A 288358-nucleotide genomic window follows, 5' to 3' on the forward strand; every position below is an offset into this window, starting at 1 on the left:
AATTCAGCATTTGCCTATGAGTATGTGAATATATAGTCTTCTCTCTATATATTTTTTTACCTGAAAGAATGGATTTGGCCGCAGCTTCTTCAGGAGTGCTGGTATAGTGTTGATCTTTGAAAAGCACTTCTACTGAGTCACAATCAGAAACTATATATCTGCATACAACACATCCATATTACTATACAGAAAACATCTACAACAAACATGAACTGCTAAACATAATTAGACGTGAGTTTGGAGAAACTAAAAGATACCCGTTTAATTTCCATTCCCCTCGGATAATCCCCTTAAGAAGGTCTGGATCTGCACAGGTTGGTTTTCCATTAACCTGGTTGTAGGAACACATGACACTGGCAACATTCCCTTCAATCACACAACTCTTAAATGGTGGTTGGAATGTGTCATCCATATCTTGCTTTGTCACCTAATAAAAGTTAACAAGAAAAAGCATACGAGAGAGTGATTTTCGAAGTCCAAATCGAATTATCACACTCCTAAAAAATTTCATACAAAATACTAGACATCTTAGTTCTTACCACGGCATTGAAAGTGTAACGCTGAACACCTTTCCAGTTATCAAGATCATAAGCTGTATAGTGTTTGCAACAAGCAGCAACCTTGAGCTTGTTAAAGTCGGCATCATCAGTTTGTTGTAGACCTTTGACATATTGTATTGCATATTGGCTAGCTAGTAAAGGATCTTCCCCTGGTGTTTCTTGTCCTCTTCCCCATCTAGGGTCTCTAAATATGTTGATGTTTGGTGACCAATATGTTAAACCAGCCAATCCTACATTGTACATTGCTCTAGCTTCTGTTGAAACAACCTGCAAAGAAATCAACCAAAATTGGCCATGCCATAAGCACCATTTGAATCAAACTTCTATTAGAATAGTGCTTAAGTGTAACTCTATGTTAAATTGTTAATTACAAGAATCATAATTCTGAAGTGCTAAAATATAATGAAATCTGTATTTTTATTATTTAAAACAATTTTGTAATTCATTATGGTGAATTAATATATCTTCTTAGTTCATTAACCATATAGTTTAAGCATCAGTCCATCACTTACCAAAATAGAAGTTTATTTTTTATTTATTTCTTGGAGATCAAAACCTATCAAATAAAAAACTGCATTTTGATTCATGAATCTAATTGTATAAAGGGTACCTTTAACAGTTTAAGGATTTAAAATATAGAAAGTTTGTCTTGAAAATCTTAAAAGAGTGTGTTTATTTCTAATGCAAAATTTCTATCTTTATTTCCTTAATAAAGAGTGTCTCCTTAACAACATCACTTGAATAAATTCACATTGAAAATCTCACTGTACCCATATTTTCATTTTTTTTTAAAAACTACCAACTTCAATAACTTCCTATCTTCTGTTTATAAATTATGCTCTCCTTGAATATAAATCATATTCATGTAATATTATTATAACATATATCAAATATATCTCATTATAGTTACACTTTATATTTATTATATTACTTCCTACTCATTACAATAAATCTTTCACTTATGAGTGGGTTGGGAAGGGAAAAAACAAACAAAAAGGTAAAAACTTAAAGACATTGAGAACATAAAATGATGAAAAAACTCACCTTTCCAATGGCTTCAAAGAGAGTAGTGTTGAAAGAAGCTGCAGTGAGAATTGGCATAGGGAAACTTGTAGCACCAGGAACCAAACTAGAAAAATGTGTGCCAGGACCAACATTTGATACACCATGAAGTGCCTCAGACCACCACTTATATTTTGGAATCCCAAGTCTACTAATCTCAGCAACAGAATCACCCAAGTTCCCTATTTTCTCTTGCAATGTAAGCCTCTTCACAAGGTCTGAAACTCTATCTTCCACTGACAATGAAATATCACAGAATCCATATCCACCCAAAGCAGGGTTCTTTGCAACATCACAGGCAAAAACAATACTTGATGTTTGCCCATTAACCTTCTCATATGTTAACAAACCAGTGGCTATGAAAAATGAGAAACAAATGAAAATGGAGGAGATAGGTTCTCTGTTTTGAATGTAGGCCATTATATTACAACCTTTGAAAACTCAAAACAGAAAACAAGTGAGATATAAAAGAAAAACAGACAAAAGGGTATGCTTATGATCTATGAAAGTTTACTTTTTGAAGGTGAATGAAGGAGAAAATGGAAAATAAACAAAAGGGTATGGTATGGTTGTTATTATGTATGAAAAAACGATTTTTGAGTGCAGAGGAAGGAAAAATGGGAAAGTTTGAGATTGTTTTATAGTAACCCGTGATAGATTAGAGAAGGTGGAAGGAATGTTTATATAATGAGTGAATACAGCTGTTGTTTTTGGCGTAGAGGCAATTTGAAGAACTGAAAGAATCTGTGTACAATTTTTGATCACTGAGTACTTGTGTGTGTGTGTATATACACAATAATGCTGGGTGGGCTATTTGCCTAATAATGCAAATAATACAAGTTTAGGTGTTTTTGTTTCTCAGAAAAAGATGTTTACACCGACAAGAGTTTTTTATACTATCATTTCTCACTTCCGTATTCTTTGGTACTACTTGAGTATGTGGTTGTCCCTCAACATATATGGTTGTCCCTGAGCATATGTGGTATTAGGAAAACTAATCCTTCAGCATACGTGGTTGTCGTTCTTAGAAATCAAACTTTTGACATTTTGGTCATCCTAAGATTTAGCAAGGTATTACACTACTTGACCAACACGTTATTGGTCTACTTTCCTTATTTTGCTTTTTATTAATGAAGGTTGTAATATGCATTGTATTTATAATATATTATTATGAATATTATTCATCATTTATTTATATTACTTGTTTTAAAAATATCAATGATAAATAATATAGTAACACGGTACAAAATTCATCCAGTACCATTCACATTTTTTCCTGAAAAGATAATAGTTATTATTGTGTTTAAATTTAAATGGAGATGAAGGGTGATTATTCTTTAATGTTTAAAATATAAAAATAGTAAAAACTTTACCATGAGGATAGCGGAGATTGAAAGATTGTGTAAAAGCAAATAGAGCAAGTCACACGGGACACTGAAAAAACTCAAATGTGATGAGAAATATTAGCATCTCAACAATCACACAATTATTTTTATGTCAATTTAATGTGAGGTCTATTAAAATTAATGATTTTACTTCTTCTTTTAATGGATAATCCCACACAATAATAATAATAATATCTTAAAAATATCTTACTCATAAATGTTGAATAAGAAAGGGTTCTCTTCATAGTGGGAAAATGAATCTTGTGAAACTTAGTTGGAGGTTCTCAATCAAAAGAACTATAAAATCTATTTATTACTTTTCTACAATTGTATCATTAAAATCAAATTTTAAAGTTAAAAGGCAAATAAAAATAACTAGGATTATTTTAAAACAAAATAATTTAAAAGATGGATTTGAAAATAAAAATAATTATAATACACCTATATGAAAAAATTATGACAACAACTTAAAACAATAAAAGACTATAGTAGTTTTGTAAGGAAAAAAATTATTAGCACTTGGATGAAGAATTTGTGATTGAGTGAGTAGATGTTGGCTAAAGTGGGTGGAGCTGACTAAAATGTCAGAGCTGTGGAGAATATGATGAAAAGTAAGTCGGTGATTGGTGGACTACTGTCCCTACGGTGGACATGAGTATAAAGGGGAACACCTATGTTCTTTCACTTTTTGTATCACTTCATATACTATCGTTTTTTGATTGATTAAAAAAGATTATTTAAGTGTAATTTGTAAATATTAAATATTTTTTGGTCAATTATATTTCCTAACAACATATATAGACACAGTACATGGACCAGTGTGGTGAGGTCCAATTTGATTCATTAACCACTACCATCTGCAAAGGTAGATCCTCACTCTTAACCTTAAAATAAATAAATGGTGTTGTTCTACAAGTTGTATCATTACATGTGTTATTAGTCTGTTATTAGTTGAAAAATCTATTTAAGTTAAAAAATTAATAATTAATTATTTTCTAGACAATCACAGTTGATGGCACATGCAGTTGCACAACTTGTGAGACAGTAAATGTATACTCTAAAAAAATACACCCCCTCTTTTATAATTTGTTATGCTTCTATTCTTATTTGTGTTATATGGTATCTACCAAATACTATACATGATAAGAGCTTATAATAATGATATCACATTTTATTCTTATGATATTTTCACCATCAAATGTGTCTAATGGACTATGAACTTTTATATTACTCAAGCAAGAATAAATACCAAAAATAATAGAAGTCATAGGCTATGTTTGGTTGGGGTGAAAAGGGGAGGAATGAAAGAAAAAAGAAAAGAGTTTTTCCATTGTTTAGTTGCATTGAAAAGAATGGAGGAAAGAAAAAAATTGGTGAGGTCGACGTATTATGTTTTCTCTCCATTATTGAGAGGAAAACATGTAAAAAAAATAGTACCAGAACCGATTGTCACAAAGTATGTCTTAAACTATGTTCCAAACTAATGACGATGAAATAAAAACAGAAAAAAATAAGAAATATTTAATTTTTTAATTCACATTGCATATTTTCATTGTTTTAAAACATGATTTGGGACATAGTTTGAGATATCATCTCTTTGATATTACAAAAAAAATCATTATTAATAATAATATTCACTTTCTTTTCATGCCAATCTCGCATGTGGTGTAATATTTTCCAATAATAGTATATGATTTGTGATGGCATCTAGCCATAGTTCTTATTCCCTCTACCTTGTGCTATTGACAAAGACAACCTTCAAAGAGTATTCCTATATATGTTTAAGGTGGTTATCAAGATTGAAAGGTTGAAACACATGATTGTTAAACATTATGTATTTTTAACATTGAGTGCATGTAACTAAGTACCCTGCTGAATATTCTATTATATTCCTAGCTTTACAAAAGTTGGGTTAGGTAGCTTACTATGAAGGGCATGATTGAAGTTCTAAGCCTAGTGCAGTTTGGGGCACAAAGAATGGGAGCACATTTATCACACTTTTTGTATCACTTTATATATCATCATATCTTATTGGTCGAAAAAAATATTTAAATTAAAATTGTAATTACTAAATATTTTTTTGACTAATCATATCTATTCGCACATGGAGTGACACAAAATAGTAATATATCAGATTTGGTCCGAGAAAGAATAGAGCGGACCAATAAGGTTTGATGGATTGAAGATTACTAGTTACTTGGCATTGAAGCCATTTGGACAGCCTTCACTATCCCACCTCCTACTTGTTGTTTCTTCACTTACATCATTGTGAAAGTGAGATACTCTCATAATTTCCACAATGTTTTGGACCTTTTAGGATGGAAAAGTTTAGTTAGTTAGCTAGAAGCATTAAATTGACAATCAAAATTGAAAGAATAAGATTGTTTTGATTTGATCTCTCTTTAAGGATACTTAAGTGGTTGGTTAAGGTAACATTTAGGTATTATGTTGGGTATTGAAGTGGTTGAGTAACACTTGTACTCACTTAAAAAAAATTATTCACTGGGTTTAATGATAGTGATATATTTATCTATTAACAAGAACTTTCAATTCAACAAGGAAATTCAATGTCTTATAATAACAAAACTTAGTATGGATTAAATGGATCCTAAAACTTAGTCTGTTTGCTAAGTTTATCAAAATTGAACCTTCATAGTTTTTTGGTTTCCCACATGTATCCTCGTACTTGAAGCATTCTTATCCGAGTCGGGAACATTCACAGATATGTGAGGCTAACTCTCCTAACGGATATTTTTTTCATCCACATGACTTGATCCTGAGACTTTACTTAAAGAAAATCAAGTATGTACCACTTGAACTAGTGAAACCTATTAAGTTTGCATAAATGAGTAGAAATATTATTTGATGCACCTACCATATTTTACATCATGTTTATACATTTAAAAAAATAATACAATAATTTACAACTAGTTATGATTGGGCTTTCATTTGTTAATGACCCGAAATGAAGAAAATGGGCTTCAAGGTTATAAATGAAGTGGGGCACAATCAGTGTCTATCTCTTGAGTCTTGAACATGTTTCGTTTATAATTACATTAAAAAAATGAGAGTGTGACTATAATAAATGTATTGCTTATAGAGAAAGATACTATAAAAACATTAAAGTATATCGAAAGAGAGTGGTTGGTTTTGGTTTCTATTTTCTTACCAATTCTCTCGGTCAACAATGTATTCAGCATGTCCCATAACTTTGGATCATTCTATGTGTCAGGATATATAATTGATCATAAAAATATTTAATAATTATAATTTTAATTTTAGTAATTTTTTTCAAACAATCAGAGTTTATGGTACATAGAGTGAACAAAAAGTAAGACAATAAATGTTGTTGTCGCTGTACCATTAGACATGACTCGGTCAATATAATAAACCCTTAAAATATCAAGCATATTAGATATGAGTAAGGATCTTCTCCATTAATGGAGAGACAAGTGCTACATAATAACATATAAAAAGTGACATGTGATAACACTTTTATCATTTTATTTACTATGAAATCACATTTTTGCCATAAAAAATATGAGTAAAAATAATCACTTACCTCTTTATTAATGGAAAGAATCCTTGTTCATTAAATACTAGTCCTTAGTCTAAGGGTTACTTCCATTTGGACCGGAGTTTGGTCCATTACTTAACACATTATTATGCATAATAAATAGTAATACTATGACATAACATTTTCCTTTTTATTAATGGATTAGTGTTTTAATTTTTTGTGTGGCTGAAATTCGTGTGTATACTAAGACTTTTTTTCTTAAACTTCAAGTATGCATTTTTCTAAGTATTTGGTAAATAAGGGTTGAAATTGTTAAGATGTTTGTTAGGCACCTATCATTTGGTCTATGATATGTCATGGTTTACTAGATTTTTTATTAACAGATTCTTTTTAAAAACATATTTAAATTATTTGGAAAGTTTATTAAATTAATATGTCATATTATATAATTATATTATATATTTGTGTTTGTATTACTATTTTAAAATGATTAAAATATTATATGTAAAATTTCAATATAAAAATATATTTTAATATGCATTTAAAAGTGAACATTTATTAAAATATATTAAAATTCTTATATTAAAATAAACTATTAAATAGGCTTATAGAACGAATTTTTAGATCAATCATAGACTTTATTTTTTAAAATAGGTAACAAGTCAAGCCGAAATTACTACATATTATATAAGCTGGACCTATTTTACACAAATTCCAACATGTTTTTAATATTTTTATTAAATAAATGATTGTTTTGTAAAAAATCGCATCATCGAATATAATAATTATGTATTGTTACTTTATGAATATGGCTGCATACTCTAGTTATAATGAATAAATATACATCCTATTGCATATGAGTCAAACTTTATTGTAAAAAAAGTTCAGACTTAAGAAGCACTAACACAACATTTAGTAAATATGATTTATTTATTTTTTGGTACAAATGATTTGCTATAAAATTCATATCATTTTGTACAATTGATTTTGAGACAAAAGAAAGAAAAAATAGTTGTTCAATTTATCAAATTTAGCAAGTAGTTGTCATGACTTTTAAATTCATATCCTTTAGTGTTTTTTTTTTGTTAGTTTCCAATAATGTGAAAACTTTTACACTTTTTATTATAACTTATTTTGCCAATGATACCATAATCCACGAATTGAACCAGCGTTTGTAAGTTGTAAAAGTTATAGTATAAACTATAACGTTTAGAAGAACTTATTGATAATTCATTAAATGTTCTTAAAAAATGATTTGCATGACCACAATTATATCAGTGAATATACCATTAGAATAAATTATCATATGTATATGCTGCTTGTTATTGATCATGGGCTTCGGTTGGCTTAGGATTAGGGTCATCGAGCTGTAATCTTGGAGAGTGACTGTCTTGAGGTTATTCACATAATCACTAATAAGCTGCAGGTTCAACTTCAGCATCTGGATCCAGTTATTCATAACATCACTGATTTAGTAAACAAAAATTGACAGGTTCGTATTCAACATATTTTTCGGGAAGGAAACATGATGGTTGACTTCCTGGCCAAGCTTAGTTTGAGTCTCCATGTCTCTTGGATGTTCTTGGATACACTACCTGTAAGAGCTTCATCTATTCTACATATAGATTTGTACCTATATTTTAGTTTTGTTGTATTTTTACATTTCCGTTGTAACAAAAAAAAAACAAGACGAATATACTAACTTTTTCATAACTTGAATATTATAGCTATTTAATTTGTTTGGTAATGTTGGCCATGAAAGTACCAATTTCTCTTACTAGTAATAAGTCTAAGAATTGTAATATTAAAGCTCTCAATGTCAGTTTACTACTTGTTAACTTGATTAATAATACCTTATATAAACAATATATTACCCTATCTATCATCAAGAAAATATATACTATATATATATATATTATCTTACCTAATAGTGAATCATATTGATATCATATTCCTTTCATAGAAAATTACAAGAGATCTATATATCAATTGACGTATGCAAGTTATTTAAGGTATCCAATACCATCAACTATTAAATACAAATTTACAATCCAATAAAAAAAAGCTCAATATCAAACAAAAACTCCACATTTCTTGGTACTAACAAAAATATCTCATCATTATATGGGTAAAGAATTAACTCATTTTAGATATGTGGTTGTTCTTCCAATAAGTATCACTCACATAAATTGAATTATTGATTTATTGATCATTCTAAAGATCTAGTAAGATCTTACATCAATTCCGGTAACAAAAACTCCACATTTATAGGCCAATAATGGGTAAAACAATTATAAAAAAGTGTAGAAATGATTTATAATAGAGGTGATATTTAAATAACCGAGTAAAATTAATGGTTGAAGTTTGAATTTGGCACCACAAACACAAAGGTTATTCTTCATAAATGGTGGCCATGGTGGGCACAGTCACACGCGTGCAAGCGTGCATCTTTGACCCAAACTCTCTTCTATACTTCTTTCTCTCTTTCTCCATTTAAATTTCATTTCACTCGTTATCCAAATATTAAAGATTTATACACATATATTTCATCATATATCATTTATTTGAGTTTTTTTGTTTTGAAAAGTCAACAACAATTAAATCTCAAGAATGGATAATACAATGATAATGTATAAAATTCATACATTTTTTTGGTTTCCCACATATATCCTTACATTAGAGGTAATCTTATTGAAGTCAGCAACATTCATATGTATGTGAACCTAACTCTCTCAACAAGTATTCTCGAACCCGAAACATTGCTTAAAAAAAATCAAATATATACAATCTGAACAAAACTATAAGTGCATGTATCTTTTTTTTTTCTAAAACAAAACAAAAACTAGTAGTGATAATTATTATTAAAATAGATTAATTAAGTTAGAGTATTAACAATAACTACTAACTAGAACAGAAAAAGAGAAACAAATCTTCTAACAAAGTATGCTGCAACATTCATTGACTTGCTTCCTCTCTCTTCTGTTCCTCGACCAGTCAACCCTCTTCCCTGCATTTTCATCCACACCCATCTCAGATTTTAACTTTCAGATTCCATAGCAACAACATAAACAGTAAAAAAAAGCGAACTTGGAGCTACCCATAATCCAATTTCACCTTATCATCAAACTTCACTGTGATTTTTGGTTGGTCAACGAGTTCAAGATGCTATTTTGCTTGATGGGTATCGTGTAGATCGAGTAATATCAAAAGGGGTATTTGGATTAGAGAATAAAGTCAATTGCTTTATGAATGGTTATGAAGGTTGTGGTGTTTGAATAGTGTGAGGGAAACATGGAGAAAGTGGCTTTATCTATTATAGTTTCCTTTCTTATTTGTGCAATTTTGGTGCTTAAGGTTTCTGCCAATGCTGAAGGTTGTAGTGGTGACCCTTTTGTCTTTACTCTTAGTTTTTAATTGTTCCATAAATGTTTGTAATGTTCTCATTAAACAAAGTGCTTTAAATGACCAGGATTGGTAAAACTCACCCTATTATGCTTTTACTCTTTTTATCCTTCTTTGATCTACTTGCTTGTCCTTTAGTTTCTAACATTTCTGGTTGGTCATGTGTTTGATTGACAAATAGGAAAGGGGTAGCTTTTGTAATATTTCAACCCAGTGTAGAAATGAAGGGTTTTAATGATTTTCATAGTAGGATGGTGCTGTGTTATTATTAGCTTGGGTTGTTTGTTAATTGTAAGCTTATTATTAACTTACATCCCTTCAGTTTTATTGTTACTTGGTCACGAATTGGATCGACTAATAGAACTCGAGAAGTTAATAATATATTTGGAATAGCTTTTGTAATATTTCAATTCAATGCTTATAAGTTAATCTTAGCAAATAGTTCTGATTCAGTAAGCTAACTTTCAGCTTTCAGCTCTCTAGCTTGTGAATTTCGAGCTAGATTATGAGCTAGTTATGCCGAACAAAGTCTAAATGGTCATACTTGTTTGATCCGCTACCCTGTATGATATAATATTGAGGATGTTTGCATCTGAATATTGCTTCTCTCTCTCTCTAATACAGGTGATGCCCTAAATACATTGAAAAGCAACTTGGCTGATCCTAACAATGTTCTTCAAAGTTGGGATGCTACCCTTGTCAATCCCTGCACTTGGTTTCATGTTACTTGCAATGGTGATAATAGTGTGACCCGTGTGTAAGTTATTATGTTATTTTTACTAGTAGTTTTTGTTAGAAATGTTTGATGGTTGTTTGTCATCACAGTGACATATTTATTTGTGTTTCGTCAGCGATCTTGGAAATGCAGACCTTACGGGTCAACTGGTTCCCCAACTTGGTCTGCTCAGAGAATTGCAGTACTTGTAAGTTATAATACTGTTGAGTGAATTTGACTCTTGTATTTTGGTTTTATTGCTTTCTTTGAAGTAAATTATGTTCCTTCACCTTTTAATTATTTCTTGCACTTTTTTTCTTGTACAAATCTAGATATTTTTTCTTTTCGATGTCAGGGAACTTTATAGCAATAATATAACTGGAAAAATCCCAGATGAGATTGGAAATTTGACAAACTTGGTGAGCTTGGATCTTTACTTGAACAAGTTAACTGGTCCTATACCGAATACACTGGGCAAACTTGCAAATCTGCGGTTCTTGTATGACATGCTTCCCTTATTCTCATATCTCTGATGTGCAAAATTTATTTAACTCTGTCTCAACTCGTTTCTTTCTCTACCATTTCAGCAATTCAACATCCATAGTTTTTCATCTGCAACATGATGACTACATTTCCAATAGTGCCTGCAATATACATGAATGCGTACAATACCTATAGAAAAATATCATTACTATTTTTTACCAATTCGCGTTGTGAATTACATCTTTTGTTATCCATGCTAACTTTCGAGGATAAGGATAAAGTAGAATGTTTTTATTACATCAGAAATACAAAAGTTTAGTAAATACTTTCAAAACTTTTCACTTTTGTATACTTATCCCCAGCCCTATGAGGTAAGAGCCAACGTTAACAAAACCCTTGTTATAATAATAAACTCACCATTTGATAATGTTTTCTCATCATGCCTTATTACTCTACTCTATCTATAGCTTATTATCTGCAAACTAATTCACTTCCCTCCCTAAAATAGGCGTCTCAATAACAATAGTTTGTCAGGAGGCATTCCGATGTCTTTGACAGCCGTTACTTCCCTGCAAGTTCTGTGAGTGCTTCTGCTACTATATCTAGATTTCCCATGAGTTAATGTAAATGAACATTCCTATTTATAGCAGTGTCATATTTTTACGGTTGTAACCTAACATCGTGGTCATTGTGGAGTCTAGTGATCTCTCAAACAACCAGCTTAAAGGAGTAGTACCAGTGAACGGTTCATTTTCACTATTTACTCCCATCAGGTTGGTGCAGATAACTTTGTTCATATGTATGGCTGTTGTTGAGGGATGATATTAAAATTTTGTTAACCCTTTTGTTTCATTTTACAGTTATTCAAATAATTCTGGATTGATACAACCAAAAAACACTCCGTCTGCACCACTTTCTCCACCAGCCGCAACATCTTCAGGTTCGTTTATTTGTTTTATTGTTGGTGACGATTTTAAAATTATTACTACCAGAAAACCTTACACCACTACGGAAAGTGGGAAACTAGTTTTTAATACCATGTTACATAACCATTTGATCTAAAAATTTGAGCTGATAATGAAAGGTCCAAGAATGGTTTATAACATAAAGTTGTACTATTCTTTTAGTGAATACATAAAGTTGTACTATTTTTTTAGTGCATATGCCTCCTAGTTAAATCGAAGAGAGGAAGAAATTTGAACCTTGATGTTTTTATTGTATTCAATGACAATTAAATTCTTAGAATAGAGTATAACTTCTTATTTAAGCTGTTAATCCTTTTTTGCAGGTAATAGTGCCACTGGAGCTATTGCTGGAGGAGTTGCTGCTGGTGCTGCCTTGTTGTTTGCAGCCCCTGCAATCGCACTTGCATATTGGCGTAGAAGGAAACCTCAGGACCATTTCTTTGATGTTCCTGGTTAGTTGAGTAAAAAGAACAACCGATATACATACCGATAAATGCTGTATACTATATACCCCATTACTTATTCTTTTATCTGTTTTGCTGGCAGCTGAGGAGGATCCAGAAGTTCACCTCGGTCAGCTCAAAAGGTTTTCTCTGCGTGAGCTGCAAGTTGCTACAGATAACTTCAGTAACAAACACATTCTTGGTAGAGGTGGATTTGGAAAGGTTTATAAAGGACGCTTAGCTGATGGCTCTCTTGTAGCAGTAAAAAGACTTAAGGAGGAACGCACGCAGGGTGGGGAGCTGCAGTTTCAAACAGAAGTCGAAATGATCAGCATGGCAGTGCATCGTAATTTGCTTCGCCTCCGTGGTTTTTGCATGACACCTACTGAAAGGTTGCTTGTGTATCCTTACATGGCTAATGGAAGTGTAGCATCATGTTTACGAGGTACCCTTTTTCGTTTACTCTGCATTTGAACTGCTTTGTCATACTTTACTTGACGTTCTCGTGTATAAAACTTCTCTGATAGAAATGTTTAGTGTTAGTTTTAATGTCAAAATTGTTTCTTGTTTATCATGATTTATTATTCAAGAGATAACAGTTATCTATCTCATAGATGTTATCCAGCACCCGTACAAAAATGTAGAAATTTATAAATAGATCAAACGCAAATGAATGTTCTCACTTTTGAACTTCACTATTGAAAATGTGTTTATGCATATTGATTGTGTTGTTGTAGAACGTCACGATGGTGATCCGCCACTGGATTGGCCAATAAGGAAGTGTATTGCACTGGGTTCTGCTAGGGGGCTTGCTTATTTACATGATCACTGTGACCCTAAGATTATTCATCGTGATGTCAAAGCTGCAAATATATTGTTGGATGAGGAATTTGAAGCAGTTGTTGGAGATTTCGGTTTAGCAAAACTTATGGATTACAAGGATACCCATGTTACTACTGCGGTACGTGGTACAATTGGGCATATAGCACCGGAGTACCTCTCGACTGGAAAGTCTTCGGAGAAGACTGATGTTTTTGGATATGGTGTGATGCTTCTTGAACTAATAACTGGACAGAGGGCTTTCGATCTAGCTCGACTCGCAAATGATGATGATGTCATGTTGCTTGACTGGGTAGGTATTCCATTTCTGTAACCTCATGTTGTATATTTTATTTGTCGGGGATAGTACACTTGTACTTTTGTACCACTCCATCCGATTGGTCAAACAAATAAAATTTAAAATTACTAGACCAATCAGAGGAATGGTACATCGATGCTTAGTCCTATTATCATGTTGCATAAAATTGTCAAAATCCGAGTGACATGGTTATGAATCCAGGTTAAAGGACTACTGAAAGACAAGAAATTGGAAGTACTAGTGGATGCAGATTTACAGGGAAATTATGATGATGATGAGGTAGAGCAGTTAATCCAAGTGGCCTTACTATGCACACAAGGCTCACCTGTAGAAAGACCAAAGATGTCCGAGGTTGTCAGAATGCTAGAAGGCGATGGTTTAGCCGAAAAATGGGAGCAATGGCAGAAAGAGGAGACATTCCGGCAAGATTTTAATCACATTCATCACCCTAATGCAAATTGGATAGTAGACTCAACTTCACATATTCAACCAGATGAACTATCAGGTCCTAGATGATAAGTGAAGAACACAGAAACAAAATCATGCCCCTTATTTGTGCATATAATATGATTCTATTATCCCTTTTTTGAAATTATCTTAATGTTCAAATTACATGTCTCATTCATCATGTTGTGATTATTAAAAGAAAGAAGAATTTGGAAGTTTCTGTTGGATTATGAAGTTGCAGGTTAAAAGTTTGCATGTATGAAAAATTAGTATAGAGATCTTTATGGAAATAAATGTTATTCTAGTATCATATTTATATCATAGTTAACACCAATAATCATTTTATGGTTAACACCAATAATTTAAATAACTTTTTAAAAATCAAATGCATTTACTTTTTAAAAATAATACTTTATAATAATTGCTCATTTTATTATTATTACTTCTTAAATTAATTTTATATGAGACTGAATTTAGATGACATAAAATGTTAATAAGGTAATAAATTGTAGGTAGCAAAAATAAAAATGTTACTTTAAATGAATAGAAAAGAAATAAATATAAGGTTTGGTTGTTGTACCATTATTGGTATTATTTCTTTTATGGGGTTTTGATATTTTGGAATGTTGTGTTTTGTTCATTTTCTGGTTGCTCTCCATGATGTTTTGTCTTGTGGTGCATGGAATCTTTGATGTATAATTTATTAGTCTTTCAAAACCAACTAGTATTGGTTCAAGTGGTACATGTTTGATTCCCCTTACGCGAAGTCTTGTGGATGGAAAAAATATTGCTGGAAGAGTTAGCCCCACACATCTATAGTTGTTTTCAGCTCGAATAAGATTGTCTCCAATGCAAGGATACATGAGAACCAAAACAAAATAGCCTCTAAAAAAAAATAATGTCAAAATTAACTTCTAAATTTTTTATTTGTAATACGTGCTCCAATGCTTTTGAAGTCAAGGTTTGTGGTTGTTGGTGTGGAGAAAACTATTATAGTTGGACTACAAATTTTATTATAGTTTTTTGTTGCTTATCTTAATTATGTTTATGAATATAAATTTTGATATTAAGTTATGTTAGAGAATTGTGTGCTAAAGCAGAAAATAAGAGAGGAGTATTCAATTCACCAAAGATTCATTTATATTCAGAGTTTTACAAAACCTTCCTCTTATAGCAAGTGCCATAACAGAATTAACAGAAATTCAAACTAACAAACCAGAAATAGAAAGTATTGCTAAACTACCAAACCAGAAACCAAAGAGCTTGGGGCTTGGATTATTGGGCTTTCTTCAACAAGTTAGAGTATTATATAATGATATCAATCGTGTAGATGAACCAACAAAAGTTGTTATAATTTAATCAAAGGTCTCTAGTGAAATATTGAAATTACAGTAGCATAATGGAGAGGACATTGATGCCCATAGTTCTATATTTTTTTGGTTAGTTGGGCCCCATAGTTTAGGACATGTCTCTTGACTATATTGTTTGCATATATACAACCGACAGCGTAACTTCAGTAAATTATTCACTATTGATTTATTAACCATCGTTAATTTTTAAACAAAAGTAATTCAAATTAATGGTAGATGATGTGTTGACGGTGTAAAAAAAATTTCACAATATTTTAAACACATACACTTATTATATTTGAGTTTGCCAATTGGAATCATGTAAACACAATAAATGTATTCGTGGTAAATGTAAAAATTTATAGATAGTCATTCTTCATCATTCATATTACTTATATTTGAAAATTAATTATGGTTAATTATAAATGATATATTGATAGTGTAAAAATAATTATATTTCGAGTTTGATGTAATGTAATAGATTTTAAAATATGTAACTAATTATCATTTGCTAAAACTCTGGGGATTCAATTTCTCTCAAACTTAGAAACTAACCAATTGAGACCATGTGACTTTAATCACTGATTTGAATCTAAAGAAGGACTTCACCACTTCTATATATTCTAGATTACAAACATTGAAGAATTTTTTTTTGGTTTCCCACATGTATCCTCGTACTGGAGGCAATCCTGTCCGAGTCGGGAACATCTACAGGTACATGAGGCTAATTCTCCTAGCGGACATTTTTTCCATCCACAAGACTCAAACCCGAGACCTTACTTAAGGGGAATCAAGCATGTACCACTTGAATCAGCGTTCGTTAGTTCACACATTGAAGAATATGAAGAAAGAAAAGATTGATTGATAAGTTGATGCATTGTATTTATGCTCATTTTTAGTTCACAATAATGTTTTGGGCTGCTTTTGTTTAATAGACTGTTTTGTCTTTAGATTGAAACAATTAAAGAATGTGAACTAGGAATGACAAGGACTCATTATGTGGCTTTACTCACATTGACTTTTATTATTCCACCCTTTTTATTTATTTGATTTCCAGAATTTCCGAGATCACCTATTCTTATTCCTGTCCTATTTCTTATCTTGATCCAATAAAAAATTAACATTTAATTAGAAAGAAAATTTTAAAAACGTATTTATATTATTTGAAGGAAAATTCATTGGCTGGAAACATGAATATACACTCATTTCGAAACAGATGATCCAATTATGAAATTCATGGCTTCTAGTGGCTGCCCAACAACCAATGGTATAGGTTTTATTTCAAGCTATGTAGCAAGTTCAAATTTTATAATAATGTGTTCTTTTATCTTCTATTCACATTTGTTCTTTTAATAGAAGTTGTGTTTTATTAGCTAATAAATTGAAGATAGTGTTGTAACATCCTTTTTATGAAAAGATGTCATTTTCTATATAGTTTCTTGTAACCCAAGCACGCAGGGTGGGGAGCTGCAGTTTCAAACAGAAGTCGAAATGATCAGCATGGCAGTGCATCGTAATTTGCTTCGCCTCCGTGGTTTTTGCATGACACCTACTGAAAGGTTGCTTGTGTATCCTTACATGGCTAATGGAAGTGTAGCATCATGTTTACGAGGTACCCTTTTTCGTTTACTCTGCATTTGAACTGCTTTGTCATACTTTACTTGACGTTCTCGTGTATAAAACTTCTCTGATAGAAATGTTTAGTGTTAGTTTTAATGTCAAAATTGTTTCTTGTTTATCATGATTTATTATTCAAGAGATAACAGTTATCTATCTCATAGATGTTATCCAGCACCCGTACAAAAATGTAGAAATTTATAAATAGATCAAACGCAAATGAATGTTCTCACTTTTGAACTTCACTATTGAAAATGTGTTTATGCATATTGATTGTGTTGTTGTAGAACGTCACGATGGTGATCCGCCACTGGATTGGCCAATAAGGAAGTGTATTGCACTGGGTTCTGCTAGGGGGCTTGCTTATTTACATGATCACTGTGACCCTAAGATTATTCATCGTGATGTCAAAGCTGCAAATATATTGTTGGATGAGGAATTTGAAGCAGTTGTTGGAGATTTCGGTTTAGCAAAACTTATGGATTACAAGGATACCCATGTTACTACTGCGGTACGTGGTACAATTGGGCATATAGCACCGGAGTACCTCTCGACTGGAAAGTCTTCGGAGAAGACTGATGTTTTTGGATATGGTGTGATGCTTCTTGAACTAATAACTGGACAGAGGGCTTTCGATCTAGCTCGACTCGCAAATGATGATGATGTCATGTTGCTTGACTGGGTAGGTATTCCATTTCTGTAACCTCATGTTGTATATTTTATTTGTCGGGGATAGTACACTTGTACTTTTGTACCACTCCATCCGATTGGTCAAACAAATAAAATTTAAAATTACTAGACCAATCAGAGGAATGGTACATCGATGCTTAGTCCTATTATCATGTTGCATAAAATTGTCAAAATCCGAGTGACATGGTTATGAATCCAGGTTAAAGGACTACTGAAAGACAAGAAATTGGAAGTACTAGTGGATGCAGATTTACAGGGAAATTATGATGATGATGAGGTAGAGCAGTTAATCCAAGTGGCCTTACTATGCACACAAGGCTCACCTGTAGAAAGACCAAAGATGTCCGAGGTTGTCAGAATGCTAGAAGGCGATGGTTTAGCCGAAAAATGGGAGCAATGGCAGAAAGAGGAGACATTCCGGCAAGATTTTAATCACATTCATCACCCTAATGCAAATTGGATAGTAGACTCAACTTCACATATTCAACCAGATGAACTATCAGGTCCTAGATGATAAGTGAAGAACACAGAAACAAAATCATGCCCCTTATTTGTGCATATAATATGATTCTATTATCCCTTTTTTGAAATTATCTTAATGTTCAAATTACATGTCTCATTCATCATGTTGTGATTATTAAAAGAAAGAAGAATTTGGAAGTTTCTGTTGGATTATGAAGTTGCAGGTTAAAAGTTTGCATGTATGAAAAATTAGTATAGAGATCTTTATGGAAATAAATGTTATTCTAGTATCATATTTATATCATAGTTAACACCAATAATCATTTTATGGTTAACACCAATAATTTAAATAACTTTTTAAAAATCAAATGCATTTACTTTTTAAAAATAATACTTTATAATAATTGCTCATTTTATTATTATTACTTCTTAAATTAATTTTATATGAGACTGAATTTAGATGACATAAAATGTTAATAAGGTAATAAATTGTAGGTAGCAAAAATAAAAATGTTACTTTAAATGAATAGAAAAGAAATAAATATAAGGTTTGGTTGTTGTACCATTATTGGTATTATTTCTTTTATGGGGTTTTGATATTTTGGAATGTTGTGTTTTGTTCATTTTCTGGTTGCTCTCCATGATGTTTTGTCTTGTGGTGCATGGAATCTTTGATGTATAATTTATTAGTCTTTCAAAACCAACTAGTATTGGTTCAAGTGGTACATGTTTGATTCCCCTTACGCGAAGTCTTGTGGATGGAAAAAATATTGCTGGAAGAGTTAGCCCCACACATCTATAGTTGTTTTCAGCTCGAATAAGATTGTCTCCAATGCAAGGATACATGAGAACCAAAACAAAATAGCCTCTAAAAAAAAATAATGTCAAAATTAACTTCTAAATTTTTTATTTGTAATACGTGCTCCAATGCTTTTGAAGTCAAGGTTTGTGGTTGTTGGTGTGGAGAAAACTATTATAGTTGGACTACAAATTTTATTATAGTTTTTTGTTGCTTATCTTAATTATGTTTATGAATATAAATTTTGATATTAAGTTATGTTAGAGAATTGTGTGCTAAAGCAGAAAATAAGAGAGGAGTATTCAATTCACCAAAGATTCATTTATATTCAGAGTTTTACAAAACCTTCCTCTTATAGCAAGTGCCATAACAGAATTAACAGAAATTCAAACTAACAAACCAGAAATAGAAAGTATTGCTAAACTACCAAACCAGAAACCAAAGAGCTTGGGGCTTGGATTATTGGGCTTTCTTCAACAAGTTAGAGTATTATATAATGATATCAATCGTGTAGATGAACCAACAAAAGTTGTTATAATTTAATCAAAGGTCTCTAGTGAAATATTGAAATTACAGTAGCATAATGGAGAGGACATTGATGCCCATAGTTCTATATTTTTTTGGTTAGTTGGGCCCCATAGTTTAGGACATGTCTCTTGACTATATTGTTTGCATATATACAACCGACAGCGTAACTTCAGTAAATTATTCACTATTGATTTATTAACCATCGTTAATTTTTAAACAAAAGTAATTCAAATTAATGGTAGATGATGTGTTGACGGTGTAAAAAAAATTTCACAATATTTTAAACACATACACTTATTATATTTGAGTTTGCCAATTGGAATCATGTAAACACAATAAATGTATTCGTGGTAAATGTAAAAATTTATAGATAGTCATTCTTCATCATTCATATTACTTATATTTGAAAATTAATTATCCTTTCCACTAAATCTCCACCATAGTCAGCATCAGCAAACCCAATTACCTCTAATTCAGTTTTCTGTCTTCCAGCTGGGAACAAGATTCCATAATCAGATGTGCCTTGTACATATCTCAACACCCTTTTGACTGCTTGCATATGTGACTCTTTAGGACTACACATGAATCTACTTACAAGTCCAACACTATAGGATAAATCAGGTCTGCTATTGCATAGGAACCTTAATGACCCTATGATCTGTTTGTACAAAGTTTCATCGCTGTCTTACCTCCTTCATCTGCTGTTAATTTTGCATTGGCTTCTACTGGTGTGGTTACTGAGTTGCAAGAGGTCATGTTGAATCTCTGCAGCAATTTCCTAGCATACTTTTTTTGGTGCATTAACAGGCCATCAGTGGTTTGAGTGAATTCCATGCCAAGAAAGTAGCTAAGTTTGCCCAAGTCTGTCATCTCAAATTCTGCCTCCATCATTTTCTTGAATTCATCAATTTCTTTGGAGTTTGATCCAGTGATGAGTAGATCATCCACATAGAGGCAAATTATCATTAGATCTCCATTTCTCCCCTTCTTTACATACACTCCATGTTCTGCTGCACATTTTGTAAAGCTGAGTTTGAAAAGAAAGGAATCTATCCTCTTGTTCCAAGCTCTTGGAGCTTGCTTCAACCCATACAAGGCCTTTCTTAGTTTGTATACCTGGTGCTCCTTTCCCTTTGTTATGAACCCAGGTGGTTGTTGGACATAGACTTCTTCTAGCAAGGGGCCATGAAGGAAAGCTGACTTCACATCAAGTTGAGACAATTCCCAACCTTTTGCACATGCTATTCCTACTACCATCCTTATAGTTTCAATTCGTGCCACTGGTGCAAATACCTCTGAGTAGTCCACTCCTTCTCTTTGTAGGAATCCTTTGGCTACCAATCTAGCTTTATGTTTAGAGATGGAGCCATCAGGATTGAATTTTTGCTTGAAAACCCATTTTACTCCTATTTTATGCTTTCCTTCTGGAAGATCCACAAAGTTCCAGGTTTGATTTTTCTCAATGGATTTGAGTTCTTCAGCCATTGCTTTCTTCCAAACTGAGTCTTGCAGGGCTTCTTCTTCACTTATTGGTTCTGCCTCGGCCATTAGAGCTAGATGAATTAAGTCACCCTCCTCATCAATCTGACTATCATGAAGTAACTCATAATCACTGAATCTGTTAGGTAGTGTTCTTACCCTTTGAGATCTCTGGATGATGTTTGCACCACTGTCACAGGTCATCACACTTTCCCTTTCTGAGACAATATCTTCATCACTCATCTCAGGAATGAGTCTTCTCAAGCTAGTTGTCATTTCTTTCCAGTTCCAGCTTTCTTTTTCCAAGACAATTACATCCCTACTTATCTGTACCCTGTCTTCAATAGGATCATATAGTTTGTATGCACCAGTTGGATGATATCCAATGAGCACCATTGCTGTTGACTTGTCTTGGAGCTTTGTTCTCCTTTGATCAGGAATATGTTTGTATGCTAGTGACCCAAACACTTTGAAGTGGCTTACTCTAGGCTTCTGACCAGTCCAAATTTCAATTGGAACTTTGTCTTCTAGCCTTTTAGTTGGACTTCTGTTGAGTATGTATACTGAGGTTGATGCAGCTTCACCCCAGAATTTTTGTGGTAAGCCTTTCTCCTTGATCAAGCTTCTAGTCATGTCCAAGATTGTCCTGTTTCTCCTCTCTGCTAAACCATTATGTTGTGGAGTATATGGAGCAGTAATTTCATGCCTGATGCCATTCTTGATGCAGTATGATTCAAGTGTATTAGAAGTGTACTCACCTCCACCATCAGTTCTAAGTATCTTGAGCAATTTTCCACTTTCCCTCTCAGCTGCAGCCTTGAATCTTAGGAAGACTTCAAATGCTTCACTCTTCAATTTGAGCACATACAACCATATCATTCTGCTGAATTCATCAACAAATGTAATGAAGTATCTGTTTCCTCCTAATGATGGTTCTTCAAAAGGACCACAAATGTCTGAATGCACCACACCTAGAACTTCTTTGGCTCTCATACTTAACTCAGTTTTGAAAGGTCTCCTTGATGAATGAGGAACAATGCCTTGTTGTCTTTCTTCTTGGCTTCTTTAAGCATGGCCCTTTGAACCTCGGTTGCTTCTGGACCAGGTACAAGAACCCCATTCTCTACAGCATCACTCACTTCCTGGAATTTGAAGAGTACCTTCATTTGTATGCTCCACCTAATCCAGTTCTTCTCTGTCAAAATTGGGAGACTCATTGAGGGAATGTTGCTTCCATTTCCAGCCATGTCTTCTTTTCTGCACAGGTTCCTCCTTGTCACTCCTTTGATTCACACAGTGAGCCACTACACGCAGCAGAGCTTTAAGGCAGAGAGAGGAAGAGAATCGTAGATCCCTTGGATAGAAAACGTGCTCTGGATACCAATTGTTAGAGAATTGTGTGCTAAAGCAGAAAATAAGAGAGGAGTATTCAATTCACCAAAGATTCATTTATATTCAGAGTTTTACAAAACCTTCCTCTTATAGCAAGTGCCATAACAGAATTAACAGAAATTCAAACTAACAAACCAGAAATAGAAAGTATTGCTAAACTACCAAACCAGAAACCAAAGAGCTTGGGGCTTGGATTATTGGGCTTTCTTCAACAAGTTAGAGTATTATATAATGATATCAATCGTGTAGATGAACCAACAAAAGTTGTTATAATTTAATCAAAGGTCTCTAGTGAAATATTGAAATTACAGTAGCATAATGGAGAGGACATTGATGCCCATAGTTCTATATTTTTTTGGTTAGTTGGGCCCCATAGTTTAGGACATGTCTCTTGACTATATTGTTTGCATATATACAACCGACAGCGTAACTTCAGTAAATTATTCACTATTGATTTATTAACCATCGTTAATTTTTAAACAAAAGTAATTCAAATTAATGGTAGATGATGTGTTGACGGTGTAAAAAAAATTTCACAATATTTTAAACACATACACTTATTATATTTGAGTTTGCCAATTGGAATCATGTAAACACAATAAATGTATTCGTGGTAAATGTAAAAATTTATAGATAGTCATTCTTCATCATTCATATTACTTATATTTGAAAATTAATTATGGTTAATTATAAATGATATATTGATAGTGTAAAAATAATTATATTTCGAGTTTGATGTAATGTAATAGATTTTAAAATATGTAACTAATTATCATTTGCTAAAACTCTGGGGATTCAATTTCTCTCAAACTTAGAAACTAACCAATTGAGACCATGTGACTTTAATCACTGATTTGAATCTAAAGAAGGACTTCACCACTTCTATATATTCTAGATTACAAACATTGAAGAATTTTTTTTTGGTTTCCCACATGTATCCTCGTACTGGAGGCAATCCTGTCCGAGTCGGGAACATCTACAGGTACATGAGGCTAATTCTCCTAGCGGACATTTTTTCCATCCACAAGACTCAAACCCGAGACCTTACTTAAGGGGAATCAAGCATGTACCACTTGAATCAGCGTTCGTTAGTTCACACATTGAAGAATATGAAGAAAGAAAAGATTGATTGATAAGTTGATGCATTGTATTTATGCTCATTTTTAGTTCACAATAATGTTTTGGGCTGCTTTTGTTTAATAGACTGTTTTGTCTTTAGATTGAAACAATTAAAGAATGTGAACTAGGAATGACAAGGACTCATTATGTGGCTTTACTCACATTGACTTTTATTATTCCACCCTTTTTATTTATTTGATTTCCAGAATTTCCGAGATCACCTATTCTTATTCCTGTCCTATTTCTTATCTTGATCCAATAAAAAATTAACATTTAATTAGAAAGAAAATTTTAAAAACGTATTTATATTATTTGAAGGAAAATTCATTGGCTGGAAACATGAATATACACTCATTTCGAAACAGATGATCCAATTATGAAATTCATGGCTTCTAGTGGCTGCCCAACAACCAATGGTATAGGTTTTATTTCAAGCTATGTAGCAAGTTCAAATTTTATAATAATGTGTTCTTTTATCTTCTATTCACATTTGTTCTTTTAATAGAAGTTGTGTTTTATTAGCTAATAAATTGAAGATAGTGTTGTAACATCCTTTTTATGAAAAGATGTCATTTTCTATATAGTTTCTTGTAACCCAAGTTTGTCTATTTTTTGGGGGGTAATGTATCTATTTAATGGTCAAAATTGGGTTGAGATTTTCCACTGAAATTTGGAACTAAAATGTCATGATACAATGTTCTAGGAAGATCACTAATTGACATATTATAATGCTTCTTTGTGTTCATTTTTTCTAGTTTTCACAATGAGATAATATACTCAACTCAAGGAATATAATAAAATCGCCATGAATTGAAATGACAAATTGCAACCTATTCACCATCGTTAGTCTAATAGTGTAAGACTTTATTAGATTCCGAATAGAATAAATATTTTACCACTACACAAAGGAGAGAGAATTTTAAGGGAATTATAAAAAAAATAGTTAATTAAACTACAGAGAAAATTAATCAAATTCGTAAACTTTTGAATGAGGATAATTTATGAAAATTATTTTTAAAAAACTACAAATTTATTGCTATTAACCAATTTTTAACTACTTTTTTTAATCTTAGAGAATTAAGTAAAATCAACTTATGTTAGGGGACAAAATAGAGTAGATTTCATGATTGTATACATTTTCCAATAGATGGTTGTGTGCATTTTTCTTGTACTTACACTTTTTAGATATTCTTAACACATGATTTAGTAGATTTCATTTCGGAATAATGGATCAAAGCATATGAGTTTTACAATATTATTACATCATTCACTATTATATCTAATAATCATCAACTCTTCAAAAAAAATTAATACAAAATGAATAGTGAATAATGTAATGATTGTATATAATTTTTTACACCGATAATGCATAGGATAACACATTGTGGGATGGTACATTGTTTAAGAGAGTATTGCATGGCATGGTACATTGTGGGATGAATTGTTAGATAGCAATACCATCTTAGAACAAATTATTGGATGTTAATGCTTTGTGGAATTTGCATGTAATGTAGTAGTTACCTAACATATCATTCAAAGTAATTTCTGATAAAAGACAAGGTCCCATAGCACCACTTGTCTAATTTCTGCCAAAATGCATTATTGTACTCATTTCAGATAGTGATGTATGTAACTCTTGTTTATGGAAATATTCAACAATACAATTGTTGTTATGTTGTTTAACATTGCCTAGACTAGCAATATAGTCGTCCCGAGATAAAATAACTCAGTTCTTAGTAATACGATGTTTCGCGATGGAAATCGTGAAACTACACTCTCACAGTTCATTCCTTCTTTTGTTCCACTCAAATATGCCACATATATGCAAACTTAGCACATTTGTAGAAGGTTTAAGATAAACAAATATAGCAAAAGATGGCTATTCTGATTGATAAATTTATTATAATTCAAAGGACACTGTGCAAGTAACTTAAAGAGGTGTAAAACATAATGGAAATGGGTAACATTAGGTACAGTGGAAAATGGAATTGTTGAAGTTGACATTTGGAACTTATTTCTCCTTGTTTGCTTGTGAGACTTAGTAATAAATATGTATACACGAAACACGAAAGATATTAGTTCCTTACCCGAAAAGGTAAGAGATACCCTTGGTAGTACCAAAAAAATATGTATACTTGTGTCTATATATATATATATATTTGTCATTTTGAATAACAAGCACAGTTGGTACCAATCATCTGAAATAAGAACTAAGAGCCTTAGTAAAGTAAGAGTTTCTGGTTGGAGAACATAAATCAGGCTTAACATGTACAATATGTCAATCTGCACTATTAAGTTTAGTACAAATATTTTGCAGCCTAGAATGGTAGTGGCAAGGTATATAAAAAAACAATTCAACATTGTCAACTTATACTTTTGATTCTATTCTGCTTCCTAATTGACTTATGTATCTAATGATGATTTTAAAGATTGTCATGCAGGTTGAAGAATGGAAGTGTTGGAATTGGTATACAGATAATTCATACTTGTTTGATACAATTTGTTTTTTATATTCTATGGATTACTTTTCATTGTTGCCTTTATCCTTAAACTTATGATTATGTGATTATGTCTGTTACATGCAGGACACTGCACAAAGGTACCCCGAAATGCAAACATGGAGAAACTGCAACATGGCTATTTGTTTCCTGAGGTGTTCTTCAATAATATACCCTTTCCTTGATTATTTATGAAGTGGCTGATATGAGTAAAATGATATAATCTTGTAGCTTATTGAAATAAGTCTTTTTACCAAACATCATCAAATAGCTTATTTTGTGTCAAACAAGCTAGTTGACTAGCTTATATGATACTTGGTTGTGTTTACCAAACATGTTCTATATATTGCTTTCAAAGATCTTTGTCATATGACAAATCTTAGAATTTTATGTAAAAGCTGATCATTGTCATGATTGATTCAGATTGAAAGGCATGAGGTTATGCACTTAGAGAAGTATCCACATGCAAACATAATAGACCTTGGAATTGGTGATACTACAGAACCTTTACCAACAATTGTGACAACAAGCATGGTTGATGTAAGTTATGAATGTTCTTTCTGTTGAAGTAGCAGAAAAGAAGATAGTGCATATAAAATAAATGAATTTGAGAATTCATGTGCTTTCTACATGGAGCAAGCACCAAGAAACCTTTGCATGTTTTAAAATATGGGCTCATATGGTCTTTGGTCTTTTGCAGTTTGTGCATGGCCTTTCAACAAGAAAAGGTTACAAAGGATATGGACCTGAGCAAGGTGAAAAGGTACCTTGGAGCAAATTTGAGCAATTTATACATGTCTAGTCATTTAGATCCAATAAGGAAAACCATTTTTCTGCTATAAAAAAATAAGGAACCTTTTTTTTTCTTATATTGCTTCTGCATTGATGGTTGATGACATGATATTAGAATCTCTAGGGGAGATGTTAAATATATCAACTATTCACATGCATTCATCTAATTACTTAAGATTTTATGAGTATAGTTCATGAAAAAGTGCTTACTATCAACCCTGAGTCTATAGGGAATTTATCTTGATCCACTTATTTGAACTTCCATTTGTCACATAGTAGATCATTATAATGATCTTTCATTTTCAGGCCTTGAGGAAGGAAATTACTGATGTATTCTACAAAGATCTAGGAATAAAACCCACAGAGGTTTTTGTTTCAGATGGTGCACAGTGTGATATTACTCGTCTTCAGGTATACCATCAATTCTAACTTCATATTTATTTGTTATACTCTACATTTCTTCCTCTTCCCTTCTAATATATTTGTAACTTTAAACCCTCCTGCTACACTAACTAGGCATTGAGATCAGAAATGTCTCATCCTCATTGTAAAGTAACATTAAACTTCGATTTGTCTCAATTTGCAGCTGCTCATGGGTCCTAATCTGAAGATAGCAGTACAGGATCCATCGTTTCCGGTATCGTAATTACTCAGTAATCAATCTACATAATTAATGTGGTCTATTGTCTAGAAAATGTTAGCAACTACTGTGGATTCAAGTATTCTAAACTAACAAAAGATGGATAACATGCACTTATGAGAGTTTTTGTTCCATTTCCATAGAGTTAGATTTTGCTTACAAGCACTTTGAGGATTATGAAGAACTGGATACTGCTATAGGCCAAGAAAAAGTATCTATCAAGATTTTTGAACTTACTTACCTTATATTAAAGTTTGGTTATAGGACTTACATATAAAATATTACTCATTCCTTGCAGAAATATTGGCTGCATTACTGTATTTATCACTTGTCAGAAATATTTTCCTAACTGCATGATTGCATTTAAATTGGACAATGTTTTCCAACTTGTTTCTCCTATCTTTTTGTAATAGCATGCAAATTATTTGAATCTCTTCTCAGATTGAATCCATGCTTAGATAGAGTTACCATAATGAAGTGTTTTAATCATAACAAGTTTTTATGAGGCAGGCCTACATAGATTCAAGTGTTATAATTGGTCGAGCTGGAGAATTTGTAGATAAAGCTGGCAAGTATAAAAACATAGAATACATGAAATGTGGACCTCAAACAAACTTTTTCCCAGATCTTTCTACAACTTCAAGGCCAGATATCATTTTCTTCTGTTCTCCAAACAATCCCACTGGTCATGCAGCAACAAGGAAGCAATTAGAGCAACTTGTAGATTTTGCCAAAGTGAATGGATCAATCATTATCTTTGACTCTGCATATTCAGCTTATATTACTGATGATAGTCCTAAATCAATCTTTGAAATTCCTGGAGCCAGAGAGGTAAGTGGTTAGTCTTGCTTGTTTATCTAGCAAACTCTCTGTTTTATATTGTTTACAGAGTGTTGGTGAGCCAAAATATTATGTGAACTAGTTTCAGGGCTCTATAGTTCAAGCATCTAGAATATAAACCATAAATCACTTCTGGCAAATTATCAAGTATTTTCCTAGTGACAGGCAAAAGTAATATTGCATGGTATTTAGTTTTTTGAGTTTCTAGATTCTGCACTCTTGTTCTCAATGGTAACTTTAACTTCTTTCATACCTCATTATGCTTCAGGTTGCAATTGAAGTTTCATCCTTCTCAAAATTTGCTGGGTTCACTGGCGTCCGCCTTGGTTGGACTGTGATCCCTGAAGAACTCTTATATTCAAATGGCTTCCCTGTTGTACATGATTTCAATCGCATCGTGTGCACTTGCTTTAATGGAGCATCTAACATAGCTCAGGCCGGTGGACTTGCATGTCTCTCTTCAAAAGGTTTCAGAGTAGGTTCTAGTTCCTTAAGAAACTGTACAAACTTGTCAAAATTCCTGTGTTTCATTTCAACTATAGTTCCATGTATAACGCAGAAGATTGCATCTTTAATATCATCAATCTTACCCAACTTTCTGATATTGAATCCTACAAAACTGTTTGGGGAATTTTTCTCAGGCTGTGAAGTCTCTTGCTGCATACTACATGGAGAATGCAAGAATACTGGTCAATGCTTTGGGATCTCTTGGTCTGACAGTTTATGGTGGTAAAAATGCACCCTATGTTTGGGTCCATTTTCCAGGCTCAAAATCTTGGAATGTCTTTGCTGAGATTCTTGAGAAGACTCACATGATTACTGTCCCAGGCAGTGGTTTTGGTCCAGGGGGTGAAGAGTACATAAGAATTAGTGCTTTTGGCCCAAGACAGTCCATCATTGAAGCCTCTCAGAGACTCAAACACCTTCTCTATCAGGAGGATAACTAATGCTATGTTTCTGGTTGTTACATACAATACAATAAAGCTATATGGCAAATCTAGACCTTCACTAATTCTCCTTGTAAGAGGATTCCCATATGAACTTGTTACCTTCTACTTATAATATATATTACGCCATGAATATATTGAACTCAATCTTTCACTTTGAAGATAAACTTTTTTGGACAAAACATGTAGTATTAGTAAGAAAATAGAGTTTACACTTTACAACAAGGAACCCCAACAAAGTAAGGATTCCCTCAGGTAGCAAATAAAGCACCCACAGCAAACACAAAACTAAAGCAAAATGTTAAAGTTGCTGATGTTATTTGAGAAAAGGAGCCTTCCTCTTTTCTATTCACTTACATTCTTCTTCTCTCCCCCTTAACTTACTAATGTTAGTATGCTACCAAAAATGAATTTAATAATGGTGTGACATTTCTGTGGAGGAATATAAGTAACACTACTAGAGGGATGATCCTAGCTTATTGTAAAATGTCAAATTGCATGACATGCTGATGTTTACGTGATGCTTGATAGAAAAATAAGATCACTGGTAACTTATGGACCATGGTCTCTAACATCAAAAGTAATTATCAAACACGACGATGGCTCACAAGAGTTTTGAGAAGGTTTGTTTCGGTGAGGATTCACCAAGAAACTACAAACAGGAATAAACATAGTATTGGGGAAGAAATTGAGAGGTAAACAGTGTATAAGGCAGTAAATGAACAATATGCCATAATAAATAGAACATTCATTCATTGAAGACAATACCAGCCACATTGGTACAAGACCAAATGTATATTGCAGAGGAGGTAATCCAAAGAACCTTAATGGTTTGATGTGCTATGTTTTAATATTCTTGGTGTAACTTAAATTTGTCTGTGTATGAGCATAACATGGATTACATTGTATGGATCAATCAAACAGTATAGTGGACCATTTACAATTCTGAAATCTTCATAATCATTGTGGCTTATCAGTCACACCAGCCAACACAGACATAATGATCTGAAATCAGAGGACCCAAACTCTAAACAATCAAACTTTAAGTGATTGGCAGCTAACTAGTTCAGCAGATCTACCACTCCTAGAAGCAAATACCCTCCAAACTTCCCCCTCTGATCCCGATGATGATTCAGTAAGTTCTGATGATGATGACAAGGGCTGGGAGGAAGATAAACCATTTTGCATGTCAGCTTGCAAAACTGTAATGTTGTGATTGGCATCTTTAGTAATTACATGAAGTTTTCCAAGTAAACTAGCTAAGAGATAAGGTGATTCTGAATCGGTGAAATCATGAATTGGAACATCTCCTGGAACAACTTTCCAAGTATCACCTTCGTAGTCATATATCTTGATCTTCGCAGAATCAAGAGAACTTGAAGGATCAAGAGCATATAGATTATCATTGACAGTAGCACTCAATTTTGTTCCAGCTTGCCTTGTGGGCCAACCTTCACCCATGCCAATTGGCATTTCAATCCAAGAATTTACATTTGGATCATAAACTTCTCCCCCGACATCAACAAAAAATGGCCAACAATACAGACTCTGAGGAACAAATAGCCTTCCCCTGTATGAAGTCATTCCCGTGGCAATAGGCTTGAGAAAGTCGGCCAGAAAAGCTGTTGGTAGCACCTGAGCTTTTGCAAAAGGCATGCTTGGTAATTGGGACCACATGTCTGTATGGGGATCATATACTTCTGCAGATTGAAGGGGGTTTAGTCCTCCACGACCCCTAGTAACACCTCCAACAACATAAAGCTTGTCATTTAGTATACCCGTCTTGCAATAGGCTCTACCAACTGACATTGGACTAGCCTCAGTCCAGCAGTTTTTAACAGGATCATACCGCCAAACAGATTTCATTGCTGAAGCTCTAGAAAATCCACCTAAAGCATATATGCAACCATCAATGACCCCAATAGAGCAACCACAAAACGGCATCCGATCCAGGGCATCCCTCCTCCCAAGCCAGCTCATTATGACATCAGCAATTCGAATACTCGAACCCACCATGCTCCACATCCGAAGAGGAAGGGCAGCCAAACCCTTCTTCACCACTTCATCTTCGGACGAAACATTCGGCATTGGTGGCAACTTTTGCCATCTTCTGGAAAGAGGGTCCAAGGCATACCATAAAAGCTTATCATCATTAACCTTAGTTAATACATAGAGCCACTCCTCCATTGTCCCGAGTTCTTTTCTCACACAAAATAGTTCAGGACTCAAAATGGCTTCTTTCCAAGCACGAGAAACTGACTTGAGAATTAAGTAACTAATTCGAGGAACTCTAGCTAGAATCTGATAGGAAATCTCATCGGGAAGGGAGGGAATCAGTCTCAAATTATCCTCATAAGAGGTTGACAGCAACCTTTGTCTCTTGCAAGCTTCACCTTGGAAAACCTCACAGGGACCACTCCATCTATTTCTAGTGTTGGAACTGTTCAAGCTTATTATATTCCCCATTAGAACCACTTCTGTTGAAAAAACATTATTCTAGGTCATTTTCTAAACATAAATGCAGTGATGAATTGGAACAGAAATAGGTTAAATCAATTGATCAAATAAAGCATCGATTAGCATAAAACTATTTCCAAGTAATCAGACCCAACAATTAGAAATTTAGAATCAAATAACGACATAGAGAATCTTGTAAGAGAATCAAATAAAGCAGAGTGGAAAATTTCATGAATTTTAAAGAGAAACCTAATTGAAAAACAGAGCCAACAATTCAAATTGGAAAATTGATGGTTGAAAAGAAAAACAGATAGAAGGGAATGACGTACCTGAGAATGAAAAGGGGAAATGAATGGAAAAACATTTTTAAGAATTATAACAGAAATGATGGTTAAAACGCAGCCGTATTGATGATTGTATTCTCTGGGCATCACATCACACTCACTTGGATCCACATTCATCCATTTGTTGTCTCACTCTGTGTTACTTCACACGAGATATAATTAGTTAAAAAATGTTTAATAATTATAATAATTTTTTTCAAGCAATCAGAAATAATGGTATATAGAATGGTACAAAAAGTGAGACAACCCACTAAGGGTTTGTTTGGAAATTGGATTTTGGAACGGAAGGAAGGGAAAAGGAAGGCTTGAGAGTCATTTCACAAGTGTATTTCATGGCTCTCAAGCCTTCCATTTTCATTCCTTCCCCTCCAAAATCCAACTCTCAAACAAACTCTAAGAGATTCAGACTATCTCATCCATACATATATGTGTCATTCCATTTTATTCCGACCACTCACATCTAGATGGACTCGATTTATATAATTAAGGAAATCTTCTAACAAATGTCCCGCTTTTGAAAAATTTGAGATTCAATAAAATCTTACATTATTATGATTATATAATTTATTATTTCCATAGTGTCTAGCATTTTAGAGTACTTATATTTTTATTTGTTTAGAGTATGAATAAGATAGAAACTCATTTATTCTTGGAGTTAAGTTTTTTTATACAACATACATACTCGATTGATATGGAACTAATTATTTTTGGGTGTATGATTATCCCTTTTAACAAGTGTTATATCCAAGAATTAAATCGTTAAAATTTTGATCATCATAAGAATCTAACAGAAGAACCTTACATCATTATATCATCACTATACCATATAATTTTCTTTAAAACCCAATATCTATTTGACCCAATTAAATCTAGGCCGAAAAAACAATGTCCTAGGCCAACTAGGTCGGATCATTGAATTGATGATTGTGTCTTGTTTCTACCACTCCATCTCTTAATCAAGCTTCAAGCAGCAATATTATATCATTTCATACCAACCAATTATTGTTTCAAGTGCTCCATATTTGTTTGCAATTCGTTTTGGATCGATTTTGATAAAAGAAAAATGTCACCTAATCTAACCATGAAAATTAGTTGTTGTTCAATTTAACTTGTTTGAATTAAGGTATCAAATCTAATACTTTAATTATTTATGGATAGGTTTGGTATGGTTTAATGTTTTAATTTATTATTTATTATTTAAAATACAAAATTATTAGTGTGATCTACCTAAATTTGAGGACCCATAAATTAAATGCAATTGGAGGAGATGGATGGTTAGTATGAAATTATACATTGATAAGGGCATAATTGAAAAACTAACTAAATAAGTAGAAATAATTGTTGTAGGAGATGGAAAATAGGGAATGAGTAAATTAAATAAACAAGATTACCAATGGGTGTTGGTTCAAGTGGTATATGTTTGATTCCCCTTAAGCAAGAACCCGGGTTCGAGTCTTGTGGATGGAAAAAATGTCTCTTGGGAGAGTTAGCCACTTACCTGTGGATGTTTTATTTCGTTTACAACCACCATTATCTTTATTTTAAGTTCCATTAATTTCTTTTGGTTTTTTCCCCACATGTATCCTCGCACTAGAGGCAATCATGTTTGAGTCGGGAACATGCACAGGTACGTGGGGCTAACTCTTCCAGCGAACATTTTTTCATCCACAAAACTCGAACCCAAAACATTGTTTAAAGGGAATCAACCATGTATTACCTGAACCAATAATTTCTTTTGGTTTGCTACCATCCATTGTTTCCTTTTTCTTACAATCAAATAAGCACACTTTTCCTTTCTTTTTAAGAACATTGTGGGACAACCTTTTCAATTGCTAATAATGAGGATTCACATAGGAACTTGTTGTATCCACAAAAATGTTGAAAATAATAAAATATAAAATCTAAAGTGAAAGGATTAAGAGGATCATGGTCTAGAGAGTTCAAGATTCTCCAACACTTTGGTTGAGAGAAGTTCATTGACTATGCAACTATGAAGGGTAAACATTAAAAGTATTATAGATCATCAAAATCTATAATAGTAATTATTATGAGCAAATAAAATAGTAATAAATGTTACGTATAAATATGAAGTGCATCAAAATCTTCTCCACGTAGAAAATAAGTTAAACTTCTTTATTAACAAAACTCAAAAAATAAAAAACTATTCATTCATGAAGTTGAGGAGTCAACCCAATTATATCGTAATTAGGTAACCCTTTTATTAATTATTTGAAGGGATAATATGATTATTAAAAAATTACATGATAATTGAGTTCTAATGAAGTAACCAAAATAGTTGATTTTCACAAAAGAATCTGTATCAAATATTGGAAATCATAAACATTACTATAAACTTTAAACAGTTAATAAAAACTTAAACATTCATTAAAAATTATGAACGAGAAAACATATTCTCTTCCATTTTATTTATTTTGATGTTTAAGAGAGGGATAAAAAGTAAAAATATATTTATAAAATAAAACATAAATAAATTGGATTTTTAATGAGATTTGAAAAATATATATAAAACAACTAAAACATAGCCCCAAAAAATTGGATGGAAACATGGAGTATTTAAAAACTTGATTTGAGTGCAACAAGGTAGCACAAATTCACATTTTTAGGGTTATACTCAACCAAGTGGCTCCCTTATTCGGGTGGATATCTGCTATCCCAAAATAATGTGGGGCTTGTGATTCGTTATAATTAATTATTAAACTTTTAATTTAAATATATTTTTTCAATCAATCATAAATAGTAATACATGAAGTTGCACACTTTGTGGTACAACAAATATGCTCTCACCTTATTCATAGTCAAATACTCAACTCTACTCATTCTTTGTAAGGAAAAAAGAGAGAGATAGAGAGAAAGTGATAGGTGTATAACAAGTTACGTAAAAATATAGGAGTTCAATAATTTATTAGGATTTAAGTGTTTTTATATTGCAACAAATCATCTATTATTCATATGTTAATTATTATTGACTGTCAAGTCAAAATAATACAAATTAATAATAAATAGTATATCAACAGTATAAAAAACTTTACACTGAAAATGCGTAATTATATTATTATTATTATTATTATTATTGAGTATCTACTACGCTCAACAATGGTGGCCTAGTAGCACATCACGTGTTTGTACTTCTGTCCATGTTGCTCTTTACACGTTACAACCAAAATTACGACTTTTGTATTTATATAATCCAACTTTGTACTTCTGACAGCTATCTATAACTTCCTCATTCAATTAATATTTTCATATCTTATTCTTTTTTTTTTGCACGAACAATGGTATCTTCTCATCCTTTCTGGGTAAATTCTTTCGTGTTTTATGGCTCTCCCAACCAGTGTCACTCACATGAATCGAACTCTGAAGCTTTTGATTATCGTAAATATCTAGTGAAATATTACATTACTGGACCAATACCTTCTAGAACCAAAGTGTTACTTTAGCTGTTCTTGATCTAGAGTATACGTGCACATTTGTATATATAAATATCTTGGTTTAAATTTGTATGTTCTTATAGAACATAGAACTAGCATCATATTTACAAGGATGAATTCCATACAACTCTAAGAATTGTAAATACATACACATTATGGGAGAGCACAATGAGAGCCACTACGTATCAACTACAATACTGTCAGCGCATCATCTACTATTGATTTGTATTACTTTTGTCTGAGAGTCAATAGTGATTAACAAATCAACGATGAATAATTTACTGACCATGTAAAAACACTTACACTGTCAGTGTATACATATTAAACTCATATTCATATTATGAGAACCGAAAAGAGGGAAAATGATGGTATGTGTTATAAAAAATAGTGTTGTATTATTGGTATCACCCTAGTCACTTTTCTCAACCTGTTAGAAAGTAAGTCTCACATCGCCTACCTCATTGTCTCGGTAATAGTTTAAATACCTGTTGGACTACTCCTCTCATTGTCAATCGGTTTTGAGACGAAACCTTAACGCTATCTCAATTCAACATTGAATGAAAGACTAACCAAAATAACATTGAATGGGAAAACAAACAACATAAGACAGCCCAGAAAACTCTGTGTGTACTATAGTGAATTCTTAATTTTAGTCAACTGTATTTATTAAACTTATCCAGGTATCAATTGTCTGCAAACTCTGTATTTCACATGATATATAAATCACTATTTCTCACTTCTTCCCATACTACTTGTCCCTTCAACAATGAAGAGTCATTTGTGTAGGAAATATTTAATATCAATTTGATATGGTTGACTTGGATTAATAATAGATTTACAATGTGTTAAAATAAAGTCAAACCTTATATATCACATCAAGCATAGTCGATTTTTCTCTATATAAGCATTATATTTCCTTCCAATAACAGCAAGTTCAGGGGCTCTAAATTCACATAACATATTTTTGGTACTTACTTTCAATGTGTCTTTTTTGCACTCAATTAATATTCATTGTTCAATTGAACTATGATAGATACTGCTATGATGATTTCTTTTAAGAAACTTAGCTAAACATGATAAAATGTTACGACTGCAGCTTTTTAAGTAGTGGACTTTAAAATAGATTGTTGCACTAATGCAATTATGCAGCATACTATTTTCTGCATAACTAATTACTGTGTGGTGGTTTAGCAGGTTATTTAAGTGTTTCTGGAGCCGAAATGAGTCAGCGTGTCAGCGACGAGGTTGTGGCGATGGCTATGGGGGAACTAAGAAGTGTTCATTCTTCAGGTCGACATGGCGAAACATTGCCATATGTTCATAAGGTTGGATCTCCTCCTAAGCAAAGTCTTTTCCAAGAGATCAAACATTCTGTGAATGAAACTTTCTTCTCAGACAACCCTTTAAAGGAGTTTAAGGACCAAACCATACAAAGAAAGTTTGTTCTAGGCCTACGAGCCGTATTCCCGATTTTCGATTGGGCTAGAGGTTACAACCTTAAAGCATTCAGAAGTGATTTCATTTCTGGACTTACCATTGCAAGTCTTTGTATTCCTCAGGTGAGTACTAACTTCTGAATGATATTATTATTGAGTAACCTTCTGAATCATATTTTACTAACCGAGATAAGTTAAAATGGTTAATCATGACTTAGTTCAACCATTGTTTTTTCTGTATAGCATTATTTTCATTATTATCCCATCATATTGGCATGTGTTCTTGGATTATCACTCTAACATATGAGTACATGCATAATAGGACATTGCATATGCAAAGCTCGCAAATTTGGATCCCCAATATGGACTATGTGAGTATTTTGAATTCTTTTAAGAAACATAAACATGTTAGTTCTATCTTCTATTCAGTTACATGACTTGGTTTTGTGTCACTATGTGCAGATACTAGCTTTGTGGCTCCTCTTGTGTATGCTTTCATGGGAAGCTCACGAGATATTGCGATAGGACCAGTAGCAGTGGTGTCCCTCTTGCTTGGAACTATGCTTTCCGACGAGATTAAGGACTACCATAGCCATGAATATCTACGTCTCGCATTTACCGCTACCTTCTTTGCAGGAATTACTCAAATGGCACTTGGAGTTTTAAGGTACAAAACTACAAATTTAATACTATTGACTTAGTAAATGATCCTTATCCACTGTTACTTCTTGACTTGCCTAAATTCTTCATGTGTTACATACCATCTATGAATATTGCAGGCTTGGTTTCTTGATTGATTTCCTATCTCATGCTGCCATCGTCGGATTCATGGCTGGCGCAGCCATTACTATTGCGCTGCAACAGCTGAAAGGTCTGCTTGGCATAAAAAACTTCACTAAGAAAACCGACATTGTTTCTGTCATGGACTCAGTTTGGAGTTCAGTGCACCATGGGGTAAAGCTTCATTTTTGTATTAAAATTCTAGTTGAGTAATCATTATAGATGAAAAAGTGAAACTGCAAAAGTATAAGCATGCTAAAACATACTTGCTTTGATATTTTGTTGCAGTGGAATTGGCAGACAATAGTGATAGGAGTATCATTCTTGGCCTTCCTTCTTATAACCAAGTATATTGTAAGAATACCAACTATTTCAATCTCCATTATTTCCTTCTTCCTTTCTATTTGAACTTTCATAACTATTTTGTTGTGATTGATAGGCTAAAAGGAAAAAGAAGCTCTTTTGGGTGGCTGCAATTGCTCCTATGACCTGTGTCATACTGTCGACCCTTTTTGTTTACATTACCCGGGCTGACAAGAAAGGCGTATCGATAGTAAGTGGAGGGATAACATCCACTGTACCTCTATCTGTGTCGACTTCGTATGCCAATCAAAGTAAGTGGCATAGGAAGTTGGCACAGATAGTGATACATGCAGGTCGTGTTATTCTTTAAGTATCATAAAGTTGATCGAATGATTTGAAGTTTAAAAAAATAAAGCACAGGAAAACTCAAAGTACATTATTTCAGGTGAAACATATTAAAAAAGGTGTGAATCCAGCATCTGCTAGTGAAATATTTTTCAGTGGAAAATATTTGAGCGCAGGTGCTCGAATTGGTGTGGTAGCTGGCATGGTTGCACTCACGGTATGATTCTGTTTCCTCATCCTTTTGTTCCATTTCTGGAAACTTCTTTAGAGACTTATACCAAATTTGTTAAACTTCAGGAAGCTGTAGCAATTGGGAGAACATTTGCTGCCATGAAAGACTATTCACTTGATGGTAACAAAGAAATGGTGGCTCTAGGAACAATGAACATCATTGGTTCATTAACATCATGTTATGTAGCTACAGGTACAAAAGAAGAAGCAAATTCTCAATCTTGTTTTAGCCTATACTAGAAACCTTGTGCATTTTTTATGCCATCTTACTAAGTGTTGTTGATCTTTATGCAGGATCATTTTCTCGCTCCGCAGTGAACTATATGGCCGGTTGTAAAACCGCTGTATCAAACATCGTTATGGCCCTTGTTGTACTGTTAACTCTCTTAGTCATTACACCATTGTTTAAGTACACACCAAATGCAGTGCTAGCTTCTATTATAATAGCGGCTGTATTAGGCCTTATCGACATTCAAGCTGTTATTCTGCTATGGAAGATAGATAAATTTGACTTCTTAGCTTGCATGGGAGCTTTCTTTGGTGTGATCTTCAAAAGTGTTGAGATTGGCCTTCTAATTGCGGTAACGGATAATTCTTAAGAAATTTATTGCTTATTCGGATCTTCAATTTCCCCCTACCATAGTGTTTTACATAACTTTTTAAATGCAGGTTGCAATATCTTTTGCTAAAATCCTTTTACAAGTGACAAGACCAAGGACTGCAGTACTCGGGAAGCTTCCGGGGACTAGTGTTTACAGGAACATCCAGCAATATCCAAATGCAACTCAGGTTCCTGGCATGCTTATTATAAGAGTTGACTCTGCAATCTACTTCTCAAACTCGAACTACATCAAGGAAAGGTAATTGTTATTCCTATCATATTTAACATGGTAACCATAAGTTACTATAATGAAAATTTGATGATAGTGAGCCTAATGAATGATTCAATCATAATTTTTAGAATTTTGAGATGGCTGACTGATGAAGATACTCGAAGGACCGGAAGTGAATTACCCGAAATACATTATCTTGTGGTTGAAATGTCGCGTAAGGCTTTCGATGAAATCAACTCCTACTTTTTTTCATGATGAATTTTGGTCAATGAACTTATTTGTGGAACCATATATTCTTGCAGCTGTTACTGATATTGACACTAGTGGCATCCATTCCTTGGAAGAGTTATATAAGAGCCTTCACAAAAGGGATGTAATGGTAATACACAATCACAGAAATACAACATTTTCTGCATCCTTAGTAACTAACATTACTTATAAAGAAAAATGAGTTGTATAATGATATTGTTATGTACAAATAAGAGAAAAACTTGTAATTATATAGTTGTGATGGCATTCATCTTTGCATGGTTTTTTTCACAGCTTGTGTTGGCAAACCCTGGACCAATTGTGATGGAGAAGCTCCATGCATCCAACTTAACTGACTTAGTTGGAGAACATAAAATCTTTCTATCAGTGGCTGATGCTGTTGCAACTTTTGGTACAAAGGGTGCAGAATCATGAATTTTTTTTGCTATTTCAGTTGAAGTGTTGAAGCATAAATAAAAGCAGAAAGATGTTCAGGTAGCTTATAGGAACATGGAAAGCTAATGAGCAAAAGGGTCATGTGAATTTGTCTTTTTGTAGTTTGTGTGATTTTCTTGGTTTTTTCTACTTCAGATCCATGTATAAAAACCAAAGTGAAAGAATGATGTGTTCTTTTTTTATTATACCTTGTCTTTATTTTATTTTGTGTAAGGTGGTATTTTCTTCATGATGTACATATGTTAAACCAAATAAATGTTGACTTCATACTCATATTTAAGGAGTACAATTATTTATGTACTATGTTGTACCTTGTGGAAAACTATAATGAGTTTCTCAATGATGCTTACTTGAATAGAAAAATAGATGTATATATATATATATATATATATATATATTATACATCTATACTAATATAAATAAACAAGTTGTTGATAGTTAAATGGTACATTTTCAACAGGTAGAAAATGTTCATTGTACTTGATAATGACCCTACACATAAACATAACAGACTGCAATCACAATCAAGATTGTTGGGTCAATTGTTTTTATTTCTTCCTCTGAGCCTATCAGATTTGAACACAATTATATTAGTAAAAACAAAAGTATAGCAGAACATTCAATAGTTATTTGATATTCTGTGTGTTTAGACTTCAAATGAGGTTCTAAAGAGGGATCAAATTTAGGCCTTAATGTTTAGAGTATATAAGTAAGCATAAACTGCTTCTTATCCTATATATAAAAGTGAACAAAATTGGTTGATGTAGATGTTGAGATATTTTGGTTGCAAGAGCAATGAAACAATAGAAATAGGGGTAATGGTGAGAGATGAGTCTGCTTTTAAATATTTAGATTCTATTTGAGAGCTTTTCGAACTAGATGGAATGGAAAAATGGAAGATTTGGGAGCCGTAAACCTTAGATACTAAATTCGTTATTAGTATAATAAAAAATGACCTAATGTATGAGGCTTCTATTGATTACTCGTCTGACTTTAGGAGAAGTATATGTACACAATCTTATCCTATACGAATTTTAACACGCAAATTTACCATTACTAAGAACAAAATTACTGATGCACCAAACTATTCAAATAATACTTATTAAAAAACCCATAAAAATCAAAACAAATATCTTCGATTGTATGAGAGAATGAGAAGTATTGTATGAATAGCAAGATATATTTTATTGTGGGTTCAATAAAAAAAGCATGTATATGATAAAAATGACTATCAAGTATTATTCATAAGAATTGAATCATTGACTTTTTGATCATCTTGAAGATCTAGTGAGACCTTACATCACTAAATCAACACATTGTTGGCGGTCTGTGTAGAAATAAAGTGATAGTTGTTTGATTAAATTTGTAAAATTGTGATCATCCAATAAAAATAAGTTCCACAACAAAAACCTATAATCTTCAGTCAAAATTAGCTTACAAGGTATATTTTGTAACAACAAAAACCAAGCTTTGCTATATCAGAAAAAGTGTTTGAAAAGGTAAATGATATATAGTTAGTTAGCTAAAGAACTTTAAGATTCTGAATTATAATAGCAATGCAAAAAAATCATACTCATATTGTATATAAAAGGAGGGTACTAGTAAAACAAGTACAACACTCATTATGAATTTAATCTCTTTCAGTCACACATAAAATTAGAACAGGTACAATAATAATAATAATAATAATAAAACTAAGTAAAACATCAAAATATTCCATCATATTCTACTCTCAAAAGCCTGAGAATACAGCTACTAATAAGCAAAGAAGAATGGATGCAGCTGAAATAGGGAATAATGCTGATGCTGAGTTCCCTCCAGAATGTGGTGGAGAATGCTCCTCGTGATCCGAACTCGGCGGAGGAGTAGCCGGTGTCGATGGAGATGGTGGTGGAGAGTGGATTGCACCTATTTATAGTCATTCAAATTAGGAACATCAATGAAGTTAGAAACTAACTCCAAAGATCAAAATGTTTGAGATTTTGTACAATGAAATAAACTTAACTATGCATGAATAGCAAGTGTGAAAAATGAAAAATCACATGGTACATAAGGAATATATCGAGATTTTTTATTTTTAGTGATCAAATGTCTCTACTCGAAACATTCGATTCTCGAGTAAGGCCCATACTTCACTAGGTGATAACTTCGGGGTAAGGCCCATATTTTATTAGGTAAGAATCTCGTGCAATAGATCACATTTGTTACCCTTTAGATTGTTTAATCTTATCTAAACTAAATTCTGTTACATATAAAGACTTCAAAAGTCAAAACATTCTGTATTGACCGTAGAGCACATGAGGAAAGAGAGTTGTAAGGTCCACAACTATATTTATAAAAGAGTAGAATATAGATATATCGCATAGTCGTTATATCATTTATTTAGATTTTTTAAAGAGTCGATGATTAAATATGAGTGGTGAATAAAACTTAGATTGTTAGACATCAGATACATTATTTTCTCTTTATAATATGATAATGATGTTTAATTAATATAAAAATTGTAACATAAAGGAATATCTAGAAGATCAACAGCCAGAAACAAAAGAATGAAAACAACAAACAGGATATATTATTAACATATTGATACTATCCTGGTTAAGGATATGACCCCACCATTAACATGAAACAAAATTCAACATAAAAACTACAAAACAAAGATTTGAACATTGCATAAAGTATTAAAATTCAAATGCACCCTTCACAAAAAGTTTCAAATGCAAAAAGCAAAAGATTATAATTTGATACATAAAACTAGGTAGAGGACACATACCAGGAGCAGGAGCATGAGCAGGAGCTACAGACACTGAAAAACAACAGAGACAAATTACCAATATGAATCTACAAAGAAATTAACTTTTTTTCTCCACAATGTCATCAATAAAAAAACAACTTTAATAGAGAACATAGAGAGAAAAATAAAGGGTTTTCAATTACGTGTCACACACAATAGAAAATCCAAAAAAAAACAAGTTTTTTTATCATTGTACACAATAGAAAACCCAAAAAATTAATGTGAGAAAACCCAAAAATAAAAAACCAAACTTTAATATGAATGATGCAAGAAGCTATTGATATGAAAGTTGTGGGTTGATTTCTTACATCCACAGCTAGAAACAGAAGGAGCAGTGACTTTGCAAGCTTCAGGAAGTGATGCAGCCTTAGTGAGATTCAAGGCAACACCTAACTTAGCACTGGTTTTGAAAACCTCACATAAACATGCTGGAAAAGTTTTAACAACATGTTCCAAACCAGAACAACATGTCTTTTTTGGTTCAGTGACAGTGCTTCCATTTGTTACAAATGACAAACAATCAGACATGGATATGATAACAGATGAACAATCCACTGATGGTGCTGGAGCATGGTCAGCACCATTAACAACCCAGATGGAAAAAATGCATAGAATCATTGAAAATGATAACTTTGAAGCCATTGTTGGAAAAAATGAGAAGATGTGAGAATTTTGGAGAATGGGTATTGGAGTTAAATAAGGGTGTTCGATTCAGTTTCGCCATATTTTTATTTTATTATATTATAAATTAATTTTTTTATTTTTTAAAATTAAGTAATTTTGATTTTATGCATAATAATTAATAAAAGTCTCCTAATGTTTTATTGAAAATAGGACATTTGAATATGTGCATATGTGCCTCTAGAGAGAAAGACTTAATGTATGGACAAAATTATGTAAAGACAACCAATAATATTTTAATTTTAATTAAATTTAATCTTAAATGATATCATTAAAAATCATAAAATATACTTGTTTCCAAATGTGATGTGTTATAGAAGTTTGTAGTTTTGTAAATAGATTATTGAATTAGAATAAATTATCTTTTGGTATAAGCATATATATTATCTCTTCAAGCCTCTAAAATCTTAACATATGTCTTATTTAATCATTTTCTATAAAAATATTTCTAAAACTAAACAAAATAGTACACATGTCATATTTTGGACTAAAAGAGATAAATTTTCTCCTGATATAAGGAGATAATTTATTACCTTATTGAATTATAATTAACTAATTTGAATTTGCTAATGACCGAAAAGAGTGTATATTGTTTTTTATTATTTGTTTAGTTTTTATTAATTAAATTATAATTATTAATTGAGGTAATTAAATATGTATATACTAATAGTGTACCTATTTTTTACACTGTTGATATATCATTTATCTTTCATATATTGATTATTATGGATTCTCAAATTAAAGTAATACAAATCAATGGTGAACGATGTGTTGTGAGTATAAAATACTTTGTGTTGACAGTAAATAAATTTTCAACTCTTAATAAATTTATAATTAAGTAAATATTATAAATTTATTAAATTGGTAATTTATATTTATTTACCTACCTAATTTATAATTATTTCTATTAATTATCTATATATTTAATTATTTATAATTGTTAGTAGATATTTTAGTGTAGTACAATTAATGTAATTTGATAAATTTTAAAATGATAAAATTGATTAATGAATTACTGAAATTTTTTATGGTATTTAAAATACTATTTGGAGTAGCCTTTAAAGATTAGCTTTTAAACGTCACAAACTCTATTTTTAAAAGTTATAAATTCCTTCCAATTTTCGTTCATCCAACTATTCTATTAGTTTATTCATCGGATAGAAAAACTATAAATTATTTGAAAAATTATAAATTCTCTTAGATAATTAGTGGCAATGTGAGTGTGAATATTAAAGTATTTTTGCTTTCAATTTTAAGTCAAACTGGTATTTATGGAGATGACTTGAAAACAATTATGTTTTTGAAGTTTTTTCCATATATCGATACAAGTAACCTGTAACCAACAAGAACATGAACGTATTTTTCCAAATTACAAGAAATTTGCCAACCATCAAACATGGATAGTTACCAACAACAACCATTGGGGGCTAGTGTATTTACATGTGTGAGCGGTTCCGGTGTAAATTGTAAGACTGATAGAATTGAACTATACTAGAATATGTAATTCGATTTAGTTTTGTGGTTCGGTTCAATTATTATTTTTAATGAACAATTTATGTTTAGTTCATGGTTTTAGATATTTAGGGACCGTTGGAATCACATATTAAAGAAATAAATACTAGAGAATAATGTTGTATTGTTGCTTAATTTCTTCATCAATTTTGTGGTTTAAATAAGTGTTATGTACTTACTAAATTGTTTCTGAATGTCTTGATGATTTGAAACATATCTTTATGACTTTTATGGTACTCGATTTGAAATTAACATATACCACAAATTGTTATACATGTATTATTATATATATTACTAATTGTGAATTGAAATGTTATATATTACTAAATTGTTATGTAGATTACTGATCGTAAATTGTATTGTTATATATGTTATTAATATATATGTATATATATTACTAATTGTGAATTGTATTATTATTATTATTAATATATATATATATATGATTATTCGTTTTTTTTTCCTAAATTACATAATTCTTATATATTAATTTCCCTTTATATACAAATAATGTATCTTATAATAAAATTTTAACTGGATGCAATATTTTAATATATATATATATATATATATAGCAAAACTGTAGAACCAAATTGAACTATTTATGAGCGATTCATTTTGATTTAGTTCTTATTTAAAATTTGTAATTAATTGAGACAAAGTGAACCATATGTTTATGTTCGATTGGTCTCTAAAATGAATAGAAAACAAAACCGAACTTTTATACACCTATATATTCTATTCGTATGTAAAAATGAGGTTAAGTGTACAATATACCTATTTAGGACCAATCCTAAAAAAGGTATTATTTGATTATTCTAAAAATATATTAAGTTCGTTTAAGTTTGTGAAAGTATAGATGATTGAAAGTTGATTTTGTAAATCTCAAAAAAAATTGAAAAAATTATATTGGTTACAAAGAGTTATTTATTGATTTAAATGAGTAAGTCTCCATGGTCATTAAGAGTTATCTGTTTTAAATCCTACTTGCTATTAAGAATTATTTGTTGATTTTAAAATGAATAAATCAAAACCAATTGTTAAAAGTTATCTATTGATTTAAAAACCAATGAATTCTATCAATTTTTTAAATAAGGGATAGATATCTTACCAACTTTCACCCAAAAATATAATTACCACTAGTTTTTTACCTACACATTTATTAAGGTCAACCTAATTCTTTCTTTAAAAAGTTGTGAGATCTCTCCTATCCAAAAAAAATAAAAAATAGAATATTTGGTTACCTTTTGAAATTATCTTTCTATATCTTTTTCTATAAATATTTTACTCATACTAAAAAAATTGGATTATTGATCCTATTCCAAAAACTTAATGATATACGACAATCCATATTCTATGCTCATTTGAGGCGCATTTCTTACCTTTCTTTTTGACATGTTTTAAACATAACAATTCTTTTCATTTTTTCTTATTTCATTCAATATTATATTTATTTTATATTCTAGGTATACATATGATTAATTTTTTTGGTACTATCAATGATATTTTTTCAATTTTTTTGGTACTATCAATGATATTTTTTCACTAAAGTCTTACACCACTAGATCAATATCCAGTTGATTATACATGATCAATTTGTTAATACTTGTTTTATTTTTCATTTATTTAATAATAAAATATTATGAATATAAAAGTAATAAATAATAATAATAAAATAATAAGTATATATTTATTAAAAAATATTATTAATAAATGATAATCCTTTTTAAAAATATTTTTTAACAATAAATAATAAAAAAATTAAAATAACATCATTATCACAGTTCATGATCAATCTCTTGATATAATGTATATGAAGATTGAGTTAAAATAATTATGTCAATTTTTTTCCTCATATTATCTTTGAATAATAATAATATGTCACTTGTATGCATTAAATTTCAATTTATAATAATAATAAAATAATAAATGAAAACATTTTACATGATTAATAATCAAGGATGAAAGAATAATTGTGAATATTCGCTTCTTTTCATCAACTCATATCTTCAACCAATAAGTTGTTTGCGTTTCTAAAAACAATTAAAATGCTCAATCAATTATACATTTTCTACCAAAAGTTATACAAGTCTTGATTCTGATTGCACTTTGAGATTTATAGTAGTAGATGAGTCCCAGACATAAATATAAAAAAATATTTTATCATTTATAAACAAATTAATTAATAATTAACAAAAATAAACAAACAAAACTACAATGTAGTCCTTGCAATTGGGGATAGTATTATCTTAATATAGATGAAGGAGACGTTAACAAATTCTGTAATCCATAATTAACTTCCGAATGTAGATCTCTAATTTTAAGACCAACATATTATGAAATTGGACATAAAAAGGGTTTTATAAACTTTGTCCCATAAAATGTGGCGACGTCTCCAAATAATTTCAAAGAGAGTGAAATACTTGAAGTCTTATCTCATTCATTAGTAATACCAATATAAAATTTATACGATATATAAAAGTACTCTAAGTGCTTTCAAAATCACCATTCCTTATCTTTGAATTAAGCAACTAGAACATGCTTTGAAAAGTTCATTTTGAGGGAAAAAGGAGAAAGTTGTAAACAATAGGAATGTATTTAGTTAATCATGTATATTACTTTACATAGCATGAAAATAATGAGTAAATATGATTTAAATACATACAAGATAGAAGATAGTTGGAATATTTATGATTAGCTTTTTCAACTAAATGTATCTCTGGTTGCAATAGGATGTGATAGGTTTTCATAATCACTTCTTTGAGTAAATAGGTTTTCATGATTAGTTGTTTCATTAACATTGGATACCTAAATGCAATAAAAGAAAACCATACACAAAATAAATTTTAGTCGGCCTTTATAAGGTCATTTGATTCATATCGACCTCACCTAATAGGATTAAGAATTGAGAGAAAAGATAAACCACTGCGTGTAAACGAACTAATTTGACTTGCATCATTTGACTCATACACATTGGGGTGAGATATTTCTTCATCATTTGTAACTTCTTCAGACTCTAAGGAAGTCGATACTAGCATCAACACTCGCCATATTTGTTGCTCTATCTACACCTTGTCCTTTGTTAGTTCTATAGAACATATTTTACTATAGAGCTTCTTATTTATCAACTTTGGAATCGTCATTAGACATAGTCGAAACATCATTATATTTGGTAGCAACATTTTCACTAAAATACCATATTGGTGAATACAACTTCAAATGTCTATCAATTTCTTATGAATCTTTACTCATTAATCTCAATAACACAAAATATAAAATTAAATATTGATATGTCCATCCCCACATATAATCTCACATTAAACAACTAAAAATAGCCATAGAGAATAAGATATTTAGAAATTACATACTTATGAAATCTCATTTTATCTTGTAATGTGATCGTAGTATTGTGGTTGTGGTGACTGTCACAATCACATCACATCGCAATTGTCGTGTGATATTGAGTCATAATGATATGCTCGTATTGGTTCATAAAGCAACTATATCAGACAACATAAACTCATATTGTATTCAAAATTATTTTTTAGTCGCAAAATAATTCATATCACAACAGTGTAATCTACATCACAACGACTGCAATCACAATAACTATAATCATGATCGAAATTGAAATAAAATATTATGATGATAACTGCAATATTAAAATATAGTACTTTATGAATGTCCAATTGTGAGGCATCGTTGTGTTATAGCACATCCTTCACTTCTCACAAGGAACTGTAGAAAGGTGTTTGTACTTTGTACAACAAGCAGGTTCTGGGCTACTTTAGAAAGTTGCAAACACTAGTTGTTTTTCTCAACCCCATAAGGCCTATCATAATTTGGAACCTAAGAAAGTGTGAACTGAATATCAGAGATTTACCATGTATTAAGAAATTGAAAGGTTAAAAACAACAAAAACCTGGTCAGGATATAACATTAAAGAAGGAAACTGGATCAGTGTTTTATTGAAAACATCTCATTATGATATCAGTATCAGATAATGATTTACACAAAAGTATAGTGCCTGAAACAAACTCTTTTTGTATTCCACATTTATCCTTCGAGTGGGAACATCCACATATATGTGTGACTAACTCTTATAGCAGATATTTTTTCTATCACGAGACTCGAACATGATACTACTTGAACTGACACCCTGAAACAAACTGATATGAAAGGCTAATATCGAATTTGATTAAAGCTAATAAAATTCTTACCAAAGTTCATAAAATTATGTCAATCCCAATAAAAAAAGATAAAAAACATGAGAAGGGTATTGAATTTGAAGAACTAAGTCATTGATTTAGTCCAATAAGAACATTGTATGGTATCAAAATGGAATCTTTTTTCTCACAATAGAGTAATAAATTTGTAACATCTTTACCCATTGATAAAAGCACACACCTTTGTTCTTTTTTTTTCTCTCTCTCTCTTTCATGGATTTAGATATTCAGAATTCTTCTTCTTCTTCTTCTTCCACAATGCATAGTTGGTGGGAACAAATCTCAAAAGCACGTTCTCGCATTCACTCTCTCATCAATCTTCTCCCTTCTTCTTCTTCTTCTGAATCCCTTCTCTCTCTTGCTGATTCTGATCGACCCGCTCTCTCTCTCCTATCTTCCCCCACCGCATACTCCTCCATCTCCTCCGCCCTCTCCGCCCCTTCCTCCGGCTCCGGTTCTGACCCTCTCTGCCACTGGCTTTACGATACTTTTCTCTCCGATGACCCACACCTCCGTCTTCTCCTCCTCTCTTATCTTCCTCTCATTTCTGGCTTATACCTTTCTCGTGTTCATCATAGTTCCATTTCTATAACTCCACCTTCACTTGCTGGTTTTGAAGCTGTTCTTCTCGCTCTATATTCTTCTGAAGTCAAATCTCGTTCTGGGAAACCTTTACTTTTTACTCTACCTGATCTATCACAACCTTCTATTTATCATGCTCCTATTAACAAACCCTTTTCTTCAAAACCCTCTGTTTCTATTGTGTCTCCTTCACTGGAGCCACAAGTTGCTGTGAAATCAACTAAGCGTGCTTCAATTGTTGGTGTTGCTTTTGATTTGTTCTATAAGCATATTTCCCAGATGCCAAGTTGGTCAAAGATTGAATTTTGTCAATTTGCAAGTGGTTGGGCTGGTCAGGATTGTTCCTGTAATGATCAATTTGATGAAATTCATGTCAATGGTTTCGGGGTTGGGGCTTCGGAGTCGAATGAGATTCAGGATTTTGTTCAAGATATGGGGAATTTGGAGATTGAGGAATTTGATAAGGTTAAGGTTGAGGTTGAGGTTTCCAAAGGGGGTAGGATTCCTTTGCCATGGGAGATTCTTCAGCCTGTGTTGAGAATCCTAGGGCACTGTTTGTTGGGTCCTTTGAATTCGCAGGATGTGAAGGACGCTGCTTCTGTCGCGGTTAGGCGTTTGTATGCGAGGGCGTCTCATGATTTGGTGCCACAGGGGATTCTTGCCACCAGGAGTCTCATTCAGCTTGATAGGAGGGCGCGACAGGCTGTTAAGTCGGCGGCGGCTGCTGTGAATGCTTCATCCAATGTCAATACTCCTACTAAAGTCAAGAAGCCTGAGGTTCTTTTGGTTTCCAAGTGATTGCTGAAGAGATGATTCAGATTTGCCTGTGAGTGTCAAGATATATCGGTACTAGTTCATGAGTAATATGTGTAGTTTAATACAGTAAGCAGGATTCGGTTTGTATCATAGAGTCTTCTAAATCTCATATTTTCCCCTACTGGTTTAGTAGTTTATATAGTTAGCTAGCTATATTTGAGCTTTGTTCTTGCTACAATGTGCTTTGCTTGTGTGTGCGCGTGACCCCTTTGCTTGGTTGTAATGCTTTGTGCAATTTCTATGTGGTGCATTGCTTTTGTTTTGAGTTATTGTTTTACTCTCTAAAGATTGAAGGAATTGACTAAGGTGTTCTTTTGATTCATAACTTGTTTGCAGTCCATTTGCACTAGCTTTTATGTGTTCTGCTCTCTTTTTTGTGTGATGTTAATAACCTGTTCACAACTCAGAATTTTCATTTTTGAGTATGCCGAATATTCAGCGAATGCTATATTTATTATTATTGCATATCCATGCTGAAAATGTTTGCAGCAAATCTATTTATAGTATAGTTTGTATTGAAGGGAAGGGTGGGATTGCTCCTCTACTAAAAAATCCAATGCAATAGTGTGCTTAGGAGATTATGTATGAACCACTTATCCAATGCAATAGTGTGCTTAGGAGATTATGTATGAACCACTTATCCAATGCAATAGTGTGCTTAGGAGATTATGTATGAACCACTTATCCAATGCAATAGTGTGCTTAGGAGATTATGTATGAACCACTTATCTAGAATCTCAATTCTGCTGCAGTTTTTCATTTTTAGTGTGAATGATCGGTCCCTTTAGAATCCTTCTTATTTTAGATTCTGAGGATGCATAGAGAACTTCAATGGTTTGCTTGATGCTTGCCACTAGATTAAAGTGGACAGAATATTAATATGTTATTCATAACTAGGCTTTCTTTACAGCAATAACCACTGCAAGTAATGAAAGAAGAACATGTCATAAAGAATAATAATACTGTATAGGCTAACTGAACTCCATATAGCTATTTAGTTCTTCAAGTGTAAAGGAGTAATGTGCCCAACAACAAATTGTATATTCTGAAAGTAGAAACTTCAAGTTGCACAATTTAGCTGCTACTTTGTGACCTGTATGCTGTAGGTGTGACCTACCCTGTTACACTGTTGTTATTTTATATCTCTTAATTGAGTTCATTGAGAAGAATTGTTATCATTGAGAACATTATCTAGGATTGCCATAGTCATGTTATCCCAATCATCTAGTAACATTGTAACAAGATGCAGCTTTGTTATGGTGTGTTGTCTAGTATTCTAGTCTGGTTCTATATCTGCCTCTTAGGTGCTTCTGGTAAATATGGCAGCAAGCTAAGAAATCTGACTATGACTATCTTGGATGAGATCATATCGTTTGTTGTAAAAAATGTGTCACTCCATGTGCCATTTGCTGTGGTTGATCAGAAAAACACTTGATTATTAAACTTTTAACTTAAATATTATTTTTTTCAACCAATCACAACAAGTGACACATGGAGTGACACACTTTTTGGGACAACAGATGTGCTCCCGTCTTGGACTTTGGAGGATTTTACAGTGTAGTTGATTACTTGGCTTGTAAGGTCTACTGGGAAAAATATCTTAGTAGAAGTCTTGTTTTGGTCACTTGGAGGGTTTCCTCTGCCCCTTTTGTATCAGATTTTTCTTGTGTATGAAGGTAAGTGGTTTTTCGGTTTTCCTGTCTAAGTTTCCCCCCCTCCATTCCTAACTGGATCTTCCATGGCTCTTGTTGTGAGATGTTTCCAGCTTCTTATTGCACTTCTGGCTTTCATGAGAAAAGAAAGGATCTGTATATGCTTCCTGATTTTACCTTATGGATGTTTCTGTATGTATGTGTTTGACTTTATAGTGCATGTGCCTAAGTGATAGAGATATTATCTATTTATAATCCTATGGACAATGGTCTCAAATTGATGGATCAAACTATAGGGAACTGATGCAGTTGTATGATATTTCTTTATCTCCCTTATAAGAAATCATTTACACTAAAATAGCATGCTTTATAATCCTCTTGCTTCCTGTATGTTTCAGGACATGTTTATGAAAATGTTATATTTGATTCTGCTGTTTACATTATGTGCAATATCACATTGATAATTAATTTAACTATTTTGTGGTATAGTCCATACCAAACTAATGGGTTGGTCAGTGCAAAATTTTGATGTTGGGTGTGAGTGAAGAATCAGTAGAACATTAAACAAAAATGGTGAAATATGAGAGATTAAACAAATTAAAGGAACACATACATGTATATCAAGAGTGGTTACTCAAGACCACAATAAATTAAACTTATAGAATGTTAATCATTTGGTAGTGGGGATCCATTACATGTTTGACCTGTGAGCCATATGCAATTTTGCCATCAAATTAATGCCTAGTGCCATGTAGCCAGGGACATGAATCTACTGTCACAGATCAATTATATTATGTCATGTCAGTCAAAAAAATTAAATATTTATGACTTTATCAACTTTTGCTTCATTGTGAATTTGTGATTGGTTAGGGACGGGGTTGGGGAGAGCAGATCCCCATCGCTAGACTCATTTTTTTCACATTATGATAAACGTTTAGTATGATACTAGTGATGACAATTTTTACATTCAATCTAAAGTGGTTTAGCCTTGGAAAACTTGAATGAGTTATTAACATGTAAGGTTACAAAGATGTTCACTAAACTTGAATGAGTTGTGTATACTTTAATAGTGTACCATTTTTAGATCGACATGACTATAATCAACATCTTGAAGCAACCAGTTATCAGTGAAAATTAACATCACAAGAAGCACTGTATATCATGATTGTCATAGACACAAAACAAAACCAAGTTCAAGAAATAAAGAGACCATATAATTTTCTTGATAACTAAATGATTTGCTAGTTAAGATGAGTAAATTGTACAGCATGCAAGGTCACCTGAGAAAATAGATAGGTAGATGATAACTAAACGATTGCTGGTTGTATAGAATCTCAATTCTGCTGCAGTTTTTCATTTTTAGTGTGAATGATCGGTCCCTTTAGAATCCTTCTTATTTTAGATTCTGAGGATGCATAGAGAACTTCAATGGTTTGCTTGATGCTTGCCACTAGATTAAAGTGGACAGAATATTAATATGTTATTCATAACTAGGCTTTCTTTACAGCAATAACCACTGCAAGTAATGAAAGAAGAACATGTCATAAAGAATAATAATACTGTATAGGCTAACTGAACTCCATATAGCTATTTAGTTCTTCAAGTGTAAAGGAGTAATGTGCCCAACAACAAATTGTATATTCTGAAAGTAGAAACTTCAAGTTGCACAATTTAGCTGCTACTTTGTGACCTGTATGCTGTAGGTGTGACCTACCCTGTTACACTGTTGTTATTTTATATCTCTTAATTGAGTTCATTGAGAAGAATTGTTATCATTGAGAACATTATCTAGGATTGCCATAGTCATGTTATCCCAATCATCTAGTAACATTGTAACAAGATGCAGCTTTGTTATGGTGTGTTGTCTAGTATTCTAGTCTGGTTCTATATCTGCCTCTTAGGTGCTTCTGGTAAATATGGCAGCAAGCTAAGAAATCTGACTATGACTATCTTGGATGAGATCATATCGTTTGTTGTAAAAAATGTGTCACTCCATGTGCCATTTGCTGTGGTTGATCAGAAAAACACTTGATTATTAAACTTTTAACTTAAATATTATTTTTTTCAACCAATCACAACAAGTGACACATGGAGTGACACACTTTTTGGGACAACAGATGTGCTCCCGTCTTGGACTTTGGAGGATTTTACAGTGTAGTTGATTACTTGGCTTGTAAGGTCTACTGGGAAAAATATCTTAGTAGAAGTCTTGTTTTGGTCACTTGGAGGGTTTCCTCTGCCCCTTTTGTATCAGATTTTTCTTGTGTATGAAGGTAAGTGGTTTTTCGGTTTTCCTGTCTAAGTTTCCCCCCCTCCATTCCTAACTGGATCTTCCATGGCTCTTGTTGTGAGATGTTTCCAGCTTCTTATTGCACTTCTGGCTTTCATGAGAAAAGAAAGGATCTGTATATGCTTCCTGATTTTACCTTATGGATGTTTCTGTATGTATGTGTTTGACTTTATAGTGCATGTGCCTAAGTGATAGAGATATTATCTATTTATAATCCTATGGACAATGGTCTCAAATTGATGGATCAAACTATAGGGAACTGATGCAGTTGTATGATATTTCTTTATCTCCCTTATAAGAAATCATTTACACTAAAATAGCATGCTTTATAATCCTCTTGCTTCCTGTATGTTTCAGGACATGTTTATGAAAATGTTATATTTGATTCTGCTGTTTACATTATGTGCAATATCACATTGATAATTAATTTAACTATTTTGTGGTATAGTCCATACCAAACTAATGGGTTGGTCAGTGCAAAATTTTGATGTTGGGTGTGAGTGAAGAATCAGTAGAACATTAAACAAAAATGGTGAAATATGAGAGATTAAACAAATTAAAGGAACACATACATGTATATCAAGAGTGGTTACTCAAGACCACAATAAATTAAACTTATAGAATGTTAATCATTTGGTAGTGGGGATCCATTACATGTTTGACCTGTGAGCCATATGCAATTTTGCCATCAAATTAATGCCTAGTGCCATGTAGCCAGGGACATGAATCTACTGTCACAGATCAATTATATTATGTCATGTCAGTCAAAAAAATTAAATATTTATGACTTTATCAACTTTTGCTTCATTGTGAATTTGTGATTGGTTAGGGACGGGGTTGGGGAGAGCAGATCCCCATCGCTAGACTCATTTTTTTCACATTATGATAAACGTTTAGTATGATACTAGTGATGACAATTTTTACATTCAATCTAAAGTGGTTTAGCCTTGGAAAACTTGAATGAGTTATTAACATGTAAGGTTACAAAGATGTTCACTAAACTTGAATGAGTTGTGTATACTTTAATAGTGTACCATTTTTAGATCGACATGACTATAATCAACATCTTGAAGCAACCAGTTATCAGTGAAAATTAACATCACAAGAAGCACTGTATATCATGATTGTCATAGACACAAAACAAAACCAAGTTCAAGAAATAAAGAGACCATATAATTTTCTTGATAACTAAATGATTTGCTAGTTAAGATGAGTAAATTGTACAGCATGCAAGGTCACCTGAGAAAATAGATAGGTAGATGATAACTAAACGATTGCTGGTTGTAGATTGAACATGAGTAAATTGTATCATTAAATAAAATGAAGCAACAAACATGAGTAAATTGTACAACATGCAGGGCCACCTGAGCAAAGACACTGCATCCAATAGCCACCATAGTCCACAAGTGCAACCTACTGGTGAAAAGAGAGATTACAACATCAATTTGAAGTCATAGATATATACACTCACATGGGCCACACTCAAATGTAGTCAAATGAGGACCTATCTAGCATTGACTCCAAGCAAGGAAATCTTTGCTATGGATATAAATGCTGGAACAATAACTCCTTCATTCTGCATCTTCCTGACCTGCCAGTTAACCCACCAAATGAACTTTACAAAACAACATGTGGTAACATTTGATCTGGTTTAGAAATAATGAGAGATAAGTGAACAACAAACAAAGTAAATATGCCCATCATTGTATCATAACCATAACTGCGGTGTATTTGAATATCGAATTGAAAGAGTATAATAGGTATATATGTATACCTGGAGATGGAAAGGTAGAAGTGAAACCAGAGGTACTTAAATGATGTGCGAGTGCCTCCCCTAATTCTTCTTTTTCAGATTCGATAGCAGGTATAACTGTTGCTGTTTGGGATGCTAGATTTACAGTAGCAGATGACACTTGTGGCTGTTCATAATGGAATTAATTATGGAAGTGAAGTGAAGTATATGTTGGAAAACAGAAAATTAACCTCTCATGTGTTTGAGGGTTAGGGAAACAAATTTTCACTAGGATCCACTAGCCAACAAACTTATTTGACCAACAATAATTCAAACACATTCATCATTCTAATTATAATGAAATTACATTTTTGTCATTGAAAACAAAGGTAAATACATGCACTCACCTCTCCGTTAACGGAGAGGATCCTGGTTCCTGAACTTCGGCGTGAGATAGAAAATAACATGTGAACATGACATGATAGGGTAGCTAGCTCACCAAACTCTAGATTTCAGCGTGATAGAACATATAACACTTATAAGTTATACGATACAACAAACAAGCCCTTAACATCAATAATTGAACACTTATAAGTTAATTATGATAAACAAGATAATATTCAAACCCTATAATATATATATATATATACATATATTTCCTTACTTGAGTTTCAAGAATTCTTTTGACGGTAGATGCACAACCCTCACACATCATTCCCTGACACACATAGAGATAGTAAATAAGTAATTAGGGTTTCAAAATTGAAAAGGATGAAAGTGATATACCCCAACATGGAGAGTAATAGGAACACCAGCACCGGCACCAGAAGAAGCTGAGCACCGCAAAGAGAAGAGATTAACGGCGGAAGATTTGAAGAATAATTGATTTGGGAATTGAGTTTGAATTATGTTGTTGGGCTTTATAAACAGAGCGTGAGGTTTCATCGTCGTAGTCATCGCTAATTCCATTCAATTTCCCTTCTTCTACTCTCACCCCCCAATCCTTTCTTTGGTTCAGAGCGAGTGTGAGACACTATGCTTTTGTATTGTCTCAAACGATAAAAGATAAAACAAGAGAATGTTGATTCAAGTGGTATATGTTTAATACTTTTGTATACTTCCGACTTGGTCAGAATTGTAGAATTGTATCAGGTGTGAGACAATCCAATTGAGAGATGATTTGCTGACAATATAAACATTCTTGCATATATACATAAATAGCTAGATATAACTTTTTAATTACAAAATATTCATACTACAATTAAATATATAAAAAAGTAGAGAGATGTTTAATTTATAATTAAAAAGTAAGGATTATAATGTAAAAGAAAATAAAATGTGAAAAATATTGTAGTTATTAAAAGACCACTTCACATGATTAATTGAAATAAAAGTTTAAACCTAAAGACTAGGAGGAATATGTACTATCATATACTCCCTAATCCTATAATTGTGATTAAAAAATGTTTTCCATTTAGTGAACGTTTAAAGCAATATTAATTACTTAATCATTTAAGTATAGTCTTACCGTAGATATTGTGAAAAATACAAATAAATTGAAAAATTATGATATTGAAAAAATCATAATTAAATTATACTAGAATAAATTGTTTTTATATGCTACAAGGCAAAAGTTATTCGTGATTAATCTTGATAGTTTTATTATATTGTGTGCTAGCTTCTATCTTATATCTGACCTTTTTGATTTATTGGCGATGGTTTTGTTCTTTGTTTATTAGATTTTCTTATTAAATATTTTGTGAAATAATATGATAAGATAAATAAGTTGATGAAATTGTTGGTATCATTGTTTATGGAATTTTAGTTCTCACACCATTATTCTTTTAACTCTTGTGATATATATTATTCTTATTATTCTTGTTTCAACCTCTCTATACGAGTATTGCTCGATTTGGTAGAAGAGTGTTACTGAGAATTGTTTGCTAACTGAGGTTATTGGTATGTTTGATGATGGTGGTTCTACCTTCAACTCTCAATGGTGCTGGTTAATGTTTGATGATGGTGGTCGTACCTCTAACTCTCAATGGAGTTGGTTACAAGAACTAAAAATATTGGAGAAAGTTAAGCTCACGCGTCGACTCTCTATTCATAATACTTTACCTACTAACTCTCTCGTATATTATACGTGTTGGACAACCTTTCCTCTCTACCTTTGATGTACAAATGATATTGAAGACATGCTTCATACCTTTTGTGATTGTTAGAATTATGTTATTCTTTGGCGTTGCTTGAGTTTTTCCAACTTCACCTTTTGAGATAGTGATTCATTATTATCCTCGTGGGTGGATGATTCTCATTCTTCTCATGGTTTTCTATTTCTTGCAGGTATTTGGTGGATATGGAGATAGAGAAATAATTCTATATTTGGTGTGAACTTTTGAGATGTTAACTTTGTGATTAAAAATATTCACCAAACTTCAATTATTGGTATAACTTGGACATCCACTTCGTTGTTATTTCATGCTCAAGTTATTACTGGTGCAAACCAGAGTTTGGGCTCTTGAAATTAAATGTTGATGGTAGCTGCAAAATGGATGATAGTTTGATGTATGGAGGCGAGGTCAGTCGTAATCATGAAGGTAATTTGATTTATGGGTTCATAATTAACTTTGGTTTCATTTCTTCTAATCTTTCTGAAATCAAAGCTATGAAACATGGCTTGAGATTGGGTTGACACTTGAGCCATTACTCCATTATCTTGAAAAATGATTGTCTTTAGGCAATTCATATGATCACTAAGGATTTGCAAATTCGTTCTCATCCATTTGCTCAGATTATTAGTACCATTCGTCGTTTGCATGTGAAAGATTAAGTTGTTCAAGTTAACCATGATCTTCGTGAGGATAACAAGCTTGTAGATTTTATGACCAAGGTTATGCCTTCAATTCGTGATTGTCTTCAAATTTCGGACACGATGCCCCCGTAGGCAACTCATTTCATAGATTTGGATCTCTTTATGTTCTTGTTTCCTTTTATTTCTAAATGTAGCAAAAATAAGACAAAAATGTGACTGGTGGTTAATGGTGATAATTTTAGTATAATATTTTATCTCAATTCATAAATTACTTTAAGGTGATCCACTTATTCCAATAGTACATTTAAAAAACTAATTTCATATCTTAATCATCCATTTTAGGGAATTTAATGATTGAGACATACTCATTATTTTTAACTATTAGATTTCTCTAGAATTGATGAATATGATGCGAAGTAGAGTTTTTAAACTTACTCATCGAGTAAATGAATCATCTCACCCTTAATTATTATATAATATTTTTATACAGTAGATAGTTATTCTTTTAGATAATTAAATTGAAAATTTCTTCATAAAGATAAATAATTATGAATGTTTACATAACCCCTTTTCTTTTCTGAAAGATGTTGTGTAATGATTGAATATCCTTATCTTAATATATTGTAAATAAAAATCATATTAATTATACATATAGAAGCATCTTAATTATTCTCTATTCAAGAATTTAATGGTGATATGATTTATGAAGGAAAATTTGACCACAATTAATTAAATTAAAACTGTATTTAATTTGTTCTTCTCAAGGGAAAACTGGGTTTACAATTGAAAAACAAAACTCATCTTCAACAAATAAAAGTATCATGGAGATAATAAATAGAATAACAAAATCACCACTAAAAGAGTAAAAATTGAAAGGAAAATGTTATCTCTTATAAAAAACTGATTAAGGTAATGAAAAAAGTTATATTTGAAAAAGTGGTAAATTTAATACTGAGAAAACCTTGAACATAATTTTAAAATATAAACTTTACACTTAACAAAAACAAAATAAATGATTCATTAATTTGAAAGTGCAAAAGGGGAGAGAGATTGAGGTTGATTCCAAGATAGGGACATTCGTTAAAACCGGATACGGTCACTAAATTATTAGACATAAATCTCTTTCTTGCAATTAACAATACATGTTTTAATTTAATTTCCCCAAAAACTTTATATCGGCAAAAGAGAAAAAAATATATACTACGCTCCTTCGAAATGTCAACTTTATTTTCTAGGTTCATGGATATTGAATCAATGGAACACACTTTTAATACTTGTTTCACTTTTGGAAGACCTTGGGTTATATCACTTGATCTCAATTTTTTATATATAAATGTAACTAATATATCTCCTTTATAAAGAATTTCTCCATAATGACCATGAACAGTTGCTCTCGGAGTCGTCAAATAAGGGTTAGCCGATCTTATTACTAAAGAATCAATTTGAACGTTGTAAAAATTATTTATTGTATTATTTACGGTTCATTTTTCATTTTTACTGTCCCTTCGTACAAAAAATTTCAAAATGAAATACGAATGATACACTGATTATATATACATTTTTATATTATTAGTACAAAATTAAATATATATTAACTTTATATTCTCGGAACATAAAATGTGAATGATACAAATTTTGGGACGGAAGATGAGGTCCCGAATTACAGCGTTAGCTTTTCACTTTCTGACGTCACTTTGTCTGAGACTTACAAAACACGACAACAACAATACTCTTTCCTCGTTCTTTCTTGGCTCTATTTGGTTCATATTGAAATTCATTTCTCTCTCTCTGATTTAGTCTTCGACATGGCGGAAGGTGTTTCTTATGGATTAGGTCCTCGATTAGGTAATTATTTTCTATTTCACTTTATTTATTCAGTTTTTTTATTTCTTGTAAATTGCTTGGATCATGTAATTGAATGATTTCTTATTATGGAGCTTTGTGGAATTTCATTTTGCAGTTATTTAATTATGTTTCCTTTTCTAAAGCGTGTTAGTCAATGAAAATGGTTTTTTCTTTGATAATGGACATAAGGTTTGGGATTTCTTTGGTGGCTCAAAACTGAGCTCAATCAATTTAGGGTTTTGAATTCTTTTCAGCTAATAATTTTGGGTTGTTGTCAAAAAAGAGATTTTGATGACCCTTTTAGTACAACTAGGCTTTGTAGGTTGTGGAAAACTGTGTTTGATGGCATTTAGAAAATTGTGTCTAGGCTCATCTTTCTTTCTTGTTAGTAATTATTTTACTGATGCATATATCTTTGTGGCTATAGTTTGATTCTTTAAGCTTTTGCAATTCATTGCATTAGTTTATTTGGTTCAATGCTTAATTCAAATATTTGATTTAATTATGAATGTGCAGATATTCAGCAATTACAATTTGAAGCCCAGCATCGGTGGTTGCGGCCTTCAGAAATTTGTGAAATTCTCCGTAATTATCGGATGTTTCACATCACACCAGAACCTCATAACAGGCCACCAAGTAAACAATTTTTCTTGAAATTTGTTAGAAGAAGAGCATCACATACTCATGCTACAAGCTCAGTAGTTTTTAGGATATGAATAGTGTTAATTTGCTGTTCATAGTAAAATATTGGCTCGTTAATTTTAGCCCATCTTTTAGCTCATATTATTAGTAATACTCATGAAGATGTTACTTTGCAACTTAAATTTCATGATTGCAGGTGGTTCACTTTTTCTTTTTGATCGTAAGATTTTGAGATACTTTAGGAAGGATGGGCATAATTGGAGAAAGAAAAAAGATGGAAAAACTGTGAAAGAAGCCCATGAAAAGTTGAAGGTTAGACAAAATTTGCGTGATTTTTGAGTTTGTAGTTAATCAAAGCCCTATAAGATGACTTCAAAAAATTTCAACTAGTCTTGTGTAATTGGAAAACAAGTCTGTATACCCTTTAATAGTTGTTTTCTGGGATTGTGACATCCTTTATGCAAATTTAGGTGGGAAGTGTTGATGTGTTACACTGCTACTATGCCCATGGAGAAGGTAATGAAAATTTCCAAAGGCGAAGCTACTGGATGCTTGAACCGTGAGTATGACCTGATTTACTTTAAGATTTGTGCAATAATATGTCTTGAAAATGAAAGTACAGTCCTATACCACATGCTTGTTGCTTTGTATTATATAAAGCACTACATTACTGCATTTGTGATCATATGTCAACTCTCAACTCCAAGTCAATATGTTCATAAAACCTTTTAAGGGTATTTGTTTGCCCACAAACATTGCAGTTCTAAATTTTTGGCTTTTTTTTGGTGTTTGCTCATGGATGCTTCAAAGGATTTGTTAGCTTAGGTATATTGATTGGGCAGGTTTATTGCATTCTTAGCTTTCTATTGCTTATAATATTTTCTGGTTTGGAAGGTTTCTACTCCTCCCTGTTTGTAATCCACATACTTTCTCGCCAGTAATTTTTTTCCACTGAAAAGAATATAGATGTTTTTAATGCTATTCAATTTATGTCTATTCGGTTGTGTCTTTAACTAGTTAAGTTTTCAATGTACATATACTGAAATAATTTTGTTTTTTATAATTAATCGGAATATGGTTTTCTTGTGATTTTGTTTTACTGCAGAGATATGATGCACATAGTTTTTGTTCACTACTTGGAAGTTAAGGTATTTTGTCCATTTCCTTTTATTTTTTTGCCTTTGTTTATGTTATCGTTGAAGAAAAAGGCCCATGTGTTAAAAACTTCTATTTCATGATGCCTGATAAGATGCATAATAGTTTTTGAAATGATCCTGAAATCTGTATCTGTTATTCTTGAAGTCAGGAAACAAGCTTTTGAAGATGTTCAATGTAAAAGGATCCTTGTTTTATAGTCATGGCCTTGTTTGACTTGCTTATTTGATGACTTATCGTGAGTTCTTTATCTTTCAGGGTAACAAGACAACTATTGGAGGAATTACAGAAAGTGACGACGTTACATCAGATTCCCAAAAGGCCACCTCTCCATCATCTGGCTTTCCATCAAATTATAGTACTGGACCTTCACTGAGTACAGATTCAATGAGCCCAACTAGCAGCCTGGCATCTTTACGTGAAGATGCTGATTCTGGTAATATACCTATATTTATTTCATGGGGGTTTATAATTTTATGTAATACTTGTGAACTGAATTAATATGCTAAGGCTTTAAATATCATGGTGTATTGTCACACCACATATTTACTTGAGAGTTTGTCTCCTCTCGTCACACACAAATGGTTTGATTGAATTTCTTCCTAGAGGATATTCACCAAGCAAGTTCTGGATTACACACGTTACGTGAGTCACAACATATGGGGAGTGTTCTTCCGATGGACAAGCATGGTGCTGGTTTGAACAGTAATTATCTTCTTCATCCCATTTCAGGTTATCTTGCTTTTCTCTCTCTCTTCTTTTTTGCTGTCTGATATGATTGTTTGAATAGTAAGTCCCACATTGCCTTCTCGTCGTTAGTTTAAATATTTGTTGGACTATTCTCTCATTACCAATTGGTTTTGAGATAAGACCTTAACATGGTATTAGAAGCAGAACTCAACCTCTCTCTTGTTGCCATAAGCCAAAAGGTACCCTTTCGTCATGGGTCAAAGGTAACCCATTGCCTTGTCCAACAGACTTCTTTGGAGGGGCATGATGGGAAGTAAATTCCTCATTGTGTGCCTCATTGTATCAGGAATGGTTTAAATACTTGTTGGGCTACTCCTCTCATATCTAATTGGTTTTGAGATAGAACCTTAATAACTCTTAGCATGCAACCTCTCAGTTCATAACTTCAATTTGACAAGTAGGTTTTCTTTTGAATTTATTAAAATATTTTCAGGTGATCATGGGCAGTCATCACCTTCTGGAACAGATTATATCCCACTTCTTCCAGGGGATAAATTTGGAGGAAATGATAGTACCTACATTGATGGCCAGAAAGTACATGGCATGGCATCCTGGGACAATGTCTTGGAGCAATGCACTATGGAATTGCATACTGATCCTTCTGTTATATCATTTCCTTCCATCCCATCTAGTTTGGTGGGAAACATTCTTGAACAAGAACATACCATTTTTGGTGACCTTTTAGTGGGTAGAAGTGGCTTCACGGAGGAGGCAAGGAGCTCACAGTCTCTCCAATCAAATTGGCAGGTACTTACTGTTATTGCATGGCTGCATACTTATCTGTCCCTAGCATCATCTGGGACTAACATTTGTTAGGATGGGAACATCATCATCTGAGAGTCTTCGAGACTGAGACTGATGTGAATTCCACTTGAACTAAAATATTTATTAACAATTTAAATTAAACTTACTGATGAACTATATGGCATTGATCTCCTTGTTGCACTAACTGGTTGAAATTTTATAAATACTAGAATACATTTGAGGGGCTCTCTTCTTTATTACGTTTTTTGGTGTGACTCGAACCTTCTCAAGATGTATCTTTATTCAACTTCCTCCTTAGATGAGTATTTACTAGTATGAACTCTTCCTAAATACCTTAGTTTGTACCCATGATAGCATATTGACTTGGCTTGGTGTCAATAATTTTAGATTTTGATTGCTATATTTGAATCTTATGTTTTAAACTGGGATTTATTTGGTTTCTCATGTATCAAAGTTTCAATCCACACCTATTATAAAAAAAATTCAAAGCACACCAGCTCATAAGATTTCGCAAAAAATGTGTAACTATTTCCATCTTGTTATTTGACTTGATCCAGATTCCTTTTGAAGACAATTCAGGACACTTTCCATCCTTAACCCAACCACTGAGTTTGGATTTGGGATCAGAATATAGCACTGGCTTACTAGGGAATGAAACTCATAATATAAGTTCTGATATTGCTCCCAACCTGTTTAATTTTCATGGTAAGCCAAAAGAGCAGCCTGTGCAGCAATACTATCCAGAGCATAATTCAGACGGAGAACCTCAACTAGAACTAAAATCCAATTATGCGAGTGAAGTTCCTGGTGAAGAAAGCGTCAACTATGCCGTAAGCGCGAAGCGCACATTTTTGGATATAGACAAAAGCCTGAAGAAGGTTGATAGCTTCTCTCAGTGGGTTAATAAAGAACTTGGAGATGTTGATGATTTGAATATGCAGTCCTCACCCGGTATTTCATGGAGCACAGATGAAAGTGGGCATGTGATAGATGATGCCTCATTGAGCCCATCCCTCTCCCAGGACCAGCTGTTTAGCATAAATGATTTTTCACCTAAATGGGCATATGCTGAATCAGAAGCTGAGGTACTGATCACACTGTTAGTAATTTCAATAAAAAAGATAATCAAAGGTGGAAAAATATAGAATAAACATCAACTTGTATATTGATGTTGGATTCCATTACAGTTGAGGATTAGTTTTTCTTCAGCCAAATATTTAATAGCTATGTAGTTTCCTTCCTTTTCGCTCAACTTTGTACTGGGAATGAGTATTTTTCATTGAGGACAAGAGCTTTTTATTTTTTGCCTTTGGTATCAGCCATCTTGTCCTGGTCTGATGTATGCAGTTTCCTCGTTCGTTTTTTTAAATTTAAATGTTTTCCACTTGTATTTATTTCGGTGTTACTCCTTACATTTGTGGTGCTTCAAATTACTCCACAACAGTTTTTCCCTTTCCTGCTTGGTATGTTATATATGATTATTGCTTTTACTCTTATATTTAGGTCTATGTTGCTAACATGCAATGAGAAAGAACCCAGTGTAGTTTGACTGACATATATCCTATTTAAAACCATACAGGTGTTGATTATTGGAGCATTTTTGAAGAGCCAACCTGAGGGGACAACCTGTAACTGGTCCTGTATGTTTGGGGAAGTTGAGGTTCCTGCTGAGGTTTTAGCTAATGGAATTCTGTGCTGTCAAGCTCCACCTCTTAAGATTGGACGGGTCCCCTTCTATGTAACATGTTCGAATAGGTTAGCTTGTAGTGAGGTGCGGGAGTTTGATTACAGAGTTGGCTTTTCTGGAAATGTAGATTTTGCAGATATCTATGGTAGTTCATTTGAAATGCCACTTCATCTGCAACTGGAGGAGTTGCTTTCTTTAAAACCAGTGCACCCTTCAAATCTAACTTTTGAGGGTTATTCAGAGCAAAGAAACATAATTTTTAAGCTTATTTCGCAGAGGGAGGAAGAGGAGTATTCAAGTAGGGAAGAGTGCACTGTGAAGAAGGATATATCACAAGAAAAGGTTAAGGAGCATCTTCACAGGCAGGTTAAAGAGAAGCTGTATTCATGGCTTCTTTGCATAGTAACTGATAGTGGTAAAGGGCCAAATATCTTAGATAAAAACGGGCAGGGGGTGTTACATTTAGCTGCTGCTCTCGGTTATGATTGGGGCATAAAACCAATTTTAATTGCTGGAGTTAATATCAATTTCCGTGATGTGAATGGTTGGACGGCTCTACATTGGGCTGCATTCTGTGGCAGGTTAGGGTCCTTGAGATTTTTTTAACCCTTAAATCTGTTTATTCGATTGTCCGTAAGTTATATTTACCAGTCCGGGTGAACCTTCCTCTTCTACCTTGATATTCATTATATTTTCAGACTTTTAGAAATTGTTTACATATTTTGTTTGTACTAGCATATGAAGCTATAAATTTCAATATTGTCCTGCAAAGGGTTCTGGCGTTTTGCATGATCAAATTTCCTTTCCATTTTATATTTGAACTTCCTTTGCGCTAAACTTCGCAGCGGTATTCCCTACACATGTAAATTGACCCACTTAGAGTTATCCCAGAAATTGCCTCTGTCAGTTAAAGTCAGATTGCATAAGTCTCTCTAGGATTTATAATGCTTACGTCATTTCATCAGAAGATTTACTGTTTTTATGTCACAAATGGCTCATAAATATATTATGTTCAGGATAACACTAATTGATTCCTTGTCTTATTCTTTGTCCTCCTTTGCTCAGAGAGCGGACAGTTGCTCTCCTTGTCTCCACAGGCGTGGATTCTGGAGCATTGACGGATCCATCTCCAGCATTTCCTTCAGGTAGAACACCTGCAGATCTTGCATCTAGCAATGGGCACAAAGGAATTTCTGGTTTTCTTGCCGAGACTTTACTAACCAGTCACCTCAAAACTCTCACAATGGATGAACAACACAAAGGTGGTGGGCAACAAATTTCAGGATTGAGCTCAGTGCAGACAGTTTCCGAACGAACTGTAACACCTGTGTTCTACGGTGATATGCCAGATGCCCTCAGTCTCAAGGATTCTCTTACTGCTGTCCGCAATGCTATACAAGCTGCTGACCGTATACATCAAGTATTCAGAATGCAGTCATTTCAGAGGAAGCAATTAAATCAGTATGAAGATGATGATGATGATGGGTTTGGGTTGGCAGAGCAGCAAGCTATTTCCCTTGTAGCTTCTAAGTCATGCAAATCCGGACAAGGAGATGGTTTAGCTAATACTGCTGCGGTACAAATACAGAAAAAGTTTCGTGGTTGGAAGAAGAGACAAGAGTTCTTGTTCATTCGTCAGAGAATTGTTAAAATCCAGGTGCATTGATATGCTCTATCTACTTGGGTTTTCATTTTTAACACCATGGAAGTTATTTTAAGTAAATAGGACGTTAGATATTTTTAATTTGCCATTGGTCGTCCTATCAATAACTCTGCTATTCATAGATTTAGGAGAGAGTAGAAAAAGACATTCATAGATTTACAACTAGCTTGAAGTTCAATTGTCTCTAACCCAGTCTTTAAGGCTTGATGTTGGAGGTTTGATCTTCCACCAATCCAGCTCCCCCTTTCCCTACCTAGGTTTACCTTCGATATAACTAATAAGTTAAAAAAGTCTGTATAGTGATTGTCCTGTTTTCCTTGTTGTTTCTTTCTCTTGTTTATATTTGTGTCTCACACCTTTTTCCACCGACTTTTGATTTCCATGGTGTTAGGCCCATGTTAGAGGTCACCAGGTAAGAAAGAAGTTTAAAACAATAATCTGGTCTGTGGGAATACTGGAAAAGGTTATATTACGCTGGAGACGCAAGGGCAGTGGTTTACGTGGATTTCGACAAGATGCCCTTCCTAAGGCTCCCAGCCAACAAAGTGATTCTGTGAAAGAGGATGATTATGATTTTCTCAAGGAAGGAAGGAAACAAAGTGAGGAGAAGTTTCAAAAGGCCCTTTCAAGGGTGAAGTCCATGGTTCAGTATCCAGAGGCACGAGCTCAATACAGGCGACTGCTAAATGTTGTTGAGGATTTCCGTCAAACCAAGGTATTTTCCTAAACATCTAGCAGATGTCTGAAATTAACATTTGGCTTGGTGTTTGTTTGCCGTAGCTTTGAAAATAAAATTATTTCAGTAATTGATTATAAGCTGCATCCATTTATGTTTGGGTTTGAAAAGCGATTTTAAGGTAATCTCTTTGATTGAATTGTGTAACAAAAATGGATTTTACATGGTAAATTACAACAAAGGGCATAAAAATGTTTTGTATAAATTAATAATATTCGTGTGATGGTTAATTTGTGAGGGGTGAACTGGAAATATGTGATTGATTTCAGAATAATCCGACCAGCTGTGTTAATTAACCTTGAAACTTCCAGGTTTTAAAACATTAAAACATGTGAAGCTTCATCAATCTTACCTACTACACCAGCTTTTCCCCAAAACAGTTGTTTTGCTAAATGAAAAAGCTAAAATCACAATCAAAATTTCTAAAACCATCTTTACCCAGCGAACTTAATGATATGTTCCATTTGATATCTGGCAGACATGCAATATGGAGTTGGTCAATACTGAAGAGACTGTTGATGGAGTGGAGGACTTGATTGATATTGATATGCTATTAGATGATGACAATTTCATTCCTTTAGCATTTGATTGATTCTCTGGTGGCTATTCCTATCTAACATCGTCTTGATGTATATAATTCTTATTCAAACTTACTTGGATCCATGGCTGAATATAATTAGAAATAGATTATGATATAGCTAGCTTGCATTCTGGTTTGACAGATTCAGATACTGTAATCTAATGAGATATGGTTTGATTTTGTTTATGGTGGTTTTTATATGAAAGGATGGTTCTCTTTGTACTTGGTTGGGGATTATAGCATAATGTATAACTGCAGCTTGTATAAAAGTGGAGTGGACTGTGGTGGGAGGAATTATAACCAGGTACTGATTATGATATCTGACCTTTGTTTTATGGAGAATATTTTATATCCCATTTTTTCTAGGAGCTCCTTTGGTTTATTTTCTGCAACTTGTTTATCAGTTTAACAATAATTTCCTCAATTATTTTAAAGTTTTCTACTTTAGTAACTCTAAATCTTTGTTGTAGAAATGCAAGCTTATGTTTATCATGAAATTTGATCAATCTAATATATGTACCTCTCATGTAAGCACATCCACATTGTCTTGATTATCTCCTAAATTTATCATTTCTCATTTCTCAATACAAAATTATCCCCAACATTCCCAGTATTGTAGATAATATTATATATATATATATATATAAGGTATTATTGTGAAATGAAATATTAGTGAGCATATTCTTGTTCTTACATCTATATTTGTTTTCCTAGGATCCAGTTTGAAAGTACTGTGTTGATTATTACTACTTAATTTTAATTTTATTATAATATCAACATCTATACTTGTAAGATAATAACATCTAAAATAAAAAAAACATGCATATATTCTATCTAAACTTATTTTTGATTTATATATGAAGAGCATAGAGCATTACTTACTTTGTCTCATTAATCCCAACTAGTAACTAGTGATTACTATAAAGGAGTAGAATATTTTTAAAACTAAAGTAACAACTTCACTCACCATAACTTCATACTCTTAGGATAAGGTTTATATAGGTGGTAGAAACTCAACATCAAACCAATTTGGCATGTTAATATAAAGATATATTTGTAGCATTAGTGTGAAACTGTGAATCCTTTTTGTTTGAGTGATGGAGACAAAAACCTCAAATCACACATGCCATCTGATCCTGACATGCAGCAGGATGATATTGACTCAGAGAGCTTTTAATATTTACTTGTTGCATTGGTATTTTCTCACTTTTTGAGTTAAATTAATGCAATAATTATCTCTCTCAGGATTTGTAATTACCTCTCTCGCTCCGAGAAATTGAACCATCAACTCATCAATGCCATGATGTTCTTTTAGTTGTTGCTTTGAAATTATATGACCAACCAAACAATAACCAACAAACCAAAAACTAAGAATCAGGAAGTGATGAATGTTGTATATACTAAACTCTCATATTTTGGTATCTTGATATTTTTTGGTTTCCCACATGTATTTTCGTACCAGAAGGTATTTTTTAATCTACAAGATTCGAACTCACAACTTTGTTTAAGAGGAATTAAACATGTACCATTTGAACCAAAACATCCGGTGTGTTGGCATGTTAATATAAAGATCCTATATCATTATTGAATGTCTATTAAATATCATGAAAAATGTAATTAGTATGGTGAATTGGTTGTTAGGCAAGAGACTCTACTAGATTCCTGATTCCATCAGACACTCCCACCGAACTCTGCTAAACTAGGCTTCTGATTTCTGATGCAATGAGGAGCTGGAACCAGCGTTTTCCAACAAAATCCACCCATCCACGTTTTTCTTTATTTGCATGTGTCATACCAACAACATGATTCACATATTAAATTCACACCTAGTCATCACCATATAACGTTTGGATAATCTCATTAAACACAACACCATCAGATATGAAATATTTACTTTGGTTGAAATCAAATATACCACAGATAAAGATAAATATTCTGGATTTGAGTTGAAAAAATATGACTGAAAGAGTTAATTTCACGTACTTATGAATGTTATCGGCTCAGACGTGATTGTCTCCAATGCGATCATACATGTGGGAAATAAAAAAAACATACCATAAATAGAACAAAAGAAAGAGAAAAAAAAACAGCAATGTTGTGGTTGCACGTAACTATTTCCTCTATTTTACTTGTTTCAATTACGTTCTTCATGATTTCTCTCCTTTTATCCACACAGCATCATCTTCAATTTCAAGAGATATAAGCAATGTAACACTTTTTTCTTTCTTTCTGAGTTCCCCTTCTGATACACCAACCAACCCTTATAACCATTAACCACCACAAAATACGGCAAAATTTCAACGACAAAACAAATTTATCACCGTCTTCAAAATCAAAATCAAAATCCTTCATCAAACAAAAACAACATACCCATTTGAATTTCTTCATAGCCCGTTTCATTTTCTCCACAAACTTTCACGTTGGTCACAAAAAGTTTCAATTTTTTTCATCACTATCATCATCAAAACAATAATAACATGCCCACTTGATTTTCTTCACAACCCATTTCCAATTCTCCATAAAACTTCACATTGGTCACACAAAAATTCCATTTTTTTGTGTTTTTCATTGTTCATTGCATAACAGACATGCTTCTTCCTTCAATGTTGCCTAAAATTTCAAAATACTTCAGCTTCACCGCTTCAAAAGATTGGTTCTACCGCCACTCCTTCTCCATGGCGGGTCTCCGTTCCGTCGCCACCAACCTTGGCGAAGGAACCACCATGCATTGTTGGGTACCCAAGATCCATTACCCTTGCAAACCAAGCCTTGTTCTCATTCATGGTTTTGGTGCTAATGCAATGTGGCAATATAGTGAACATCTTCGCCATTTCATCACACACTTCAATGTTTATGTGCCAGATCTTATCTTCTTTGGAGAGTCCTTCACTTCAAGGCCAGAGAGAACAGAAAAATTTCAGGCTCAGTGTTTGATGAAGCTTATGGAGGCACATGGAGTTCATAGAATGAGGTTGGTTGGAATCAGCTATGGAGGGTTTGTAGGGTACAGTGTGGCTTCACAATTTCCTGATGCGGTGGACAGGTTTGGAGGGACAAACCTTCTTCAATTTATCATTCATGTTTTTTCGATCTTATCAGTTTGGTCATTCAGAAAATGAAAATCCCAAAATGGTGTCTAAATATTTTAAATCTAGGTTAAATTAATCATTTTTAACATATTTTATAACACTCAGTAATGACTAATTTATCCAAAAAGGACTAAGTTGATCTACATTTGAAATTTTTTGGACCATTTTAAAATTTTCATTTTTTGAAGGACCAACTGGTCAGGTGGAAAAAAACATGAGTATTTACTCTTATTTTTTTTTTTATTTTTTATTTTGGTCCTTCCATTCATATGATTCAGCATTTTGGTATCTGAGATTGCAGAAAAGATAAAGTGAGGAACGAAAGGGACATTTTTTTGCAATGTCAGTGTCATCAATAGTATCAATCTTTGAATTAGTTATATAATTAATATGTTTCATAAAAAAGAAATTTTTAGTTAGAAAGTGCTATTAATTGATAATCTAACTTTAATGTTTAACTGAATGCTCAAAACTTATAAACCAGCTCAATGAATCATAACTACTAGTGATATAATAAAAAATGAGTCTTTTCACCAAACATTGATATATGTCAAATAAGTTAATCGAATAATTTACAAAATATCAGTGGTGTTAACTGTTAACAAACACAATCTATGTTCAAACTCAATTTAGAGTAGTCTTTTTGTATCAAAATTGTTTGTTGCCAATCCCTTATCAGTATATTTGGCCCCTCACTCTCATGTGTTCTGCATCTGTCCCTACAGGTTAGTGCTGTGTTGCACTGGTGTTTGTTTGGAAGAGAATGATATGGAAGATGGACTCTTTCGGGTTTCGTCTTTGGACGAGGCTTCTAGCATTTTGTTGCCTCAGACACCGGATAAGCTCAGGGAATTGATGAAGTTGTCTCATGTGAAGCCTATTAGGGGTGTCCCTTCTTATTTCCTTGCAGATTTCATTCAAGTATGTATGCCTCTTTTTCCTTGTTTATATATTGTTTTCGTGGATCGGAGCTTTTCATAAATGTTTTATATTTGGAACAGTTGGTAGTTCGAAAATGCGCAAAAATCTTCATATTAACTTAATTATTAAACCCATAAGTATGTGCATAAGCATTCAATTCTAGCTGGTTTTTGACAAACAATTAATCCCTTTCCCCCCTCTTAATAATATTGAGTTATTGATCATGTCTGTGATTATTAATCTGGACAGGTGATGTGTTCAAATTACGTTGAAGAAAAGAGAGGACTGATCGAGGCAATACTAAAAGGTCGACAACTTTCCAATCTTCCTAAGATCACACAGGTATTAATTTATCCTCACTAAACTAATTGTACATAGCTAGCTCTCTCTTTCTTGTTTTTTAATTTGTGTTTTCCCACCCTAATGGGACATACTTGGTGATCCTTGTTGTTATCATACTTCGTCTTCATAGATAGTTAATTTGGTAGCTCGTTCATGTCGTATTTCATCATATAAGGAAGGACTATACCGATAAAAGAATAGTATGTCGAACACTCTAAAATGCCTATGTACCCTATTAGAATAACTGTTAAACAAATCTCAACATTGTTCATGCTAGTAAATTAATCAAGTGCTTCACCTTCCTTTAAATATCTCTAGTTATTTGAATATTTACTAACATTGTGGATTACAATAAACAGCCAACTTTAATTGTATGGGGAGAACAGGATCAGATATTCCCTCTGGAATTGGGCTATAGATTAAAAGGGTAAGATTTCAACTTCATTTTGTTGCTTATAATATGCACTGAATCAAGCATAATCTTAAACTAAAAAGTATGAACTTATGTTTGGAACAGGCATATAGGTGAAAATGCTCAAATAGTAGTGATTAAGAATGCAGGGCATGCAGTGAACTTAGAAAAACCCAAAGAGTTTACAAGACACTTGAAATCATTCCTTATTGATACACAATCAATGACTCCTTCCTCACAACTTACTTTGAAGGAGCAAATTCAGAAGACATTTGCTTTCAGTAAGTGATGGAATTTGTTTATTTTGCAATGGCATCATCAAGATGGAGGAAGCTGCAATTTATAACTTTATTATAGCACCTAAAAGCTAGAACCAACTTACCCTGCAAGTGATTTCAGCTTCTTAATGAGCTTTTAATTTTAAGTGAAGTCTTTTTTTGGACAAGTTTCTTTCATTTTTTATGAGGGTTAGAAGTGGGACAGTTTCATGTTACTATATAAATTAGTGTTATTATGTATACTCTTATAACAAACAGTGTATCTTGTGGAACAAGTTTCTTCTTCTTATATAAATCTGTTAGATTTTTATTTGTGTTTGATGTTCTGAGAAAAGATTAAGAGGAAACATTGTGGATCCTCTTTTGTATTGATGAGTGTAAGGGTCACTAATATTGATGAATCTATACATCTTTTGCTTGGACAAGAATGGTAATATACTACTTTAAAAATATTTTCACACTATCAACTTATTATACGACGTACTTTTAAATAAAAGTAATACACACTTATGAATGATAAGGATATACTGACTTAAAAAACTTCAAACTAGCAATGAGTGAATATTAAACTCTATACTACATAAATAGAAAAATATAAGAAAAAGTAGTTTTATTGTCATCATCACTTTTCAAAACTATTTTGTTTTAGAAAATAACAATGTGAGATAATAAATTATATATAAGCAATTTGACAAATTATGAAGTAAACAACTTTTCTTGGCAGGGTTGAGTTGGTATAAACATCCTAACACTAATACTATACCAACTTTATTACTGTCCTTAAATGGATTCAATATCTTATTTTATACTTATATACACATTTTCAATAAATTAAACAATTCTTTATGCAAGTCACCATTTTCTCTATTTCTACACTGAGAAAGTTATTGTTATGATGGTCGAAGCATTCATTCATTAATCAACAAAATATTCTCTCCTCCTCTTATTTTAATTATCACCTTAAGTTAATCAACATATTCTTAAAAGAGTAATGCGATATATCATTTGTAAATCAATCATTAATGAATAAAATATAATTATTCTTTATAGAGCCTGAAGATTTGTAGAAGAATATATCGTTTTCCTTCTTAAAATATTAACAATACAAGAAAGTCATATAAAATCAGTTTCTACCTAAAACAAAGTTCTAATATAGTTGAAAATTATAACAAGGTAAAAAGTAAAAACAGATTGTTCATAAATGCACTAATGCAAAATATTAAATCATCTAATCATCAAAGACATAATATTTAAAAGGATTTAATATGTATACACTAATAGTGTAAATATTTTTACACTGTCAATCAATTATCCATCATTCATGTGTTAACTATCATTGATTCTCATACAAAAGTAATACAAATCAACGGTGAATAATGTGCCGATAGTATAAAAAACTTTACATTGATGATACATAGATTTTAAACTCTATTTAAAAATACACTCTTTAAAAAATAAAGTCATCATATTAAAAAAATATTATTTCCTTACTCATATTTTTCCCATATTTTTCTTCTTGTTTCTCTTTATGCCAGCTTTGACCAATAGCCTAGTCAACCTTATCATAAGATATGAGGATATTTTTGGCATTTAACTTATATAGCATATACCACCTAGTATCCTCTTTCAATAGGAAAAAGATTTTAGGAAAGAAAGACTTATGTCATTACCAATTCTAATTAAAATTTAGTCATAAAATCAAAAGAGTGTAATATTGATACACTGACAGTGTAAAGAATTATGCACAATCAATGTATCATCCACCTTTCATTTGAATTGTTTTTTGTAAAAAGTTAAACATAATTGAAAATGAATGGTAGATAATAGACCGACAGTGTAAAAACTCTGACATTATCGGTGTATACATCTTTTTCTCAAATCAAAAAACAAAAATACATAGTATCTAAATGTAACGTGACGTATCTAAGTTTTTGTCGATTTCAGGATTCAACAACTCAAATCTGCTACCCAATTTGCTAATTAATTATATTCTTAGTATTATATAAGAGAAAGAGAAAGAAAAAGGAGAGAAAGAAAAGGAAAGAAAGAAAAAAAGAAAAGGAAAAGCAAGAGAAAATGGTTCAGAAAAATAACCAGAAGAGTTTCGACACGACGGCGCCACTCCCAGAACCACCGCTTCTCCTCCTCCGTAACGTAATTTCTTCAATCCTAAACCTCATCAACCTTGAAAAGTCATTTCTATCCTTCCTCCACAACCACCACAACCTTCTCGAAACGTTTCGTTTCATTTTCATCACTATCTACCTTTTCTTCATCCGTTTCGTCCCTTCCTTCTTCCTCCGATCATTATACAGATACGATACGGTTAAGGCTACGAAACCGTATAAATACTTATACGACACGCGCGCTCCGCAAAACGACACCGGCGTCGGTCGTATGCTATCGCAGTTGTTGACGATATTGAACGACGTGCCGGTGAGTTCAAGGAAGTACGAGTTGGTTCGCTCTTCGGCTGAAAGGATTATAAGAGATAACCACGAAGAGGGAGTTCACGCGCTGCGTGAGGTTAACCGCGTTGTTTTGTCGGCGGCGTTCGCGAGGGCGTTGGGGCAGTTGGAGAAGGAGGCGATGGAGCGAGTGGAAGGAGAGCGCGTGGAGGGAGATTATCAGTATTATCTGAGGAGAGTTGTGAGGGCGGTTGGTTGGAGAGGGAGAGGAGGAGAAGGGAGGTTGAGTGGGGTGGAGGCGGAGAAGCTGGCGGCGGAGCTGATGTGGGTGGCGGAGAAGCTGGCGGAATGTGGATGTGGAGAGGAAGCTTCTAGAAGGTGGGCGGGTGCAGGGAATTTGGGTTGCATCGCTCTAACCGCTGACCCGCGTTTGCAAACTTCGCTTCTCAAACTTTCAGGTGAATATTATTCGCTACTTATCATATTGTTGATCCGATTCAATGTGTTGGTCTAGTGATATATGACCTAATAAATCCCCAGTCATGCACTCGAGGAGAGGTTATTTCCTTTCCCAAAAGCCGATACTCGGCAAAGTTTAAGTTGTTGTCCGGTGCCTAATACAACCTTGCTTAGACCGATTATGTTTAGCATCAAACAAATGTAGTTGTGGATCTGATCTAATGGGATTGTTGTATTCTTCTTGACATTAGATTAATGGTTGGTGAGCTGCAATGTCTTCTTCCCTATAAGGGTTTAAGGAATAAGACATAGCAGCCAGCTCAAACAAGGGTGAGTTGCATCAATTAGGTTGGTCAAGGTTCAATTCTTGTTAGGATTCATTGTTGGTGAATAGTATTGCTGTAAATGCTTGTTATGCTAGGAGGCCTGTCCTAACCCTTTAGATGAGGCAACTGCTCTTGACCCAAACTTTTTTCTACCGAAGAAAAGAGTGGAAAACAGCAATGGCCTACATAATTAAGTGATACATGTTCATTAAGATCAAGTACCAACCCCATATATTTGAGATGATTCACATTGATTGATGAAAAGTACTTGGGAGGCTCAGAATTTCTAGTCTTGGTTTTCAACCTGCGCGAGTGTAAATTAGTTATGGTTTGTGCTGGCGATTTCATCCTTAGATTAAGTTCAGATTTAGGTCAATCATTTATATTCTCTAACTGTAAGCTTTGATTTGATTGCAGCATTCTTGTTCAAGGAAGCAAAAGACATGGGGCTATATGAAATAGAGGAAAGCAAGAAGAAGGAATACATGCAAGTGAAGTTGAAGATGTTACAATCATGGTTGCCATTGTTGTGCAGGGCCAGTAATGGCACCGATGTCCCGGCTTTAAGCATTCGGGAGAGGGCCGAGTTAGAGAAGGTGTTGGAGGACATTATCGAGAGGTTGGAACAAGATGAACAGGAGCAGGTTCTTTCTCTCTGGCTCCACCATTTTACACTTTCCCCATCCTCTGATTGGCCAAACCTTCATGCATGCTTTGCTCGTTGGTGCACTGCATCTCGCAAGCAATTAATCTAGATACAAATATAATTACCACAACTTTCCTGTATTTTGAAGGTTCTTCATCATGCCATCTATTTTGTTGCCTACATTGTACTTTTATTCAAACAAGCATTTATTATTATGAAGGCTAATTTAGGGAAGATGTAGATGTTTACTTAAAAAATTGATATCATTATAATATTATTAAATTTTGTTGAGCCACTATATTGGATGGTTGGTTAATTTTTGGCATTTATCTTACAGAATTTAATTTTGAAAATTGACTTAGTAGAAAGGACGTGGCAGAACCCATTGTTTGATAGAAATTCATCTTACTCAGGAATTTAATGTTGGGAATGACTTAATTTGCTTTTACAGTGAGGTATATATGATTATATAATTGAATTAAATTAGTGAATAATTAGATGTAATTTTGAAAATTGTCCTTCAATAATGGGACTCGTTCAATTTCTCTTTGCATTAATATAGTATTAAATAATACGTGTAATTATGGAATACACACAATACACTAGACAATATTACATGAGAAATATTGGTTCCATATCCAATAAGCAGGACCACGTGGAGATAATACATACAACAAAGTGAGACACAAAATAGTTTCAAATAGATGATACAAACCTACACAGGCACCATAGTCGGGTCATTCAGCAACCGCCCAAAGCTGAAATCTCACAGGCACCATATCATTCACCTGCCAAAGTGAAAACAAAATAGTTTGAAGTTAGTACAAAGAATCATAGGCTAGCTTACCACTGCAGTTGTAACACATGATGATACCACTTAAGGACATTATTATATTCTACTCAAAAAATGTGTAGGAGGAATCAGAGATGGGGCCAATTCCAAAGGGAAACAATTTCTTATGAAAGGACTCAATCAAATTAGAAGCCCTCTCAATCCTCTCTAATGGCTCCAACCTTTTATTTGGGCCTTTGCAGTCTCATTTTTCTTTTTCCTCAACCCTTCCTTACTACAAGCAAAAAATATAAACCAACCCGTCATGCACTAAGTTACCAGTTTGAAAAGTTTTAAATATGCAGGAGAAAAAGAGAAAATCGTTAAATATTGAGGGATCAATATCATTTAAGCCACAAAATATTAGTCAGGGCATAATATACCAAACGATTCTAATCAAACCATTAATATATAGAGTATTAGTCATTACCAGTCTAAAGATGATCGGCATTTGGTGTTCTACTGTCAAACACATTGATTTGACCAGAGATCTTTGCCTTACAAGCTGGACACATGAATCCAACAGAATCTGGCTGTATTTCAGAATCGACAGTGTCGTGGTTAAAGTCTATTCCACACCATATGCACACAGCAGTGAGCTGAGTTCTGTCATCCATATTTAACATAACTTCTTGTTGAACTGGGGATGCATGCATCCCTTCCATCACTGTGTTGCTTGCCAACTCAGTTGTCACATCAGACAGAGTAAGAGAAGTTTGACCACTTGCAAAATCGTATTGAAGACCTATTTCATCCAACCTAAGTTCTCGGAACCCCTTCGCATTATCATGTTCATGGTCAACACTGCAAAATTGCTTTCCACCCTATCAATGAGCAAAACCAAGAATTAATACTGGACAAGATTGTTTCAAGTACACAAGAAATAAACAAATGAATAATGCCGCTATATTTATTGTATTGTTCGGGAGACATGCATTCTGAATCACCAAATGACTGAAAGTTTCAGAGTATTAAAATAGCAGGTTGGAGTGAAATGGCTAAGGACAATGAAAAATTACACTCAACGTTGCATAAAAGCATTAGCTATCATGGAGGTAAACACAGCAGCATGCATGTATCCAAACAATCAGTTTCTAGGAGGACCTTGATATAATAGGTCCTGACAATAAAGGCATCCATATGTTATGCCTTATACCTTATCTGAGGTGATCCAAGGAAAACAATCCAAAGATTGCTTTGTAGATATAGATTGCTTCGAATCCCTCGAATGCTCCACGTTTTCTAAAGAAGCTGGCATCACCGTCGATTGAACATTAACGCTAACAGGTACATCTATGCAGCCATCTAACCCAGCGCTCCTATTACTTCTGTCTCCATCAAGCTTAAACTGCTGCTTGGCATTAGTGCAACCAGAGTTTTCATTCTTCTCAGATTCAGGTATCATGTAATTGCCACATAAATGAAGTGAAGAAGGGCTTTGAGAAACTCCCTCCAAATCAATCCCAAACTGATCAAACCCCGCAACGGTCAATGCCGCGTCATCATGTGCATTAACATTTTGCTCATTTACAGAAAACAACTCCAGGTTATCTAGACAAGTAACCATCTTTGCATCTATAACTTGGTTATCAGCATCAGTCTCCTCTACTTTCCCATCCCCAAGTAAATGTGGACAATCTTGCTGATTTAAATCTTGAACCACATTTTTTCCAGTCATGCAATACTCCATTTGCTGTTCACCAATAGGAGACTCCATGTTTATGTCTCGATCTAAGTCACCAACAGCAATTTCTGAAGCGGGAATTAAATTAAGTTCGACTGAAATATGGGGTTCCATGACAGAATTCTCCATGATAGAGTTTTGAGCAATTTCAATAAGGGCATCCATCTTAGAGATCCTTGAAGGTATGTCCTCCTGGACTAGAGAATTGTCACTCCTTTGGACATTTGCCTGAGCTGGCAAATCTTCATCTTTCCTCACATGATTCCTAACATGGATCCCCACGTGGCCATTGTAACGATGCCTTTCCTGAAACATCTTATGGCAGAACTGGCACACAAACTTTCCATCTTTAATTATAACTCCATCTCCAACAGAAGAACCAATTCGATAACGCCTTGTTGTCCTCTGGTGAACTGACAATAGGTGCTGCAAGTATGTATCCTTCTCATCAAAGCTCAAGTTGCATCTGTGACATTCAAATAGGTCATGTATTTGCACATCTGCAAGATTGTCAATCCCCAGTAAGGCCACTTCCTTCAAGCGTTCATTAGAAACAGGTAAAGTGGGCACATCTGAGTTAGCTACAACAATCTGCCATTGGTCTCGATCCTCGTGGGTAACACCTTTAGACTGCAGCACATCCCATAAATCTCATGTAATAAAATGATAAACACATGATTTAGATGGAAATCTCTACTTACATTTTCAGTAGTCATTGTATGTTCCTTCATAGTCACTGTATGTTCCTGCTGCATATGCTCACTCCTATAACTGATTTGTAACTGTGCATCATTATGACTGGAGAGAGACTGCAAATATGAAGAAACTTCTTTGCAAGACAGAAATTGCTGTCCAGTGGGGCTGGAAAATATCAAATACGAGAATATATAAGCCATAGAAAGGGAATGGTACCAAAAGAGAAATTCTCCATGGAATCAAATATCAATCAACATAACAAAGAAAACATATATATCAGAGCAAAAGTCCTTACATGTTCATAGGCAAAGCACATTAATGCTTTATTCAATTTTCTAGCAAAGAAATCAGATTTCTTATACTGGACCTCTACCATGTTAAAAATATTGCAACTTTGTGATGCAATGAAAATTACGTCCTATGTTTTGATATTCTTATGGATGCACATGCACCATTCGTTTATTATATGGAATTATGGATCCAATATGTCCTTTCTCCCTAGGTGGGGCTAGCTATGTGGATCAACACACCATAATGTTCATCGTATATTCCATAGACAGACAATTGACGTCTGAATGACTAAATCCTTACTAATAGTTTGGCCTATAGTTTGTCTTCGTCTCCCTCTAGTGAATGAGCTACCCTCCATCTAATCTATTTACCTTACTAGGGCTTACACAGTCTTCTCCATACAAGTCCAAATAAACTAAGCTACTACCTTTTCTACAAAAGATAACCCCAACTTTTTCTCTAATGTATTTCATTCGTAACCTATCTAGTCATGTTCTCATCATTGAGCGCAACATTCTCATTCATTATACACAAGGTATAAAATTAAAAAAGGGCAAATCAAAATGGAAAAAAAAAGCTTTTTGTATTTAAGATTGACACCATTAGTCAATTTGCTCATTGAACAAGTTGATTGACATTTCGCAAAATCAAGGACCAAGCATTGCTAATCTCATTTACCAGATTGACATTTTATTCTCTAAAATCGATTTTTTTAGAAGAGATCAACCTCATGTATCTGCGGCAATAGATCCAAGCACGACCACCCTTCCTCTTCAACCCAAGCAAAAGCTTCCAACCAAGTGGCAAGACATCGCCGAAACTGGCAGCATCCACAATCTTCCTCTTCCTTCTCCTGCTTCCCCATTGCCCCTCCAAATCTCTCAAAAACCCTAACAACTCCTCTTCACTCTTCAATCCCTCACTCCTTCTCCTCAATTCCTCGCCATACGGATCTTCCACAACCGCCAACGCCAATAAATCGATAGCGACACCGTTTTTGTTCACAATCTCCATTCCTCTGTAACACTCATCCAAATTCACCTTCATCTTCGGCTTCCTCCCTCTCTTCCTCTTCCTCACTAACCCTAACTCCCTTCTCTCTCTCACATCACTAGTATGAGCAACAATCTCCGTGTGAACACTAGGTTGAAGAAGCTCAATTTGATCGAACTTCGGATCCTCTCTTATCAATTGCTTTAAATAATCGATGATTCTACGGTTATCGGTGTTGTGATCGGTGACGACATCTTTGGTGGCAGTAATGAGACCGGGAAGGCGGTGACGGCGGGAGTAGGTTTGTCGGCGGGAACCGGAGCTCTCGTTGAAGAAAGAAGGGTCGATTATTGGAGTAACAAGGTGACACGTTGAGCGAAGATCGAAAGTGGAGAGAGAGCAGAGAGAGAGGTTTTGAATTTCAGACTGTGACAAAGTTGTTGAATCAATGCCGGAAAGAGACTCTAAGTTCAGTGATTGTTGCGGCGGTGGTCGTGAGTTGGTGGCGGTTGCGGTGGCCATGGTTATACGGCGCGGCGGAGAAGAGTGAATGGAAAATGTGAGTAAAAGAGGGAAACATTGACTTCTCTTAATTACTTTGACTACTTTCTTCTTTTGTTTTCTTATCAAAGTCGGAAACAAACATTCACATGTATACAAAACTCGAAATTGAGTATTTAAGGAAATCAAACATGTATCACTTGAAAAACATTCAGTGTATGTTGCTAACTAATATAGAATGGATTTAGGGAGCAATAAACTAATTACATTTAAGCATAATTCTTGCATCTCACCATTGCATTAAATTTGTTTTTAGTTTTATTATTATGTTAAGGGGCATGAGATTAACAACATAAAAGTCATGGGATTAGTGCAAATAGAATGCAGATTAATTGTTTTTATTCTCCATTTCATCATATACTAATTTCATTATGAAAATGAAATTAGTATAATTTTTTATTATGAAAGTGTTGCTGTATAATAGAGTTGTGGAGCATAGAAGCACTTTCCAAGTATATAAAGATACTAACACTATTGTAGTATATGAAAGAACAATTTCCTTTAAAATGATATGAAAATAATTAAATATCCTCCCTCTCTCTAATAATTAAGTATTGCCCAAAAAACACAACTTATTTTTTGTATTGGAGAAAAAAATGGTAATATCCAGTGTATTCTTTCACCTTTTTTTAATAAGGAACTAATTTCTTTTGGGGATTGTGATTGTCCCTCCTAACATGTGTTTTCTCATAAATCGAACACTTGACCTTGTAGATCCGATAAAACCTTATACTATTAGACCAACACATTATTAATATTGTTGGAGAAAATTGAGCTAAGTTGAAAATTGTCTGAAAAATATTTTCTCAAATTCTCACAAGACATCTTCAGTATATTCCAAAAAGTAACACAGGCCTAAGACCTTCAGCTTTAGGTTGGGCTGGATTTTCTTAATGGGAAATTGGCTCAGTCTTCTCTAATCAGTATCTATAGCAACAGTATTGGAATTTTTTCGGATAAGGACGATTAAATCGAATCTGACTCCTCTCTAGTATTAAAGAAGTCAGTGCGGAACAAAGAATATATGCGTGTAAAAAAAATTTAAAAATTTAAAAATTTGCAAGGTATTGGTAAATTATGCATATATGCGTGTAAAAAAAGCTTTTGAAAATAATAATAAATGTAACAATCAATTTAAGTTTGACAAAAAAAAGTATGCATTGACACTACGAGTTTAATACATTATTATTGTATTGTTTATCATTTGTATATAATTATTATTAACTCTTCAAAAATAAATACACATAAAAAGTGAATGATGTAATAATTGTAAATAAATATTTATATTAAGAGTACATAAATATTAGACTCTTTAAGTTTATGTAGTAATGATTATATGCAAGTATATATATGTATAGAAAGTGACTCAGTAATATAAACGTTAATGTGAGAAATGAGAAACAAATAATAAGTATCATTAGATCTTATTTGAATTGTCGAGCATAAAAACATATGCCTATTGAATAACTTTTAAATTTAACCATCCATATATGTTTGTACGATACTAATAAGAATTAGTCCATGTATTTAATGAGTTATATTATATTATATTGGACTCAAATTTAACTCATTTATTTAACGAATTCAATTTATTTAACGAATTCAATTTGTATATCAAATTCAATTTATTTGATTCATGGTTTAAGTATATCAAGCTAAATAATGAAATAATTAACCATGCCCATAAATACTACTCATTTTATTGTTTTAGGTTTGTGTTTCAAATTTTTTATTGTATTGCAATTTCAAAGATTAGTGAAACATTTTTTTCCAATTACATTCTCATTTAATAATCATATACATTTCAATTTTTTTATTTCTTAAGGAGATGGGTGTTTTTGTTAAAAACTTAAAATAAATATTCTTACATGATTTTCTTAATGTGTTTGATAGTTAAGAACAAAGTACTAATTAGGTTGTAATTATTCATTTTGACATAAAATTCTGAATATATTGTGGAGCTACAAAAGATTTGCAAATCACAGAATCGTATATATTAAATTAAATAATAATTACGCGTGCTGATTTAAAAAAGCAATTTCGATCTGGTCCTATTTTGTTTCTTATGACATGAACTCGTTCTATGTGTTCAATATTTTGTTTCCTATCATCCACCATTGATTTATATTATTTTATTTAAAATTTAATAATGGTTAACAAATTATTGATAGATAATTTACTAACAGTATAAAAAACAATTACAGTATCAATAAGTGGTGTGTATATATTAAATCGAAAAACTTTATGTTAGTTGTTGATTTGGTGCGTGCAACTGAGATATCACGTTGGAGCCAGCTTTGTGTTTATTCCTTTATTTATTGATTTATTTATATTGTTATCTTATACCTAAATAGATTCCAAGAGGGCGAAGAAGCTTTTCTAAAAAAATAACAATGGAGATAAAAAGTGTCCTATTTTGAGTACTTAATTTTATTTATTTTCGAATGAACAAGAAGAAAAAGCCAAATTGAAAGTGAAATGGGTCCTATAAATAATTGATTTTAGTATGATCTTAGCCTTAATTAATAGTCTCTAATGTTCAAATTTAATATTGTTGTGGCCTGAAAGCTAGTTCATGGAATGAGACTGTCATCCTCTGTCTCAAAAAGTTGTGGTTCCAATCTCTCTATCCAATAGTATTTCATAAAATAATATAAAATATTGGTTAATTTTTTTATATTTTTTAATTAAATAATATATTTTGATTGATCTGAAACATCAATTTAACATGAGATTTTCATCCTATGGAAAGAGCCTATTACCCATCATTTTCATTCATGATTTTCAAAATCACAAAGTGGATGCACCTATAAGATAAAGTCTACCTTAGGGACATTTTATTGTTGAATGACCCCTTGTTTTTTTTTATACATAAAGACACATTAATTTAGATTAAACAAATTTAAATTTAATTTAACAATAGTAGTTAATTAGAGATAATGTCTGTTTTTTCCCTAACAAGGCAATTTTCAGTATCTATCAAAACAAAGCCGAAGTGATTGTCTTTGACCAAATGGTTTAAATTGGAGACATTATGGAGACATTAATTTAATCAAATTAAACAACCAATAATCACATCCATACAATACAATAGAGTTCCTAAGAAGCAAGTGGATAAGTGATTATTTTAATTGGTGGGTCTACATTCTTCACTATCATCTCAACATTGACTTGATTAAGGTCCCTCACATTGCACTACAGCACCCAACAACAATAAGTTGGTCTAATGATGTAAGGCTCTACTGGATTTCTAAGGTTGAAAAATCGATTCTTGGGAACGACATTTGTTGAAATGGACAGTCACGAACTCCGAAAGAGATTAGTTATTTACCAAAAAAGATAAAGAAATATCCTTGGTAGTACAAAAAACATTAAACTACGCCTCTTATTATTGATGGGTGTTAACATTTTATTGTAATTATGAAGCTTAATTATTGAACATGTTTGATAGATGTTGAAGCATTCATCTAATAGATGAAAAATTACCAATATTATTATAAGAAATAATTTTCCAACTCAAAATTAAACTCAATTATTATAAAATAGTGTTAGATTTGTACCAACAATGAATGGCATTGGAATAGTCACTCATTTGAGAAGATGGTGCCAAATTGGAGACTTTAGTGTTAGACTACACATTTTATTAGTCTCTACACTATTTGATTAAAACTCTTTACTATTTATTTGCAACTATTTGTTATGCTTTCTAATTTTGATTGAGACAAAGTTATTCAATTAATTAATATTTCTATCTACTTGCTACTACTATATGAATTATGAATGAAATATACCTGTATGTTCAAATAATTCTCCTTTTCAATTTCTTGGCCGAAATTTTAGAATTGATCAATATATATAATGAACTGTTCATTGAAAGAAACTATACTACTAAAATTAGGTGTTTTTTTTATAATAAATAAATTAGGTGTTATATTATGACATATTCCTAATAAACCCATCAAAAGTCAAGACCAACTTAGGATATGATGCAGTTCAGAAAAAGGAAAGTACTAATTTATACAAATTGGTACATAATTGTTGGAGAATCTCAAGCCATATTAATGTATTGGAATATTGGTTAAGAAATCATAGTATATATGTGGCTGGATACCACTTTATAAAATATATTTTCCAATTTCAATGGGAGCGGTCCTCTATAAAACTATTATTAAAAATTGTCACTTTTATATAACTTAAAATTATAGTAAAACGGGAATGAAATATCTCCTGATATAAAGAGATAAGTTATCTTCTTCTGCCAGTGAAATCATGACATATGTCATGTTTCATCATTTTCTATAAAAATATTTTTAAAAATAAATAAAATAACACACATATCACATTTTTATTGACCAGATGAGATAAGTTATCATCAAGTCAGTATTTAAATGAAATCAGTGATCAAATAAATCTCAAATGCGAAGCGATGAATATTAATTCTTCCATTAATATATGAGATGGTGATCATTTCATCTTTAAGTAATTTTAGTTAGTGAGTAATTTTTTTAGAGGAGAGATTAGATTATTATTAACTTGATCATTTAAAAGAAAAAATTGATATTTGATTATTAACTACTTCTCAAAACACAAAATGACCACTATGTTAATCATTTAGGAAATAAATATAGGAGGAAAACTCAACTCAAAAGTTAGTTGATTAGGTGGGAAAAATCTTTCTCTTTTAGTAGTTTTATTTACATATCAGTATTCGATAATACATCTTAATCTATCATATAGGTAACTCTTTCTGTAACACAATTTTCAATGTAAGAAATCATTTATTAGGATTTAAACACATGAGAAAAACTCAACTCATAAAACTAATCTATTAGATAAGAGAATCTCGTGACTTGTTAATATATTGAATTTGATATTTTATTTAATGTAAAACTTTTACTTGATGATATTTTCAAATTTAAGGAAATTTGACATGAGGAACCCATAAATTTTGGTTTGTCTCCCACTTACCTTGAATTCTGACAACCTCCATATATATACTAATTAGCTCCATCTAAGTGTAGTGAATTGAGTGGATAATTCAAGTCGGCACCGTCCCAATATGTTCATCCATTATTTCAAAACATTAAGCTCAAAGTGTATATATATATATATCAGAGAAAGATTTACTTACTTTTTTAAATTTACTACTCATTTTAGTCATTAATTTTAGAGAAATTTAATGATTTAGATTTATTCATTAACTCAAATTATTGAATTTCCCTATAATTGATAGCTGATATGTGAAGTAAATTTAAAAAAATATCTCATTCATTCATATATATATATATATATAGGAGGAAAATAGGTAAAGCCGAAAGGCATGGTGCAGACTGCAGAGTGCGGAGGACCACCCATCTGGCCATTAACAATGGAACAAAGATTTTCTCCATTAATGGAGAGACAAGTAGTTGTTTTTACTTATATTTTCAAAGATAAAAATGTACTTTCATAATAAAAAAATAATAAAAATGTTATTATATGTTGCCTTTTGTAAGTTATTGTATATCTCTTGCCGGATCCTTACTCTTAACAACCATGTTCAATGTTGCCAACCCCAACACCTTCCCAATGCTTTCAACTTTGGAAACTACTTTTGTTTTATCACAACTACCAACTTTTGTTTTAAATGTAATAATTTCTATAACTAGTGACATATCAACAAAATATGGTGACTTGTTTAGAATAATGGAACCTGCTTCTTCAATTCAATGCCCCATCCATTAGGGAGTAGGGAGGCTATTATTTTATTTTGCTCACTACTATCACACACCAATATGTATGATGAATAAGATATTTTTCTAACTAATCATAATACATGAGGTGCTATATTTTTTGGACAAGGATCCTCTGTCCGAAGAAAATCTTGTCCTATGTGTAAAGCCAATTAAATTTCATAGAATAATGTATAATATTAATTTATATTATTATAATTTTTATTTTTAATTAAATAAAAAAAATAATGAGATGGGGACATCAAATAGGATATGAATAGGGACATGTGATCTTTGGTTGTATTTTGGAGTGTATTTTTAAGACAAAATTGCAACTTCAATAAAAATTAATGATCATAAATATTATTATCTTTTGATTTTTTAGTGCATTTTCCTACAAATTGTCTATCTAGTAATGAAGAGAAATTAATTATTTTTTTGGAATAGATAAAGACAATGCTTCCACCCCAATGAATAAAGTTAGTACGTAGTTCCTATCATATCAATGGTTGAATTCCTCTCATGGGACCACATATTAGGTCCAAATAACTATGCTTAAAACTAAAATGCATGCATGCATTATTGCTCAATTCACCAAATCTCACTCCAATCCTCCCTCTAAGATGGGTTGACAAAACTTAGTTTTGTTCTTCCTTAATTTTGTAAAAGCCAATTTTTAGATCAAAATTCTTCCTAAACTAAAAGAAACTCAAATATGTACAAGTATAGGTAGATTTAGTGTGTGAGATTGCTTGAGACAAAAAAAAAATTGATCGTATGTTAGTTGTTAGTATTTTATTGTGGATGAGACTCCACCCTCAACTTCCTACACCATACCATCTAATTACATATTTATTTTCAGACAAGAATGACAAACTTAAAAATAACTTTGAAAATTGAGAAATTACACCACCAAGATCAATGTAATTATAGATATAAGAGTGCATGTTGGTGTTTAAGATATATAGCATTAAAAAAAGTATGAACATAACATGAAAAAGTAGGTTGTTATTATTCTATAATCACATACAACTTCGGAATATGAATGGGAGGAGTTTAGACCTATAAGGTTTGTCTCTTTGGATAAAAAAGAATTTGACCGGTGACAATTTCTTATAGAACCCTAACCCTAAGTCCAAGCAAGCCATACAAAACAAGGATCCTTTTGCTAAAATGAGTATGTCTCAATGCATTGGATTAATCATGTTTATCCAAGTAATATAAAAATGTTAATTTGTGTTTTCAGAATTTTCTTTTTAATTTAATGACACTTTGTCATTGGAATGAGACATGAAATTGGAACAAAAATGAGTATAGGTGATTTGTCACCACCTGTTAGGAGTGTCACATTGAGTAAAATAGCAAACTCAATGTGATACTTAAAGCTATGAGATTCTCCAACCTAATAGACTAATCTTTTGGGTTTGAGCTCTCCTTACGTGCTTAAATCCTAAACATTGGTGTCTTTCATTGAGAGTTGTATCACAGAAAGCGCTACTATAAGCTAAATTAAGGTATATTACCGATTACTGGTAGATGAATGAAGTCACCAAAAGATAAAGGACTATCATCTTTCAATGTCGATAGAGTAAAAAACGTCATGGACGTCAGCCCTTAAAGGGACGACAATGTTAGGAGTTATACGTTGAATAAAATAACAAACTCAATGTTGTACTTAACCATGAGACTCTCCTACCTAATAAACTAATCTGTTGGGTTTGGGTTCTCCTCAAATATTTAAGTCCTAAAACCATCACGTCACCCTCCTCGGATGTGGATCAGCTATCCTAAACATGTAGAGTCTGTTCCAAACCAATCGTAGTGAAGCAAAAATAGACAAAATCATGAATGCTAAATTTTTAATTGATGTGGCATATTGTGATTGGTTTGGGACAAACTCCGAAACATGTTTGGGGACATCAGATTCTCGTCCCACCCTCCTCAACAATCCTACAACCTGTCATCCATTACACCCAATCACAAACTCCAACGTGGATTCTTAACAAGTACACACCTCTCCCACAACATCATATAAATACCACCTTAAACCCTTCTCATTAATTCAAACATTCAAAATGGCCTTTAATTACAACTTTGCCATTCTTTGCTCAACTCTATGCTCTCTACTTATCATGGTTAACCCAATAATGGGAGCACTTGTACACCAAGAACCACTAGTTCTAAAATACCATAACGGTGAACTCCTCAACGGTCATCACACCGTTAATCTCTTATGGTACGGTACCTTCACCTCAATCCAACGCTCCATAATCGTCGACTTCATTAACTCTCTTACCTCATCAAAACTCGATACACTACCCTCACCTGCCACGTGGTGGAAAACAACCGAAAATTATAAAGGGTTAGGATCCTCTGCTCTCGTCGTAGGGAAACAAATCCTACACCAGAATTATTCCCTCGGAAAATATCTTAAAAACACGCACCTCATTGCTTTAGCCTCAAATCTAAACGGCGCCGCTTCAATTAACGTTATCTTAACGGACAAAGACGTTGCCGTTGAAGGATTCTGTTCACGATGCGGGACCCACGGTTCAGTCCGAACCGGTTCGAACCGGACCGCGTTTATTTGGGTTGGGAACTCTGAAACGCAGTGTCCGGGTCAATGCGCGTGGCCGTTTCACCAACCTATTTACGGTCCCCAAGGTGCACCGTTAGTGGCGCCTAACGGCGACGTTGGAGTTGACGGGATGGTTATTAATTTAGCAACTCTTTTGGCGGGAACAGTTACGAATCCGTTTAACAAGGGTTACTTTCAGGGACCGGTGACGGCGCCGTCGTATGAGGCGGTTTCGGCGTGCGCGGGGATATTCGGGAGTGGAGCGTATCCGGGTTATCCGGGTCGGGTTATTGTGGATAAGATCAACGGAGCGAGCTATAATGCGCATGGAGTGAATGGAAGGAAGTATTTGTTACCGGCGATGTGGGACCCTCAGAGTTCAGCATGCAAGACGCTCGTGTGATCGTGATTGTGTGGCAGGTCGGTTCGAGAATAAAGTATCTCATTGTATTAGAAGATAATTTATCTTCTTCCGCCAATAAATGTACGACATGTGTATTATTTTGTTTTGTTTTAGAAATGCTTTTATAAAAATGATTAAATATAACACTTGTTATGATTTTAATGATTACAAGAAGATAACATATCTTCTAATAACAGAAGATACTTTATTCCCTTATTAAATTAATGTTTCAGGTTTGAAATTACAAACCCTAGTTTGATATATATCAATGTAATAATGTTTTGATTTCTGAATATAATATTATTGTTTATCATATTTCTTTAGCAAGCATCTTAAGCTTATGGTTCCTTAGGTTTGCTTTATTTTAACCAAATTTTGTTCTAGTCACTTATACATATACTCATCCATGGGAGAGAAATAGCATGTCTCACATTTTAAATCAAAATGTTATTTTTTGTTGTTAATTCTTTTATTTATCTGATTGGTTCAAGACATAAAACAATACACCTTTTGGGACTGGTAATCTTTGTCCCTCATGCACCACGAGGAGCATAGAAAGATTTAACAATGAGACTCTTTTACCACCAACATGCGTTGATTCAAGTGATACATGTTTGATTCCCCTTAAGCAAAGTCTCAGATTCGAGTCTTGTAGATAGAAAAAATGTCCTCTGGGAGAGTTAGCCACACGTACGTGTGGATGTTCCTGGTTCAGATAGGATTGTCTCCAGTGCGAAGATACTTGAGAAACCAAAAAAAAAAAATGAGACTCTTTTATCATGATTGAGTTTGAGTTCAGGTTCGGGTTTATATCCGCCTCAAATCTTGATTAATGGATGTTTTTGTGTTCAGAAGGTGAATCAATGTATGAGATTCCCAACTAATAGGTATGCGAATTTATTTCCATTGTTTAAACCTTTATCTCCATGTCACAAAATGAAAATAAATGGAAGTGTTGCCCTTGTCTATGTTACCATAATTCAGTAGATTCATCTGCATGGGTTGGAATTACATGATGTTTCTTCTTGTTTTTTCAAGACAAATTCTTACAACATAGAAAATCGGGAGAATATACAAGCAGTTAAGGACTGCATTGTGCAGAGGTATTTCTGTTCATAACCAAACAATTATTCAGTCTAAAATATTGAATGGTTATTTGATTTCACTCTTTTATGGAATTCTTTCACATTATGGGATTGAAATATATTTTTTAAAAGTTTTGATTGAAATTAGCTAATTAATTTTGACTCATGATCAATATGTCATTGTTCCATGTTACCATGTAATCATGTAATTTGTAAACAAATTATGCATTGTTATGTTTTGAACTTATGAAACTAAAAAAAGAACTCTTGTGAAGAGTCACAAGAATGTGATTAGACGAAAAAGAAGGAATCAAAACTAAATTGAGAAATAAACAATCTTTCATATAACACATTTGTTATATCATGGAATTCTTATTCGGGTAGACCCATCTTTTATTGCAAGATTAAATGCATGATCATAAACCAGTATTCATGATTCAGGAGCAAAGTAAGAGCCATATTTTTCTAAATTCTAAGTGATGCTAGTGATTGCATATTAAGCCTTCTCTTGCGTAGCCTCTGTGAAATAGCAAATGCAAGCTCAAGAGATTGAGAAGCATTAAGCCTTGGATCACAATGAGTGTGGTAGCGTGAGCTCAAGTCATCATAAGTAATAGTCTTGGACCCTCCAACACATTCTGTCACATTCTGACCGGTCATTTCGAGATGAACCCCACCAGGGTAGCTTCCTTCTTGGTCATGTACATCAAAGAATGCCCTCAACTCAGCCTATCACCAATAACATTAACATGTATTTAACATCAGTAGTTATAAAACTTGAAGTATGCTACAAAATTCAACCTCATGTCAGAACACGACGGAACAAAACATAAGGTTTTTTTTCTTCTCGTTTTTAGAGTATTTTCGAAACAAAACATAACATGACAAAAACATCTTGATTTTGCCATGTCCCATCCTGTTTTGTCTATGCACCAAGTGCTACCTAATATTACAAGAGCAGATGTCAAAAAAACAGCCAAAGTAATTTCCACTAAGTTGTCAGTTCCTGTAACACTGTATTTTCTAACATGCGACTTATTGTGTATATTGTATACCAGTAAATGAAGGGTAAACAATTATATAGATATCATGTGTAAGATCCATAAACTCCATGACCAAGAAGCATGAGTAGGATAGAAGGACAGAGGCAATCTGCAAATTGTACCATTAGCTTTATCCATCATTAAGATAAATTTTTTTGCAGAATCTTTAGTTTACCATATCTTTGAAGAGTTTATGGCAAATTTATGGAACTTCAGGGTTTGGAAAATCTTCTTGCAAATTCATATATTTAAAAACATTGGCCAACCACGAAAAGAAATCCAAAAATAGGTGGTCTGCAGAATCAGTGTTATGTGAATGAACACAAAACGTGAACATTTCTGAGCTAATTTGTAAGCCGTAGAAAAAGTTATACCAGTAACATGAACATAACGCTTCTGTAGGTTCCAAAAGAATTGACCTAGTGCATAGTACCATAAAGCCTTCTTTATGCCACTTGTGTATTGCCTAAATATTGAGTACAAACAAGACAATATATTAAAGGAGACTAGTTTATGTGAAAATTACCCTTATTGAATCAAAAGAGCGTGTTTTAAGTCCGGATGGAGCTTTGATGGTGTTCCCATGCATGGGGTCACTAACCCAAGTGACAATTTGACCTGCACTGCGCACTGCCCTGACAAGATGTGGGAGTTTCACTCGCATATTCTCAGCTCCCATTCTAACAATCACAGTAATTCTTCCAGGCTTGTTTTTCGGGTTCAGAATATCTATCAGCTTCACAAGTTCACGTGGATCCATCTTATCACTCACCTGAAAGCCAAGAACCCTTTCAGAAGCTGCAAATTCTGTCAGCATGCATATTTATTGGATACAATACGAGAAACTACTGCATGGTCCCGAACAAATGGTAAAGGACAAATATTCACTATAGATTTGGAATTAACTCTTATTATCTTAACTCATGATTGCATAATTAATGGTGAAGATGTGTCTTGGACCATCCAATAATTTCTCCTACATGACCAAGGCCTTTCAGATATGATTGTAGTTGAAGTACTTACGCATCATATTAAAAGATAAACACAAATAATTGAGTGAGTCAAGCATATGCATAAGTAAATGTATACACAAACAATACTAAATAAAGCACGTGAAAAAGTAATTTGATAATCAAACCAAAATGGTGACATAGCCAAACATATCACCGACATAGAAGAGGAACACTATGTATGCACCTTGATGCCAAGTGGATTAGCAACTCCTCTCAGAAATTCAACATGAGCTCCATCAAGTTGGCGGGTACGTTCCCCAACCCACAGCATGTGAGCTGAACAATCATAATAAAGTCCAGAAGTAGAATCCTCCCTAGTTAGCGCTTGTTCATAAGGGAGAAGCAAACACTCATGAGAGGTCCAAAAGTCTGTTGTAGCCATGATTGGATGATCAGCTGTGAGCCCAGCAACACTCATGAAGCCAAGAGCCTCATCCACCCGATGAGCCAATTCACGGTACCTGTTGGGCCACACCAAAAATTAACTAATTGATAGAAGTTAAGACAACAACAACCAAGCCTTAGTCCCACTAGGTGGGGTCAGAACTTCAAGAGAGATCAATATCAAGTATGAACAGAATCCATTTTTCTGTAGAATGCACAAAAGAAGTGCTAATGCTTATCATTGTCAACAAGGTTAGTAAGTTAGATTAAGTTGTACTGCATCACTACAATAAAAGTGGAGCAAATGTAATTTTAACACTGTGAAAGGGGAAAAGGAAGTACACAATGATTATGAAAAAAATCCGATTCATGATCTTTTCTCCATCTCATTAGTCGTTACAAAATAACCACATTTAGTTCATTAACTTTACTAGATAAGCAAAACAAAGCCTTTAATTTTAGTCCACTTCTAATCCTTTCTAGTCTTCCTCTGATTTTCTCCCATTTTATTTCTCCATATGATCCTATTCAGAAGCAGAATGGAAGACAAGGGAAGTAGTCTGAGATATTCTGAATTTCCATTCCCTTTTAGGAAAAAGCTCCTCTAAAAAATTAGAGCAAGTAAATGTTTATCCACCATTGATTAGCTAAATTGCACTTAGATCAAGTAAATGTTTATCCTCTAAGTCTTACCCTCCTTATATTCCTTGACTTCCACTACTTTCGAATAAGATGAAAAGAGTAGATTCAATTTTCAAATATAGAGAATAAGGAATTAAGAATTAATAAACATGAACAAGTTGAAAGCCTGAAATAAATCTGAAAAAAGAAGTTAGAAAATATGCCTGTCTCCCAGCTCACTATTCTCCATGAAATCTAGATTCCATTGACTGACCCTTTGCATGGCAGCATAACCTCCTGTGGCGAAGGCACGCAGAAGATTCAGTGTAGCAACAGATTGACAGTAGGCCCTTATCATCCTCTGTGGATCTGGAATTCTAGATGCCGAGTCAAATGCATCACCGTTCACATTGTCGCCCCTGTAACTTGGCAGCTTCACTCCATTTTTCTCCTCAAATGAGTCTGACCTTGGCTTTGCAAACTGACCCGCCATTCTGCCCACCTAAGTTATCATGTCCGCAGCTAAAGATTGTCATTCACATTAATAACGAAATTTTAACTGCCAAATTGTAAAACTACTAATTTGCCTATCTGAAAACAATTTTTTTACGAAATTTTCCATCTAATTTGCTAACGGTCTGCCTCTCATATCTCAACGGAAGGATTTGATCAACCCAACCCAAGAAAAGCGCCCTCCTCTTCCTCCAAGTTAGGTACTCATAAAACAAAAATAAACAAACCAAAGCTTCAAATAATTGTGATTTGGACCGTGACCTCAAGCTCTGCCATGATCGATGATTAAAAACCACTCAGTCTGACCCGGGCACCCTCGTCCCATTTAACCCAGCTTTACATGGTCCGACCACGTTAGCACAACCTGAGGTAGGTGACAACGACAAATCAAGGGAGTCTCCTGCCTCAATGACCAAATGAGCACACGCCCAACACACTCTGCCAAGTAATGCTACCCTACATTCCCCTATATAAATGCCACACAAATATTCTCACCTATATAAGTAGCTATTTCCCGCAAACCATAAATGATTTCATTCTTCTATACAGACATACTTCCCTAACCGATTTCCATAATGACTTGAGCTTTTGGAGTGCCATTGAGGTACACCCCTTTGTGCTCCAGACGACGAGTTTGATCAACTCCAAATCATAACACAACATTGTTTGGGTTCGAGCCCCACAGTGGACGTTCTATATTGCCTAATGCCTATTAAAAAACAATACAACACAGTCCTTTTTCATCATCAAGACTCAACCCCTAACACATAAACAGCAAAATGTTTCAAACAATTGTAAAAAAATCATATTCCAATTTCATGAAATGAATAAATATAAAGCTAAACGACACTTTTGGTTCTTTACCTTTAGATAAAGTTTCAACTAGGTCTCTTATCTAATTAACAACACAATTTATTCCTCTTAACTTTTAAATTGAATCCATTTCCATCAACACAAAAGTTATATGCTTATACTTGGTTTTCATGTTTTCTTTGGGTGACACAAAAAACAATCAATTGAAAATTGCAGCATTTTATGGTGTAATAATAATGATATATATGATAAAGTTATAACCTTTATAATAGGCATTTGGCCACCAAACATAAGAACAACACCCATTTGAAGAATAACACGAAAGGTATCACGTATATTGTTAGCACTGAATTCCTTAAAGCTCTCAGCACAATCTCCACCCTGAAGCAAAAACGCATTCCCCATTGCAGCTTGACCCAATTTCTCTTCGAGGTTCCTAGCCTCTCCTGCAAATACGATTGGAGGGTATGAATGAAGAGTTTGGAGCACTTGATCTAGGGCATTTTCATCTGGGTATTCTGGAAGCTGAAGCGCCTTTTTCTTCTTCCAACTATCGATGCTCCAAGTGGTGGAGATTGGGGCGGTGGTGGATGATGATTTGGAAAAAGGGTCGGTGGAATTGGCGGTGATGATGGATTTGTTGCGGTGGTTGTGGTGGTTGGGTGAATGTGGAAGTGTGAAGAGAGAAGGTTTGAATGTGATTAGGGATGAAAAAGAGGTTAGAGCCATTTTTTTCTATTCTCTTCTCTTCAGAGATAGAAAGATAGATAGATAAATAGAAAGAGAGAGTGACACAAACAAAACTGATATTTATAAAAGAATTCAAGCCGAAAACTTTTTATACTGTCACCACATCATCTGTATTAATTATTATTGGATTTTTAAATAAAAAGTAATATATAAATCAATGGTGGATGATGTAGCTTTTTAAAAAATTACGGATTGAGAATAGAACTATTCTATGTAAGACTCTATAAGACTTAGAATGTTTCCTACATGTATACTGAAGACAATCTTATTCGAGTCAGAAATATTTACAAGTATATGAGGCTAACTCTCACAACGATTATTTTTTTCATTCACAATACTCGAATCTGAAACCTTAATTAAGGGAAAATGTGAGATTTATATGATTTTGTTTGTTTTGGAGGGTGCGCCTCCTTTGATTTAGCAGTTTGTTTTTCCTTTTTAGTTTTTACATTCAAAATCCAATTATAGAAATAAACTTATACAAAATAAGAAACCCCAATTACAATAAAAACTTCACATAAAACCAGTGTTGTGAAACCCGAGCCGGACGTCAAACCGGCAGAGGTCTCGTATTAGGTTTAACCGGTTTAACTGTTTAAACCGTCCGATCTAACCTGTTGATTTCATACATAATTAATAATTTTTATTTATAAATATATAGTTATATATAAATGTAAAACTTTATATAATTAATAATTATGTATAATTATATTGAAATAATATCTCTTTATCTTTTTTTGGACCGTAGTAAAACAAAATATTAGAACATTGTCCCATTTTTTTATTTTTAAGTGAACCGTCCGGTTTACTTCCCGGGTTAATCCGGTTTAACCGGGTTTAACATGGTCGGACCGGATTTTTTCCGGTTCAAAGCGCTTCAACTCTCATTCGGTTAAGACGGCAAACTAGAGCCGTTTTCAAGTCCGGTCAGTGATCAGACCGGTCGGACCGTCCAGTCCGGTCCAGTTCTAATAACACTGCATAAAACAATGACCATTATCATCAAGAATATAGTTTATAATTTATAAATTAAGAATACTATCATCTCATATTTTTTATAATTATCATTCTTATTCTGATCTCATAATTTATCTTACACTTTATATTTTATAATTATAAACTTTTTCTCCCTCCTCATTTTAACCTTTCATGATCATATTTTTTATGAGAATAAGCACAATAATATTTGTCTGTAGTGAATATTCTTAAGAAATAAGAATAGCATAACAATAAATAAGAGAAAAATAATTTTATTTCAATAATAATGAGTGGTCGATGATATTCTCATGTCACATGTGACTAGGTTATTTGGATCATATAGGAATGACAACCAGACAAGAAATTAATACTTAGCTATGCCAATTCACACATACATATAAATAACATATATACATTGATACTCAATCAATTTTTAAATTTAATTATATATTTTCCAATAATTAATATATATATTAAACATGAATAATGAAATATGTAAATGATAAACTTTTAGTTGAATTATTAAGTTTTATTATAAAATAATACTCATTTATAATACATATAAAATATTTTATTCAGAATGATTTACAAGGTTAGAATGTCAATGCCCTACAAGCCCCGGCCCCTCTATTAGAGAAAAATATTATATTATTCATCATGAATGAAAAAAATATCCGCTGTGAGAGTTAGTTTCACAAACCCGTAGATGTTTTCGACTCGAACAGGATTGCATCAAGTGCGATGATATATGTGGAAACAAAACAAAAATATATACGTAATATTAACGAATATTGGTTCAAGTGCTACATGCTTGATTTCCATTAAGCAAGATATCGGGTTCGAGTCTTGTGGATGAAAAAATACCCGTTGAGAGAGTTAACCCTACATACCCGTGAATGTTCACAGCTTGAACATAATTGTCTCTGGTGTGAGGACGTGGGAAATAAAAAAAATCTTATAAGTAATCAAATAGTTAGATATGAAACACAAAGTAAGAATAAAGTAATCCAAATTGCAAAGTAATAAGATAAGCTTGAAGGGGAAATATAACAAAAACAAAATGATTGTGTTAGAGATTATTTCTCAATAAAATCACTTAATAGTTTGAAAGAAAAAATAATTTACAACATATATTCTTTTAGTAGATATTTACAACATCGATTAAAAATATATTTGAGTAAAAATGATTTATCATATTTTAATTCTTTTGTATTAGAGCACATGAAACATTTTAGAGAACAACAAATCAGTTATATTATTTGATGGTGGATCAGCAAACTATTGAGCCGAACTGGATTTGAACCAACATAGACATATTACCAACGAATTTACGGTCCGTCCCTATTAGCTGCTCGATAATTTATTTTAATTTCAATAGTGAAAATCAGAAAATTATACAAAAGACCAAAGGTGAACCAACAAAATCCACTAGATCCGATCGAAGTTTTGATTATTGTGAGTGACATTCTCCGTGGGCTTTATTATAATATATTATTTGTCAAAAATGTGTTGTTTGATCGCCATTATTTACATGTGTTAGAGAAGTTAGGGTTTTAAGAACACGATTCTTCATCTCTTTCACTCATTCACAAAATCACAATCACAATCCCTAAAATGGATCCAGAAATCGCGAAGACGCAGGAAGAACGTAAGAAAATGGAACAAGAACTCGCTTCCCTCACCGCCACATCCGCCGTCTACGACACAGATCTCTACGGCGGAACCGACAAAGATTCATACCTCACTTCAATCCCTGCTAACGAAGACGACGACAATGTCGACGCCATTGACAACGAGGTTGCTCGTAAACTCGCCTCCTACACCGCTCCCAAATCTCTATTGAAGGATATGACCGGTTCTGGCGCCGACACTGATTCTGACTTGGGATTCCGTAAGCCTTCAAGGATAATTGATCGTGAAGATGATTACCGTCGTCGGAGGTTGAATCAGATTATCTCACCGGAACGGCATGATGCATTTGCCGCCGGTGAGAAAACACCGGACCCGAATGTTAGAACCTATGCTGATATCATGAGGGAAGAGGCGTTGAAGAGGGAGAAGGATGAAACGTTAAAACTGATTGCGAAGAAGAAGAAGGAGGAAGAGGAAGCGGGTAAGGCTGCTCCGGAGAAAGATAAGGCGCAGAAAAGGAGGAATAGGTGGGACATGTCTCAGGATAATGAAGGAGCGGCGAAAAAGGCGAAAACGTCTGATTGGGATATGCCTGACAGTGCAGCCACTCCGGGGAAGTGGGATGCTACTCCAACGCCGGGGAGGGTTGTTGATGCGACACCGGGGAGGAGGAACCGTTGGGATGAGACTCCAACTCCGGGGAGAATTGTTGATTCTGATGCCACTCCGGCTGGTGGCGCGACACCTGGTGCAACCCCAGCGGGGACTTGGGATGCTACACCGAAGCTTCCGGGAATGGCTACACCAACACCGAAGAGACAGAGGTCAAGGTGGGATGAGACACCTGCTACAATGGGTAGTGCAACTCCTTTACCAGGTGCAACACCTGCTGCTGGCTATACACCTGGTGTTACACCTGTTGGAGGGTTTGAATTGGCTACACCGACTCCTGGGGCCCTGCGAGGGGCGGTAACGCCGGAGCAGTATAATTTGTTGAGGTGGGAGAGGGATATTGAGGAGAGGAATAGGCCTTTGACTGATGAGGAGCTTGATGCAATTTTTCCACAAGAAGGGTATAAGGTTTTGGACCCTCCTGCTTCGTATGTGCCAATTAGGACTCCAGCAAGGAAGCTTCTTGCTACCCCGACGCCATTGGGGACTCCTCTTTATCAGATACCAGAGGAGAATCGCGGGCAGCAGTTTGATGTTCCTAAGGAAGTGCCTGGTGGTTTGCCGTTTATGAAGCCTGAGGATTATCAGTATTTTGGAGCGCTGTTGAATGAGGAGGACGAGGAGGAGTTGTCGCCAGATGAGCAGAAAGAGAGGAAGATCATGAAGCTTTTGCTTAAGGTGAAGAATGGAACACCCCCACAGAGGAAAACTGCTTTAAGGCAGCTGACTGATAAGTCTCGCGAGTTTGGTGCTGGTCCATTGTTTAACAGGATTTTGCCGCTGCTCATGCAGCCTACTTTGGAGGATCAAGAGAGGCATCTTTTGGTTAAGGTAATTGATAGAGTTTTGTACAAGTTGGATGAGTTGGTTAGGCCTTATGTGCATAAGATTCTTGTTGTTATTGAACCCTTGTTGATTGATGAAGATTACTATGCCCGTGTTGAGGGGAGAGAAATTATATCTAATCTGAGTAAGGCTGCTGGATTGGCCACCATGATTGCTGCTATGCGTCCTGATATTGACAACATCGATGAATACGTCAGAAACACTACTGCTAGGGCTTTCAGTGTTGTTGCATCTGCTCTTGGTATTCCTGCATTATTGCCCTTTTTGAAGGCTGTTTGTCAGAGTAAGAAGTCATGGCAGGCTCGGCACACTGGTATTAAAATTGTTCAGCAAATTGCTATTTTAATTGGTTGTGCTGTTTTGCCACATTTGAGGTCTCTTGTGGAGATTATTGAGCATGGTCTGAATGATGAGAATCAGAAGGTGAGAACTATTACTGCCTTGTCTCTTGCTGCACTTGCTGAGGCTGCTGCTCCTTATGGTATTGAGAGTTTTGACTCTGTCTTGAAGCCGCTGTGGAAGGGTATTAGGCAGCACCGTGGCAAGGTTTTGGCTGCGTTCTTGAAGGCAATTGGTTTTATCATTCCGCTGATGGAAGCCCTATATGCCAGTTACTATACTAAAGAAGTCATGATTATTCTGATTCGTGAATTCCAGTCACCTGATGAAGAAATGAAGAAGATTGTTCTGAAAGTGGTGAAGCAGTGTGTGAGCACTGAGGGTGTGGAAGCTGAATATATTAAGAGTGATATCCTCCCTGAGTTTTTCAAGAATTTCTGGGTTAGGAGGATGGCTTTGGATAGAAGAAACTATAAACAGCTTGTGGAGACAACTGTTGAGATAGCAAACAAAGTTGGTGTTGCTGATATTGTTGCGAGAATTGTTGAGGATCTTAAAGATGAGAGTGAGCCTTACAGGCGAATGGTTATGGAAACTATTGAGAAGGTGGTCACTAACTTGGGAGCTTCTGATATAGATGCCCGGTTGGAAGAGCTTCTGATTGATGGTATTCTTTATGCCTTCCAAGAGCAGACCAGTGATGATGCAAATGTGATGCTTAATGGGTTTGGAGCAGTTGTGAACTCTCTTGGGCAAAGAGTGAAACCATATCTCCCTCAGATTTGTGGTACTATCAAGTGGCGGTTAAACAACAAGAGTGCAAAGGTGAGACAACAAGCAGCTGACCTTATTTCAAGGATTGCTGTTGTCATGAAGCAGTGTCATGAGGAACAACTGATGGGTCATCTTGGTGTTGTCTTATATGAATATTTGGGAGAAGAGTATCCTGAAGTTTTAGGGTCAATTTTGGGAGCTCTCAAGTCAATTGTCAATGTTATTGGTATGACAAAGATGACTCCTCCTATCAAGGATTTGCTTCCCAGGTTAACGCCAATATTGAAGAACAGGCATGAGAAAGTCCAGGAGAACTGTATTGACCTTGTTGGTAGAATTGCTGACCGTGGGGCTGAATTTGTACCAGCGAGAGAATGGATGAGAATCTGTTTTGAGCTTCTTGAGATGCTTAAGGCACACAAGAAGGGAATTCGTAGAGCCACAGTCAACACCTTTGGATATATTGCTAAAGCTATTGGGCCACAGGATGTGTTAGCAACTCTACTGAATAATCTCAAAGTGCAAGAGAGGCAGAACCGTGTCTGCACAACAGTGGCTATTGCAATTGTTGCAGAAACATGTTCACCCTTTACAGTCTTGCCAGCTTTGATGAATGAGTACCGCGTGCCAGAGCTTAATGTGCAAAATGGTGTCCTCAAGTCTCTGTCTTTCCTCTTTGAGTACATTGGTGAAATGGGAAAGGATTACATCTATGCAGTGACTCCTTTGCTTGAGGATGCTCTTATGGACAGGGATTTAGTTCATAGGCAAACAGCGGCTTCTGCTGTTAAGCACATGGCACTAGGAGTGGCTGGTTTGGGCTGTGAAGATGCGCTCGTCCATTTACTGAATTTTGTCTGGCCAAACATATTTGAAACTTCTCCCCATGTGATCAATGCTGTAATGGAAGCCATTGAAGGAATGAGGGTTGCACTGGGTGCTGCTGTCGTTCTTAACTATTGTCTCCAGGGGCTGTTCCACCCGGCTCGAAAGGTTAGGGAAGTGTACTGGAAGATCTATAACTCACTATATATTGGTGCTCAGGATGCTCTTGTTGCTTCATACCCTGCCCTGGAGGATGAGCACAGCAATGTCTACAGTAGACCAGAGTTGATGATGTTTGTTTAGATTGCAGTTTAGGTTGTCGAGAACTGTTTTGAAGACATTTTACAGTTCTTGGTGATGTCCATATTTGCAATACTTTCTTATCACTTAAAACTATTTTGATATCCAAATATTGCTTGGTATGTTCATTGAAAATGACTCTTATACTATAGCTCCGTGTGCATTACTGAGATTCCTTCTTATCAGAGTTATTATTTGTTTATTATGTTTTCTGTTGTGTATGATGTGGTCATTATATGCAGCATGAGCAGCATATTTTGATACACACATTCTATAGCTGCTTTGTTTATCTTCTTATGTGGGGCTAACTTTTCCAGAGGATATTTTTTCCATTCACAAGACTCGAACCCCAAGACCTTGCTTAAGGGGAATCAAACATGTAACACTTGAACCAACCAACGTACAACTTTTCTACCTCTTTAATCACAAATATGGCCCTCCTGAATTCATCAACATACAACTTTTCTCACGGTCCACAATTCCTAGAGTAAATATGGGAAAGTGAAGAAAGTATTTTGTTTAACATATACCTTCTATTCACTTTAGCCCAAATCCCATCTTAACCTAGGAAATTTTAACCATATATATTAATTTTCCGGAAACAAAATGTATAAAATGGAGTTGTATAAGTTGTATATATTGTCACTGTATAATTCACTATTCATATTTTCATTTAGGGTGTAAAAAAGAAAGCTGGTCAAATACATATCAATTTAGCCTACCCCTTTCAAGGAAATAGGGTGTTGCTTTGCAATGGCTTAAACGACCCAAATTGTTTTCATTGGGTGCACTTCTCTTAATTATATTTCTTATTTATTTTGTTTTAGAAACTATACTTCAAGTTATTGTCACCTTTAAATATAAGATTAGTTATGAAATTATTTACTTTAAACGATCTAAGTATGAAAAAGGGTGAATGTAGGTATAAAAAGGAAGCAATAACCTTCTTCCCCCAATTAACAACATACAATGCATGAGTTGGCCGTCCTGCATTTGAATAATTGGGTTTACAGCTCACACTACCTAACTAACTTATAGAAAAGGTTTTATTCAAATAGAAGAAGAAGGTTAATAGTTCGATTATAGGGAATGATACTTGTTAAAAGAAATAACCATATATCCCGGAAAAAAGATCAGTTCCTTACCTTACTTCCATATTAGATAAAGGATATAATTGGTTATAATAAAAAAATAGAGGAAGGTGAACTAATGACTCTTTACTATTACAAATGGGACACATCTCTCTATATAAGAACAACAACTATCCTTAAACTTGTCACACAATCTCAAATTAACACATCCTATTCCATATTTCCAAAATCTTCATTTAGCCATGGCTTCAAGGAAATTGTTCATCACATATTTCCTCCTTGCTCTTGCATTCTCAAGCATGAGCTTCACCATAGGAGCTCGTAATAATCTTTTGCAAAGACCAACTTTACCATATTTGTCAACTCTTCCAACTTTCCCTAACCCAACAATATTCCCACCTTTGCCACCAAGGGGAGTGAATGTTCCACCATTGCCCATTATCCCATCTCTTCCTCCAACCACTCCAACACTTGGTTCATTACCATCCACTTCATTTCCCTCTATTCCAATCACTTTTCCCTTCATACGACCACCTTTAACCACCACCCCTTAAACACTTTCACCACCTACCTTGCTAAAGTTTCTTCATGTGATCATTAATATAGGAATGCATGCAATATATATTGTATCAGAATAAAGTATGTCTCGAGATAACTTATCTCCTTAAATTTACTCAGCATTTGACATGTGTTTTATTTTTTCTTTTATGATATATTTTAAAATGAAAACTTCTTGCATGGATGAAAATAAGATACATGTCATATGTTTAATGAGTTTAAGAATATAAGTTATCTCCTGATATGAAGAAATACTTTTTTTTTTTTTTTGTTAAGTTAATACTTTAATTTTTTGTTATATGTGAGAGACTTATTGTATGATCTTATCATTTTATCTATGTATTTTGTTTTCAAATCATTAGTTTGTTGCTATTTCTTGTACTTTCTATTATACTACATAGTGTGTTTGATTACACATTTATATGGTTATGGCGTTTTCTCCTTTGAACAATGGCTTTTCCATCGACACGAAGGCAATTTTATGAAGAATGTAATTGATTATAACTCAAAAGTGACCGATCATAATGGAATAGAGTGGAGATAAAACACCAAAAAATAATCAATTTTATATTTGGTTGACTTCACAATGCACCTTTTGTAATGTGTGTTGATGGACACATACTAACAAATTCCAAGAGAAAAATATTTTATGAAAAATCACAGAGCTTAATGTTACTCAGTTCAAATATAGAGTTGATAAACCAACAGACATTGATTCAAGTGATACATGTTTGATTTTCCTTAAGTAAAGTTTCAGGTTTTAGTCTTGTAGATAGAAAAAATGTCTACGGGGAGAATTAGCCCCAGATGTTTCCAGCTCGAACAGGATTGCCTCCGGTGCGAGAATAAATATGGGAAACAAAAAAAATATATAGAGTTGATAATATTTTCAAAATGAGTCATTATATAGAGCCCTTAAAAATCTCCAATTTAAAAGGTCTATCATCTATATAAAATTTGCAGGGAAATTGGTGGGAATAAATACTATTATGGGATTTTCACTTAGTAAAATATGTAATTCTTTGGTTGCAAATAAATAAATAAATAAATGGTGGTAGTAACATGTTAGGGTGCAGGATAAGGATCCTCCGTCCCAAAAAGATCATACCCTTAATTGCATTTCCCAAAATAATATAAAATATTAATTTATGTTTTTTATAGAAAAAATTCAATTAAATAACACATTTTGATTGATTAGATACACTATTAGCGACATCAATGAATACACGAGATCTACAAGCTAGGGTGGAATGAAGATGTAACTCAAATGTTGAACACAACAAACTAAAAGTCAAAAGATGTAACTCATAAAGATGCATAGCCAAGCTTTTGTTTTCAAATTTTGTTTCTTAAACACTCAAATATAAAATTTGCTAACTAAAGAATAAAAAAGAGGAAGATTTTATTGAAAAACTAAAGACATTTCTACAAAGGACAATATGCTATATGATCCATATGCAAATTATATTATTTTTTGTAAAAATAATGAATAAATAATAAAATAAAATTTAACATCTCACGCATTGCTAAAAACTAGTATATGAATATGAAGGGAATATTAGTCAACATTTTTTGGACACACGTTAAAAAGAAAAATATAAAAATTTAATACTAAGAATCTGAATATAATATATATCCTAAAATTCATTCATACAAGTTATTCTCATTAAAAAATTATGTACTCAAAACATGACACATGTCATATATTTTTTAGTTTTTAAATTTTTTTTATAAAAAATGATCGAATATGACATTTATCATTATTTTAGTAACCCATGGAAATAACTTATTCTTAGGATATGATAAGTAACATGAAAGTTGTGATTTCATATTAATAATTTCTATATCTTTTTCCCTAAGGGGATGAATCCTAATGTGTATTTTGTTGACTTTAATCAAGAATATTTTGTATCATGCTAAAGTATGTAATAATTTCTTGGTTCATAGCAATTGACAACTGTTACTAACATATATCAGAAGAATACAGTTAGATCTTACATATAACTGAGATATTCAACATTCAACAAAATTAATTGTTTTCTACTTTTGTTTTTGCCTTTTTTCTTTTGCTTTGTTTTTCATATAAAGGAAAAAAAAAATTAATGTGTTCCTTGTACTATATTCAATACAAAAGTAAAAACTAACTGTTATTAGTTCAAGTGGTACATATTTGATTTCCCTTGACCAAGGTTTTGAGTTCGAGTTTTGTGGACGGAAAAAAATACTCATCAAGAGAGTTAGTCCCACATACCTGTAAATGTTTCCGGCTCGAACAGGAGTAGGAGGATACACGTTGAAAAAAAAAAATACCAAAGTCAAAGTTTTAATCCTACTCACATCATGCTCTTCCAACCACTATAACCTTATGTAGATGTTGATGCTTTCTTCTCTCTTTCCCTTCAACTTCAACCCTTTTGTATGATATGATAAGATCATAAATCATAATGGTTTTGCATCACAGAAAGTTGATACCACAAATCTGTGAACTGATCTGTCATACTGAGCAAGAACCATGTTTATCAGATTGCAAAGTTTGCATCAAGGTATGTTTAACCAATCCATATTCTTATTATTATTCTCAACCACCACCAACAACAACAACACCTTTATTCTTAGATCAACATGAAGTGAAACACCATAAAATCTCCACTTATTTGATCCTATCTCTTTCTATTCTCCTTGCTGCTTTATTTGTTGTTTGCTCCCATGCAATATATACCAAGTTTTTCTCAAGAAGAAGTAGAAGGGTATCTATATTATCAAGGCTGCAACAAACACAAGAGCACCACCATGATGATTTTCTTGATCAGGAACATGGTCCTATGGTGGATCATCCTATATGGTATATCCGTACTAATGGTCTTCATGAATCAATTATCAGTGCAATCACAGTTTGTAAGTATAAGAAAGGAGAGGGTTTGATTGAAGGAACTGAATGTTCTGTTTGTTTGAGTGAGTTTCAAGAAGATGAAAGTTTAAGACTTTTACCTAAGTGTCATCATGCTTTTCATTTACCTTGTATTGATACTTGGCTTGCATCTCATACCAATTGTCCTATGTGTAGAGCTCCAATTGTTACCAACCCTACAAGGGTTCCTTCTCTTGTGCCTAATAGTGTTGTTGTTGATCCAAGTTCATTGGAAAATAGTGCGCGCGATACTCGTGAAGGACACGAACTTAGTAATAGTGCAGAAGAAGAAGGAGGAGGAGAATTGGATGTTGAAGATGAGACAAGGGTATGTGATACTGAAAGTGTGGTGGTGGATATAAGACCAAGAAGATCTGTTTCTTTGGATTCATCTTCTGTTGCAAGTATCAATCTTGCTCTTGCAAATGTTCAATCATCGGCTCGGAGTGGTGAAAACGAAGGGATTGTTTCGAAGAGGTTTATTGGAAATGAGAATTTTCCAACTACTTCCAATTCCAAAAGAAGCTCATCTTTTAGGACAAGATATCTGCATAATGTGCTGCATAGTTCAATGAAGAGGTCACATTCCTTTAATGGTAAATACCTTGTGTCGTGGTATAGCCGCAATCAGAGGAAGCGAAATGCTTCTCTCGGAAGCTTTTGATTGTTCCATAAACTTATGTTTATGTTAGTTTCTATGAAATTTATATGTAACTCCCAACAAGCAGGGAAATTCAGAGATTTCTATATGCATCAAACAAAGTGTGTGATGCCTCAAGTGTATAATTACAATACAATAAGTTGCAAATAAATGTTTGCTTCATTTTTCTCAGAAGGCTTCATATATGATTCATTCACATGGTATTCTTTTTTTCTTGAATCATTAATCAAACTTTAAGTAGAACATTTCACCATTGAAAACTGATAATTATACTATCATGCCATATATATGTGGATAACTAGAAAAACATCTGAATCCGCCTCTCCGAAGAAATTTATCGATAAATGAAGATCGTTCGAAAATTCCACACTCACATGATCACATGTAATCTTGAACATGTATGTCCCTGGTGCAATTGTTAAACTCTTTCTCTGAGATCAAGTCATGTATGATAACAAGACAAAAATTTTTAAGGAAAATGAGGAGGATTATGTTTGTTAAACTTTGATCATGAAATGAAGCTCCTATGATATATAAGATATTCTCAGTGAAGCACACATTGAATGGTACAGACTCATACATAAAGGTTCCCTGCATTATTCTTAGGTGACTTTGGAAGTGAAACAACTATTGTCCTGGTATAGCAGAAATTAGCATAAGCTAAAGGGTTTGTCTTAGAAGCTTTTGAGTTTTGATTGTTCTACCATTTCTCTAGTTGGGTGAGACAAATGATCTAAATTGTGGATGCGGTTACTGCGATTGCGGTCGTTGTGATTCGGATTGCAGTGTGAACTTTGTGAGTGAAAAAATATTTTTGAAATCGATGCGGTCTGATACGGTTGCATTGTGGCTTAATGCGGCTCAAATATGGTATGATGCGGTTGCGTTGCGGCTAGATGAAGTCGCATCTCACTGCAACCGCAATATTACGGCCACATCACGTGATGTGGTCTGCAATTTGAATCACTAGGTGAGACCTGTTTATTACAAGAAGGTATGAAAGGGAAATGCTGAGAGAGATATTGCATTACAAAAGAAGAAGCATGACCAAAATCTTAAGTGCCAAGAATCAGAATTGGCAGCAGAAGATTGAAGAACAAAAAGGTGAGAGAGGTTGCTCTTGTAAGAGATTTATCACAATCAAACCTTCTTGCACCCTAGCTGAACTAGTCATTCTCTTGGTAGCATTTTACACAATCACACAAGAACAATGTTTTAAATTGCGGTTACTGCGATTGCGGTCATTCTGGCCGTTGCGATGCGGATTGTGGCCCGATGCGGCCGTATCAATGTGATTCGGAAGCACACCGCAATTGCAGTGTGATGCGGTTGCGACAGTCACCCCAACCGCAATATTGCAGCCACATCCCAATGATTAAGTGACATTGCAATGATTAAATTAATTTGTTAACTGAAGAAGGATTAACAGTCTTTACTGCAGAAACAGAATAAACAGTACAATTGGCAACAACAAGATTAGAAGCATCCCTTGACTTCTCAAGCAAATCTAAGATTCCTTTAATCTACTCTCCAGCTGAGTGTTGTGTTGAGATTGAAAATATAAAGCCTCGAGGTCGTTACTCGAGCTCGAGATAACAGAAATACTTAACTGCCTTTCTTGTTGTATCAACATCGAAAACACCTTCTTATTACTAACAACAGAAATACTTAACTGCCTTTCTTGTTGCATCAACATCGAAAACACCTTCTAATTACTAAAAGAGGTTCGGTTAACATGATTTGGTAACGAACTTGGGAATATGGATCATTCAAACCTTTAAGAAAACAAATCACATAATACTATTCTCTATAACTTTTCATTACTTCAAATATTCCATAAGAAAAGGGCATTCCACAACTACAACTAAAATTCTCAATTTCATCTTATAAAGTCTTCAATTGGTCTTATATCCCTTACTGTTTTCATGGTATAAACAGTGAACAAGTATTTAACTTCCTTGACATCAATTTGGTTTTTTTATAAAGTCAAAGACCTGATTGATTGATTATTTCAATTTCAACAACCAAATTAACATTGTATTCAAAGAAAAGTAAATCCAAATGAAAGGAAACAAGATTGAAGTGCACTAATGCACTATGCTATAAAAGGTAAAAAAGAACAAACAAATTATAGATGAACTCAAAGAATTATAAGGATTTATGGATTGAATGATTGCTACAACTTGATACAATCATTGGGATAATGGGTGTTGAATGAGTGATCATAAGAAAATGGAATAGGGATACATACAATTTGAAAAGGATTTAGTATCTCAAACTCTGTCCCAAAACATGTCACACAGACCACTGAAAACATGTATCTTATTATAAAAATTTAAATATTCATTATTTTTTTCTGTTTTTATTTTAATATTATAAATCCAAGATATGATTTAAGACACAATTTGGGATAACAGATCGTTGTCATAATTAAGTGTTGAGTGTAGTATGTTTGGTCTAAACACAACAGGCAATGGCAGAGGCATGTGGAGGAAAGGGTTGGAGCCTACGCGGCCCAATTCCCACCATACACTTTGGGAAACACTATCCCTTTCACGTTTTTTTAAATATAAATCATCATCACCAATCAAAATCCTATAATTATCACCAATTTACATTATTCACATATCTATTCATCAAATAAGTTTATTGTCCATATATACATATTTGAATCTTTGAAAAATAATTGTTGTAAGGACTAACTACCCCGGACAAGGATCTGTTGTCCTAAACCCTATCTCAGACCAATTATATTATGTCACGTCATTTAAAAAAAATTAAATAATTTTATTGTGATTGGTCAGAAACGTGGTTGGGGATATGGTTGAGGAAAACAGATCCCATCCTACCTATAGAGTTAGTTATCTACCCTTATAATACCGTGGAGAATACATTCATTAAAAAAATTAAAGTGTGATTATATAATTATATTGGTGATCATAATGCTTTAACAACAATTCATAGTCAAGTAATATTGATGTAATTTATAGGTATATAATCATATGAAAAGAAAGTTGCAGCAGAAAAAAGTTGATTTATTTAATAAAAAAAATGTAACTTCTTTTAAGCAGTTTGTAAGATGTTTATATTTTCTTAATATATGCATCTTATTCTACCATAGTTTAAGGTGCACTTTTGTGGAGTTTGGTTGTGGAAAAGACGGAGAAAAACTTATATGGAGATACATGTAACACGTTAAAGTTGGAGATAAGTGTATTTTATAGTTTTTGATGCTATAACTTAAAATTAAATTTAGTTAGGATAAAAATATTAATGTACTATCAGAATCTTATTGATTGTCTTTACATAGTTTCGTCGATGTGACAGGTCATTGTCATTTTGCCTCCTATCTACCACCACTTGTTTATCCTTTCACTTTGTTTTTTTTTTCTTTTAAATTTATTCTTGTTGATAAAAAACTATACTATAATTTTCTTTTATCCTTTTGTTATGCTAACTAAGAAAAATTCTCTTTTACTTGCACTCTAATCAAACCTTGAAAAGCTAAATGGTGAGATCATTGATAACCAAGTAGCAATATTGTAATTGTGGATCCAAATTCCAAGTATTACAACCCCAAAAACTTTGCTAAGAAAATGTGTTAATCTTAGTGAAAGGAATGTTTTTGGGATGTAACAAGTTTATTAACATAACATGTAAAATGATGAAGGAAATATAAAAAAGAAGCTGAAAAGATATAAGACATGTATGGTCACTTCAGGCATAAAGAAACTCAAATTTGGTGTCTTTATACTAATTGACTCATAAGAGGGTACCATAAATCCAAACCTGAAAGAAACAGAACACTCAGATTTATCATTCACCTTAACAATATTGATTTAGTGTGTCCATTTCAGAACAGCATGTAAGAGAGATCTTTGAATTTTTGTATGAAGAAACCGACAAATTTGTGATAACTCATCACTTAAACACCCCATGTTGGATCCTCCTTATTTCATGAACTATGTTTTGTCTATGTCACTTTTCTCTTTGGGACTTTTCTTAGTTAAAAGCTATTTTACTTAGAGGAAAAAAAATCTAAGCTTTTGCATTCTTTGAATCTGTTTTCAACTTTGAAGCATGTGGGAATCAGGGAGTGAAGCAGGACATGAATATGGGACTGGACTTCTGAGTTCAACCAAGCATAGTGTCAAGACTGAAGGGTTTGTTCAAAGAGGTCACTCTTGGTAAGTATATTAGTTATTATATGCATAATAAGATATTAACTTTTTGTGCTATTTCTAGTGAATTGAGATGACAAAAGAATAAGATTTTGAGTGTTGATAATACTGTTTTGTACTGTTAATTTACCCATCTCAAACTGTTGAACAATAATATGCATAAGAATATAGTCTCTATCTTCCTTTTTTTATGTAGGTATGTTGCAACTGATATTCCAAGTGACTTTTTAGTCCAAATTGGAGAAGCTAACTTCCACTTACACAAGGTAGCTAGCTATATTTTTCTCTTTCCAAAAATTACTATGCAGTTTTATATAAAGTTATTAGATACTATTGAACTTTGTGACTTTTTGTTGTTGTTGTTGTGAAAGTATCCTTTGCTATCTAGAAGTGGAAAGCTGAATAGAATCATAAATGAATCAAGGGACCCTGATTTGAATAAGATAGTTATGGATGATATTCCTGGAGGGCCTGGAGCTTTTGAACTTGCAGCAAAGTTTTGTTATGGAATTGCTGTTGATTTAACAGCAGGTAATATCTCTGGCCTAAGATGTGCTTCTGAGTATCTTGAAATGACAGAAGACTTAGAAGAAGGGAATCTTATATTCAAGACAGAAGCATTTCTCAGCTATGTTGTTTTGTCTTCATGGAGAGACTCCATAGTGGTGCTGAAAAGCTGTGAGAAGCTCTCACAATGGGCTGAGAACCTTCAAATTGTTCGCCGATGCAGCGAGTCCATAGCTTGGAAAGCTTGTGCTAATCCAAAAGGTATAAAGTGGTCCTACACTGGAAGAACAGCAAAGATTTCAAGTCCAAAATGGAACAACAATGTGAAAGATTCAAGTCCAAGTATGAACAATCAACAGGTTCCTAATGATTGGTGGTTTGAAGATGTTTCAATCCTTAGAATTGATCACTTTGTTAGAGTCATTACTGCTATTAAAGTAAAGGGTATGAGGTTTGAATTGATTGGTGCTGCAACAATGCATTATGCAACTAAATGGCTACCAGGGTTGATAAGTGAAACATCAACAATACAAGGTGATGAAGCAAGTAATAGCAGTATTAGTAATAGTAGTACTAGTACTAATGGTGGTACATGCTGGAAAGGTGGACTTCATATGATTGTGTCTGGAACTAAAGATGAGAGTTCAAGTGTTCAAGCTAAGGAACAAAGGATGATTATTGAGAGCCTCATAAGCATTATTCCACCTCAAAAGGACAGTGTCTCATGCAGCTTTCTTCTTAGGCTATTGAGGAATGCAAACATGTTAAAAGTTGCACCAGCATTAGTTACTGAATTGGAGAAAAGGGTTGGAATGCAATTTGAGCAAGCTACACTTGCTGATCTTCTTATCCCTTCTTATGACAAAAGTGAGACTATGTATGATGTAGATCTTGCTCAGAGACTAGTGGAACATTTTCTTGTTCAAGAACAGACTGAAAGTCCAAGTAGACAATCATTCTCTGAAAATCATATGGTGGGTAGTAATGTAAATGCTAAGGCAAAAGTGGCAAGACTTGTTGATAGTTATCTTACTGAGGTGTCCAGAGATAGAAACCTTTCACTCACAAAGTTTCAAGTACTTGCTGAAGCTTTACCTGAGTCAGCTAGGACCTGTGATGATGGACTTTATAGAGCAATTGATTCATATCTTAAGGTAATATACTTCAAATATTTCACTCCTTATTTATTACATATGATACTTTATACTTGAAATGAAAATTTGGGTCTGTCTTTACTCTTTAGCATTCTTCTTGCTTCTAACATAATAAAGGGAAAAGTGGATTGTTAGAAAAGCATTTTTCAGTGGCAATATAGAACATGTTTTCTTTATTTTCCAATAAACAATATTTAGGGTATATGGTCATATTTACTTTCCCTGGCAAAATGATTTTCAGTAATAGAACAGCTTATAAAGTAAGCTTAGAAAATGACTTATTACTTTTCTATAATTATTTAGGTTTTTATGGAAAAGCTTACAGAGAGTGCTTATTTAAGCTTATAATAACAACTTAGGATAATAAACTTATGAAAATAGGTTATAAAAATAGTTATGATCTTCAGGCTCTTTTTTTAGCTTATATCTAAACAAGTTTTTGTTTAAGTGGTACATGCTTGATTCCCCTTAAGCAAGATTTCGGGTTCGAGTCTTGTGGATGGAAAAACTACCCGTTGAGAGAGTTAGGCCCACATACCTGTGGATATTCCCGGCTCGGACAGGATTGTCTCTAATGCGAGAATACATGTGCGAAACCAAAAAATAGAAACAAGTTTTTGTTGAAGGAAACACTTAAGTTGATTACCCTATTGTGAAACAAATTAACAGGCACATCCAACACTATCTGAGTATGAAAGGAAGAAACTGTGCCGAGTAATGGATTGTCAGAAACTGTCCATTGATGCATGCATGCATGCTGCACAAAATGAAAGGCTTCCATTAAGGGTAGTTGTACAAGTTCTATTCTCTGAACAAGTCAAAATCAGCAATGCAATAGCTAGCAGTTCTGTGAAAAGTGTTGACTCACACACTCAGCCAATGGTTATAAACAGAAAAACACTTCTTGAAGGGACACCACATTCATTCCAAGAAGGATGGGTAAGTGCTAAAAAAGATATTAACACACTCAAGTTTGAGCTTGAGAGTGTGAAAACAAAGTACTTGGAGCTTCAAAATGATATGGAAAGTTTGCAGAAACAATTTGATAAGGTGATGCTGAAGCAGAAGCAAACTTCAGCATGGAGCAGTGGGTGGAAGAAACTGAGCAAACTTATGACTAATGTAGAGAGTCATCATGGTCATGGTCTTTCACCTAAGGTTCCAATTTCTGAAGAACAGAACAGAAAGAGTACTAGAAGGTGGAGAAATTCTATATCTTGAGAAAGATGAGAAATTAATATTGAATAATTAGTTTCTCAATTTCTTTGAAACTGACTTTTCTGTTTGGTTATATTTCACTTATCTTCTTCTTTTGAACAGTAAATTAATAAGGCTTCAAGTTCTACATGATTCTAGCTAAATTGTAATCTGTCATCAAAGTTAATCATATTTTTCAAGCAAGTTCTATTGGCATTTCAACTATAAGTAGATGCTATTATTATATGCTGTCTTTTTTTGGATAAAAGCATATTAAGAAGCTATAGTGAAAGTAATCTTGATAAAATGGACACTTGGATTCTCATTTTCACAACTTTTCCCTTCACTTCTAATAATACACTAAGAATAATGATTCAACAATATTACTATTTTTGGATATGATATCAATGATTTTCCTTCAAAAATTGAAAGTGAAGTTGCATAGAAAGTGAGAGAATATAATAGTTTCATTATTTTCAATAAAAAGTGTTACACTTTGATGTTCAAATAATGAGACTTGGTGCACTAAATAATTACATAGCAGCCCAAAGACAACTTGCAGAAAAATCATATTAAAACAATAATCAAATAATATTGCACTTACAGGTGTTGGTTCAAGTGGTACATATTTGATTCCCTTAAAGCAAGGTCTCGGGTTCGAGTCTTGTGGATAGAAAAATACCCGTTGGGAGAGTTAATCTCACTTAACTATGGATGTTTCCGACTCGAATAAGATTAACTCCGATGCAAGAATAAAAAAAGAAGGAAGAATGATGGTACATAAAGTACATGATTTTCCCAACTATATATAGACAAAGAAAGAAACATGATTAGATATTCCAACATAAATCATGTTATCATGCATGACAATGGTAATACAGTTGTCACGTGACAAGACACAACAAGTCATTTATAGACACATAACTTAGTCTTTCATTTCTTCTTTAATGCTTTCAAATCATCAACTACACACTACCTACCACATATGCATGACAATCTTCTTTAATTGATATGATTCTTATGTCGTTTTCTTCTATTCAAGGCACTTTATTTGGCATGAGAAAGACAGTGGTAATATTATCACTGATTTTACCTTGAAATTATAGCCTCTAGTTTCAACATTATATCCATGTAACTATTTTTGGATTGTAACAGTGGCCATGAATGAATGTGTTACTCATGAATTCCAGAAGCTATCATTGCAGTGCATTATGGTCAATCTCAGTGTGGTGTTAATCTATTTCAATTTACCCTTAAGTGTCCTAAACAATGGTTGAAATTTTGCTGAACCCTGCAGTATAGTACTTTTACAGTTCTATACTTTTATTAATAACAATAACTCAGTTCACTTACAGCATATACTTTGTGTTCGTGTAATAATGTTAGGATTGATTGTCTTTGCTTAGTATTTGACTAAAAGATCCACTAGATTATAGCATTGGACATTAAAAAAATCCACTTGAAATGATACCAGTCGTTTAGTCCATTGGTCATTTTATCCAAATTATAATGATTAGTACTGCATCACTTTTACTGCTATATCACTCATAAGTATGTGAGATCCTCACTATTTAATCCACATGAAAAACTATGCAGTGTGGATAAATAATTTTTTTGCCCTCAAATATTAGTCAGGGATTAATGCAAATAGATTAATAGATTATATTAGCAAATAGCAGCCAGGAGTAATGAATTTGGATGGCAATTTTGCAGGATGATGATCCACTCAATATTATCTAGTTAACCCTATCAATGTAGTTAACAAATCCTGTACGGTCAGTACTGGAGATGATCCTCACTCGGCACAGCATCGGGATGGATTCATTCTCAAGCGATTTCATACAATGCCATGCTGATGAGAGCAAGGTCTTTATCCTTCAAAAGCCATGTGCAAATCATAGCAAATCAGTCTCTGTTTTTTTAACTATAATGCAACGTAGTCATGCACATTACTGTTTCTGGTTTCTTCACCCTACCCTCACTAAAGTATAACTATGGTTTACTGCTATTATTACACTAGTACTAATAAAAACTTCTTACTTTATTTATCCTTCAAGCGTGCACATGGACGCATAACATCACAGCAATATGATTATTTCTTGCTGAGAAAATTTTACTAGATAAGCTAATCAGTTACAAAACATTTTTCCAAAAATACTAAATTCATTATTGAAATGGTCATAGGAAGCAGAGTTACTAGTTTAACTAATGGCTTCATCTTCCAATACCCCATGAGAAATCCCAGCAAAAAGTCACGGAATATAGCAAAAAAATAAAAGAACGGGGGCACAAGGAGGCGCAAAAAGTCGGGAGATCAAAGTGAAACCAGGCATGAGTATGATTTGACTAAGAAATTGAATCTTAGAAGGGAAGGAAGAAGAAAGCTGGACAGAAAAAAGAGGGATCGGTTCAACAGAAATGGCAACCAAGGCTCTGCCATAGAAGTCCATATGCTCTCTAAAAATTCCACAATAACAAAAGCAGCACACATGCTCAAACATATTGCAGCCAAACCAAAATGTTTTATTTAGCCTTCTAAGCGCAAACAATAGTAAGAGAGTACGGTCCGCAAACCATAAACAACCTATAGCATAGGTAGCATTTCACTTGAAGCAGTAACTAACTATAACTATAACTAAGGCCATGCATTAAACAACTAGTTGCTGAAGAAACAAAGAGTTGGAGATCACTAAAATTTATTGAAGTTAAAACAACTCAAGCAGTGTAGATATCAATCACACACAATCGCGATACAATACCATTATACTTATACATGTCCATCGAAATGCAGCATAATCATTATTATTGCGGCTAAGAAACAAACAAGTTAACAAGGCTTCATTCATTGGGCACTCAAGACTTCAATTTCAAATTCCAAAACAGAGTTAGGCTGTATACCCCAAGCAGGGAAGCCGCCAGCTCCATAAGCATAATCAGGAGAGCACTGCAATATTATCATAAATCAACACCAACAACATTAAATCAAAATCAAATCCATTTTCACAATAATTTGAAATTGGGAATAAGTGATTAGTAAGATGTAAATAATAGTAAGAATGAATACCCGAAGACGAGAAACTTCGCCAATTTGCATACCAAGCACACCTTCATCCCATCCTTTGATAACAGAACCTTGCCCTATCTTGAATGTGAATGGTTGCTGCCCAGGATCCTTTGTACTATATAATAATAACAATAAACACAAAAACATCTCAGTGATTTAATGAATCAAATGAATGTGATATTTGGTTAAAAGGGTATTATTATAGATAATAGATCTTAACTAACCTCCAAAACTTTTGAGAAAGGTCACCATTTTTGCCTGATGAACAACAATTAATCAATTATTACCACATCAACCACAAAAAATAATTGGATCCAAAGTTATATGTGATAAAGTAACAATTAGGGTATAATAAAAATGAAAATCCAAAGAGACATGACATGGATCTTGTCACTACCACATTTTCGTGGGCGCGACGAGAAATATGCAAATAAATACAATAGACTCGTCACATATGATTTTAGAGGGAAAACATGAAAAAACCAATTTTGAAATAAGATTGATTCGCTCACAGATAAAAATTAGATCCAAACTTATATGTGATAAAGTAACAATTAGGGTATAATAATAAAAATGAAAATCCAAAGAAACATGACATGGATCTGAAATGAAGTTATAGAAAAAGTGTGATTATTAGGGTTTAGAAAGGACTAACCATAACCAGTGCAATGAACAGTAACATTCTGACCTTTAACTGGTTTGGGACCAGTTCCTGGCCTCAACAATTGCTTCTCCACTCCCATTTTCCAAATTCGATTCTATTGATTTCTCTTCTTTTGATTATGCTCTTTCTTCACTACCCTTCTTCTCTCTACTCTTCCTCTCTTTTTATACCAAATATATGTATGGATCTTATTTTTACCCTAATTTGAGTTTTTATTGTTTTTTTTTACACGGGGATAGAAAATGAAAAGTAAATGATTTCTTGTAAGAAAAATGGTAAGTTGTGAGAGCTTTAACTAACCATACTCATTATTAGTTACGAATGACAATGAGGTCGAGTGTGTACTTATTCGACGGAACTTAAAATTTGTAACCCAAATTCGAATTAAGTGAGATTGAGAACAACGTACCTGTCTGAAACTTATATTTATATATTTATTATATATATAAAAGTTATATGTCAATTTCTATATATATATATTATATATGTGTCTAGTTTTGTAATTTTACATATATCAATTGAGTTTGATACGGATCTGAGGTAAGGTATTAATTATACTAAGCTTGAAAGTTGAACTCAGGTAAAATCGAGCTCAATCACATCAAGTTTGTTCTCATTAAATTTGCATCAGGTTCGAACGAATATACACACATTCGTTTTTTTATTATCATCCTATTGCAAGGTTGATAACTTCTATAGTTTTTTTGAGGGTGAAGTGTTGTTCTTAATTAAGGATGTAAATGGATATAGGTTGTTCCATGAATTTAACCAATATGCACCAAACCAAAATAACTTGATCAAGATAATGTTTATTAAATCAAAATGATAACTTTTAGTCTTTGTTTAAATATGAGTTACATACACCTTAGAATAATAATCTTAACTTGGGATTTGGGAATGAACTACACAATGAGATTGGAATCAAGAGTGGTGGAAAAAAATAGAAAAGTGTTATATTCTAAGTATGAAAATAATGTCGACCATCTTCCCATTATTTGAGAGGATGTAATAGATTATACTTTAAAAACAAATAGTTAAAATTGTAAAAAGTATTGTTCTTACGAGTGTGCTAGGGATAAATAAAAAATTAGATTTGTGATTTTAATTATTTTCACATTAAAAAGGTTGTGGGGTTCTTCTTAATAATATATTTTACCATTTCTTTAAAAAGCAAAAATAAGGATGGCAATTCCTTATGTACATGCTCATGCCTTTTCTGGGTTAGATAATCTATTTCATACTAAGTTGATTTGATTTTAGTTTTGTTGTCTAAATTTAATTTAGTATTTTTTAGAGAACCCATGCATTACAATTAGTGATTAGCATTATTGATATAATAATTTCAATTAAACAACAGAAAATAACATTAATTAAGAATGCATCCTAACTTTGACCAAAACTAGGTTGATGATGTTGTTAAGGTGCAATGTAACACCGCACTTACAAGGCATCAATCTCGTAACCCTCTTCAAATACTTCTTTAATTTGGAAAAAGTCTGAAGTGGTGGCTTTAAAATACATCATCAAAGCCTTTCAAAACAACTGTTTTGTTCTCGTCTATTAATTGAAAACGCTTTCTTTCTCGGGAAAGATCTACCAACTTATTAGCAAAGGTTTGATACAATGGTTTTATCTCATTATCTTCCAAAACAACAATAATGTCTTTGGTTTTATTTTAACAAACTAATAAATGATTAATATTATATGATAAATATTTCGTTACAATTAAGACTCGATAATAATAAATAGTTCACAGCAATATTCATGATGTGGCTGTAGTTTAGTGGTAAGAATTCCACGTTGTGGCCATGGAGACCTGGGCTCGAATCCCAGCAGCCACACTTTTTCATTTTTCATTATTTTCATCATTCATGTTTTGAAACTTCAGACGACGTCGTTTAGCTGCTCCCATTCCTCAAAACGCAACAACAACTCATTCTTTCTTACGACACTTCTCAATTTCAATCTCACGATTCAGCAACACAAAAGGTCAATTTCTCATTCATACCCCTTTTTTTCATTTTCGATTTTCATTCTTTGCATTCTCGGATCCTTTACTTCGCTTACGCCTTTTACCCCTTTTGATAAATGCTACATTTTTATATTTTATATATATTTATTTAGTTAATGGTAGTAGCAAGATTGCATTTTGATGGCCATTGTTTCGTAAATTTGAAAACTTGTGTAAAAATAATTATTCAATTTAGTTTCAATTGTCTTTTATTTTAAACCCTTTGTTTGGATCTATGATACAATGATCCATTTACTTTCATGTGATGGTGAATTCATGAACAGTGATTATAATGCAATAGGGCTTTGATGCCTTTTTTACAAAAGGAAATTGAACAATCTTTTCTGGGTCTGTGATTTTGGGTAATTTTGTGCATTGTTGGTTCAATAATAGGGTAGCTAGCTATGGAAATTTGAATAAAAGTTTCAGAAATCTGATGCCAAACTTGTTAGTGTTATGACTTATTGTTCATAATTTGAGGTTTATTTATGTTTTTCTGAACCATGTTTACACGGATTCTGTTTATGTATATATTATGAGAATAAATTATCTCCTTGTACCACTTAAATCTACTAAGTGTTTGACATGTCTTTTTTTTATTTTATAATATATTTTAAAATGAAAACTTCTTCAAAGAAGGGAAATAAGACTCATGTCAAACGCTGAATAGATTTAAAGAGATAAATTATCTTATGATACGAGGAGATATATTCTTATAATATTGTTATTTTTTTGTGATGCTGAAATTTGGTAAGGAAACATATTGCATAATTTGTTTCCATAAAGACTCTGGTTATTGTTTAGTTTCTTTGCTCATGGAGTATTGTGTTTATTTGTGGTTTTTGATTGAGAGAAAAAATGTGAATTTGATATATTAGGATACTTTGTATTTGATGATTTGATTGGTTCCTTTTTCTTTCTCTTGTCTGATCCAGGAAGTAAAAGATGATTGATGATGAAGCCTTGGGATTCATTGCCAACACTCTTGGCATCTTCATTTTTGGATTGGTAATAGCATATCACTTGGTCACAGCAGACCCCAAATATGAAGCCACCTAGAAGATACTTAATACTTTGAATTTTCTTATGTATGACACAAGTTTGATGGATTCAGTTTTGTTTATTGATCTGTTGGGTCAGTTTGTATGACTTAATATTGGTGAAACAATAGTTTATGACTTCTTACAACTAAATCTTCAATATTTTGTTTACCATATTAGATTTCATGCAGTCCTTTTAAGCAATTTGACATGGTGACTGGTCAATAATTGGTATATTTGGTGTTAGATTAACTGCTGATATAAAGAGATAATATCTACTCTCGCACATTGTGTGTCACTATGTGTCGTGGATTCTGATTGGTAAAGAAACATCATCTCTACCCATGTATCACTATTTAATTATCAAATATTTAAATCAATTGATCGATTATAATGTTGCCACACTTTGTGGGTCAATAGAGGTTGTCTCCAATGCATCGTACCCAATGCTATGCGCTATGGTATATGCCACTGAGCATACTTGTACCAAACATAATTAGATAGCTAATTAGGATGGTAGAACTTAGAAGAGTCTAAAAGAAGAAGAAATCATAGCTTTATAAATCTGTAATACAAGAAATTGCAAGAAACACAATAGTTGAAAAGAAAGTACATTGTATATCACACCAAACAACATAGATAAAATGACAACCTCAAACACTCTCACATACATGAAATTAAAAGGCTATATCGATTGCATGCATTCGACTACGTCATGCGACTCAGTAGAGATACAGAGTATGAGCTTGTGAAAGTTTTTAAGGGGTGGAGGTTGAAGGTGGTGGGGAGAAGAATGGGATGGAAGGTAAAGTGGTTGGGATCGAGGGCACGTTGGGCAACGAAGTCGGTGGCAATGGAGGAAGATTAACCTGTGGTAGTGTCGGAATGGCGGTCGGGATGCTCATGCTAGGAAGTGGAGACAAAGTGGGCTTAGGAAGAGATGGGATAGAGGGCAATGGTGGAACATTGACTCCCTGAGGCAATGTTGGAATTGAAGGCAAAGGTGGGAATGTAAATGTTGTTGGGTTAGGCAAAGTGGGAATGGTTGGGATATTTGGTGAAGTTGTTGTTTGCAAAAGATTACGAGCTCCTAGGCTGAAGCTCATGCTTGAGAAGGCCAGAACAAAGAGTAAAGATGTGATGAACAATTTCCTTGAAGCCATGGCTAAATGAAGATTTTGGAAATGGATAGGATGAGAAAAAAGGTATTTGCTTTGAGAATGTGTGAGATTGGTAAATATAGAGCTATAGAGACTTGAAGGAACCAAAAAGAACCTTGCCAATCTTTTTTGTTAGGTCACCTTCCTCTGTTGTAAAAGCATTTTATTATGTAAGATTGGTAAGTTGGTTAGCTACTATAAGTTATAAAACACTGATATTCATACATAGGATGGCCAACTCATACCTTGTGTATTGTTTAATGGAAAATGATATATCCTCCTACTAAATCATCATACTTATTCTCCAATCCACGAGAAAGTGACAAATGTCACAAGTGATACTTTAATTATTAGTGATTGGTTTACAAAACTTTCTTGTGGGTACGAGGATATAATATTACTCTTGTTTAATTAGGGAAAAAGGATATAGTACAAAAGTTCAGTATAATTTCAAAATTACCTTTTTTAAAAGTAAAGTTGCCTTTCTCTTTAAATTGATAAATTTAATGACAATTAAACATCTAGTATAGTTTTTAAAACAAAATAGATACCAACTTTGTTTTTGGTACAAGGCAAAGATAAAAAAACAGCAAAACTAAAACATAGGGTACTAGTCCATATGCACGATATTGAATCATTAATGATGGTTTATGTCGGGTTATATCGAACTTAGGTCGGGTTATTACACTCGGATTGCATTAATGATGGCTTCTTAAAGGGTGTGCATGCTAGTTTCCTGTGCATGAAACATAGCACTAGCAACGTCTAAAAAATTGACTTTTAGAAAATGCCATGTGCCAGAATAATAACCACATCCAATTCAGGGGAAAATGCACTATGCAGACCAACTTAGAAAACACCATTTTTTCAGAACTCATTAAGCATTGAGGGGCAATTCTATCGACGCTAAAAAATCAGCGCCCACGCCGAGATGAATGGCCTGTCTGGCAATTTACAATGACAGATGATCCATCGGTTTGGGCATGTGCAGTGAGACCCCCATCCTATGACTCAAATGATGAAAGGCAGTACAACACTAACTCTTTCTGATCAGATTTATACTTAAGATCAAGTAGATGACTCGAAAGGGAATGCACAAAGCACCCGGTAAGTTGCTACATCTGAAGCAAATGTAAGCCTTCGAAGTCGATATTAGCCTACTTCTTAAAAGGAATACAAGTTCACAAACAAAGGAGGGCCACCTAGAATATGGAAAGGATAAGCAGCATCTAATAGAAACCCAACATTTCACATCACCCCGTAAATATATCGGTATAACATACCGAACACATGGCATGTCAGATTAATATGCAAAATATCAGTTGGTAAGCTGATGCAAGTAGACAAACCATAAGCCTTGTCTAATAAATTTACATATAAGCAAAACAATATGATATGGAGAACTCAACTTAGACTAGAGATAAGAGCCTTTTAACCGAATTTCAGCTTCTTTCAACTTTTTTTCATTCACAAAATTTTAACACATTAAAAACTTCTTCCTTGCAAAACAAGGGTGAAGCTCCTTTAAAGCGAGTAGTCTCTCATGTGAGTACACCCTTACTGTGGCCGAAGTGTATACAAACCTCAACCACTAAAACACCCTTACCTTCTCAGTTTAGAGACAAACACACTTTAGATGAGCCTTTCACAAACAAGCAAAAACAAGTGTAAAGTGACATGAATGCCAAAAAGGAACATGGTAGAAGAAAAACCACCAAAACAACAACAAAACCAAACCTTGTGATCCAATTAGGTAGCAACGACTACATGAATCAAGTAAACATGCTGAACACAAAACAAAGGACAAGGTTTTGCTAACAAGCATGGTTAGTGCACCAACGGATGAACAGATAATACCTAAATGCAAATAAGATGGCTGTCATTCAAACAAGTTGGAGTTGAGAGCCAGGTAGAACTCCAAACCAAGCTGTCGTGGTTATTAGTGTGAATGTGTGTGATTTGATTAAAAGTTTAATTAAAATTTCAATCAGCAAATATCATTCCTCGACATAAATAAAATTCTAAACCAAATAAATTAATCCTCCTAAGATTGTTCAAAAGAAAGCGAGGAGGCATTGACACAAGTTATTATAAGACTAGCAGCAGCATCTTGTGCGACAATAAGTACCAACATCCAAGTAACATCTACAACAACAACAAAAACAGGTGCCTACAACACTAGTGACCCTTAACCTTATCATCGGCAACAACATTTAGAATGGGTAAGCTACTGAGGAACTCATCAAGCCCCTCAAAAAACCCAATGCCTTCAATGTTATCCTCGGCATGTCCAGTCCCAGTCGCATTCCCACTGGCATTCCTGCCATTCCGTCCACTCACTCCAGGGGCATGCTCTTCCACCTCATTGCTAAACTCCACATTCAAATCCAACTTCCCCAAGTTTCCTGCAGCCCTCCTCCTGGCACCAACCAACACAGTCTTCTTGCTCGTGTCTGGCCGCGCAGCAACTGGCACCGCAGGCGCAGACCCACCACCACCGTCACCATTAACAGCCTCACCATTAGCCACATTGCCATCCTCGGCACTATTCTGAACCCCCCTCCTTGGCCTATCAACCGCTGACCTCCTAACAACACCACTAGCAGAGGCAATGCCTGTCCTCCTTCCACTCCCCCTTGCCCTCTTCCTCAGCTTCTTAGTGTAAGTATTCCGCCAGTCCCCGTCATCGGAATCATCACTCGAATCCGAAAGTTCTTTCTCCACAAACGCAGTACAAGCTTCCTGATCATAGTAAGCCACAGGCCCCTTCCGACCCCTCCGACCCTTCAGAGGGCAAGGAAACAAAGGGGAAAACGGGTTCCACTCAGAAGAACCCCCACTCAAGTCTTTGGAGTTGCCTGAAAACCCTACCGGAATAAACCCCCAACTGCAGTAACCATCATCGTTCATGCCCAAATTGGGTGGTGCCTTAACCACCAGTGCAGTAAACCCCCTCCGGCAACTCTGGCACCGGAGAGTGCAGTCCTCATACACCTTAGGATACTCATACATAACATAGCAATAAGGACATGCAGTCCAAAAACTCGGTACCTCATTTTCAGTCTCAGTCACTGGCACAGTCTCAGACCGAGTCAATGTCGCGTCACCAGTCTGGTTCACCTGAACCGGTTCAGGTTCAGTCTCATTATGCCTCTCTTCCTCAACAACCACCACCCTAGCCTGATTCGAAGGCTTAGGGTTTTTCCTAATCGGAACCTGCTGCTGCTGCTGCTGCTGTTGTTGTTGACTCTGGTAGACAGGAGTCTGATTCTGATTGAGCTGATGCTGGTTTTGATCTTGGTTTTGTCTGGGAGGAGGGAATTGAAAACCGGTAACCACAGGAGGAGGAGGAGGCCGTTGTTGAGGTGGTTCAGTCAACAACCTAAGGTCATTATCATAGATAATTTTCTTGTTAGGGTTAGACAAGACAGACCACGCATCATGCACGAGCTGAAGTGCATGATTTGTGAAAGCGAAAGGGTTCCGATTAGGATCGAGGAGTATAGCGAGACGACGGTACTGTGCAGCAATATACTCAATACTATGAGTGTATCGAAGTACCTGAAGGATTGAGTACCAATCGAGTAAATGCTCTCCGATCCGTACCTCACCGGCAAGGAGAGTGTCGATAACAACGAGTAGAAGCTCCGTCGCTTCATATCTCGGGTCAGATTCTCTGGCACGGATCGCGAATGAACGAGCACCGTGCAAGTCACGTGCGGTTAAAAGCTTGTTCGCCGTGAAAAGCCACCGCTCCGCTTCAGCTCTTCCACCACCGCCACTACCTTGAGCATCCATTTTGAAATTGAAGGGTTTAAAGTTTGAAGTTAGAAAAGTGAAGTGAATTGAACTAGTAAATGTTAAGTCTTAAGAGAGAGAGAGTTTGTGTGTGGGGTGAAAAAGTGATTGGGGTGTTTGGATAAACCAGAAAGGACGTGAGATTGATGACGTGTGATTGGGGTGTTTGGAACAACTGTGTCTTATTCTCTATCTCGGATGAATCATATGTTATTACATAAATAAAAGAATATTTTTTTAAAAATAAAATGTAATATTCTGATTAAGTCGGAATAAAAAATAAAACATCATCCAAGATAAGTGATCTATGTCTTTCGGACAAGGTGTATTTTACTTCCGAAGAACAATAATGTTATTTCTAATATTATTTACATGAAAATGTAAATGATTTTCCTTTTCAGAAAAAGAGAGATAGATCTCATAATATAGGTGATTTTTATTATGTTTATTAGTTTTCTATGTTTTTTATGTTTTTACTTCGCAAGAACAACAATGTTATTTCTAATACTATTTACATCAAGATATAAGTAATTTTCCTTTTTAGAAAAAAAGAGATAGATCTCACAATTTATAGGTAAATTTTATTATATAATTAATTTTCTAAGTTATTTCATGCTTTTATTTTGGTCTTGTGGTTTTTTATTTTGATTATCTAAATTTTAATCTAAAGTCATAATTTTGACTTGTAATAATAAAGAAGATATAAATCTCTTATTAATTTCTAAAATTTCAAAATACAAAAAATAACTTATAAAATCATGGAAATATTAACTTTAATCAATTATTTGAAACTATATATATATATATATATATATCATCAAAATGTAGAATAAGAAAAAAATAGTAACAGAAAAATGTATAATTTTTGTCTTCTTCGCGGTCTTTTTAATCACGAAAAGTTACCAAAATTTCTTCTACATATTTAATGTGAAGTGTTGAAATTTATTGATTTCTTAATTGCTGATATTTATTTATTGATGATTTTTTTATATATATTGAATTCGAGCATTGAATACGAAACATCTTCTTTCATAAACATGAACTCTTCTATTTTTCTTAATCATTCATTATTTTGATAAAAAGTTATTCATCTTTATGACTTTCCTTTGAACAAATACTATTTTAATAAATTAAATATTGTTATTTGACCTTCATACTTATACTCACTTTTCCAACTGATAGATCACTCTTTGTTGATATAAGCCTTTTACTTAGGTAAATACAAGTCGGTGATATTAATTTTTCTTAGTCAAAATACTAAAGAAATTTATTCTTTGGGTGAAACAGTAGATTTTCTCTAACCTAAGTCTCATTTTTTTTTACTTATGCAAACTATATTTTTCAAATATATACATGATCGAACTAAATTAGTTGTGTTTCATTTCAGTCTAAAAGATTTGTCATGATCAGACTAACGTGATAGTTGTCAATCTGAGGTTGTATAAGACAAGTCCATTATGGGTATCCTCAAATTTTGATTGGACAATCAGACACGATCTAAACAATAGTGCATGGACCACTTCTGCCATCCACCTCCCATGTCGTATGCACAAGACTATCATATCCCCTAAACTAAACATACACTTGCCACAAGCTGCATGTCACACCCACATCGCACCCATTTTTTGCTAAATTACAAGGATATGCTTACTCGACCTACCACAATATATAAGTTAACTATTCATATAGTGTGGACCTGTCAGAACCGTCTAACATGAGAAAAGTAATTAGTACTTATCTATAATAGACTTGGCCAACTCAGATGGTCGACTAGGCTAACAACATTTGATATGAATATTACATGCACCCCGCACTTTAAGGGTGTGTTTGGTTTCAGGAAATATTTTCTATTTCTATTTCCTATTTTCATTTTTAAGAAACAATTTTCATTTCCTGAAAACATGTTTGTTATTATCATTTTCATTTTCATAACTATGCACTCTAAACTTCATAAACCAGGACAATTACTCTTGCAATGAATCTAATTCTAAATTCTAATCACTAAAATAGTCAAACCAATGATTTTATAGAATGTCTACATATTTGATACTTACATTTTTTTTCCAATGTATTTTATGTCAATAATACGTTGAACATTTTTAGTTGTTGGACTTGGTCATTTGCTATTACAAAAGCGTGTGAAAAGTCATAATGAACGTCATGTAGTTGCAGATGCTCTCCAAAAAGGTAAAATTAAAATAAAATTACTAACGATGCTATACTATTTAATTAAGGTTGTAGTAACATTAAGAAGCGTCAATTTTCATCCCAAAATCATATATTATCATAATCATCATCGAACTATTTCAACAATATCACAAGAGAGACGAAGAAAAGTTGTTATGTTGAGAGATAAAGAAATAAATTTTATTATGAAGATGTGTGATAGTAAGGACAAGGGAGACCATCATCAATTGATTTCTGCATTTTGGTGATTAGTGAAGAGAGTAATTGAAAATAATATTCCCCTCATTCCACATCTTTTGATGTTGAAGGTTATGCACATAGTTTCAAAAAATATTACATGAAGTAAAAATTCAATAAAATTTGACTAAAGTAGTCACATTTAATACACATAAAAACTGGATTAAAAATGAAATGAAGAAACATGTGGAGAAAATATTAGTAATAAATAAGAGTATAATTGGAAAGTAAAATATAAATGTATATTGGGTTTTCAAAACATCAAAAGATTTGGAATAACATGAAAATGTTAAAACATTAAAAGATATAGATCGAATGGAGTAATAAAAGTCTTAAAATTTTCAATAAAATGTCATTGTCTTATTATTGAAAATATTGGAAATGATATTTTTTCATTTTCAAAATTTCCGGAAATGAAGCTCATGTTTTAAAAAATATGAAATGAAAACAACACAACAAACATGTTGTCACTCTCATTTTCTGATTTCATTGAAAATGGTCAAAGCAAACACACCATAAATAACTTGTTTTTGCTCATTAAACAATGTTTTAAAAGGCCTTATTAATTTTTTCCTTATATAGTTAACAATAATGTTAATTTAATAGCAAATTATGGCAACTTTTAAGTAGTAATAATCCTTATTTCATCAAATATTCAGAAAATAGATTATGTAAGTCTACATAACCCATGGTAATTTAGTCTCTCATATTTTCCTTCTTTCTTTTTTCATTTTATAGTTTATTTAAATATATATTTTAGTTCAAAAAGTAAGGAATTCCTAACCTTTATAATGGATAATATTTGATTATTGTCTATCCAACTTCAAGTATTAATGTCTCAATCGGGTAATAATTTGTTTCTTCATTATTGTATGTAGAAGTTAATTGTGTAGTAAGATTCTTCTTCTTTAGATTTTTGTTACTACATAAAAAAGTTACACGATGGAATCATTCTAACACTTAATTCACCTTAAATATTTCGGAACAAAAGTATCAAAACCTTCTATACCCCATGCGAGATTTACGGGTTGTACCCTTCCGGTTAGTCCATAATGATCGGACACCCATATTTCAAGACCATAAAACCTATTATATGAAATGCGCTAAAATCAAAACAAGCCACCTGTAAGAAATAAATGAATTCCAAAGATTTTTGGCAAATCCAAAGAAGATTTTCTTATTTTTTTTCATGTATAAAAATTAACAATCCCTCTATTATTTATGTTATCCAGTTATGGTGATACCCACACTTCCTTGAAGGGGAATATTGAAATTATGTTAACATTCCATAAAAGCAAGATAAATATAACTTTTAAAATAAAAGAGACATCAAATATAATTAAACCAAATTAAGGCAAGTGCAAAATCTCAAAGTTATAAAATTTATTTACATAAGTATTCCCATGATTTTCACTTCCACAATCTTCTTCTTTTTAAAACTATATTTGGGTACTCAGAAAAAGACATCTCTAAAAGCCAATTTATAAAGACTTTTGGAAATGCCCTTTACTGAAAAGGGAAGCTTTAAAGATATGAATTAGTGTAAGACTTTTCTTTTGAGTTAAACAATCACCACATAGCTATTGATCACTTATTAATATTACTATTTTCAGCACAATTAGTATATTCCAAAAAATTAGCTACTCGGATATTTTTACTACTATTTGCAAATTTATATTTGCCTCAATGATTTTTCATCTCCTTTTATCATAATTGATTTTTTCATCATTGTCCATCAACTCACTATTTTCTTCATAAATCACCAACAAGTTATATACACATTTCAAAAAATTCAAAAAAAATAAAATCATGTAGTACTTAATCTTGATTGTAGAATGAAATGTGCTTGTTTGCAAAATTAAAGTAAAATAATGTATTGTTGATCGCTAAGTTCATTTACTAGTAATATTCCTCATCTTTTGGTAAGAAGAAATTAATCATTTTAAATATGTAGTTACCCCTACAAAATAAATGTCGTTCTCACAAATCGAACCATCAACATTTTAATTAACCTGGAAATTTAGGGATGTGATCCATATGGCTTAAGTACATTGGTCCAGTAGTTGAAAGTTTAAAGGAAATATAAATATTATATAAATGGAAAGACCAAAAATAACATCTCCCTAACATTTCTGTAATTTTCAATTTCAAACGAGACTCTCTTTCTTTTTCTCTCTCTTACACTGACTCGGTTCCGCTCACTCAGTAACTCGCTCAATGACTCGGCACAGTTCTTCTTCCTCAGCGAAGAAATACGATGTGTTCGAGTTCAACGAAGAAGACGAACGCGTCGAGAAAACTTCTCAGGAAATACTCGGCAAGTTCGCTAACCCTAGCACTCACTCTCCCATTGTCAAATACCATTTCCTCAAAGCTTGTAAGTTACTTCACTTCATTTCGATTTTTCCTTCATTTTTTATAATTCGCATTCGCGGTTACAATTCTCGATTCTGTGTAGTTGCGCGTGGTTCCGAAACTCCGTTGAAGAATGTTGCTACCAGTGATGATCCGATTGACCTTGACAATGAAGGTACTGATCATTGATCATTCATATAAAAACTTTTGTGCGTTTTTTCAATGGTTTTATTATGATTCCTTTTATTTTTGTCAAGTTTCATCTGATTCTGATGAAGAAGAAGCAAAACGCTCGCCGGAGAAAGTTTCTAATAAAAACAAACCGTTAGAGGTTGATGATGATGACGGCAACGGTACAGCGGCCGATGTGGATCATGAAGTCAGATATGCTAATTCATGGGGAATGGACACGCCGCTAGGAGAATGTGCCGATAAAGAGATCACTGGCTTTAATGATTCTGTGGAAAGCGATTTTGACTTGAAAGTAATCACTTATGTTCTTATCTTGTGTTATGCATGTTTTTTAAATTATGGAGTTGTTTTTGGTGACTGTGAAGTTAAATTTTGTTTCAGAATCAGTTGATTGATTTGATTTCAGATTCTATTAGTGTAGAAAGTGATTTTGACTCGAAAGTAATTACTTATGTTCATTACGATTCTATAATGTGTCATGCATGCCTTAAACCATGGAGTTTTTGTTGACGTTGTTAAGCTAATATTGTTTCAGAATCAGTCGACTGAGGTGGTTTCAGATTCGGAAGATGATGACGACCTTAGTCAAATAAATTCTTCAACTTCAATTACTTCAAAAGATGGAGGTTTTCCCCCTTTCCCTTTCAGATATTCTAAGTGAAACATGGTGTATTTATCATTTTCATAACCAGTACTAAACTTCTCTATTTTGTACTGGCTTGCCATGTACTAATAGTGAGTTTTTGTTTTTGTGATTTCAGTTCCCTTGGAGGACCAGCTAGTGGAGCAGCATGATTCAATAGCATTTGACATTGTAAGTTTATCTGTCACGACTTTATTATATTACCTAATAGGCTAATAGCATGATTCTATAGCATTTGACATTGCTTTATTATATTACCTAATCGGTAATAGCTATGTTGCTTGGGTGTGAAGTACCAACACAATATGACACATAAATACAATGGTGTTTTTGAACATGCTTTATTATATTACCTCATAGCTATGATGTTGCTTGGGTGCGAATTATCTGGTACGAACCATACGATGCATAAATAGAATAGTGGGGTATGGGGAGGGTAGATGTACACAATCTTACCCTTGCAAGGAAATAGATTGTTTCCAGGTTAACAAAAAAAGGAGCTCGCCAAAAATATGGGTGCAAATGCATCAAATGATTATTGGTTGGGGATATGAGTACTACGTAGGTACGTCACCAATTTTGGCGTATACGTGCTTCATAGCTTCTTAGTTGTAACTCATGTATACTATGTATCAAAACTGAGTTCATAATGAAATATAAAATGAAATCCGGTCCTAGTTTCTCTATCTCTTTTGCTTTATGGGAAAAATATGTCACTTAAGTAGTAGCATCAGTTAGGGTTATTTTATCGTATTATATTTTTACGTATCCTAGATAATCTCTTACGCTTTATTTCTTATTTATGTTCCGTGATTTTTTCCTTATGCAATTACGACTAGCAGTCTACTACTACTTTTTTTAATTCTTTTATAAATAGGACTATTTGTTTTGTCCATTGTATCATCTCATCATTTTAATATCAATATTAATCTCATTCTTTTGACTCTTCACTCTTTTTCCTCCTTTTGTGACTTGAAACTGAAACCATCAAACTCAACATGGTATCAGAGAGGTAACATCTTCAGTGACCTACTAGTCACTATTCTACTGCCAAGTTCTAAAAAATCTGGAACTCTAATGTGATAATGTCGTTATCTCTATGCTTTTCTTCCTCCCCTATGTACCGAAACCATAGATCTTTCTAATCACCATCACATTTTCTCTCCCCTTTCTCTGTCCTCCAGTGGCTACTTTCTCATATCTGCACGAGCGTGGTGTGTATCTCTTTTGGCCAAATGCACCACGGATTTAGCCGCCCTCCACTCGGCCAGCCACTGGAACTACATCTTACTACAATTTTTGATGCTCTACCACACACCGTTTCCTGGAATCTTCCCAAACTCACGTTTTCCCAAGCGCGAGTGCGTGTCCAGGCCTCTTTCTGGGTGTTGCTTCATTATTATTCTCCAGCAAGCCTTTTCTGGCCATCTCCAGTCTTGTTTGTCCAGGTCACCATTTGGTTGGAAAATTATAAAATAAATGACCTGGATGCATGTGTAGACATGTAGTGCTTGAATTCTATATAATTGAATTTATTGTTCCGCTGACTTAATTTGGTTGCCTTAAACTTATTATCTAATAGTTTCCTAATAATAAAGATGGTGTCTTTGAAATTATTTTTGGAAATCAAAAGCTGTCGGTATTCACTCTTTTGGTACACTGTGATTGGTCTGGTTAGCTTACTTGATCTAATTTTTGCAACTCAGTCTAAAAAAAGTGTCTGAAAAACTTAATTATGGTTGTACTTGTGAATTGTTCATTCATTTTCAATTGGAACTATTTTATATATAATAATATCTGATTTAAATGATAAATATCTGCTTAATCTTGTTCTTGCTGAGATATTCAAAATAGAATTTTATAATGTTATGTTTTGATTTATTATTTTTTCATGTGTAGGACAACATCAAAAAGGTGGTTGTTGTCTTCCCTGACTTTATTCAATACGAGGATTTATATGCCACTAGGTCAAGGTTAATTTTCTCATGGAGCTCCCTGAAACTTGAAGGCTCTACAATTAATGGAGCTGGGGGAACTTTCAAACTTGAGTGGGCATGTGAAGATATTACAAAAATTGAATCACATTGGCTTGGAAAGGTTAAGTTGTATCATCTATTTATTTTCGCTTAATCTCTTACTAAAAAATTTCATTGTTTTTTCCCTGTAGGTTGAAACTGCCATGATCAACCTTCTCCTCAAATCAAAAGGTTCTACAGAAGCTGGAAATATAAATAAAAATCTAGGTGCCACTACTTTCGAAAATAATGTCAATGATCTTTCTCTTTTACTTTGTGCATCAGTATAGATTTGATAATGTTAATCAGCTCGCTTGTGACACTATTTGGTACAGTGTAGTCAGTTATTTGGCCATTGTTTTCTAAAATCATGAATGATGCACAAAAGTGGTTTTACCTTAATGAACTTATTAGCGGATCATGTCTTTGAGATATCTTACTGTGGTTGAAGACTTGAAGCTTTAGATTATTAGCGGATACAGATATATACTTTAAACAAGCCTTAGTTCCAAGTTGATTTATGTGATGGGGGATGGTATATTTATGTTTTTGTCCCGCAATGAATAGTATACTTATTTTTTATTCCTAGTCACTATTCTAAAAATTTAGGAATAGTCATAGTTGCTTTTTTCCGTGCTCTACAGATGGCATGCTTTGACCTAGCATTTTTATTCAGAGGGAAGTTAAGTAGAAGACAGGCAAACAGATAAACAAGGAAGAGTGGAGGGGATCATAAGAAACTAGATTGAGAATTATAACCCTGCTAATAAGGATGCTATCCACCACACCCATGCACTACTGAGAATCGTATAGAATTCTAGAAAAAGTGTGGTGTATTTAGTAGAATAAGCAGGAAGCATTCTTTATTTGAAAATAATATGTAACTGGATGAGTTTGTGCCAAAGGTGTTTGCTCCATATATCTTTTAAATTTGGAAACCTGCTAATTGCATTTGTGGTGGTTAGGAAGCCTTTCTCTTGCTTATTTTATTTGATATTTCATTTTAATTAAGATTCCTTCCAAAGTCAGGAAAAATCTAGACATACTAAGGTTATAGTTTTTTATTGACCATCTTGCTATGATTTAGATATTAGACAGCTAGACCTTGTGCAGAACCGATCAATAATTTGCTGAAGTTCCATAACCTTATCTTAAACTCATGCAGGCTGCAAGCAGTTGAGATTTGCAGTTTATGATCCAAGCTGGTCCAAGGCAGAAGAGGCTATCAAGTTGTTAGATATGCGATACACAGCTATATGGAGTACTATTTTTGAGTAAGTTTTTTAATTCATAACTAATGAGGTGTGAAATATGTTATTTATAAGTGCAACAATGTTAGCTTTTAAGACCCAGATTATTATTTTTTCAGTGTTGAATGAAGTATACAACTTGTCTTAGTTGATAAAGGGAAATGAAAAAAAGGGCAACCCAATGCATGGGGCTCCCAGTCCCACCTAGTGGGGTCTGAGGAGGATAGATGTACGCATCTTTATCCTTGCAAGCGAAAAGGCAATTTCTAGAAGTGAAATGAAAAGAAAAGCAAAAAGTGTCTTCCTCATTTGACTTTTCTTTGTGCATGTTCAGGAAATGTTCTGCCCACAGCTTGCCTTTTGCAGTTTCTTTTATTTTCCTGCAATAGTTTATTCTTGAAAAGGTTGCTAGATTTGTGTAAGGTGTTAATTAGTATTATACTTTATTTCCCTGCAGCATTGATACAGATAAGAACGGAGGTGTTTCTCCATTGGAGCAGTACCACCATTTGTCTCAGAAGCATTATTTTCCCATGTAAGAGGAGCATTTCTACTACCATTTTTGAGATTTCTGTTACTCGATAAGATTTATCAATAAGGCAATAACCTTGAGGGTTTTTCTCTAGTGGGGCCTTCAGGATACAAGAATTGATCATCTAGTGAGTTGGGAGGTGCTTTGTCATCCTTAGAATGAAAGGGTTTATTTGGTTTGAGTGGAACTATATTTTGAATGTTTCTATGGCAATTGATTGGAATAAGATTAGGCAGTTGGAGTCCATATGGTGCAATGCCCATGTCCTTTTTACGAGGTTTGTCTAACATATATGTTGAGGGATTGGGAAACTATTGTACATTAATTTTCTCTTTATTCATGTTTGTTTTATGTTTTTTTCTTCAGTTTAGAAGGATTCTTTACTCTTTGCAATTCTTTCTCTTCATCTTAATAAATTTATTCTTTTATCATTTTTTCTTGTTGATAAGAAACGGATTGTTAATGTATCATCTTTGCAGTTTTGACGAGGCTTTTGAGGAGGTTATTTATCCAAAGGGGGAACCTGATGCTATTTCTATTAGTAAGAGAGATGTTGAGCTCTTACGGCCTGAAACATTCATTAATGATACTATCATTGACTTTTATATCAAGTAAGCATGATAGTAGAGTTTGCGACTCAATTTTTTCCAGTGATAATGCCATGGTTGACTACTATTATTAAGAAAAGTTCGTTTTTATCCCCCCTCAACCCACACATACACATGCGGAGACATTCAACCATGTTTCCGTATAATCTCATTAATGTTATTCCTTTTCGTCCTGTAGCTTGAAAGAAAGTTATTTGAACATCATGTTCTTTGAGTTATTCTTAGTAGTCTTGTTCACCAATTTCTTTTTCTATAACTTCTTCAATTATAATATGTACTTAATTGTTTAGATATGCTGCTTTCTTTGAGGCTCCAAATGAACGGACTAACATTTTCTAAGTTTGGTGTATCTACAGGTATTTGAAAAATAAAATCCCAGATCACAAACAAGACAGGTGTCACTTTTTCAATTGCTTCTTCTTTCGGAAGCTTGCTGATTTAGACAAAGATCCATCAAGTGCTTGTGATGGTAAAGCAGCATTCCAGCGTGTACGCAAATGGACAAGGAGAGTCAACCTTTTTGAAAAAGATTATATCATAATTCCCATAAACTACAGGTGATAGGTTAACTGAAGCATCTAGCTTGCTCATTTGTATTTTGCTGCATCTAAAGAAACATTACTAATGTTTGTTGATGACAGTCTTCACTGGAGTTTGATTGTAATTTGTCATCCTGGTGAAGTTGTATGCTTCAAAGGTAAGATGCTTTTCCTTCGAGTTATTCTATCATCTATGGTTTATTGGGACATTCTCCATTTTATTTGACTGTTTTGTAGGAGAGTTTAAAGAATCTTCCAAAGTACCTTGCATTTTGCACATGGATTCTCTAAAAGGAAGTCATAAAGGTCTTAAGAATGTTTTCCAAAGGTAGCTTCATGATGGTTGAGAATAAGTTGATGAATTTTCACCTTTTCTGTTCCTATTTTTGGTTATTTCCTGAGGTTTCTGATTTTATTTTTATAATTGAGTGAGGTAAATCAACATGGGATATTGTTCATGGATTCTGGTTTCTGCAAAGTTTGCTCAGCAAAGTTTCTTTATAGATTGCCAAACGGCTTAAAACTCGTAGTTTCTTTATAGAGAGGAAACTCAATCTTTTAATCTAAACCTTCTTTTAGTAGATTTCACATGCTTTCTGTTATTGCACACTGAGTCTGTCTTGTGTTGTCTCCTATATCTGCTGAAATGACAGTTACCTATGTGAAGAATGGAAAGTGAGGCACAATAATGTGGCAGATGATGATGTTTTAAAGTTTTTACATTTGCGATTCATCTCATTAGAGGTATTCTCCCTCCCTATGAATACATAGAATAAAATTCTACACCTCATTGACTGAAGTTTTCGTTTTCATCTTATTATAGTTGCCGCAGCAGGAGAATTTTTATGATTGTGGCCTCTTTCTGCTCCATTATGTGGAACGCTTTCTGGAGGAAGCTCCTGTTAACTTCAACCCTTTTAAGATAATGACGAAGTTCTCTAATTTTGTGAGTGACTTCCCATTGCATAAAAAACTTTAATATGCTGTATTTTTGTAATAGCATTTATTTCTTTGGTAGACTGCTTACTTCTAAGTTCTAACTTCATTTCAAATTTCATAATTCAAGTAGCAGTGTAGTTTGTTGTATCTTGGATTAACAATTTGTAGTCTGGTGATCTGGTTGATTCTGTCTTGTCCTGTGCTAGATGGAAAGAGATTGGGATTTAGAACAATCATGAGTATATATGCTTGCTGCTGATACCGCCCTCTGATTTTCTTCTGGAATTAAGAAAAACACTGAAACTGAGGATTATATGAGCAGCTTAAATAATGTGGTCAAGTGATTCTGTGCATTTAGTTCAACAAACTGTGATTTTGTCCAAAGATGACATGTGGGCACCCTATTGTGCCAATATTTTACTCAAGAAATCATCAGGGAAATTAATTTAATTGGACGGTAAACAACTGATATACAACAACCAAGCCTTAATTTCAGTAGTGCGGGTAAACAACTGGTTTATGCCAATTTTTTTCTGATGTTTTTCTCCCCCCTTCCTTCTGATTGTATGCTCATGTGTGTACTTGTACACTTGGACCTTGGCACCTTTGTTTCTGCCAAAAAGTTGGGAAGTGTTACTTTCTATTGTTTTTTGGGAATTGATATGAGCCTGTCCAATGATAATGTTAGGTTGTATTTGATGTGTCTGCTTGTGTGTCTTTTTTTTGTAAAAGTCTGCCTGTGTGCCTTTTTTGTAAAACTCTGCTTGTGTGTCTAGATGTTTGTTAGTATGCTCATGTGTACCATAATTTTACTAATTCAATTAGTTACATTAATATTTCTTGTAAATTACTTATTGCTGGAATTTTTTCATGCATCTTTTTTCTGCCACCTGCATTTTATGAATACACTGTTTTATTATAGTTTATATATCATACAAAATGTTTACAGTTTTGTCATTCTGATTTGTTTAATATTTTCAGTCACAGTTGAATTTTCTTCTTTCCATTTTCAGTTGAGCAGCAACTGGTTCCCTCCGCCAGAGGCGTCTCTTAAACGATCTCATATACATAATTTAATTTATAATATCCTTGACGATTATTCTCCGAAAGCACCATCTGCTGATTGTCTTGATAAAGACCATTCCTCTGAAGAACCTGCCACTAACAAGCACATGGAAGCAGATTCCCAAGGGGGAAGCTCTCTTCCAGAAATGTGCCATGGGAAAAATCCTTCTATTTCAACTACTGAACAAGAGACTAATATTCTGTTCCCAGCAACTTCTCCTTTAAGAGTTGCATCATCTTCGAGAGAACCCGGACTTGTTTTCACCAACATACAAGGGGCACTTGTAAATTCGGGTTCTTCTAATTGTCTGCAGATGTCAACTTGTTATCAGATGAACTTCATGTCACCAATAGAGGTAAATTAATTGTAGTCATTGCATTGATGGTTGGGAATGATAGTTTGATGTTTAGGGATAGAGCCAATTATATTTCATAGGTAGAATTCAAAGTCCACAGACCTTTGAAAGGTATGAATAGTGCTTAATTTCCTTGACTATGGTGTCCCCTCTTTCTTCACCTTGGAATTAGCAAGGTAAAACAGGTACCCAGTTATTTATCTGCATAGTAGTTAAAATTAAAGGTAAATCATAAAGCGACTTATTGTGGTGACTGGTGAGCCTGTTCCACAAAAAATTCTAGATCATCTGATGTATGCCACGTCTCTTGCCCCACTGCAGGAAATTGAAGAGTCTGGCGGGGGAAGTGCTTTATCATTGGAGATACTAAATTCTCAAGCCACCATAATGGCATCTGATTTGCCAACCATGTCATATATCAGCGGAGATCTTAAAGCACCCGAAACATCACTGCAGGGAATGTCTGAAAATTTTGTGGAACCTGTTGGGGGCCATTCATGTTCAAGAGCATCTACTAGCATACCCTGGAACACATTACAGACAGGAGCTCATGAAGACCAGCCTATCAAGAAAACTGAATGGTGGTCTTACACTGTAGACAATACAGATGCAGTTGAGTATTTATCAACCTCCAAAATGGAAGTCGTGGACGTTGTTCAGGATTCTCAGGAGTTGAATGAGGTGCATGTTGTTGATGTGGGTGTGAAGTCTCATTCCTCATTTCAAGGAAGTATAAATTCAGTATCCCATCAAATTGTTGATCTGGAAAACAGCATGAATGTTGGAGATGATACTTTAATTAGCAAGGAAGAGCCACTAACATCAAAAACTGTGAAATGTGATTCTAAAAGGTCAAAGCATATGAATGCAGAAGAACGAAGAAAACGACAACGATTAACGAGAAGCATGTCAAAAAAAGTATGTTTTATGTCTTGTGACTAGTGTTGGTAGCATCATGGTGGCTATAGGTAAATAGAATGTTAATATTTGAAAGCAGTAAACCCCGAATCAAAGACAGGTAGAAGTAAAATGAAATAGAATTAGAGCAGTGGCTGTATCAGCATGTGGCCTTTGAATACTAAATTTAATTGTGTAAAATACCCTTGCCTCTCCCCGAAATTGTTAATCAGCTTTGTTCTCACAATTTTGGTGCGACAAAATTGAGGCAATCACAGACAGTTAAACTTTAGCAAAAGAGTGTATATATAACAAGTATTCTGTGTAGATGTAATTTTCTCCTTGCAAGGTTATTTTTCTATTCCGGAAGGTGAAAGTTTGGAAAGCATTTTCCTAATAGATCCGAGACACTTAGCCATGGAAGGAAGCAGAGCTTCTTCCCTGCACTAGATGTAAAAGCTAAGCATCGAAGGGTTCTCCATTGAGGGATTCCAACCCTCAGGTCTCTGATTTTGTGTGTAAGTAGATAATAGAGTGTAGAGAATCTGTGCCCGTATGGCTTATGTTAGCCTATATAGGCTTGATGGGGGCATGAAGGGTGTCAAGTTAACACATCTGAGAGGTTGATTTGGTGTAGGGCCTAGGAATGTTGCGCCCCATTAATGTGATTCGCAGTTTTGTTCATGATCTTGTGACTGACCTAGGTGCAATTATATTCAGACCCAAAAATCCATTGCTCACACTGAGATAGATGGTCTATCTGTTTGGCTATTTATAGCCATTTACACCAGCATATGATCTATCCGTCTAGGTGTGAACAATGATTTTTGGGTGTTGATAGAATTACCCACCATCTTGATTTCCTCTTTGTGATGATATGGGTCTTTCTTGTGTCTCAACTTGATTCCATCTTTAGCAAGTAATAATCTCATATGTTTTTTAATTTGGTTTTGAATGTTTTAGGCTAACTTAATAATAAGTAATATTAAAATGACTTTATATAAAATAATATATATTATATTTAATCAAGTATAAATTGGATTTGAATTCAAAAAATTATCTCAATCAACATTTGGTCTAGACCCAGCTAAACTATCTCAATCACGTTAACATTTGGCCTAGACCCAGCTCATACTCACCATTTCTCCATAGTGATTTGAGCCTGAGAATACCTTTCAAATACTACCTCAATACTCAACCTTAGCACGCTCCACACAGAATAACAAGTCAATGTTTTAGTTTCTCACGTGTACTTTCGTACTGGAGACAATCATATTCGAGTCGGGAATGTCCACGGATATATGGGCTAACTCTTCTAACGGACATTCTTTCCATCCACAACACTCGAACTCGAGACCTTACTTAAGGAATCAAACATGTATTACTTGTACCAACACCCTTTGGTTAATCACAAGTCAATTGTGCAAAAAGATAGTCTTGAATTTAAAATGAAAGAGGGAATAAAATAAAAACAATGGTATATATAAATGAAGAGAAAAAAACGGAGCATGGTAGCTTGGAAGATATGGGTGACATAGAAAAGGTGAAGGATGAAGCGTTGCAGATAATTGGAACGTTAGAAGTGTTACCAAAGCTTGTTGTCTTCGATCTCGATTACACTCTCTGGCCTTTCTATTGGTACCAATTTCCCTTTTTCCTTTTCTCTCTTCCCATTCAACACTAACCTAATTTATGTTATTATTGTTGTTGTTCTTATTATTGCAAATTTGAATTTGAAGTGAGTGTCGATCGAAGCGTGAAATGCCTTCACTATACCCTCATGTGAATGGAATATTATACGCTCTCAAAGACAAAGGCATTCATATTGCTATCGCTTCTCGTTCTCCAACTTCTGATATTGCAAACGCTTTTCTTAACAAATTGAGTATCAAATCCATGTTTGTTGCACAGGTATTCTCAAAACTGAAAACTATTACATTGTGTGAAATCTTAGGGAGAGGATAAACTTAGTCCATGTCTTAGCCATCAATTATAGGAAAATCCGATGTTTTGAATTAGTGAGCAGATCTAAACCGTTAAATTTCCCTATAATTGATGATTAAGATGTGAAGTAACTGAAATCCTATGTGTTTGCACTCAAATAATTCAGTTTAATTTTGTCCTCAAGTTTTTCAATTTTGTGATTTTTAGTATCCTTGTTTTTTATATTTATCCTCTAACTTAGGTGAAGGTTCAAATATAAGTTTGGAGGATGAAAATCACACCTAAAAATAGGGAACTAAAATTACACAATTGAGAAACTTGAGGGAACAAAAATTGCAATTTAGCCTATTTTTTAATTTTTAATTGCTCATGTCAATAATATTTGTGTAAGAGTTATTTCTGTATGGTTGAAATGATAGAAATGTAATTTATTTTGAAATAATCCAAAAGATTTGGAACTTCTTACATGTTTGTTTTCTAGTCATAAAGACTGTTTTTTTCTTCATAGTTTAATCAATTTGGCATATCCCAAAAATAGTGAACATAATCTTATGCAAACACCCTCCTATCCCATTGTTCAGGAAATATTTTCAAGTTGGACACACAAAACAGAACATTTCCAGAGAATTCATACCAGGACTGGAATCTCCTTCAACTCCATGCTCTTTTTCGATGATGAGAATAGGAACATCCAAGCAGTAATAACAGTGATAGAACTTATTCTGTGATTTCCTTTTATCAACATTAGCTTTTACATTTCCCATTGAGTTGTAATGTATGCTGTATAATTGGATGGATCATCATATGATAGGTCTCAAAAATGGGAGTCACAAGCATTTTGGTTGGGAATGGGGTAAATCTCGGAGCTTTTAGAGAAGGCCTTACAAGATTTTCTCAAAACTGGAATGCATCACAGAAGAACAAGCAGAAATGGGTCACCAAGTACTCCAAAAAGGAGGCAGATACTTCCAACCATGATACATGAAATTGAATATCTGCAATTGTAATTTGATTGTGTATTTCATTCAATAGCTTATGAACTCAAATATGTTGATTAGTCAACTCTTCACTCCCAAGAGAAAGAGAAAAACAATGATATATACATATACTGTGATTTCCCTAGATATTGCACTGGTTTGCAGTATCATTCATTAGCAGTCATTTTATTTACTAGTTTTCTCTTCAACAAAATAGCATCAACTTTTTACACAAATCCATCGTCGCAATTACATGGGTGCATGAAGTATTCATATGTCAATTTCAGTTAACCCTTGTTTTGAATGTAGCATGCACCACCTATGATCTTATTTGGTTTGCGCCGAGTTTCTTCCGTTCGAAGTAAAGAGGACGACAAATGACTCTTGTTCATGACAGGATGAGGGACAGGTAAAAGGATATATCTCTGTGTGTGTTTGTGTGTATCAAGCTCAAGGCTTTTTCTGCATTCAGTTTTGCAAGCATTGCATCTTCTAATTCTTTTGAAGAGTTTTATGCTACAATCCTTTCTCTACATTTTCAATAAGCTCTTCTTTCTCTTGCTTATTATATCTTTCACCACCCTTCATTCCCTCTGCATTGTGCACTTCTAATAAGTAATAATGACTAAAAGCCCAATTACTTTGAAAAATAAAAGAGAGATAAACACAAATACTTTCAAAAATAAAATAAATTTATTACCAATAAACAATAATAACTAAAGCCCAAACTCCAAAGTCCACTTTTGCTTGGGAACCTTCATCACTCACACTGCATCAACTTGGATTTATCAAAGTCACCAGAATTGAAGGTAATTGAATCTTTCTCACAATTAATCAATATCTCCACTTAGTGAGGCTAAGACTCATTAGTTGGAATATGAAAACTATATAACTAAGAGTTTTGATGATATTCACGTAACATTTTCAAAATGTTAAAGTATTAAGACTTATAATAAACTAGAGTTAGAAAGACGCTTGGATATGAGTAAAAGAGTATACAAGGCTTAATATTTTGGTTTCCCACATATATCTTTGTACTGGAGGCAATCCTGTCTGAGCCGGGAACTCGAGACCTTGCTTAAGGAGTATACGTGTGGGGCTAACTCTCCGACAGACATTTTTTTCATCCACAAGACTCGAACCCGATACTTTACTTAAGGGGAACCAACCCTCGTTGGTATACAAGGCTTAATATAATATAAGGAGAAGGTGTCTCATGAAGAAGACCTTGCTTGGTAGCAAGTTTTAATAATACATGAGAATGCACAGCTAACTTTCTAATATGATATTAAAAACAGGTAAAATGTATAAATAATATTATTATCATAATTAGTATTTCAGTTTCCAAAATGTATATATATATATATATTAAAATTGATAGATATTTTGTAATTGAGCTAGTAATCTTATATTTCTAAATTAATGTGAAGTATGAAAAAAGAGAAAGGATTATAGTATTTGAAATTTGAAATGAGAAAATGTAAACTAAGCAGAGAAGAAAGGAAGTAGTTGAAGCTCACAAACTCAGTCCCAAGTATATTATTTAGTATTTGAAAATAATCAAAAATTCAAAACCACACAGAGAAGAATCCTCAAATCTCAATATTCTTCTCTCTCTCTCTAACCAAGTTAGGGTTCTTTCTCTCTCTGAAATCGATCTAATAATTCAATCAATCAATGGCTGATGAAGCAGTTACAACTCCTTCTCCTTCTTCTTCTACTTCCCCTCTCGGTTCCTCTGTGATCTCCCTTGTCAATCGTCTTCAGGATATCTTTTCCCGCGTCGGAAGCCAATCCACCATCGACCTCCCTCAAGTCGCCGTCGTCGGCAGCCAGAGCAGCGGCAAGTCCAGCGTCCTTGAAGCTCTTGTTGGCCGTGACTTCCTCCCTCGCGGTAACGATATCTGCACGCGCCGACCTCTTGTTCTACAGCTTGTGCAAACTAAGAGGAAGGGTGATGGTTCTGAAGAAGAGTATGGCGAGTTTCTTCACTTGCCTGGGAAGAGGTTCTTCGATTTCGCCGATATTCGAAGGGAAATTGAGGTTCTACCTATATCTTATTGTTAATCTCTCTTTATTTTTGTTTCTTTGTTTTAGTATAGCTGTAGAATCTGTTTATGCTTGATTGCTTGTTCTTGCTGAGATTTATTAGTCAGTGCAAAATACAGAACATGTACATGTATTTGGATTGGATGAATAATGAATTTGAAAATACAGAACATGTCCCCAGTGCCACTTTTGTGAACAATGAGATTGCCCCTTTTAGTCATGAATTATTATGATTATTTTCACTCAGAGAAAAAGTTGCTGTAGCCTGTAATCAATCACCCACAAGAAGGGGGCACATGAAATTAACTGTCACTGAGCCTAGTTGAACTTATGTGAAGACGATCTAGCCGTAATCCTTGATGTTCATGTCCATATATTTGAAGTTGATGTTAGGAGTTTATGGCATTCATTAGTCCAATCATAGAGCAACCATATAGTGGAACAAACTAATATTGGAGACTTGATCTATTGAGATTAGTGAATTTGATTACAATTAAATGCAAGTTAGTTGAATGACCTTTGAGGGATATTGTTTTCTCACTGGAGTTTTCAGGGCACCATCAACACTACTCTCCAATATTGACAGATGTTGTCTTGGTTGATGGTCTATAATCCACCGAAACTGGTTTTTATGTTTTAAGCTTGAAAAACTGTTGACTTTAAGATTTCCATTATTTGCATCTGTATAGCACATATACTTCACAAGTACTGACATGGTATATAATTATTAGTTTAACTCCTTTTCCTTAAAATCTCACCATGGACTTGTAATATCTTTATCCTCTTTTTATAGGCTGAAACTGATAGGCAAGCCGGAGGGAATAAAGGTGTCTCAGACAAGCAGATTCGACTGAAGATTTTTTCACCCAATGTTCTTGACATCACACTTGTAGATCTCCCAGGCTTAACAAAGGTTCCGGTTGGTGACCAACCTTCTGACATTGAAGCCCGAATTAGAACAATGATCATGTCATACATCAAAACTCCCACCTGTCTCATTCTTGCTGTTACACCAGCAAATTCAGATTTGGCCAATTCAGACGCTCTCCAGATGGCAGGAATTGCTGATCCTGATGGTGGGCTTTTGCTTTCACATAACTATAATTTTAATATTTTCACATCTCTTTGATATGTTTTTAAATGTTTGTATCTCTGTTGCAGGTAATAGAACGATTGGTGTAATCACAAAGGTGTAGTATAATCTTCTGATTCTAACTTGTGGGTCTATCTGTGAAATGTATTATGATGTTGCCGCATTTTGACAATGTTAGGCATGTATTATTTGGAATGTAGTTGGATATCATGGACAGAGGTACTGATGCCCGGAATCTGTTGCAAGGAAAAGTTATTCCCCTCCGACTTGGTTATGTCGGTGTTGTAAATCGGAGTCAGGAGGTAATGATGTTATCTTACTGTGATGAAGGCTGCATTTGAGTATACCTTCGCATGTCTTGTGTATGATATTTTGTTAAACATACTTGTTATGCATACATGTACTGTTCATAAAGGGCACTTTGTGAATATCATGCACATGAAACTTGATTGATTAAGATGCAGGTCAACATGTGATGCTGAATAATGGTTTGTCTGTTCTCTTGTTAAATTAGGATATTCAAATGAATCGGAGTATAAAGGATGCTCTTATTGCTGAAGAGAAATTTTTCCGCAGCCGCCCTGTAAGGAAATTCCTCTGCCTTATATTTAAGGTTTCTTACTTTTGTATACTCTTTTTTATCCATTTACGCTATTTATCATAGGTATACAACAGTCTAGCAGATAGTTGTGGTGTTCCTCAACTGGCAAAGAGGTTGAACCAGGTAGAGTCATTAACTCTTTATGATGTTGAGAACATAATTTGTCTTTGGTTATGTATTTTAATTTTTAAAATGCTGGCCTCAATTGTAGTGTACAATCATCACCTATCCATACAGGATAAAGTATTCTTTGTACCAAAAGAAAAATCATACTTTCATTGACATTATAATATCTAGGTTTTCCTTTTATACTAAAGCATGCAAAAACTTCATGTTTGGTTTTATTTAATAGAATCCATTGATTATAGGAGGTTGGCTTACTTAATTTTTTCGTCTTCAATGCTGATCTTGTGCTGGTTTTGGAAATTTACTTCCAATAAGTTGTATCATCCTTCGAAAAGGGAGAGGAAGGAGAGTTGAGATAACGAACTTTTTTTGGGTGCTACAAAATGAACTTTATATTGGAATTTATTTGTTACTTGGGGTCCAGATGGCAGGAATTGCTGATCCTGATGGTGGGCTTTTGCTTTCACATAACTATAATTTTAATATTTTCACATCTCTTTGATATGTTTTTAAATGTTTGTATCTCTGTTGCAGGTAATAGAACGATTGGTGTAATCACAAAGGTGTAGTATAATCTTCTGATTCTAACTTGTGGGTCTATCTGTGAAATGTATTATGATGTTGCCGCATTTTGACAATGTTAGGCATGTATTATTTGGAATGTAGTTGGATATCATGGACAGAGGTACTGATGCCCGGAATCTGTTGCAAGGAAAAGTTATTCCCCTCCGACTTGGTTATGTCGGTGTTGTAAATCGGAGTCAGGAGGTAATGATGTTATCTTACTGTGATGAAGGCTGCATTTGAGTATACCTTCGCATGTCTTGTGTATGATATTTTGTTAAACATACTTGTTATGCATACATGTACTGTTCATAAAGGGCACTTTGTGAATATCATGCACATGAAACTTGATTGATTAAGATGCAGGTCAACATGTGATGCTGAATAATGGTTTGTCTGTTCTCTTGTTAAATTAGGATATTCAAATGAATCGGAGTATAAAGGATGCTCTTATTGCTGAAGAGAAATTTTTCCGCAGCCGCCCTGTAAGGAAATTCCTCTGCCTTATATTTAAGGTTTCTTACTTTTGTATACTCTTTTTTATCCATTTACGCTATTTATCATAGGTATACAACAGTCTAGCAGATAGTTGTGGTGTTCCTCAACTGGCAAAGAGGTTGAACCAGGTAGAGTCATTAACTCTTTATGATGTTGAGAACATAATTTGTCTTTGGTTATGTATTTTAATTTTTAAAATGCTGGCCTCAATTGTAGTGTACAATCATCACCTATCCATACAGGATAAAGTATTCTTTGTACCAAAAGAAAAATCATACTTTCATTGACATTATAATATCTAGGTTTTCCTTTTATACTAAAGCATGCAAAAACTTCATGTTTGGTTTTATTTAATAGAATCCATTGATTATAGGAGGTTGGCTTACTTAATTTTTTCGTCTTCAATGCTGATCTTGTGCTGGTTTTGGAAATTTACTTCCAATAAGTTGTATCATCCTTCGAAAAGGGAGAGGAAGGAGAGTTGAGATAACGAACTTTTTTTGGGTGCTACAAAATGAACTTTATATTGGAATTTATTTGTTACTTGGGGTGAGTTTGAAGAGATTATGGCCAAGTTTTAACTTTTCAGACAAAATCCATGCTGTTTCATCACTGGAAATGGAAATCTGTTAGATGATTCTTCGAAGTATACAGTAAAATGAACTAAATTCATGCAAATAATGTAAAATATTAAACCACTGTAAATTCTTTTAAGATTGCAGTTTTTGGAGTGATACATGTCATAATATGTTTATTTGCCTGTCCATCAATTTGTAGATTCTAGCACAACATATCAAGTCTGTGCTACCAGGGCTGAGAGCACGTATAAGCACTTCACTAGTCGCTGTTGCAAAGGAACATGCTAGCTATGGAGAAATCACCGAGTCCAAGGCATGTGTTAATATTGGATGTGTCTTGAATGTTGATATTCCCCAATGACTTGTTAACTATTTAAAATAGTTATATATGTTTATAACACATCCTATTGTAATTAAAAGCAGTTTGTTTTCTACTTGTGGTTGGTTTTTTGCTTATCTATAATTGTTCATTTCCAATAGGCTGGTCAGGGTGCTCTTCTCCTGAATATCCTTTCGAAATATTCTGAAGGTACCTAACATCCCTAGTATTTGATTTCTTATTTCCTTTTTGTCCTCTACATTTTTATGCTCATATTTTCCCTTTGTATTTATTAACTGGTACTATACATAATTACTTTTCCTAATTCAGTAAATGCTATCTTCATTTTCTTTCTAACAGCATTTTCCTCCATGGTTGAGGGAAAGAATGAGGAGATGTCAACATCTGAGTTATCTGGCGGCGCACGAATTCATTATATTTTTCAATCAATCTTCGTGCGGAGTTTGGAGGTATATACTTCTGTATTTACATATGATTTAAATAAAAAAATATACCTACTCTTATGCTATGCTTAAACTAGAGATGCAAAATAAAGCAGGTTAAAATAAATCAATCAGCACATTTTCTATGTGCTGTAGCGGGTGTCTACCCATCCATTTAATAGAATTCTTGTCTCTTTATAGCATTTCATGGATCCAACCACCCATTTACTCTTTATAGCATTTAATATTACTCGAACATTATTTGCCTATAAAAATATTACTCAAACATTATTAGAGAAGTTATACTAGCAAATATCAGTAATCTTACGTATGATTTTCTTAACAATGAAAATAAAGAATTTCTTTTTGTTTCAAATAATATAAACAATACAAATTAAAATTCGATGTATTTCAAGGGAAAGGAAGCAGATTAATTTCATTATTAGCACATTTATACGGTCGTGAGTTTTAGGTGTTTAATTTTGACACCACAGAACCTAGGACCTGTGCTGCTTCTGTTCATTTTATCACAACTAGTTCCTTTGAGGCTTTTTCTGTAACTTAATGCTATCTTGAAGGAGGTGGATCCATGCGAAGACTTGACTGAAGATGACATACGTACTGCCATACAGAATGCAAGTGGGCCTAAATCAGCTTTGTTTGTTCCAGAAGTAGGTCTTGTTGCCTTCTTTTCTTTTAAAAATGAGATTAAAAATATATTTGAAAATTGTCTCAGTTGATTTTTTTTTTTTTTTTTTTGCATTTTCTGTGTTAATCCTGGTGATAATCTTACCAAATATGTAAAGGAAAATTTCCTACTGAAGAATATATTTATCTATTATTTCCATGTAATCAGGTGCCGTTTGAAGTCCTGGTGCGAAGGCAAATATCTCGTTTATTGGATCCAAGTCTTCAGTGTGCCAGGTTTATATATGATGAATTAATAAAGGTAAGGGCAGTGCTTTAAGGCTTGCCATCTCTGCTGTTTCACATTATCAAGTATGTGCCTAAACAAAATTCCTCATCTTCAGATCAGCCATCGATGTATGGTGACTGAACTGCAGCGATTCCCTTTCTTGCGAAAACGCATGGATGAAGTTATAGGGAACTTTTTACGGGAAGGCCTTGAACCCTCGGAGAACATGATTGCACACATCATAGAAATGGAGGTTTGCAGCTATTTAACTTGTTTGATGTATAAATGTAGAATTGCTCCTTCCTCTACTTTTTACTGCAACCATTATGTGAATAATAGTTTATTAAAACTCAATTTCTTACAGGGCCAAAATTTTATTCCCTTAAAAATTCCTACTGAGTTATAAATGAAGTTGATAATCTGAAACTGATAAATTTTCTCCTTATAGTTTGGGATCAACTTTAGTCATGCAATCTTGACCAGTTGACCCGTCTCATTTATATTGATCCAAACTCCTCGATTTCCTTAATATTATTTCATGTAACAGCATGAAACAATTATTTCCTATGGAGTATGGAATTATTTCATGTAAATGCCTTCAATTTTAAAATTTATCTCCCTTCTAGCTTTATGGAGTTGGGGTTTCTGAAATTTCATAAAAAACTGAAATGAGGTTTTACCTAATGCTTGTTCATAGAATCATAGGTCGAGCATGACTTGGTTTGTTGTGTTAAAATGTGTCTCTCATAAAACATGCCTTGTTTACCAGAGTGAATATCCAATCTACTTATTTTATTTCTTATTTAAACTACTCAAATTTTCAGATGGACTACATAAACACTTCTCACCCAAATTTTATTGGTGGAAGTAAGGCGTTAGAAGTTGCAGTGCAACAGACCAAGTCTTCTAGGATTGCTTTAACAGCTTCTAGGCCAAAGGTATACAGATTATGGGCTCCAATTCCAAATATGCCTATGTTTTTCATCTGACTTATGAATACAAACAAGTTCATGCTATCTTACTTTTGTTCTAATTTTTTTTATTTCCTATAGGATACTCTGGAATCTGATAAGGGGTCAGCTTCTGAAAGAAGTGTGAAGTCTCGGGCTATTCTTGCAAGACAAGCCAATGGAGTAGTTGCTGATCCGGTTTGTAATTGTCTTCTACTTTATTAACCAGAAGTTTTGTTTTTTATATTTTAGTTAATGAGAATCAATACAAGGGCTACTAGACTAGTATCTCATTGTTATCACTTCAATTCCAATGGCATATATAAAAACAGGGTGGCCGTGCTGCATCAGATGTTGAGAAAGGCATACCCACTGGTAATTTGTTTCTAATATTTATTGATTCAGTTTGTCATTACATTAGTCTATTACATATTTGCTTCTGTGCTTTTCTTTTGTTGTCCAGTCCTTAATCATGTGCATTTGATATATCAATGTGTTTCATTATTATTTTAGTATATTTTCAATTAATAATGCTTGAAAATTTTCAGGAAATACTGGTGGATCAAGTTGGGGTATCTCATCCATTTTTGGTGGTGATAGCCGCGTGTCTGTGAAGGAGAATGTAGCCAGTAAGCAACATATGGAACCCATTCACAATGTGGAGCAATCAGTTTCTATGATCCATTTGAGAGAGGTATATGTAATGTGACATTTATTTTATCACCAGCTTGATCAATATATTCCTCGGGTATACATTTTGTTAATATGCTTTAATTTTTGTAGCCACCGGCTGTCTTGAGGCCATCTGACACCCATTCTGAGACGGAAGCTATTGAAATTACAGTAACAAAATTGCTTTTGAGATCATACTATGACATTGTCAGGAAAAACGTAGAGGATTTTGTCCCGAAAGCAATTATGCACTTCTTGGTACTTCATATTCTTCTTTTAAGCTCTGTTAAGTTGCAATAAATCTAAAAAAGTAGTCTCCTACTGTTAATTCCAATGTTGCATTGTGTAGCATACTGAATAACAAGCTCCCACTTTAGTTATCTGTTTTCTAACTTGACTACGATATAATATCTACTAAATTTGATGCATATCTTCTCTAATATTTAAAATGGTTACAGTATGATTAATATGTTTAAAGCTAGTAATTGTTTTAGCATATCAAGTTCGTAGGATGCTTTATTCTGTTGCATGATTAAAAGTGTTATGAGTAGTTGCAGTTTATCTCATTATTGAGTTGAAGTACATGAACACTGTAGTTGACCATTTAGGAGTTTGTTTTTGGTTGGTGGTAGTTATTTTCTTAATATTCAGCTTATAAAATTAAAAATGGTAACATTCATATATTTGACCATAATGTGTAGTTGTGTTGATATTAAATTATTTTGTTTTGGCATTCCATAAATTTTGACAACTGTATTTTACTTTGTCTTATTAGGTAAACAACACCAAGAGAGAGCTTCACAATGTCTTTATTAAAAAACTATACAGGTAATGTATAGCGGTTAGCCGGTTATGCTTCTGTTAGTTTTGTTGCATATATAAATTTTATCTGACATTGCTTGCTGGTTGTGCTTTCTATGTTGTATATTCAAACCAGAGACAACCTTTTTGAAGAGATGTTGCAAGAACCTGATGAGGTGGCCACAAAAAGAAAGCGTTGTCGAGAACTGCTTCGAGCTTATCAGCAGGCTTTTAAGGTGGGTAGTCCTAATACTTTAATCAGCAATATGTTACCAAATTCTGTTATTTTACATGGCATGTTTGGTTCTTCTTGGTTCTAGTTATGACAAGTGTAGTTCTCCTCTGTTCAGTGTGAACTCTAGTAGGATTCTCTATAACACTTGTAACAAAGTATTATCACTTTCTCATGACTGTAATTTTTCTCGATAGGACTTGGAGGAGTTGCCTCTTGAAGCTGAAACAGTTGAAAGGGGATACAGTTTGCCTGAATCCACTGGTTTGCCTAAAATTCATGGATTACCAACTTCATCCATGTATTCTAGTAGCAGTTCAGGAGACTATTATGGAGCTTCTCCTAAGAACCCAAAGTCGAGAAGGTCTTCCCATTCTGGGGAACTTCAATCACCAATGAATGCTAATTCCGATTCCAATGGAAGTGGAAGGCCCTTCACGTCAGGATTTTATCCCATGGTTGATGTATGAGCTGTAGCTGAACGAGCTCGTTTGGCCAAGTAGTTTAAGTCAAAGGCATTTTATTCATTTGATTGTGCCACAACTTTTCGGATTTGGAGTTCTGCCTCCAGAAGCTCCTCGACTGCACGAAATTACTATTGTCTAACTCAAATGGTCTTGAATGTTGGTCACTGCTTTCTTTACATTAGTTCACTTGTGTTGTCTTAGTGTTGGCAATTTGGCATAGATTACCAGACTCCAGAAAGAATAATAGGAGCAGGGTGATCATTCACATTTTTTGAAATGGTGTTTCTAAATATTGATGTATATGAATGAGCTTTACTTTTTCTTGATTAGTCAGATATTGTTGTTGCCAATTATGCACTTCCACAGTTTTGTTGGTAGTAATAGCATAGACATAATTGGCTCCCAATATTGACTTCTCAATATATATGAGATGTAGGGATTTCCCCTGTGACTGTTATTGAGTGCTGATTATATTATTCCAATGCTTCAACTTGGATTCGTTTTCTTCAGTTTTCATCCCTTTAAAATAGTACTGTAAATCTTGATTAACTGCTGGTTTAACTTAAACATCGCCAGCCATGTCTGGTGTCTCAGATGTGTAACACTCTACGTATCATTTCTTTCTCATTAGTTAGAAAAGTGAAACACGATTTTAATATATATTGCCTTTATATTTTCTGACCAATAAAAATGAAGGGTACATGAAGTAATATACATCTTGAGATATAGAAAATCGTGCACGAAGCAGCATTTAAAATTCATTGCACATATGGTGTTTCTTCGACAATGTTTTGCCCTTGAGTAGCGTATGGTGAAATGACATGACATCCCATAATTGAAATGCCTTTGATTTATGTCACTCTGTAGGTTTGAGTAGTTATTTTATTGGGTTGCTTTTAACTTTTATCTAATCCTTAGAAAAAAATATTAAATGGACAAAAGGGTAATTATATTGTAAGGCCCGCTAGCTCCCTATGCTACAAAAAGGTAAATAGTTCGATTCTTATGAGCGACACTTGTTGGGAGGGTTAACCACGAACCTTGAAAATGATTAGTTTTGTACTAAAAGTTGAGAGAATACCTTTGGTAGTATCGAAAAAAATTTGTATAAACCTTAACTCTCTAATATTTATATTATACTTTAAACTTACATTTGGTACACGTTTAGTCTGAAATATTGAAATATTTCCCAATACAACATTGCAAATTTTGAGTGGAGTGTGATGCAATCGGGAACTAATGTCAATTTTTTATGTTTTGTTTTGTGATTACTTGGAGGAAACAATTCAAGTATTGTGTTGTGGTGGTTTTCTTCAACAAAAAATGTTCTATATTTTTATCAAGAATTCAAAGAACTTAGGTTGGTCTTCACTAAAAATACATAGAAATTTGATTAATGGGTTTTAGCATTAAACGTTTGATGGATAATGGATTTCTTTTGTCATATTTGATTTGTGGATAATATTTTTTTAAAGGACACAGGTGTCTTTCAAATTTGACCAATCATATTATACCACTCTATCACAGTCTTGGATAGACTCTAATATAATGTGAGGACGCATGTAATATGTCACATTTAGATATAAATATATTTTATGATTTTTGATGTTATCATTTAAGATTAAATTTAATAAGAATTAAAATATTCATGTATTATCAGGATCTTATTGATTGTCTCTATATAGTTTCGTCTCTACGTAAATCTTTCTCTTGTGCCCTTCACACAAACTTGCACGCAAAGAGAGACACTTGTATAGGAGAATGTTTTGCAATATCTATATATAATGATCCTTTTCCTTTGTGCCTTCACCAAAAAGCTTTTCCCAATTTATATCTTTTCATCACTTCAATTGAGTTCAGAGAGAGCTTCACTTTTCTAAGACATGTGCAATCGATAATCATATCATAAATTAATATAATCATATGATATATTTAATATCTTTTAAAAAAATAAAAAATAACAATTTCCTCTATGTAATTCCAAATCAAATTTAAATCTAAACTTTTTTGTAGTATCAATATATAAATAACAATGACATATATCATAAAGTAATATTTTATTCATTAATAATTGATTAATAAGTGATATATATTACTCTTTTATGGGTATGAGAATTTATAGAATGATATAGCATTACTCATATTCATATATTAACAACCAACGGACGTTGGTTCAAGTGGTACATGTTTGATTCCCTTTAAATAAGAACCCGGGTTTGAGTCTTGTGGATGGAAAAAAATACCCGTTGAGAGAGTTAGCCTCACGTACCTGTGGATATTTTTGGCTCGAACAGGTTTGCCTCCGGTGCGAAAATACTTGTGAGAAACCAAAAAAAAATATTCATATATTAACAATCATAGAAATCAGTAGTATTTAACTTACACGGAAAATCACTTCAACATCTTGGTACTATAAAATGTCCAACTAATAAACAAACAACATATTGAATTGAAAATGTTCATAAAAAATGATTGGACAAATGGTGATAGTGCACACATTTCTTTTCCTCTTAATTATTTTTTGTGGCTGAAAATAAAAATGTGGAACTTATTAATCAATCCAATCTCATGACAACATCATTGTTCTATCATATGCATTATATGATTGTACTTCTTGTAGAAAATTATATCCTTTTGCTCTAAATTATTGATATCAAACTTTACATATACACTTAGCATGAAACTTAGTGCAAAGTCTTTTTATCTTACAAAATGAGACTTTTATTTCCATAATATGCATTCAATAACGTATCTTATGGTATAGAAAAATAATTTTATCTCCTCAATCAATAAAACTTTGATATATTTCACTAAATCAATTCTTAAATTATTATTTTTGTAGTTAATTATATCTTGAGGGGAAGATGACAAGCCTTTCACCATTTTCATTCTTTCATTTTACTCTTTTTGATATTACTATCTCATTTTTGGGTAAGAAACTAATCATTTTAGATTCGTGGTTGTCTCTCCCAACAAGTATTACTCCAATAATCTAACTCTTGATCTTGAGATCTAGTATCACCTTACACCACTAGACCAACATGTTATTATTCTTTCATTTTACTTGTGCTAACAAATGTTTTAACAATATTGTTTAAGAAATATTATATAGAAAACACTCAATATTAAAAAAAAAAATCTAATATTTTTCAATAAGTTAAAACATCAGTGTTGATGATAAAATATCAATTTTTTTCTTCCTAAACAATACCCTTAAAACAATTAGTAACATTTTTTATTTTTCATTTGAAGTCAAATATCTCTTATTGGCCAAAACTTTGGAGTGATGAGATTTGAATGGGTCAGAAAATAAGTGCAGTTTACTTGGTGCAGGTTTGGTGAATCCATACTGGCTCTAAGTCTATATACATGTCTATATTATTTTAAACAATTTTCTGAAAATATTATGTTTTCTTTTTTCTCTAATGCATAGTGATTTGGATGTTTGTGTTGTATCTTTAATTTCAGTTAAGAACTTCAATGGACTATACTTTCAATACAAGAATGTTTGATTATGGTTTTTTTTTCTGTTTTGGCTTATTGGTGCTTCTTACAAATTTATGTAAAGATTTGACATTTCTTCATGCCACTGTGTTTAGTGATTTTTTCTACTTGCATAATATATTTTCTTCCAACTTTTTCTCACATACATTTTTTTTATTTTACATAAATTTCATTCATTGTGAAACCAATTGAATTAAATATTCAATACTTATAATGATGATAGCCAATACAAAATATTTGTGATTAAAACCAAAAATATAGGACTTCTACTTGCACTAGGATGAAACCAATTCCTTATAGATTATAGATAGCATCTTTTCTTCCATTATTTTGAAGTCTCAAAGCTAATCCTAACCATGCACAAGGTATTAACCAGAAAACTATAAATTTTAATTTACAAGGAAGGAATATAAATTATCTCCTCCGGCCAATAAAACCATGTATCTTATTTAATCATTTTCTATAAAAATATTTTTAAAAACTAGAAAAATATGACATATGTCATGATTTTACTAGTCAGAGGATATAACTTATTTCATGTTATGAGAAGATACTTTATTCTCAACAATTAGTCTTTAATTTGATAAAGGTGATACAATACATGGCAACATAAGAGGGCTAACTAAAGTGCATGCAGCATATTGCAAAAGAAGTTTTTGCCACAAACACTAAGTTCCATGCATCCTCTTCCACATTAACATGACTAATAATTGATTGAAAATATTTACAAATTCAATCTATGAACAACTTTGTATTGTCATAATAATCGACCCTTAAGAAAACTGACACAAAGTCTTTGCCATGCCTTTGTATCTGGCTCCCACATTTCTGCTTTTAACTTTGTCTCCACTGCAAAACTTTCCTGAGATACCAAAACATCATCCAATAATAAAGTGTAAATGAATTATCTATGTATTTAAAAAAGAGAAGAAGATGAAGTATACCATGATGAAGTTATGGTGAATAAGACGGTCGATAAGGTGTAAAAGAATGTCTTTGGTATATTCAGGATGTCCTTGTATTCCCATTATGTTATCTCCATACTTAAACATCTCTATTCCTGTCTTTTCTGACCATGCTATCACTTCTGCTTTTCTTGGTAACTCTCTTATCTATTTTCATCAAATTCAACTTAATTAATATAACAATTCAAACCCTATCAATATCTTACAAGGTATAAACATTTCCCTCTTTAAAAATACACATACATATATATATATATATATACCTCATCCCGGTGGCATTCAATAATAGAAAGGTTAGATGGTAGTTTGAGAGAAGACAATGCCAAAGATGAAGATGTTGACAAAGTTATGGTTCTGACACCAATGTCCCAACCACTTGGAGAACGACTCACTTTTCCACCTAATGCACGTCCAAGAATCTGATCAAAAAAACATCACCCATGTTCAGAAAAACAAATCGTAAACCGGAGAAAAATACTTAAAAATTAAATTTTAACTTAAATATTTTTTTTTAACCAATCAGAAGATCATAGATATATAGAGTGGCATTAAGTATGGTACAATAGATTTGCGCCCAACCTAAACCTAGCTACAAGCAATAATAAAAAGAGAGAATAAAAGAACATAAAGGAATGAGTTCCGTTTTGCATTGCTATCATATACTATTTGATTATTCCATTGAACCGACACAACATTATCTGATAGGTCATAAACCCATACTTGCATCAAAGTCATAGAATATAATAATACACTTTATAAAAAGGCCTATCAATAATGGGTACCATTATCTTAGCATAAGCATATGAAAATCGATCTAATCAATTGAAACACAATTCTCTTATTTTGATAGCGAATTACGAATTAGTTCTCTCATATCAATTTGGTTCTCTTATATCAATTTATGGTTCTTTTGCATACTAATTCCTTTTTAAAGAACAAACTGAATTTTTACCTACAGTTTAAGTAAAAGAGAAGAAAAATAATTGATAATATATACTTAAATGACTGAGTTATAACAAACAAGAATTTTTTATCCTTGTATATTTCTCCTATGTGTTGATTCAAACCTACAAGAAGCAACACTAGAAATAATTATACAGAAAGGCTATAAAGCCTACTGAATATACCTCTAGCATATCGGTATTTGACATACACCAATTTATACCAAAGAGAACTACTTATCATGTATAACCAAGTGGTCACACTTTAAAAGTAATAAAGATTATCCAAATGGAATTATCAGTTAATACTTCTCTCATTTCCATTTTGCATATACCTCTTTTTTGGTACATTGGTCTGAACAATTATAGTTCATAATACGCCAAACAATTAAGAATGTGATTAGATTCGGATATGTGTTCATAATATATATAGTTCATAAGATGCTTACTATACTTTTGTCTTAATCCATAATTCCAGCGACGCATAAATTACAAAAACACATTTTATTGTTAATATAGTATTAGGAAATGAGAAATTATAAAGAAAAATAATAAAAGGATAAAACGATTCTACTGAGATTCAGAACCTCCACAAACATCGGCCAGAATTCGATTCTATTGTTAATATACTTTTAAAGATAAAAATATAATTTCAATATAAGCTTCAAATTTTCGCCCTTAGATTTTTCTTGATAGGGCAACAAAAACTTGCCAACACATACTGCCGACAGTGTTTTCTCATATGCTTTACTGTAATGAACTGGGAAGGACATGAATCACATGTTTCATATTTCGTACTAATCAAACTTTACAAAATAATATTAAAATATTAATTTTTGTTTTTATAATTTTTCTTTTTAAATGAATGGATTCATTGTAATTGATTTGATACATAAATGGGACATGTGATCCCATCATGGGAAATGGATCCTCTCCAGTACTTAAGATGCCAGTGCGGAATAGAATGATGACACGTGGCAAATTTTTTTTTAACGACTATGATTACATGTTACTTTCTATTAAAATTAAATAAAAACTCTTTAAAAAATTTTCAACCTCATATTTCAGTACTGATTTCTCCGGTACTTGAGAGGAGTTGAACTCCGCCTGATGTTAATCTCTTCCACAATCACTAATTTCTCTACCAAATATTTCCATAAAAAGCATTTCTTTTAGTATTTCAAAATTTATAAGAATCATGTCCTACTTTTGTTTTTATACTACCAACATATTATCTCACTTTATAGATAAAGAAATAATTCATTTCAATGTTCCATTATTAAAAACTAAAATCAAACAAAACATTAATCAATTAGTATGAACTTTGAAAGTAAAAAATCTTGAAACTAATTTTTTAAACTACAAAAGAAGAAAAAAATTATAGTAACTATACTTATTATATTTATACAAAAAAAGTGCCAACCCAGAAACATAACTCATGTTCATATCTTCACACATCACTATGCCACCTAATATCACCTAGCATCATGTGTACCAATAAGGTATATGAATGAGAATTAGTTGTCCTATATTTTGTGTCCCACTTTTTTTTATCCAATGAAAATTTGTCATATATTAAAAAAAATATAAAATAACATTTTGATACTACTTGGTGGGATATAAATGGTTTTTAAGAGGAATAATTCGAAAAATAATATTGAAAAATGTTGATTAATATCTGATTATTATATTATTATGATTCTTACCTGGTGACCAAAGCAAATGCCAAGGATTTTCTTATTGATGGAGTTTAGTTTAGAAATAAGATTGATTAAGTGATGAACCCAAGGATCATTTCCATGTGCATCATTACAACTTCCAGTTATCACAAACCCATCATAGAGACATAACTCACGCTCCTCTGGAAACTCCCCACGCGCCACCTTGTACATGTCCCACCTCTCCCCTTCCTCCGCCAGCATTCTCATAAATACCCCAAAATACCCTCCATGTTTGTTCCTCACATAATCTGAATCCTCTGCACACATTAACACTCCATATCTCTTCGCACCTTCCATGTTTGTTTCTCTCTCTAAAGGATTTTGAGAGAGAGAGTGGTGGAAATAGGTGAAGATGAGAATTATGACAACCTTAGTGGTTTTTTTAAAGGTTGAGGGTATGAATGTGGACACGTTATGTTATCTTAATTACGAGGCTACCCATGTTTAATGAATAAAAATCATATATTTTCAGCTGTGTCTCATTCTTTATCTTAAGATTATCACATTTTGTCATATTAGTAAAAGAAAAATTTAAAAATAAAAAATAACAAAAAGTCATAATTTAATTGGTTTAAAATATTGAATGAGATAGAGTTTGCAACAAATCATCTCAATCCATGTTTAATCGGGTTAAAATGAAAATCACACTTCACTGTTGCGGGGACCAATCCTTTTATACAAAAGTCCTTATGCAATTTTACTTATTTTAATATCCATGTATAGGTTTTTACATGGTTGGACTTTCCAATAAATATACATATTATTTATATTTAATAGTTAATAATAATTAATATAAATGATGAATAATATAATGGAAATATTTGTATATTTTTTGTTGATAAACTATTTTGTATTTTTTGGTTTGCATTTATCCATAATGGAGTGAAATAGAGCAATTTCATTGATTTGGCCTAAGTAATTATGGGTGAGCACTACTTGATTCTACAGATTTACTCGGTATGATCTGATCATAATCAAATTTGAATATTGTTTGGTCTATGGTTGAGTTCGAGTTCAAAAATTAGATAGGTTAATATTTAGTGTCGGGTAGAGACCAAACATGACTCGGCCAGACCCGACTCATGGTCACTCACTCATCATGTTTATGTATCTCTATTCAAATGTATAAAGAATAATGGTATTTTTTTGTCGAAAGTATATTGATTCTCTAATTATTTCATCATATATATATATATATATGATTAATAATATATATATATATATATATATATATATCTCAAATTACATATTTATAATAATAAATAATATTGAGAAGACTTTATCTAAAATGAGTATTCAGGTCTAGGGACGGGTTCGGGTTTAAAGACCAACCTTGTTAATAGTTAGGGTCGTAATAACTTCGAATTTAAGGTTGTGTATGTCCAGATTCAAAAAATGATTTGACCAAAATTTAAGATCGGGTAAGGACAAAGTAATTATCAACTTGAATGTGAGTCAGAATATCATATACAATGTATTACTTCTTGTAAGAATAATAATTTTAAGAAGATAATTTATTAAAATAACGGTGTAAGATTTTTATAGTTAGTATATCATTTATGATTTATTTGTATTAATTATATTTAAGAGTCTATAATTATTAAATATAAATGATAAATTTTTCTCTCTCATCATTTATTTCACTCACTCATTTGGTCCGTTGGATTTAAGAAAATAAATGACTGAAATCGAGTGTAACTATTGTAACTTAAATTGAGTATAAGCGGACCCTTCCTTATATATATATATATATATATATATCATTTTCTCCGGTTTTAAATCCACCTTCTAACTTCTATATCATTTTCCTCAAAAAATATCTCTTGATATTTTTTAAATTATTCTTTTCATGTTTTAAAAATTATTCTATTAGAAAATATATCAAATTATGTTAAATTTTATTATATTCACTAATTGATTTTGTTGCAAATATTCTTTACATTTCAATAATATTTTAGTTTTCTTTTAATTAAGAACTCTCCCTAAATTCCATACCTTGACAAAAACAGATGAAATATGGACATGCAATATCTCAATTCTCAACTCTAGGATAGGAAGAACGAAATATCTATATGCGTGGCAAATATGTAAAATGAGTTATTCAATTCAACTTTAAGATAATGATTTTCGAATGTTTTGTATACGGACATTTAATTCAATGAATATTTAATTTAAGAGCTACCAAAATGTTGGTTACATGAATTGTTTCAACAAAATTATGGATTAGACCTCAAAATTATTATGTACCACGTGTTTGAAACATGGGACAATAATCTTTTTCCTTCTTTATTATCGTAAACATCATTAATTGACATGTGTAGTTTATAAAAATTTAAAACAAAACATATTATTATTGGGACAAAGAAACATTAAATCACTGCCTCTGTGGTGGTGAGGCTGTAAAATTTAGTGTTGGGATAAGAATTGGAGTTGTGTCGGGTGGGGCAAAGCACCGACGGATTAAGATGAAACTTTTTAAAATAATGAAGTATTTTAAACATGCCTCATATACAAGTTTAGAAATTAGGACAGTAAAATTGAGACAATGATTTGCTGTATTAAAGTATGTCCTAAAATATGTTTCAAATTAATTATATTATGTTATATCAGTTAAAAATTAAATATTATTGACTTTGTTAATTTTTACTTTATTGTGATTGGTTAGAGATAGATTTCATGACAGGTTTGTGGACAGATTTGGGGACAATACATTTTATTCTTAAAATTAGAGTCTATATAATTTTATGTAGCTAAAAGTTACTATAAACCATATAAATAATAAAAGATGAGATAAATATAAATTATAGATAAATTTAAATAAAATAAAACTACCTTAATTTTAAATAAGATAATATTATATAATTCAAATATTATATTATATTAATGTAAGTTAACATTTTCAATTTATGATTGGGACTTGTCCTTGACATTTCATAGATCCTCTGTGAGAAATAAAATGAATATCCTTATTTATTATAAGAAAATAAATAAAATTCATATATGGATCTTTAAAAGATCATGATAATTCAACCTAAATCATGAGAGAAAATGAGCATTCATTATTTAGAAAAAGAATTTTATTGTACACAATAATTTATACTAATGTTTCAAAAAAATATCATAGAAATCCTGAGATTATGTGATATATTTTATTTTCTAGCTCCTTTGTTATTGTTACGTATTGGGGATTTGAATTTAATATTTTTTATTTTTGGTACATTTTTAACGAACGTTGAATATCTCATATTTAGTCTTGATCTCTCAATTTATTTTTATCAATTATGATCATATAATATAATAAATAGCAAATATTGAACATACTCATATACTATAATAAGTAATAAATACAAAAAAGACATGTTTTGAAAGCGTGAGACTTTTTTATCCGAATAAAAAACACTAGGAAACCTTATTGAATGTCTACATGTAGGATTTAGTTGGGAAAATATACCACTTATTTGAAATTAAAAAAAATATGTTGGAGGACAAATGCACTTCTTTCTTCCGTTTGAATTATTTTTATAAATTACTCATCCTCTCCATTATTTTATATTTTAATTTTTTAATGTTATTCTAATTGTTTTGAAATTTTTAAGATATAATATAAATTTTATCCTTTAGATTATTTCCTTCTTTATTTTTCTCTTTTTTCACCCTCTATTTTTCTATTTTTGATTTAATTTTGAATATGATAAAATCATTTTAATCAAATTATATTCAACCTTTACTTTAATTATTAACTTTTTCTTAAATATTAGTTATATGCAACTTTAAATATCATTTTTTTTTGGAAGTAAACAATTTGTTAGAATGATCCACGTTTTCCTTGTTTTTATGGATGAAGATGTTCCATCAATTCATTATTAGGATGAAGATCTGTTGTTCCTAATTATGTCCTCAACCATGTCTTTGACCAATCACAATGAAGTAAAATTGATAAAATTATAAATGTTTAATTTTTTTAACTGACATGATATAATGTGATTGGTCTGAGGCAGAGTTTGGGGGAAGTAAATCCTTGTCCATCATTATTACTGCCCCATCTTTGTCTTACGAATCAAATGGTGCCAAATAAACTAAAGGTTAAACGTGGAACCCACGAGTGATAAGTGCACATGAAAATCGATGCAGTTGTAAGGATGTAGTTCAAATACCATTTTTTTTTGGAGATCTAATATGCTTGGTTGATGTTGAATTCATTTCCAGCTATCAAATGAGATATTTATGTGCCTAAATCAGCATATTTTAAGATTATTGGAGTCTAGGTACAAAATAGAAAACAATTGGTCATATGGGTATCATTTGAGGGGGAATGTTCATAAAGTTTAAAATCTAGATCAAATACTTATTTTAGTTCTCATATTTTTTTATTTTACTAGTTTAGTCTGTCAAAAAAGAAAAGACTTAAAAGATCCATAAAAAGTTCAAATGTAGGTCAAAAAAATTAGTCCTTTTTAGTATGTTTTACAACACTTGACATATATTAATTTGACTCCAAAAAGGACTAATTTGACATACATTTAAAAAAATTGAAGACTATTTTAGGTCTTTTTTAGTACTAAATTGGTAAGGTCGAAAAATATGAAAAACTAAAATGAGTATTTATTCTAAAATCTATGTAATGTTACTGTAAAAAATTTATATTGTCAACACATTATCCACTATTAATTTGTTTTACTTTTGGTCGAGAGTCAACCGTGTTATAATTAATGGTAGATTTATTGATATTGTAAGAATAGTTACACTAAATACATATTAAATCGATGTTGATATTTATATATGTAGTTTAGATATTCCATCATGTTAATTGTCATTTTTGGTATATATCTTTGTTTAATATTTTATTTGTTAGCACAAAATAGTGGAAAATGAAAAACCACGAAAGAGAATTGATATATGAGAAAAATATAGTAATTTCATGTAAATCAACACAATTATTATATTCTTAATAGATGTGTTTTTGCAATGAAAAAGATAAAAAAGAATGAATGTAATATCAACTGAAATAAAGGAGTGAAGATTGGAAAAATTCACATAATCATGCACCCTAATGTGAATCTATGTGTAATCCTTAATTATGATTTCAATATCATCAATAGTAATGTCAAAACACAATTGTTTAAGGTTATGACATATAATTTTAGTTCATTTATCTATGTTGTGTTACTTATTTGTCACAAGCTCAATGTTTTAAAAAATGTTAAAATTCAAATAAATTATGATATAATATAATTTAATATCTCAAAAGTTTATAATGTGATTTTTCCAAATTTATATAACATATCAAATTTTTTGTTTCCATTCTTTAAGTATTTTTTATTATTTTCTTAATATTTAGTTTTACACTTTTATGGAGTTACTTATTATTGTTTATAAAATGCTGAGCAAGTGAGTTTTGTCATTACAAATCATAAGCAACAGACAATATATTTACTTCACGGCCCACTTATCATTGATGCCTCGGATATAAATGGACTACAAAAATTTATTGTATATATTATTAGTTTAAAGATTTATACACTAATTCATGTATATTGTAAAAAGATAATCATAAATAAAAACAAATTATCAATGATAAATTAAAAGATAGATCCATTTATACCCATTTTAAGTTACATTAATTATATTCAATTTCAGACATTCATTTTCTTAGATCCAATAGACCAAATGAGTAAGTGTAATAATTGACGAGAGAGAAAAAAAGAAATCTTAATTATGATTGACTATTAGTGTAACTTAAAATTGGTGTAAATAGATATCTCCTCGATAAACTAATAATGTATAAAAAAATTACACTATTAATACATATATTTTTTTCTCAAATAATATATTCAGATACAAATTCTCTCATACATTCCAATCAAAATTTCCTACAAGTCATTAATTGAGAGAAATAAGAACACTTAATATAGATCATTAAATCTTGATTGAATGGTTAAAATTAAAAGATATATGTAATGATTATCATATGATCGATAACTCACTTTTAATCATACGATCTACGATTAGTTGTAAGACTCAAATTTATTTATTTTCACAATTTTTATATAAGAACATTTTTATATCAAATGATTAAGGTGAATACATTTTTATATAAAAACTGTCCAAAATAATAAATCTTATCTTCCAATAATTATAAATGATTACAATTAAAAAGTTAGTTATATGTATCCAACCAAAATTTTGTACAAATAAATAACATTAGATTAGTTGTGTAGGCGAGTTATTACAAAGATTCGTAAATAAATAGTAGTAATAATTAATTATTAAGTTGTTAAAGAAATAGTGTTGTTATAAACCTAAACCCTAAATCCCACCATTCTCTCTCATCCACGTTCTCTCAAACAAACTCTCTCTTCTGAAAGAAAGGGTTTCTATATTTCGGTAACAACATCTTCTCTCTCATTCTTCAATTCACAACTTCAATCGGATCCTCTCTTTCTCAGATCCACCATTTCTCTCTCTTTCTCAGGTTAGGTTTCTCTATTTACTTTCTCAATTAATTAATTAATTATTCAAATATGTTATTTATATTCATTTCACTAACTATTATCTTCAATTGAAGCAAATCAATATGTTGAGCGGTGTTATAAGGCACAACAAGGTACTTACATTCATATACATGTCATTTAATTGATTAATTAATTAATCGATTAATTTATCCATTGATCTGATTCTCAATTTTGAAATGACAGAATATTCTTCGCTCTGGTAGTTTCAGAGCATTGTCTTCATCTTCTAATGTGATGACTGTGCGAGATGCTCTGAATTCGGCTATTGATGAAGAAATGTCTGCTGATCCTAAAGTTTTGTTGATTGGTGAAGAGGTTGGTGAGTATCAAGGTGCTTATAAGATTTCCAAAGGGCTTCTTGACAAGTATGGTCCTCAAAGGGTTCTTGATACTCCGATTACCGAAGCTGGATTTGCTGGTATTGGAGTTGGTGCTGCTTACTATGGTCTTAAGCCTGTTGTTGAGTTTATGACTTTTAACTTCTCCATGCAGGTTAATCACTATCTTTTATTTTATTTACATCCATTGTAATCGTCATCAATAGACGATGAATGAATGCTATATGAGACTGAATGTTGGGGGATAAAATGTTAACAAGAGAATAGATAAGAGTCGGGAATATTGTGTCGGATGAGTGCATACTAGACGATGTAAGATAGAAATAAATGCACTAGTAAGAAAGTTGGAGTAGCTTCTATCATAGAAAATATGGTAGAATCGCGCCTTAGGTGACTTGAACATGTGTGGAGGATATTGGTAGAATCCTCGTAAGGAGATTCGATCAAATGGAAGCCATTACAATTCCTAGTGGGATAACCACAAGGAAGAAGGGCTTTAGAGATCATGCTTTGTCAATGAACGTGATTTATGATACAGATACACCAAGAAAAACGGTTGGGGAAATGATAAAGAAGGGCTTAGAAGGTCTATGCTTTGTCAATTAATGTGATTTATGATAGAGCATTATGGCATCGTTCGATCCATGTAGCCGATCTCACATAGTGGGATAAAGACTTGGTTGTTGTTGTTGTATTCTAATCTTCATGAATCATCATCATTGCTTCACTATATTTTAACTCGTGTTGTAGGCAATAGATCACATCATTAATTCTGCTGCAAAATCAAACTACATGTCTGCTGGTCAAATTTCTGTACCTATTGTATTCAGAGGGCCCAATGGTGCTGCTGCTGGTGTTGGTGCTCAACACTCCCAAGTAAGGTTCTCCTCACTTTCTTCTCCTATGTAAAATATTCTTTAGATATTTGTTTGCATTCCCTCTTTAATTTACTCAGATTATAATGTCATTATTGATCATAAAGTAGAGTAGGTTTTGTTACTTTCTGTATTCACTTCGATTTTTATGCAGTGTTATGCTGCCTGGTATGCTTCTTGCCCTGGGTTGAAGGTCTTGACACCATATTCAGCTGAAGATGCTCGTGGCTTGCTTAAAGCTGCTATAAGGGACCCTGACCCTGTTGTTTTCCTTGAAAACGAGCTGTTGTAAGTTGTGCTATTTGATTAGTACATTAAAATGAATAGTTTATACTTTTCAACATCATTTCTTGTTTAAAAACTATCTAATTCAATGAGTTATGTCCTCTAGATACGGTGAGTCATTCCCTGTTTCAGCCGAAGTTCTCGATTCCAGTTTCACCCTTCCCATAGGAAAAGCTAAGGTGAAAAATTATTTATAGTATTAGACATATGTTACTTATGATTCTTCAAGCCACACTTATATCGAATAATTCATTCTTATTCAATCCCTGTTTGCTTAATGCATTAAACCTATAACAGATTGAGAAAGAAGGAAAAGATGTGACTATTACAGCCTTCTCAAAAATGGTTGGCTATGCTCTCAAGGTTTGTTTATCTTGCTTTTAAATATTAAATAGCTAATATTTGAGAATTCCCGTGTTATGGGGTGTTTTATGTTTTTTTAAATTCAGATTCAATATCCAAAGAAGAGAGAACATTTATGAATAACTCTTATGCTTTATTTTAGGCTGCGGAGATACTGGCAAAGGAAGGAATCAATGCGGAGGTAAGCCTTGGGATACAAATAGTTAGAATGACCACACCCCCACACATCTCTATTTTGGTTATAACGGTGAATGATGATCTTGTCCCCATAGGTTATAAATTTGCGTTCAATCAGGCCGCTTGATAGATCCACAATCAATGCTTCTGTCAGGAAAACCAACAGACTGGTTACAGTTGAAGAAGGGTTTCCGCAGCATGGCATCGGCGCTGAAATCTGGTTTGTCCCTTTATGTTGCTAATTGCATTTTTTTGTATATTGCTGCTTAGCTCATGGAAATCATGTAAGTTTATACACTACTCTTGAACAGCGCATCTGTGGTTGAGGAGAGTTTTGGTTATCTTGATGCACCTGTTGAGAGAATTGCTGGAGCTGATGTTCCTACACCTTATGCAGCCAATCTGGAGAGATTGGCTTTCCCCCAGGTAATGCCTTCTTAAATAGTAACGCTTTTTCTTGTGAATTTCTCAAACTGTTTAGCAGACTTGTTTTTCTAATCTACACATAGATCCAAAAATGCATCCATATTTTAAATGGGTATAATAGCGCCCTCAGATGATGGCTCCGTGTGACAACAGTTTTGTATCAGATTGATAAAAAAAATGCTAATTTGTTGAAGAATTTTGATACATGAGTGAAGATCATTCAAACTTGTTTGCTTACTAGTATATGTGGATGTACAGGTTGAAGATATTGTCCGTGCTGCAAAGAGAGCATGCCACAGATCTGGGAAAGCGGCTGCAACTGCTTGATTTTTCTGAAATTTTTAATGTCCTGAATTTCCGCCATAAAACAGCATAATGAAATTGCAATCACGAAATGCTGGTTTTACTCATGGATTAGGCTTTGTTTAAAAGATTCTGATGTGCATAATGCTCTGTCTGAATTTTCATCAGTTACAGATGCTATACATTTTTTCCCTTCTCAGCACATCTGAGAGGAACTTGATGTTTAATAATATATTGGATAACATTGACACACGGCCTCCAAGTTATGTGTTTTTCTTGGGTGTGTACTGAGCAACTAAGTTAACTTTCTGAATAATTATCGAGTTCCTTTCTCTTTCCAGAGAACCACTTGCAGCAAGGTCTATTTTGTTGTTTAGAGATGTTGGTATCTTTTTTTATCGGCTAGAGATCCAATTGACACTTGCAGCAAGATCTATTTTTTTGTTTAGAGATGTTGGTCTTGAGTGTCAATTGGATCCAAGAAACTACAGAACATTAGAGTGAAACGTTATGTTTGTCATGTACACTATTAGCTGTTAGATTTTTCTGAAATGCTTGGTAGAAAAAAAATCGACTTTTAGACTCGTTGTTTATAGTGTTTGGCATAATAGCCCAAAGCTTATGAGTTAGAAGCTGAAGCTTAAGAGTCGATAAGCTAGCTAGTTGAATCAAAGTGCAACTTATTATTTGACAATGAGCTTAATCCAACCATACTGAGCGTGACCGGGAATTTTTAAAGCACGACGACGAATAAGCCATTTATGGCCACGATTGTTAAGCTGGTTTATGTTTTACATCAGATGAATGTAAAAGATGTTGCTCGATTGTGTAAGTTGTTGAATATAATTCTTTGCTGTTTAGGCGATTACACAAGATGCAAATTGTTGCTGTTACAAGTCTCTGATACACTTACAATTTTATTGTTCTTGTGTTGGAGTATTCTTGTGAATTTTTCATTGTTGTTTTACCATTGTTATTCTTAACATTAAGAAACAATGCATGCACATTGTATAAGAAAAAGTACTCGTTTTGGGAAGCCTCAACTCTAGGATTTGAAGGTGTGTACCTTCATTATCTTAACTTATTAATAGAAGTACCATTCATAATTATGGACAAGAAATGTTATCTGAATTCATTCTTCAAATGTGACTTCTTAAATAGTAACGCTTTTTCTTGTGAATTTCTCAAACTGTTTAGCAGACTTGTTTTTCTAATCTACACATAGATCCAAAAATGCATCCATATTTTAAATGGGTATAATAGCGCCCTCAGATGATGGCTCCGTGTGACAACAGTTTTGTATCAGATTGATAAAAAAAATGCTAATTTGTTGAAGAATTTTGATACATGAGTGAAGATCATTCAAACTTGTTTGCTTACTAGTATATGTGGATGTACAGGTTGAAGATATTGTCCGTGCTGCAAAGAGAGCATGCCACAGATCTGGGAAAGCGGCTGCAACTGCTTGATTTTTCTGAAATTTTTAATGTCCTGAATTTCCGCCATAAAACAGCATAATGAAATTGCAATCACGAAATGCTGGTTTTACTCATGGATTAGGCTTTGTTTAAAAGATTCTGATGTGCATAATGCTCTGTCTGAATTTTCATCAGTTACAGATGCTATACATTTTTTCCCTTCTCAGCACATCTGAGAGGAACTTGATGTTTAATAATATATTGGATAACATTGACACACGGCCTCCAAGTTATGTGTTTTTCTTGGGTGTGTACTGAGCAACTAAGTTAACTTTCTGAATAATTATCGAGTTCCTTTCTCTTTCCAGAGAACCACTTGCAGCAAGGTCTATTTTGTTGTTTAGAGATGTTGGTATCTTTTTTTATCGGCTAGAGATCCAATTGACACTTGCAGCAAGATCTATTTTTTTGTTTAGAGATGTTGGTCTTGAGTGTCAATTGGATCCAAGAAACTACAGAACATTAGAGTGAAACGTTATGTTTGTCATGTACACTATTAGCTGTTAGATTTTTCTGAAATGCTTGGTAGAAAAAAAATCGACTTTTAGACTCGTTGTTTATAGTGTTTGGCATAATAGCCCAAAGCTTATGAGTTAGAAGCTGAAGCTTAAGAGTCGATAAGCTAGCTAGTTGAATCAAAGTGCAACTTATTATTTGACAATGAGCTTAATCCAACCATACTGAGCGTGACCGGGAATTTTTAAAGCACGACGACGAATAAGCCATTTATGGCCACGATTGTTAAGCTGGTTTATGTTTTACATCAGATGAATGTAAAAGATGTTGCTCGATTGTGTAAGTTGTTGAATATAATTCTTTGCTGTTTAGGCGATTACACAAGATGCAAATTGTTGCTGTTACAAGTCTCTGATACACTTACAATTTTATTGTTCTTGTGTTGGAGTATTCTTGTGAATTTTTCATTGTTGTTTTACCATTGTTATTCTTAACATTAAGAAACAATGCATGCACATTGTATAAGAAAAAGTACTCGTTTTGGGAAGCCTCAACTCTAGGATTTGAAGGTGTGTACCTTCATTATCTTAACTTATTAATAGAAGTACCATTCATAATTATGGACAAGAAATGTTATCTGAATTCATTCTTCAAATGTGAGAAATTGCAGTTATTTAGATTGTTACCTCCATCACTAGTACTGTCATTTATGTGACTCCTACTAGGCACCTTACTCTAGTGAATCATTTCTCTTAGCTTACCTCTTATCAGAAACTATGCATAAATTGAACAGTGGATTCATTAGCATTCTAGCATTATACTAACAGAAATGAATTACCTGTTGCAATAAGGAAAACCTTTTGTTGCAATAAGCAAAATTAACTCTTTTCTACTGGTGAAGAATAAAGGAAATGCAGATAATATAACACAGATAACCATAGAAAATGTACACTGTATATACATTAGAATTTCAAGCTTACAAGTATTGTCAATGAACAACAACTAAACCTTATTCTCACTAAGTGGAGCTGGCTATTCCTGAATCAAATGATGTCATTGTGATTTTGATTGTGGTTGCTCTTACCGACATTGTGATGGCCATTATGGTGTGCTTTTGTTTGTGACCAAGTTTTTTATTTTGAATGCAATGTTCTCAGATGCGATCTGAAGCAGTCTGATGCGACCCTGGTGTGTTCAAGTGCAATTCGTTCATCAAAATTACACACTAGTAAACCTGAAAGTAGAGAGAATAATAATCCAGTATGCTCCCTGCAAATATATATATTTATATAGAATCACATATTTACTAGCATACAAAGGGCTTGATGAAACTCATTCACAATTACACTAGTAAAATTGAACGATATAAAGATATGCATCATTCAACATTGAATATTATGTAGATAAATACAATTTACAACTGGAAACCAAAATTGAAAAACAAGTTAGAAGAAAACTTATGTAAAACAAAGATTTCCATTTTGCAAAAAGCATTTTCAGAACTTACAAGGTCTGTAAATCAGTTTCTAAAGAAGGATCAATATGATCACATTCAACAGAGAAATTCAAAAAGCCCCTAGAGGAATCAATTCCTTCAAGTTGGTCTATCTCATCATCACTCATATATTCCCTCAGTTTCTCCCTATAAATCCCCAACTGATCTTCCAACAAGCTCTTCTGAGACTCATGCTGCATAATAGCCCACCTCAACTCTTCAATCACTTCCTGATCATACTCCTGCTTCTGCTCCACCATTCTCCGGAACTGATTCGCATGAATCTCGATCGAACTCTTCTCATTCTGCAGCCTAAGAATCATAGCCATGGCCTCCTCTGCCGCAGAAGAGGCTGCCACCCTCTCATTTTCAATCTCAGCACACGCAGCATGACACCTCTGCCGCTCGATCTTCACCAATCTCCTCAGCGTCATTACATCCAACACCTCATCTTCAATACAATCATCTTTCTCTTTCTCTTCAACCCCATCATCCAAACCATTATAACCCTTATTCTTCACCCCAGAACTTGATTTCAAACCCTCTTTCCCCAAAGTTTCAACCTTTGAACCTTCCGAATCGAAAGGGAATCTGGGTGTGCCTGTTCCAAATTCATAGAGAAACTGTAACAACTCATGGGTACTCCAACGAGAATGGAGAATTTTAAAAGAGAAAACGAAGATCAATAGAAGCCCGATAATGTTGAAGAGTATGGGAAAAGAACCACCGAGGAGAACGAATCCGCAACTAACCTCGCTGGCATGGGTGATAAACTTGAAGGTAGAACCAAGATCCATGAAAGAGAGAGAAAAATTAAGAAACTTTTGGTATAACGAAAGAACAAGCAATAAACAAAAACGACCCAGAGTCTGCATCTGAGGCTACCCCAATTCTCACACTACCCCAAATCTTAGGCTTCAAAAAATCAATCATTCAATCATACCCAAGTGCAAAAAAAATGGATTTTTAACATATAGGAATGAAATTAAGGGCTATTTGTTAATTGGGTGAGGAAAAGTGAAATTGTAGATGCAGCAATTTTGTTGTGTTTGAATTTCACAGTATGATATTAGTGTTGGATGTTGAAAATGGTGAATTTTGTATTTGTTTGTGAAGATGAAAAGGGGAATGAGATATGAGAAAGAGAGGAAGAAATAGAGGATGAGAGAATGGGTTATGAGCATATAACTCAAGCCATTTCATAGAGATATGAGACTGTGATATAAGTACACTTCGGCTTTACAATATTAAACATTAATAATCATTTTCATTAATGTTTATATGCTTTTAAAACTATATCTATTTTCAATATTCACACCCCATTAAATGTCACATCTTTATCAAAATATATGGTGCAAAAAAATTGGCAATAGAATTGAAAATTTCATGTTTGGAATTCCACTTAGAGTTGGAATCACAATTGCATGGCCGGTTTCATAGAATTAATTTATAACTAATAGAGATAGTACATTTGCTTGTAGTAACCTATTTATTGATATGATTTTATCTTTTTTATAGTGTTTTTCAATTAATTATCTAATATTTAGGATACTCTGAATGATTTATTGGCTCAACGCATATATCATTTTACATGTCATTGGTTTTCTAACTTTTTTTTTGTATCACATACACATAAAAATGTTTCATAAAATATTTATTTGCAAAAGGGATGATGTTAAACAAATATTTTTAAGATATTGATGAAGAAAGTTACAAAGCTTTTGTATCGAAAAAGATGTGATTAATAACGTTTTTGTTAAATTTAGATTTTTAAAATTAACTTAATCAAATTATATGTCTAAAATAATATCATTAGAAGGCAAGTTAACCCAAATTAAAATTCATTATTTGGTCAAATGACATAAGATTCAGTGCCATCTCAGCCACACAGAGAAAGAATTCTTTTGAGGTTGGATCCTATCAACAAAGCTTCTAAAGTAATTACAAACGTATAATACAAAATATATCTTTCTAGTTGGAAATTGGAATATGCATCAATTTTGCAAATGGGTAGCGTAGAAAATAAATAAAGATCTAGTTTACTAGCTCTTTTAACATTGTTTAAGAGAGTATTTTGTATATGAAAAAAAAAAGGAAAACAACACTACAGTCTAACAAAAGCTAGTTGAAATCATATAAGTACACCCAAAACAAGAAAAAAATATAATTGAATTTGACTATTTTATCTTTAAGATATAATAAGATGACATTTTTACCTCTATGTGTAAATGCAAAAGTAACCATTTGTCTCTTCAGTAAATAGAGAGGATCCTAACTCATGTAAGGCACACCTTGAGCCACGTTGGACCTACCTCCATGTACAATACTTAAACTCATATCTATTGCAATATATGCTTTTCTGATTGTATAAATAAATGGTGTTCTTTTTCAATCCTAAAGTCATGTAAAAATGTGGAGGAATACAAATTTACCATTTTGAATGAAATATTTCTTCTAGTGGCACCAACCAATTATAATAACAACCCAAGCCTTGACTCCACTACATTGAGTGGAATAAAGATCTTTTTCTATTAACGGAGAAACAAATACATAACTTTACATGTATTTTTAATGGCAAAAATGTTATTTCATTGCATATAAAAAGATAAAAATGTCTTATCATATTATTGTTTCTTTTATTTTTTATAGTATTTGCCTCTCCAATAATGGAGATGATCTTTACTTCATCAAGTGGTACCAACAAATTAGTTTTACTAAATTCCAGTGGCTCACTTGACTAATGATCTTTACTTTTGTTGCATATTACTTTATTTCAACTTAAGAATAAAGATCTTCTCCATTAATGGAGAGACAAGTACTACAAAAAACAAAAAAAAAATAATATAATAAGATATTTTTATCCTTTTATATACAATTGAATAACACTTTTGTCATTGAAAACACATGTAAAATCAAATATGTCGTTTCATTAATGGAGATGATTGATTAAACTCTCTTGATATCTTCTTTATGTTAACATAGGAGTTTAAGCCTTTCAAATAGCCTTTATAATCAACACCAAAACCACCTTGTCCAAGTTTTTCTTCATCATCCATGTTCAGATCAAAAGCAGAATCTTCTTTTTTTCCCTTTAGCCCTCTTCCACATAAAAAAACAAGGAAAATTGCAGCCAAAACCATACCAACTCCTAACATTACATTGTCGTTGTATACGTATTAAATCATTTGTTTTGAGTTTAAAATTTATGCACTGACAGTATAATGTTTTTTTACACTGTCAGCACGTCATCCACCATTGATTTGTATTACTTTTGTTTGAGAGTCAATGATGGTTAACAAATCAATGGTAGATGATTTACCGGTAGTGTATACATATTAAATCCTTTTGATTTAGTGGTGCAACTTGTACAATAACACTAAATTTTTTGTATTGTATTTTGTTATAAACTCATGAAGCTTTATATGTTTCTGCTCAGAAGTTAGAAGGAACCATGCTTCAATATGTTTTGTCATTTACCTTCATTATTTATCATCTACTCTATCTATGAATGAAATACACTTTTTTTTGTCATAGATAATCCCTTCTTTTCTGAACATTCTAAGAAATAGAAACAACAGCACAAAATAGGAGTGCACATATGAACATTATCATACATGTATAGAACATGCAAGAATAATGTCTCCTCCTAGAATTGGAAGGAGAAATTAAACTTATGAGATAATCTGAACATGACATTAACAACTAATTTTGTCAATTTATTCAACTTTTTTAGTAACAAGCCAATAGTATAGTTTTGAGTGGATGCATAGTCCACTGATTTTGAAGAATATTGAAGACAAACCCTGTAATAAACAATTGTAATCCAACCATGTCTGAATTGAGGAGCAACTTCCTATGCATGTAGTTATGCTTTCAAGGAGTTCTCAATATCTATCACGAACCGATATTTCACATCCTTATTTACGACCCTCTCAAGAGCTTCATTCGCATACTCGATTGGAATTACTTCTATGTTCGGATAAATCTCTTTTTCAGCGCAGAAGTTAATCATCTCTTGTATATCTTTTGTACCACCTGTAATACTTCCAGATAAGGTTTTCATTCCTGTCAAACAAATTATGCATATTTAGTTCAACTGCTTCAAGTTAACAAGAGAATTACATGGATGAAAACTACTCACTCATACAAAATTTCTACAGTCTCAAAAGCAACTTACCTATATTAAGGTTTGCAGGGCCGAATTTGATTACACTAGGGAACCCAACTAAGACAAAAACACCATATGTCTTCAGCAGTGACATGTAAGGATCAAAAGGGTGATCGCCGGATGCTGTGTCAATTATGAAGTCAAGTGACTTAGCCGATGCCTGCATAGGAATCACCATAAATTTTGACCCGAAAATAAGGGAAACTACTAAATTTTGCATTATATGCAATTTAATCCTCTAACTTAAAATGTTTGTGAAAATGATTATGAACTCTAGTCCGGGCGCAAAACAGTCCTTCACCATTCAAAAATATCCACATATTTTGCATGTCATGCCATTTAGTCCTAAACTTCAAAAATAATGTGTAAGAAAGACCTTAAACTTTGGTTTGCACGTGACACTTTCTATCGAACTTTTAACATTTTAGACAATAAAGAACTATTTTGCAACTGAATCAAAGTTCATGGCCCTTTTTATATATATTTTTGAAATTGAAGGACTGAATAGCTTTTCATGCAAATTGTAGGAGGTGTTTGGACTCTCCCAAAGAACAAAATCCGGGTTATCAACATAAATACTGCCTTCATGGTTTGAAGGCACTGTTATGTGGTAGAGGCTTTTATGTGATACTTACTTTCATTTGTTCTGGATCAGATGATAATACAAATTTGTCTGCACCAAGCAGAGTCAGTGCCTCCTCTTTCTTGGATATGCTAGAGCTCAAAATTGTTACATTCAACCCAAATGCCTTTCCAAATTTCACTGCCATGTGACCGAGGCCACCAAGACCAATCACTCCCAGAGATTTACCGGGTTGATTCATCTTGTGGCGTATCATTGGAGAATAAACTGTAATTCCAGCACAGAGCAAAGGAGCTGCTGAAGCCAATGGATAGCTTTTCGGTATAACAAAGCAATACCTGCATATGCAAGACCAGATATGTTATGAACTTTCTCGCTAACCTTTCTGATAAACTCGTAAATTTCATAAATTTGATACATAATCAGCTTTTACTTATCTAGTAAGCTCACCTTTCATGTACAACTATGTGACTTGAATATCCTCCTTTTGTAATTGTACCATCAAAATCAACTCCATTAAAAGTAAAAACTGATCCTTTGACACAATTAACTTCTACTTGGTCATTACAAAACTCACAATCCCGGCACGAGTTGACATAAGTCCCTACTCCAACATGGTCACCAACATTGAAACGGTGCACATTGGAACCAACCTTTGTCACAATCCCAGCAATCTCATGTCTAATATGTAAAATGCAACAGATAGATTAGCTTAAGTAAATAGGATTCTCATCCAAGACAGAAAAATAAGCCTACTTACCCAGGCACAAGAGGATACTTTGAGTCATGATGATGATTCCTTGTCCAAATTACATCGGCGTAACAAACACCGCAGTGTGTAATTTTAACATACACATCGTCATCCCCAACAGCCCTGAGAAATCAACAACAAACAAGTCTTAATCTCACTAGGTGGGGTCACTCGAGAAATCGACAAAAATAAACAAGAATGAAAAGAAAAAGGGCTAGTAACTAGACCCTTATCCCAAGAAAAGACAAATATACAACAACATCAACAACAACAATAATAATCAAGCCTTTATCTCATCAGGTGGGGTCGACTACATGGATCGAATGACAAATATGCTAATGAAGAATAAAATAAAATCGGACATCAATATAAAAAATTACCCAATTTTACAACGTTAAATGAGATGTAGATGACTCACCTGCGACTGAATTTGTAAGGCGAGAGAACTCCGGATGGATCTCTTGCTGCCCATCCTAGGCAATCTTCGGTGACACCTTCAGAACTCATTATTTTCTACTGTACCATAAGAAAATTACTTTTCATGAAACTAAACTAAGGAGGTCATGCATTAATTTGAAAAGTGGTAATAACCAAACTCATGCAAGGTTTATAGGCTATAACAAATAGAATAACTAAGATAGTTAATGTTTGCATCTATTTGGTCTCATATTAGATGTCATAATTCAGATGTTAATGGTTACCTTAGCCACTAATTACACAGATTTTTGTTTGTTTGTACAGAAGAGTCATAATTCACAAATGTGACATAATTTTTATGCAAGTTCAAACAATCTCTCCACTTTTTTCAAAAATATATGAACAAAAAGAGTTGAACCAAAAATCTGAGCAATCATGAGGCAACAAAATAGGAAAAAACATATTTGAGGACCATAGATCAAAAGCCAGCAAATTATAGTTTTCTGACAATGAAAAAAAGGCACAAATCAATAACAAATTCGATGAAACCATGAAATCAAAATCTGAAATGACTAGACTTTTTTTCTAAATGGTTTCTGAAATTGAATTAAAATATATAACCAAAGGTTGAGAATCAGTGTCACAATACTAAATTAAATATAGAAAATATAAGTGACTGACCTGTGTAAGTGAAAGGGGACAAAGCTGAAATGAAAAGGTTTGCACTTTGCAGAGATCAAACACTTTATAAAACACAACCTCGTATGAATAAGTCAAAACTCAAAACACTTTACTGTTCAGATTTCATTCATTTATTTATCTTACTTTAGTTACTTTTCCAGCTACATAACATACTTTTTATGTCTCAATTATATTACAATTCAATTAAAAGTTGTTGCTTATTTAAAAAATCATAAAAAAGGAATCTTTTTATATTATTTTATAAGATTTGATTAGTTTATGATGTGGGGACATAAATTTTAGAGATAGAGATATGGAGGAAATATATTTTTTAATTGAAAAATAATTTAAAATCATGATAATTATAGATTTTTTTGTCACTTATTACAATCTCATCCCGCATTAGATTACTCATGGAGAGGATCCCATCCATTTACTACATGTTATTTTTTATAAATTAAATTTGTTTAGGTAACAAAATTAATTTATAATAGAATTAGAAGTCAAGAAAAAGAATTAAAATTTCAACTCTTCAAAATACTGAATTATTTTTTCTTCAATTTATAATCTTAGTATAAATACAATATAAATTTATAAAATCATAATATTTGCCAAAGACACGTCTTTTTTTTTTGCCAACAGACTTGTTCACACGATAATTATCGCTCCACGTCATCCAAAAATAAATAAAGTTACAAATATATAAATATGGTACATTACATACATGGGCATATGATATATATATTCATAACTTTTGTCTCTATTCCACATTTCCACAAATATATATTCTCTTTCGTATATTTATTTATTACAAATTTAGTTTTCATTTTTTATGGATATTTACATTAATTTTAAATCTTTGAAAAAATTACATCAATCTCTTACCTCTAATAATAAGACTATAAGAGTATCCAAATCCATATCCTCTAAGATTGATAAGCCTCTCACGAATCAACACTACATTAGATTTGTCTTTCATTCTTGTGGGGCCTAATTTCACACCTTTTACATTTAGTTGTTAACACTAAATGATTAAACTAAACACAAAAATGCTATGAACAACATTAAAAAAAGGAAATTCGAGTTAAATTTAGAATACAAAAAATATAAGTTAACTTAAACTTAATTTATAAATCTTGAACATTTTGACATCTACTATGAGTCAAAGGTTATAGATTGAATCTTTGATAGCCCAATCATATACCAAAAAATGTGTTGTACAATGTGGATTTTTTTTTTGTTTCTTAAGTGTATTCTCGCACTGGAGGCAATAATGTACAAGCCGGGAACATTCACAGGTATGTGGAGCTAACTTTCTCAGCAGACATTTTTTTCATCCACAAGACTCGAACCCAAAACTTTACTTAAGGGGAATCAAGCATGTACCACTTGAGCCAACGCCCGTTGGTATTGATAAGAGAATTTGATTGCATATCTTAACAAGCTATATAATCTCTTATGTGAATATTGCTAGACATTTGCATATCTTAATCTCTTATGTGAATATTGCTAATCTTATACATGATTTACCGGTAGTGTATACATATTAAATCCTTTTGATTTAGTGGTGCAACTTGTACAATAACACTAAATTTTTTGTATTGTATTTTGTTATAAACTCATGAAGCTTTATATGTTTCTGCTCAGAAGTTAGAAGGAACCATGCTTCAATATGTTTTGTCATTTACCTTCATTATTTATCATCTACTCTATCTATGAATGAAATACACTTTTTTTTGTCATAGATAATCCCTTCTTTTCTGAACATTCTAAGAAATAGAAACAACAGCACAAAATAGGAGTGCACATATGAACATTATCATACATGTATAGAACATGCAAGAATAATGTCTCCTCCTAGAATTGGAAGGAGAAATTAAACTTATGAGATAATCTGAACATGACATTAACAACTAATTTTGTCAATTTATTCAACTTTTTTAGTAACAAGCCAATAGTATAGTTTTGAGTGGATGCATAGTCCACTGATTTTGAAGAATATTGAAGACAAACCCTGTAATAAACAATTGTAATCCAACCATGTCTGAATTGAGGAGCAACTTCCTATGCATGTAGTTATGCTTTCAAGGAGTTCTCAATATCTATCACGAACCGATATTTCACATCCTTATTTACGACCCTCTCAAGAGCTTCATTCGCATACTCGATTGGAATTACTTCTATGTTCGGATAAATCTCTTTTTCAGCGCAGAAGTTAATCATCTCTTGTATATCTTTTGTACCACCTGTAATACTTCCAGATAAGGTTTTCATTCCTGTCAAACAAATTATGCATATTTAGTTCAACTGCTTCAAGTTAACAAGAGAATTACATGGATGAAAACTACTCACTCATACAAAATTTCTACAGTCTCAAAAGCAACTTACCTATATTAAGGTTTGCAGGGCCGAATTTGATTACACTAGGGAACCCAACTAAGACAAAAACACCATATGTCTTCAGCAGTGACATGTAAGGATCAAAAGGGTGATCGCCGGATGCTGTGTCAATTATGAAGTCAAGTGACTTAGCCGATGCCTGCATAGGAATCACCATAAATTTTGACCCGAAAATAAGGGAAACTACTAAATTTTGCATTATATGCAATTTAATCCTCTAACTTAAAATGTTTGTGAAAATGATTATGAACTCTAGTCCGGGCGCAAAACAGTCCTTCACCATTCAAAAATATCCACATATTTTGCATGTCATGCCATTTAGTCCTAAACTTCAAAAATAATGTGTAAGAAAGACCTTAAACTTTGGTTTGCACGTGACACTTTCTATCGAACTTTTAACATTTTAGACAATAAAGAACTATTTTGCAACTGAATCAAAGTTCATGGCCCTTTTTATATATATTTTTGAAATTGAAGGACTGAATAGCTTTTCATGCAAATTGTAGGAGGTGTTTGGACTCTCCCAAAGAACAAAATCCGGGTTATCAACATAAATACTGCCTTCATGGTTTGAAGGCACTGTTATGTGGTAGAGGCTTTTATGTGATACTTACTTTCATTTGTTCTGGATCAGATGATAATACAAATTTGTCTGCACCAAGCAGAGTCAGTGCCTCCTCTTTCTTGGATATGCTAGAGCTCAAAATTGTTACATTCAACCCAAATGCCTTTCCAAATTTCACTGCCATGTGACCGAGGCCACCAAGACCAATCACTCCCAGAGATTTACCGGGTTGATTCATCTTGTGGCGTATCATTGGAGAATAAACTGTAATTCCAGCACAGAGCAAAGGAGCTGCTGAAGCCAATGGATAGCTTTTCGGTATAACAAAGCAATACCTGCATATGCAAGACCAGATATGTTATGAACTTTCTCGCTAACCTTTCTGATAAACTCGTAAATTTCATAAATTTGATACATAATCAGCTTTTACTTATCTAGTAAGCTCACCTTTCATGTACAACTATGTGACTTGAATATCCTCCTTTTGTAATTGTACCATCAAAATCAACTCCATTAAAAGTAAAAACTGATCCTTTGACACAATTAACTTCTACTTGGTCATTACAAAACTCACAATCCCGGCACGAGTTGACATAAGTCCCTACTCCAACATGGTCACCAACATTGAAACGGTGCACATTGGAACCAACCTTTGTCACAATCCCAGCAATCTCATGTCTAATATGTAAAATGCAACAGATAGATTAGCTTAAGTAAATAGGATTCTCATCCAAGACAGAAAAATAAGCCTACTTACCCAGGCACAAGAGGATACTTTGAGTCATGATGATGATTCCTTGTCCAAATTACATCGGCGTAACAAACACCGCAGTGTGTAATTTTAACATACACATCGTCATCCCCAACAGCCCTGAGAAATCAACAACAAACAAGTCTTAATCTCACTAGGTGGGGTCACTCGAGAAATCGACAAAAATAAACAAGAATGAAAAGAAAAAGGGCTAGTAACTAGACCCTTATCCCAAGAAAAGACAAATATACAACAACATCAACAACAACAATAATAATCAAGCCTTTATCTCATCAGGTGGGGTCGACTACATGGATCGAATGACAAATATGCTAATGAAGAATAAAATAAAATCGGACATCAATATAAAAAATTACCCAATTTTACAACGTTAAATGAGATGTAGATGACTCACCTGCGACTGAATTTGTAAGGCGAGAGAACTCCGGATGGATCTCTTGCTGCCCATCCTAGGCAATCTTCGGTGACACCTTCAGAACTCATTATTTTCTACTGTACCATAAGAAAATTACTTTTCATGAAACTAAACTAAGGAGGTCATGCATTAATTTGAAAAGTGGTAATAACCAAACTCATGCAAGGTTTATAGGCTATAACAAATAGAATAACTAAGATAGTTAATGTTTGCATCTATTTGGTCTCATATTAGATGTCATAATTCAGATGTTAATGGTTACCTTAGCCACTAATTACACAGATTTTTGTTTGTTTGTACAGAAGAGTCATAATTCACAAATGTGACATAATTTTTATGCAAGTTCAAACAATCTCTCCACTTTTTTCAAAAATATATGAACAAAAAGAGTTGAACCAAAAATCTGAGCAATCATGAGGCAACAAAATAGGAAAAAACATATTTGAGGACCATAGATCAAAAGCCAGCAAATTATAGTTTTCTGACAATGAAAAAAAGGCACAAATCAATAACAAATTCGATGAAACCATGAAATCAAAATCTGAAATGACTAGACTTTTTTTCTAAATGGTTTCTGAAATTGAATTAAAATATATAACCAAAGGTTGAGAATCAGTGTCACAATACTAAATTAAATATAGAAAATATAAGTGACTGACCTGTGTAAGTGAAAGGGGACAAAGCTGAAATGAAAAGGTTTGCACTTTGCAGAGATCAAACACTTTATAAAACACAACCTCGTATGAATAAGTCAAAACTCAAAACACTTTACTGTTCAGATTTCATTCATTTATTTATCTTACTTTAGTTACTTTTCCAGCTACATAACATACTTTTTATGTCTCAATTATATTACAATTCAATTAAAAGTTGTTGCTTATTTAAAAAATCATAAAAAAGGAATCTTTTTATATTATTTTATAAGATTTGATTAGTTTATGATGTGGGGACATAAATTTTAGAGATAGAGATATGGAGGAAATATATTTTTTAATTGAAAAATAATTTAAAATCATGATAATTATAGATTTTTTTGTCACTTATTACAATCTCATCCCGCATTAGATTACTCATGGAGAGGATCCCATCCATTTACTACATGTTATTTTTTATAAATTAAATTTGTTTAGGTAACAAAATTAATTTATAATAGAATTAGAAGTCAAGAAAAAGAATTAAAATTTCAACTCTTCAAAATACTGAATTATTTTTTCTTCAATTTATAATCTTAGTATAAATACAATATAAATTTATAAAATCATAATATTTGCCAAAGACACGTCTTTTTTTTTTGCCAACAGACTTGTTCACACGATAATTATCGCTCCACGTCATCCAAAAATAAATAAAGTTACAAATATATAAATATGGTACATTACATACATGGGCATATGATATATATATTCATAACTTTTGTCTCTATTCCACATTTCCACAAATATATATTCTCTTTCGTATATTTATTTATTACAAATTTAGTTTTCATTTTTTATGGATATTTACATTAATTTTAAATCTTTGAAAAAATTACATCAATCTCTTACCTCTAATAATAAGACTATAAGAGTATCCAAATCCATATCCTCTAAGATTGATAAGCCTCTCACGAATCAACACTACATTAGATTTGTCTTTCATTCTTGTGGGGCCTAATTTCACACCTTTTACATTTAGTTGTTAACACTAAATGATTAAACTAAACACAAAAATGCTATGAACAACATTAAAAAAAGGAAATTCGAGTTAAATTTAGAATACAAAAAATATAAGTTAACTTAAACTTAATTTATAAATCTTGAACATTTTGACATCTACTATGAGTCAAAGGTTATAGATTGAATCTTTGATAGCCCAATCATATACCAAAAAATGTGTTGTACAATGTGGATTTTTTTTTTGTTTCTTAAGTGTATTCTCGCACTGGAGGCAATAATGTACAAGCCGGGAACATTCACAGGTATGTGGAGCTAACTTTCTCAGCAGACATTTTTTTCATCCACAAGACTCGAACCCAAAACTTTACTTAAGGGGAATCAAGCATGTACCACTTGAGCCAACGCCCGTTGGTATTGATAAGAGAATTTGATTGCATATCTTAACAAGCTATATAATCTCTTATGTGAATATTGCTAGACATTTGCATATCTTAATCTCTTATGTGAATATTGCTAATCTTATACATGACATCTTAACAAGCTATATAATCTTAATTATGGAACAAAAATGCTTAAGTGCAGTGCAGAATATACTAACTTTTGCATTCATGTAATGTAAACACCTGCTATATTGACAAATATAGTCTACATGTATTACATTTTTGTATTCATGTAACAAATATAGTTGTATAGTGAAACTATTGAAAATGTAAAGACAAGACAGTGATTAGTTTAATGGGCAACCATCAACAACTACACCCTTTGCAGTTGGACAAGATGCTAATGGACAATGTTCACCATCAGTGCCCCACCAAGTAATGCTTTTGTTTTCTAGACCTAGTGAAAAGTATAGCAACACAGCCATAAATGCAACACCAGCATCAAGTGCTGCTGATAGAACATAGTTGTATCTCTGCCACCATTTCTTTCGGTAGCGAAAGATAAAGAAGTTGAAAATTGTTCCAACAACAATCCATGCATTGTAGTTCAATGCTGTTGCTGGGGGCATTGCACCAGTTGCTCCGAGTAGAACCGGGAGGTTAATTAGAGGAATCCATGACTGTTTTGGAAATGCCTTGTGCAATAGCCAAACAATTACAGGACCTATTGCGCCTCCGATGAAAAACCAATTCATTGCACTGTAGTTACCTTGAGAACCAAAGATCCTCTTTGGTCCTACCAGACCCCATATAACTGATGCATCAAAGAAAACACGGTCGCCAGGGCATGTCCAGGGACTGCCTTCGGGAAGGAGGGTATCCTGACATATGTTTTCGATTGAGTTCAGCAACCACCATGCTACACCAATGTTGATGGTTCCAGCAAGTATTGTACCTATGAACTATACATGTATAAACAAAATATATAATGCATTAGAAACTACAGAAGAAATGTAATTTTAGTCTGTAAGGCAAAAAGTGTGTGTGTGTGTTTGACAGAGGTTAGGTCATAGTTGTACTATTTTAATATTTGATTATGTAACATATAAGATAACTTGTTGAGAAATCTTCTTGCCTTATCCTGGAATCAACTTTTTTGAATTTCTTCATCTATCATAGTAACTAAATAATCATAAACTGGTATGTAATTTCCACAAGTAAATTGAGGAAGATGGCAGTAGAATTGTACTTGAAGAATATACCTGAACTAAGAACATTGATCTTGGAGGAATTTTCATGTAATGGCCAAGCTTGAAATCGCTGAGGAATGAAACAGCCTGGGCCATGCTTATGTAACCGTAGGTTTTGAAGCATACATTTGCTATTGGTCTTCCAGGGTAAATGAGACCAAAGATATACTCTGTGATGATATTCAACCCTGGTGTCTGTATACAGAGCATAAAAGCAGTGATTAAAATTTGAAGATGTTGAGGAGAGTTGTGTATTTCATTGTTTAAACGGTTTTTAATAGTTCCACCTTATCTTGAAAACTTCATAGATTCAGAAGTAATCGTTGCAAAATCATTTTCAGTTGACTAATCTATATGAAGAAAATATCAGTAACTAGCTTGTTATAAAACGCGTTCAAAGAGAAAGTTCATGACTTCTCCATGCCAAGAAATTCATAGAAGGAATAAATTCGTTAGGAAAGAGATTGCAATGCATATATGAAAACCCTTTTGTGGTTGAATGTTAGATATAAAATCAAGCATGTGTTCACCTAACAGGTTCCATTTTAAGGCATATTCAGCACATGGCAATATAGAAAAGTGGTTGAGATTTATTTACCCCTCTTTTTGTGGTAGTGAAAGGAGAACAAAAGTTACAAGATTTTAACCTGGTTTGTGGTGGCAGTGATGATGCTAATAGGGAGGGTAAACACAAAAGCAATGGCAGCAGCAAAGAGAAGTCCCCACCATGGCATTTGAACTTGATCATTTAGAAATATGCATAGTAAGAGAGAAACCACAAGCGTCACAACCAGCAACACATGAAACCACCAAGAGGGTATGTCTTTGTATCTTCTCATCAGTCTCGTGTGGATATCTTCTTTGCCACTGGAAGAAGCACGATACCGCTCCACAATCTCCCTGCATTTTTAGTTGCATATCAAAATATAACTAGAATTTTTCTTATGAATAGCTTATAGCTCTATAAAACTTTAACCTGTGGTGCTAAAAAAGATAGTTCTCTGTGCTATCTTAATGTTTCATTTGCATGTTCACCTCTGTCATGTTCTATACACCTTCGTTAGATAAATTTTTACATTAAGTTGAACATGAACTCATGAAAACTGATAAATGCCCATAATAATTGTTTAACACAATTTTTTCAAATCATTCTGTGAAGCATAAAATTCTTAATGTTCTAGCTTAAATGAGTAATAGGGTATAATTCTGAGAATTGTTCTTTGAGTATCAGATTATCATTAGTTTGTACAGTGTGCAATCACAAAGTATCTTTCCATCATATAAATTACATTAATATTTTGACAAATAAAGTAATCTAGAAGTCATAACATACTGTTAAATATGTTTTGCTCCAGAATTTCCAAACTCAAAAATATAATAAAGAGTATGATTTTTTTCTCTGCCATGTTATTAAATTAATATAGTCAGAAATTGAACATCTCGGCTAAATAATATTAATAGCATTACCTTCCATAGAAGCAAGCAACATGTGTAAGGGTGGATGCTACGGTGGCAAATCCAAAGCCATAGGTGAGAGCAAAAAACACACTTAGATGAATTTTACCTTGCTCTTGATATTGCTCAACATTCAGCTCAAACTTGTCATTGACAATAGCAGATATATTGTAAAGTTGGCCTTGTGCTGTGAACAAATGTGATGAGAAAATTGGAAACCGATTCGCGCTGTACACATTCAGACCCCAGTATGCTATAGGAATCACGACATAGACTATTAGTGCATAGCCCATAAAAATATTGACAATGGCAAAGAAGGGTGAGATAAGAGGGCTAAACAAGAATGATGCCACTGCAGACCAATCAAGTGTGAGTGCACCAAGTCCTAAGCCTTTCATGCCGGATCCAATCTGCTGAGCTGTGACTGACTTGGAGAATATCCAACAAACCCATGATATGTTTGTGAGAGTTGTGAATAAGTATCCAGGTATCACATACCATGAAAAACTGCACAGGAGTGCAATAAAGAAAAACTTTCCTCTTGAAAGTCTGTGATCATCTTTCTCATGCAAAGCTCTGCACAACATAACAATGTCTGTATGTAAATATAGATATATCATTAAGAAAATCATCATAATATATAGTCTGCATACATTTCATGTGAAACATTTTATTGCTTCACCTGCCATGAGATGCATATTCATATAACGGTGAAGCCGGAAATTATGTGAATTAGTAATGCTAAATGGCAATAAGCCATTATATATCTCCAGGGTTTTGCCTCATAGGCATTGTGTCTATAGTTATTCATTTACAAAGTCACAAAGGGGCAAGGTTACAATGAATTATTGAATTGCAGACGTAAAATAATTAATTAATGTATACGATCTGAATCTATACACAGTTTACCCAAGTTAAAAGGTACAATCTTTTTCGGTTTTCTGGATTTTATGCATTGCTAAATAGTCACTATTCTTCTACCATTGTGTTGGGAAAGACTAGATTGTTGAATCTTTGCTTGGGTTGTGTAGTTTTTTCGTATAAATACTACTCTTTTAACAGCTTTGCCTTTTAGATCCTTAACTTCCCACTGGTATTAACGTTAATTTACATTTGAAAAATGATAATCTGTCACTTTTTACTTGCATCCTTTTTTATGCTTAGTCTATAGTCATTGATCATATATCATTGTTATTATTTAAGAAAGAGTGTTTACATCAATTATAAAAATAAGTGTAAAGATATGTAAGGAAAAAAGTGATGAGAGAATATATATCACTCTTTACTTTCTTTCATCTTGCCACATATCACAGCTAATAAAGCTAAAAGCCAATTGTTAGGATTCAACCAATAAGTAGAGTTCAGCCGAAAAGACTAATGTCTTACGTGGGAAAACCTGATAGCTTAAGGCTTAAGTATCACATTGTATTTGGTATGCTATTCAACGTGGGACTCGATAGCAATATTTGTCAGGAATTGTTGAACTTAAGACATATTTGGTGTGAACTGAAAGACTTGGTCACAATATGCATGGTTGCCAATTTACACTTACAGATCAAGATTCATTGTGGTCTGTGGATTAAATTAATTCATGGACCATAGAGTTGTAGTGCATGAAACCATGCTTGACAATGACACATTGAATTAAATTACTTGATATTTAAGTCAACTAACTTGAAGTCAATACAAGAATCTTAAATGGGCCAACTCACTTATCATGTTTTTATATGAACACAATTAATATCTCCCTCTCTTCACGCCTCCTTATGTGGAAATGCAGTGAATATTCAGGTATCTCAATCATTTAGGCTTAACTCATACATCATTCAATAATTAGATCAAAACAAGTGGGGTATACCACCTATATTCAATGGAAACTGCTTTGTTATTTACAATAAACTAAGAGTAAGATGTATACAATGCATCATCAACCTTTCATTTTAATTATTACTTTTTTTATAAAAAGTCCATGATGATGGAAAACGAACGAGGCAGAGGATGACAGTGTATAAAATCCTTACACTTTCGATGTATACATTTTTTTTCATTAACTAATTAATTCATTATATATTTTTAGTGATACACATAGTTTTATATAAATTAGATAAAAATTGAGTATAATAAACTATATTAAAGATGAATATAGAATTAAGAGATAAAAAAATATAATTAATAAAGAAGTGTATAATTTAAGGATTTAATATGTATATACTGATTGTGCAGATGTTATTAACTATCATTGACTCTCAAACAAAAATAATACAAATTAATGGTGGATAATGTGTTGGCAGTGTAAAAACTTTACACTATCAATGCACAGATTTTAAACTCATAATGAAATTGATAAAAAGAATGTGATAGTACCTGAAGAGTGAGACCTGAACGAGGGTGCTAGGCCACCACATATGGGCTGGTTCCACCACATACTTCCTTAACAACCCGGCCCACCCGTATCCTAGCACCTGCAACCAACCATGAACCATTGCTATTCATCAGAAAATAAATTAAATTCAAATTAACACCAAGTACCTCAGTAATAATATACAACCAATCAAAATAAATTACTTCATCTACAATTCTTAAAATAATTGGGCTAACACAATTTTTGAGTCGGAAAAAAAATATATCACTCAAAAAGTCATATTGAACCATCATACCTTTTGAGTAAAAGACGGAAAAATTAATTGATCAATCAGAAGTCGTATTAAACATCTTCATGTTTGCCCAACATTACAATTATTACAAGTTAAAACTTCTACACATGATAATTATCATCATGAACTAAGTGATATTTTGTAATTTAGTGTAGGACTTTAAGATGATACTTACTCATGCAAATTTATCTTATTAATTTCCTTTCATGTGGTTATTGTAAGGCATTTTCTTTAAATGATGGTTCTTTTTGTTAAACAATAAATATGTCTCGTTTTTTTTATATATTTATCTATATTAAAATTTTGTTTCTCTCAAATTTTTATGTCACTAAGACTATTAATTAACAATCAATATTAAATGGCAGTAAACTGTAATCTTGAAAGAAGTTCAAAAATTAAGAAATATATTTAAATTATTTGAGAATTGAGAGTGTGGTATAACATGGATAAAATTGATTATTAGTTAAGAAATTAATAAATATAATCATGATACTACTAATATATTTGCATAAGGGTTTGAGTCACGTTAACAATTCAAAAACAAAAAATTCCAAAATTAAATATGACCACCACTTTGCGTGATGTCATTTTTGTCTTTTTGCGCCCATAAGGCCATAACTAGTGCTTGACAGTTCACACTTTTCTAGTGTCCCCAATGAACACGGATTTAGGGGGTTAACATATGCTGTATCACAAAAATGTGTCACTCAATGTGATATTTCTTACGATTGATTTGAAAATATATATTTAAGTTTAAAGTTTAATAATAAATTATTTTTCTGACCAATCAATAAAAGTGACACATGAAGTAATACATTTTTAGAATAGAAGATGAGCTATCCGAATTTGGTGCATCTAAAATCACTTTTTTACTACTAGAGTATCATTACTCTTAAAATCTATCATGACTACTTGATTTCTATTGAACAATAAAATATATATGTTTATGGATAGTGTAAGTGTTTTCTTTCAGAGTTTTTTATAGTTCTATTATCTAACATCCATTTTCTTCATTGATACATAGAAGATATTCACCTAGTACTACAAAGTTCTGCTACATCAATAACTAAAAGGTTAAAAGCTCAATTCTTATACACAACATTTGTTGAGAAGTTAATCAGCACTCTCAAAAAGGAGTCAGTCAACACTCCTGAAAAGGAGTCGTCGACACTCCCGAAAAAGATTAGTTAGGGTGAGTGAATATCCTCGATAATAAATTAAAAAAAAGGTGGTGTGAATTAGTAACCTGAGTGGTGATAATGAGAAGCCAAGCAGCAGGAAAGGAAATACTTCTTCCATAAAAAGCCTTAATGATATTGACTATCCCAACCGCATACGGCGAACCTGATCCAAACGCGCTTCCCGCATTCGCAAATATAGTAATCAACACGTGCTCCTTCATGTTAAACGGACCCGGGTTTAACGAAAACCTCTTCGACCCGAACCCAACTATCCCAAACTTCCGTGACGGCAGCACCGCCGCCATGAAGTGGCCGATAGGGAGTGTTGCAATCTGAACGGTTATTTGAGTTATAACAAGTGGCTCCGTACGGTAAGCGAAGAATTGATTTAGGAATGATAATAGTGAACATGAGAGTAGACCCAAGAACCATAAACGGAAAGTCCAAACGGGTTGGGTCGGGTCATCGGTGTTGGTTACGGTTAAACGAACTTCTTCTATTGGAGATACTTCATCATCTTCTTCGATTGGAGTTATTGGTGTATCTACGTTTAAGCTCATGTTAGTGTATGCCATGAGTTGAAGACAAGAGAAGAGAAGAGAAGAGAAAAGTTTGAGGTTTTTCAATAATTTTGAGTAACTTGGGTTTGGTTTTTATATATTATTGCGTTGGATTGTTGTGAGGTTTAGTCAAATTGTGTGAGCTATTCATATTTTCAACTGTTTAAAATCTATGAGTAGATAATGTAAAGTTTTTTTTATAAAGTTAGTGTGTTATTTATCATTGATTTGTCTTACTTTTTATTTGAGAGACAACAATAATTAATAGATTAATGATAAATAATTTACTGATAGTCTAAAAAATACTTACATTGTTCATATATACATATTAAATTCTAATTTTAAACCCATATCTTCTTTCTAAATCTAGATCTTATCTTTCCTTGTGGTTAGGATTCAGGATAGTTTGTTTGTTCAATGATTTCTTCTTTACGGATTACTCTCTTTACTTTTTAAATCGAGTTTGTTTAGGAGTTAGATTTTGGAGGAAAATGAAGATAAATGAAAGGATTGAAAGTTATCTCATAAATGTATTTCATAACTCACAAGTCTTTCATTTCCCTTATTTCTCCTCCAAAATTCAACTCTCAAATAAAGTCTAAATATTTCAATGAACTTTAAATCTTATTTTGTTTCACATACCCAATTTTTAATCTTCAATTTAGTTATTAAAGTCTCGCACTATATTTTCTCTTTTCAATTTTTTATATAATTAATGATATCCTCTTGTTACTTTTCTTTTTTAGGGTGTGACTATTCTTCTCGACAAATGTCATTTTCGAAAATCAAACTCTTAACTTCTAGTATTTCTACATATCTAGTTAAATCTACATCACTAGATCAACGAATTTTTTGTTTCTCTTTTCAATTTAAGTACACATCGTTTAATTGAAAATATACTTGATGTATAATTTATGGTGAAAATGGTTATTATGAGAGGATATTTTAGTTAAACACTTAAACAAATTCCAATTTATTTATTTATTTGTTTGTTAATATACGTGTTGGATAAAGCAAGTAATAGAAGAATATTCAGTACCGGATTCTAAGAAAGTAGAAAGTAATATAATAAGATCAGCCAGGGTGTAAACATTGATTACAACATAGCTTGTAAACATGTGTTGATCCTTTTTAATAATGTGGTTGTAATTAGGGTCAAGTAATACGGATTCAACTACCCTAATCTCATGCTATGCACACCTAACACTGAGCCCAATCAAACAACATTTACATGAACTCGACTTTATCGAATTGAGATCAACTGTCCAAAAACCTTCCTAAATCTCTGTCCCTACTAATTAAAAATCGACATATAAATAAATAGAAATTTTAAAAAATAAAATGCTACATTTTTATAGTACTTGTTCAAAATTGATTAGATTGATGGATATAGAATCTACATCACATATGTAAGCTCATCATTACATTACACTATAAAACCTTAAAATTAATCTTCGTGCAATTTTTAAAATTCATTTTCTCTTATATATATAAATGGATTTTTTCACGTTACGCAAACAAAATAAATAATGCACCTTAAATCACTTTATCTACAAACATATAACTGATTATTTTGGTAATTAATTGTGTGTTTATATAATTTATCTTTCATATCCAACCCAGAGACATTTAGTTTCTGGTTTCACAGTGTTTTATTTTATCAGTAAAGTGGTCATTATTTTTTGCAACATAGTAACAAGTTAGTTATCTATATTATATTATGAGCATTTATTTACGTAAGAAAATAGTGCTACTCATGTTCATTATTTTACATAATTTTTATCATATGGTAACTTTTCTTCACTTGAACGGATGACTTATATAGTATTAACAGTGTTATTAATATCATATTGATCATCAAACTGATTATAATACTGATATAATGGTTCAATCAGTAGTTTACTAATTAAATTACACACCGGAAAATATAGATATATATGTATAATATATTAATATTAATATTAAAAAATCAATAAAAAATCAATTTTTTATTTTCATTAAAAAATAATTTTAAATAAAAAACGGCCGATTTGGCTTGTACAGTTCAATTGGAAACCGGTCAGTTTTGACCGGTATAACTGCATGACCAGTATAATTATTGTATCGTACTAGTATTGGGACTGATTCAATAGGCCGATATGAAACGGTTTTAACAACACCAAATTTGAATAATTGTGATGTAGAAAATTGCATTTGTTTAATTAATTGCCATGGAAAAAGTCAAGTAAAAATGAATAAACATGAAGAGCGCCACCATAAAAAATATTTTTTTTAAATATAACTAGACAATGTTTAGAACATGCCATATAAAGCACAAGAATAAGAAAGAGTTATCATACACAAGGATTTCAGAATAAATATTTGCAAGAGTCTTATTTTCATAGATAAATAGGTTATCTTTGAGTATATAACTATTAAGTAAAAATTTGCCTAAACCTTAGATTCCACTCAATGCACTTTATATTTCCAACATTATTCCAATGAAAAATGTAGTCTCTTTTCATTATTTTATTCTCATAAAATAAATCTTATTCGTAGGTTTCTTTTAATATCTTATTATTTTTCATGGAGTGTTAATTACTTTACATTTTTATTTACTTGTGAATATTAAAGGGAGTGTTATTTTTTTTAATATTAGTCAAGTAAGACTACTAATATTTATTTGATATATCACTATATGTCAAAAACAAATAATATTAATTCAAATTACATTATCATCTGGTAAATAGTGGATATATCTTTGTCAATTATGATTATTATAATAGCCTTAGTTGTAATAATTTTACTAATTTTGTTCCTATATTTTTGCATCCCATTTAATGTGATGATTCTCAGGGTCGTTATCCAAAGAATGATTTCATAGTTTGTTTTGGTTTTAGTATCTTTGAAATTTGAATAATAAAAAAATTATGCTTCTGGAACTATACAAGAAAAATATTAAAAATATTAAACTTCTGATGCAAATTATTCCCCGTTGACATAACTTTTTTCATTATTTTTACAACCTGCATTTTAGATGCATCTTCTAAAATGATGATATCACCTAACTGATTAAAAAAAAGAATAGCTGATTAATTTTTTATTATTTAGCATGCACTATAATTTTATATTTTTATGGGAAGTGCATACACTATAATTGACTCAACAACAATGACACAATATTGAACCATTTCAAAGAAAAGTTAAAGTCGTGATTTTATTAAAGATATAAAATTTATACACTGTCAATATAAAGATTTATACATAGACACTATATTATTCACTATTCGTTTTGATTATTTTTTCTAAAAAGTCAAAAATTATTAAATATTAATAATGGATGATGTTACGCTGCGATGTGTTATGTGAATGATTATCATATATATACCAAAACCAATCCAGAATAAGCACACCTTGTTTGGCAAGACGATGTGTTGCTAATTAAATTATATGCCTGGAGAGATAAAGCCTGCAAATGTTTATTAAGGGATAGACAAGTGTTTGTTTTAGGGATAGACAAGTGTTTGTTTTTCTCATATTTTCAGTAACAAAAATATAGTTTTATGATAAATAAATGGATAAAATTATCATTTGTATCAATGTTGTGAAATCCAAGTCGAACATTAAATTGGAAGAGGTCTTGTATTAGGTTTAATCAGTTTAAACGATTAAACTGTTTCATCTGACCGAGTGATTTTATACCTAATTAATATTTTTTATCTAGAAATATATAATTATATATAAATGTAAAGTTTTGTATAATTATATTGAAGTAGCATATCTTCATATTTTTTTAGACTAAAGCAAAATGAAAAAATTGAGTGGTTTTAATTTTTAATTGAACCGTTTGGTTTACTTCTCGAGTTTATACGGTTGAACCGGATTTCACACAGTCGGGCCAGAATTTCCCCGGTTCAAAGCGGTTCAATCCTTTTTCGGTTAAGACTGCAAACTAGAGTCGTTTTTCAAATCCGGTCAGCAGTCCGACCGATTATATATTATTTTTAATTTGTCATTATGTAATATTTGTCTATCTGAAAAAGATTCTTACTCTACATATATAGTATTAGAAGTTTGGAGTTCAATAATTGACTTTGATATTAAAATTGGGCATGGAGTATTATAATTCAGATTTGAAGCTCATGTTATGTCAAACATGTATGTGATTTTTAAAAGTTGTTCAGCTATCATGACATTTTAAGTTATTTTTCATTGACTTTTCTAGAGTGATAATTAAGCTGAAGTGTGATAGTCACATTATTCACACAAAATTTGATAATAAAATAATTGATTATATATGAATGATATTTTGAGACACAAACAACAAAATACAACATAATGTAAAATTGATATTAAATTGTGCATTCCAACATTATCTATATGAGTATAGTATAATGTAGTGTTAAATTCAACAATATTTTTAAAGTTGTGTAGTGAGTTGTGAATCAACATCGTTTGCTTGAGAAAACATCATTGATTATATTACACTGAACAACACATTTTCAAATAAGTGATGTTAAAGGTCTAATTTTCAATCGTTTTATTAAGCAAATATTTTTTAATGTACTACCTTTTAACAGTATTTTATTAAGTAAATGTTGTTAAATATATCACATGTCAACTTTTAATATAAGTGTATTTTTATTGAGATATATTGTAATGAATTTCTGTTTTCCAATTTTAATATTTAGTTTTGAATATATCTATTTATTTTTACAGGGAATGAATTGAGTACAAGATTAATACTAACTGATGAGACATGAAGGAGTAAACTGTAGGTGAAAAATATAACATTATAAATAAGTGTATAATTGGCAAAAACCACTATTATAATTTATTGTTAGGTTTTTAAATTATATGAAAAAATAAAATGTTAAAACATCAATTGTTAACTAAGGGTTGGGTATGGAATTTCATTATCTTTTAGGATAAGATTATAATCTTAATTTCTGTAACAATCTAATCTGAATCTCACATGGTGTCATTGGTTTATGAATTTTCCAATATATGATGTTGAGTGTTGACCTCTGAAATCTAGGTCAACTCTACTTGGAACTTGCTTTTGAGTTTTGACATTGACAGAACAAGGTTGTTTTCACATTATGAGTATCATTGCTATTGGAAAAAATATATACCCACAGTGTAAAAGTTTTTATATTATTTATTTTTAATTATTATTGATTATTTATGAAAAATAATCTAAATAAACAGTATATAATACAATGACTGTGTATATATATTTATACTACCGGTGTATAGATTTAATACCCTTGCTAATGATAGAGGCAAAAAAATCATGAATTGGTGGTTGCTTCCATTAATCTTCACCAATTAACTAGTTAGAATTAAAATAATAATGTCTTATTATGATCTTATTTGTTGTCTCTACATGGTTTCGTCTCTATACAAGTCATTCTCATTAACAAATACATATATTGACTAAAAAAACTTGTTGCGAAACAACCCAAACACCTCATATTTGCATACACTCAATTATAGTTTGACGAGTCATTGAGTTATGAGTCATAATGTGCTAATAGGGGAAAGTTAATAAGTTTTTTTAAGGAGTTTGAATAAAAATCCTCTTGTACTCACATAATAAATAATTTCTTATTAAAAAAGTTCCCTAAGATTAAATGCATTATTTTTAAAAAGCAAAACAAATAATTTTATATTGAAAAAACATTGCCTTTAACGTATTTAGAAAGAAATGTCATTACTTATTGTATATTTCTTAAATAATATATTTAATAACTTGTTACCATAACCATTTTAATATTGAAGTTCATCACGTGGGATGAGTATGGTGATGGAGTGAATGCATGTATAACGCTAGCTTATTGTTTGATTATCATATTATAGACAACAATATTACATTGTTGTTTTGTGAAGGAAATACAAAAAAAGAGATTGTAATTTTTAAACATTTAACATAATTATTTTGTTCATACGAGATGAATAAAGATCCTATATCCTTATTTGTGTCTTGCACTAATTATATATAGAAGGAGAGAAAGTTGAATTTAATTAATATATGTCATTAAGTTAAATCCTAGAACAATCAAAAAGTCAAAAATTCAATTTTTATGAGTGACACTTGTTGAGAGAGACAATATATGAAAAAATATCTTTGTTAATACAAAAATGTTTATAATGTTTTTGAAGTTTATATGTCCCAAAGGGAGCACATCTATTGTCCCACTTTTGTATCACTCCTATATACCATCATTTCTAATTGATTGAAAAAATTATTTAATTTAGAATTACTATTATTAAATATTTTTTAGCTAATCATTTTTTCGAATACATAGAATAACACAAAAGAGTGAGATAACAGAAGTGTGATACATGTCCCAAGCTAACCCAAGGCATAGCTTAATGCCCTCATAAGTTTCAACCTTGCCACTAAGGAATATTTAAAATATAATTAATGCCTGAATGAAACTTTACACACTGTGTCTTTTCCCTTTGATGATTATTTCAGATAACTAATTCTTTATAATACTACCCCATATCATTGCATATTTGGTCATTTCAATTTTTTATGTTAGACTAATTTTTTTGTGGACAGTGAGAAAATATACTTATCTTTTCTCTTCATATTTGTAAACACTTATTTTTATCCAACCCAAAAAAGCCAAAAAAAAAATCGAGGCACGAAAATATTAAATATTTCTTTATGATTTGAAGTCGTGTATTCACCACTTTAAACACAAATCATCATGCACTACACATAGAAGAGAACCCATGCTGCTAGATTAATAAAGTGAACAAATTTTTCGAAATTTAACTAAAAAAAAATTGGTTCATCAATCAAAAAAGTTAAATTTTGACTAAAATTTACATTTATTAAATAAATAAGTAAAAGTTCAATTAATTACAATTTAATTCATTAAATTCATGATATTAGTAGATTATATTTATATATACATATAGAATTTTTTAAAATTAAATATGCACATTAGTTACATCTACTATATAATTAAATATATTAAATATATACATAATATATAAAAGTTACTTTTTTCATAAAAATCAAATTCAATTGAGTCAATCTTAAATTCAAAAAAAGTTTATATTAAATTCAACTTAACTATTCTAATCTAATATACACAACCCATAGATAATATTTTTGAAATTATATACTTATCCTTAGCATAAGAATGTTAAGACTAAGAAATATTTCTCCACCACTTTGAAGATTTCAATCTATCATATAATCGAGTGTGCTTTATTCAACCTTTGGGTTTTTTCACATTGTAATTCAACATCATCAAAGGTAATCAATGCACTTTCTTCCAATCCATTATTACTTTACTTTGTTAAACTCACTCAATTTTTTGTTCTGTAATGTTTATTAATTAACTACAAATTGTTGGGTCTTAAATCTTAATTACTGCAATTTTCATTCATAATGAATCACTCTCTATTAGGTCTCATTGGATTTGTGCACTTTGGTTTTTTGTTTTTGTTGCAAATGATGAGATATAATTTTTTTTTTGGTTTGTCAAAGTTGATATACGGATTTTGCATTGGACCCATTAATCTGAATGTATTTATCATGTTGAAAAGATTGTAAATTTGATTTGAAATTGGAGTTTGAGTTTGAGTTTCTTAATCAATTTGCTTTTTTTTTACCTCTATAGTGTGAAGTTATTGAACTAGCTAATAATAGAGTAATGGTGAATGAGGGAGTTGAGGAGATGGAGAGTGAAACTTCTATAGAGGAGCCTCTTAGGGAACACTGTTTATACCCTTCCCTTTGTGTTGGATTGGCGAAGAAGAGAGCTTATGAATTTGATGGAATGGGTAATTTTTCTCAGAAGGATTGGGACCTAGCAGACCTTTATCGAAAAGAGCAACCGGATATGGATGCGACGGAAGGCCGAGGAGCGAATAAGTTTTCTTGGTACCATGTTGAACTCCCAAAAGGAAATCAAAAGTTGACACAATCTGCACAGGATTTGATTGGTGTTCTTTGCCCGCCTTTGAAACTCCAAGACATTCTATCACTCGTCAGCAATGGACCCTTCTGTGCACATGTCGATGGGGCGCTTGTTTTCCGGGTTAATTCACCTGGACCTTCCTCAAGTGACTTCACATTTAGAATTGCTGCTAGAGTTACAGAAACTTCAGTGATCACTGTGTCTTTGGGGCGTGTTCCTCGGCTAGGTTTCTCACGCATGGGCGAATCTCTACTTTCTGAGATTCCTAGTATTGAAAGATCCCCTCGGTCTAGAGGTCAGCAGCAGGAAGGAAGTGGGATTGTGATTAAGGAGCATGTTCTTGAATTCTTATTGACTATGAATCACTCCGAGGAAGCTGACAAACCTGTTCCTAGGTCCGTCTCAAATCTAGTAGCTCACATAATCGACACTCATGTAGACCAGCTTCAAGATATTGTGACAAAGCTTGAGATGGAGTTGGACTCCGCAGAGCTTGACTTGGATAAAGGTAATTTCTGTTATCATACATTCCTTGATCCTCTAGTTCGATTCTCTATCAATGACCTCCACAACAACCATAACTTACTTGCTTGAACAATTGCAAATTAAATGGCTCTCAGGATATATCGATTCTGACATTATAGTACTCTTCATGGCTTACAAATCTATAATGTTCTTAATTGCTGCAAGTATGCCTTAGTTTCTATATAAAAGGGACACTGAAATGAGTGTAGATGTACTTTGTGGTTTTTCCAACGTATAATCGTTAAAATTTATCGATAAATGTAACATCTAAGTTTCCGATAATTTGTATTCTCAATATTTGTTAGTTTCTAGGCCTTGCAGAAGGCAACTCAAACTTAAATTGTCTCTGTATTTCTGTATGCATGGGAGTTGAGGATAGGTACCCAACTGAGAGAGCTACTCCAAAGGCTGTTGTTGATCATTTCCTTTAACGTCCGTTAATTGAATCAACTGTTTTTTGTCCGACATCTTAATGATGTATTCTCCGATTAAGATAGTGTAGGACACATTACTAGTCTTTTCATTGTTGGCATGTTTATTGTTGCATTGATTTCAATGTGATTATTAATCTGTTTGACAAATTCTAGCTATTAGTTAGGGAAAGACCTAAAAAGTTCGGTGCCTGCCCGACATAATCTCTTCTCTAAGAGATAAGGCAACATACAATCTCTAGCCAATTATATTTAAGCTTTTATTGGCATGCTCTTATGTTCAATATGCTTCCATTTGAGGGCTATATTTGATTTCTTTCAGAAGGTTAGGAAAATGCCTTTCAGGAGTAAACTGTTATTTTAAATTTCAATATAATTATAAATAAAACATGTACATGGATGATGTGCTATATAATCTTGCATGTTATGCTAGTATTACACATGTTTTAGAAATTACATTAAACTTTAAAGTTCGGATAATTTATACACTCAGGCCACCTTGTTTTCTAAATTTCATATACCCCTTATTCTATGATTATGTACTTGATGTACAGGGAGATTTATGAATGTTGTGTTCAAATGTAAAATATGAGAAAGTCGGTATAACTTGTGAAAAAGAAGAATGGGGTTCTAAGTCATATTAGTGCGGACTAAAGGTTATCTAACATAATGTTTGGTCAGGTGAACTAAAATTGTTTAGTTTGAATTGGTTGTGTATAGACTGAAACTTCTGTTTCCAACATGTTTTTGTGCATGTTGCTTTCTATACTACTTCCTTGATGTGCCGTATCTGTAATTGTTTTACGGAATTAAATTAAGGAAGAACTATTTTGCTTGATTGTAGGTGGTCATGATCTGAAGAAAGAAATGCTAGATGACCGGAGATTCCCGAAACTGCATATTAATTTACAGCGTCTACTGCAGGTTCTACTTCACTCATTTTTATGCTTTTAACTTTCATCTGATTTAATGTATCGACCCTCCGGAATAGAAACAAAATTTTAAATGAGTGTCAGCAAGTAAATTAGTCAAATATGAATCTCTATATCAAATGCATGAATAATCTAGATTGTTTTTCCATCAAGCATTAAGGCTGTGGGTCTCATCATATCACATTTAATTCAATGACATCAAGATTCAACAAGGGCGTCTTTTTTCGGTTCACAAATATTTCCGGGGGAGTGGAAAGGGGATAAAAGGATATCTTAGTGTTTTATTCTGCATGCAAGTCTTTGGTGTGTTTCCATTTTCCTTTTTGTCACAGTTCAGACAGTGTACTCAAAATTGCTTTCGAACATGGAAAGCATAATTGCTACTAGAAAGTTATTGTTATGAACATGGAAAGAAAATAATGTCAGCATGAGTACACAAACGATAGTGACGAGGAATGTCAGCATCATTTACTGTCATCGTTATCAAATCCGTTGTGTGGACTTACTAAACTTCCTTTCGATCTTGCATTGCCTCAATTGTATTCAGGTGATTACCTATGGAGAGCAAATATATCTCCGAGTCAAAGAAAAATGCTCTTCAAAAAGATGGTTTGCCAATGAAGACATTAACTCCCTCGAAGAACTAATCGGAAGGTTAAGGCGGTTGAAGGAGAACGTAGGGTTTATCATAAATCGTGTAACAGCAATTCAGGCAGGTCTCGATAGCTGGCAATCCGAGCAAATAAACCGGAAACTCTACTATCTTTCATTCCTTTCCATAGTATTCCTACCTCTATCCATCATAACAGGAGGTCTGCAATCTGATTCTTTATGAATTTTCATTATTTATTATACACAGCAATGTTCAAGTACACTTTTGTTCTCTAATTTTCGACTTGGTTTCTGCACCGGAGTAAACAGAAGAAAAAATCAATTCAATCCTTATATGTACAATTATTCTTAATTTGGTTATTACTTCTTTGTTCTTACTGTTGCTATAACACTGGTTGATGGAGTTGAAGTATAAAGCCAAAATTGAAAATGATTGTCATTTGTAAAGACCAAACATATACTTTTTGACCCCGTGTGATAATCATTTTCACTTTGATCCTTATATTTGACAATCATTTTCAAGTTGGTCCCTATACTTTGATTCCAACAACCGAATAAATGGCAATGACGAAATCGAAATTAATTATACATTTAGGGACTAAAAGTATAGGAATGACCAAAATTATAGCTGAATGGTTGATTTTGATTTTTGGACTTCGATTACAGTTTTTGGCATGAATGTTGGAGGAGTTCCATGGACAGGGCAAAATGTCTCCGAGCTAAACGATGGTTTTCGGAATGTGATGTTACTTTGTGTCATTATGGTACTTTTTATACTACTCTGCTTCATTTTCCCAGCTCTATATAGACATGTTGCTGCTGCCTGGCAAAACAAGAGAACTCCGGGAAGAAGCTGGCCACTTAACAGGAAATCTTTGCTCAGGAGAACTTCGAGAATAGTAAATCAGGACAGAGGGAGTTACCTTCGGATTTAATGCTAAAAGGGTATCTATGAATCAAAATTCAAGTTACATTTTCATGAAAGCACATAGCACATATTCTTTAGTGGTAGAGTAAAATGAAGGTTGTGATCAAGTCTATGTTATTCTTTCATTGTTTTAAACCTTTTTTCATTGGATATGGGATTTAGATACATACTTTAAGAAAGGCAATTTTGAGAACTTTTGTACAGTATATCTTCTTTTTTTATTCTCTTGCTCTATAAGATAGTAGCTCCATATTTTTCAATTGATTATTTTATTGATAAATTGTAATTCTTGTGGAGTTTGTTCATGGTTATTCAAAGTGTGTGATTGACTACTCTACAAAGAAGGATTCAACTAATTTACTTGATCAAAAAATAAGTTAGGAGTCTGTTTTGTTTGGCTAGAGTCAGTTTTTAATGATATAAGATGTGATATAGATTGTTTTACACTTATTAGTTGACAGGACAATTTTAATTCAGTCAACTAATTTATCGGTCATATGTAGGTCCGGAAACGAAACGAATCAAGTTGAACAAGGGCTTGACTCAGTTCATCTCGATAAGAATTTGTTCAGTTCGAAACTCGTTTCGGATTCAAAATGAGCTATACTTTCAGTTTCAATTATGCTCAATTGTAGTTCGCGAGTTGTTCGATTCGAGTCGTGAGCTTGTATTCGTTTGATTCGCCAAGGTTCGTGAACTATTTAGTTCAACTCATTAGTTCGTTAGCTTGGATTATGATGATTATTTAATATATATAAAATTAGTGATTTTTTACACACAAATATATATATATATATATATATATATATATATATATATAATCGAGTCTTCTGGTAGACCTAACTATTTAAATGTATTGTCTTACGTTTCACCCCTATAATTAACAAAATGGATTAGTTTGATGCTTAAAAATAATGGACATATTTATGGATAAATGTAAAAGGTGAAACCCTACTGCAACCCAAACTATGGTGCATCCTCTTGTATTCTTTCTTTTTTCCCTAACACTCTATTTGGTTGAAGGATTCTATTACCTATATAAGAAAAAAATGTTCTCAATGATATATGTCACTTTTTTAATTAAAATTTTTCCTTCGGGACATATTCATGTTAGTCCTATGTACTTTCTCATATTGCATCTTCTCTTTTTATATATTGTATACTTTAATAATTTAATATTAATAATTATAGGTCTATTTTTTTTTTAAATTATACCTCAAATTAAATGTGATTTGAATCACCTTTCACATCCCATTAACTTATATCTCTCTAGTTTTGTTTCATCTTCCTCTTCTTCTATCCTTTCTTCCACTTTTTAAGTTAGAGATGTTGACTTTATAAAATTATTATACAATATATATATTTTAATAAGATTGATACTTATATGATTTAAACCTACGTCAAAATCAATCAGTCTTTTGTGAATGCACAAGTGATATATGTGCTCTAAATCATGTGACAAAAAAAATTATGGTGGGTTCCGTCTCAATTCTCTTCTCACATCACAAAAGAAAGTCTTGAGAGGAGTTAAGATGTGTGAAATAATAATTATACCCTTAATAATATTCATATAAAAATGGGAAAATAAAATATTACAAGGATATTATGTCTATACAATAAAATATCATATTTCTTTATCTTTTCTTTATTTTCTCTTTATCTTATGGGAGGAAATCCATTTACTCCTAGAGTAAGTGGGAAAAACCTACTCCATATCTTAGTCATCTATTTAAAAAAATATATAATGATTTGAATTAGTGAATATATTTAAATCATTAGATCTTTCTAGATTCGATAGCTAAGATATGGAGTAGGTTTTGTTCACCTACTCTTGGAGTAAGTGGATCCCTTCCTATTATCTTATATCAAACACCTCTTAAAATTCACTCTCTTTCTCACCACTTTATCTCTACTCATACTCTTTCTTCATATCTTCTCTCCTCTCATTTTCTTCCTCAACCAAAGATAGCCTAAGGCAAGAGAACATATTTGTTGGAATTTGTTAAAAAATGATGAGCTTTTGAAGTGGTTTTAATGCACATTAATGAGACCTTTTATAGTGACTTTTGAGTTTGTGAAATGAAAAAAACTCACTGGTCCTACATTGCTTGGAGGAGGGAAGTTTGAAGGCTTTATAAACCTTAAGTTTCATCATTGTGATGTGTCCCAAGGGGTACAATGGGTTTTGTGGGTGGGTGAGAACTCACACAAACAAAACCCCTCCATACACACACATGCGTGCACCACCACCCTCTCCATCGCCGCCGTCCGGCCGGCCGTTCGTGTTCGGGTCGGGCTTGAGCTTGGGCCCAACATTCTTTTTAAATAACTTTTTTATTATTTCTCCCCTCCCCTAATACTCCGCCGACACATTTCCGACAACTTTCTCCCCCTTTCTTTCCGTGACACTTAGGAATTGGCACAGACAACCAAAATGGGATTTCGAGAACTGACATTGGTAGTCAGTATTGTGGGTGTATTTGAGAATGATTCTTACATTGCAGTACGAAATCATATAATAAAGAACTGAGCTGTTTTATCCTAGGGACGGTGTGGTTGATAGTATGTTTGCACAATTTTAGCAGTACTACGAAACGTCTTAAAGAGAGCGACCTAGACGTGATTCAGGCAATAAATATTATCTCGTGCTATTCAGAATTATTGCAAGCTACACAAACAACAATTTTAAGGCATTTCGACTATAATGGCATTTGTAGATAATATTACTAGACCGAACAGTTATGAACTGAACAAGCCATTCCGGTTTGACAGGACAAATTTCAAACGTTGACAACATAAGATGGAATTTTTCCTCACTATGAGAAAGGTTGCCCATGTTCTGAAAACTGACATCCCAATGGTGTTAAATGAGGCTAAAAAAGAGGAAAGGGATAAACTAGCTATTGAAATAGTTTTCTGGAATGAAAGTGATTACTTTTGTAAGAACTTCATTCTGAATGGGTTGACTGATGATCTCTATGATTACTACAGCCCATACAAGTCTGCCAAATTAATTTGGTATGCACTTGAAATAAAATATGATACTAAGGAAGCTGGGACTTAGAAATATGTTGTTAGCCGCTACCTCAAGTATCAAATGACTAATGAAAAATCAGTAGAGCATTAGTCCCACGAGATTCAAAAAATTTCTCATGAGATCATTTTTGAGGGTATGCCCCTAGATGAGCAATTTCAAGTGGTTGTCATAATTAACAAGTTGCTTCCTAGCTGGAAGGACTTCAAAAACCTTCTGAGGCATAAGACCAAAGAAATCTCTTTGGAATCTCTGATCACTCGTCTTCGTATTGAAGAAGAAGCTCATAAGCAAGATCAGAAAGATGAGGTGCTCATTGTCTCCAACAATAGCACTAGGAAGAAATTCTCAGGTGTGATTCTGAAGCCTTCTGTCACTAACTTCAAGAATCAGAATCGCAATGGGATTAAGGCTAAGAACACCAGTCGGAACAAGAATTGGAACCCCCAAAAGGTCCAATATGCTAAGCCATCTGCTAAGAATGACTCTGGCAACCTGTTCATATGCTTCAAATGTAGGAAGCCAGGTCATATGGAACGCGTGCAGAAATAAACCTATGGATCGTCCTCCACAGGCCAACATGGTTGATGAATCATTTGTGGCTATATTATTTAAGGTCACTATGGTTGGAGGAACTGATGGGTGGAGGATAGATACTGGCGCATCCCGCCATGTCTACTATGATCGTGCTATGTTCAAAACATACACATATGTTGATGATAAGAAGATGTTGTTGGGTGACTCCCACACCACTATTGTTGTTGGAACTTGTGATGTGGAGCTGAAGTTTACAACTAGGAAAACTCTGATTGTCAAAGATATGATGTACACTCTAGAGATGAGGAAGAATCTATTTCTGGTTTTCTTCTTAATAAGGCTGGTTTTACCCAGACCATAGGAGAAGACTTGTATACTCTTATTAGGAATGAAGTATTTGATGGAAAAGGGTAAGCCACTAATGGCATATTTAAATTAAATGTTGATGTTTCTATTAATAAAATTTCTGATTTTGTTTATATGTTGTGTGATTTTAATATTGGCATTCTAGACTTTGTCATATTAATAAACATGCAATTTCAAATTTGAGTAGCTTGGGTTTAATTCCAAAGTTATCTAAAAATGATTTTGAAATTTGTGAATCAAGCAGTAAAGCAAAAATTTCAAAAAAACCACATAAATCAGTTATGCGAGATTCTGAGTCTTCAGATTTAATACACTCAGATATATGTGAATTAGATGGAACGTTAACTAGAAATGGTAAATGTTATTTTATCATTTTTATTGATGATTCTTCTTATTTTACTTATGTATATCTTATGAAAAATAAAAATGAAACACTTGACATGTTTAAGTTATATGTAATCGAAATTGAAAATAAACTCAACGAGAAAATAAAGAAACTCAGAAGCGATAGAGGCACTAAGTATGACTCTAACATGTTTAATTATTATTATAAATTAAATTAAATTATTCATGAAACAACTGCACCATATTCACCTGAAATGAATGGTAAAACTGAAAGAAAGAATAAAACTTTAACTGAATTAGTTATAGCTATTATGTTAAGTTCTGGTGTAACACCCTCTTGGTGTGGTGAAAATTTTGTTAACTGTATGTTATGTGCTAAATAGAGTCCCCAAGGCTAAAAGCAAAAATTTCCCTCTATGAAATTATTAAGAATAGACAACCAAACTTGTCTTATTTGAGAACTTGGGGTTGTCTGGCTTATGTCCAGATACCATACCCCAAGAGAGTTAAACTCGTAAGTAGAGCCTATGAATGTGTATTCATTGGGTATGCTATAAACAACAAGGCGTATAGGTTTTATGATCTTAACGCAAAAGTGATAATTGAGTCTAACAATGCTGACTTCATTGAAATGAAATTCCCTTGTAAATTGAGGAATAGAGGGGGCACAATAACTAGTCACATACTTGTGATTATGAATAATGATAATAATGATGAGTTAGAAATAGAACCTAGAAGAAGTAAGAGAGTAAGGATTGCTACAGTTTATCGACCTGATTATATGGTTTATACATTGGAAGAGGATCCATCAATACTCCAAGAAGCTTTGACTTCTTTGGATACTGATTTGTGGCAAGAAGTCATAATGAGATGAATTCTCTAGAGTCTAACAAAACCTGACATTTATTTGACTTGCCTCCTGGTTGCAAACCTATTGGTTGTAAGTGGGTATTGAAAAAGAAACTGAAACCTGATGGCACAGTGGATAAATACAAGGCTCACCTTGTAGCTAAGGGTTTCAGGCAAAGAGAAAATGTAGATTTTTTCGACACATTTTCAACCGTTACTAGAATAATATCCCTTATAGTCCTAATATCGATCACCGCGATACATAATTTATTAGTACATCAAATGGATATTAAGACTGCCTTTTAAATGATAATTTGGAAGAAGAAATCTATATGGAACAACCTAAAGGTTTTGTAATACATGGGTAAGAAAATAAGGTCTGCAAGTTAGATAAGTCATTGTATGGTCTCAAGCAAGCACCTAAACAATGGCATGAAAAGATTAATGACTTAATGGTCTCGAATGAGTTTAAGGTGAATGAAAGTGACAAATGCATTTATTACAAATCAGAAAATGGCATTTGCACTATCGTACGTGTCTATGTAAATGACATACTCTTATTTGGTTCCAATATTCATATTGTGAATAACGTGAAATCATTGTTGTGTAACAACTTTGATATGAAAGACCTTGGAGAGGCAAGTGTAATCATTGGTTTAAAAATTACTACGTCAAAAGAATGAATTTCTTTGGATCAATTTCACTATGTGGAAAAGACCATAAAGAAATATAAATACTTTGACTGTAAACCTGCTAGCACACCATATGATCAAGTGTAAAACTTTTTAATAACACTGGTGAAGGTGTAAGACAAGTTGAGTATGCTAGCGTCATTGGCAACCTTCGGTATGCCACTGATTGCACTAGACCCGACATTGCATATGTTGTGGGATTATCATGCAGGTTTACCAATACACCTAGTATGGAGCATTGACATGCTATAGAAAGGGTAATGAGATACCTTAAGAAAAAAATGAACCTTGGATTATATTATCGAAGGTTTCCAACTGTCCTAGAAGGATTCAACGATGTTGATTGGATCACTCTTTCAGATGATTCCAAAGCAACCAGTGGCTATATATTTAGCATAGCTAGTAGGGCTGTATCTTGAAAATCAAAGAAACATACTATTTTGGCTCAATCTACTATGGAAGCTGAGATAATAGCATTAGCAACAACTAGTGAAGAAGCAAATTGGCTGAGAAACTTGCTTGTAGAGATTCCCCTATGGGAAAAACGATTCTAGCTGTGTTGATCCATTGTGATAGTACCACGGCTATTTCAAAAATTGAGAACCATTTTTATAACGGTAAGAAGCGAAAAATTATTCGTAAGCACAACACCATTAAAGAGTTACTCTCTATCGGAGCTGTTAGAGTGAATCATGTACGCACTGAGAATAACTTAACAGATCTTTTGATGAAAGGACCAGCTAGAGAGAAAGTCTATAATACTTCTAAGAGTATGAGACTATTTCCCTTATAACGAGGATCACTCATGATGGTAACCTGAACTAACTGACTGGAGATTCCAAAAAATAGGTTCAATGGGTAATAACAAGTTGTAAAGTGATATGAGAATGAACATGCTATAAAATTATGAGAAACATGATTCCTGCAGCATATGTAAGGATGAGTTAAACTCTTAATGAGATCTATACTCCAATTGGAGTGGAGTACCTAGGCTATAGGAGTACTCTTGATAGACTCACCTATGTGAACGTGGATGTGAGGCTCGCTTCCTATGAAATTTTGGGGCATAAATTTCTAGAGTGTTCACTATAGTGGGATAGACGTGCATGGCCTTTAACACACGGGCTTTACAGAATATACATTTGAAAATGTTGTGTGTGGTTTGATGCTGAAGATAGAGTTCAAGACTATGAGTCACTCTAGTAAAATCTGGATCTTATTTACTATGCAAAGGTTCAAGTCGTATGACACATTTGTTTATGCACAATCTTATTGAGACAACAGAAATTCACAAAAATCGTTTTTTAATTTCAAGTGGGGGATTGTTGGAGTTTGTTAAAAAATAATGAGTTTTTGAAGTGATTTTAATGCATATTAATGAGGTCATTTATGGTGACTTTTGAGTTTGTGAAATGAAAAAACTTACTAGCCACACATTGCTTGTAGGAGGGAAGTTTGAAGGCTTTATAAGCCTTAAGTTTCATCATTGGGGTATGCCCCAAGGGGTCCAATGTGTTTTTTGGGTGGGTGAGGATTCAAACAAAAAAAATCCTCTACACGCCCAAGCACGTGTGCACCACCACCAGCTCCTCCGCCGCTACCGTCCGGCTGGCTCGGTTCGTGTTCGAGTCGGGTTCGGGCTTGGGCTTGGGCCCAACATTCTTTTTAAATAATTTTTTTCTTTTATTTTGGGTCCATTTTTGGGCTTGGACCGTGTGTTGACCAAGTCAGCACACGTGTGAGACTTAGTTCACACGGTTGAAGAGTGGGAGGAGAAGATCTCTGGTGATCCGCTTGAAGAACGTTTCTAGTTGTGGGATCGTGTGACCATTTGATATTTGGCCACCGTTTTGGGCCGTCGGATGAGGGATCTTTTGGAGGATTCACGCTATAAATAGAGGCTTCCTCCCCTCATTAGAACTCGCACCTCAAGTTGAAGGCATTTCTCTCAACTTTTCTTTCTCCCCTAATACTCTGCCGACGCATTTCCAGCAACCTTCTTCCCCTTTCTTTCCGTGACACTTAAGAATTGACACATACAACCAAAGTGGGATTTCGAAAACTGACATTGGTAGTCAGTATTGTGGATAAAGAATTGGCACGGGTAGCCATACTGTGGGAATTCGAGAACTGACACTGGTAGTCAGTATTGTGGGTGTATTCGAGAATGATTCTTACAATACAATAAGAAATCGTATAATAGAGAATTGAGCTGTTTTATCCTCGGAACGACGTGTTGATAGTCTGCTTGTAAAGATTATCTCATGTTATTCAGAATTGTTGCAAGCTACGCAAACAACAATATCTAACATTAAAAATAATGAAAGGTGGCAACATTTTTTATATGAAACAATGAAAACCGTAGTAAAAAAATGATGATGATAGTACAAGATGATAGAAGATAGTCTAGCATAGGGGATCAACATATTACTTTCTACAAGATTGTTCTGTCCCATAAGAATAATGCATTTCAGGGAAGTGATGTTTAAAAAGAGGATTATCCAATGCTAGATCGATGATAGACAGAACCCCAGCCCCAAAAGGGAAAATTTGTAGTGAAAGTGATCAGTAGCATAAACTAAAGCGACAAATAGGTGTAACAATAACAAGTTAACAACAATAAACTTTGCTAATAAAATTAAAGATTTTCTCCAAAAGGAAGTGTATGGGAACAACGTTTAATTCATTCAATAGTAACAAGCACAAATCACAACTAACTAAAAGGAAAATATCAAAGGGTCTCATAATTTGAAAATTATAATTATTTAACAATTTTCTCTGACACTGTTCACATTTGCACCTACTACATGCTTTCTACACTCTTAATACAACTGACATGGAAACATAAGTATGATTGGTACCTACATTCTTTTGTTTATACATTGCATACCAAATTTATGGAAGGAGGATTCTATCCAACACAGGAGAGGGAAGTGTTGAGAAAAACCAATGAAAAAACAAAATGTAATGATACTTGTATTCTTTCATTTATACTTGTATTAACAATTTTACTCTTAAAATTAAAAGCAAGAAACAAAACTACCATTTGTAGTACTCATGATCCTCATTCAAATTTAACATATCACATATCATATATCCAATTTGTCATAAATAAAATCTGATAAAATTAATATAAAAATAACGGGTTATATAAATGAACCATGAATTAGTAATAACTATGGTGTCTATATGATGTTCAACAATCATTATTAAATGTTTATCTCAGCCTCAAAATCAATAATTGCTATCAATAATAAGTACCTTATAACAACAGAGTAAACAAAAAAAACAAAACCTGAATCATCCAACATTACTGGACAAATAATAAACCTCATTCTCTGAACTTTGTATCAAAAACAAGATTAGCAGAAAATTCAACTCAGTTCTGGTTCTCATTCTTCCTTGCGTTTGCACCCCCTTCCTTTTCATCCAACAATTTCCCACTCTCTTCATCACTCTGCTGCTGATTTCTCTTCTGTGTCTCAGAAGCCTTAAGAGCCTGCAACTTTGAATGATTATAATACCCAACACCCAAAAATGCAAGCCCATAACCAATCAAATTCATAGGAGTCACAGTATCTTTTATCACAGACCAAGAGAAAGCAATAAGCAACCAATCCTTAACAACTCCAGCGACATTCATTGTCAAAGCTGAAGTCTTTCCAACAAGCAAAAACACAGCAAGATTCAAAGCAAAAGCACAAAAAGAGTTAGTTCCAAAAACAAAAAAATCCAAGTTCAAACTAGACTTATCCCTCAACAAAGGATACTCCATGATAAACCAAGGCAAGGATAAGAACACTAAACAACATGGTGCAATGTAGTAAAGTGATGTAATAGGATTCAGTGAAATCCCTTTTGAGTTCAGCAAAATCTGAATCAAAACCAAACGTGTAGCTTCAAATGCAACAGCTAGAAGCTGTAGGGTTACACCCCAAACATCAAACTTAGCTTCTCCATAAGCAGCAACAGCAACACCAAGTGATATAGATAGCATGTTGATCATTGTCTCATTCCTAAAAGTCTCTTTTTTCAAGAAGACACCAATGGAGTAAACCGCTACGGGCATTAGGGCTTTCAACATTTGAATGAACGAGACAGAAAGGTAGATATACGCGGAGTTTGAAAACCAAAGTGATAGAGAATAAAGCGCGCCAATGGGCACGACGGATTTAATGTAAAGATCAACGGACATTGAGACAGGCTCGACAAGTTTGAAGACACGGACGAGGATGTATGCGAGGGAAGAACAAAATCCCATGTGGATCATAGTTAGAGATATTGGAAAAGGCCAGTTGTACATTTTTCGGTCGAGAATGTATTTGTTGTAAACTATTACGGTGAAGCTTAGGAAGATCCATATTGATACGTAGGTGTATGAGAGTATTACTTTCTTCACAACTCCTTCAGAGAAAGCCATTGCTTTTTTGGAAGAATCGTAAAAGGTTATTTGTATTTGGTGTATTATGAGATGAAGAATGGATTTGAGATATGGGGTGATTGAGTTTGGTTTGAGTTTAAGATGCGATAAACATGCTATTTGGTGGCGTGGGACCTGGGCTACTTAAGGTTGTTGGTGTGAGATTTCCACTTGCCAGCAAAAGTGCCTTGCTTTTTATTTTTTTTCGGGTGAATTAAAGACTAATAATGTGGTAGAAGTTTAGGATGGTATACATTTGTTAAAGATCCAAGCAATTTATTAACTAAAAAAATCTTTACAAACAATAATATAATAACAACTCAAATAATAATTAATAAGATAAATATAAACTATAGATAAATTTAAATAAATATGAACTAGATAAGATATTGTTTTACTAATCTAGATATCTTCTAACATGCTCTATTAAGTTAAAACTTAGTAAATTTTAAGCTTGTTATAAAAAAATCAATTAAAAATGACAATAATCAAATAATTAAATAGGTTCCATAAAAAATAGTTAAAAGATGTTGTGAACTTCAAAATCTTTAAATATAATCAACATGGGAATGATCATGATGTGAAAATAAATCATTCCTAATATAATTTATCATTAGGACAAAAAACATTGTCAAAATAATCATACGTGCAAAGAAAAATAAATGGTATATATCTCATCAGATCGAATTATCTTCAATGGAAAAGAAGTTATTACTATTATAATTCGTCAATAGGAAAAAAGGCAACACTGAAATAAATATGGCGATAATAAAACATAGTAATATAATCATCATCAGAATGAATATCAATGAATAAAGAAATCACTACTAATATAATTTGTCCAAATGAATACAGTGATATAATAACCAAATATGAGTTGTTGTGACTGAAACACAATATTTAATAAGGACAACTTTATTGACATTAATTTTTTATACCAAAACAAAGATGCACTTAATCATATTTTATTATATATATATTTAATCTAGAATGAAATTGAAAGATTTCACGTTTAAATAATTCAATCACTCTCCCCCTCTTACCAACAAAAATTTCGTTACTTGTTTTAAACTTTTTAATTAGATTTTTATATTATTTTTTTGCATGATATAGTTAAGTTTTTTGGATTGATAGATCACTATTATTTAGTATTAAGCTAGCTAGTTTCATTTTATTTAAATTTATCTACAATTTATGTATATCTTCTAGGTTATTATTCAGATTATTATTATCTTATCGTTTTGTTTGGATTGGCTCATACTTGAATTTGACCCATCTTTATTATCATATACTTCCACATGGTATCATATCACTTTAATCCTTTGTCACATGTCTCATCACAATCCCATAATTAGAGTGTCAAAAATTTAAAACTCTGATTAGTCATATTCCTTTGTCGTAATACCCTATCATTAGTGTTCATTCTTTTATTTTCACCCTATCATTAGGGTGATTGTTCTTGTTAGCCATTTGAGAGAAGAATCACTCTAGTTGCGGTTAGGATTGATTAGTGTACTTCACCACTTATATGAGGGTCTCGAAAAAAGCAAGAATTGGCTAGGACATAATCATGAGTAGGTAGGGTATCCGAAATAAGCAAGAGAAGGTCCAATTGTATTGCTTATAGAAGTGTCAAATTGGAAGTTTGTGTGTAATTGACCATAAAGTTTCTAATAAAAAAAATCTCAAACCAAATACGATGATTGACTGTAGTTTACAAGTGGACTCGCAAACAAACAATGATAAATTTCCCTGTTCCCTTATCTTGTTTATTTTATGTCTTTACATTCTTTAAATAGTTTTATTAATTCATCACTTGCCCATTAATTGATAATTGTGTGAGGCATTCAGTGAAACTAATATATTTCTCTAAAAATTTAATTTCTGGGACATTGACTGTGAAATAACTATTTTCAATAATATCAAGAATTGACATGATAATCCATTAAGATTAATGTTAATCGAGTAAGATATTATTGTCTTTAATTGATCGATTAAAAACTTTAATAATCAATTATACTGAGTATTTTTCAGAAAGTAAAATTAACCAGTAAAAGTGGTAACTTTGAAGCGCGACACCTATTCACCCCCTCTAGGTGTGTTTATATTCTGATCATACCCAACAAGTGATATCAGAGCTAGTATGAAAGTGCTAGCTTTACCGATTACTTCGTTGATCCAAGGGATATCACGATGGCTTATGCCAACCCTTTCCGTGGTGATGGTGCATCCATCAATCGTCCTTCGGTTTTCAGTGGTAAGGGGTACGCCTACTGGAAGGTTCGAATGAGAATCTTTATCGAGGTCATTGACATGGATATTTAGGTGGCAGTGGTCAATGGACCCTACATTCCACTCTATTTAGTGGAATGAGAGACCAAAGAAAAGCCAAAGAGTCTTTGGAGTGATGATGAGAAAAGAAAGGTTCAACACAATTTAAAAACAAAAAAATTATCACTTTGGCATTGTCTTACGATGAGTTATTTAGGATTTCTCAATGTTATATTGCCACGGATATATGGGACACTTTACAAGTTACCCACGAAGGCACAAGCCAAGTGAAACACGCGCGACTATATGCTTTGACGCGTGAATATGAGTTGTTTAGAATGTTTCCAATTGAATCTATTTGTGATATGCAAAAGTGTTTTACTCATATCATAAATCATTTAGTTGCATTAGATAAATCATTTGCTAAAGGTGAACTAACTAATAAAGTGTTGAGATGTCTTGACAGGAACTGGAAGCCAAAAGTGGCCTCCATCATGGAGTCCAAAGATCTTGATTTGACGCCATTAGCAACCTTGTTTGGAAAGCTCCAATAACATGAGATGGAACTAGGGTGTTTGACTTTGCACGAGGAATCAGAGAAGCACAAGAAGGTAATTTCTCTTAAAGCTTCAACATCATAAACTCAATAGGAGAAATACGACGAAGACTCTAACTTTGATATAGATGATGAGACCTTGACCCTCATAGTCATAAAATTCAACAAATTCTTGAAAAGAAAAGGAGGGATAAAGAGGTTTCAACGAAATGAAGGAAAAGACTCAACCCATAGAAGCAAGGCTCCCAAAGAATGTTTTACTTGCTTTGAGTGTGGAAAAGTTAGGCACATGAAGTTCCAATGTCCAACCTATCTGACAAAGGTTGAGGGTGAGAAGAACACCTTGAGGGACATCAAGTCAAAGAAAGCGTACATCGTATAGGACATTTCCGAGGAAGAATCGACTTCAAGCACATCAAATGAAGAGGAGATAACAAAGCTATGTCTTATGGCTCACACATCAAATTCCACAAACTTATCAGATTAAGGAGAATCTAGTGAGGTATAATCCCTTCATTGCAGTTCAAGTTCAGATAGTTCTGAAAACATTTCTGGTTATGATGAACTATATGTTGCTTTCGTCGAATTACATGAGGAACTTGAGAAACTTGCTAGGATAAATGTAGATCATAGAAGAGTAATTTTGTAGCATGAAAAGAAAATAATTGAAATTAAAACTTTGATTGATGAGCTTAAACTTGAAAATGAAACCCTAGATCTTATATATGCATGTGGCTCATGTAACTACTCTTCTAAATTATGTAAGACTTCTATTTGTGAAAGTTGCGAAAAGTTAGAATCTAAAAATTATGTTTTTAAAGAAAAACTCGCAAAGTTCACATATATTCGTCAAAATATTGACAATTTACTTGCAAACACAAGAAACATTAGTAATCATACTGAAATTGGATTCATTCATGCTAAAAAGAAGAAACCACTTAGAAAACATGTAGCTCAAAATAGATATATGCATAATAGTAAAATGCCTACATGTTTTTATTGTGGTATTCATGGTCATACTTCTGCTATATGTTATATTCGTAAGTATGAAATACCTAGTTGGAAATATGTTTGGACTGAGAAGAGACTAGTTCCCATGACTACTTACCTCAAGGGACTCAACATAAATTAGGTACCTGAAAGCAACAAGTAAATTTGTTTTGTAAGTATGCCTTTAAACACTTGGACAACATTGGTACTTAGTCAGTGGATGTTCGAGGCATATGACGGGATATAGATCCAAATTCTTTGATCTATTGTTAAAATAAAAAGGATTATGACGCTTATGGACTAAATTGTCAACTCAAATGCTTGAAGTTAAGAAATTTTGAGCTATAAAGGTAATAAAGTATCTCTTCTAACTCGAAGTATTACTTAATTTAAGTGATGCATATAATTTTATTCATAAAATCCTAGTGAGGCCATATATTCATGAAATCCCCAAAAATCACTTTTTAGGCCAAAAACTATATGTTTCTCATTTACATGATTTTAAATGTAAACACTTCATTGTTGAACAATGATAAAATATTTTAACCATGTTTGATTCATAAGTAAATATAGAAATATTGTCTAGGATACTCCAATCATGATAAAGTACAAATGAATCATATTTCATATTAAGGCAAATGACATTTTTTTGCAAAAACCTATGCACATTTGATATTCGGTAAGTCATCTCCAAAAGAGAAAAGGAAATGTATAGTTAATGTTTCGTAGATACTCATGTGCATGCATATTCAAAAGATTAAAGTGCTTCACAAGAAAAGAAAGACAAGAATCAAGAACTTGAAGAAAGGCCAAAGAAGAAATCAAAATATGACAACCTTCTAGTATCTTGACAAGGATGAGGTAACCATGTATTGAGGCATATTCTGTTTTGTATTATTTTATCCTATGTTTTGCTCCATATTATGCTTAGTGTTTGAATACATGCTAAATACCTAGATAATCCTAAATAATCGCACTTATCGCCAATAAATGCATGCGTTCTTGATTATATATGCTTTCATGTGTTTTAGATCTGGTTTAAGTGTGAATTAAGTGTTTAGGATAAGTTCTTTCTAATGGATTCTTAGCAAACCCCTAGACTAATCCAAAGTGTGCCAAAATTTGTACTGGTGACTTGCTTAATTGATTGTTCTATGTTCTAATCGATTATCTGGATATTTTCTGTGAATTATAATCGATTACCTCTCAGTTTTAATCGATTAAAAACATTACAGTAACTTTGAGAAGCAATTTCGAATTACAATTAATCGATTAACGGGACAATATAATCGATTAACGACAAAAATATAACAGATCATTGTTTAGTGTTAGGGTTCCAAAAGTAAGAACCTTAATTCTCAATATATGCCCCCTTTGTCTTTCCATCAAAATCACATGAAATTAAGTGTTTCTTTGTCAAATTTGTGCATTCGCATCTCACTTCTTCTCAAAATCTTCCATCCTTAACGACAAAATTTATCTCAAAACCGAAATCCCCAATTTAGAAACCTAATCCTAACTTCATTTAATCCACATTAATCGATTAAATCTTCAATTATACCTGAATTATGAGTGAATAGCAAGTTAGAATGAAGACCACCGCGAAAATACATTGAATCATTAAAATTGGCGAGTCTTCATCTTCTAATAGGGATCCATTCTGTTCCCCAACTCTTCAAGCCTCACATTTAGCAAAGTATCATGGATGAAAGCTGACATGTATTAGATATGTCGGCATGACATGGTTGGCTGAGCAGAGCCTTGAGTCCCCTCATTAAATGGAATCACAAGGAGCTAACCAATTTCTGGAATTAAATAGCAACATTTACCAATCTTTGGTTAGAGAATTCTATAGCAATTTTTAGGTTAGGGAAGGATTACGTATGACTATGGTTAAGAGGAAATTAATCATTTTGGATGAAAATCTGTTTATGGAAGTAGGAGGTTTGTCTAGTATTAGATTGCCCTTAGGTAGTTGCGATGATACAACATGGGAAACTTTTGATGCTATTATGATGTACAAGTCATGCTTAAGGGATCCTCAATATTATGTTCAAGGTGAGATACTCAAAGTTGGGTCTCTCATTACAAAAAATTGTCTTCTTTATTACCTAATTGCTTATATCATAGTTCAAAGGAACACCAACTTTTCTCAACCAACGATAAATGACTTGAAGTTGATGTTCACTGTTAGAGAAGATATTATTATTAATTGGCCTGCTAAAATCCTCAAAGTTATGTGCGTTATCGCATCTTTATCTTTTAGGTCGTTTGCATGTGGGATTTTTATATCAAGGATTATCGATCATTTGGAGATCGATGTATCTATGTAGAAGTCATGACCACAAACTCTCGTGAGCACCCTGTCGAAGAAAATCTCATTCACAAAATGGGAATTTATAGGTATAGTGGTACTTGGAAGTACCAGGAAGATCATACAACTATGAATTTTGATTTCTTCGAGGATGAGGTAATGTGAATCAAGGTGAACCAAGCGCTACACGACCACAAACTGAAACTTCAAATGCGTCTTATAATATTGCTTTTGGTTCTGCTCAACTGGATGTCATGGAACAATGCCTAAATGACTGTATGGACACAAACTTTCAATCTTTGAGAAATGCAATGACAGCTGAATTCCAGAGGCAGGAGGAACGAACCACACAGGAAACTGACCATGTTATCTTCATGTTCAGAGTCATGCAAAGCAACCCACTGTCACCTCAAGAATAGTTTAACATAGGAGTATCTAAGCTAGATTAGCATTTCGGGTTAGTGTGAGTGTTTTGCTTTTATATTTGGTATTATTGCTTGACTCGTTTTGTATTTCAGGTTTGTAATATTTTGGATATCTCGCTTTCTTGTACTTCTTGTTATAACTTGCTACGAACATGTTCGACTTTATTTGCAATGTACGTTGATTACTTGATATATCAAGTGTACCTGATGCTTAAACTGTTTATGATCCTATATTGGCAAATGATTGTTCTGAATGTATGTTCATTACGTTGCTGGAAAACTATAATTTTTATGTCTCTTAATTGATTAAATGCAGCAATTAATCGATTAACGTCAGGTTCTATGCATTTGTTCACTTTTCTTGACTAAGTTTAATCGATTATATACTCCCTTAATCGATTATAGTTTTTTGACTCATTTTATATCTTTCCTATCTTTTGACTCATTTTATCATATTTTATCATTTATACTTTTTTTGATAATGCCAAAATGGGGAGAAAGTGTTTGTTTGAAGTTTTGCAGGTTGTTTTGCTTCTGTATCTTCTCAAAGAATGAGAAAAGGCTTCCTACACTACCATCATTCATGAAGTGAGGGGGAGAATATAGTAAGGGGGAGCAGCACACAACAATTCACAACCCTACAAAGGAAATTGTTAATCAAGCAAATCAAGCTCCAAAGCATATAGTATTTGTCATCATCAAAAAGAAGGAGATTGATATTGCAAGAGGTGTCAAAGTTTGCAAGTCTGTTTTTCTACAAAGTTTTGGTGAAGACAAAAATTTGAAGAAAGCTTGAAGATTGATTTAACTCAACAAACAACAAGCCGAAAACTCAAGGTCATCTAGAATTAGGAAATTCTTTTATATATTTTTAGAGTTCTAAGATGATTGCTTAGTTTGAGTCTAGGTTAGGTAAACCAATGATGAGAATTTTACAAAGCTAAAATTAAGAAAAACTTAAAATAAGAGAGTCCTTCATCCATTCATGATAGGTAGTATGCATGCACCTTATTTGATAACACATTATTTCATTGTATAAAAATATCACTTATTTTGAAATCATACTTTGCATATGTATACATATCATAGTAGGTTTTACCATGCATCAAGTAAACTTGCTTTTCACATAGTTAATCGATTATGCAAGAAGTTAATCGATTAAATAATGTTCCAGAGACTTTTGATTAAGTATTCTGAATTTAGATAACCGATTAAGTATCTTAGTAATCGATTAATGATTAATGTTCAACAGAATTGAAACTATTTTCAAACATGTTAATCGATTAATTGAATAGATAATCGATTAATGGTAGTTAAAATTTGTTTTACATATATGGCTGTATTTTAATCCATGAATAAGAATTAGGAATTCGAAGTTTTAGATCATACTCATATTATACGAAAATTCTCTACATAAATTTTCAAGTGAAAAAGTATTAAGTTCTTGAGTTATTTTCAAAGAGAAGAGTGAATTTGATTCACAATTTTTCAAAGAGTAATTTACATTTTCATACACAAATTCTCTTAGAGTCTTTCACCAATTTCTATGCATATTTGTGAGATTCGTGTGTGAGGTTTTTGTAGCTGATCATTAGAGTGATTAAATTGTACTTAGTGAGTACATCACAACTCAGAATTCTTGTTAGCCATTTGAGAGAAGAATCACTCAAGCTACGGTTAGGATTGATAAGTGTTTTTCACCATTTATACAAGGGTCTTGAAAAGAAGCAAGAATCGGCTAGGACAAAATCGTGAGTAGATAGGGTATCTAAAAGAGGCGAGAGAAGGTCAAACTGTATTGTTTGGCTTAGAGTTCAAGAAATGAGCGCTTGTAGAACTGTCAAAATGGAAGCTTGTATGTAATTGACATTAAAGTTTCTAGTGAAGAAAAATCTCCCAAACTAGACGTGAGGACTAGAAGTAGTTTGCAAGTGGACCCACAAAAGAATCAAGATAAATTTCTACGACCTTTTTTTCTCTTCCCTTATCTCGTTTATCTTACGTCTTTACATTCTTTAAATTTTTTCGTGATTAGTTTTATTAATTCATCACTTGCCCATTAATTGATAATTGCGTGGAGCATTCTCTAAAACTAATATATTTCTCTAAAGATTTAATTTCTGGGATATCAGCTGTGAAATAATTGTTTTCAAGAATATCAAGAATATCACAACACACACTTCACGGTAATCCCTCTCCCAAAATTTATAAACTTATAACTAAATTTATGGGCACCGTGTTACTTTTTCGTGGTGTTGGGAGTTCTCACAATGTTATGTAACCTAGAATTGTATAACTTTTACAATTGTCAATCTCATCAACACCTAAATTTCTGGTAATGGTGGATAATGGTGAACGAATTTATTGTATTGGATTATGTAATGAGACTATATAAATTTTACAATGAGTATTCAACATTCATTTTCATCTTGTTCTATAGAAGTACAGATGTGATATTAGGTATCGATAACTTTTGACTTTACCATTCCCTCATTGACCTTCGCTCGTGATCATAAACCTATCACTTTAATCGAACAACACACTGCTATCCTATCACTTGCTACCTTTCACCAACTAAGCTTATCTCATACGAATGTTATAGCTTACATTTATTGTTTGACACTAAACATATCTCCAACGCAAAGCACTTTATGCCCACATATCTATCATACACATGCCAACCCTCAAAACATCCACAATCCAACCTTGTAGACCTTATAAGATGAATTTTTTATTGTCTTCATTATACCTAAAGGCTTCCCTCCATCTAGACCACATGACCATAAAGTTGTCCTACTCCCAAACTCACTATTAGCTAATGTAAAGCTTTATTGCAACCTTTACTTCCCTAAATAGGTCATGGCTAACTTACTAGTAGAGATGTTAAAAGATGGGAGTGTTGTTCCCATTACTAACCCTTTTTCGTCTATGTTTCTTTTGGCATCAGAGAAAGATAGGACTCTCTTTGCATTTTTGTGTTAATTATAGCAATATGAGTACAATTATAGTTAAGAATCAGTTTCCTATTCCTACTATCGATAAATTTTTAGAAGAATTATTGAGGACACAACTTTTTTTCAAGATAGACTTAAGGTTTAGGTAAAATTAAAAAACAAACTTGACTCATCGAAAAACACAACATAAATAACTAATGATGTTCATTATGAATTCTTAGTGATGTCTTTCATCATAACAAATGGCCTTTCTACCTTCCACACCATAATGAGTTACTTATTGTAGCCCTTTAGAAGACTCCTAATTCTCAACCTGTGATGATATCACACATCACGCGAATTCTCCTCAAGTTATAGATTTTTCACCAAGTTATTTAGCACACTAGATTGTGCAGATAACGACTCTTAATTCGGCTCTAATCACCCTTGATAGAAAGATCTCACAAAGAATCCCTAAGACCTAATTATGAAATCATTCAAGGTGTTTTCAATTGAATGGAAAACGTTTTGGCGCATTGAAAATATTTTTTTCTCTTTTCTCTCTTTTCACTCTTGAAGCTTATGCAAGAAAACCTCAAAGAAACAACAAGAAAGCTTTGAAACTTTTTAGCACCATGAATCTTTGGTTTTCTCTCTCTTAAATAATTTTTCGATTTTTTTCTCAATGAAGGTGAAAACTTGTTTTAAAAACGGATTCAATTATGTTTCAAAATAACATAATTAGCTCATAACTGATACAACATATGTTAATTGATTAAATGGCTATGTTAATCGATTAATGATTTCTTTAAAAACAAATTTTCAGTTATGACTTAATCGATTACAAATATGTTTAATCGATTAATTTGATAGAAATCCTGGGAGGTTACATTTTGTAACTCCATTTAATCGATTATGACTTTCCTTAATTGATTGAGGATTTCACCAGGACTTAATTGATTACCAAACGGATTAATCGATTAAAATCGCTTAAAATGGTTTTTCTATTTATGCGGTAAATACCCTATATGATGAATGAGCATGCAATCATGATTTTTAGAAAGAATAAAGCCTTTATTCACAAAACCATGTATGTATAAATGCAAATGCATAGTTTCATTTATCATATATATGTATGATGATGTTATGTCTCATTCTATATGATTTTCATTTTAGACTTTTTGTGAGACACTTTCCATCTTCGGTTTACCTAACCTAAGACTCAATACTAGACAATCAACTTAGAACTCCAGAATGTAAAAAAGCAATCCTAGACTCTATGATGTTGACATTGAGTTCTTCGTGTGTTGTTTGTTGTGATGTCCAAGTCTTAAAGCTTCCATATAAGACCTTGTCTTCATTAGAACTTTGTAAGTCGGTTATAATGACATCCTTTGACTATTTGTCATTTCAATTCTCACTAATGGCTTTCAACAAACCAAGTTCCAACAATATAGAAATGAGGAGCTCTTCACTTGTAACAATTCTAATCAATGAATAACTAACTCAAAAGTTAGTTACATTTTTTGTTTTCTCTCTCTTACATTTAGTAACTTTTTCTTCTCTCTACTTTTTCTTCATTCTCTTACATATAAAATATGTATCTGATATGTCAATACACATATTCTTAAAAAAGTATTATATGGTACGTTTGAGATACACATATAAAATATGCACATAAAATTCATATAACATAATAACCATATATCATTGTTGTGAATATCTAAATAAAGAACATATTTCTTAGACATCACTAATTATAAAATGAAATTCATATTGTCATAAGAAATCTTTACTTAATATCGACAAATAGGAACATTATCAATCTCGTTTAATCGATGATCAACATTATGCATATGAATTTCCTATTCGTTCTCTATACAATATGCATATTTAGCCTCTCTTTTTTCTATCGTTACAATTCTACTTGGTATATTGTATATTATGTTTATATCACGTACTTAATTGATTATATTATGTTTCTTTACTTAAAATGCTATGGCATAGTAGTTTGGATGTCTATGAAGTATTGGGGAAATATTTTAAAAGTACTGGAAAATATCAGATTTATAAAATATTTCTTTTTCAAAAAAATATTTTCAACATACTATGAGTACATATTGATGAAGTATCGAAGAGTATTAGTATCAGATATAATACGTAAAGATTATTAAAATGGCGTTGCTTCATTAGATACCACCATCATTGTTGAACAATTACCAACGTAAAAAATAACTCGTCATATTGAAAAATTACCACCTTAAAAAACAACTTCAAAGAAAGAATGAAGGGGAGAATGTTCATTTTGAACAATTAACAATGGAGCAAAGATGTTGTATGTTCACCATCAAGGAGCTACGGATGAGATAGTTATTAAATATATTTGGATTGATTTAGTTAAATTTAGGTCATTATTATTTTATCATTTATAATAATTTTTGCCTATATAATAAATTAATTAGAATAATTTATATTTGAGTTTGACCAATCCAAAGAAATTGAGTACTCCCTATCATGGGTTCATGTGGTCTGCAGAAATATCAGTATGGAGTTAAAATGTTTGTTAAGTTAAAGAGATAATTTATCTTAGGAGGGGAGCACTCTAAAAGATCATGTAACTCTTATTTCTCACAAGTCCCTTGCTGATGAGGACACCGTAGCGACATAGGTTGGAGTTTGTTGTTCCCATTTCAGCAGCCATGATCTCTGCAACTTTCTCCATCATACAACAATCTCTCTCACTTGGATGTTTTCCTTGTGTGAAAATAGCATATACATCAACAAAATATGAGGGACAAGTTTACATCCTTATGATCACTTTCACTTTCATGATTGCATGTATTGTATTGCAAGCACTGCTGCATTTAAAACCACAATAAACAATGGCAATGCATATGGGATAGCAATGGTGTTTGTCATGACACTTACCTTTGCTTTGCTTGTGTTAAACATGATCGTGATATGGAAGACAAACATATTTTTTATTATCAGTTATGTGCTTATTATTGGTTCTGTTGAGGTTCTCTATTTAAGCTAGGTACTATACAAATTCGACTAAGGAGGCTTTTTTTTACAGTACCATCAAGGCCACTCCTCATTAATAAAGGACACTTGTGATAAGACATTATACTACAATATTTGCATTCGATCTCTCACGTCAAGTCTGTTAAGTATTAAAATTACCTTAATTTATAAGACGAATTAACACTTTTTGACTCTAAATACTTGCTTTATGTAATTATAATTGAGATTTTGATGATAAATTATACTAATCTCACTTTCCAAGTTTTTATATGTTTCAGGCTGAAAATGGCTAATTGGACCAAGGAATAAGCAAAATTGAGCTAAGCATGCAAAAGCCAAAATCAATTGACTTGTATTAAGCGCAACAGCTGAGCTCAGCGCAGGAGGCGCTGAGCTTGGAAGCCATGCCAAGCGTGGAAGAAGCCATGCGAAAGGTCTCGAGTGAAAAGCGGTGAGTTGTTGCGCCAAGCACAAGCCAAATCTAAGAAAATATAAAAGAGATCCAAAATGTAAAAATAGGAGGACGAATTAGGCTGCATATAAGGAAATATGATGTAAGGACGTATGAATAATGAAGTCTTGATAGGTTCATAGAGGATCTGACACTGACACTGCTCCATGAACTACAAGTTCTGAATTCCATTTTTACCAAATTATGTATAAAAAGACTTAATTAGATTGCGTCTTAGCTGTGATTGATTCTTTTTTACTCATTGATATATTTTGGGAATTCGATTTATGAATGAAATAACATGATTTTTATGAATTATTCTTGTTGTATTATAATGCTTACTATGTGTTTGACGAAATGCTTAATTGTCACAATGAATATTCATGTTCATATGTTTGCTAGGCATAGATTCATATTTGTATTGAAAATTCTCAAACTTGATGGTATGTATTACTAGACATAGAGGCATGTTTGATGGTTCATCGATTGTAATTTTATCAATTTAGTAGCTAGACATATAGCTAAGTTGGTAAAGTGTTAGTATAGACCAAGATATTAGCAGGTAAAATAGTTGAGGGTATGCATTAATCTCAACTTACATGTATAATTGCTAGAAATAGAGGTGTGTGAATCATAATCGTTGATCTTGTGTTTAAGGATTTGGCTTTATTTGATGAGTTACTAAGTAACTAACGTATTAGTTCTTAGTGAAATTAAAGTCTCATGTTATGTAGAGTCATATTTGTTTTATTTGCTTAATTGTTGACTAATATAGTAATATAAACAGTGAGTCAATCACACATCTAAATTTTAACACTTTTAATTATCAAAACTTTTCAACCAAACTAACCAACTTGAAAACCCTTTGAAAAATCAAGCTTAGGATAGTAATTTAATTTTAAAAGACTGGATTAGTAAGTCCTTATAGATACGACAACCCCTTACTTTTATACTTATTTGTGATACCATAGAGAATATTTTTGCACTTATTTATCAGTCTAGCAAAATCCAAGGAACTCCACTACTGATGTTAGGGGTCTTGCTCAAATCAGGGTGATGTGATGAATACAATAACAAATGGATAAAATCCATAAGCTTGAAAGAATAGGATTAAGCAATTTTAGTAGTTGATATTCCCATAAGGAGAGCATGGTTATAAAAATATTTGATAATTACATTTTAGTTTAAATAATTTTTTTCAACCAACCAGAGTTAGGGGTGAGTAGGACCAAACCCTATCCGCTCATTCGACTTGGTTCGATATGATCAGGTCCGAATAGGATCGGATCTCATTAGATCTAGGACTAAGTTCGAGTTTAAAAATTAGACATAGTCAATATTTAGGGCCGCGTAGGAGACAAACATGACCAGCCCGGACTTGGCACGTAGTTACTTATTTATCATGTTTACATGTGTCTTTATTTAATTACGTGCAGAGTAATGTCATCGCTTTGGTCAAAAGTATTGTTGATTCTCTAATTATTTATCATATATTCATGATTAACAATATATATACACACCATTTCATATGTCAAATTATATATCCTTAATAATAAATAATATTAAGAACACTTTATATATAAAAAAAGATATACATTATATTTAATCAGGTTAGTTCGGGTTCATAGGCTGATCCGATTGATATTTAGAGTTGGGTTAACTTCTGTCTAGAGTCTAGTTCAGGTTCAAAAAAAATGAACTGGTTAATATTTAGGATCAGGTAAGTAACAAATTTTATTTGTCACAACACAACTCATGCTCACACCTAATCAAAATTAATGATACATGTAATCATATAAAAGGTGACATCGGATGTATTCACCTGCATAAGATGATGCAGATTAGTGTTGTTAAAACCGTACCGGTTATCAAACCGGTCAGGGTACTAGTATTATATATATATATATATATATATAAACCTATAACAAAACAATTCCAAACAGGTAGATACTCAAATTTATAATCCATATTTATAATCTACTAAAAATTCACATAAACAAACAACTTTAAGTCTTTAACAAATTCAAAGTCTAAATTACAAAACTTATATCAATCCAAAAGTATCACTTAACAACCGCAAAATATAAATAAATGACACAAGTTCATAACTCACTCTACAAAACAAATAAATTTGGAGTTTTAACATTTAACATCAAGGAGTCAAAGTTGTCTCATATCGATATTATATTTTTGCACCAAATCCTATCTTCAGATAGAATTTCAAGATTACACAAATGTCACTGAGATTACACACGAATGTTAGGAACCAAAAGGTGTAATCTAAGTATGCCTTGGAAGCATGTGCCTTGAAGTGTTGAAGAATGGTTGGAAAGATGGATCACCTTGTAATGAGTTTTTTAAGTTTTTTTTCAAAAAAAAAAAGATATGTATAAATCGGCTGGTTTAGTGAAATATCGACCAGTTCACTGGTTTTGACCGGTTTTGATACTTGGTCAGTTGAACATCTATACCGTACCGGTTAGGAGATCGGTTCACCGGTTTTACGATTGAACCGGCCGGTATGGTCAGGTTTTGACATCATTGGTGCAAATGAAGCGGCCAGGGAGCCTCTGGCGCTCTATAGGTAAAATATCCCTTTGTGTTTTTATTTTAGAGTACTAAAAAACAGTGTTGTTAAAACTATACTGGTCATCAAACTGGTTAGGAAATTGGTATAGTGGTATAACGATTTAATTGGTGGTTCACTAATAAAACCACGTACCGGCGAAATTAAATATAAAAATATAATATATTATTATTAATGTTGAAAAATCAATAAAAAATTAATATTTTTTCAATTTCATTAAAAAATAATTTTAAATAAAAACAGGTCGGTATGACCGGTATGGTTCAATAAAAAACCGGCTGGTTTTTACCAGTATGATTGCATGACTAGTATAATTATTGTACCGTACATATATTTATACTAGTTCACTAGTTTACCAGTTGAACCGTCGGCACGAACCGGTTTTTATAACACTGCTAATAAATAAATAATTTTTATTTATATTAATAATAATTATAAACATTTATGTTGTAATAAATCTCCTCCGCAATTAATTTAAATATTTCAAATGAGCTCTTTTAATAATAATTAAGTAAGTAGCTAAATAATATACATCTTTTCTTTCATTTCCATTTTGTTAAAAATAATAATAATATTTTTAACTTAAATCAACCCATTAATTCATTTTTTACTTATAACTAATCCTATTGTACCTAAAGACACCTAATAGGAATGTGGAGTCTAATTAAACACAAAAAGAATATTATTTTGTTTTAAAAATTAAATTTTTGAATCAAATTAATTAATGGCATAAAAAATCATACAATTAGTGGATGTACTGTTTTAATATGGGCGAACATGATGCTAATAACTTTCACGGTCTGTAATTGACTCAAGAGTTCCCAACTCAGGTTAAAGGATCATATTTTTCAATTTGAACATAAAAGAAAATTTTCTATGTTTTAATCACAAAAATGAAATGTTGACTCCAAATCATTTATGAGAGGTCAAAATTAAATTTTATCTCTTCCTAAATCGTGTAATCGTTGTTCAACCGAGAATTGGGTCGTAACACCAGGTCAAACACTACCCAACTTTTGAAAACCTGAAAACTTATCCTTTTTAAAAAATGGGACTATTGGGCCTTTTGGGTGGCCCATAATGTTTTAACCTTACTTTTCATTAAAAAATAACATGCAATGTGCTAAATACTGTATAGTGGCTGCTTGTTCAAAGAAAACTTGAAAATAAGGATTTTCACCTCTCTTTTTTTACAAACGTGAACAATGAAGTGGAAAATTTCCTTGCTTTCCCCATTCCCATTACTTCTTCTCTTCTCCAATATGGCCAATTCCAATTTCTCTTTTTTCCCAATTAATTATTTTAACATGTTTAATTATTGATCATGAATCTTAAATTCATGATAAGATGCAGTATGATTCGGAAAACAGTCCTACCAACTTGTTTGCTTTTGTAGAATTAGAGAAGATGAAGGAGTGAAAATTGTGAGTGATAGAGAAGAAAAGAAGAAAATATCGAGTAGGAGAGAGAGAGAGAGAAAAGAGAGAAAATATCTACAATATGATTTTATTTCCTTTATGAATTGGTACTTACAAAGAGAGCACATGCTCATTACTTATAGAAAATTGGAAACATAACCAACAATATATATGAAGATAAAGGGGACCAGATACATTATGAATTAAAAAGGATAATAGTTACACAATTATACAATCAGTTATACTGAAACTGAACTACACTAATATTCACCCTTAAATTTGGAGCTACCATGATCATGTTGAGCAGTGTGAAGATCAATGATGTGAAGTTTGTCTCGAAGAAGAGTAAAACTGGAAGTAAAGATAGGCTTGATGAGAATATATGCAACTTGATGCTCAGAGGAAACATGTTCAACAAGTAAATGCCTGTTGATTACTCTTTCTCCACCCAAAAGGATCAAGTTCAATATGTTTGGCCCTAGAGTGCAAGACTGGATTTCTAGAGAGTAAAACACTCCTCATATTATCACAGTATACAACTTGAACAAAACTTTTAAACTGTAATTCCTGAAGGAGACTTTGAATCCAGATCATCTCACTAGCAGCAATAGTTAAGATGCGATAATCTGCTTCAGCTGTAGATCGAGCAACTCATTCTTGCTTCTTTGACCACCAAGAGACCAGATTAGGACCTAGATAGACACAAGCTCCATAACTAGATTTTCTATCATCGGGATCAGAAGCTCAATTTGCATCATCATAAGTATAAAGAGGAAGAAGATGATGAGTGTCGCGCCCCGATTTTTGACTACACGACCTCATTAGAGACGCCACTACATTTTTTCAGTCAAAAATGTAGAAAAATATTTTGGCCCAATCACATTGGGCCTTGAATTTTGATATCCAGGTTCGGGAGTCGATTACACCTTGGAGAAGGTATTAGCACCCTAGTTGTCTGTTTGAACGGTACCCCATTATATTGCATGGATTATTAATTGTGTTATTATTATTTTATTTAATTGTGTGATTAATCAATTAATTATTATGAAGAAAAAAATTGTTTTTATTATTGTGCCTGACAAGAATGACCCCGGTCCTACGTATCCCTATTAAGGGGATCAAGGCTTACGTAGCTCTTTAGGTAGAAAAAGTTTATTTGGTTGGGTTAATTTTATTTATTAAAAATAGTAAAGTTTAAATTCTTTTTTTGAAAAAAAGATATGAGCGAAGCATAGCCCATTATATTTTTGCACCAAATCCTATCTTCAGATAGAATTTCAAGATTACACAAATGTCACTGAGATTACACACGAATGTTAGGAACCAAAAGGTGTAATCTAAGTATGCCTTGGAAGCATGTGCCTTGAAGTGTTGAAGAATGGTTGGAAAGATGGATCACCTTGTAATGAGTTTTTTAAGTTTTTTTTCAAAAAAAAAAAGATATGTATAAATCGGCTGGTTTAGTGAAATATCGACCAGTTCACTGGTTTTGACCGGTTTTGATACTTGGTCAGTTGAACATCTATACCGTACCGGTTAGGAGATCGGTTCACCGGTTTTACGATTGAACCGGCCGGTATGGTCAGGTTTTGACATCATTGGTGCAAATGAAGCGGCCAGGGAGCCTCTGGCGCTCTATAGGTAAAATATCCCTTTGTGTTTTTATTTTAGAGTACTAAAAAACAGTGTTGTTAAAACTATACTGGTCATCAAACTGGTTAGGAAATTGGTATAGTGGTATAACGATTTAATTGGTGGTTCACTAATAAAACCACGTACCGGCGAAATTAAATATAAAAATATAATATATTATTATTAATGTTGAAAAATCAATAAAAAATTAATATTTTTTCAATTTCATTAAAAAATAATTTTAAATAAAAACAGGTCGGTATGACCGGTATGGTTCAATAAAAAACCGGCTGGTTTTTACCAGTATGATTGCATGACTAGTATAATTATTGTACCGTACATATATTTATACTAGTTCACTAGTTTACCAGTTGAACCGTCGGCACGAACCGGTTTTTATAACACTGCTAATAAATAAATAATTTTTATTTATATTAATAATAATTATAAACATTTATGTTGTAATAAATCTCCTCCGCAATTAATTTAAATATTTCAAATGAGCTCTTTTAATAATAATTAAGTAAGTAGCTAAATAATATACATCTTTTCTTTCATTTCCATTTTGTTAAAAATAATAATAATATTTTTAACTTAAATCAACCCATTAATTCATTTTTTACTTATAACTAATCCTATTGTACCTAAAGACACCTAATAGGAATGTGGAGTCTAATTAAACACAAAAAGAATATTATTTTGTTTTAAAAATTAAATTTTTGAATCAAATTAATTAATGGCATAAAAAATCATACAATTAGTGGATGTACTGTTTTAATATGGGCGAACATGATGCTAATAACTTTCACGGTCTGTAATTGACTCAAGAGTTCCCAACTCAGGTTAAAGGATCATATTTTTCAATTTGAACATAAAAGAAAATTTTCTATGTTTTAATCACAAAAATGAAATGTTGACTCCAAATCATTTATGAGAGGTCAAAATTAAATTTTATCTCTTCCTAAATCGTGTAATCGTTGTTCAACCGAGAATTGGGTCGTAACACCAGGTCAAACACTACCCAACTTTTGAAAACCTGAAAACTTATCCTTTTTAAAAAATGGGACTATTGGGCCTTTTGGGTGGCCCATAATGTTTTAACCTTACTTTTCATTAAAAAATAACATGCAATGTGCTAAATACTGTATAGTGGCTGCTTGTTCAAAGAAAACTTGAAAATAAGGATTTTCACCTCTCTTTTTTTACAAACGTGAACAATGAAGTGGAAAATTTCCTTGCTTTCCCCATTCCCATTACTTCTTCTCTTCTCCAATATGGCCAATTCCAATTTCTCTTTTTTCCCAATTAATTATTTTAACATGTTTAATTATTGATCATGAATCTTAAATTCATGATAAGATGCAGTATGATTCGGAAAACAGTCCTACCAACTTGTTTGCTTTTGTAGAATTAGAGAAGATGAAGGAGTGAAAATTGTGAGTGATAGAGAAGAAAAGAAGAAAATATCGAGTAGGAGAGAGAGAGAGAGAAAAGAGAGAAAATATCTACAATATGATTTTATTTCCTTTATGAATTGGTACTTACAAAGAGAGCACATGCTCATTACTTATAGAAAATTGGAAACATAACCAACAATATATATGAAGATAAAGGGGACCAGATACATTATGAATTAAAAAGGATAATAGTTACACAATTATACAATCAGTTATACTGAAACTGAACTACACTAATATTCACCCTTAAATTTGGAGCTACCATGATCATGTTGAGCAGTGTGAAGATCAATGATGTGAAGTTTGTCTCGAAGAAGAGTAAAACTGGAAGTAAAGATAGGCTTGATGAGAATATATGCAACTTGATGCTCAGAGGAAACATGTTCAACAAGTAAATGCCTGTTGATTACTCTTTCTCCACCCAAAAGGATCAAGTTCAATATGTTTGGCCCTAGAGTGCAAGACTGGATTTCTAGAGAGTAAAACACTCCTCATATTATCACAGTATACAACTTGAACAAAACTTTTAAACTGTAATTCCTGAAGGAGACTTTGAATCCAGATCATCTCACTAGCAGCAATAGTTAAGATGCGATAATCTGCTTCAGCTGTAGATCGAGCAACTCATTCTTGCTTCTTTGACCACCAAGAGACCAGATTAGGACCTAGATAGACACAAGCTCCATAACTAGATTTTCTATCATCGGGATCAGAAGCTCAATTTGCATCATCATAAGTATAAAGAGGAAGAAGATGATGAGTGTCGCGCCCCGATTTTTGACTACACGACCTCATTAGAGACGCCACTACATTTTTTCAGTCAAAAATGTAGAAAAATATTTTGGCCCAATCACATTGGGCCTTGAATTTTGATATCCAGGTTCGGGAGTCGATTACACCTTGGAGAAGGTATTAGCACCCTAGTTGTCTGTTTGAACGGTACCCCATTATATTGCATGGATTATTAATTGTGTTATTATTATTTTATTTAATTGTGTGATTAATCAATTAATTATTATGAAGAAAAAAATTGTTTTTATTATTGTGCCTGACAAGAATGACCCCGGTCCTACGTATCCCTATTAAGGGGATCAAGGCTTACGTAGCTTACGTAGTTCTTTAGGTATAAAAAGTTTATTTGGTTGGGTTAATTTTATTTATTAAAAATAGTAAAGTTTAAATTCTTTTTTTGAAAAAAAGATATGAGCGAAGCATAGCCCTTACGTCCAATATCGCATCTCATATTAAAACTTGGTTAAGAAATTCGAATTTTTGTTTTTTTATTTAAAAAATAAAATCTTTTTAAGACGTGAAAATATAACTAGTCCTATTAATCATAAGGAAGTGAAGTGTAGCTCTTACGTCCGACACCGCATCATATCTTACAATTTAAGTTAAATATTTTTTCATTTTTTTGTTGACTCATGAATGCTTGTTTTTTTTTTAATATGTTTTAAATTGATATATAATGAGAAACTACTTAGTTACATATTTTGCTTCAAAACTAAATATTTATTAAAAAAATGTTGTAGTATGTATACAAAGAGTGTATTGTATATGCATTTACCTTTTTGATGTAGTTATAATTATATGTTACAATCGTGATAATTATTATTATTAATGCAATTATTGATAACAAAAATAAAACAACTAATGAAAATTACATACCTCTCATAGCGAATCCAACAACAATGAAATGTTGCAACACGAAAAAGGTGCAAAAAATGCTAATCAATGCAAACATACATATAGTGGTGGTAGGGACTTTGTGTAGCACAGACTCAGAGACATCGTTTTGGACATGTATATGAAGCTTTTCTACAATGTATACTAATGCAATTCTAATTCCTCTTAAGTTTCTTTGTATTTTTTTCTCATTTTTTGGGCGGTGTTCTTGTGTATGGGAGATCTTGAATTATTGTGGATTTCTTGGTTTTTGGTTGGATGAATATGTGTGAAAGATAATGTGTAGAGAAGAGAGAAATGATTGAAAAATGAATTTTTTGATTGAGATGATTGTTGTGATGTAGTAGATTTTGATGTTGGTGTGGATGAGAGATTTTGTGGTTGTTGTGGATGAGAGATTTTGTGTATGGAAGATGATGTTTATGGGGATTGTGGATCCGTTAGGAAAGAAAAAAATGGTATGAGCATTTTTGGCTTTTTCTCAAGTGTGTCTCTTAAGGGAAGACCCCATCTATTTATAGCCAAAACCATATGAACATCAATTAATTCCTAGGAGAACATTAAGGGATTATAAAATTTTTTCTAATTCCCAATCTGATTTTTATCACATTTAAATGCAAGTTTTAAAAGCCAAATTTGCATACTCAATCACTGTATTTAATTCCAGCACATGGCCAAATTGCAAAAAAAAAATCAATCAACACCAAAAATTTTCAAAATTCAAATCCCCATAATAATGATTATTAAAGCTCGAATTACAAATATTTGATTTTATTCTCATGGCTTTCAATATTCAAAAATTCAAATTTCAAAAATGATCATGAAAATATTTGATTTTATTCTCATTCAAACTTCGAATTTAAATAATAATGATTATGATTTGAAGCTTGAATTGAAAATATTTCTTGATGTAGGATACTTAGAAAGTGTTAGGACCCAACAATCATTTTTTATACTTCCTTTAAAAACGAAAATAGATTAAATATATGTCATTATGATGGATCATTCATTAAATATTCATATCTCATTTATCTCTTTATTTGCTGGAAATAATTTTCTTTGGAATCAATTGAAATAAAATTCATTAAGTGCTAATGAATTCATTTATTTGATTTATTACCCCATTTTCTAACAAAAATCAATTCATGGAATCTAATCTGATTCACATAAAATATATATTTGAGTTGATGAAATTTGTATCAAAAATATTTATTGAAAATTTGGTTTTTTGAAGTATTTTTTTGCCGGACAAAATTGGGTATTCACAATGAGGAGATGATGATCTTAGAAGTAGACTATGAGTAATAGTCCCTTGAAGATATCGCAAAATTGTTTTTAGAGCTTTCCAATGTTCTTCCTGAGGTTGAGAAAGAAATTGACAAACCTTACTGATACTATAAGAAATCTCTGGTCTGGTAATCGTGATATATTGTATGGCCCCAGCAAGAGATCGATACACTTTTCCATCCTCCAAGAAATTGCTCTCATGCTTAGTAAGTTTGCATCCCCCAACCGTAGGTGTAGGTAGGCTCTTCATATCATCCATATGAAATTTGTGTAGTAAATCCTTGATGTACTTAGATTGAGTAAGAAGAGACCCATTCGATAATTTCTGAATTTCAATACCCAAAAAATAGTCCAAAGCACCAAGATCTTTTAGAGCAAAAGCAAGATTCATCTTTTCAATAAGTTGTTTGATCAAAGTGGGAGAGGTATCCGTAATTATAATATCATCAACATAACATAACACAAACAGTTTGTGTGCAAAAGTAGTCAGTAGAAAAAAGAATGACCACACCTACACTTTCGGAAACCAAAGGACAAGAGTGTCCTAGCCAATTTGTCAAACCAGGCCTGGGGAGCTTGGTTAAGACCATAAATGGTTTTATTCAACTTGCAAACTAAAGTGTTATAAGAAGTCTTCAACCCTTCTAGTTGTTGCATGTATACTACCTCCTCAAGAACTTCATTCAGGAAAGCATTATTAACATCAATTTGTTGAACATCCCATACATAGGTTAAAGCTAAGGTAAACACAACTCTCACATAAGCAGGTCTTACTACAGGAGAGAATGTCTCATTGTAGTCAAACCCAGGTTTTTGGTGAAGCCCTTTAGCAACCAATCGAGCTTTGTATTTATTAATGGTACTGTCAAGATTACCTTTTACCTTGAACACTCATTTGCACCCAATAGCATCTTTATGCTCAGGTAAAGGAACCAAACTCCAAGTGTCATTTTTTATTAAGGCATCAAACTTTGCTTCCATAGCACTTCGCCACTCAGTAAGAGACAAAACAACCTTGGCAGATCTTGGCTCAACATAGACAGTAAGAACACTGGAAGTAGACAAAGTCCTAGACCGAATAGTTTTTGACTGAGTAAGCATAGGGTGAGAGTTAAAAGGAAAAACTTGACTAGGACCCAGATCCAAGGGAGGCTGAGTAAAAGACTGAGAAGGAGTAGTAGAGAATGAAGTGTGGTTGGAAGTAGTAGCTAAGGTAGATGAATGTCGGAGAGTACTCTAGGAAGGAGACTGAGAGACCACTTTAAGAGGTATATACACACTACTACTATATTGTTGATAGGTGTAAAGGTGGGAGAGATAGTGAACGAAAACTTGGTCTCATTGAAGACAACATCCCGAGAAATGTACATTCTACCCGTAGAGGACAAACACTTATACCCTTTGTAATGTGAGGAATACCCTAAAAATGTGCACTTGGCTGACCTATACTATACTTTGTGTTTGGTATAAGGTCTTAAACACGGAAAACACGAGCAACCAAAGACTTTCAAAAAGGTGTAGTTAGGAGAGGATTTGTATAGACACGTATAAGGCACACTACCCTTAATAGATTGATTGGGTAGTCTATTAATGAGATAAACAGCAGTGTCAAAGGCATATTTCCAATATTTTAAAGGAAGAGAAGCTTGGGCACGCAATGTTAACCCAATCTCTACAATATGTCGATGTTTCCTTTCAATTACCCCATTTTGATGATGAGTATGGGGACATATAATTCTGTCATGAATACCAAGAGAGCTTAAAAGGGAAGCAAAGGGACAAAACTCTTCACCCTAATTGGTTTGGATAGACTTCAAAACTCCCTTAAATTGAACCTAAACCATGGTGTGAAACTGTCTAAAAAGATGAAGAGATTCTGATTTTTGCTTAAGAAGAAAAACTCAAGTGTATCTAGTACAAGAATCAACAATAAACGTATAATATTTCAACCCTGAAACTGTCACAACTGGAGCAGGTCCCCCAAGGTCAATAAACACCAACTTAAAGGGAGTGGAATAAACCATGTGAGAGGGTTGTGAAGGTAAATGATGTGATTTACCTAGAGCACAAGCATTACAAAAATCAGTGTTGTTTTTATTAATGAGAGGAAGTTTACAGTATTTCAAAATGGGTTGTACAACTCCTTTATGTGGGTGTCCTAGACGAGAATTCCATAACAAATACAAGTTTTCATTTCTAGAGTATATATGTGTGGTAGAAACAGAAAAATTACAACTTGAAGCTATATTTGAACTAGTGGAAACCGAAACAAAAGCATGAGACAATGAGGCTAGAAATTGGAGATTGGTGAAGACATACAACCCTTCATGACCGAGAGTTCCCTCTAGAAGTAAGGTTCCATCAACCTGAGATTTCACACAACAATAGTGAGAATGAAACTCAAAATAAACAGCATTGTCCTTGGCAAATTGACTAACACTAACAAGGTTTTTGGTTATAGACGGAACCAGAAGTAAAATTTTAAGAATGGGGACACGAGATGGATCATAAGGAGAATTAAACTCAGAATCACCAATACCTGTAATAGAAGCACCAGAACCATTACCCATAAAATAATGTCAGATCCAGGAAAGCCAGCAGAGTGCATCAAATTAGATGAGTCTAAGGTAATGTGATGTGTGGCTCCCGAATCAGGATACCAAAGTTGAGAGTTATAGGCTTGTGGCTCCATAGTAATGGGATGATGTTGAGGACTAGTCTGCCCATGTGTTAGATGGAACGAATCAGTATAGGACTGTGCAGGAGACATAGGAGTCGATCTCATTACAGAAGGTTGATGATATCCAAGATGCGACATAGGAGGGGCATTGTTGCTATAAGGCCTCGAATATGTGCGCTAAAACTAAGAAGGGGCATAAGGGTGCATAATCTGAGCAAAAGCAGACTAAACAAACCAAGCAGTGGAGGGAGGTATTTGTGACTGCTGAACAAACTGAGCAAAGGAATAAGGCAGTTGTGATTGCATTACTAAATCAAATTGGTACCAGCATTGTAGGGCTTCATGTCCATGCTTATAGAAGAGTTGACACCGGGCAGAACCTCGACCACGTCCAAACCAGTTACCCGTGCCTCAACCAAAATAATTGCCACGACCTAAACCAGAAGAGGAAGCACCAGACTGATACAACGTTGTTGTTTCTGTAGAATCTTGCACCATGTGTGAAGGGAAAACAGAATCAGTATTATAGCCAGAAAACTAGTTTTGACGTTGTTGTTGATGTTGTCAAGCAGTAGAAAACTAGTTCTTGGGAGATGTTCGAGCAACATTCACAAAGAAAACCTCGGTTTAGAGGACGAATCCTCTCAAGATAAGTCTCATGAGCCATTGATAGGGATTCGAGTTGAACAAAGGAACATACATCTGCTCTATTGTTGATTGAGGTGACGAAAGACTCATATTTGGAAGGGAGACCTTCAAGTATTAAACAAACCTGTTCCCGATCAGAGATGATCTCACCAACAGTAGCAAGGGAGTGAATCAGTGCCTTAACGCAAGACACAAACTCAGTAATAGTCTGAGTTCCTTTCTTGATGGTGCGAAGCTCAGAGAGAAGAAGTTGACTTCGAGCACGAATCAAAGAATCAAAAAACGTATGTATTTCATCCCAAATCTGCTACGCATGTCAGAGACCTAGAACACAGGACTGGACTGACTCAGAGAGTGACTGAAGCAGCCACGAAACCATATGCTGGTCTTGCTCCTCCCATTGAAGAAATGCTGGATTCAACCGTCCAGACTCACAATCCTCTTCAGAAAGAAAGCGAAGAGGAACTTGAGGATTAACAACATACATTTCAAGCCGACGTGAAGCAAGAACGACTTCAACTTGTTGCTTCCATATGAAGTAATTTTTCTCAGATAGTTTGGCTGAAATGACTTGAGAAAAGGTCACTATTGATGGCAAAACCACCGTGGAAAGTCTAGGAGACAGCGGCATCATTTCCAACGGAAAATCCATGGTGATTTTGGATCTATAAGCTCATGCTACCATGTTTGCTTTTGTAGAATTAGAGAAGATGAAGGAGTGAGAATCGTGAGTGATAGAGAAGAAAAGAAAAAAGTATCGAGTAGAAGAGAATCAGAGAGAGAGAGAGAGAGAGAGAGAGAGAGAGAGAGAGGGAGAGACAGAAATATGTGCAATCTGATTTTATTTCCTTTATGAATTGATATTTACAAAGAGAGCACATGCTCTACTTATAGAAAACTGGAAACATAACCAGCAATGTATCTAGACATAAAGGGGACCATATACATTATGAATTAAAAAGGAAAACAGTTACACAGTTATACAATCAGTCACACTAATACAACTCATGTAGACATACTAACTACTGCATACACTTTTGACTATTCTGAGACACCTGAACTTCATTGAACAAACCAGTGATATTGGCTGGAAGGAATAAGTTGTTGTTCTTTGCTCCACTCTTGTCTTGTCACCTTTCCTTTAAAAGTAACATATAGTTGTGTGAAGCATCAAATGTTACCTTTTCTTTGCAAATAATACTTCACTCATTTCAATATATAATAAGAGGGCTAAACCTGTTATAATAGACCTAGGACTTTATAGCGTCAATAAATCATTAAATCTGATTTATTTTGGATCACAGACAAAAGTGAGACACTTGGTTCTGTTGGGACTCTGCCTCTCATTTTGATCAAATAAAACTGTTTTGTTACTTTCCTCTCATCTGCATAATTATTTTTTCTTCAAATTTCAGCATGTTTAAGTACTATACAATTAGTCTCACTTTAAGATTCATCATACTGATGAATAGATTAAAGAAATTTCCAAATACTAAATGTGCAGTAGATGAAAATTTGAAATGAATTCATAGCACAAAAGAGAAAACATTGTTAGTGTTGTGAAGTCAATATATAAATCTCAATACTCTACGAGACCTCCACTTAGTAGGTCTGAGAACGATAGATGTATGCAACCTTGCCTCTACAAGCAAAGAGGTTGTTTCCAGAATTTGAACCAGTAATCTTATGGTCACTAAGCAACAACCTTATCGTTGCACCAAGCTCACCTTCTAAATCTAAATACTCTAGTAGTAAGTGGATTTTAGTGTATGATTTATTCAGAATTTCATACCTTTTTTCACATGAGTCCATTGTTTTTTTCTTGTGTACAACTTTTCACATTAGCCTTGAACTATATAATACATGTATTTGCTGCATTGGTTGGTAATCTACCTACAGCATTTGGCAAGTATGCATACCTCATGAGTTGTATATCCATTCATCAAAAATTCCCTCCATTTATGATTGTATATGCCCATTCTGATGTAATTTCTCTTCACTTCAATTTTTTTCCTATACATGAAATCGTTTCTAACTAATTTGTTGTATGATGAGATCACCAATTCTCTAACCTGAGATAGGTTCCACCTGGGTGATGCTCTTCGACCATTTGTTGAATAAAGTCTACCGGATTCGGATAGCTTAGCTAGAATAGTCTTGATGTATTATGCCAACTTTCTATCCTCTACTGAAGGGTAATTTCACACAGTCATCTGCAATGCTGAGGAGTTTCATAACACCACTGCGAATCATGACCTCCACTTTATATCATAGGACAACCCTCCAAAGCAACACTCACATTTCCCTGTGGTTAATGACTACCAGATAACCAGAGAATGGTGCACAGAAATGATCCTTTTGCAAGGAAGTTTGGCAGAAATGAACAAAGTCATGGATAAAATCAGCACTGAACTCTTTGAACGAAATGCAGAGGGTTATGTTCCTGGAAGGTGATTCCTTCAAGCAAATTCAAACATCACTAAACATTATTCTGTCATAAGAAATATCACTGAACAGTCAGGCCAAGCCCTGGAGCTGAAAGGCTAAAATGCCTCATTAATGATTTACTATCAGAATAAGCTTTTCAGGCAAATCAGTGTTCTTGACGCAAAGGTTTGAAACACCTAATATGCTCATTGCTGCCTTTCCAGCATTCAACACTTAAGAGGCAAACAATTCCTTTCTGGGTTGATAGTTGATACCCAAGGTTGCTATAAAACAACCATCAAATGAGTAACAGAAGGCAAAACGGAAATGGCTACCTTTGAGTTAATATTCTACACAAAATTTGTAACTGGACACCAATTTTGTAGTCCAATGAATCAGTCGGTTCACATAACTTATCAAGTTTTACTGGATGACAAGTCTTCGATGCATTGTTGTAGTCTGAATAATGTCATTATAGTAAATATGAGATTCAGTTATATATTACAAAGAGCAGGATGCCTGTTAGGCTGGAACTGAACTACTGAAGTTTGAAACCAGCCAGTGTAAATTACTCCCCAAATTCTTTATGCAAGGGTATGCTCAAGTAGCTGTGTTATATTCTGTCTATTCTTTATTTCTTTCCCTTTCTTTCCTTTGTTATCATTTTCCTTGTGGAGCTACTACCCTCATGAATTCAAAAGAATAACTTTTATATCTGATTTTATTTTTCATGGTTATAGCCTCTTGCGAATAACTATACTCATGCTAAACCATGTAAGAAGATAATTTGGTTGTGGACAATGGCTTATATCTATCAGAAGCCATCTAAGTTCACCATCTTGAGAATAGAATCAAGCAATTTGCACATTTCTTGTGCTTGAGGATGAGATAGATCACCTGCAAGAAACTCTTCAATTTCATTATCCACCTCTACTATACTGCACCCAGGTTTCTTTTTCATCCCTGCTTCTGAAATCATACTTCTAACTCTGTTTGCCTCTGCATCCAACCCAGCTTCTCTATATATATTGTATGTAAGAACATGAGTACCACAATCAGCTATGCCCATATCAACGAGTTTTTTCCACACTCTATTTCCAACATCGATATTCTTATAAATCCGGCACGCATTCAGAAGAGCACCCCACAAATTAGCATCGCCAGACGCAAGTCCACCCATCTTCTCCTCCACAAATTTCTCAGCTTCCTCCACCATTCCAGCTCTGGACAAAAGGTCAATAACACATGCATAATGCTCCGCCTGCGGCATTACTCCGTAAACACTGCTCATCTCTTCAAACAATTGAAGGCCTTCCAGAACCATCTTCACATGTGTACAAGCAGCTAGGACAGCCACAAATGTAGTCTCAGTAGGCTTAGTCCCACAAGCAATCATTTGGTGAAATAACTGCAAAGATTTCTTTACATCACCACTCAAGGCAAGGCCAGAAATCATAGCATTCCATGCTCCAGAATCCTTTAAAGCAATACCCTCGAAAACAGATAAAGCCAAATCCACACATCCACATTTCGAGTACATGTCCACCAAAGCCGTTGCCAAAATCGGATTCGACTCAAAATTAAATCTCTTCGCATAGGAATGAACCCAGATTCCTTGCGTGAGCGCACCAAGATGCGCACACGCAGTGAGAACAGTGACCAGGATCGACTCATTCGGCTTGCTGCCAACAATTTGCATCTCCATAAACAAAGCCAACACCTCCCTAAAGTCACTAACCCGAGAATACGCCGCCATCATCGCACTCCACGATATCACATTTCTCTCAGGCATTTCATCAAACAGCTCTCTTGCATTCTCAACATCCCCCATTTTCCCATACCCATCAATCATCGCCGTCCACAACACCACGTCTTTCTTCCTCACTTCATCAAACAACACCCTTGCAGTTTTCGCCTCACATAAACCACAGTATAGCTCAATAAACGCACTAACAACAAAAGGATCATCACAGAATCCAAATTTAACAACATGCCCATGAACCAAACGAGCAATAACAACATTCGAAGCAGAACAATCACAAGAAATGAGCCTAACACAAGATTTAATCAAAGGCGGGAAAGTGTAGTTATTAACGGGAATGTCGTTTTGCAACATTTGTAAGTAACACGACAATGCAGGAAAAGGTGAAAGAGAATGAAGGTAGCCTCTGATCATGGTGTTATACATGAATGTGTTGCGGCGAGTGAGGTTGGAGAAAACTGAATGAGCGTATGAGAAAAACGACGCGTCGTTTGAAGTGGCGGAAACGGAGAGAAGAGGGGCAATGGCGTAGGGTGTGTGAATGATGTGGCAACGGAGAATGTGAGCGTGAAGTTGTTTGAGTTGGTTTAGGGTTTTGCATTTTTGTGAAAGGTTTGTGAGGTACCCTCCCTTAATTGGATTTTGAATCATGTTAATGTGGAAATTGAAGGAGGAGCATTTCTGGGTATAGAGAACAAATGATAGAGGTGAGGTCAAATAAGAAGTATTCGACTATTCTCCCAGCCCCTAGGAGACCAACTTCTGTTTGGAACTCCTTTACATAGTTTTTTTCAATTTAGTGCTTTGTTTGCCAGTAGTTTTTAGTTATACTACAAATATGTTTAAAATTAGAGTAAATTACACTCTCAGTAAAATTATATAAATTATTTATCATTTTTTTACACTTATATAAACCTCTAATTTATAGGTGGATATCTGATGTCTCAATACAGTGTACCACTTCATGTGTGACTGTTTGTGATTGGTCAGAAAAATAAATAATTCTTAAAATTTTAACTTAAACATATATTTTTGACCAATCATAAGCAATGGCACATAGAGTGACACACACTTTGAGACAGGAGATGTGCTCCCTTAATTTACATACATATGCATTTCAGTAACTACCTTTATAGCAAAAATAAATAATATTTTAAACAAAAAAGTGATAAATGTAAGTAAGTTAAATAAAATATGGTATATTGTGGAAATAAGTCTAAATAGTATACATGTCAATATATATATATATATGATGAGGGATCCGTTTACACCTAAGTTTTGTTTACACTAATTACACTTAATCTCAGTCATTCATTTTTTAAATCTAACGGACCAACTCGTTGAATGCAATAAGTTATTTAAGTTTTTTATTTTTCTCTCTCATCTTTATTGCACTTACTCATTTGGTAAGTTGGATTTAAGAAAATGAATGGTTGAGAATGAGTATAATTAGTGTAACTTAAATTAGGTGTAAACGAATCACTCCTCATATATATAAATAATATGGACCTTATAATCAATCATGGATGACTATGATTAAAAATTATTTATTAGTCACATGACACTCATGTGCATGTATCTTTTAATCTCGACCAATCTAATAAGATCATATATCCATATTAATTGTTTTCATTTCTCACAAATAATACATTGTTCTCATATGAGTCATTGAATAATGTGCTATTATGAGAAATGAGAACAATTAATATGGAACATAGGATCTTATTTGAATGGTCGAGATTAAAATATACATGCACATGAGTGTCATGTGACCAATAATTACTTTTAATCCAAACCACCCATGACTAGTTATAAGGTCAATATTATATATATACATATATATATATATATATATATATATATATATATATTTGGGATGACTAAAGTGATAACAGTTCTCATATAAAAATCGTGAGAACAATAAATCTAGGCCATATAACTAATCATAGATTATTATGATTGAAAGTTAGTTATTGGTCACATGATAGTCTTGTGCATATATCATTTAATCTTAACCGTTCAAATTAGATCCAATGGTTCATATTAATTGTTCTCATTTCTCATATTAGTGCATTGTTCTCACGTGGGTCGCTCCATATATATATAAACTACTCAGGTGAGAACAATGCGCTATTGTGAGAAATGAGAACAATTAATATGGACCATTAGATCTTATTTGAATGATTAAGATCAAAAAATACGTACACAATGTTGTTACCCCACTTTCTTAAGCGCGACGGGAAATATACAAATAAATGCAATGCAATGGCCATCAATGTTTTTTAGAGGGAAAACATGAAAACCCAATTTTTTTTAAAAGATTGGTCTGCTCTTATATAGAAATAAAGTTCGAGAGTCGATTACAAATGAGAAAGGTGTTAGGTACCTCATATCGTTTGTTCTAAAAAATGGTATATAGATTAATTATATGAATTTTCACTCAAAATATTAATTTTAGCCTCACATTATCAAATAAAATAAAGAAAAACCAAAACAAACTTTTTTTTTATTTTTTGTGCCTGATAGGGGAATATTTATTCCTACGTATCTCTAGTTGCAATAGAGATTTCAAGGCTACATAGTTCTTTCAGAAAATAGGTTGATTGGTTATATATATTTTTATTTTTAAATAATAGGATAAGATAGCGCGTTACGCACGAGTCTCATAGTGCACTATCTATCTCCATGACTTAATTAAATTATTTTGAAAATGTCAATTTGAGGTAACACGACAGTGTATTAATACCATAGTGCACTATTTCTTCTTGATTTAATTAAATTATTTTTTGAAAATGTCAATTTAAGGTAACGCGACAGAGCACAAGTCACATAGTGCACTACCTATCTTTGATTTAATTAAACTATTGTTTTCTGAAAATGTCAATTTAAGGTAACGCGACAAGGCACAAGTCTCATAGTGCACTAACTTTCTTTGATTTAATTAAATTATTTTTGAAAATTTCAATTAAGGTAACGCAACAAGACACGAGTCCTATAGTGCACTATCTCTCCTTGATTTAATTAAATTATTTTTGAAAATGTCAATTTAAGTTAACGCAACAAGACGGAAGTCTCATAGTGCACTACTCTCACTGATTGAATTAGATTATTTTTTGAAAACATCAATTTAAGGTAACACGACATGGCATAAGTCACATAGTACACTACCTCTGATTGAGTTAATTAAATTAAATTATTTTTTAAAATATCAATTTAATGTAACATGACAGAGCATGAGTCTCATAGTGCACTACCTCTCCTTAATTTAATTAAATTATTTTTGAAAATGTCAATTTAAGGTAACGCGAGAGGGAAAAAGTCCCATAATGCATTACATCTCCTTGATTTAATTAAATTATTCTGAAAATGTCACTTTAAGATAACGCGATAGGGCACAAGTCTCATAGTGCATTATCTCTCCTTAATTTAAGTAAAAAAATTATATTATATTCCCACATATATACACATGTTATTGATTTACGAAAGAGAATAAAAAATAAGTAAAAGACAGAATAATAATATAATAAATAAATAAAACAAAAAAAACAGAATCTAAAAAAATGTAAAGTACACTATTGTGGCAGCAGTGCACCACCGCTGCACCTGGTTTTGTGACGGTCACGGTGAGGAAAGAATGAGAATCCAAATGCCCTTAATTTAGTGAGAGGCAAACACATATATAACAAGAAACAACAACACTACAAAAATAAAGAAGAAATAATGGACCTTAAGAGTATGTAGAAGAAGGAGCAAATGAGTTCCTTTTAACCTCTTCTTGGTTTGTGGTTGTCTTCCCTCTCTTCTTGCTGTTTTTTTATTTTGGATGTGCCTCTCCCTTTTTCAAATTTTTATTTGCTGAATCCTACTTAATGAGTTGTTATGTTTAGGTTTTATATGAGGGTGAGATTACAGTTAGAAACCCTAATCTGGTTAGGCCAAAGGGGCCCAACTCCTTTTCAAGTTTTCCCGCATTTTCTCCATTTCAAAATCTTACTCAGCTTATTTTTTTTTGAAAACTAAGTTACCTCGGTCAAAATTGGGTGTTTACAATTGTCCTTCTTTACTTGCTTCTTACTAGATAATAAGAGTAACGAATGTTACTAAAGTTATCATGGTGAGAATGAAGTAAAGATAAAAAGACCAAATTTTGATTAGAAAGCACATAAAGGGAAAAGTTTCAAATATGATGCTTTATACCACTACAAATGAGACCACTAGGAGGATTCAAGATACGACACGAGGCCACTAAGATTCCTTGTGCAAAGACGAAACCACTAGGGGGTCAAAGATACGACACGAGGCCACTGCGAGGCCTGGTGCAAAGACTAGACCACTAAGGGGTCAAAAGGTATAACACTAGACCACTAGGGGGTTAGAAGACACAACACGAGACCACTGGGTGGTCGGGTGCAAAGAGAGACCACGGGAACACCCGAATAATAAGGAACTCTAGGTCGAAAATAAAATGAGGCCATTGAGGAGTCACAAGGTACAACACAAGACTATAAGGGGTCGAGTGCAAAGAGAGACCACATGAATGCACAAATAAAGAGGAACTTTGGGTCGAAAATAAAATGAGACCACTAGGGGCTCACAAGGCACAACACGAGACCATTGAGGTGGGTGCAAAGAGAGACCATGGGAATGCATATATAATGAGTAACTTTGAGTCGAAAATAGAATAGGACCATTGGGGGGGGGGTCACAAGACACAACACGAGACCATTGGGGGTTGGGTGCAAAACGAGACCGTGGGAACGCACAGATAATGAGGTACTTTGGGTCGAAAATAAGATGAGACCACTAGGGGGTCACAAGACACGACACGAGACCAATGGGGGATCAAGTGCAAAGAGAGATCACGGGAACATACGATAATGCGGAACTCTGGGTCGAAAATAAAATGAGACCACTAGGGGGTCACAAGACCACTAGTGGGTCGGGTGCAAAGGGAGACCACGGAAACACATAGATAATGAGGAAATCTAGATCAAAAATAAAATGAGACCATTGAGGGGGTCACAAGGTACACTACGAGACTACAGGGGGTCTGGGTGCAAGGAGGACCACATGTGTTAGATATTTATGGTCCTCAGGGAGCATAGTGGATTTACACTAATTCCTACAATAATGAATTGAGCAACTGTTTACAAGAACTGCTTTGATAATTTGACATTGGTTTTGTAAAAAGATTAAATTGAAATAAAAGTTTAACTATGAAATTAAAAGAGTTGTGATTGAAATTCATCATTCTTTCTTCTTTTGACATCCATAGATTCAATTCCAAGCAACTTGTGAACTAACTGATTTTGATGCACATTTTCGGTAAATCATTTACATCAATTCATTGAGTGTAAAATTCTTAGATAATCACTCAAATACCAATTCCTTGGAGAATTGACTGATTAACTAGCATTAAAGTTAATGTAAAAGCAATTCATACATCATTGTCCATTCCTGAAACAGTGATACATGAAGGAAGATTATCCAGATCCGGTTTTAAGTTTAACTTTCCAGTTAAACTTGAACCCAAGAACAAGAATTCAGTAGCTAATTAAACTCAAATCCCAACATTGAATATCTAGTCACTCATCCTCTCTATTACAATGCTCGACTCATGAAAGTATACAATAAAATCGAATTTAGAATCATTCCCACGACTTCTAATGTATTTCCTAGTGTTTCTCTCTCAAATTTCTTGCCAAAAGTTTTGGAAAAGTGATTGCATAACTCCCTCTGACTTCCAAAACAGCCCATATCAGTTCCAACTTCCAAGCCATTGCCCAAGCTAGAGATTCTCGTTGGGCGAGAAAATAAGAGACTTCCAGGCTTGAGCACCTCGCTTGGGCGAGGATCCCTCGCATAGGCGAGGATCTTTCACTTAGGCGAGGATCAGACAAGGTAACTAGGTCTTTTTAGCTCCATCCACCGCTTGAGCGACAGTCCCTCGTTTAGGCGAGGGACAATAATGATTTCTGGTGATTTACCTCATATTTGTGGCTTGGGCGACACTCTCCTCGCTTGGGCGACACTCTCCTCGCTTGGGCGAGGCTTGCAGTGTTTAAAAGCCCCAATCTTCTCCTTTTTTCCTTATTTCTTAACATGAAACAATATAAACACATATAAATTCCTACACATAACAAGATTGGCTAAGTTATCATGAATCGTACGCAATTACAACATATATGCGTATTAAGTGCCCCAAATTCATATACACTTCATTAACAATTTGCCACTTAACAAACTCCCTCCAACCTAGAATCTTTCTTGTCCTCAAGCAAAGTAACGGATTCAACTCAACAAAGTAATGAACTTGATTTTTAAACAATTTAATCTAATATGTCAATCATCTAGAATCATGGTGAAACTTCTTCAAGAAGACATGTTTCATGCTTGATCATAGTGATCTAAGTTCCAAGTGATTACAAAATATGTATGCAGTTCAAGTTCAAATAGAATACAAGAATAACTACTCAATTCAATCAAAGGAATTATCTTATGATCGCGGGTGAAGTGTTTCACTCAATTCTTTATTGGAATCATACAATTTAACTGTCTTTCATTTCAGTTATGCCATGTACACATGTTCAACCAAGGATATCAAGGGCTTGAGATAAGGTTGTAATGAGGCTTGGCTACAAAGAAACTTTTTTTCTAGGATACAAAGAAGGAGGTAGACCATTAGTGCATACTCCAACTTCCTTCACTTGTTCACTATGAAGTCCATTTTCTACTTTCTTTCAACAAATCATCACTTATGCTACTAACCATTTCGATTCTCCTTCTTCAATTGACTCTTTCTTTTGAGTCTTCACTTATTTTGGCATGATTTATATTTTTTTTTCATTCCCTCATGCTCATCATTCACACATAATTGAAGAAGGAGAATTTCCGATTAACATTCCAACTCATACATAAATCTCAATTTCGTCCATTTCCCAACATAACAATTAAAAACCATATGCATTGATGATCTTTCTCCATGGGTATGGGGATTGATGTATTTCATTGTGGTTTGGGTGCATGATTTCAAAAAGAAATTTTCAGCTCAAAGGGCTATAAAGAATTGGATTCATCATTCATAAGGGTTGGCTTTCTGGCTATAACTTAACTCTCCTAAACTAGGCCTTAATCATTTCCTTGATATTCCATGCTTAATGTCAATTGACACAAAAATCAGGCAAAGCTAATTATAACGCCCCGAAAATTACTCCATAAATATAATGACAAAAAATGGGTAAATTTTTTTTTTGAATAATGTAACGAAAACTTATCATCTTTATATTCGTTTCTTTTTCGGGACATCATTTTAAGTATCATACATTGCGGAAAATAAAAAATCGTTACCTAATAGTAACAAAAAATAACACAATATAACTTTGAATAATACTTTATTTAATAACGGAAAATATATGTATGAAATACAATGCGGAAGAAATATTCGCCCAAACTGAAATTACACAAAAGGTTGAGACATCCAGCACATCAAAAAATACCCTACACAAATCTAAGTCGCAAGTGCTTGTGTAGGTGTATCGATCTCCCTCAATCCTCTCTGCCCCCTCCTGGGACATCGAGAAGCGGTAACTCCGAATCCTGACCGAGCGATCCATCTGAACAAATCGCGAACAAAAGACAAATAGAAAGAAGAGAGAGTAAGACATCTAATGAATATTACTCATTAACGGTATGGAATTACACGGAATATTACATTTAGGCAGACACGCATAATAAACACAATAGATACATCACATATAAAAATGCACAATGATGAATGATGTTAAAATCTCAGATTATGAGGATCAAAGTCCACAATCTCAATGTATGAATGTTATGCTTGTTTCATCCATCCTTTCACCAATATCCTCCCAATATACTATTCGGAAATAACCAAGAGTACATGTCCTATAACAAGCCGATTTGAACGCACCAAAATTATTCCGCACAAGGATATATGATCGATCTGTTCCGAAGAAATGTCCATTTCAGGATGGTGTCGTATCAAACACTTTAGAGCCATCCCTCTCATTGTTCCTGATTGCAAAGAGGGGTTGTCAGAGATCATCTAGTTTGCGATGTGAGAACTGTCCGATTCAACAGAATACTTCATTCAGGAATACAAGGGACTCGTCTCACCTAGACTCATCCTCAAGACTTTGCTGACGAACCACCGCCATTGACGTCCCTCTCATCATCTCGAGTCTCGTTCTTCTCCCGTAAATTTCATCTCCACTACTTCATTATCCATAATGAGTATGCATACTAACCGAGGTTAGCCGATTAAATCTTTTAATCATTATTTTATATGATCGGCCCAAACTACGACATCTCCCAGAGGAATGCTTCTTGTGTGATCCGATCTTACGTCGACACGTAAATAGAGGAATAACATCCCTACCACTACGAACTATCGCTGAATCACCCTGGACGGCCACATGGCCAAGCCTCTTACAGTCAGATAACCTCGCTGCGTGGTGTCATGTAATCCTTTTTTGGGCATCACCATCACAGTTGGAAACCTTGCCCTAAATATGCGTAAGAACAAAGGTACTTGTATAAGTTTGTCGATTTTAGGCACCGAGTTCAATCATTTGAGTCATGCTCTTTCCCAAGGGTAAATACACTTCACACCCAAGCTAGGGCTATTTCCTAATTAATCAAATAATCGCAATCAGTCAAAAATATTGTTTGTCTTCTATCCAAGCGAGAGGTTGTTGCTCAAGCGACCAATTCATCAAAACAGACTCAATTTTCTACATGGTTCTTGCTCGAGCGAGGGGACTGTTGCTCAAACTAAAAATCCACCAAAAACTGGTCAAAATACCTATATGAACTTGCCCGGGCGAGGTACGGTCGCTCGGGCGCCAAAAACGCCCAAAACAGATTGTCTAGCCCAGGCGAGGGGTTGCTCGCCCAAGCGCTATTTGGAACCATTCTTCTCTGTTTCTCTCTTGCCCAGACGAGACTGGCTCGTCTGGGCAAGATGGTCCAGTTACCAAGACCATTTTCCTCGCCCTTTTGGACTACTGGATCGAAACTCTCTATTGTTTTCGATCCCAATGCATTTTAGTTTCTCGAGTGGTGTTCCTTCATGGATAGCCACCATAATACTTGATATTTTAAGCTATCCTAATAATAAAACTTAAGAAAGTATATGTACAAAATCCAGGCACGCAAAAAAATTGATTAAGTACGGATTTTCTTAATACACAAATATAACTCCAAACTTTTGAGATAGATTAGGAGATCCAGGTGTCATATTCAGACACGACTATGTCACGATGTATTCTCCCTCACCTTAGGTTGTTGCATGATCGTCCAACTTCGAAAGCTTTGAAAGTAAATACACAAAACAATTTAGTGATTTGCGAATAAATTTTACATGATAACTCTAAAGTAAAACATTGTTTAACACTTTAATCTATTTCATGAACTGAAAGACTTTCATCCATCCAATCCAAGATTCATATTTTGAACCATCCTTTATCATCAAAGTCTTGTATCCAATATCCAACGTTTTCCAAGATAAGTTTTTAATAAAGTTTACACTTTTATCACTTCATAGATTTATATGAGACTTTGTAAGCCATACTTCACCATTTTAAGGTAAGTTTCTTAATCCAAGTCTACACTTTTAAATCCATATCTCCCAACTTGATCTTACAACTTTAAAGTAAGTTATCTTAAGTAGATTCCTTGTTTTCTATAATAGGTTTTCATGGTCATTTCAACACATTCTTGATAGTTTTGATCTCATACTTAAACAACATTTAAATCAACATTTCTTAAGTTACACTTACCACTTTAAAGTAAACTTACCTTATTAATGTTCATCCTACAACAAATCAACCATCCTTTACTTCATAACACTTTAAGTTTATAAAGTCAAGACTTTGATAAGTCATCTTTTCCAAATCATTACTTGAACTTGGAAGTCAAAGAATATCATTTACTAACCAACTTTTAACTCATAATATTCTAAAACAACATTTTTTTCACAAAACTCATCCATAAACATTGTGGATTTCAAAGTTAGAAACTAAACTTTTCCTAAACACATGTAGGCCATGATTTAGAGCTAATTCTAAGGAAAGCTTTGCTCTTTCAACTTACCATTAAACATTTTAAAGGCTCCTTTGATAAAAAAAGGCATCCCCTTTGAAACAAAATCAAACTTCAACATTAAAAATATATTATTCTAAACTTGTCAAGGCTATGGTTTTTCAAGCCAAAAACAAGTGGAAAAGTCCAAACTTTGCATGGTTAGGAAAACTCCTTAAAAGTTCATTTGATATACAACCATCATCTTTAATCATGTTGAAATACCAACAAACATACAAACTTTCTAAACATAAAAAAAAACAGCCTCATGATCACATAGAGTTCATGGTTTCAAAATAACTTTCTAAGTTCAAGAAAATATCTATTTGGAGTTTTAAACATAAAAAGAGTTAGGAAGATATTTAGAACATTTCAACGGTTGAAAATATTCATAACATACATATAAATATCATACTAAGAAGAACAAATGGTTAGATCTTAACAATATGAAGAATCAAAATAAAGAAGAAAATGAAGAACTAAGAAGAACTACCTTAAAAGTTCTTAAAATTCTGAAGTGTAGAGAGAAAATGCCAAGGGTTTCCTCCTAAGCTAGGTGTTGGCTTTTAAGGACAAGAAATCAGATTTGAGAGTGGGTAAATACCAATGGTTTCTTCTAAAAAATAGATGTGTAAGAGGTAGATGAGTGATTTAAGGGATTTTGTGTAAGATGATATGTACTTTTGCTTGTTCCACAAGCAAGCCTCTTACATGAAAGCGATCTGACATTTTCAGAGAAACATTCATGAATAAACTATGCTCGATTATTTTCGGCTAATACTCGGTCGGATATAAAAAAATCTCCCGACTTTGGTTTACGGTTAGAACTTCGAAACACGGAATTCAGAATGAAAAATATTTAGAAATGTGTTCTGGACATACTTTATGTCTATCTTGACTCGAAATAATATTTCAAAGCCAATGGCGCAACCAGAATTCAATTATGAGTTACGGAACTCAAAAACAAGTTACTGGGCCGAATTCAAGCGAATTTGGACCCGACAACAACTCAAAAACTTTCCGTCATAGAAAATTACAAACATTTACCAAAAATAGAAAATCACAAAACAAGACTAACACTCAACGATGATTTAGTCTTATTCAATACCGATTAATTTCTAAAATTAATCGTTGTTAAAATACATAATTGATAAAACATATACAGAAAATTCACGGTGTTACACTAATTGGCAAAATCCAGCAAAGTCACTCTCTGTGTTTGGAGACACTCTCTCACCAGTTTGAAGGTTATTTTCCTTTGATTAAATTATTCATTATTCAACCTATTCAGTTTGTGTTTGATCTATGCATCCACATCCCGAAGTCAATCAAACTCAAAACACTAATCACTTGCTATTCACAAGGCCTACACACCAAAATTTTCTAACATGAAAACACAATTGGATTTCTTTTTTAATTTGATTCTAAACATTCACACTTTATTGAGTTAAACACATTACTACTCATAGACAAACTAACACATACATGATTGAACACACTTAAAATAAAAGTAGCTACATATAGTCACACACAACTGCTTAAACATAAATGACTTGAAACATTAAAATGAAAGAACCAATTTGTTGTTTTCATCATATGCTCATTATCATATCATTTATTCTTCATTATCATCATCTACATCAGAACCAAATGGTTCACCATCTCCTGCCTCCCCTAGAAAAGTAGGCCTGACCCTAGGCCACGCATACTGCACAGTGAAATCTTCAGGGCTCATCCAGAATTGGTTGTCTTGATATTGAATCTGATATGTTGCATAAAAGCCCTGTTGCTGGTGCATCTGACCCTGTCTGAGGATATCATTCTAGAGTATAACATGATATTGAAGAACAAAAGACAAACTGCACTTATAATTGTTGACCCATGATTGAAAAGTGGAATGTGTGCAAGCCTTTTTTGTAATGATTTATATACAACAAAACAACACATGTAACAAAAATAAAATAACATGAAAACAGTAAAACATGGTTTGCCTTCCAGGTAGCACTTGTTTAACGTCATTAGCTCGACGCCTGTTTCTTTGTGTGTTTTAGAGGTGGAAGATTGTGGTGAGCCGCTCGACGTCACCACCCAAGTATGGTTTGACCATTTGTCCATTAATTATCCAGCTTCTTTGAGATGCTGGATCTTGTAATTTTATCGCTCCATCATTTGTTTTCAGGACTTCAATCAATCTTTGTTCTTCCCCATGTTATAAAGTGCTGCTAATCACAACCGATTTATTACCTCCATCTTCTATAAATGCATACTTCAAATGTGAAGGAAGTATTTTTCAGGTCCAACTTCTGAGTTTAAATTTCCTGAATTTTGGTTAGCTCCTCATTTTGGACCTTCTGAGATGAAACCTCCCGGTATACACCTAGCTCTGCTGCATAATTCTCTATACTATTATCATCTTCTGCATTTATACCTTCAGGTGCACCCATCAAAGTTGTCTCTAAAGGACTGCTTTTGTGTAGATGTGTGTCATTCATGTATAGTTCTTCACTGACATCTATTTTGAAACAATGTTGCTTGTCCTTCGGAGGATGAATAACGTCGAACACGTTGAAGTTCACTTTATCATCTTGTCCCCTGACTTTCAGCTTTCCCTCATCAACATCAATATTCACCCTAGTAGTCTTCATGAAAGGTCTTCCCAAAATCATAAGAACTTCAACATCCTCTTCAATATTGATTATCCCAAAAACGATTGGGAATACTAACTTGTCCACCTTAACCAGGACATCTTCTACAATCCATAAGGAATTTTCATTGATCTATCTTTAAGCTGTAGAGCCATCCTTGTAGGTTTGATTTCCAAATCTTCAATCCTCTTCAACATAGACAAAGGCATGAGATTAATGCTAGCACCCAAATCCAGTAGTGCCTTCCCCACAGATAATTCTCCAATAGTGACTGGTATTGTGAAGCTTCACGTATCCTTAGTCTTTTCAGGTAAAGACTTCTGAATTATTGCACTACAACCAACCTCTAGTTCATTGTCTCCTCAGAAAACTTCCTCTTCCTCGTCAATAGATCCTTCATGAACTTGGCAAAAGTAGGAATTTCTTCCATGACCTCCATGATAGGTATATTGATATGAAGGTTCTTGAATATGTCCAAGAACCTTGTTCTTGGAAGGATTCTTGGGATAAGGAAGACTTTTCAGTTGTAGAAGTTCCTTCTTTTTCTTCTCACTCTGCTATATTTTTCTTCTCACTCTGCTATCTTTTTTCTCCCTCAGTTCCTTTCTCTTTGTTCTCTTCTCCACTATCTAAGCTCTCCTTATTTGGCATATCTTCAAACTCACTTTTTTCAGCCTCAATCTCTTTTTCTATCAATAGTTCCTCCTTTATTATCAATTTCTCGCCAACATCATTGCCAAACACCTTTCTAGTCCAGGTAGTAATGGCTTTGCAATATTCCTTGGGATTAGTTTGAGTGTTGGTTGAAAATTTTTGGTGATCTGAATGCTGCTCTACCATCGTTTTTGTCAACTAGCCCACCTGTGTTTCCATATTCCTGATAGATGCTTCAGTATTCTTCTGATTTGTCATTGAAACTTGCATGAACCTTTCTAGAGTGTCCTCCAATTTGGCCAGTCTTTCAGCCATTGGTGGATGTTGACCATGTTGGAATGGTTGCTTTGACATCTGTTTTGTGAGTGCCTCAATCTGTTGTGTTAGAATCTTATTCTGAGCCAGAATAGCATCAGAAGTGTTCAATTCTAACATCCCTTTTTCTATATTTTCATCATGTTGTGTTGAGGTTGCCTATCTGTTGAAGATAAAGTAGTTATAATTCGGGTGGCTTGCTCAGCATCAACAACCATCACAGTGCCACCTACTACAGCATCTAGTATCATCTATGTCTCAGGTTTCAAACCATTACAAAATATATTCAACTGATATACATCTTCAAATCTATGGTTGGGACATTTCCTCAACAACATATGGAAACGTACCTAAGCTTCATAAAATGCTTGATCTGCACCTTGCCTGAATGTTGAGATTTCAAACTTGGCATGCACATATCTAGCTAGTGGGGAGATTCTTGTTAGAAACTTGGATTCCAAATCACTCCAGTTGGTTAAGCTTTGGGTAGGGTGAGATTTGAGCCATTCCCTAGCTTCAACAAGGAGAGAAAATGGAAAGAGCATCATATATGCAACTTCCCTCTCATTGTCATTGTACCCCATTGTCGCCACCAACTCATAAAATACATCCAGATGAGAATATAGATCTTCATAATCTTTCCCCGTAAAATGGTGAGCATTGACCAAATTCAGATATGCGGGCTTTATCTCCATTGTCCTTTCGGTATATTGAATGACAATGCTTGAATAGTGTTGCGGACCTTGGTGCATAACATAGTCACTAATGTCCTCCTTGGAGGATTAGGCCTCTCATTATTCCCAGTGGCATTGTTGGCATTCTCCATTTTTTCTAATTGAGGCTCTGGAATTGTTGATTGTTCAGAGCTCCACTATACTTCTTGATTACCCTGCTTCCTCTTCTCCTTTTCTTTCTTTCGGTTGCTCTTGGCTGACTTCTCAATTTCTGAATTAAACTGCAACTGATCTTCAGTAACCTTTCCTCTGAAGAGCATAAATGAGAAAACTACAACAAGGGTTAGCATAGAGAGTAATAAAAACTAAAACTACTTACAAGAAATAAAAATTAATTACAACTACTCAATGAACTATCATCATAAACTTGTTAGATATTTATGGAGCGGTGCCAAAAAACTTGTTAGATATTTATGGAACGACAAGCGAAATGTATCGTTCAAGTAATAAAATCCTGTAAAGTACTGGGATATCGTCCTCAGAGAGGAGAGTGAATTTACACTAATTCCTATAAGAATGAACTGAGCAACTATTTACAAAAATTGGTTTGATAATTTTACTTGTGAAGTTACTGATTTTGATACACATTTTCGGTAAATCATTTACATCAATTCCTTGAGTGTAAAATTCTTAAATAATCACTAAAATACTAATGAAGGAATTCATACATTATTGTCCATTCCTGAAACATTGATACATGAAGGAAGATGATCCAGATCAGGTATCAAGTTTTACTTCTTAGTTAAACTTGAACCCAAGAACAAGAATTTGGTAGCTAATTAAACTCAAGTAATAAAAACGGGATAAACTTCCCAAAATCACATAACAATTACATTAGAATTGAATCCAAGAGTACAAGGTAAGAAGATTTCATTTCAAATCCCAACAATGAAGATCTAGTCACTCATCCTCGCTATTACAATGCTCGACTTATGAAAGTATACAAGAAAATCGGATTAAGAATCGTTCCCACGACTTCTATCGTCTTTCCTAGTGTTTCTCTCTCAAATTTCGTGCCAAAAGCTTTGGAAAAGTGATTGCATAACTCCCTCTGACTTCCGAAAATGCCCATATCAGTTCCAACTTCCAAGCCCTCGCCCAAGCTAGAGATTCTCGCTTGGGCAAGAAAATAAGAGACTTCCAGGCCTGAGCACCTCACTTGGGCAAGGATCCTTCGCATAGGTGAGGATCAGACAAAGCAACCGGGTCTGTTTAGCTCCATCTATAGCTTAAGCGACAGTCCCTCGCAGGACAATAGTGATTTATGGTGACTTTCCTACTATTTGTGGCTTGGCCGACACTTTCCTCGCTTGGGCGAGGCTTGTAGTGTTCAGAAGCCCAATCTTCTTTCTTTTCTCATTTTTTTCCTTATTTCTTAACCTGAAACAACATAAACACATATAAATTTCTACACATAACAATATTGACTAAGTTATCAGGATTCGTATGCAATTACAGCATAAATGCGTATTAAGTGCCCCAAATTCATATACATTTCATTAACAATTTGGCACTTAACAACGGGAACACACAAATAATCAGGAACTGTAGATCAAAAATAAGATGAGACCATTGGGGGGTCACAAGTTACAACACAAGACCACTAGGGGGTCTGGGTGCAAGAAGGACCACGAGAACACATATATAATGAGGAACCCTGGGTCAAAAATAAAATGAGACCACTAGGGGGTCACAAGGCAGAACACGAGACCACTTGGGTTTTAGGGGCAAGGAGGACTGCAGGAATGCACGAATAATAAGGAACTCTAGGTCAAAAATAAAATGACACTTAGGGGTCAAGACTTTCGGCCATGCTTGAATATGTTGGTGCGAATTCAAATGATGCATGAGTAATGGGAAGATATTTGTGATGATGCATGAATGATTGGTGACACATATGTGATTAACTTAATTATCATTATGAAGTATGATTGATATGAAACCATGATGCTTCCTCGATAAGCAACAACTAATCAAGCCGATATTGATCACGTCATCTTTTTTTCTCTTTCTTTTTTCTTTTTTTTTATTTGTTTCAATTTTGGAATCTGTTCGGGTCTGCCTTCCTTTCTTACGGAAAATACATCATGTGTTCCTCGTCAATATACACATTGAGACTTAGTTCTAATGAGTTTTGTTTTCTTGAATCATTAGTGAAAGACACAATCATAAGAGTTATGTGATTATGCAGTTCGAGCATCATATTTATATAACTTGAGACGTATCTAAGTGAAAATGCACACATAAATCTATAATAGGGAGATGAATGAATTTTCTTCTATTGATATTCAAGGAATTTTAAGAGGAAGATGCAGTGATACATGTGCCACGAGAGGTATTACAAGTTACAAAATTTTGCAAAAATATTTGCCCCAATAATGGTAATTGTTTATTCATCAATTGATCTCCCGAGACATTCAGATAACTTGCCTACTGTATTTTATTTGTTCGATACTCCAAATAACTTCATATTTCATCCCATAATGCTAGAAATTTCTAAAATTCCAACTTGATGTGCAAACTTGTGGAGGATTTTGGCTTACCGTAATGGTAGAAGACTTTCAAGAGAATTGTCTTTTCATTGCCCTAACTTTTGCTTAGGTGGCCGTTTCGGGTTTTCAACCTATCGAGCTTTTCATTCTTACCCTAGCGTTTGCTTAGGTCGCCCTTTCGAGTTTTTAACCTAACGAGCTTTTCATTTATAACCTAAATTTTGCTCAGGTCGCCCTTTTGAGTTTTCAATCTAACGGGTTTCTTATTCATATCCTAATTTTTTCTTAGGCTAACCATTTTGGTTTTCAACCTAATGGACTTTTCTTTTAATACAAGTTTCTATTTTTAGGCATAGACCCTCTTGACTTTGTGTATGTTCATAAGTTTGGGTCAAACATTTTCATCCATGTCTTGTAAGACTATAACAAGTTACAAACTTTTGCAAATTTTTTGCCCATTATAAGATAATTTTTCATTCATTAATTGCTCTTACGAGATAGCCGAATAACTAGATCTTTGTGTTGGCTTTGTTTAATTCTACCAAGAACTTCTTGCTCCTTCCCACGTTGTTCGAAGCTTCTATGATCCCCACTTGATGCACAAACGTGTGGAAGATCTTGGTTCTCTCATAGTGTTATAAACTCATAAGAAAAATGCATTTTTATTGCTTTAACTTTTGTCTATATCGCCCTTTCGGGTTTTCAACCTACCAAGCTTTTATTGATACCTTAATTTTTGCTTAGGTCGCCCCTTCAGGTTTTCAACCTAACAGACTTTTTTTTATTTCGTTTTTTTTTTCATTTTCCTTTCTTTAGGCATATAATCTCTTAACAACGTCTATGTTTACATGTTTGGGTAAAATGTTCTCATCCATATTTTGTAGGATTAGAGACCCCTTGAAAATACATTTTTGACAATGCCCGGACCTTCATAGTTTGGAGCCCATCTTCCACGAGCATCTTCCTAATTTAGAAGGATCTTTTTAAGCACCAAGTCCTCAACTTTGAATTCTCTAGAACGAACCTTATCAAAAGCTCTCACCACTCTTCCTTGGTATAATTGACCATCACAAGTGGCCACCAAACTTTTCTTTTCAATCATGTGAAATTGCTTATATTTGAGTTTAATCTATATCGACTCTTCTTGCTATGCTTCCGTCAAGAATCTTAATAAGAGAATATCTACTTCTATGGCTAAAACAACTTCCATCCCATACACCATTGTTTTCTATTAGAAATTTATGATGTCCAACATATCCATCTATTAGGGATAACTTAGGACTCCTATTCGCACCATCGACTAAAACATCAATGATATTGGTGAGTTAATCATATTTCAGGCTTGTTTTGTTCAAATCTCTGTGGTCTACACACATTCTCAGTTTCCCTCATTTCTTGGGTACTAATACCAAATTAGCCACACATTCTTAGTTTTCCTCCAATTGAATCATTAACTCTTCCTTTATTCCTCGACCATCTTCTCCATCACCAAACTCGGTGATTCATTATCAGGTGCCACAAAATAATCAATTGATAAATATTCAAGTACCATATAACTGGACAAAGTCTCTGCAAAATTGTGATACACATATTGATGTGTGAAACATTAGGGAAGAAATGGGACACAAAATATGGATGTTCACGAAGCTATGGAAGAAGGGTAAATATATGAGAGTGAAGATGATAAAAATGGATGAATGAGGAGGAACTATTAGATAGTCATGCAAATTTACTAAGATATTGTCTCAAGTATCATAAATATAATTCCAAAGAAAATTCAAAACTTATGAATTACAATATAATCAAATAATTACTATGCAACTATGTCAATCATTGACTTAGACTACCATTTTTTGAAGGATCATTGTCTTCAGTAGGAAGGATGGCATAATTTATGAATGATTTGTCTTCCTCTAGGGCACTGATGTAGAGGTGGACATAAGGATTAATGATAAAACCTTTTTCCTCTTCCTGTCATCTATGTCGACACCTAGATTCCTTCATTTTGTGAATTGTTAGCCTTCATTATCGTTCGAGCTCTGGTGTTGAAAAATGAGTTTAATTAGTGTTGTTTTTCCTAGATCACGTAATGATTCTAATTTTTCATTTGCAAATCCCAAGGAGTTTGGTTTAAAAAAATATTTTGAGTTATTGAAACTATTTCCTTTATCAAATGAAGAACTTTCCATATAACAAGTTGACCGTCCCACAATCGTTTTTAGGGTTATAACCCCTCTAGTTCGTGTAGTAGTTGACGAGAATCATAGAGAGAGCACACAGACTCCACAATATGGTTGCATTTGTTCTATTCATAATTCATATCTAATGATATATAGAATGAGACATCGTTCGATAAAATATCTTAATAAAACATATGCTATTGCTAGTCATTTCGCACATGTGTATCCAATGGATGTATGATTCGATGCATGCATTTCATATAAGTGGTATAATGAATATTGTAGTGACATGAACGTCATGTGAATTCCCCATTTTTTTTCTTCTATTTCTTTCATTTTTTGGGACGGGACATGCATGAAATTAAATGATTGGTTGTACACAAAAATTCTACATAAGTGCATGAATCCAAGTATGTAATGTATTTTTGTTCCTCTTTTTTTTTGCACGACATACTTATGGATGCTACTATGAAATGATTCTTTTTTTGAGTTCATGGTATGCACATGAATGTGATGACTTTTTTTTTTGTTTTTTCTTTTATTTAGTGCATAATATGCATGTGGATGCAATGATTTTTTTAGAAGCATATAAATGCTATTATGATTTTTTATATGAGTATATGATATGCATGTAGATGCTATGATTTTTTTTACATGTATATAGATGCTATTATGATTATTTTTTATGAGTGCGTAATATGTATATGGATAGAGTTATGAAATATTTTTTTGTGAGTCTTTCATCGTGGTATAAAGATACCAAAGTGTAGTGGTACCTTAATTCACTCAGGCCCATGTGATAGTGAGTCACTATGATTGTGAGATGGAAGTTTTCCCGACTTTATGCCGAATAATAAATAACAATAAAAAAATATATACTCATATGTCCTATACAAAAGTGGTTTATCTTATACGGTTCATTCAGGTCTAAAGGGCCAACCCTAAGGTGAAGTGCTAAGGTCCATATATGTAGAATTTGGAGGTACTAGACATCCTCTAGGTCCCCGGACTACCGTCACTAGTGGGAGCTGACGATCCCGATATCACAAATATGACACGAAGATGTACGAGACACCATGGGGGTCATATATGAAATACCTAGTAACAATCTGAGTAATATATCAGCATAATATCGAAATGTGCACGGAGGCCCAATGACGACAAACCAATGTATCCATAACAATAGGTATGTAGGCCCGGTAGACGGTTGAAGTAAGAATGTATGAAAAGTGATGTGTGTGTGAGAGTGTACAAACCTCAAAAAGAATAATGCATAAAACCTCATAAACCACCTGATAACCTATACACGACAACAAAACACAAATTCTATATACAAGGGTTATTACCAATAAGTAGGTAAAAAAATAACTACAAAAAAAGAAAAAGAAAAAGAAATTATAAAATTAATATAATGAACTAAATATCCACATAATTAACCTTTTAAGGCTTGACTCTCAGCTATCCCCAACAGAGTCGCAATGCTGTCGCTACCCCACTTTCGTGGGGCGACGGTAAATATGAAAATAAATGCAATGAAGTCGTCATCAATAATTTTTAGAGAGAAAACATGAAAAAACAATTTTTTTTTAAAAAGATTGGTCTGCTCGTAGAGAGAAATTAAGTTCAGGAGTCGCTTACAGATGAGAAAGATGTTAGGCGTCTCATACCGCCCGTTATAAAAAATGGTACCTAGATTAATTATATGGATATTCACTCAAAATACTAATTTTACACTCACATTATTAAATAAAATATAGAAAGACCATAAAAAAACATTTTTTTTTATTTTTTGTGTATTACATGAGAATATCTGCTCCTACGTATCTCAAGTCTACGTAGTTCTTTCAGAAAATAGGTTGATTGGTTGATATTAGTTATATTAAAATAAAAAAATAAAACAAAAAGCTAAACCTAAAAAACGTAGAGTATACAGAAAAAAAGGGAAATTAAAATTTGGGGTTTTGGGGTTAAGGTTTTGAAATTTGAGTTGAGACTTAGGGTGATATTGATTTGGGAATTGAGTTTTAAAATTAAATAAGGGTTAGGTCAAAATTAAATTAATTTGAGGATTAGGTTTAAATTCACTTGGGAATTAGGATTTTGGGTAAAATTAAATTGGGGGTGAAGGGGTTAATGAGAATATACGTTTAACATGTGTTTTCCTAATCACACGAATTCACAACTAACATATGTTTTCTTAACCATGCGAATGAGTGCATGAATAATATGTATATTCTTAACCATTAGAATACATGAGTACATATGTCTTATTAACCATTAGAATGCACGAATAACATGTGTGTTATTAATCATACACATATAAGTGTAACATGTTTATTTTTAATTATATGACAAAAAATTATTTCCTCATAGTAATTTACGAGTAACTTACTACTCTTATTAAAAAGGGTAATATGATACCATTAATACCATGATAATAATAAAAAGATGGATTATTTGTAATAAAAGATATTTAAAAAACATATGGGAAAAAACATTTAAAAACTTAGTCACTGGTACAAATTTTCATCATGTCCAGACACTACTCCTTCCTCTGACCTGCAATATATTTACCACCTAAACCCTACTAACTCATTTCCCGCCCGGGACCTATAAACACTTGAACCTTCCATCTTTCTAATAGACTCTGCTTTCCACAACACACTACTCAACCATTTTCTCATTTCTTCTCTCTCTCTCTCTAGGGTTTCATAACCACCATGGTCTCTCCGAAGCAGCTTCTATCCACACTCGAATCAGCGCTTCTCGGACCTTCTCCTCCGACGGCGGCGCAACGCGTTGAACTCTTGCACGCTATTCGCACTTCTTTCCGTTCATTCCAATCCCTTCTATCCTATCTGGTACGCTATATTCCATTTACTCGTTTCCTAAGAACTTGAAAATTATGATCAAATTCTAATATCCTCCTGAATTTCAAATGTGATCAAATTAGTCATTTCCAGGTCAAAATTTAGGGAAATTAGATTAAGTTGATATTCTTACTTTGGTGCAGTTTTTCGCAGTATGAACATATGTATTTACATTTGTGGAGAGGCTCGAAACTTGAAAGCTTATTTCACATGTTATTTTTTCTTCTATATGTGTTTTTTTTGAAATTATTTTAATTGAATGTTATTTTGCCATATTTGTTTTCCTTTGTGTGTGATTTTAGCCTCCGAAGTCCTCTGATCGAAGTCAAGTTCAGTCAAAATCAGTTAGGCTTCCAGATTCTTCGCCTATCTCTCTTGATGATCAGGATGTCCAAATTGTGAGTTCCTTTAATCTATAGTTATTATATTTTTGGCAGTTAAAATGGTTAGGGTATGTAGTTAGGCTAAGTGCCGGGTTTGATTGCTTGTGCAAATAAAGAAATTATGTTTTAGCTGAATGCTTGCTATATGCCTCTTTTTGTTGCATGTAGTAGATATTAGTTTGACCCTAAGAACATAGGAAACATGGATATGACAGACACTGGGATATGGAAAATTTAAAAAATTATAGGATACATGAGTACATGATTATGATAAAGATAAAATTATTGTATGGTTAAGTAAAAGCATGGACCTTAAATTATGAGAGAAGTAATGCTTTAGAAGTTGGCATGGGTCATTGTAAAATGTCAACATTATTCTAATTATCATGGAACATTTATCTATAACAGTATAAAAAGTCAAAAAAATACATGAAAGTTGTATAATACAGTTAGGAGTGTCCAAAAGTGTTTGATACAGATATATGTCCAACATGGATACACTGTTTGTTTTGAAGTGTCAGATGCTTACTGATTATGTATGAACTGCTGAGTGAAAATAGCTATGAACATATACCAAGGCTGAAAGAGAATCACTTTCCTAATTTAATTGTAAAACTAGGACGGTGATAAGTAAATGATGGGAAATCTAGGTTTATAAGTGTTGTGCATGTTTGTATTTTATGTGCAGCAATTTATGCTTTCATACAGCACAATGGGAACCTATTATGACAATATTTGACTGGGACTACTTGCAACCTATGCCTTTTCTTTACTAAATGAATCATTAAATGCATATAATTGATATGCATCCTGCAAATGAATTTACTATGTTGATATTTTGCTTGCACTAGCACTCATGGTCTCATGCACATGCGCCTGTGTAAAATCGGATGCTTGATGCGTGAGTAATAATCATAATTAGGCACTTGTTCTTTATCCTTACATGCCTTCGTAAATACAAAAGTCACATTAGTCCCTAAAGTAACTCTATGGAGATGGTTTTTCATTAATATAAAGGTTAGAATTATAATATGAATGTAAACTCAGTGAAACAGAGTAGAATTGGTTAGGATCCAATTGCAATGCATGGGACTTGTGTGCCACATTGGAAGTATGGGATTCTAGTGTGGGGTTTATAAGGCCTTGGACTCTCCAACTACAGTAGCTAGCTTTTGTGGTGTGGTTCTTCCAAGGTTCTTATCAATTGGCATCAAAGGTTTCCACCATTTCGTGGCTGCCAATGAGTGGCATGGGTAGTGACATAAACACTGCAGTGTTCACCTGGGACTAGTCAAGGGGCTATTGCATAGCCAGCCAGCATGGGTGCTATGGCTGCTGACTGCAGTTGAAGATAAGGATACGATTGTAAGGTATGGGACTCGAGTCCCACATAGGAAGTATGGGATTCTACTGTCGGTTTATATGGCCTTGGGCTCTCCAACTAATAGAGCATTGGGCAACTATAGAGCATTGCCAGTTCCCTCTAATGTTATAGTGTAAAAATCCTCCTAATACTAAATAAAGTAAGTATTGGATGAAAGAGAAAAAGCATTAGTTGTCTTGGGAGTTGGGAATATAAAAATATGCAATCTGTTCTTGACTTAGTATTAGGATGATCTTTAAAAGTCTATGATATATCATTTCTCCCAATTATAATAGCTAGCTTTTGTGATGTGGTTCTCCCAAGGTTCTTATTCGAATCTCTTACTAGTTTGAGTTTCTTGGGTTTGTGTGTTTGAGTTTCTCAACGTTCTTAACACTACCTATTTTAATTCCTTGTCAAATCAAATGTGGTTTTACATTTATATATTAATGGGGTTGACGATAAATTATTTAAGCAAGTCAGGTAATGAAAAGTACAGTATTATCTACATGCAATAATACATAATTTTTTCTATATCAAGTTCAAAAGGTATAATTCATTTAATCTTAAGGATATTAGCATGTTTGTACTGTGGGAAATGACGGGCTATAGCCTATACTAGTCTATAGTTATGCAATAATTATTTTGGTCTTGTTTGTGTCTTTAAGCTCAAAGTCGAATACACTTTTTCTTCTATTTCTAGTTTTCCAGTCTTCTTGTGTCTTTAGGATTAGCATGTTGATACTGTGGGAAACAACGGGCTATAGCCTATTGCCAATGACTTGCAATGTTTAGATAATTCTTTTGCTACTAATAACATTGTCTATATTGAAGATAAACATGATGATTCTGGTGCTGAGTTCTAGAGCAATGTCATTAAACTATTACAGAAGTATTTATGTTCACCATTTTCAGTTTTTCTAATGTTTGCTTTCATAGGCACTCAAATTGAGTGATGACCTCCATCTCAATGAAGTAGATTGTGTTTGCTTGCTTGTATCTGCTAATCAAGAGGTAGACTTCTGTTACCCCTTTATATGTATAAACTATAAATTTTATTCTAATACTTGATAGCTTGATAGTCAATGCTTTTTTAATTTTAAAGTTGAATGGAAATTGAAAGAAAACTGAGTTGGAAACTGTATTTTGTTAAGAAAATAGTTATATATATCATGTATGCATTTACTAATTAATTTATTAATTAGAGTGAAAGACCACAGAGGCTATTGTTGCTATATACACACACTGACAAATACATATCTGTTTATATTTATTTTTTCAACTACTTACTTTTATTTAATCTGTAGTGGGGCTTAATGGGAAGGGAACCTCTGGAAATTCTACGGCTTGCAGCAGGGCTCTGGTATACAGAGAGAAGAGATCTGATAACATCCCTCCATTTGCTGTTAAGGGTACTTTCTTCCTGTCCAGGCCATCATTCAGGTTCATCAGGTCATTACTTGGGATCTTTAGTTTTTGGTTTGCTTATAATAGCTTTGTATTGTTTCCTTTACAGGCTGTGGTGCTTGATCAGGGTCTAGAAGATGAAATATTAGTTGACATTCAGAAGTATTTGGAAGATCTTATCAATTCTGGACTAAGACAGCGGTTGATTTCTCTTATCAAGGTTTGCATTGTGGGAAGTTATTATTTTGTTCTGTACCTTCCTTGTTAAATTCTGATGTAGGACAAAGTCTTTAGAAAGTGTTTTTATTTGTAATTGTTAGTCACTAGGAGAGACAGACAACTCTCAAAGAATCTACAGCCGTTCCTTCAGTTTAGATAGTCAAATGTTTATTTGGCTGTGACACAGTACATCCTGGTTAACATTGGTTAACCTGTTTAGGTTGTCAGGATCAAATTTAATAATTAATATTTAAAATTGGTGCAAATTTAATTTTTTGAACTCGGTTTTTAAAAATTGGTAATTTTTTTTTGTAGGATCCATATTGGCCATCAAATAACCTGATGTTTTGTTTTTGCGTGTCTGAGTGTTTTATAGCAAAATTAGTCAAACTCAATAATCCCCTGCCTGTACTATCAACAATCATTCATAGTTCTTGACATTGTCTAACAGTTACTAATTAATAAATGATATCAAGGCTCAATTGTTTCTTTGTTGAGCCTCGCTGCTTATACACAATTGCACGTTGGACACACATTCATTGGTTGCTTTTCCCTGAGACAGTATGTGCATATTCATAACTCATAAGTATCTTAGAGTAACACGATTGTATGATTTTTAAAGCATAGAATTTTCAAGTTGCCACTTCCATTGAGATCTATGATTTTTCAATTTTTGATCTTTACTGGAATATCTGATTTATATTTATATATTTTAACATTTGGATTTAAAATTCCACGTATAACATAACGTTTGGATGATGCACAATAGATGGGAAGGATCTTTCTATATTTGACATCGAACAGTAAAATTTCCTGTGAAGTACTTGCTTTCTGAATGTAGGAACTAAATAGAGAAGAGCCTTCTGGTTTGGGTGGTCCTCAGTGTGAGCATTATGTTCTTGATTCAAGAGGTTCTCTTGTAGAGCGGCAGGCAGTGGTCTCTAGAGAACGACTTATTATAGGACATTGCCTTGTGCTTTCAGTCCTGGTTGTTCGGACAAGTATGTATAGTAGCTTTTCTTGTTTATTTTCCAGTTAGTTAACGGGACTGCTAAAGTGCTACATGGTTTACTATTGCATTCCACTATCCCATGGCACATTGTGTTTTCTAAATACTTTAATATTAGGAGTTAAAGGTCTATGAAAATCTCTATTTTCAGGTCCAAAAGACATGAAGGATATTTTTTCTGTTTTAAAAGATTGTGCTTCGGAAGTTAGTCAAAGCAATACCACTGTAAAACATCAGGTACGTTTTGTACTCTTTTGTTGAGCATTTTTCATCTTTTTCCTTTTTTATGGGATTATTGTTATGGTTTTTAAAACTGTTATTTCACAGTCATCGAAACAGTCAAACATATTTTGTGTGCATAAGAAGTTATGTGAGGAATGAACTTCATTCGTTTTCTTATTTTGGTTTTTGCTTTATCGTGAGGTGTACTGTTTGGTGTTAACTTCATACTGTTAGTTGGTGTTAAGTGTTAACTTAATTTGTGATTTCAAATGATTATTTTCCTTAGAAGAAAGGCAGAAATAAGTTTTCTTTCACTAGAAAGATGGTATACCCATTCCGTGACTGTTATCTTCATTCTCAGTCTATTCAACGAAGTACCCAATGAAGTTAGACAAAGATTCTTATCTGCTTTCGTATAATTGAAAGATAGATCATGAAATAAGAGAGGAGGAAAGAAGGAAGAAGAGAGGATAGCTGCAATAGATGAGAAGAATAAATTTGAGCATCTTGAAGGCATGAATGAAGAAGTATAAGATGAAGTGAACGAACAGATTCCTTAGCTGTGTATAGAAGTTTATATGTAACAAAGAATATGTTTTTTGTAAAAAATAAAGGGGAAAACCAATGAACCCACCACATGTCTAATTCTGTTCTACTATTTTATATTTTCCAGGTCAAAAATAAAGTTAGATTAGCTGTGGTGAAAAATTGAATATCTTATTGGATGTATGTACTTTTTGTTGTTGTTGTTGACTTTGTTTATTAAGAATTAAGGTAAGTTTAATTCCTAGAAGAGTTATTGAATATTCAAGGTTGTACATGCTGCTATGCTGCACTTGGTTTTCTGACTCAGATGTCTTCGGAAATCAAAATTTGTGTTGTTTACTCAAATGTTTTGCATTTTATGTTTTTCAGATTACCTTCAGTCTTCTTTTCGCTCTCGTGGTTGCTTTTGTTTCAGATGGTTTGAGTACAGTGCTGGATAAAGCATCTGTCCTTTCTTCTAATGCTTCATTCAGATGTGAATTTCATGAACTTGTAAGATGAAAGATAATTACTTCAGTTTTTGTGTACTTGTTTTTTAATTATTTGATAATAATTTGGGATCTTATTGATGTCCATGTATATCCTTTAAGGTAATGGCTGCTGCTAACGATCCAGTTGTTGAAGGCTTTATTGGCAGCATCAGGCTTGCTTGGGTGGTACATTTGATGTTAATACAAGATGGTGTTGCAGCAAGGGAGACTGTTTCAAGTGGTCCATCAAATGAAATGGGTTATCTTAGTCAATGCCTGGAAGTCATTTTCTCAACTAATGTTTTTCAATTTTTACTTGACAAAATTCTTCGTACTGCTGCCTACCAGGTTCATTTACCATGCCATATTTTGTTTATCGTTTTTTAATGTTTTTTGTCTATAAAATAAGAATTTCGTTGAGATGAAGATTAGAAAATGGCAAGGACTTTGTAGGACAAGGTATCCTCTAAGAGGAAGAAAGAGAAAACATGAATGGAGGGAAGCCGTCTATCCCTCTGCATATCTGTTAAGGAAAACCCCATACAAAATCAATGTACTTTAACGGCAGAAGAAGTTACACTTTAATTAGATAAATAAAATCATAACGTAGAAGTTATTTTTTTGAGTAAAGGGAACATTAAATGAATAGTACAGGATTTAGAAAATATTGAGTAGCCCTTCTGATTCATTTTCTCATCTTAGCATATAATATTTGTCTACTTATAGTAGGGAATATAATTTTATGTTATTTGATGTCAACAGGAGTTGCTAATATCTAGGCAGAGATGTGGAATTTTAAACAACAACCAAACCTTAATTTGTCAACTACATGAATCAAATGACGCCATAATATTTTTTGATAAATCATGTTCCTTGATAAAACTTTGATCTCTAAGTATTTCTTAATCGTTTCGCCTATGATTTTTCTTGGTCCCCTTTCTCTAGGAATTGGACTAACCTCCATTTGATCTACTCTCCTTACTAGAGCTTCTACTAGCCTCCTCTACACATGTCCAATCTACATAAGGCACAATTATACCATCTTTTCTACAATATGGGCTATTCCAACTTTCTTTCTAATGCATTCATTTCTAATCCTATCTAGTATGTCTACTCATTCAACATAACATTCTCATATCTGATATATGAAGTTTATTTTTCTGTTGACATTTCACTGCTCATCATTCAGACCGACATGGTAAGAGTTGAAGATTATTCTCACTTAAAATCCCGTTTATATCAGAATCCAATCCTCTCTTATCCTTATCCATATCCTTATGTGAATAAAGTGAGATATTTATTTTAATGTGAATCACGAAAATGGGTATGCTAATTTCTCCTTATCCAAATAGAGTTCTTTACTCCTCTGCACTTGGTTCATAAATATCCGTCGTACCCAACTTGCTTATTAAATATTCAAAATGTGATCTTGCCAGCTCTATAGTTAGAATATCAGCACTTGGATGTGTTGTAGGACCAAACAAAAGGAATTCATAAAAGGTTGTCAAAATCAAGTTCTTACCTTGGATTTGGAGTGGGGCGAGGAAAGCAACTAAAATGTGGGATCATAACAAGTATAGTGAGATCCTACCAAAAAACAAAAATTTATATCTAAACGTACATATTTTTAGTAATCAAAGAAATACTGTTAGATGAGAAGAGAGGATTACAAGAAGATGATAGACAATCCTGCTGAAACAAAAAGCAATACTTAAAACCTAAATGACAGAGGCATACAACAAAGCATATCAGTCCCTATGCATATCTACCACAGCAACGCTACTGGAAAACCTATGTACAGAGCCCCAAAGGAATGCCAATATAGTCACCCTATCCCATAATTGCAAGTTATGAGTCTGAGTCCACATTGGAGCTATGAGACTCCAGTGTGGGGTTTATAAGGCCTTATGCACTCCAATTGCAATAGCTAGCTTTTGTAGTGTGGTTCTCCAAGGCTATGTTTGGGAGTGTGGTTTTGGAGGGGAAAGAAAGAAAATAGTTGCCTTAGGAAAGTCTCTCCCTTGTTTGGGAGTTGGATGAAGTAGAGGGGGATATTTTGGAGGGTTTCTTAAGTTCTCTAAAACCCTCCAAAGGTCTATTTTCATAGTTCCTCCAACTTGAGGTTTTTCTGGAGTCAAAATGTTAAAATACTTAAATACTTTTAGTAAAATTATATAATTACACTATTATTCATTTCTAATTGTTAATTATATTTTTAAAGAAAAAACAAAATATTTTTTACATTATCATTATTTTATTCCTCTCCCATCCACAATTTCATACTCCCAAACAAAGGAGAGGTTTGCCTTCCTTTCTCCTTCCCTTTCCTAAGTCCCAAACATACCCCAAAGGTTCTTGTCATTTGAAAGTAAAACTGTTGCATTTCAGTAATCAGTGGAATAGTAATTATAGTCACACTATTATTGAAATTAACTTGCTAAGTGATTGTTACGTTATCCAAATTAGGTTTTTTTTTTGTATTAACTGATGTTCTGGTCTTTGCGATGGTGCAGTTTTGATCCCACTGGGAAAGTCTTAATATTTGAAATTATTTTTAATGCATATGTGGCAGATACATTATCTAAGCATGGTCATGGTTTGGACTGCATATTTTACTAAGACATATTTTCTCCAGTGGTGTATTAAAAATAATTTCACATGTGTAGTCTAGATTTGCATGTGGAATGCCCCTTTTACTAGAAATATTTAAATATTTAGTTTAAATATTTCAATTATTTATTGAATGGAGCTTTTCATCATTCTACGTAGTTAGCATACTTCTTACTCGTACTTGTTGTCTTGCAGAATGAAGATGAAGATATGATCTATATGTATAATGCTTATCTGCATAAGCTGATTACATGCTTCTTGTCTAATTCACTTGCGAGAGTCAAGGTCAGTTGATTTCCCCCACCTGCTTATTGAACAAGCTGATTTGGTGGATTAAATCGCACAACTCTGTTTAATCTACTTCACTGTTGTTAATTACTATATTTAACTTGTTTTCTCTTATGTAGTTTTTTTGGATGAACTTTTCTCTTATATAGCTGTTGTATTTCAAAATTATTCTATGCTATGCCATGATGACATGCTTATATCCTATTTTAAACTTGAGTAGTTCTGCTCCCTCCATTTCCTTTACCTCCATATACAATGGCAGAAAGTTGGTTGCGTTTCTGTTTCATTAAAAGTTAAATATATATGAACACTGAAATTTGGTATGTTCTTTCCCATTTTGGTTTCGGCAATTCCTCAATTTTGTATCTGATTCCAATATATGGATTTGGCCATTTGGGTTTAGGATGCAATGGCAGCCACTCTCACCTTTTCTATTGTTTTGTTATCAGTTAGGGGTCTTAAGCCAAGGACTATATTTTTTACTCTTCACTTGAAAATATGATTTATGGACATTATGTCCATATTTAGATCTTTCCTACCTAGTAGCTTTCGATGCAATATTTTAGTGCTTGTTGGACTGTAATTCTAATTTTTAACTGGGTTATCAATTGCACGCTATAGCAGTGTTCTGGAGGTTACCGGCCCCTCCCCGCAACAAATCAGTGGATAGCGGTGTGGGTTACTGTTGCGGCTGTTGTGGCTGCCATCGCGTTCTGCTGTACCTCCATTTCACAGGCCAAAAACTGCAAGAGGTTGGAGATGAGTGAAAGAGTGAAATCCTAATTTTTTTAAATGGAAAAGGTCTTTTTTACTCGTATTTTTATTTATTGTTAGTGTTTTTGGAGTTTTCTGATTTAAAAAAAAACCCTCCCACTTCTTTTTCTCATTTAATTTCTTTCTATTTCTTCTCATTTAATTTAATTTTCCTCTATTTCTCCCCCACATTTAATTTCTTCCCTTCATTAAAACTAAAATTCTTCATCTTTTCTCTCACTTAAAATTGTTTCATTTCTTCCTCTCCTACATTATGAACTCATTATTTTCTTCTACTTCACTAAAACATAAAACTCTTTCATTTCTTCCTCTCCTACATTCTGAATTCACTTTATTTTTCTACATCTTCCCTTATTAGAGTAGTCCAGTTTTCAGTAAATATTGCTCAATTAAATGTATCTGGGCCCTTTCCTTTACTGTTTCCATTCTTATTGTATCTGGCCCATTTCTTAGTCAAGATACATTATACTTTTAATTTTCTGCTCTTATAAATTAGAGCATGTGGCTATTGTTTTCTAATAACAATAATAACAAATACATAACAAATTCACTTTTCTCTCTCTCCTATTATTCTTTCTTCTTCTTCTTCTCGTCACTCTTCTTCTTCTCTCTCGGTAACTATCTCTCTTTTCTTCTTCATCTTCAAATTCAAACATGGTATCAAGAGCTTATAGATCCTAAAGCTTCATGGATTCTTTTCCGCCGACGTCGCCTTCTCTTTCTCCTCGACCTACGACGGTGGTTCCTCCGGCAACGGTCTCGTTTTCTCACAGTATTTCAGCCAAGCTTTCGGAGAAAAATTACTTCATATGGAAGCAACAGGTTGAAGCTGTTTTAGCTTCGCATCGACTTGAAAGGTTTGTTGTCAATCCTCAGATTCCTCTTCGGTTTCTTTCAGAAGAAGACCGTGAACTTCATAGGTTGAATCCCGCCTTTCTTCATTGGGAGGAACAAGACCAACATTTGGTCTCATGGTTGCTTCAATCGCTTTCTGAATCGGTTCAATCACGAGTACTAGGGCTCAAGCATGCCTGACAGATTTGGGATGAGGTTCATACATTCTTCGATTCTTTGATTCGTGCTCGAAGCCAACTTCTCCTTTCCGAGCTTCGCACCATTAAGAAAGGAACTCAGACTATTACTGAATTTGTATCCCGTGTAAAGGCGTTGATTCACTCTCTTGCTGCGGTTGGTGAAGTAATTTCTGGTCGTGAACAAGTTCGTTTAGTGCTTGAAGGTCTTCCTTCAGAATATGAATCCTTTGTCACCACTATCAATAACAAAACTGAGTCTTGCTCGTTTATTCAACTGGAGTCTCTTTTCATGGCTCATGAGACTTATTTGGAGAGAATTCATCCTCCTACTAATGAAGTCTTTTCAGTTAATGTTGCTAATTCTTCTCTCAAAAATCAATTTTCTAATGCTGCTCATCCACAGTCTCGGAATCTTGGTTATGAGGCTGTTTTTCCTTCGAAAATGATGCAAGGTTCACCTGCTGAATATCAGTTCTCTGCTTCTGAGTATCAGTCAGGGACTCCTCATACCAATAGAGGACGCGAAGGTTATTTTGGACGTGGCAGGGGGAATCGATCAGGACGTGGTCGTAGTACTGTTCGCTGCCAGCTTTGTTCTAAACCTGGTCATGAAGCTTTATAGTGCTGGTATCGATTTGATCTAGTATTACAATCTCAAGTTCCTCCTTCCCCTGTTCAGTATACTCAACATACTTCCCCTGCTCAGGTTGTTCGTCCTGCTCCTCCTCACTATGCTCCTTCACACTTTCAGCATAAGTACTCAGGACCTTACAGTAACAATGCTTCTCCTATGTTGCACCTGGGATATCATCAGCCCTTTGTTTTAGGGCCAGTGCCTTTGTCTCCAGCTCAGTCCCATTGTGATTCCTTTCATCCTGCACATGGGCAGCCTAGTCCCCAGCATCATCCAGTTGCTATGGAGCCTCAGGCTTATAATTCTCAATTGTGGTATCCTGATTCTGGGGCCACACATCACATTACTGCAGATTCGACAAATTTGATGCACTCTGCTGGCCTATCTGGATCTGACAACATTTTTATGGGTAATGGTTCTGGGGCTCCTATTAGAGGTATTGGTACATCAGAGTTTAACTCCCCTTACATTCCCTCACGTGTCCTCACTCTAAAAAATTTACTCCTGGTTCCTTCTATAACCAAGAACCTTGTTAGTGTTAGTCAATTTGCCAAAGACAATTCTGTTTATTTTGAATTTCATTCTCACTATTGTTGTGTAAAATCTCAGGTTGATGGTACCTTACTTCTAGAGGGAACTCTTGGTCCTGAAGGGTTGCATGTCTTCACTAATCTTCAACTTCCAGTGTCGCTGTCGTCTTCGGCTTCTAGTACTAATAGTCCTAACGTACCTTCGTGTTGTAATTCTTCTATTTCTTCCACATATACAAACTCTAGGAATGATACTTTGTATTTGTTATGGCATTCCCGGCTAGGTCATCCGAATAAAGAGGTTGTTCAACATATTTTGAAGTATTGTAAACTTCCTCTCATAAATAAAAACAATGTTGTTTTTTGTAGTGCTTGTGCTTTAGGTAAATCACATCGTTTGCCTTCACAACCCTCACACACGGTTTATTCTACTCCTTTTGAGTTGGTGTTTATAGATCTTTGGGGACCTTCTCCGGTTATGTCGGTTTCGGGGTTCAAGTACTATATGTCTATTGTTGATTCTTGCACTAGATACACTTGGTTTTTTCTCCTCAAGCAAAAGTCTGAAGCCCTTAATATTTTTAAGCAATTTCACACTATGATTGGTGTTCAATTCAAGGGAGTCTTAAAATCTGTCCAAACCGATTGGGGTGGGGAGTTTCATCCTTTTGCCTCTCTTTTACAAACTCTCGGTATTCATCATAGAGTTATTTGTCCCCACACTCATCATCAAAATGGGGTGGTTGAAAGGAAACATCGGCATATTGTTGAAATGGGGTTGACATTGCTTGCCCAAGCTTCTCTTCCCTTAAAATATTGGGAGTATGCTTTTGACACTGCTGTCTATCTCATCAATAGAATTCCCAGTCAGTCTATTAAGGGTAATGTTCCTTACACGTGTCTATACAAATCCCCTCCCGACTACACTTTTCTAAAAGTTTTTGGTTGCGCGTGTTTTCCTTGTTTAAGACCTTATGCTAAACACAAATTACAAAATAGGTCAGAAGAGTGTACTTTTCTAGGATATTCTTCACATCACAAAGGATACAAGTGTCTTTCTTCTAAGGGTAGGTTGTATGTTTCTCGTGATGTTATTTTCAGCGAGACCAAGTTTCCTTACACAGTTTCTTCCACACCCACATCCAACCACCACTCTAGTAGTAATGTGTGTATTCCTCTTTCGGTGGTGTCTCAATCTCCTCCTCCGAGTACCTTATCTTTTTCCTCTACTTCAGCTACCACCTCTAACCCCACTTCATCCTCCACTACTCCTTCTTCCAGTCCATCCTTGTCTCCGTGTGTGTCTCGGCCTTCTCTGGTTCCAGGTCCTAGTCAGGTGTTGCCTGTTAATTCTCACCCAATGCTTACTCGGTCCAAAACTGCTCAGTCTAGAACTTTGACATCTCCTAGTGCTCTTACTGCCTATGTTGAGCCAAAATCAGCAAAGATTGCCTTATCTCTTCCTGAGTGGCGCAATGCTATGGAAACAGAATTTGATGCTTTAATGAAAAATGACACTTGGAGTTTGGTTCCTTTACCTGAGGATAGAGAAGCTATTGTGTACAAATGGGTGTTCAAGGTCAAAGAGAATCCTGATGGTACCATTAATAAATACAAAGCATGGTTAGTGGCTAAAGGGTTTCATCAAAAACCTGGATTTGACTATAATGAGACATTTTCTCCAGTTGTGAGACCAGTATCTGTGAGGGTTGTGTTAACCTTAGCTCTAACCTATGGATGAGACGTTCAACAAATTGATGTCAATAATGCTTTTCTTAATGGAGCTCTTGAGGAGGTTGTTTACATGCAACAACCAGAGGGGTTCAAAACCTCAGATAGCACTTTAGTTTGCAAGTTGAATAAGGCTATTTATGGTCTCAAACAAGCTCCCAGGGCATGGTTTGATAAACTTGCAGGAACTTTGTTCTGAAAATGCAGATGTGATCACTCTCTGTTTCTCTTAACTACTTCTACACACAAATTGTTTGTGTTGTGCTATGTTGATGATATAATAATCACAGACACTTCTTCTGCTTTGATTAAGCAACTTATTGAGAAGATGAATCTTGTCATTGCTCTTAAAGATCTTGGTGCTTTGGACTATTTTTTGGGCATTGAAATTCAAAAACTTGATAATGAGTCTCTTCTTCTTACTCAATCTAAATACATCAAGGACTTTCTACAAAAATTTCATATGGATAATATGAAAAGTCTACCTACACCTATGGTTGGAGGATGTAAGCTTACTAGGCATAGGAGCAATTTCTTAGAGGATGGAAAATTGTATTGGTCTCTTGCTGGGGCTTTACAATACATCACGATCACCAGACCAGAGATTTCTTATAGTATCAGTAAGATTTGTCAGTTTCTCTCACAACCTCAAGAGGAACACTGGAAAGCCTTAAAACGGATTTTGCGGTATCTACAAGGTACTATAACTCATGGTCTACTTTTAAGACCGGTATCTCCTCATCATCCTCTATCTCTCTACACTTACTGTGATGCAGATTGGGCCTCTGACCCTGATGATCGAAAATCTACTTCTGGAGCATGTGTTTATCTAGGTCCTAATTTGGTTTCCTGGTGGTCAAAGAAACAAGAATGGGTGGCTAGGTCCACAGCTGAAGCAGAATATCGCAGTTTGACTCTTGCTGCTAGTGAAATGATTTGGATCCAAAGTCTTCTTCAAGAATTACAATTCAAGACCTCTGTTCCGGTTGCTTACTGTGATAATATGAGCACTGTCTTGCTTTCCAGAAATCCTGTTCTTCATTCTAGGACCAAACACATTGAGCTTGATCTTTTTTGGGTCTGAGAAAGGGTAATCAACAAACAGTTACTTGTTGAGCATGTTTCCTCTGAGCATCAAGTTGCAGATATTCTCACTAAACCTCTCTCTACTTCCAGATTTCTTCTTCTTCGAGATAAGCTCCATGTGACCGATCTATGTACTACTCAACGTGATCGTAGTGGCTCCAAATTTAGGGGGGAATATTAGAGTAGTCTAGTTTTCAGTAAATATTGCTCAATTAAATGTATCTGGGCCCTTTCCTTTACTGTTTCCATTCTTATTGTATCTGGCCCATTTCTTAGTCAAGATACATTATACTTTTAGTTTTCTGCTCTTATAAATTAGAGCATCTGGCTATTGTTTTCTAATAACAATAATAACAAATACATAACAGATTCACTTTTCTCTCTCTCCTATTATTCTTTCTTCTTCTTCTTCTCGTCACTCTTCTTCTTCTCTCTCGGTAACTATCTCTCTTTTCTTCTTCATCTTCAAATTCAAACATCCCTAAAACTCACTATCTACTCATTTCTACTTTCTGCCTCACATATCCACTTTTAATTTAAGTTATATCTTTAATTTCGTGTATGTTAGTATTTTTGTGTATTTATATGTATAGGCTATAAAATAAATTACTTTGATATATTTTTTTAGTTGTAGCGGCTATCCCGCTATAGTGTTTTTGGGGTCGTCCGCCACGCTCCGCTATCCGCAATTGACTCCTTAGATTTTTAAAATGTCTTGCACATTTCCCCCCTTACATTGTTCTGCATTGCAAATCTTATAGGAACTGATATTAACAGGACAAGAATTGACATGAAAGTAGAAAACAGCAGGAAAACCAAGGAGCAGAACTCCAATTACTATGGTACGAACCAGAAAATGTAGAGACATTAGTAATATTAGAAGAGGACGGACAAAAATCGAAGAAACAAAGTACTTTCTCTGCCTAATGGCCTAAGCCATCCCAAAACCTTTTCCAAGTTCCATATATGAATCCATCAGCCCCTTCACATCTCATTTATTTTCTTATAACTGCTTTTTCATTCACCTATTTATTCTTTCCACCCCTAGCTAGCTGTAATAGTTAATGCTCCCACTAGCTGCCCCTCTTTACTCCTTGTATCATTCACATGTTTACTTGGGTTTATCAATAACCTCACAAATACATTTCATCTTCTCCTCTAGGTAGAGGAAGCCTCTCTGGTCCCATTGCTTAAAGAATGAGAACCAGGTTATGCTTGAAGCAAATGAATTCCAACCAGGCTCCATTGACCCTTACAATATACAACACTAGACAGCAATGAATTAAAGTAACATTGCCCATTCGCGTTGGCTTCACTACTAGCATATGAGTTGTAAACTTTCAGTTCATCTCTTTCAATGAACTACATAAATACTCATTTTGGAAGATTTATTTATTTATAAAGAAGAAGTACATTAAGGTGAAGAGAGGATAATTAAAAAGAGTGTGGTAGATAAGACCCTCTCAACCTCGTAACAGAAAGGACAAATAGCATCAATGAAGTAAAGCTATCCAATCTCTGAACAATCAACATATCTGTTACAAAACCCCACTAAAATGTCCATGGACTTTATACAAAGAGAAGCCAAATGCATAAATCTTATCCCAAAGAAGATGCTCATTGAAAGAAAACTCCTTTGTGATGCGAGACTTATGATCTGACCAGATATACCAAAGAGTGGCAAAGAATGCAAATTGGCACAAGAATTTATATTCTGTCCTTCTCCCAAAACCTATAAAACTGGTCAACCAAATCTGGTACAACATTAGAGATTAGCACCAAGTGTAATACGAGAGAGTTACAAAGATTAAGTGCGAGTTAGTTAGATCTATAGATAGCTTACAACACAAGCTACTCCACTAGCTTGCTGTCAATACCTAATCTCACTCTACCTATTGAAGACTTAAGCAATATATTTCTCAGATAATGTAGGCTGCCTTCCCTTGTCTAGGCCATACCTTGTTAGCATTGTTACCACTCTTCAAAACCTCTTTGTTGCAATGGACAGTAAGCCATTCTTTGTCAAAACTGTCATCTCCTTTCCAAAATGAAGCCAGCCTCCTCCAAAAGGTCCGCCAGCTCTACTATGCTAAAACACTTCTCTCATGCAGAAAATTTGGTAATTTACAAAAACCTGCTTTCTTATTCCTCCTCTTTTCGGCAATGAAGGACTTACCCCTGTCTCTACATTCTCTTAATAAATAAGAATTTTATGATGCATTAAGAAGCTCTTTCATTCCAAAGATAAGCACTCCTCCATGTTCCTGGTTGGTTAACCGAAGGAAGTGACCAGACCCCTCAAAATTTCAAAATATAGATTTTATTCTGGTTTATCCTTTGCCTTTTAAGAGATATGTTTTCTACTTATGTTAATGTGTGTACTTTTTGCAGATCAAAGAATCGAAGGAGCGGACAATGAGTGTGCTTAGTCCATACCGAGTTGTTGGATCACAGGACAGTAACTCAAGTTCTCAACATTGTTCTGAAATTGATGCCTTAACTTTTAATTCAGTCTTGGACTTTGTGAGCGAAATTTATCAGGTCTGTTTTTCTAAATGTCAGCATGATATATGTAATGCTTGTATTCTTGTATGAAGCAATCAATGCAAGTTTTGAATAGATCTCAGCACACACGTTTTCTACTAATTCATAAGTTTTGTTGCTGCTGTCCTTACTCCAAATGATTGAACCAAGTCTATATATTTGCTGTTAAGAAATAAAATGGAAATTTTGAAACAGCAATGTCATTGGTCAGCTTTTGTATGTGTCAGAATAAATAGGGGTTAAATAGGGGTTAGTGTTATGTTTTATTGTAACACAATCATATTATCATTTACAATGATATCAATACAATGTACTATTTCAGCATTCTTTTTATATCCTTCTATACCTAAACCCTATAACTTTAACAATATGAATTATATTTTATTAGAGAATAAGAGTTAGTTATTGTTATTTCTTTCAGCTGAGTAAATTGGCATATTTGTCACATGCAAAATGTCAATTTATCACATGCAGAATTGGTTGTTAGGTTGTTAAGATCAGTAACTACCTTATGTAGTTACTAGTTTGTTACATTCTATTTTGCTTTCCCTTTATTTAAAGGGACAAGCTAATTCATTGTATATTGAGTTGTTTTCAATAAAAAGCCTGAGATATATTCAATTTCAAGATTCCTACTTTCTATTTTCTTTATCTTTTCACATGGTATCAATTGCCCTTATGGCCACTGCCACAGATCCTTCCTCTCCACCACCTTCCCATACCTTTGCTCCTCCTATTCGAGTTGTATCTCCATCACTTTCACTTCCCATCAATTCCACTAAACTCAGTGAGGAAAAGTATCTCACTTGGAGCCAATTTTTGGTCTCTATTCTAAAGTCAACATTCATCCCACTGAAACTCCACCAAAATTCTAGTCTGACTTGGACTGCATTCATCATCACACCAATCCCATATATCTCAGTTGGGAAGAGCAGGACCAGACTGTTTTTGCATGGATTCTTAACTCAATCTCTGAATCCTTACACACAAGGATTATTGGTTGTACATCATCCTCTCAATTGTGGGATGAACTTCACTCTTTTTGCAATGCCCACACCAAAGCTAGAAGCAGACAACTTAGGGCTCAATGCACACCATATCTCAAGGCAACAACAACATTTCAGAATATTTTTCAAGAATCAAAGCCATCACTGATTCACTAGCATCTATAGGAACACCTATATCAATTGCTGAGCATATAGACTACATTCTTGATGGACTAGGTGAAGAATTTCAAACTGTCATCACTGCCATTGAAAGCCAAATTAACCCACCTTCTATCAATGAACTTGAACAATTCCTCTTGACATTTGAGTCAAGACTCATCAAGAACAAGCACAAAGTAGTCTCTGATGTTTTGTCAGCCAACATAGCCACTATTCCCACCTCACATCAGTCCACTGAATCTGCATCTAATCATCAACACTTCAATCCTAACTCTCTACCAACAACATCCTCTCCTACCCATAGATATGACTCAATTCCTAATTCATTCAATAATGGATCAAGGGGCGGATGTTCCAACAGAAGAGGTGCAAGATTCAACAGAGGTAGCAGACTCCCAAATGGGTTTGGAAGCAGCTTCTTCTACACTCACTGCAACAGACCTGGCCATGACATAGCATGATACTACTTTGCCCCCTACAACATATCCAATCCTTATCCTGCTTATCCCTACCCATACCCTCCCTCTCATTTTACTAACACACAAACCCACACTCCCTTCTCTAGAGGACCAAGACCTGACCATAACTCCTCCAAACCAACCACTCAATATACTAGCCAAAACTATTCCACTCCCTCTGCACCATACTATCCCTACTACATATTTCCTATGCCTAACCCTAGACCTAATGTCCCACCTTATGCCTTCCATGGGACTCAACATCCACATACCTGGCTAGCCACCCTATGCCATGAATGTAAGTACTGGAGAATCAGATACCAAACACTCCTTGTGGTTCCCAGATTCAGGTGCCACCAATCACATTACCTCAGATCCTACTCTAGTTCACCAAACATCAGAACAATTTGGTCCCGAACACTTTTATATGGGTAATGGCACAAAAGAACATATTTCTTGCAGTGGAACTACCACATTCCCTTCTCCTTTAAACCCTCATATGTCTTTATCCTTACATAATCTTCTTCTTGTGCCTACTATTACTAAGAATTTAATTAGTGTCTCTCAATTTGCTAAAGATAACAATTGCTATTTTGAGTTTCATCCTAATGAGTGCTTTGTCAAATCATAGGGTTCTAATACCATTCTTCTCAAAGGATCCCTTACCTCTGAGGGTCTCTATGCTTTCCAG

The 288358-nt window shown here is 33.4% G+C and overlaps 32 protein-coding genes, 2 long non-coding RNA genes, 1 other non-coding gene and 1 pseudogene across 54 annotated transcripts in view; 18 read left to right on the forward strand and 18 right to left on the reverse strand.

Moving 5' to 3' along the window:
- LOC109330272 (beta-xylosidase/alpha-L-arabinofuranosidase 1-like) overlaps window positions 1-2388 on the reverse strand; it is a 4729-nt gene extending 2341 nt beyond the window's left edge. Inside the window, exons 1-4 of the mRNA XM_019564407.1 lie at window positions 1605-2388; window positions 540-827; window positions 258-427; window positions 61-158 (exon numbers count right to left, since the gene is read on the reverse strand). Of these exons, the coding sequence (XP_019419952.1) occupies window positions 61-158; window positions 258-427; window positions 540-827; window positions 1605-2042 (994 nt within the window). The 5' untranslated portion in view covers window positions 2043-2388. The remainder of the gene's footprint in view (window positions 1-60; window positions 159-257; window positions 428-539; window positions 828-1604) is intronic.
- On the forward strand, window positions 9428-18438 carry LOC109329894 (BRASSINOSTEROID INSENSITIVE 1-associated receptor kinase 1-like). Of its 3 annotated transcripts, XM_019563776.1 has the most exons (12): window positions 9428-9897; window positions 10551-10683; window positions 10778-10849; window positions 10997-11140; window positions 11633-11704; window positions 11826-11897; window positions 11985-12064; window positions 12413-12541; window positions 12636-12824; window positions 16926-17078; window positions 17371-17765; window positions 17973-18438. In XM_019563776.1, the coding sequence occupies exons 1-12, from the start codon at window positions 9816-9818 to the stop codon at window positions 18285-18287; spliced, it is 1836 nt and encodes a 611-aa protein (XP_019419321.1). In that variant the 5' UTR covers window positions 9428-9815; the 3' UTR covers window positions 18288-18438. The 3 variants fall into 3 exon arrangements, with proteins under 3 accessions (XP_019419321.1, XP_019419320.1, XP_019419322.1); XM_019563775.1 differs by lacking the exons at window positions 16926-17078; window positions 17371-17765; window positions 17973-18438 and adding exons at window positions 13270-13664; window positions 13872-14337 and having other exon boundaries at window positions 9429-9897; window positions 12636-12977; XM_019563777.1 differs by lacking the exons at window positions 11633-11704; window positions 16926-17078; window positions 17371-17765; window positions 17973-18438 and adding exons at window positions 13270-13664; window positions 13872-14337 and having other exon boundaries at window positions 9429-9897; window positions 12636-12977.
- On the forward strand, window positions 25731-29588 carry LOC109330293 (aminotransferase ALD1). Of its 3 annotated transcripts, none has more exons than XM_019564439.1 (10): window positions 25731-25889; window positions 25982-26019; window positions 26138-26205; window positions 26474-26590; window positions 26751-26813; window positions 27149-27253; window positions 27429-27479; window positions 27993-28313; window positions 28591-28797; window positions 28964-29536. In XM_019564439.1, exons 1-10 carry the CDS (start codon window positions 25819-25821, stop codon window positions 29267-29269), a joined length of 1347 nt encoding a protein of 448 aa, XP_019419984.1. In that variant the 5' UTR covers window positions 25731-25818; the 3' UTR covers window positions 29270-29536. The 3 variants fall into 3 exon arrangements, with proteins under 3 accessions (XP_019419984.1, XP_019419985.1, XP_019419986.1); XM_019564440.1 differs by having other exon boundaries at window positions 25994-26019; window positions 28964-29530; XM_019564441.1 differs by lacking the exon at window positions 27429-27479 and having other exon boundaries at window positions 28964-29588.
- On the reverse strand, window positions 30005-32152 carry LOC109330292 (F-box/kelch-repeat protein At1g22040-like). Its single transcript, XM_019564438.1, has 2 exons — window positions 32056-32152; window positions 30005-31746 (listed from the first exon to the last, which is right to left on the reverse strand). Exon 2 carries the CDS (start codon window positions 31733-31735, stop codon window positions 30305-30307), a length of 1431 nt encoding a protein of 476 aa, XP_019419983.1. The 5' UTR covers window positions 31736-31746; window positions 32056-32152; the 3' UTR covers window positions 30005-30304.
- On the forward strand, window positions 36367-40413 carry LOC109328915 (high affinity sulfate transporter 2-like). Its single transcript, XM_019562557.1, has 14 exons — window positions 36367-36486; window positions 36714-37078; window positions 37278-37326; window positions 37418-37622; window positions 37735-37909; window positions 38024-38089; window positions 38175-38288; window positions 38484-38600; window positions 38681-38807; window positions 38909-39195; window positions 39284-39474; window positions 39576-39661; window positions 39750-39823; window positions 39988-40413. Exons 2-14 carry the CDS (start codon window positions 36740-36742, stop codon window positions 40129-40131), a joined length of 1974 nt encoding a protein of 657 aa, XP_019418102.1. The 5' UTR covers window positions 36367-36486; window positions 36714-36739; the 3' UTR covers window positions 40132-40413.
- LOC109329528 (non-specific lipid-transfer protein-like protein At5g64080) lies at window positions 41715-43637 on the reverse strand. Its single transcript, XM_019563214.1, has 3 exons — window positions 43255-43637; window positions 42926-42958; window positions 41715-42060 (listed from the first exon to the last, which is right to left on the reverse strand). The coding sequence occupies exons 1-3, from the start codon at window positions 43586-43588 to the stop codon at window positions 41885-41887; spliced, it is 543 nt and encodes a 180-aa protein (XP_019418759.1). The 5' UTR covers window positions 43589-43637; the 3' UTR covers window positions 41715-41884.
- Window positions 49548-51085, forward strand: LOC109330289. 2 transcript variants are annotated; one of them, XM_019564433.1, is made up of 2 exons: window positions 49548-50370; window positions 50419-51085. In XM_019564433.1, the coding sequence occupies exons 1-2, from the start codon at window positions 49579-49581 to the stop codon at window positions 50743-50745; spliced, it is 1119 nt and encodes a 372-aa protein (XP_019419978.1). In that variant the 5' UTR covers window positions 49548-49578; the 3' UTR covers window positions 50746-51085. The 2 variants fall into 2 exon arrangements, with proteins under 2 accessions (XP_019419978.1, XP_019419976.1); XM_019564431.1 differs by having other exon boundaries at window positions 49549-51085.
- LOC109329033 (copper-transporting ATPase PAA1, chloroplastic-like) lies at window positions 55799-57473 on the reverse strand. 6 transcript variants are annotated; one of them, XR_002105508.1, is made up of 5 exons: window positions 57224-57473; window positions 57102-57155; window positions 56480-56624; window positions 56217-56287; window positions 55799-56114 (listed from the first exon to the last, which is right to left on the reverse strand). XR_002105508.1 is itself a non-coding variant. In XM_019562697.1 (4 exons), exons 1-4 carry the CDS (start codon window positions 57404-57406, stop codon window positions 56277-56279), a joined length of 393 nt encoding a protein of 130 aa, XP_019418242.1. In that variant the 5' UTR covers window positions 57407-57473; the 3' UTR covers window positions 55799-56276. The 6 variants fall into 6 exon arrangements, 4 of the variants coding, with proteins under 4 accessions (XP_019418242.1, XP_019418240.1, XP_019418239.1 ...); XR_002105507.1 differs by having other exon boundaries at window positions 55799-56171; window positions 56215-56302; XM_019562697.1 differs by having other exon boundaries at window positions 55799-56287.
- On the forward strand, window positions 60951-69443 carry LOC109329665 (calmodulin-binding transcription activator 2-like). 4 transcript variants are annotated; one of them, XR_002105575.1, is made up of 14 exons: window positions 60951-61097; window positions 61614-61733; window positions 61936-62051; window positions 62210-62298; window positions 62845-62887; window positions 63153-63330; window positions 63501-63626; window positions 64078-64391; window positions 64967-65494; window positions 65989-66677; window positions 67162-67753; window positions 68151-68474; window positions 68971-69336; window positions 69380-69443. XR_002105575.1 is itself a non-coding variant. In XM_019563385.1 (14 exons), exons 1-13 carry the CDS (start codon window positions 61058-61060, stop codon window positions 69085-69087), a joined length of 3276 nt encoding a protein of 1091 aa, XP_019418930.1. In that variant the 5' UTR covers window positions 60951-61057; the 3' UTR covers window positions 69088-69133; window positions 69267-69425. The 4 variants fall into 4 exon arrangements, 3 of the variants coding, with proteins under 3 accessions (XP_019418930.1, XP_019418929.1, XP_019418932.1); XM_019563385.1 differs by having other exon boundaries at window positions 68971-69133; window positions 69267-69425; XM_019563384.1 differs by having other exon boundaries at window positions 68971-69411.
- Window positions 71189-74164, forward strand: LOC109329668 (monoacylglycerol lipase ABHD6-like). The gene is made up of 5 exons (XM_019563390.1): window positions 71189-72118; window positions 72890-73085; window positions 73335-73427; window positions 73787-73854; window positions 73945-74164. The coding sequence occupies exons 1-5, from the start codon at window positions 71664-71666 to the stop codon at window positions 74126-74128; spliced, it is 996 nt and encodes a 331-aa protein (XP_019418935.1). The 5' UTR covers window positions 71189-71663; the 3' UTR covers window positions 74129-74164.
- On the forward strand, window positions 76152-78244 carry LOC109329667. Its single transcript, XM_019563389.1, has 2 exons — window positions 76152-76983; window positions 77728-78244. The coding sequence occupies exons 1-2, from the start codon at window positions 76194-76196 to the stop codon at window positions 78063-78065; spliced, it is 1128 nt and encodes a 375-aa protein (XP_019418934.1). The 5' UTR covers window positions 76152-76193; the 3' UTR covers window positions 78066-78244.
- On the reverse strand, window positions 78466-83056 carry LOC109329666. Its single transcript, XM_019563388.1, has 5 exons — window positions 82187-83056; window positions 81174-81333; window positions 79945-81102; window positions 79219-79612; window positions 78466-78744 (listed from the first exon to the last, which is right to left on the reverse strand). The coding sequence occupies exons 1-4, from the start codon at window positions 82972-82974 to the stop codon at window positions 79223-79225; spliced, it is 2496 nt and encodes an 831-aa protein (XP_019418933.1). The 5' UTR covers window positions 82975-83056; the 3' UTR covers window positions 78466-78744; window positions 79219-79222.
- On the forward strand, window positions 90776-91746 carry LOC109328963 (protein EXORDIUM-like 2). Its single transcript, XM_019562617.1, has one exon. The coding sequence runs from the start codon at window positions 90800-90802 to the stop codon at window positions 91703-91705; it is 906 nt and encodes a 301-aa protein (XP_019418162.1). The 5' UTR covers window positions 90776-90799; the 3' UTR covers window positions 91706-91746.
- Window positions 93114-97966, reverse strand: LOC109329697 (phospho-2-dehydro-3-deoxyheptonate aldolase 2, chloroplastic-like). The gene is made up of 6 exons (XM_019563451.1): window positions 97439-97966; window positions 96076-96353; window positions 95031-95307; window positions 94360-94605; window positions 93254-93519; window positions 93114-93214 (listed from the first exon to the last, which is right to left on the reverse strand). Exons 1-5 carry the CDS (start codon window positions 97904-97906, stop codon window positions 93256-93258), a joined length of 1533 nt encoding a protein of 510 aa, XP_019418996.1. The 5' UTR covers window positions 97907-97966; the 3' UTR covers window positions 93114-93214; window positions 93254-93255.
- Window positions 100460-104498, forward strand: LOC109329696 (annotated as a pseudogene).
- Window positions 108058-109692, forward strand: LOC109328861 (RING-H2 finger protein ATL54-like). The gene is made up of 2 exons (XM_019562481.1): window positions 108058-108075; window positions 108258-109692. Exon 2 carries the CDS (start codon window positions 108387-108389, stop codon window positions 109512-109514), a length of 1128 nt encoding a protein of 375 aa, XP_019418026.1. The 5' UTR covers window positions 108058-108075; window positions 108258-108386; the 3' UTR covers window positions 109515-109692.
- LOC109329561 (root phototropism protein 3-like) lies at window positions 113201-116750 on the forward strand. Of its 2 annotated transcripts, none has more exons than XM_019563251.1 (5): window positions 113201-113449; window positions 113583-113698; window positions 113889-113958; window positions 114064-115353; window positions 116023-116750. In XM_019563251.1, the coding sequence occupies exons 2-5, from the start codon at window positions 113592-113594 to the stop codon at window positions 116572-116574; spliced, it is 2019 nt and encodes a 672-aa protein (XP_019418796.1). In that variant the 5' UTR covers window positions 113201-113449; window positions 113583-113591; the 3' UTR covers window positions 116575-116750. The 2 variants fall into 2 exon arrangements, with proteins under 2 accessions (XP_019418796.1, XP_019418794.1); XM_019563249.1 differs by having other exon boundaries at window positions 113202-113376; window positions 113518-113698.
- On the reverse strand, window positions 119215-120471 carry LOC109329565 (peptidyl-prolyl cis-trans isomerase FKBP12). The gene is made up of 4 exons (XM_019563255.1): window positions 120270-120471; window positions 119839-119872; window positions 119615-119729; window positions 119215-119494 (listed from the first exon to the last, which is right to left on the reverse strand). The coding sequence occupies exons 1-4, from the start codon at window positions 120355-120357 to the stop codon at window positions 119393-119395; spliced, it is 339 nt and encodes a 112-aa protein (XP_019418800.1). The 5' UTR covers window positions 120358-120471; the 3' UTR covers window positions 119215-119392.
- On the forward strand, window positions 122048-122119 carry TRNAH-GUG. The gene has a single exon. It is a non-coding gene; the product is annotated as a tRNA-His (tRNA).
- LOC109329564 (RNA-binding protein 12-like) lies at window positions 123925-124549 on the reverse strand. The gene has a single exon (XM_019563254.1). The coding sequence runs from the start codon at window positions 124490-124492 to the stop codon at window positions 124088-124090; it is 405 nt and encodes a 134-aa protein (XP_019418799.1). The 5' UTR covers window positions 124493-124549; the 3' UTR covers window positions 123925-124087.
- Window positions 126448-128404, reverse strand: LOC109329562. Its single transcript, XM_019563252.1, has one exon. The coding sequence runs from the start codon at window positions 128285-128287 to the stop codon at window positions 126668-126670; it is 1620 nt and encodes a 539-aa protein (XP_019418797.1). The 5' UTR covers window positions 128288-128404; the 3' UTR covers window positions 126448-126667.
- Window positions 132824-142455, forward strand: LOC109329559 (probable ubiquitin-like-specific protease 2A). The gene is made up of 17 exons (XM_019563246.1): window positions 132824-133088; window positions 133170-133241; window positions 133324-133550; window positions 133794-133884; window positions 134020-134072; window positions 135801-135998; window positions 136069-136144; window positions 137082-137190; window positions 137624-137701; window positions 138178-138309; window positions 138663-138863; window positions 138948-139003; window positions 139083-139173; window positions 139499-139589; window positions 139669-139791; window positions 140798-141205; window positions 141527-142455. Exons 1-17 carry the CDS (start codon window positions 132929-132931, stop codon window positions 142145-142147), a joined length of 2787 nt encoding a protein of 928 aa, XP_019418791.1. The 5' UTR covers window positions 132824-132928; the 3' UTR covers window positions 142148-142455.
- LOC109329566 lies at window positions 134119-135914 on the reverse strand. Its single transcript, XR_002105549.1, has 3 exons — window positions 135807-135914; window positions 134348-134352; window positions 134119-134145 (listed from the first exon to the last, which is right to left on the reverse strand). It is a non-coding gene; the product is annotated as an uncharacterized LOC109329566 (long non-coding RNA).
- On the forward strand, window positions 143562-145216 carry LOC109329563 (magnesium-dependent phosphatase 1-like). The gene is made up of 4 exons (XM_019563253.1): window positions 143562-143740; window positions 143842-144013; window positions 144628-144744; window positions 144858-145216. The coding sequence occupies exons 1-4, from the start codon at window positions 143577-143579 to the stop codon at window positions 145029-145031; spliced, it is 627 nt and encodes a 208-aa protein (XP_019418798.1). The 5' UTR covers window positions 143562-143576; the 3' UTR covers window positions 145032-145216.
- On the forward strand, window positions 146588-155800 carry LOC109329560 (dynamin-related protein 3A-like). 2 transcript variants are annotated; one of them, XM_019563247.1, is made up of 20 exons: window positions 146588-147066; window positions 147866-148148; window positions 148234-148262; window positions 148366-148467; window positions 148680-148748; window positions 148830-148889; window positions 150732-150845; window positions 151013-151061; window positions 151212-151321; window positions 151873-151965; window positions 152151-152243; window positions 152326-152463; window positions 153035-153148; window positions 153263-153358; window positions 153493-153535; window positions 153709-153854; window positions 153944-154090; window positions 154608-154660; window positions 154770-154869; window positions 155063-155800. In XM_019563247.1, exons 1-20 carry the CDS (start codon window positions 146701-146703, stop codon window positions 155333-155335), a joined length of 2478 nt encoding a protein of 825 aa, XP_019418792.1. In that variant the 5' UTR covers window positions 146588-146700; the 3' UTR covers window positions 155336-155800. The 2 variants fall into 2 exon arrangements, with proteins under 2 accessions (XP_019418792.1, XP_019418793.1); XM_019563248.1 differs by lacking the exons at window positions 146588-147066; window positions 147866-148148; window positions 148234-148262; ... (1 more) ...; window positions 148680-148748; window positions 148830-148889 and adding exons at window positions 149317-149341; window positions 149427-149455; window positions 149559-149660; window positions 149873-149941; window positions 150023-150082.
- On the reverse strand, window positions 147101-147848 carry LOC109329567. The gene is made up of 2 exons (XR_002105550.1): window positions 147631-147848; window positions 147101-147537 (listed from the first exon to the last, which is right to left on the reverse strand). It is a non-coding gene; the product is annotated as an uncharacterized LOC109329567 (long non-coding RNA).
- Window positions 159403-162831, reverse strand: LOC109329052 (gamma-glutamyl peptidase 5-like). Of its 2 annotated transcripts, XM_019562716.1 has the most exons (5): window positions 162449-162831; window positions 160065-160220; window positions 159781-159948; window positions 159570-159698; window positions 159403-159517 (listed from the first exon to the last, which is right to left on the reverse strand). In XM_019562716.1, exons 1-4 carry the CDS (start codon window positions 162758-162760, stop codon window positions 159594-159596), a joined length of 741 nt encoding a protein of 246 aa, XP_019418261.1. In that variant the 5' UTR covers window positions 162761-162831; the 3' UTR covers window positions 159403-159517; window positions 159570-159593. The 2 variants fall into 2 exon arrangements, with proteins under 2 accessions (XP_019418261.1, XP_019418260.1); XM_019562715.1 differs by having other exon boundaries at window positions 159403-159698.
- LOC109330207 (pyruvate dehydrogenase E1 component subunit beta-1, mitochondrial-like) lies at window positions 168765-172076 on the forward strand. The gene is made up of 11 exons (XM_019564290.1): window positions 168765-168935; window positions 169029-169067; window positions 169159-169467; window positions 170064-170189; window positions 170343-170476; window positions 170580-170652; window positions 170771-170836; window positions 170979-171017; window positions 171109-171233; window positions 171325-171439; window positions 171698-172076. The coding sequence occupies exons 2-11, from the start codon at window positions 169038-169040 to the stop codon at window positions 171764-171766; spliced, it is 1086 nt and encodes a 361-aa protein (XP_019419835.1). The 5' UTR covers window positions 168765-168935; window positions 169029-169037; the 3' UTR covers window positions 171767-172076.
- On the reverse strand, window positions 175028-176384 carry LOC109329754 (myosin-binding protein 2-like). Of its 2 annotated transcripts, XM_019563545.1 has the most exons (2): window positions 175724-176384; window positions 175028-175693 (listed from the first exon to the last, which is right to left on the reverse strand). In XM_019563545.1, exons 1-2 carry the CDS (start codon window positions 176044-176046, stop codon window positions 175180-175182), a joined length of 837 nt encoding a protein of 278 aa, XP_019419090.1. In that variant the 5' UTR covers window positions 176047-176384; the 3' UTR covers window positions 175028-175179. The 2 variants fall into 2 exon arrangements, with proteins under 2 accessions (XP_019419090.1, XP_019419089.1); XM_019563544.1 differs by having other exon boundaries at window positions 175028-176384.
- Window positions 178763-181864, reverse strand: LOC109329753 (probable cinnamyl alcohol dehydrogenase 1). Of its 2 annotated transcripts, none has more exons than XM_019563542.1 (7): window positions 181772-181864; window positions 181092-181186; window positions 180683-180796; window positions 180373-180603; window positions 179975-180260; window positions 179349-179499; window positions 178763-179236 (listed from the first exon to the last, which is right to left on the reverse strand). In XM_019563542.1, exons 2-7 carry the CDS (start codon window positions 181178-181180, stop codon window positions 179037-179039), a joined length of 1071 nt encoding a protein of 356 aa, XP_019419087.1. In that variant the 5' UTR covers window positions 181181-181186; window positions 181772-181864; the 3' UTR covers window positions 178763-179036. The 2 variants fall into 2 exon arrangements, with proteins under 2 accessions (XP_019419087.1, XP_019419088.1); XM_019563543.1 differs by having other exon boundaries at window positions 181092-181189.
- LOC109329752 (probable cinnamyl alcohol dehydrogenase 1) lies at window positions 183574-186673 on the reverse strand. Of its 2 annotated transcripts, none has more exons than XM_019563540.1 (7): window positions 186583-186673; window positions 185903-185997; window positions 185494-185607; window positions 185184-185414; window positions 184786-185071; window positions 184160-184310; window positions 183574-184047 (listed from the first exon to the last, which is right to left on the reverse strand). In XM_019563540.1, the coding sequence occupies exons 2-7, from the start codon at window positions 185989-185991 to the stop codon at window positions 183848-183850; spliced, it is 1071 nt and encodes a 356-aa protein (XP_019419085.1). In that variant the 5' UTR covers window positions 185992-185997; window positions 186583-186673; the 3' UTR covers window positions 183574-183847. The 2 variants fall into 2 exon arrangements, with proteins under 2 accessions (XP_019419085.1, XP_019419086.1); XM_019563541.1 differs by having other exon boundaries at window positions 185903-186000.
- On the reverse strand, window positions 188210-195111 carry LOC109329751 (oligopeptide transporter 4). The gene is made up of 6 exons (XM_019563538.1): window positions 194564-195111; window positions 193028-193125; window positions 190676-191239; window positions 189856-190108; window positions 189221-189403; window positions 188210-188920 (listed from the first exon to the last, which is right to left on the reverse strand). The coding sequence occupies exons 1-6, from the start codon at window positions 195071-195073 to the stop codon at window positions 188306-188308; spliced, it is 2223 nt and encodes a 740-aa protein (XP_019419083.1). The 5' UTR covers window positions 195074-195111; the 3' UTR covers window positions 188210-188305.
- LOC109329181 (zinc transport protein ZntB-like) lies at window positions 200260-206583 on the forward strand. Its single transcript, XM_019562854.1, has 6 exons — window positions 200260-200265; window positions 202194-202316; window positions 202684-203491; window positions 204784-204863; window positions 205419-205683; window positions 206150-206583. Exons 1-6 carry the CDS (start codon window positions 200260-200262, stop codon window positions 206416-206418), a joined length of 1551 nt encoding a protein of 516 aa, XP_019418399.1. The 3' UTR covers window positions 206419-206583.
- LOC109329064 (probable sugar phosphate/phosphate translocator At4g32390) lies at window positions 215433-216730 on the reverse strand. Its single transcript, XM_019562728.1, has one exon. The coding sequence runs from the start codon at window positions 216652-216654 to the stop codon at window positions 215614-215616; it is 1041 nt and encodes a 346-aa protein (XP_019418273.1). The 5' UTR covers window positions 216655-216730; the 3' UTR covers window positions 215433-215613.
- On the reverse strand, window positions 244563-247938 carry LOC109328913 (pentatricopeptide repeat-containing protein At5g06540-like). The gene has a single exon (XM_019562555.1). It carries the CDS (start codon window positions 247851-247853, stop codon window positions 246255-246257), a length of 1599 nt encoding a protein of 532 aa, XP_019418100.1. The 5' UTR covers window positions 247854-247938; the 3' UTR covers window positions 244563-246254.
- The window catches only part of LOC109329840 (nuclear pore complex protein NUP205-like), a 50639-nt gene continuing 31130 nt past the window's right edge, over window positions 268850-288358 (forward strand). The window contains exons 1-11 of the mRNA XM_019563698.1: window positions 268850-269184; window positions 269496-269591; window positions 271879-271953; window positions 272247-272351; window positions 272456-272566; window positions 273407-273566; window positions 273726-273811; window positions 274712-274834; window positions 274933-275160; window positions 277618-277707; window positions 285891-286040. Of these exons, the coding sequence (XP_019419243.1) occupies window positions 269044-269184; window positions 269496-269591; window positions 271879-271953; window positions 272247-272351; window positions 272456-272566; window positions 273407-273566; window positions 273726-273811; window positions 274712-274834; window positions 274933-275160; window positions 277618-277707; window positions 285891-286040 (1365 nt within the window). The 5' untranslated portion in view covers window positions 268850-269043. The remainder of the gene's footprint in view (window positions 269185-269495; window positions 269592-271878; window positions 271954-272246; window positions 272352-272455; window positions 272567-273406; window positions 273567-273725; window positions 273812-274711; window positions 274835-274932; window positions 275161-277617; window positions 277708-285890; window positions 286041-288358) is intronic.

This window comes from Lupinus angustifolius, chromosome LG16 (genome assembly GCF_001865875.1).
Source record: "Lupinus angustifolius cultivar Tanjil chromosome LG16, LupAngTanjil_v1.0, whole genome shotgun sequence".
Lineage (NCBI taxonomy): Eukaryota > Viridiplantae > Streptophyta > Magnoliopsida > Fabales > Fabaceae > Lupinus > Lupinus angustifolius.

Bases quoted from the DNA above. Each gene is read 5' to 3' on its own strand.
- LOC109329752 (XM_019563540.1), bottom strand. From the start codon at position 185,991: ATGAGTTCTGAAGGTGTCACCGAAGATTGCCTAGGATGGGCAGCAAGA. The intron at 185,072-185,183 runs GTGAGCTTACTA...TTGCATATGCAG, and splicing joins CACATAGTTGTACATGAAAG to GTATTGCTTTGTTATACCGA. The intron at 184,048-184,159 runs GTAAGTTGCTTT...TTTGTTTGACAG, and splicing joins CCCTGCAAACCTTAATATAG to GAATGAAAACCTTATCTGGA.
- LOC109328963 (XM_019562617.1), top strand. From the start codon at position 90,800: ATGGCCTTTAATTACAACTTTGCCATTCTTTGCTCAACTCTATGCTCT.
- LOC109328915 (XM_019562557.1), top strand. From the start codon at position 36,740: ATGAGTCAGCGTGTCAGCGACGAGGTTGTGGCGATGGCTATGGGGGAA. The intron at 39,662-39,749 runs GTAAGGCTTTCG...ATATTCTTGCAG, and splicing joins TCTTGTGGTTGAAATGTCGC to CTGTTACTGATATTGACACT. The intron at 39,824-39,987 runs ATGGTAATACAC...TGGTTTTTTTCA, and splicing joins GCCTTCACAAAAGGGATGTA to CAGCTTGTGTTGGCAAACCC.
- LOC109328913 (XM_019562555.1), bottom strand. From the start codon at position 247,853: ATGATTCAAAATCCAATTAAGGGAGGGTACCTCACAAACCTTTCACAA.
- LOC109329754 (XM_019563544.1), bottom strand. From the start codon at position 176,046: ATGCAGACTCTGGGTCGTTTTTGTTTATTGCTTGTTCTTTCGTTATAC.
- LOC109329563 (XM_019563253.1), top strand. From the start codon at position 143,577: ATGGTATATATAAATGAAGAGAAAAAAACGGAGCATGGTAGCTTGGAA. The intron at 144,014-144,627 runs GTATTCTCAAAA...CCCATTGTTCAG, and splicing joins AATCCATGTTTGTTGCACAG to GAAATATTTTCAAGTTGGAC. The intron at 144,745-144,857 runs GTAATAACAGTG...ATCATATGATAG, and splicing joins AGAATAGGAACATCCAAGCA to GTCTCAAAAATGGGAGTCAC.
- LOC109328861 (XM_019562481.1), top strand. From the start codon at position 108,387: ATGGTTTTGCATCACAGAAAGTTGATACCACAAATCTGTGAACTGATC.
- LOC109329668 (XM_019563390.1), top strand. From the start codon at position 71,664: ATGCTTCTTCCTTCAATGTTGCCTAAAATTTCAAAATACTTCAGCTTC. The intron at 73,428-73,786 runs GTATTAATTTAT...TACAATAAACAG, and splicing joins ATCTTCCTAAGATCACACAG to CCAACTTTAATTGTATGGGG. The intron at 73,855-73,944 runs GTAAGATTTCAA...TGTTTGGAACAG, and splicing joins TTGGGCTATAGATTAAAAGG to GCATATAGGTGAAAATGCTC.
- LOC109329751 (XM_019563538.1), bottom strand. From the start codon at position 195,073: ATGGCATACACTAACATGAGCTTAAACGTAGATACACCAATAACTCCA. The intron at 190,109-190,675 runs GTAATGCTATTA...CTAAAAATGCAG, and splicing joins GTTGCTTGCTTCTATGGAAG to GGAGATTGTGGAGCGGTATC. The intron at 189,404-189,855 runs GTTAAAATCTTG...CTCTGTATACAG, and splicing joins TCACTGCCACCACAAACCAG to ACACCAGGGTTGAATATCAT.
- LOC109329894 (XM_019563776.1), top strand. From the start codon at position 9,816: ATGGAGAAAGTGGCTTTATCTATTATAGTTTCCTTTCTTATTTGTGCA. The intron at 10,684-10,777 runs GTAAGTTATTAT...GTGTTTCGTCAG, and splicing joins GATAATAGTGTGACCCGTGT to CGATCTTGGAAATGCAGACC. The intron at 10,850-10,996 runs GTAAGTTATAAT...TTTCGATGTCAG, and splicing joins CTCAGAGAATTGCAGTACTT to GGAACTTTATAGCAATAATA.
- LOC109330207 (XM_019564290.1), top strand. From the start codon at position 169,038: ATGTTGAGCGGTGTTATAAGGCACAACAAG. The intron at 169,068-169,158 runs GTACTTACATTC...TTGAAATGACAG, and splicing joins GTGTTATAAGGCACAACAAG to AATATTCTTCGCTCTGGTAG. The intron at 171,440-171,697 runs GTAATGCCTTCT...GTGGATGTACAG, and splicing joins AGAGATTGGCTTTCCCCCAG to GTTGAAGATATTGTCCGTGC.
- LOC109329528 (XM_019563214.1), bottom strand. From the start codon at position 43,588: ATGGCTTCAAAGTTATCATTTTCAATGATTCTATGCATTTTTTCCATC. The intron at 42,959-43,254 runs GTAAGAAATCAA...GTTGTTTTTCAG, and splicing joins TTCTGTTTCTAGCTGTGGAT to TGTCTGTAGCTCCTGCTCAT. The intron at 42,061-42,925 runs GTATGTGTCCTC...GACTATAAATAG, and splicing joins TGCTCATGCTCCTGCTCCTG to GTGCAATCCACTCTCCACCA.
- LOC109329697 (XM_019563451.1), bottom strand. From the start codon at position 97,906: ATGGCTCTAACCTCTTTTTCATCCCTAATCACATTCAAACCTTCTCTC. The intron at 95,308-96,075 runs GCATATTTTCTA...GTGGCCCAACAG, and splicing joins AATAGTGAGCTGGGAGACAG to GTACCGTGAATTGGCTCATC. The intron at 93,520-94,359 runs GTAATTTTCACA...TATTGGTGATAG, and splicing joins GCTCTTTTGATTCAATAAGG to GCTGAGTTGAGGGCATTCTT.
- LOC109329667 (XM_019563389.1), top strand. From the start codon at position 76,194: ATGGTTCAGAAAAATAACCAGAAGAGTTTCGACACGACGGCGCCACTC. The intron at 76,984-77,727 runs GTGAATATTATT...ATTTGATTGCAG, and splicing joins TTCGCTTCTCAAACTTTCAG to CATTCTTGTTCAAGGAAGCA.
- LOC109329033 (XM_019562694.1), bottom strand. From the start codon at position 57,406: ATGGAATTAGCGATGACTACGACGATGAAACCTCACGCTCTGTTTATA. The intron at 56,625-57,101 runs GTAAGGAAATAT...CATTATGAACAG, and splicing joins AAAGAATTCTTGAAACTCAA to CCACAAGTGTCATCTGCTAC. The intron at 56,303-56,479 runs GTATACATATAT...TGGTGGGTTAAC, and splicing joins TTCTACCTTTCCATCTCCAG to TGGCAGGTCAGGAAGATGCA.
- LOC109329561 (XM_019563251.1), top strand. From the start codon at position 113,592: ATGTGGGAATCAGGGAGTGAAGCAGGACATGAATATGGGACTGGACTT. The intron at 113,699-113,888 runs GTAAGTATATTA...TTTTTTATGTAG, and splicing joins GTTCAAAGAGGTCACTCTTG to GTATGTTGCAACTGATATTC. The intron at 113,959-114,063 runs GTAGCTAGCTAT...TTGTTGTGAAAG, and splicing joins CTAACTTCCACTTACACAAG to TATCCTTTGCTATCTAGAAG.
- LOC109329064 (XM_019562728.1), bottom strand. From the start codon at position 216,654: ATGGCTTTCTCTGAAGGAGTTGTGAAGAAAGTAATACTCTCATACACC.
- LOC109330289 (XM_019564431.1), top strand. From the start codon at position 49,579: ATGGATTTAGATATTCAGAATTCTTCTTCTTCTTCTTCTTCCACAATG.
- LOC109329559 (XM_019563246.1), top strand. From the start codon at position 132,929: ATGACTCGGCACAGTTCTTCTTCCTCAGCGAAGAAATACGATGTGTTC. The intron at 139,590-139,668 runs GTATTCTCCCTC...ATCTTATTATAG, and splicing joins TGCGATTCATCTCATTAGAG to TTGCCGCAGCAGGAGAATTT. The intron at 141,206-141,526 runs GTAAATTAATTG...GCCCCACTGCAG, and splicing joins ACTTCATGTCACCAATAGAG to GAAATTGAAGAGTCTGGCGG.
- LOC109329753 (XM_019563542.1), bottom strand. From the start codon at position 181,180: ATGAGTTCTGAAGGTGTCACCGAAGATTGCCTAGGATGGGCAGCAAGA. The intron at 180,797-181,091 runs GTGAGTCATCTA...TTGATTTCTCAG, and splicing joins CCTTACAAATTCAGTCGCAG to GGCTGTTGGGGATGACGATG. The intron at 180,261-180,372 runs GTGAGCTTACTA...TTGCATATGCAG, and splicing joins CACATAGTTGTACATGAAAG to GTATTGCTTTGTTATACCGA.
- LOC109329560 (XM_019563247.1), top strand. From the start codon at position 146,701: ATGGCTGATGAAGCAGTTACAACTCCTTCTCCTTCTTCTTCTACTTCC. The intron at 148,263-148,365 runs GTGTAGTATAAT...TTTGGAATGTAG, and splicing joins CGATTGGTGTAATCACAAAG to TTGGATATCATGGACAGAGG. The intron at 153,536-153,708 runs GTAATTTGTTTC...GAAAATTTTCAG, and splicing joins TGAGAAAGGCATACCCACTG to GAAATACTGGTGGATCAAGT.
- LOC109329181 (XM_019562854.1), top strand. The intron at 202,317-202,683 runs GTAATCAATGCA...TTACCTCTATAG, and splicing joins GTAATTCAACATCATCAAAG to TGTGAAGTTATTGAACTAGC. The intron at 203,492-204,783 runs GTAATTTCTGTT...GCTTGATTGTAG, and splicing joins AGAGCTTGACTTGGATAAAG to GTGGTCATGATCTGAAGAAA.
- LOC109329665 (XM_019563385.1), top strand. From the start codon at position 61,058: ATGGCGGAAGGTGTTTCTTATGGATTAGGTCCTCGATTAG. The intron at 62,299-62,844 runs GTGAGTATGACC...GTTTTACTGCAG, and splicing joins AGCTACTGGATGCTTGAACC to AGATATGATGCACATAGTTT. The intron at 63,627-64,077 runs GTTATCTTGCTT...AAATATTTTCAG, and splicing joins TCTTCTTCATCCCATTTCAG to GTGATCATGGGCAGTCATCA.
- LOC109329562 (XM_019563252.1), bottom strand. From the start codon at position 128,287: ATGGATGCTCAAGGTAGTGGCGGTGGTGGAAGAGCTGAAGCGGAGCGG.
- LOC109330292 (XM_019564438.1), bottom strand. From the start codon at position 31,735: ATGGGGAATATAATAAGCTTGAACAGTTCCAACACTAGAAATAGATGG.
- LOC109330293 (XM_019564439.1), top strand. From the start codon at position 25,819: ATGTACAATATGTCAATCTGCACTATTAAGTTTAGTACAAATATTTTG. The intron at 26,020-26,137 runs GTATACAGATAA...TGTTACATGCAG, and splicing joins GAATGGAAGTGTTGGAATTG to GACACTGCACAAAGGTACCC. The intron at 26,814-27,148 runs GTACCTTGGAGC...TTTCATTTTCAG, and splicing joins GACCTGAGCAAGGTGAAAAG to GCCTTGAGGAAGGAAATTAC.
- LOC109329666 (XM_019563388.1), bottom strand. From the start codon at position 82,974: ATGGCCACCGCAACCGCCACCAACTCACGACCACCGCCGCAACAATCA. The intron at 81,334-82,186 runs GTTGATCTCTTC...GATATTTTCCAG, and splicing joins TATTGCCGCAGATACATGAG to CCCCACTGGACAGCAATTTC. The intron at 79,613-79,944 runs GTATAAGGCATA...GCTCATTGATAG, and splicing joins CTTGGATCACCTCAGATAAG to GGTGGAAAGCAATTTTGCAG.
- LOC109329565 (XM_019563255.1), bottom strand. From the start codon at position 120,357: ATGGGAGTGGAGAAGCAATTGTTGAGGCCAGGAACTGGTCCCAAACCA. The intron at 119,873-120,269 runs GTTAGTCCTTTC...GTTGTTCATCAG, and splicing joins TGTTCATTGCACTGGTTATG to GCAAAAATGGTGACCTTTCT. The intron at 119,730-119,838 runs GTTAGTTAAGAT...ATTATTATATAG, and splicing joins CTTTCTCAAAAGTTTTGGAG to TACAAAGGATCCTGGGCAGC.
- LOC109329564 (XM_019563254.1), bottom strand. From the start codon at position 124,492: ATGGCTTCAAGGAAATTGTTCATCACATCTTTACTCTTTGTTCTGGCC.
- LOC109329052 (XM_019562716.1), bottom strand. From the start codon at position 162,760: ATGGAAGGTGCGAAGAGATATGGAGTGTTAATGTGTGCAGAGGATTCA. The intron at 160,221-162,448 runs GTAAGAATCATA...TTTTTTGATCAG, and splicing joins GCATTTGCTTTGGTCACCAG to ATTCTTGGACGTGCATTAGG. The intron at 159,949-160,064 runs GTATATATATAT...TGATGAAAATAG, and splicing joins TTGAATGCCACCGGGATGAG to ATAAGAGAGTTACCAAGAAA.